Genomic DNA, 257,509 nt, shown 5'->3' with positions numbered 1-257,509 from the left:
ACCAGAGGCTAATACAATTTTTAGCATTAAATGCTTACGTGTTTTACGATTGGTGCAGATTTCTGATGTTATTTCTCTCGGGACAATACAAAGGTTCTTGACAATCGTCGTGGGTAAAAATACTGAGAAATCGATGGAAGAGCATTGGTGTGTAAATTCTCATAAGAATGTAATAATACAAAATCGCGCGACGTAGCAATTTAATGTCAGAATTTATACGCGACGCGATACTCTTTCTGCGATTATAAGAGAGCGATGTATGCGGACATAAATTTCCGTCGATGGTAGGTATCGAAAAATGCTCGAGATTAAAGTTGTTCGAAATCATGAAAGCTATTTAAAAAGCTGCGCTCGTCGACCCACTTTCCAAGTATTCTCCTCTGCCACGCCTGGAGCGCGCGCGCGTTCGCGCGGGGTCGGGTCGACGATCGTTCTATCGTTAATATCGAAGCAGCTAGTAATAACAAGTGGCCGGCAACGCTCCTTCGTCGTTTCCCGCTCGATATTAAAAATGGTCCGTACCGATAATACGGTTTCTCCATGAGTGGCGTAAAATATACCGTGCAAGACCAGGGGAGCGAACGTGCGCGAATAAAAATAGAGCGTTTCGCATCTCGCGATTGCTAATTGTGAGAATCGACCTAATATGCGACAGTTTCTTCGTATTATCTGTGTATTCATTAACGAATCCTCGGAATGCAGAGAAGCGCATATATATCAGACAGATATGAATATTATCCCTTATCGCATTCTCGAGAGATTGATTATCGAAAATACGATGATGATGATTATATCGGCCTTTGAGAGGCCAACATCGTTCGCTAGGACCTCCTGCTTCCGGAGAATGTTTGAAGGAAGAAATAGGAAAAAAGTAACTGAGGAAACGTGGTTATGAAAGGTGATTATCGAAAAACTCGGCGTGCAAGCTCGATGAGAAGCCCGCGGCCGAGAGAACTGTCTTCAATCGTCGCTCGCCCACCCCGGAACGGGGGTGGTTTAACACGGAGCATTTTACGGATGGCAGATAGCTGACGTCAGAAAATCTCATAATGGTAAAAGAGAGATAGGGCTCGATTGCACAACCACGACGAACGATGTTGACGAAGATTATCCCAGCTTATTTTTCTTACCGAGACGCGGAGCCGTTTCTCGCTCTCTTTCTTCCGCTTTCTTTCGTACCTTAATTTCAATACGACTTACACTTTGATCAATAATTACATCTAGTCGATCATCGTTACACCACAAGTGATTAATAGGTTGAGGTTGAATTGAATCGAGTTTCATTTCCTCCTATGGGAAAGAGCAATTATTTCGACAAGATTCATTTCAATATTGTTTCATTAAAACCTCCGTTACAGTTAGCTTAACAAGCAGCAATTATGTCACGTAATAATATATATACCTCAGACCGCAATAACATTTAATATAATAAAACCGAGATCGTCTATTGAAAATTTATAGTTATCACATCTCTATTTTTTGCTTATATGTAAATTTCAATATCCTAAATTGATATTAAAAAAGCAAACATAAATTTCACACACTACTGCGAACAATGGCGCGTGTTGTTGCTCCAGATCTCGATCGATGCTCCTCTTTTGCCGTACGAGAGATTTATCCGCGGTGGAGTTTACTCCCAAACGCGCCAGACGCATCGGGCGAACAATGCCTAATATTTCCTCATAAACGATCATATAAAATCCCATAATCGCGAGGAGGAAGGAAGCCGGCCTTGGTAAATATCGTCGGCGCGCCGAATGAAAGAAAACGAATGGCAGGAAAAACGATTGAAACTTTTTCCAGCTTGAAGCGCTTCCAGCGATGCGAGCTCTTGCGCGCGGGGATCATTTATCTTTTCCCAATACAACGGAATATTCCCGACGCCTCCAACATCCACGCAGTCGAGACTTAAGCGGCGTTGGTTCGCGCGAAGCTTCAAGCAAACTTTCTTGCACAAACTCTTCATGAAAGCGTCGCGCATTGGTAAGCACCTTCGGAAAAAAGATTGCGTTACTTTACGTAATCTTGTCGCTTGCAACGGGATCTGCTCTGGTATCGCAGTTTGCAGGCTGGCAGAACATGCGGACGCGGCAGATACAGAAGAGATCCGCTTTTAATTGTAAGTTGCGCGGCGCATCAATTTTTCATCGGCTGGGCGTGCGCGCGCCGGGAAAGAACTCCACGGTCCACGGTCTCGTCGCAATTTCAATTCCCTTTGCGCGATTCCATCCGGGATTCTTCCGTTGCCAGCTTGCGAGCATGCAACGCACGCGACGTCATCAAACGTCGCGCGACCAAAATTACAGCGCGCTTCGCGGTCATCTCCAGGAGATTACAGGGTCGCGGGCTTTTATTCCGTGACATTTCCGCCGTGGAAAACGGCTGGTTTAAACGACTCCGGTGCTCGTCGCATCAAAAATAACCATCGGATTAACCTGGAGGATCGCGGACTTTTTCAGCAATCAGCTCTCCCATAAATGGATCAGCTTTCTATCGAGTTTACACGCAGATGAGAATGTCTCGCGAGATACTATCTCGGCGGAAATGCAAACACGTCTTCTGAAAGCAGTTTTAATCGCGAAAATGACTCTCGGAATATTTTATTTTAGCTCATTGTAACATTGTATCAATTTGAAACATTTCAGAATAAAAGCTAAGAGTTATCGCGCGAGCGATACACTTCATCCCCCATCCAGAATGATATATAAATATCATTCTGCATTCGCGCTGCGCCATTAAATGCATTTATTTTTTCTCGTCGCGTTGCGCAGATCGATAGTCCTGGAAAAGTCAAGTGAACTCGCTTCCATTAGATTCCTCGTCGTGCCGCGGTGACGTGCAAACTAGTCGAGCATCGATGCTAAAAAAAGGATCCGACGTACTCAATAAATCGTATGCACCGTCGCAATCAGCGCGATATTTGTTTTTAGCGCGCGCCGAAGGCAACCGCGCTTGATTCGTCTCGAGCAAGAGATCTCCGTGGCTCGGAAGCGCCGCTATCGAGGATTACGAAGGATACCATCGCGTCATCAATCCAGCGTAATTTACGATCCGTGTGATCATCTGTGTGACAAAAACAATGAGAGAGAGAGAGAGAGAGAAAGAGGACCGAGAACGGTTCGCGCGGATAGCGCATCGTTGCCTCCACTCTTCACTTGGAATTTGTCCGCTTCCCCTCGCGAGAGGACGCAAAGGGATGCTGCGGACACTGCGGCTGCGACGAGGAACGTCGCCGCCGCGAGACCATCCGGCGAACCGACGGAAGTTCCGGCGAACAGCCGCGAAACAGAGAAGTGGACGAAGCTCCGCTCTTTGCATACTTGGCGATTTCGTCGTGCTGCACCCTTCGCGAAGTTCACTCATAAATTATGCAGCGGAACAGCTCGAATTTCTCTTTTTACTCTCTCTCTCTTTTCTTTTTTTTGAGCTGAAACCCGTTCACGGTCCCGCGGGTCCCCTCCATCGGACAATAGCGATCCGAGGAGACCACTCCCCGGTTGGATTTTACCCGCGTTATGTCAGCACGTTTGAAGTGCACACGGAGGGCAAACGTGTCCAGAGTGGTGGCGCCTCAAACTGCGCGCGCGATACGCGCAACGCGAGCAGCTTTTAACGCGCAATTCTGCGCGCGCGCATTCTCACCGCGTGCGTTTACTCTGTTTTGCAATATTACTTGGGCAAATGCATTAAATAATCATCGGCGAAATCAAAACTTGCACCAATATTGATACAACACTAGTTGAGAATAGTGAAAAAAACGTGGAAACGATAACATTTTCGCTTTTTCCGGAAAAACAAGATGTAACGCTTGAAATACGTGACCTATACGTTAATAATACGTACGATTTTAATGGCAGCGCTTCATGCATTCTGTTTTTGTATGTTTTAATCTTTTTAATTCTGAAACTGAACTTTAACGCTAAAGAATTTTAATGCCAAAAATACGACAATAATGCAACAGGTATTTATATCGAATTAAATGTTCGTTACTAATTACATTCTGGATCCTCATCAAGTAGAATCGCCGATGACCGTTTCGCTGTCATCCATTCGCGCGCATTTTGCGTCGCTGATCTCGCGTCATCTGCGAGCTAAAAATAAGTTGCGCTCATGGTCCATTGATGAAAACAATGCCGCAGAAAACAGGAGAAGACATCTGCACGGAATTTACACCGATTCACACGGTCGCTCAAACCAGCTTGGTGAAGTAGTCGAGCGGATTGTACTCGCATTCCGGATAAAATCTCTCGCATTTCCCGCGGCTGCCGATATTCCTGCCAATCTCCTCGGCGGCGTGGTACTCGCGATCGGCGTAGACCTCGTATTCCTCCTGGGTTGTCGATGGCGTGAGGAAGACGTGCACCAGCTCTCCCAGGAGACCGCGTTCTGTGTCGAACGGATTCGCCGCGGTTTCGCAGACGGCGCGCAGCAGGCAAGCCTTGCCGGAGCCGAGAGCGTTCATCGCAGACTCCAGCATCCCGTACAGGGTCCATCGTGTCATCCACCCTGTGCGCAGAGATAGAGAAACGTAAGGATGCGCGAGGAACACCTGAGCCAAATGGAGCCATTTATGCTCGCGTGTAAACGTTGCGGAAGGAATGCGGCAGTAAGGGTCTCCGCACGCGAAGCTCTCCCACGAGCAAAGTATCGTGGCTCTTAAGGGAAATGTTCCTTTCATCGCGTTTATGGTGATTGATGTGCCGCGAAAGATGCGAGATAAGCGTATCATTGGCTTGTCGCGTGTTAGTCGCGTATTTAAAATTGTTATGTACGTGAAAAGGTGGAAGAAGGATGGAACATTTTTATTTTAGAAAGAATAGAAACAAGTGAGCGTTATTTAAATCTCCTTGCTCGTAAAGCAGAGCCGCGCGGCGGCGATGATGACGGCTTTCCGCACGAACGCACGTCGATACTATGGAAGATCGTAAAAAAACGCATGCGACACGATGCGGTATCGAGTGACTCATCGGCATTAGCGGTGCAGCAACGCGTTTTCTATTGACTTCCACGAAGCGTCTAGACTGTCGCCGCGAGTAATGGAGTTTCCTTCCGGGTGAGAATGGGGAAAAAGCTGATGCCGCGCCGGAAGAGTTCACCTCGTAAAAAGCGGGAAACATCTGCGGTAAACAGTCGTTCGGTCGTCGCCGCCGGTAGCGTAGGGCCACCCGTTACTAAAAGGGCCGAAAGAAGTGGATGCCGCTTAAATGAAATACTGAAATAAACGCGCGAACGCAAACGCTGGCAGTTTGTTCCGCCGGAAACAACAGCGCGCGCGCGCGCGTGCGGGCCAATTTTCGCGAACAATAAATAATTCCAAATGCTACCTCGATGCACTTCTTCGCGCGCGACTTCCGGAAGCCTTCTACGCTTCCACGTGCGTACAAAAAAACTACTTCCGCACAAACGAATCCTCCGCATTACGTTCCGCTTTACGCCGCGACGATAACGCGGCGCGAATCGCGGACGTTAATCGCATCCCTTAAATATACGTGACCCCGCATTCGTTCGCGTTTCATTAAACCGCCCCGTGCAACTCCCGCCCCCGCGTCGCGCTTAATTCTCAACGAACGCGCGCCGCGCGCGTATCGCGCGTTTCATTATCACGTCATTCGTCGCGTGCAACGATTTCCGTTCCGTCGCGTTTTCCGCATCCCGCCGGGAAAAGCGGCAGAAACGAGACGGATCGTTCGGCGCGCAAGTCTCGCGCAAGCGTGAAGAGGAAATTAAAAACGAGCGTAATCCGCGCAACTCACGGAGCGGACAGAGGCTCATTTATGCACGCGCGGTTAAGCCGCGGCCGCACTTTACCTTCCGGCCGGCTCGCCGTCGTCGTCCGCGGTAATGCGAAGTCGCCCTCGTGTCTTTTTGATCGTCGCCGCTGCCGCATGAGCTCTGACGCATTGTAGGGAAGATCGTAATTGCATTTCAGCACGTAACCGAGGGTCATGGACACCTCGCCCTCCATGGGCAGTCCGAGCCCGAAGAGCACCTATGCAAATTTAATTAAATGCTGGCTGCAAGAGCTCGCGAGGACTCGTTTTATTATGGGACGCGCCAGCGAGACGCTGCGCCAACATTTTACGACGAAGGCGATAATCTCCGCTTGGCGCTCGGCGTACGCGCGATTCGCGTCACGGAAGCGGATGTGATTCCTCCTGGAATAAATCTCACCGGCGAATCGGCCCGCGAGGAGCTATCATTGAAGCGATTAGATCCACCGAATCAATGGATTCGTTAAGTGCGAGCCCTACGTAACTTCCTCTACATCACGGTTTTTCTCTATCTATCTTCTCTCTCTCGAGGGTGAATAAACGGCTACGGAGAGCGTGAATATTCACTCCACCTCGTATTCAAACGGCATAAAATTATACGTGTGGAATGAAAAAGAAATGGCGCATCTAATGTAGGAGCAATTGTGAAAATAATACATTTATCTATATTCTTTAAAGGCGCGCTTACGCATTGGAGGAATCCGATTACACTTTAATATCTGTTCCTTTCATATCTGGCCGTATCACGCGCGGTACTGCATACACGCAGGATATAATAAAAGTGCCGTAAAAAAGCTAATCCGCAAGTATGATATTTTAATATCGTCGCTTTGCAATTTTATAAAGTATATTCAACCCGGTCCCACTGCGTCTGTTGCATGTATAATGAATGAGCTGAAAAAATGTATACAATGCCACATATGCGAGGGGGGGATATTAAAACCTCCAATCAGCATTTCAAACAAATGGGGAATGTAATCTCCGAGCGCGGAGTTGTGTGTACCTACATCTGCGGAAGATTTATTCCAGTTGGAAATTCCCGTGTGTCGTTACGCGGCCGCGAGAAATTCAAATATCAGTGATCCCTTCGCGAGATGTTCACCATCACGTTCCCATTACTCAATTATTACCATTGCCGATCCGCCATGATGATAGTAATCATCAATCCTCGCTGAGGCGTCTCCGCACGTACCTGCAGCTTCGTTTCGCTTCCTCTCGGGTCGGGGAACAGAAGGTGACGTCGTTGCCGCAGGAAGCTCGCAACTCGGCGACTCGATTTGACTTCGCAGAGCTGGCAGATGCACGCGAGCACCGCCATCGGTATCAGAAAGGAGGCTTTCGTCATCTTGCCGCTGCGACGATCGTGGAATCTCCGAGCCAGCCGGTGTCCTGCGTGGCGGACTAATTATTACGAAAACGTTTTCGTGTGCACGTCAGTTAACGTTCGTCGCTGGTAACTGTACAGAGCGACGCTCTGTACCGGTCAGCAGACCGGTTTGCACGTTTCAACGTCGACGCGAGGTACCTCTCGACGACACAAATCGCCACCGCAAAGTTCCCAAGTCCGGATCAAAGCGGTGTTTTCGCGTGTTCCAGCTGCCATGGCAGCCCGGCCAGGGAAGATCTTGTAAGCTTCAAATACATAATATTAGTAGTATATTCTAATGCAATAGTTAACTTGTACAATATTAATTTGATTGATTGAGCTGTGAATACGGAAATTGTTCTTGCTGCATGACAAAAAGAAGAGAGATACTTGCACGCATTGTTAATACTTTTATTTATTTGATAAGGTTGTCGAATGTACATGGAATTATCGCTATGTGTAATCAAAGCTGGTTTTGTTAATTAGATTGTTTGTGCTGGCGTTGATATCTCGTGATGTGCTGTCAAAGACTGCAAACTCGGACATTGCGGAAATCTTGCATCGGCCTATCAGGAGTCTAACATTTCCGGAAAACAGTAACATGGGCGTAAGTACGCATATTTGTAGTATATTAGGATCGCAAAATAATTGATTCTGTAAATGTAACATAGATGAATAATAGTAATTTTTGCATGGATTTCTCTTCTTGTAAAATTACGCATATTTTTGCTTCATCCTTAAAACGTCTCTTGTTATCGTTGAAACTTCGATTTCAAAAGCTTTTTCCCGCGAAACTTTCTCAATTTCGCGGGGAATCCGACGCAAAAATGAAATCTCGATTACGCGATTTACACGATTAACGTTTCTCTCCGTTAGATCTTCGTCGCTCTCTCGGTGCCGCTGGAGCATCCGCTGAACTCGGTCTCGCTATCGTACTTCTTCGAAGCCAACTACGGTTTACCACCGAACATAACGTACTTTGAGCCCTGGTTGGTGAGAAAAAGAAGAAGGCGGAATATCGACAGAACCGCGATCTATCGGGTTTTGGAGGGTAAATTCGAGAGGCAAGTTCGCAAACAAATAGTACGTTTTGCAAGCACGTGAGTTTCTCACTTCTATTATACTTCCTAGTAAATTCCTCTCTCAAAGCCTTACAGTATTCCTTCTAATCTCCGAAATCCTAACATAAAATGACATTTTTTTATATAACATCTAATGTGCGAGTCAAAGCGTAGACGATAAAGTCAAATTGCAAATTCTGTTCGTGACAAAATGACACGCTGTCATTCCCGTTTCTTCGCTGTTTGATTAGATCGCTCTTGACCCCTGCTCTCATGCAATATCCAGCCCTCAATACAATCCCTTATCCCCGAGAGTGATAAAGTGGCTACTGATAAACTCGTACATCGTAAACGACTCGATGTATGGGGCGATAAAGTTGATCGTTGCGGCCGATTATATCACCGCCGATCGCGGGATGCATTGCGGGGGAGGTTTTATCGAGACGCGGCCTCGCGACGCCACGGAAGAGAAATCAGTGGCTTCGAGGCAGATGCGCTCGGCTTCGTTTTACGAGCGTTCGGGGGCGTCTGGGAATTGCGTTACATGCATCACCTCGTGCTCCGACTCGTGTGCACGCCCGAGTACATACGCAATATGAATTACGTATGCACACGAGACTTCAATACGGTATTTAGAGAATCGTAAAACGACGAGATAAACAAACCGCAATGACAACGACGAGCCCTCCGTTCCCGTGAGGATTCCTCGCACCCTCAAAGACGCGCGTTTCTTCCTGATGCTTCCCTCTTTCCGTAGCTCCGGATATCCCGGTAGAGAGTGCCTGCTGAGAGCGATCTGCGAGACCTCAGAATACCCGATCCGGCACAATGGCATGATTGGCGACATCGTGCACGTGATTTTCACGTAAGTTCTGACGGTGATTCGATATGGTCGACATTTTATGATATTTTCTGGCATCGATCGTGTGCAGATAAAATGGCACAATTGAAATTGTTTTGTTATAACTTTTTCAATGTTGTAATTAATTTTGGTTGTAGCATATTTTGCGTGTACAAAATAGCAGAAAAACATTTGCTGTTCGAAGAGTAATTGTTAAAGAGGAAGCTTTGGTGAAATTCTCGAAGCGTTGAAGGTATCATAAACTTGCGGCTGTCTTTGTGCCTATAATTATTAATTATAATTATTAATTAATATATATCAAAGTCAAGGTAATTGGAGGTGACTCCGTTATACTAAATAATTACCATTAATTATATTATTAACGCTAAATTGCGGGCGAAAATCATTATAAATCTTATTCAACTCCATCTCAATATTCCTGTCATGAGGGAATGAGCTGATGCATTAACGATCCACCAATACCGATTAAAGTAACGTTAATAACGCTATTTTCCGGAAAATAAGAGATTCGTGAGCCCGGCTTAATAAACGGCGGTCCCGTTTCCCCTTCACGGCTCTTACACGGTATTGTTCGGTCGACTGGCGCATAAAACGCGGCAAAGGATGCAGACGCGAATTTTCTCTTTCCTGAAAAAAGGATGGGAGCGCCGCTCGCGGGCCTCTTCTTTTTTTTTCTCCGGACGTATAGCCAGCGTTCCAAGGCGCTGCAAATTGGAGTAGATACGCGCCGTGGAAAAGCAAATTTGGCTTCCTCGCAGCAACTTCGCCCAACCAACCTTATAGACGTGCATCCGCTCCGCTCCGCTTCGACCCTGCTCTCGCGGCCGAATAAGCTCTCCAACCAGGGACGTATGAATAAAGGACACAGACCCGCAGGCGAAAACGACATTGTCGTCGTCGTCGTCGTCACCGACGACGTACGCTCTCCACGACGAACGACAACTTTCCTCGGCATAGCGCACAATCGCATAATGTGCTGATGAATCGCGCGCCATAACTGCGAAACGATGTAAGCGTTGAGACGGAACCCTTCTTATTTTCATACCTTGCGTACTCTCATCGTATTACGTATAAGTGAACTTCATCGTGCGGGAATGTACGTAAACGGATCGCAGCTTTCGGTATCATTCCGAGGAAAATGTGCGACTACTATGAAACACGTTATCGAGATAGCAGCATGTCTCATTCGCAATTTGCAATTGTGGTATGAAATGTCTTTCGTAGATCTGACAGTGTCGACGTCATGATTAGATCCTTCCCTGACTTTTCCGAGTGTTTCAGCGTACACTTTACGTTGGCAAGGGTCCGTTAATGATTTTCCTTTATCGATCTCGACCGGCAGCGGAAGGTGCACTGTGCAAGATACAAATGATGAGAGAGAGGTGAACGGCAGTTTCTTTAAGATTTTTGTATCTTACCACCCCCGCGATATACGAGATACGCAACCCCGCACATTGTCGTTTTCATCATCGGGATGTGACGACAATGCCACGCCACTCCGCCGCGCGAAGCCAGAAAATGTTCCGCGCAAGAACAGCAGCAGGCGAGCACAAAGGAAGCTCGTTTCGCGTTCCTTCGTTCTTAGCCCCACACTAGTACGTTGATGCATTATTACACCCGGCCCGGATGCATCTTCATCTTTTTGACTACCAGAAAAAGCGTAAAATTACGGGAGAAGTCCACCCTCTCTCTTCTCGTAAACTGTCGCGCTCTGAGAAGGATCATTTCCGAGACGATCATCGATCGTCAGACTCGAGATACATGCAAAGAACATTGAAGCAAAATAAAATAAGCAACGTTGGAATAAGTTGCCACATAATGGTTAAAATAATTTTTCATGTCAACATTACGACAAGTTCGCGCTACTCTTACATTGTTTAACGAGTGTTATGAATTTTATTAAAATCTCTTCAGAGCAGCCCGGAATTCGACAGACTTCATTATTCCTTCGCTCGATGAGAAACATCGAATACTTTATTCGGTCCACACGAGACAATGAAGTCGCGAAGTTATGCGCGGCGCCTCTAAATTTTAATAAAGCCCGTAATAAATTTTTGAAGCCATCCGACGTTTTTCTGGATTGAGCTCCCGCGGAAAGCAAGGGTAAGCATGGAGCCCTTCGAGATAGGAGCATGCACCCCCGTTCTCGCGAAAGAAACCTCGAGGAATATCACCGTGGAAGAAAATAAGCTTTCCTGCAAAGTGGAACTGGAAAGCTACGACAACGTGGAAAGGATCGTATCGTCGGAGGAATCGAAGGACGAAATTGAGGAGTTTTAGGTGTTTCTTTAACGAAATGCCGATAACGAGCTCAGGATATCTAATGCTGCAAATTAAACAGATCACATTCATCCTTCCTTCGATATTTCTCTGCAAACGATTTCTGAAGAGATTCCAAAGGATCGGAACGTTCACGAATATCACATGATACTATCATAAAATAATTAACAGAAATATACAATAGCGACAACTGTGTCTATCAGACTCCGCTTGCCCGCATAATATTAATCTAAAAAATGTTTACTTTCCATTTAATCAATCTATTTTTAAATTTAGATGAGTCCACAGCACGACAGTCTGTTGCAGCTCGATTACATCGAGAAATCGCGTTTTCAGTCCGAGTACTTCGAGATGCGAGGGGCTGCCACAAGATGTTGCCGAGGCCGAGCTGGCCGGCCGCGATGGAAGCTGCTCCGAGTACCGACTGCAATGTCCGCTGGGGCTCTTCGACTTGATTGGAGTCCTCGTGTGATCCCTGAAAAATCGTCGCAGTTTACCGTGCCACTTCGGCGGGACAAACCTCTCTCCTAATTGCGTTACTGTGGAAAACCGTCCGACGTTGCGCTGTGCTTACGTGGCACGTAACGTGGAACGTATCTGCTGGAAACCGCGAGGCTACGATTCATCAGAAGGATAAACGAGATTAATTGAACGCTCCATGTTGAAGGGACATCGACGTAGGATTGAAGATTAAACGGAAGCGACGTCTTTTTAATTGTAGATGCATTTAATTGTAGATATGCCGCGTGCGTGCATGAGCAATAGAGTATAAACAATTACGGGAAAATGTAAATCATTTACTGTATTAATTTTTTTAAAAAGCAGCTATCGCTGATACCATGCAGCGGGAGCTTCAAATCTTAACTGACCTTTGCATTCAAAAAAACGTAATTCTGCTACTATCGCGCAGCGCTTATTGTTAGAATTTTTGCACAGTAAAAAAATCTCCTTTAAACTCTCTCTCTCTCTCTCTCTTTCTCTTGCCTGTGTTATCACCGATGAGCTTCTCGCAGCACTTTTGCTTAATTGTTACGCTCGCAACATTGTTAGGATCCTCGAAGCGTCGAGAAAGCGCGCGTACGAAACGCAAGAACGGTTACTTTGCTCTCTCGTGCGACGATATAACAAAGTAAAAGTCCTTCGGGTATATCCCTCCATTTGTTCGCGGTTTATTATCCTGCAGGTGCTTTCTGCGAGCGCGATTCCTGTGGAAGCTGCTGCGCTGGCGACGAGAAAAGGAACGCCGAACGCCGTATTATCGAATTATCACCGACGAACGTATTTATATACTCGCTCGTAATTGCCGTGCGATCGTAAATCTCAAATGGACGAGGGATAAGAGTTATTGCCACATTTCTCCGCCTTAGCTTCCGTATCCGTTTCTAAGCGCAGCCATTCAGAGGTATTTCAGCGTCGACCCAGGAGATCCCTCGGAAAAAAATTATCCCGCAACGATCATGCCGCAGTAATCCCACTGCGCAACTTTGTAGAGGTAATGGAACGCCGATAAAGCGAGCAATTAAAATCGATTATTAAATTATCATGTCGGCAAATTCTAATATTAATCGTTATTAAGCTGTTTTTACGGAGTGCCGGCACGGACCTTAAATTGCTACTGTAAAATGTCGAACAATAATAAAATCAGATTTTACTAATTGCTTGGTTGGAGTTATATAGAATTATAGATAATATTGTGTTTCTCTCCTTCTTTCCTTTTTATTTTCTAAGTACACAACACAAGTAATTGAACGAGTCATCTGAATTGCAAATCAGAATCTTAGACGAACTTTGGCAGAACATTTCTTTCAGAAATTGGTGAGTTCTTAGATTTTCTGTTTTCGAGATTATCTCGGGGTTCGTGAGAAAACCGCACATCCCTCGTCTGAGAAGTCCTTCGACAATAATTCAAGCGATAACTCGCCGAATAGAATTTCACAAAGAAGTTTGAGCCATGCTGTAAAATTTCCAAGTTTATAGCCAAAGTTCCTGAAAATGCCAAATTTTACAACTACTATAGATAGAGAAGTGCCAAGGATTCTAATATTTATCAAAGTAAAGCTGTACATTTTACACAATAGCGAGTTCCACAGTTATTTTTTTAATAAAAAGATTAGATTTAAAAAATATATACTGCAACATATACATACGTATAGTTAATCTTCAACTATTAAATCTCTATAAAATCCTCCTATTCTAAAAAAGGCGTGTTAACTTCTTGAAGTTCTTTTTTATCGAAGAGTTGAGGCCCTTTCCGCGATGCTGATTGGTTCTCTCGCTTGGCTCGAACTTCGTGTTGCGAAATAACAATATAAATAACACAGAACTCCTCGGATAAGAAAAAAATTTTTAATGGCTAGAACTTTTTCATTTATTGTTTTAACGAATTTTAAATCATCGAGAACTCTAGGCAATATGCCAAATAACAATATAAATAGCACAGAACTCCGCGGAAAAGAAAAAATTTTAATGGCTAGAACTTTTTCATTTATTGTTTTAACGAATTTTAAATCATCGAGAACTCTAGGCAATATACCAAATAACAATATAAATAGCACAGAACTCCTTGGAAAAAGAAAAAATTTTAATGGCTAGAACTTTTTCATTTCTAAATCTAAAGGATTTTCAATCGTCGAGACCTCTTCACAATATGCCAAATCCACTCTTAAAAAAGCCGTGTTAAATCAAATCGAAATCATTGTTGCCTCTTTTCCGCGACGCTGATTAGTTATCTCGATTCGCGTTGTGCGTTATGTTCAGTTTAGATTACCATCGCGCGACTGTCTTCGCGTGGAGGATAACAATTTGGTAGAGTGTGATAATTGTGCATATAATAAATAATAGATATAAGATATTATTATTCGAAAACATTATTAATAGTGAAAAATAAAATAGCGCGCGTCTGTGTTGTACTAGTATTTAAAAAAAAACAATTGCTTATGCACAAACTTTCTTATTTTAATTTTACAGAAAGAGAGAAATATCAGTAGTATACATTTTTCTTTTTATTTCTTTCTTTCTTTTTCCTATTTCTTTACAAATCAGTACAGAAACAGTCTCTGCAGTGTACCATCTACCGATACGGCGAAAATATTCAAGTCGCGTGAAAATAGAGTTGCACTTCTACACGGATGCACCCGTAGAAAATTCTACACGCGCGATGCACTTCCCGAAGAGGTGAGGAAAAAAACAGTTCATGGTTCCTGAAAAGTTATGAAGTCGTAAATGTTGAGCTCGCAGGAGGAGTATATTCGTAGGCATTCCTCTGTCTCTTTAACATTCTCCGCGTCGATATATTCCTGACGAAAGTCTTCTTCGAACGTGGACGAACTGGGTCTGCGAAAGAAAATGCCAGGTGAGACTTTTGCAACGAGACTTAATCGAATCATTGAATTCTGAATTGAATTGTGCTCCAGTTTGCGATCCACCTAACGATAATTCAAAATTACACGTTTCTAATTCAGCAGATGTCGCAAATTCCTCTCTTCACTGTGTCATCAATGATTCCCTGATGAAATTACAAATTCTTCTCCTGAAATTCTTATACACTTTTGAGATACGACTCGATTTAGTAACATTTTAAAGCACATTTTTCAGTGAGATAGAAATTTCTCGGTTAAGCAAACACCCTCAAAGCTATTCTTCCATACTGGAATAATCGGCACGAAGAAAAATAAGATAGCGCTGCGCTTCGCTTGGGGAGGCAAAGCTGTGTGCTGGAAAGTCTCATTTTTACGGATAACTCACGCGAGTATGATTCGCAGGAGATCGCCGAGGAGGCCGTTGTCAACATGCACGGCTCGCCGCTTTGTCTCACATATGGACCTAAGGAGGCACTGACGTCCCGGATAGCCCAGCCTGGAGCAATAGAGCAAATGTTCCGTCATTGTCCGTAGGATGAACGATGTTTGACAAGACAAATGAGGTGACCGTAAGAGCGACCGTGTCGCGGACAGGAAGTGTCTATACGTTTACATGAAGCGCGTATATCTATGGAGCGTATATCGAAAGTTCGGTCGTTTAAAGCGGCTTCGACGGCTAATTGAGAAACTTACGGGAGCGTGGTGTCTCGATGACACCGTCTGCGCGGCCTTAAATTAATGGCAACGTGAAATATATATATATATATATATATATATATATATATATATATTATATCCGCGTTTGAAAAAGAAAAGAAAAATTGACAACCTAAATTTGGTAGAGACCTTTTTCCCCTTTTACATTGATACTTTCCACTCGCGCGGATTCGCGTGATTTATATGTATTACTATACGTAGTATATTATCTTTCCGTTGATCTGTGTCAGATAGACGCGCGCGTAACTCGCTTCCGGCGGTTGACGTTTTTCGGTCCGACGAAGAAACGACGAGGGTGACAAACGAGGGAGAAATGGGATTGAGTTTGCGAGGACGCCTCGGTCCTAAAGTGTCGCCGACAATAGATTTCGCTGAGAAGTCCTGCCCCTACGACGCAGATCCTGCAATCGTGAATACACGAAAACAACGAGGGACGAGAGTAACGTTATGGCGGGGCCGTTTGCCAATAAAACGATATATTAACAAATAAGTAGAATAGAACAAAATAAAGCGGTCAACAAATATCGCTGACCATATGCGGCTAAATTATTCGCGATTTGAGAATCTCATTACTATTCATTCGCAGCACGATAATAATTTCGCATTTAAGGGAACATGTAATATTAATAATAAATATATTTTAATAATTAATTCTGTTTAAAGCTGCAATTTTCTTTACTATCCGATGCGACTTTATACGCAAGACCGACACGAATAAAGTCGGTTATGTGACGGGCTAATCATCTCGCTGGTATATTCGTGTCTGTGTGCACGTCAAGAACTATGTCTGATAATTTCAACTGATAACAGCCCTTATTGATAAGCTCCTCAACACGTGTACCGCGCGGGAATTTGCATATCGGAACGGGGACCGTTCGTATGCATAACTTTGTGTGCACGAAAGTTCACGAAAGTGAGGATCCTCTAGTGAATCGCGGCGTTATCGGGGGATTCGAGGATCTTCCGGTATCGACCTCCGAGCAAATCTCAACGAGGTGTTTGCCCTGCTCTGCCCTGCCCTGCCCTGCCCTGCTCTGCCCTGCCTTGCCCTGTCCGCTTGCCGACTATTATTGCTTGCGATATCTCGTGAAACTTCATCTCTCGCTGAAACGAGCACATTATTCGCCTTGTCGCCCTGAATTTCCTCTCGCGGAAACGTTGAATTTCCTCTCGCGGAAATATTGAATTCAGAAAAGTAACATCGAGATGGAACATCTTCGGCTTTTTCCAAGAATTGGCCTAGTTAAAAATGAGATTGTCTCATATAAGTTACCGACGATTCGAATTTCGACTCCAGCATGGCGTAGATTATGGTACGGTCTATGGTTCTTCGTCGCTGCCGACCGGCGTTCCTCCTGAATCCGCCTTCGTCACCTGCGAATTCGATTTCCGTCAAATTCGTTGGCAGGTCGTATTCCGCCTCGAAGAACAACGCCACCGACATTGTCGAGCTCGGGTCGTCCAGAGGAACGGCAAGTGCAAAGAACAACTGTAAAGAGAAAGGTATCGATGAAGCAGTTGATCAAATTTACCGTCAATTAGAAGAGATCGCGCCCTTAGATCGCGCTCTAAACGAATTAACGATGCTCTTTGACTGGCTCCTCGGAAATCGAATCTCGCTTTTCGATATTGCACGCCGATGTTGTACGCTCGCACGCTGCGCGTTCCGATATTGTTTAACGAGCGTTATTCGATAATCCGACCGCTGCATCGCGAGAAGGGAAAATGCGTAATGACGAAGTCGCGTGATTAATCCGCCGGAAGAACAAAAGTTTGAAGCCCGCGAGAACTTTCCCTTGTTAAATATGGATACTGCGGCAAAAATCCGCGCGCGCTCGCGATTGCGGTAATGGTAGCGCGACCGCGCAATAACGACCGAGTTCTTTCATCTAACGCAGAGCTAACGAGCCTGAAACTCAGTCGAAGCTGCGAAAGGTGGGAAATATGTATGGGCATTACAAGAGACTTTACTGCAAGGCAGCGTTGCGGAGGATGCACTTTGTCCAATGAGATAAAATCCGTCTCCCTCCCTCCCTCCTTCCCTCTCTCTCTCTCTCTGTTTCGAAAGGTAAACGCGGATACAAGATTGATACAGAATAAAATAATCTTGGCGAATCTCTCGAGGCGCGCAGCGCGTCGAAGAACTTGAAGTGAACTCGTTAAGCTCGAGGAACCGGTCGAAGCTTTTAGCACGGAGCGGTAATCATTAAATATTTGCAATTCACGCACACCAAGTAACTCCGGTCGTTTTTCGAGTTCGCGCCGCTCGTATAGCATAACGCCAAGCCGAAACTTGCGCAATGAAATCTCGGTTGTTCGATTATTGTAATTTTCTCGCAATTGCAATCTCTATGGAATCCGTCATTGTGACACGAGATGATGTACGCGTAATCCGATACCGTACGTGTCGCGCGACGAAAACCTCGCGGAATGAAATCGAAGACTATACATTACTTGATCGACTCCGATAATTAATGTGAGCGCCGGGGAGACGGATATAATTTAAGCGATTCTCGCCTGTTCACTTCGCCGATATCGTACCGTACGGCGGCGCTATATTTCACGAGAAGCTTTTTTCGCGAAAGTGCATCCGATGGTCTCCTACATAATTCATTAATCCGCCGAATGCCCTACACTTCGCTAATTGAATTGTATTTATCGGCTGGTGTATTAAATTCGGAAAATGGATTTAATGCTAAAATCATAGCCGGAGCAATACCCTCTGACTGGGAATATATTAATGCTTTATATAATGTAATAATTCAATTTACTCATGTGTACACAGTACCGACCAATTGTATTATTCAAATCTTCATGTATAAGTATTCGTTATTTTAATCGGGGAAAAATCGCATTATAAAGTTATAAATAATATTACATGCGCATACACGCGCGATAAAGCCACCGTTACTTTATTACACCGGCATTGATCGGAAACTTTCTGACCCCCATATCGCTGTTTTCCGGAAAGGACAGGCTCCTCACTTGACGCTGCACCACATCCGTCATCCGCATTTCCGTCGCGCCGGTGACAAGACAAAGAACCGCAAGTGTTCTGTAAGGAAGGAGAAAATGATTTTTCTTTCAACTTCCTCGTCTCTCTTTTCTTTTCTTTTGCTAAACTACATGTAAAAAACACTCTGGATGCAAAGGACGAGAAACGGATAATCGTGGAAGATAACGCGACCCCATTTCGCGCGCGGCGGACTCTTTGAATTCTTTGTCTTAGAAACTTTGCGATGATCGAGTGCAGGTCGCATGTAAAAGGGGACGGCAAAGATATTTTTAAAGGAAGTTTTACGCTAATCGCGATCCTAATTTGACGGACAGACTGATTGATGAGTTCGAGGTCTTATTTTTCTCGGCAGGAATATCGCGGAGGACAATCGTTTTCGATCTCCAACTGCATCAATTTCCTACAATAAAACCCATTATTTCTCACGTACGGAAATATCGACTGCACGCGAGCGGAGAACGAAGTCCAGAAACGAACAAGCGATGGAAGCGTGACAATCAGAGGAGAAATATAATATTATCGCCATCGCAAATGAACGACGTAACGAAGGAGAAACGTGAGAAATCGCGTTGTCGCTGTATCTCGATCGTTATCTGTCTTTTTCCCCCGATGTTCTCTTCCGCCCGTCGGATAATTCGTGGGGGTGGCGAACGCGACGCGAGGGAGTGACTCGAATGTCGTTGAAAGAGAACGTCGGCGCGATTGTAGCCTGGTGAGCCCGAGAGAAATTGCATTTCGTAGCCGCGTGTAAGCCGGCGGCGAAATCCGCGCGTCATTTCGTTTAAACAAACCGCGAAGCAAACCGAGTTCCAGTCCCTTCCATCAACCACCGTCCGCGCTGGTCGGTCCTTTGCGTCGAGGTCTTCCATTTCGCGAGACCCTAGCACGGCGTTTCTGTGTGATAGACGCTTTGATTACGGCTCGGTGAATAATCCCGGTTCACCATTCTCGCTAAAGCACAACCCGGAACAACGAGCGAGCGATACTGGTTATACTAGAGGCACAGCTGGCAGATTTCAGTCCTTTTTCGTAATTTATCTCTCAGGACGGTTTTCCAGTCCCTTCTCGCTTCGACTTAATTAATACGCGCGCGCTAATGAGATGACGCAAGAGACGCGTGGACGATGTATCGCGCGATTATTTTCCAGAAACGAATGTGAAACGGACGAGGGACTGATGAAAGAGAAATACAGGGAGATCGTGTGTAACGCTGCAGTAATACAAAAAAAACAACGGATTTTAAATTAAGTTTCACATCGAGATATCGACTTGTTCTTTATCTTACGTGATTCCGTTGATGATCGAAGCCATCGGAGCTGTTCGACGTCGAAATGCTTTCGTCCAAATGTATTTTAAAAGAGGAAATCTTGAAGGAAATTTTGCAGAATCCTGATCCTGGAGAGCGACACGTGTCAACGCTCCGACGCGACGTGCAAACTACGAAAGTGCGAAGACGATAATAAGTTTCTCGTTCGCAGAATCACGAAGGCAGGTCGGTAACGAGAGGTCACAGAGTTATCGATGTGAAACAAAAGATGAAATTATATTATATAAAAATATTAAAATAGTAAAAATTAATAAATTCGTAAGTTGTGCCGAAAAACGCTCTATCTAATGTCTACTTTCGCTAATGGGAAAGTGTGAAACTTAATTTAGATGTATTAGTATAATTAAGCGCGCATAACTGAACTGCAACAGCCACTTTCTAATCAGTGAGGAATTTCATCGAGATCTTTACTCGAAGAAACGAGGAAAAGCGAGTCTTGAAGAGACGAAATGGGTAATCAAGGCGTGGCGCGCTCAATACCATTAAGCGCGCTATTTGATGCATCTTCGAACAGCGATATCAAAGATTTCGTCTCTTTCCTCTTTTGCACGAACGCGCGTACTCGGCAGGAGGAAGGAAACCTCCACTGAAAGGGGCCCTTTTAAATCGAACAACTTTAAATTGCAATTGCAGCAGCTGCCGAGCATCGAAGAAGCGCGCCTTTCATGATCGAGTAAGAAGAAAAAATCTTACCGTGTGAGAGGTACGTGAGCGGGAAATGTATCCGGAGTATTCGAAATACGTTTTATTCATGCGATAGTACCGGATGGCCAGAGTTTTCGTTTGATCGAATGATCATCTAGAGAAACTTGATGTGGAACGTACGACTAAAATATTTACAGAAGATGTAATGCTATCTTTTTCCGATGAAATTTGTCGGAATCTTCGCAGCGGGCATTAAAATATCAATATTTAACTTATTTACATGTAACATGCTAAGAACCTTGATCTTTTACGTAACAGAACTTCGTAACGAAAATAAATTGAACGTGGATACTAAATGTGAGATAAACAACGATATTCTGTTCGATTTCGACATTGCATAAATTAAAACAGGCCTGCGGCCGATTATTAAAATATCGAAATCGAACAGAATATCGAAATCGTTGCTTATTTCACATTTAGTATCCACGTTCAATTCATTTTCGTTACGAAAAGTTCTGTTACGTAAAAGGTCAAGGTTCTTATGAATCTCCGCTCACCAGTCGGCAATCTTCCGGTCTACTTTCAGAAAATCTGCTGAATGGAAGGCGAGACGACGCAGGAATGCTAAGTCACCCGAAAATTAGTATCGCGGCGTCATTAGTCCCAACCGCCAAAAAAGGGCGTCCATGACAAAGACAAAACTCACCCCAGCTCCATTGTTCGACTCCAATTCCCTGAGGTCGGTCTACGGCGGGAGGATAAAGTCGTATCCTTACTGAGCGAAGGTCCGGCGGGGGTGTATGTACCTACCCCTAAGACGTCCCGATTAAGAGCTGACAAAGCTAATTCACCGAGGCGCGCATCAAGCGCTGAACGTGCTAAATAGGACCGACGGGAATGATGAGACGGAGACGGAAAGGACTTCGAAAAATATGGGACTTGCCATCCCCAGCCACCGGAAATGGAAAACGGATTCTAAAGAAGGCAAGAAAAGGGGCAGCGGGAGGCAACTCGGTCACTTGATCGAATCGGAGAGTCAGTCGTCCTGGAACGCCCTGCGATCCGGGAATTTGAAGAAAAACTGCACAGACGGCAGACAGCAGTGTAAAAGCAGAGCGAATCAAAGTGACTAGACTCTGACGTGACTTTTTCAGAAGATTCATGAGGAAAAAGAAAAGCGTTTCCGGCGAGGTGTAAACCGGACAGGCAATATTACACGATGCACTCGGCGCTCCTCAACTGAGGTTTTCAATTGTGTGATACAAAATAATGTTCTGCGAAAAAATTTTTAAAACGTATTAATTTTATTAAAAAGATATTAAACCACTCTTTTCCCCTAAATATTAGAATAAGAGTACCAAGAAGTAATGCATTAAGCAATACATTACTTGAAAGTTGTTGGGTATTTCCGTTCTCGGACATTTAATCGTTGGATTTTTCTACAATTTAAAACAGATTTAAAAGCGCCGTTGTGCGAGCCCGCTTTATGAGGCAATTACGAGGGGTGCATAATGTCCCCGGCAGAAAACTGATTTTCTTCCAGCAGGAAGAAACAAGCGGTTTTGAAGGAGAGTTCGCGGCCGTTTCCGGGAACAAAGGTTGCCGAGTCTCCAATTGAAATTAAAGTTCCGTGATCCCGATCGAAAGTCGCGATCACTTGATTAATAACGTTGACCAGACGTTGCATTGTGGCAACTTGCGCTTTAACGTTATCGAGGGAATAGTTCTCGAATTTTTCTTCCGCGGATAATGAACGTTATGCGCGCGAGCGCGCGTGCTCTCGTTAATTCCAGAAACTAATTACATTCCAATCTGGGATGGAAGAACGGAAAGCAGGGCTGTTTCCGACATTAATTAACGCGGAATTACCGATTCTGCGTGTCGCTTCGAGAATACTCAGATTTTCCAGATTGTACTCGCAATCCAATATCTAATGTCTTATATAGAATGTGATCCTATCATTGGTCGCATCAACTAAATGATGTGCTGGATTGGGAATCGAGATCATCTCGCTAGGAATATCAAAGGAATATCACCCATTACATATGATGGAAAATATCCTATGATTTTATCCTCGTGCATATTTTGGAGATTCTCAATAAATAATCAATATTGCCCGTAAAACATTCCTGTTTATATTTGTTCGATGAAAAAAATGTATATTTACCTTTCATAATCATAGCGTTGAGTCACCATGCGGAGTAAGCACATGAAAATTTACGTGCAGATAGGCTATCTTTATATGGGACCTTTCGAGCGGAAATTGGAAGCAGATTCTGAAATACGTAACCGCGATGGGGAAAGGGCGAAATGACATTGCTCGGCGAACGAGAAACTTGAGAAGTCGTTTCTCCCGTTCACGTATACGTACTGCAATCTGCCATCGAGGATAGATGACGTTGCGAAGGAGCGTCGTACGCGTTGTATTGAAAGTCTAGAAGAGAGAGTTTCATATAGTTAGCTATAATTGGAATAGAGAAAAGAAGGAGGATTACGTAAGGGACAATCGATTGGGAGTTTGCATCAAATCGCATGAGACTTCTACCAGCCTCGTTAGGGAACAACTGACTTCAAATTGTGACATATACAAGAAACGAAAGAAAATCCATATTAGCTCAAGACTTTTAACAATATTGTCTTCGACAGAAACAACAACTCTGATTTGATCATTAGTAGCGTCTCCAGTCTCATTATAAAGATCTCTCCTAGACTCTGATAAAAGGATCGGCGACAATTTTTCTCCCAAGTCGAGTAGAGAGAAAGAAAGGGAGTAAAGACGCACCCGTGATAATCTCATCGTTTAACCCGATTAACCCGCCGGTCGTCTATCTTGACCGGTTGAGACGTTAGAATGGCGGATCTCCGAACACGCTAGACACCAAGAAAAATCGCCCGCCACGATCGATTCTTCGGTTACCGATTCAAGTTGGCGAAGATCACGAATAATAACGGTCTCGATCTTCGGGATTCTTGAGAATAGTCGCAACGGAGTATCACTGGATTTCGAGGGTGAAAAGGGACCGAACGCCACTGTGATGGATAACGGAGCCCGATCGGGAGGATCCGGACTGTCGTGTACGCGAACAAGTTAATTTCTGTATCCGAGAAGCCGAGGAATGTGAGCTCCATTCGAACTCGTACCTTCTAGGAGAAGCTCACGCGGGAGGAAATCCAGAATCGCACGTCTCGAGATTGGCTGATTGATCAACTAAGTATGAATGACTAATAAATGCCGCCGAATCAAGAAGCTCACTTGTGTCAATAGCTTTAACTAGCTACTTTTTAAAGCTATACATGACTGTACATGGTGTATGCGAAGCTACAATATTTTATATTGCTAATTCTTGTTGCGCTATCATCAGAACTTCGGTTTTTCTTTCGATCCAGCGAGAGCGAGTTACGGGAATAAAAGGTTATTTGATCCCAGCTATTTCTATCCCTCTTCAAGTACTACACTTGTATAACGTATTAACGATATCGGTATGGAAACGAGATACTCCTTGCCGTTTTTAAAAGTTTCAGGCACTAATCAAGCACATACATAAAAGATTAAAAAAATATTATCGTGCCGATAATATCGATATAACAACCACGCTGCACCGCTCTTTTCATCTTCTCGATGAAACCAGAACGGAAATCCGAGAAAGGACGTCCTCCTCGTTTCTTTTTCGAAGGAAAACGCAACGACTTTCTCGGATATAATAATCTCTACACTTGTTCCACCTTCGATCCTTATTCGATTCGAGTCGATTGCTCGTGGCCTGGCGAAATAAGTGCTTACTGTACACTTTTGCGTATCTTGTTCCGACGAGGAGGGTGCCGACGATGAAGCGGGCGATGAGGCGCAGCGGGAACAGCTTGCGGAATGTCCTCGTACGTGGCTGGGAAGGCAGATAGCCAGATGGCTCGACGTTAACTCACGGCTCACGGCGATGCACGGAATCGGGTTAATCGATTTCCGGGTACACGCGGGACACCCGTGCGCCACGTGTAGACATACAGGAGCGAGGGTTGTGCAGTCGAACATGTCGGGGTTGATTCGAACGATATTGCATGCCGCAGTAAAAGGAACATGGTAAACGACGGCGGATCGAATTCACGCCGCTCGTCCGAGGAGGGTGAAATTACTGTGAAAGATACGTGATCCCCGGCGATCATCCACCATCCGAGGAATTTAATTTTTCCTTTCTCTCCTTTTCCTCTTCCTCTCTCTCTCATTCCTCATGGAGGTTTACATGGAGGGACAGTTACATTGTTACATACAAAAAAGTGATTGGAACATCAGTTTTTATCACGTTGGCCACGCGGCGCGGCGTTCTCCACCCTCGATCTGCCGCTCCTGCGTCCTTCTCGCAAATCTGCCTCCGCATTTCGTCACGATTGCGCTCTAACGGTCGCATTAATTCTCCTCAAGGCCGTGAATCGTCGTCCCCGGCAGCTAGTGCCGCATGTAAGCTCATAATCGTCTCGCTTCGCCGTGCCGCTCAAAGCCGAACTTCGGTCAAAGTGGAAGATGAACTCCGACGTGGCCCGGGGCGGTTCGTGGCGAGGGTGGGTAGATAGACAGATAGATAGGTAGGTAGGTGCAGGAGAACGAGGAAACCGGAATTTTCTGGACAGTATTCAACACGATTGCACCCGTTGGATCGCGGTCGCGGCGAGTCGCTTCGACTTGTTCGACTTTGTGCGATGTAATTCCGATGCAAATCTGTCTGTTGAACTTTTCGTTTATTAACGTCGCGCCGCGCAGCATCCCGCAGATTTGTGTGCCGCTCGTGTTCCGGAACACGTATCGCATGGAGTGTTCCTGACGAAGTTCAGTTTCCTCGAGTTTGCGATTTCTCGCGCCTCTCACCGCGGATCTTTCTCGAAAGTATGCGCCCAACATGCGAAAACTCGAATTCACAACTCGATTACGCGTTCGTCGAATTATGATTCCGTCGACTCGCCGGTAATTCACGATTACTCTGGCTTGCGGGATGTGAAGAGTCAACGCTAATCGTGTATCCGAGTCGATTCTCCGATATCAAGATTCCGCTTATTCACTCGATACACACCTTGATTTCTATTATTATTATTTTATTATATCTTTTTGTCTCTGCTACAAAAACAAAAGCGGCAGAAGAATTCTTTTATACTCTGTCTCTTTCTGCTTCTCCTCCTCATGATTTATCGAACTGATTCTGTCACTTTAAAGCGATAACGCTGGTTTCCTGATGTGACATTTATGTTGGCAAAGTCTCTCGCAACACTTCTTTTCCGGAACGCTGTAACTTAAACGCGACATTATCAAGCTGGTGAATCTCGCGCGAGGGTGAATACACGGGCGCGTATGACAGATGCAGATGCGCCGTTCAGTCATTCACCCGCGCGAGGATCTCGCAACCTGAATCCTGTATCCACTCGACCTGGGGTGCGCGTGGACCGGCTGAAAAGGTCGTCGTTTAAATCACATGGGCGGGGCTGAAGGACCTGGATACTGATCAGGAGCTGCCATCTGCACACCACGGGGCGAACAACCCTCCAAGTCAGCACGAGCGCTCACCCTCGCGATCCCGAGGGTGGAATTCCGCTCGCGGACTTGCGCATGTGACTGATTCGCGGTGATCTCTCTTTAATAATTACGTTTATGATTTAATTTCTTTTTACATTCATTTATTTATATCTTCCAACTTCCTTATTTTAGTATTACTTTGTAATAATCCTAAATGTTACTTCACATTTTTCTACATCTCTTTTAACTTGTTTCTCTATTTCTATATAAATATATAATCTATCTTCAATGTCTACGTTCGTGAGCTTCGCAGTTTCTCGCAAAAATTAAATTTTTTATATTATATCTTTCCATATTATATCTCCCGCAAGTGCACTTGGTTCCTTGTCTTGATAGAATTTTTGCAGATTCTACCTTCTCTTGCATGCTCGTGCCGAGCCATAAAATTTCTACGTAAGGTGACACTCATTTCCATAGGTTTTTCATGAAAATCGCATTGAGGCAGCATTACGCTTGTGTAACTCGCGATTGCACCATCGTATGGTCCGTTCAAAGTATTTCAGCTAGATAAGACTTCGTTCTCGATTTTCTCGCAATGTCCGTCTACCGCGATCGCTTGCTATGTGGCATGGTGTAATACATGCGAATGTCCCGGTAGCCGTACAGTCGCGCCGACCGCGCGCACACATCTTGGAATCAGCATCTCGCATTCCGCAGCCTCGCGGAAAATTGCGGCGAAAATCTCCGACGCTGTTCCACGTACCATGTACCAGGGCGCCATGAAATTTTCCTCGCGCAATTCCTCCGTAAATCTCGCGTCCTTTATTTCTATGGGCGCGCGGGCGCGCGATATTGCCCGAGCATGGAAGCGATCCGCGCGGGCAAATTATTTCGCTTGGGGAAAACGGGATTACTATTCGTATAATTCACTCTATGTCGTGCGAAGAGAATTCTTTCCTGGTGACAGAGGAAGACAAGAGCTGATGTTTCACAATCATCCGTCTGCTTTACGCAGAAAACATATCTGAAGTCCAATTTTCCATGATAAAAGTAGAGATTTAATTTAAAAAAATGTATATCTTGCAGTAAACTTTATATGAAATACTGCAAACGACAAGTTTACGAAGCAGAAATGATATAAAAGCAGAAATTAATGTCCATGCTTGTTTTCTTCGACGAAATCTTTGAGAGATTGCAACAATCGAATATCGCATCGATGCGAGTATTGAACAAATAACCGCTCATCGTAAATGCAATAAATTATAAATGCAAAAAAATAAATTCCCAAAACATTCGCGGGAAAGAACGAGCCGGGCGCGCGAGAATTCGGGGGATGGAGAAACCGAGGCGTTTGGTCATCCCATATGTGCACACGTACATATGTATATTCGTGATGCGGGGTAAGTGTGTTTCGTGACCCAAAAATGTGACTGCACCCTTCGCGAGTGACTGCTGCCGACCGAATACCACGAGTGCTCGGCTCGCAAGGCGCGGCGGAGACCACTAAATTCACGGCGCGCTAATCAATAATGTATTTAGTGTGTACAACCCCGTACCGGTGGGATATCCAGCTGGGACACGGTGAAAGGTGGTAGCTGAGCATTGTTCCGGCGGTATCCGGTGGCCCGAGAACGGGGCTGGCGGTCGGGTGGTACGTAAAGTCTCGCGGAATAATTACAAGTTCGCCATTGAATCAGGAATGTACTAAACAAGGCAGGAACAGCCGCTCCGCAATTCCATTATTAATTCAATTAGTGCTGGATGCATACTGATCGCAAGATTAATGCATCCCGCGGATCCATAATCTCGCCGATTCTGAACGATTGGGAGCCGGCTGATGTTTTCCGACCGCAATGTGCTGCTCTGCGAACACGCGTTGTACAGTGAACTCATTTTTCACTGCGTCATCAAACGATGTCGGGGTGATCGAAGACTCTTCGCGAATAAACGTTCGGTGATGAGTTGATCGTTGAACGACAAACAATGAAACTTTCCGTATAATCTCAAGTACTTTTCATTTTGTCATGGTTTTAATTCTAGCAAGTGCTCGATACTCAAAACTAATAAATTGCGTAAACAAATGAGATCGAAATGAGAGCGAAAAATGTACGAGTGGAGAGAAATAGCGAGAGAGGTGCTTCTAAAGCGCCGTGTATAAATCTGTTTTCCCACTGAGCTCGGTAAAGTGATTCCAAAGTACGAATCCCGTTACGCGGGCTTTGAAGGGAGGGAAATGACATTTTGACAACTGGATTCTGTAAAATGAAAATATTTGCAACGCGCGGTAAACGCAGCGAACGCGATCTCGCGCCTCTCACAATCTAAATAATAGTATTCGCAAACAAAACATCGATCCGTACGATCAACGCTACATAAAATTGGCAAATTCGTTGGAATGAAAATTGGTTGAAGTCAAAATACAATTGCAAACATAAATATTTGCACTTATTAAAACAAGCGTGTTATACACGAAAAATGGCAAGTACTTGTTGCAGATTTGTTGCAGCACAATGCTAATCGCAATTTGCGAGAGTCGTGCATTGCTGTTATGATATATTGATATATTAGCATCACAATGTGCGAAACGAAACTGTTACTGCCGCTTACTAACGAGCATAATTATTAAGCTTGCGCAAACAGATATAATTTTTATTTCGTATACGCGCTCGTACTCTACGCAAAGCGTTAATTCATCATTCGTTAAAAACATCCCGCGAGACTCGCGAGACTCCGGCTATACGTTACAGAGACATGAAGAAGTGAGTGTGCAGTTTAAAAATATTATCCTAAGTATAGCGATATAAAAAATACATAAAATACAACAAAGCGACATGATTCGAAACGACTCGAAAAAATGCACGATAATACGCGCGATATAAAAAAGGAAAGAAAAAAGCGTACCGGTGTTTTGCATTTAGTGACGTATGCGCGACACGAGGCGATTTGCCGCGCGAAATAAATTCTTTTTCCTTTATTGCAAAGCCATTGCAAAAAATTAAGCGCGAAACGAGCGAGAATCGCCCGGTATTTGCATACGCGCGAGGACCAATGAAGCGATCGCGAAATCGAAACAACTCGCGAAATAAAGAAATGAACAAACAGATGCGACGTATGTATGGAACCTTTTTTTTCACCGGCGAGCTATCGATCACTCCCGCGTCGATTCGGATGGACAATATCCGAACTGTGTACCGCAGGCTTGCGCTCGGCAAAATTCTAAAACTGTCATTCCAATATCTAAACATTGGGCTATTTATTTTGCAGAACGTGCTGAACGAATTTTTAAGTGTCATCGCTGCAGCTTTTCTATCTCGGGAACGTTTTCGAATTCCATTGTTATTAAAAAAAGCTGTATGAAAATAAAAAAACATGCATGATACGTCGCTCACGTTAGCTAGATTGAAATAAAATAGAAATTTATACATAAATCGTTTGTTTTATGGTAGATAGTGAATAATAAGATAACAGTACTGAAAATTTCCACCAAATACGAACGAATAATAGTGTCAGAGAATCTCATCGCGTTTTCAAATGTTTCAGAGATCAAATTACGGCGCTGGCGTTTTTGATGTGCTTTATGAAGTCCACGCGAGTATCGGGGGTGAAAAATATCACGCGCGGCGTATCGAGGCACATGCGATCTATTGGATTTCCCGAGAGCAGCAATACGGGGGTACGGTGGATCAATCATTCATTTTTCATCTACTAATGCGTCTTAGAGTATGTGAGCAATCTATTAACACGGTATTAATCATTTGCACTTCAAGTACACTCGCGAAGCACGACTCACCAAGCAGATCGGAAAGAAGCGAGGTGTAAATGTTTGATGTGCCGATCATCGGCAGTTCCGTCGATCATATTGAAAAATGATATTGAAACAAGAAATACTTTCTCATCGCAGAAAATGCTAAAATATAGAAATCGTTCATTGCATTTTGTTTTTTATCAAACCACATTTCCATATGCTGGAAAGCATCTCTATTCTATGCATGAGGACCAATCAATTTATCCAATTAATCATCTTTTAATTTCTCTAAATGGACAGTATATACGGAGAAATAACATCGCGTCTGTATTTGTCGATCTTTCATTCGCAGATATTTTTCGCTCTGGGAATTCCGATAGATATTCCTGACAAATCCGTGTCGTTGTCGTTTTACTTCGAGGCGAATTATGGTTTGCCATACCAGTGGAACTCGAGTTACTTCTACGAGGAAAGTTACTTCGCGAAACGAAGTCTCAGTCGCCAGTTGATATACAGGGTGTTCACGAGTAAAATGGAAAGGTAACTGTATATATCAAATAACATCGCTCAATATTCCATGACCCGATTATAAACTTTTACTACAAAATTTCGCCGTAATTTTTAATGGCACAAACGATTGTTGCTTGGAAACGTGATCTTGTGAATAAAATTCAGGAAGAATATAATTCGAGAGTAAAGTAATGCTACATCTTTTTAATAGTTTGGGATATCCTGGGTTAGACTGCTTGTTGAGAATCATTTGCGACATTGCAAGATATTCTTTACGTGAAAACGGCGTATTCGGCGATATCCTTCAAATCATATTCACGTAAGTATCAAGAAAAAATTATATTCATTAACTATATAGTAATTATCTTTAGGAAGCTATCCATTATTCTAAATTATTCAAGGAAGGAAATAATGTAAATGAAATACAGAAGATTCAAGGAAAATTCTGGATCTTTGTAATTAACTTATTCAACATATTTTTATTTTCGATCAAAAAGTGTTCACATCCATAATAGACACTCATACCGTCAAACATCAGATCAGACATGATTCGAATTCTTGTATTACTCACTTGCTCGCATTTCTGTTGCAGACCCTCGATGTCGAGGAGCGAGAACCTTCCGAATGAGATTACAGAAGCCGAACAAGAGCAGCATTGTGATCAGCGTTACAAAAGATGCTCTGTAAATCCTCTAGATCTAGTAAGCCATTATATCAACATCGACTGAACAGCTCTCTGCCTTTTAAGATCTACTTGCAACAGGGATATTTACAAACGTTGCCAATTCATTAACATACCTAACGATCAAGTCTAACGCAAAATTTCATCCACAAGTTTCAACAAAATTCTACCAACATAATAGATTACAATTTTTTATTTTTAACAAGATTGTAATTACAAAATTAGAATCAAAATTCTGAAACTACAAAGAATTGGGCCAGCCTGCAGTACAATTTAGTGGTGAAGCATAGAACTTGCAAACATTGGTAATGCAATAAATCTATTATAATAATCGTTGAAGAAAGCAAGCTACCTAAACTATTATGTATCTTTTGAAAAAAAGATACATGAACTGTTGCGAATATAATCTAGAGAATCAAATCAGGCGCAGAAAAAAAAGGTGGATTCAATGCATTTTACTGCCGGCGGGATAACAAAATTACGCAATTATCTGTAATCATCATGGAAGATATTCCCTATCGGTGTATCTCTTAAAAATGTGCACTTAAAATTATGTAACAGATACATTATCTCTCATATTAACGACTACACAACAGTCTATTAAAGCTTTCTAGAAAATTTCCTAGAAACATTTTATCGCTAATAGAAACATTACGTACATTTAGCTAATAAAAGGTAAGAAGTAATTGTCGAATTCGCAGAATGAAAAGGCCAATAGAAAATCTAGAAAGCTACAGGCAATATGAAAGTATGCAAAAGTATGTAAGGGACTTAAGAGACCATTTAAGACCACAGATTTAATATTTAAGACTATCCTAGCTTTAAGTTTTGTGACACATTAATGGAAAATTTAAAGCTTTGTGCTCCTCGAAGCTTGTATCTTAACTCTTTTTTGGAATAATCTTTTGCGTTATAATTTACTACAGTATTACAATTCTCACATATATATATTTTACATCATCATATGTGTGGTGCGTACATCACCGTTAATAATTGGATTTGCAAGATTCAATCAGATTCCGAATCAGTTGGATGTTTCTTCATTAAGGCCTCGAGGGACGATCCTCTGTTCTTTTATCTTATTCCTTTAGTTTGTTAACTGCAGGCACAGGCATGGCGATCGCTTCTTCCACAGCGGCGCGCCCGGATTGCAGATAATGATACATATTTTCGTAGACCACGAATGTGATAACCGTTGCCGGAGTCACCCTGATGAGGTTTGCGCTTAAACCCTTGTAAAAGCCACGCCAACTCTCATACCTGTAACGAACCACCAGCAATACGCCTTTGTTTTACTTGCGTTTTACAAAAAGAATCAGCGCGCGCGTATCTAAATCGTAGCCACGCTCGAGACGCGAGGCGCGTTCGAAAGTGCTATCGATTTTACCCGCGTACGATTCTTGACACGGAATTTGTCATGAACATTTGGCATCCGCGCAGAACTGAAAAGTTCCACTAGACCAATTTTGCAGCGACTTGCGGGATCGCAATTGTCTCAAGTTTTCGGATTTGATTACTTTGCAGCTACAACGTATAATTTGTGTAAGACGCACGTTTGATTATTTATCGTATACTACGTTCAAAAATCGTACTGCTGGTGGCTTAACAAACTATCGAGTAATTTCTAATATACTTAACGCAGTCACAATACCTTTCTACATGCTATCTGTAATTTTCATTAGTGGCATAACAGACGCTGTGATAAGAGAGGGAGAGAGAGAGAGAGCTTTAACGGAAAATATATTTTTTAAAAGATTTTTAATTTCAGTAAACCTGTTAAATCAATTAAATAATTACTTCTTAATAATGACCGTTGTTTATTGTCTATAAACAGAAATTGTGTGATGGGAATTGAAGAAAAGAATTGGACAGAAGACAGAATAAAGAAATAAAAAATATCCAGGATAGTGAAAAAGTGATCTGAAACAGTCTAATAGCTAATTTTAATGACATACACTTTTCGATATGTGTGTGAATTTATTAACATCGTCACAGTGTTGTTGCTTTAAGTATATATTCCTTCGCAAGGCCCGTTAATCCTTCTCATCGAAGAAACGGGCTCTTACTATCTTTTATCGCTAAAAAGAAATTGATATAAATAATAATTCATCCTACTATTTACAGATTGCAATGACATTAAAATGTTATTGCTATCTAGCGTAGTTTCCGAGTGCCAGACTCTACAACGATCCTTGCAAAACTTCGTCACTATCACGTCCCCTATCACGGACTCTATCAAATACTCTGCCTAATTAGGGCGAGGTAAGTAATCATTACAGAGAGATGACAGAGCCGGTTTTTTCACTTAATAAAAAATAAAACATAAAGTACATTCAGCAAATTTTCTTGCGCTACTACATTTGCTAAGACTCAACTCATCAGATCGCCTGAACCAGGCGATGCTTGATGAGAAAGTCCGCACCAGAACTCGCCGAGAACTCGTCGAGCAGGAACACAGCGAGTTATCAGTTTACGTGTGTGTGTGTTCGTCGCATCATTATGCATCAAAAATACTTCGAACATTATAAACAGACATACATGTATTTTTTTACGTTACGTCGTATTAGTTACGTGAATACTTGGTTATTGAATTCGTGTATATTCGAGATTGCAAAACGCCCGTCGCGCGGGGTCATCACGTTCCTTCCTATGCAGCTCTTATATTTGCACAGAGCATTTCATTTAATTAGATTAATTATCCTCCTTCCACTTCTTGTCACGTATACATACATATACACATATAACCAAGCACGTCTGTAGCTACGCACGTTCAACTAAAACCAGTTTAGTTGACGTTCGAGTATCTCACGCGACACGGTGAACGTAAGATGACTCCATGATCATACGTTCACTCGTCGCAACGTCGTACCTTACATAATTAGAAGACGTTTCGTGTTAAAATAGTTTCGTGTATCGTAATAAAATTTTCCCCAGGCATAAAATACGTCAATCAATATTCGACTATGAATTTATATCAATTAAAGCTCCACATTTATAAATTAATTGGAGTTAATTAAGCTAACGTCGTTCGTAACTTTCTACGCTATTGCAGTCTCTCAAGTTAACTTGAATATGAAAGAAAAAAAAAGGAGATGAGAGATTGAAATAAATAAAACACGCACATTCTACGCATATTCTCCGTTTTATCATTCCCGCTTCAGACTTTCCACTCCTTGCATTTACGTCGCATCGCAATGCGAGAATTTAATACGGTAACGACGAATATCAACCTTATTTAAATTATTTCCTTAGGTCGAGCGAGTTCCTTTTTTCATTACCGTATTATTCTCAACAAATCTGATATAAATTAATCGGTATACGAGTAATAGAAAAAATATCGAGAGAATTATCGAGTGAAATACCAGAAAGAAAGCTAAAACATATTACTTAACTACCTAACGACAAAATAGGATAAAAATTAGTGCTAATGCTTAGTTATACGGAGTTCGGAAAAAATGTTCAACTAAACATGTTCCGACAAAAATGATTCCACGAAAGGGACTTTCTTTCGAGATAACGAAAATCTTCTCTCCCTGCATCGTAACTCTATCTTGAAATAATTGAGTGCCCTCACATCACCCGAAAAAGCACGTGGCCGCCCGCGGGCGGCTAGTATCGTGAGGTTTGGTAAATCGGGGACATCGTTACATTTATATTTATATACATGACGGAGAAATAAAATTGCCTAAGAAAAATCTTCTTACATCCGCAGCAATGAAATGTGCCGACGCAGATTATCTACCGTTAGTAAAATGCTCGTAAATAAGGATAATCAGACATATGTTTGGTGTAACATGTAAAAGGTATGGTGATAAGCCCTTATAGAAACCCCTAAGTCCTTCTGACCTCCATGTACATTGGACGCAGTGCCAGGTACCGCGATAGTCGTGATGATGATCCTGCAACCGAGCCCTCACCACTTGGTAGGGATACGTCGACGCTGCGGCGATCAGCTTCGACATCGCTGCGAAGATGATATACTCGGTTGTACTCTGCAACAAGTGTTCAAAAATATGAATTGATAAGCTGATAGAAAATGATCGAAGATGCATATTATTGCATTGAGTAGCAAAAAGAAGACTGACATACTATTTACGTAATACGTATCCTTTCCACGACGTATTATAATAGAATAAATCGTTGCTATTAATTATTTTATTAAAAAGTATTTTATATTAAAAACTAGAAACTCTGAGATAAAAAGAATCACTCGGTTTTATGCCTTTTGTGCAAAAAATATAAATCTACGGAGGGAAGTAATAATGTCGAGCAATAAAGCGAATGTCGAAATCATAGGATTGTCAAACGAAAATAATACGATCGACTTACCAGTTTGGTGTCGATGGGTACGTTTAGATAATTGTAGTACTTGTTCTTCATCTCCTCGTACGCCATGAACTGTATCGCGCCGTGTGACACCCCAAACAATCCAGGAACTAAACCCTGTAAGAGCACAGAGTGGTCTGATGACTCTCTCTCTCAACGAATCTCATTGCACTTTGGAGTCAATCACAATAACGAGACAAATCCGAAATCACGAGAAAGAGAAACCTCATTTACCTTGTATAAGCCTCTAATGCCCTCCGTCTTGTAAATCTTCTTCAAAGCGTCCGTCATCCCACGGTACTTCTTCGACTCCGCCATATTCACGTCATCGGCATATTGCAGGCACAGTCGCGTTTTCACCACCCAGATCGGATTGGTCATGAGCAAGGTGAGCACTCCGGCATCTGCAGCGGCGAACATGTGCATGGATGGTCCAAGCGGTTTCTTCGAATTGCCACCTTGGATCGAAGTCTTTATTGTGTTGTAGCTGCAAATCAATTTTCTGTAATGAGAGACATCCAAAACTGTTCTGCACATGTGCAGAATGAATACAAGATTTTAAACTAAATTGCGAAATATTGCAAAATTAAATTTTAGGAATCAGCAACGACACGCTCTAATCGATATCAGATCGAAATTCTCCATATCATATCGCAACTGCAAACTGATTCTTCATCAGCTTATCACACAATGTAAGTACGTAAGTATACATCAAATAATCACTAAATTCTAAGACTCAGGAGAATCTAGAACGCAATATTGAACTGATGATTACGTCAATTTGTACTTACAAAAAGAAATAAAAACCCCAGGAACTGCCTGATCCTAGGACGTTTGGCGTCACACCCCTATAAAGCCCACGCAATCCCTCTGTTTTAACGATCTGGGCGAGAGCATTCTTGAGACCGTTGTACCGTGGTGCTGTGTTTGTATGACCATCGTTCACTGCAACCAAAAGATAACGATTCAAGTGACTGTCATCTCCTGTGTGTGTGTGTTTATTTTCATGCAAAATTGCAAAATATTATTATTGCATTTAATGTTTTGCCAATATGAAATTACGTTTAATTGAACGAATCGCTGTTCGTGATTTCGTCGCTTGCCCTCGCTGTTAAACCGCCGTAGATAATGCATCGTTTTTCATGATAAGCACCACCACCTAATTATTATTCTTGAATACACACAACGTATGTACGATCGGCGTGCTTTCGTATCATGTATCAGCTTTATCAGCGCAAACGGTCGCGACTTTAGTTTCGTATCGCACCTTGCTATTTGAAAGCAGCGGTATCGAGTCCCGGTTTCCAAGAAATTCTTTTATTAGCAACTTCTTTTGCATACAAGAATCCACGCAATGATAAAATTCGTAGCTGGAATTGAATTTCATGTTTTTTTTATATTCGCTGTTTTCACGATCTAAGAAAAATAATATGAGAAGAATAATATAATGTGCAGCATTTGTTAATGAGTAATCCGACGTAAAATTACATAATCGGACGTAATATAACGTGCAATATGAAATTATACAGATTACATATGTCATAATTATATTTCTTCAAAATAGAAATAAATATAAAGACAAATTAGTTTTCTCATTCCTTGAGCTCCGCACATTAATACTTATAGTACAATTATTAATGTATCGGAATTTCTTTTTGATATTTGATGACCATATTTGCTGAATTGATGACATGGAAATTGGGATAAGCTTTCGGCGATTCGGTCGACTCTGCGACGGAACGATTCAATACCGACTGTCACGTGCTACTGACGCAACTCACGAAATTCTCGTGGCTTGCTGCTTGGTGAAACGCCAACGAATATTCTGTTAAAAATACGACAAACAAGCACCCGTTCCCCGCGGCAAATTCTATATTCATCTGTATCACGTGCCGCATTCAACATTAAATACGCGCATTAAATTCTGCCCTCATTCAAATTCGCGATGGGTTCATTAAAAAATTATTCAAGCTTGACACATTGTCCTGCTTATCTTCTTCCTTCAGTCAATTAGCTAGTCACTTTCCGATGTCACTTGCAAGACAGATTTATTTTAAGAAAATCTTTAAAAATAAAAATAAGTGAGCACGCGAAAGCCCTTCTCCCGTTATACGTCTCTACACGAAAAACTTATCTTCCAAACTAGTTACTAGTTCAACTAAATGAATAAACAAAAGCTACTTGGATAACGAACGTCAGAAAACACAGTCAGTTCAAAACAGGAATTCTCATTTGGTTTGACGTTGCGATAAACAGCACATAAAACCGATGACTGTACTATGTTCTGCGGAAATTTCCTAAAACCGCCGCAGCATTCAAGTACCATTACGAGAATTATTCTTCTTGTTACGATCCAATATGTATTTCTCTCCCTCTTCCGCGAACTCATCATGTATGGAAGTTCACTTATGATCTCACCGCCAATGAGCAACGCAATATAGACAATACGTTGGACGAAGTCCAAGAGTGAGCCCACTTAAAAAATACAGAAAATGCTTGATGTAAACATATGTTCGAAAATGCGAGTGGTTTTTAAATCACAGTCAAATGATACACAGCTCATCTGTATCTATCTGTTATGTAAAACGTCATATTGCAAATAAACAATAAAAATACATTCGTAAATCTCCTTTATTCTGAAAATTAATTGTGCCGGAAGAAAAAATCACGTGTGATTTATTCCTGGAACCAGGCACCTCGTAATAACCTCGCGTTGCATCCATAAAGAATTTTCATAATGTATACTCACCGCAAAAATGAGAATTACGAGTATGTGGTGACCGCAACGTTTTTGCATTTACCGGTTAACTGAACTGGAATTAATATTGACGTCAGATCATTGATACTGACGTAATGTGAAAATATTAGACGATAAAGGAAATCGTATTTACGTGCGATATCGGCGAAAACCAAACACAACCAACAATATTTATTTCTGCGCTAACAAATAGCTATAAAACTGTTGTGAAAAGCGGTAATCTCAGAGAATGAATTTAATTCGATAATGTTAAAGTACGTTCACGTGTGACGACATGACATAAGCGTGAGGCAAGCACGTGCCACTAAATGTGAGCATATGACGATTATATAATTATCACGCCGGTCCGTCACAATCAGGACGAAAAGCATTCTACGAGACTAAATTGATATATTGTACCGATACGTTAGCTCGATTTCCTTATCGAAAGCATGGGACGGCTTCTCGCGACCGAGACAGATGTCCCAACAAATAGCTCGATATTTCTAAAAAGCTTCAAGATAAATTCGACGGTACAAATTCTGATAACTCCGTTGCATTGTTTATCCGTCATTCTTTATCCGTTTGTCGCTTTGCTCTTTGTACGTCGCCACATCAGTCGTTAATCAAATTAAACATCCAGGCATTTTCCACATGGATATTGAATAACGGTGGAATGTTATTTATTCCCGGTATCGAACGAATTTTCAAACAGACACATTAGTTTCCGTGAATTATCTAATCTAACCGTTAATTATCGTGACAAATATAACGATAGCTAGAGCGAAAGAAGCTAGTGATAATCTAGTCGAGTGCGTGTGTACAATAAAAATTGCGTGATCCCGTGCCACATCGCGTGAGACTTATCCCAACTGCAGAAAACAACATTTGTCATTTGACAAATAATGTCGATAGTATAAGTATTCGAGAATTTATACGAAGCGATACGTCCCAGAGACAGAAGAATATTAACTCCTTAATCTCTCTCATTGTCAGATATGAAGATACGAAAGATTACATACAGCACAATTGCAATGTTCTTTCATATCTTTAACATTTAGACTGCCCAATTAATTTCGTGCACGTGTCCATGGTAACATTAATGTTGTTTCTTTAATTAATATAACGACCGAAAAGTTCGTACGGAAAATCCACATGTTAAACATAAAGCAACTTGAAATATTTTTAAATATAAGGCAGGTATTCAGAGAAATCTATTTCACAAGTAACGCCTTCGACATGGATATCAACCTTGAAACATTTATGACTAAGAACTTTCCAAATTTTGGATTGATTTATGTGCGCAAGATAAGATTACAGGTGAAACTCGTTTTCACTTTCACGATCGGAACTATTGCGAATGTATCGCCGGTAGCATCGCGTCATTACAGAAACGGGCTTATTGTTGCGGAACATCGGAAAGATATCCCATGATGACCTCAGCTTGCGACTCTACGGATCTCTGTGCTAGTTCTTTACCGACGCGATAAATTGTACGCGAGCCGAGACTCGTTTAGATTTCTACAATCGCCGCCCTCAGCGAAAGTCCGTCTGTTGCAATAGTTCACGAATGGGAATAATGTTTTGATCTGCCACTAACGAAAAAGATTCTGCTCGCGCTGAATGTTTTCTCGCGCGGAATAATTTCCGTAAATCGATAGATATTAATGCGACATGTTATGGACAATTTTTTAATTTCCTCGATAAGTCAAGATAAATATCGAACTATATTTAATAATGTCAGCTATGCAGCTAAGTCTGCAGCACTATTTGATGGTGATTAATGATGGTAATGCATCTCTTGATAAAATGTGATGCAATGAGATATCTGCATCAAGCTTAGTCTGCATTCGCGCCACTGTTTCACTTTCGAGCTATCGATTTTCTTTCTATAGTACTGTACGCAGAATTTATGCGATGCAGTGCATTTTATGCAGCATGGATTGTAATACACGCCTTTCTAGTTTCCGTTATGTGAACAATAGGAAAAATATTAGCATTTATAGATTACAGATTTAAAGTATATATAAAATTGTTTAAAGATACTTTAAAGGTATTTGGAAAAATTTAAGAAATAAATTATAATATATTACATATTAAAGCAAATTAGAAATAAATATAGATAATATTAGATATAATATTAAAAATTTGCATTACGAACATGCAATTGCATGCAAGTATATTAAATAATTCAACACAATTCCAAATTTGAGATAAATATTAATAATAAAATTAAATAACTAAATGATAAAATTTGAGATGATTTGAGATTCGGGCGATATAGATGTTTATTCCTAAGCCGATTTATATATAAGCTACTCGACTACACTTGGAAAAGCAGGCCACTTATATATAAACGTGTCCAGTCACCTGTTTCCTCAAGACGCGATTATGAACCGATGAAAATCCCTTTTTCTACAAAGGCTTAAAATTTAAAAGAAATTAAATATGATATGTTACAACTCAAATTGTTGAAATTGTGAAAAAAGATAAAACCCAAACAATTTAGATCTTAGGAATAATCAGAGTTTCGGTCATTGAAAGAACTTTCCGATACTCGATGATCCGACAGATAAGATTCTGGAAGCGAAACATTTTGGAGGCGCATTGCTTCTACTCTATTTCTCCCCAAATGATTCAAATAGGGCTGCGTTCAGACTCCCTACCCGGGTGCACCTGCTGCAGCTGTTGGAGTGAGAAAGATAGAAGAGTGAGATCAAGAGAGAGGGAGAACACCCGGGTAGAGAATCTGAACGCAGCCTAGGTGTACTTTTACGAGCTCTCTGGGACATGCGATATTCTGATGCAACATTAACAAAGATTATCTCGCACTTTCTCTCCCGACCTACTCTATACCCGATTCGTTTCGGAATCTCGGAAGAAACTCGGTCAAGAAGAGCGCGCGGCGGGAAAACCACGTGCAGACGCTCGTCATCCCCGAAGGTAGCGGCGATTCGAAGCGCCCGCACCACGTGCACGCGAGCAGCGACGCGGGGCAGCGACAACCGCCATTTTCCCGAGCACGCTCGCTCGCGTAGACGACGAGTGGTCGCGCGGAGCGGACGGACGGACGGACGGCCGTGCGCGCGCGTGACTCACCTGCAAATCGAATCTTGATGAGGTCCAGCGGGTGCAGCATCAGGGTCGAGACGACGCCGCCGGAGATCCCCGCGACGAAGTACTCGTACTTGAAGTTGCTGAGGACATTGCGCGCCGCCCCCGGTGATCCGCTACCCTTGATCGCCGACATGTTCTGCGGTACGCTGCCGTGTCGCTCGCCGTTCGTTACCGATCCGTAACCGGTGACCAATTCCGCATTCTTGCCGCCGTTAGCAACGTGCGCCTCCACTCTGCGGCATATCTCTTGATCGGCGGCAGGCACTGTCGTTGGGCTGTCGTAGATGCTGCACTTTATCCGATCCTTGTTCCGCCGCGATGCAGGGCGTCCCTCGCGATGCTCTCTGTCTTCCTGTCGGCTGTTCTCGTGCTTGTTCCCGTCCGCACGGTCGCCCCCGGATCCGTTCGCCGCTGGCTGCCGATTATGCAACGACGAAACGCACAGCACCACGTACACCGAACACCGCCATACTGTCCGACCGGGCAGCTGTGCGAGAGGTATTTCCTGTTCTACCGGTGGTGGGGAGAGCAATCCCACGCATGCGCCGTACCGCGAGACTAGCAGACGCGACCACAGCTGTTCGCGTAACCTCAAACGCGCTTTCGTATTTCGGATTATTTAAATATTGTCAAATCGAATCTGGTTTTCATGATTTTACGATGTATGCGTACTGAAAAAGAAGTTATTACTTCCCGCCGTATTCATTGTTACGCTGGAAAGATACTGCATTTACGTACGTAAAGATAATGCATTTTTTTGTCAACTGGTTAGCTTCACTAAAGATCGAATACTTGGTCTAGGTATATATATATATATATATAATTTTACTTTTTACAATATTCACATTTTTTCAAATTTATTGCATGTGGTAGGTTTTAGAAACATTTCTGTTGCAACATTTCATATGCAACATTTCTGAAAGGATTCCCGCAATATGTCATATGAAATGTTGCAACAGAAATGTTTCTAAAACCTACCACATGCAATAAATTTGAAAAAATGTGAATATTGTAAAAAGTAAAATTATATATATATATATATACCTAGACCAAGTATTCGATCTTTAGTGAAGCTAACCAGTTGACAAAAAAATGCATTATCTTTACGTATCCTTTTTTTCTTTCAAATATAAGTGTTGGTTGAACAAAGAATTATATATCTATGTAATTCTTTCCTTTTAATCAACTATTTGGAGGAAGAAAAAGGAAAATATATAATATAAGAATGGCTCTTTGTCAATGTGCCAACAATTCACGCTTTTTAAAGGGAAACTTGGTGAATACTTGGTTTAGCTATGTATGTGTATATCTATCTATATATCTTATATATATAGATATATATGCATATCTATATACATCTTATATATATTATGTATTTTTTTCATTAAGCATATTTCAGAAATCATATTTATTATATTAATTAGATTGCAAATATTAAATAAAAACGTACAATAAAAATAATAAATACATTTTATATATAATTTTTATTATAACTTTTAGTATTTGCAATCTTCTGAATACTCGTATAATAAATTTAAATATAATTTCTGAAGTATTTTCAATTTATTTTAATAAGAGCTTTGTAATTTGTGTGCAACATTATAGGAAAGTTTCAAAATTATTTCAATTAACCTTTAGTAATATATCAAAAAGATTTCAGCTATTTTAATAATCTTTCGGCAATATTTCAGAAAGGTTGCAGATTGATCTATACCTTTCAGCGACCTTTCTATAAGGTTTTGAATGCAAGTGTCGCGGACATTTTGCTATTCCGGAGTTGTCTCATACCTGTTGCAGAAACATTTTGCAATATTTATGAGATGCTTTCATCTGTCAGATGAAATACTTCTGAAATATTTCTGAAATGTGTTTGTGCTGTATGGGAAACTAGTTAAATAAATGACTGAAGATTTTAGATGAATAATTAATCTTTGTTACATACATTCAATGCAATAAATATGCTGAGATCAATCACGTTCCTCTTTTAATAAATAGATCCCAAGTTCCCTTAAAGATCGAACGTACATACGTGCTTCGAGATCTCGAAATGTTTCTGCGCATGATCCCCGCATGTAGCGGGAAAACTCAAAGCGGCACGGGTCGCTTCGCAGTCAGCGGACCTACACTGTAACGAAGAAAAATAGATCAGTGTAGCATAATTTTGTCATGTTACACTGTAAATATGTAAAACTGCGCGTCGCCGTATACGCCGATCGCTTTACATTGCCGCAAACTTGTCGGTTTCAATGAGTCTTGAAAATCTGAATAATACAGCTAATCGAGCGGCCAGTATCAAAAATCTTCGCACGGAAACGCACGAGCGTCGATCAGGTTTTTCCGTCTGCTTATCTGTCGTGTCGTTCGCGATAGGCGACGGCTTCGACGTAATCGCTAATGAACAACACGATACGGGGGTAGGTGCGCTGATCGCGCGATAAAGATTTTCTTATCCGTTGTCACGGCCGCACATCCAGTACCGATTTCCGTCGTCACTGACAGCTAGCGGAGTTCCGCTCGCGGGAAGCAACATTGAGAAAACAAGCAGGCATTGTTGAGGAAAAATAAATCGGTGAGTACAAGAGTCGCGTTGCGACATCGACGATCGGCGGCTCGACGGGAAGACCGAGCGTTTCCGCGGTCTTGATCGCACGGTGCAAAATCGATCGCAGTTGCTCGCTTGCAGTGAAATTCTTATCTTTCACTCCTCGCAATCTAATTTGCGGCCGTAACTTCCAGCTATTTGCTATTTCTATGTGCTTCACGAAGTTATTCCGTTTCTGTAAAAGAAAGAACGTTGTGCGAAATTCTGTCAATGTTGTTATCAAGCGGAGGATACATGTATTTATCTGTAATGTACTTAACTTAATCAGACTTATGCAGAACGCCGAGCTATTATCACAATTTGTGATAGCGACGCGAATACATGTGTCACGCTTCAATTTTCTGTCGCATGTGTTGATAAATCATTGATTAATTCAATTAAGTACTGTCCATTTTTCGAGGGTATAACTCTCGTTATCCATTTGCGTAATTGATCAGCATTGAAATCCCTTGTTCGCAACATGATTTTATTGCTACTGTATATTACGTATAAAATCATTTCTCGATCTCTGTCGATCTTCAATCCCATTTAATCCGTTTGAGATACTTACGCATACATTATACATTATATAAAACTGCTGTATACAATTCTGAGATACATTTTCCATACATGAATATTCAAGCAAGCTACGCGAATTTGTTTACAGTGTTTTCCGCGTGAATGATCACTCGGGCGCTGGTAAGAAACCGCTGCAGCAAGATCAAGGAGAGAAGGAGGTGAGATCACGCCGATTTATTCTGCGGCAACATTGTGTCTCGTGAAACATACAGTATATCTAATCGATATACTGGTGATGGTGAAGATATAATGAAGTGCGTGTTCTGCGTGTCGAACTAAGATAAAGCGGGAAAGCGGTCAACCGGGTGGCACAGTCCCTCTCTGAAATCTGCCAAAATACGCGCGTCGCCGTAAACGTCACATCGATACAAGATTACAATGGTAAGAAACTGTTAAGCACACACGTGTATTATTCTCAAGGCTACTCGTTATCAAAGCTTTTTCTAATCGAGCTAAAGTTACATATAAATGATATTTTATTTTATCTTTGAAGCATTTATTTGTTACTAAGATAATTTCTTCAACGATAGCAGATTCTATAGTTATGATAACGGATATATCTTCATGAGGACTTAGTTTTTGTCTAATTATAAGCGTACATGTTACATGTATACATACCGTTAATGTAATCTGCCAGCATCATGGTATTTCCTCAGGCAATGTTACCGCAGAGTTACGTAAACACATGACTCGTATCGACTTCCTTCCGATTTAAGGCAGGAGCAATAATACAGCGATAATGAATTCCAGTGAACGGAATCCGCTCTCCGAATGCGTAAAGAGTGCAAAATGACACATCAAGTTTACCGATCATGTTTAATGCGACAGAGACGAATGATTATTGGTGCGCTTACGAACCACACCTTTGATTTACAAACCGGTACCTGCGAATTCATAAAATCGAGTTTGAAAGTCGATAAATCGCAAGTGATCTTGTTTAATTTGAAGAAATGTTTTGCCGAGGTACAACGATATCATTTCAAGTCAAAAACAATAATGTTGTTATTGTAACTACCGCTCAAGTGTAGAGGAAATCATTGCAGCGTCAATTAACAACTGTGGCCTTTGTTCGAGGTGTAAATTTCGTCCGCGTAGTGCAACGATCATTAACACCTCCCAACTTAATCGACGCTTAGCTCTGGTCTCATATCGAACACTCTCTCAACTCGTGCTTGGGAAATGCATCAGCAGCGTGATAAAAACGAGAATGTGTGTGTATGATGTCGTATTGTTTGAATAAAAGGATTCTACCGTGCGCGACACACGAAAGTGCTGAATATTTATGCCTATTGGTGAGTAAAATACGCAGCAATCGAAGTTCATTACGTTCGTTATTAGCAAGACAAATAGACAGTCATTGTAGTCGCTCTAGGACAGTAGACATTTACGTTCGGTACGAACATTACAAATTTTTCGCGCTCCACGTGTGATGTGCCGTATCTTACGTTCCGCAAGATACATTCTCGCGTATTTTCTATTCGCTCTCACATATTTTCACGATACTTACGTCAGTTTTTCCGAATCATCGGCTCTTCCAACCCATCGGTTCCCCCAAACGACTTTTCCGGCGATCATGTTTCCACCAGTGCGCGCAGAATTATCAATTTCACGGCAGTTCCCGTGACACTAATCGAGACTCATCGCGGTCGTTATCATATTATCGTATTCGTTTTTATGGATAATTTTGCTACCAGTCGCCGGCGAGGCCGAGGCAGGACGACCGCCGTACTTCACGTTCTCCAGCGGCATTCCCACGGCCAAGGCGATCCTGTCTCTCACGTAATGATAAGCACCTTGATTCTTGTGCTCCTCTTGCAGCCACATGATCTATATGCATACGTAATCCGTGTGGTAACAAACTGTTACTCTCCGTTGACAGAAAGAAGTCAACGTTAATTCATTCGATGACAGCCGCGTTATACTTAATTCAGAAAGTCTCTTACTTTCGCTCCTGGATACTTCGCCACTTCGTTCGCGACGAGATGATACGGGAACGGACTAATCTGCTCGATTCTGACGACCGCTATCTTGTCCTCCAGTTGTCTCTCTTGCCGTTCGACGATCAGATCGTAATACACCTTGCCGGTACAAAGCAGCACCTTCTTCACGTTCCCGGGTTTCACATAGGGATCGGGCAAAACGTGCTTAAAGCTCGTGCCCGGTCCTATCTCCTCGAAGTTCGATACCGCCATCGGGTGACGTAGCAATGATTTCGGGCTCATAATTACCTAGATGACGGAAAACATTCACGCAGACGCAGAGACTCAAGATGCTAGTTTTTTTTCCGTTATTATAAAACGGCTTCTAATAGCTTCTCTAACGTGGAGCATTTTATAAGTAGATTATAGAAGATCTGATCGAATTTTAACACTTTATATATGGGCGACGGAAAAAGTGCCGTTTTTATTTTGTCTGTGCGTTTTCTGTGAGTCAGGGCAATTCATTTTTCATGTGCGTAAAACTAGCTTAGTTACGTGTGACGCATTCCTTTAAACAGTTACTTATTTCCTTATCGAAATTGAGAGTTTATTTAATTGATTCTTTTTTTAAATGAATATTTTTTGTGGTGTACTTCATGAAATCTAAAGCTAGCCTGCGACACGTTTAGATTAAGATGTGCAAAATATCCCGCATATAAGATGTTAAATTCATATTACTGGTTATCACGATGAAAAAATTCAATGAAAAAGAAGACAAAGTACACGGTATTTGTGCGTGAGAAATTGAAGGACTAATATTGTCCTCCATGAAGAACGATACGTACAAATGACATAATTGTATTGTGATAAAACCGCGTTTCAACGTTGTCGGTATTTCAACATCGTTATCATACTATACATAATTTGCATTAGGAAGAAAAGGTAGCTACAGATAATGCTTAGGCGCTGAATATTCAGTATAACCAGTCGCGCGTGTCAGTCGACTCGCATACACGTACATCGCCGGCGTCAAGCTCTATTGTTGATTTTTGCGTGATAAAATATCTTGCGAAGAATCATAAAAAATATCTTGCTGCACGTGTACAACTTTATCAATGCTGCAAGCCAATATCTCTGAAAAACATCTTTGCCTGAGTTTCGAAGAAAAAGACTGTTTCAAGCAAGAGTTGCAAAATTGATAATGTCCAGTTCGATATCTCTATAAATTTTCTACAATATGATAATGTTTACGTTGTCTCGCGTAAAAAGCTTGCTAGAAATTACATCCTATATTAGATCATATTAAATCACGGATAAAGAATTAAACCAACCAACGGTTTTCGGAACGGCATCAGTATCTGCCGACGCAGAACGTGTACCATATTGGCAGGTGTTGTGATATTGCAGATAATCCAGTTTATCTCAAAAAGCTGCCTGGTCATGATCTGCTCGATAGTCTCGCCGCTAGGAGCTCCGGGCTCCGTTCCGGGCACGTGAGTACACTCGTCATCGCACAGCTGAAGGAATCTCTCCAATCTGGCAGACGAATGTTCAGGCCCTTGAGCCTCCGTGCCATGTGGCAGTAACAGTACCAATCCCACCTGTCTGCCCCATTTGGTTTGTCCGGAACACAATAATGAATCTAGTATGACCTAAACCCCAATTTATTACTTGTAAACGATATAATGTTTTTATATCAAAAGTACCGCAATTAATTTCTTAACTTTAGAAAACGCTAATGATTAAATATAAAGGAACTACTTTTAGTAAATTAATATAACACGTGAATAAGAACGAAGTCTGAATGACAAAAATATAAAAAATTACATTACAAAAGCTACTTTTACAATACTTTGGCTAAAAGGAAAGGTATAAGTGGCAAGGAATAAGATCACCTGACAGGTATTCGCGAAATCGCCGAACTGTGCTTCCCAAAGCGTCAGCGTATTGTGATTGTATGCCGAATATCCCAACTCGAATCCTACACTCGCCAATTATTTATAAAGCATTAATTATCGTAAATACTGCTATCAAAATTATCATAATTTATTCGTTCTACTTTGTTTTCCGCGGTTGTAATCATCGACAATTGTTATCGCGTACATTTAAATAAGTTTAACATTGCTAAGAAGATTTTTATGGTAAATTTAAATGATTTAAAATGTTTCAGTATATGAAATCGTACGCACTTCAGAGTCAATGATCCCCAAGAAACGACAAGTACCGTGTCACCGATATGTCATGTGAATGAAACGAGTGCACGAGTGCAGAAGTAGATACTGTTATCGCCGAGTAATGGCACCATCACTGCCGCTTCATCTGTTTTCGCTTACTCACCGCACACGCCGTACTCCGACAATGACGAATTCGAAACGGTGTACAAAGCTTGCCCCGGGAAAACGTCGTGCAGGATATTCTTGTAGGTCTTGTCTCTGCTCTGATCGTGAACAATGTGTATCCGTTGGGTAAAGGTGCCGCGCTCGACGTCCTGCCCGGACAATCTAACGTGATGGCCCTCCTTCAGCAAACTGCTGAAGGCGAGACACTCCGCCATCGCCCAGTCAAATTGTCGGGCCTCCATCAGTTTCGCTCGCCTGTCCATTGCTCTCAGCACCTGAACATGTAAATCTCGTCACGCATTTCAGGTAGATCAAATCTGAATGACAAGATTGCTCCTGAAGGATGTTCATTCAGAGCTCGATATTAATAAAAGGTACACATCTATCACAAGTACTGATGAGTGTCATTGTCATCTTTGGGTCTTTAGACGTATCTCGCGAAAGTACAAATTCATTTCTCGCTTCTTTGATTCATGATATCTCCCAGCAAACACAGTCATATAACAGTGATATTGCCATAATATAACAGAATGTAACACGCAATATAACATGTTCGTTACATGTAATGTATATGTTAGTTGTAATTTCCCACTCATACGAAATTGCAGTAATATAACAGTAATATAACGTGTTACTAAAATGTTACTTAAATGTTATATAAATGGAATATAATTATTCTTTCTTCCTCTTTCTACAACTACAGGTTTGTGTTTAATTTATTTTCCTAAACATTATGCAGAAGTTAGTACTTTGCTCTTATTTATTATTCGTTCAAAAATGTACCACTTCATTGTAGAAATGAACTTATAATACAAGTTGTATCGTGCCGTGATCACCGTTCTTATATATATTTTGTATCATATTTTGCATACGAGAAACGGAAGCCATCTAGCAGACGACTCGACATCTGTATGTTAAAAATGGTATATAACATAGACATAATATGCAAATATTACAGTTATATAACATCGCATATTTAAGTTATATTACTGTTATATTATTATAACCAATGTATAACAGAGCAATATAACAGTTTTATAACACAGTTATATTGCAGTTACAAAGAAAATTATGTAACTTTAACATTAATAACATATAACAGTTGTTATATTGCGTGTTACTTCTGTGTTATACAGTGTGATTCAGACCACCCGTACAGCCCTTTTATTTCGGAAATAGAACATTTTAGAGAAAAATGTTTCAGACAAAAGTTGTATGGCTTCGAGGGGGACATAAGATGGTATCATTGGTTTGACCTTGAAGAGTTACTTGATGGTCACATGAAGGTCATATTCAATTTCTTAAATAGAACCTACTATTTCTCATTACATATTCTTGTAGCTTATCTCGAGAGCTTTCCAAAACACTATAATAAAATATTTTTTCATTGAGTACTTTTCGAGTTATGAGGCTCCAAAGCAGTACTTTGCAGTACTTTGACATAAAGTACAAAATATGTTGTATGTTGTTATGTCATGGTGTCAAGTAAATCCTTAGGTATTATTTTAAGGTCAAATTACCTTTTCACTCAAATCTCTGTAGTTATGCATGTTTAAAAACATTCGGATCATCCTACTTTTAGCGCTATCCAGGAACAACGACGTGGACGTAGTAGAATTCTGTTCCCTTTGGGGTGTTGGTTTAACGTGAGTAATCCTCTTGCCTCTCACGTGGGTGCGTGCGTGCGTGCGTGCGTGTGTGTGTATGTGTGTGTGTCTGTATTCAAGTAAGATAGTGTTCAAAGCGAGCACCATTCTTTTCAATGCAAACGTCTACTCTGTTTTGAAAAGAATTGGTTGCTCGAAGAATTTCATCGCTACTTAAAGATTTAATTGCTTCTGTTATTCTGTTAATCATGTCATTCCTTGTAGTTGGACGATCACGGTATACTATGTCTTTTATCCTTCCCCATAAATAATCCAGGACAGTGAGGTCCGGTGATCGAGGTGGAAAATCGATTGGACCATATTTGCCTATCCACTTATTGGGAAACATATTATTTATTACTGCACGAGCAACTCTGGATGTATGTGACGGGCATCCATCTTGTTGTTCCTGGATAGCGCTAAAAGTAGGATGATCCGAATGTTTTTAAACATGCATAACTACAGAGATTTGAGTGAAAAGGTAATTTGACCTTAAAATAATACCTAAGGATTTACTTGACACCATGACATAACAACATACAACATATTTTGTATAACAGTTATATTTTGTGTTTGTTGGGCTGTATGCTTTGCAACTAACTTGGACGTGCGCCTCGATATCTTTCGGTGGAATGGATATCGCGCTGCATATTGTCTTGATGACTGCTATATTGATGCCAGTAGGTGGTATCTTATTCTTTGGACTCTGATTCGAGAAGAATTCGGTCCAGGGTATGTCGTGCCAGTCGCTCATCTGTATTGTGCTAATACTCTGCGCTTTCTTGTACTCCTCCTCGCAATAATTCAGGTACTTGTCCACCTCCTGCCGCAGTGGAAAGTATTGCGTTTACGTACCGCAATTGAGTCAAATAAGACTTAATTAAATCAGTGTCTCCACAAACCTGCTTCGCGAAATCCTCCGTTATCGTACCTTCCTTGATGAGTTTATCGCTATATGTAGTAAGAATGCTAGGATGAGCCTTTATGCGCTTGTACATGAGCGGCTGAGTTATCATCGGCTCATCCATCTCATTGTGTCCGCTTCTTCGGTACCCAACGATGTCCAGTACGACGTCATTATGAAATGTAGCTCTGGTATTACCAGAAATGATTCTTTTATTAATTCGTTTAGAATACAATGCAGTTCATCAATCGATCAATTACAAAAAATATACGTATATTTTATCATACAGGATTTTTTATCATATACATTAAATTAACAAATTATTTGTTTAGTTTGATCTCTCATTTAACTTCTCTTATAATAGTATTAACTTTATACGCCGCAAAAATCAGAAGTGCGTAAAATAGTTTATGAGAGGCGCTAGATATCTCTCAAAGAATCTTTCGTCTGGGCGATAACAAGATAAAGATTAAAAGCCAAATGTTTCGTCTATATGGCATGATTTACCGATATTCGCCGGCCACCTTGCTGCAATAAGTCACTAAATCGGGATCATCGGCGTGTATGTGAAAAATGGGAGCGTTAACGACCCGTGCCACATCTGTACAATGGACACTAGATCGGGAATATCTCGGATCGGTTGTAAAGCCAATCTAGAGTCAATTATCTCAAATCAATCACTTGGAAAAATCCATTTGCTACTGTTACGTCCAAACCACGTACCTCTCGCGTAAGAACGCGAGTCGAGCCGACAAAGTTAATTCTAGAAAAAGGTCAACGGCCGAAGCCACTCTTACACTTGTTCCGAATAAAAGTCTGCTCGTTGGCCCTTTTTATGTAAGGGAATCGAATCCCTATTACATGGGATAGGACCTCGTGCGATTAATTGAGGGAAGAAAGGAGTAAATAAATTAAGCTTGAATTAACATAAAAAATTAAAAAATGACTTTATTCAAACAGTCGAATGATGATTTGATAATCGCAAATTATACTCTTAACTCTCGGAATTTATACATAATTGAAACGAAAGGTTATACAAATATAACTATAAAAATTGATACTTAGATTAATTATCAGTTAACTGGGACTCTTCGGCGTCCGCAGTGTACGTTAATGGTGGTGAAAGGGTTGATGGTGCATCAGAAGAAAAAGGTGGAAGATGTGAAAAGAGTGGAAATGTGTAATTAAAAGGGAAAACAAAGGAAGAGGCAAAAGTAAAACTGACAACCAGTCGCAAAGGCACAAAAAAACAAATAAAAATAATCAATTTACAAAAAACTTACTTTTAAAATGTCCAAACCAAATTGACAAATGAATGGAGAGTGGTGACTAGATCAGTGTGCTGCGGCTCCTCCGATTTGAGGTGGAACGAGTGGTTGTTCAATTGCACTGACTCTAAGTTCTGAGTGATGACTCTTGATATTTTTAATAATGACTTCACTTAACGTATTGAATTGAAATGGCAACTAGTGCGTCTGATCGTCTTGAAAGAAAACTAAAGAATGGTTCAGGGCGGTTTCTCTGCCCTTTTTATAAGATAGGAAAAATCGTGTAGGAGGAGATTCTTCTAGAACATTCGATGAAGGAAAACGCCCGAAGTTAGGTAACGGGAGGACACGTATAGCTAAAATCGAAGGGCCACCTTTGGACCTTGATAAGTGGCCGAGAGCGTGATCATGGTCATGGTGACGAAATGCACGTGTTCACGACCAAGGTGACCCAACAGTCGTGGTGATAAGGTAGATGATGCGCTAACGTTCAGGGTTGCTGCAAGAAATGTTTGTTTAATGATCACGCGACGACCACATGTACTGCGTGCCTTACGGTTCCCGTAAGGTTCCCGCTTGATATCGTGTGTTGGAAAAAATAAAATTCAATTAAAATTGTGCAACAACCGTGAGTGTCTTGGCTCAATAATGCGCGCATGATAAGTAACACGCGGTAATTACTAAACGAATGTAACTCTATTATCTATTTCTTACGAAAGCAAGGGACCGTGGAGTCTGGACGTAACACTACATATCTCGTGAATATTTTACATTATTCGCGTTTCATCCGTTCAATTATTTAGCACTTAAAATTAACGGAGCAAAATCAATTAAAAAATGTCGTTATTATGAGAACCACGTTACTTGATTGTTGATCACGATATGTATAACACCACCCGTCGTATATTCCGGCAGATCGGTGAGATGCATCGTTTCATAAACGACACCTTGACCAGAGAAGGCAGCATCACCGTGAACCAATATAGCCACCGACCGTTTGCCATCTGGAGAGACCAGTTTCTTTTTGAGACCAGATGTTATAATTTATTAGACAATTGTGCATTCTCAGCATTGATGCGTACGTTTAGCGTCACCTTTCTCAACCTGCTCAGCGCGAATACGACCGACTATCACCGGATCAATCGCTTCCAAGTGAGAAGAATTCGCCATTATGGCGAGAAGCATTCTTTTCTTGGTTCTACAAGTCGGTACAAATAAAGTATGACGTAGAGATATCGATGCGCTCCTTTATCATTTGATTCAGAATAAATAAAGTACAAACTCGAAATTTTCGACGCTTGTAAAACCTGTGTCAAAGAGAGACTATAAAGATGAATTTTATGCGGTGACAGAGTCTTTTTCACCTCTCTAATAATTTTTCTGAATGCGTCCCGAGATGATACTTCACGTCACCGGAACCAAAGCCCTCCAGCGCGAATGGATTAAATTGCGTGAGCAGTTGATTTAGCGGTTTCGAGCACACATTTACCAAAGTGTTCAAGCGACCGCGATGCGCCATACCGATAACTACGGTTTCCACTCCTAGCATAGTACCGGAAATACAAGAATATGTATACTTTACTTATTCCAAGTTTCTCCGAGATATCTCCAAGAATATTTAATCCGCAACGTGCTACCTCGCGAAGATTTCTTACACTTTTAAGCTTCAAAAACGAATGCAGCAATTTTTTGATCAAGATCTCAGATCAACTAAGATCTAAAGATCATTACCATGTATCGCCGAGGTTTCTATGCATTCCGCCATGCAGGGTATAAAAGACTCGCAGCCTTCCAAGCCGAATCTCTTCTCTGTGCCGTACTTCTTCGCCAGGAAGCTCTCGAAAGTCACAGCCCTCATGATGTTCATCCAGATCCACTTACGGTGCTCCGCAGGCAATTCCCAAGCGCCTGGTATTTCAAACTTTTCTCTCAACCAATCTAACTAATAAAAAACATGCGCAATGTATTTCGTAGGTCTCAGAATTGCTCGCATTCCTTAGCTGTCGAAAGTGCTTTCAGTATTTTTAAATCTAATTTTAGACATGAGATACATCGCGTTCATTCGAACACGTCATTTCAGCCAGACAATCTAATGCGTTATCTGCGTTATCAGCGACGTTTATTTTCGTCGCGAAGATATACTGTGATTCTTTCTTCGCTAACTACCTGTTAGAGATATCTTCGCACAAAAACGCGATTAAATCGAAACACAAAGCATCACTGGAAGGACGAGCGCGTACCGTATGGAGATCATGAATGTACAAGTATTCGAGGCCCAGGTGACCGCAGTAGACCTGATTGAGCCTGGTCAGTATCTCCCGCAGCGGCAGACTCCTCTTCTTGCCACCGATGACGGTAAAGGACGCGAGCGGGAACTCCCGGTTCATGTCCGCCTCTGTCATGCCCTTTAGATGCTGTCGCACTACGATCGCGGGCGGCAGGTTCGCGGTACCTTGCAGCTTCGCCGACTCAGGGTTTTGTATGCCCAACGGATCGACGTCAGCTATCAAGTGGCCACGCGCCTTGAATGGATAAAGGCAGATATCGAGATATACGTGTACAAAGGGAGAGGGAGGATGCACAATGTTTGCTATCAGAGATTTACGAAGACGGGAAGCAGTGATATACTTGATAGGCTCGGATCGTGGCGTTGATGTCAAGCGCACCGCTTATGTATTGATCCCCCTGCATCTGGCTGTCCGACTTTGACCGAACGGACTCCTTTGGAAACAACGGCCCTATCAAGCATTCGAGAACATATGATTAATTAATACATCAGCATGGAGTTCATGGGATGCGTATTTAATATCGCTACCACGAGTATGACGATGTACGTATATAGGAGCTCCGGCTCGTCAAAACGCACTCACTGTCCAGTGGCTGCGCCCCATCTAAGTTCGACTTCAAGTTGGAAGACGAACCGACGCGGATCAAGGTGGACTTAGGATTCCTTTGGGAGTCCTTCGCTGGAGGATTTCCAGCGTGGATCAGTTTGAAGTACGAGTCCCATGAGGAGTTCACGGATTTTCGGTCTTTCAGCCACGCGTTGTACATGTAATCCAAGTACTGGCTGCTGGTCATGTTAAGCACGTTGAGCTTTCTTGCATCGCTGCTGCCGTCTCCATCATGCTTGTAGCGTACCGATGGAGTTTTGTAGTTGGTTTTGTAGTTGATAATTGATCTGCAAACAGCATTCGTTCGGCCTGGACGTGGATCGTGGGTGGGATAATGTCGATACAAGCACGAGATGATGGGCCGAGTGCTGCGATAAAATTGCAGCCTCGCATACATTGCTCCATTTGTCTTTACGACACCTAGACGAGTGCTAGAAACGTGACACTACACGCGAGAAATGCCAGAAAAGCAGGAGAGATTGAGTAATTTTGCGGAAATTCAATTTCACGGTTAAATCAGACGAACAACAAATTTTTATGTGCGGCGATTACATCATTTTTTGACTTTTGATTATGATTAACCTTTCGATTTCGATCAAGGCCGACAGACGTGGCTAAATTCGTGATCGGCCTTCGTTTTGGGTGAGAGTTAAGCTTGAAACGAAGTTTGCGCCTTTACCTGCGAATTGCGTTCGTAGAAATTTCTCAAGAGTAGCTTACGTAAATCATGTTTCGATCAAAGTACAAAACGAAATATTTTATATTGAAATTTAACTAGAATGTAAGTTACTTAGGCCAAATTATAAATTTGAATAACATATAGTATAGTTTATATTAAAATATGAGACATTATTTATCGTTTGAATACAAATACTTCTATTTTTTTTACAGGGTACTACATCTTCAGCGTTTAGCGATCACAGAACCATAAAAATACAGTCTACAAATAATCCACTGGAAACACATTTCACCAGTAATCAGATCATAACGCACAAAGTGTGTATTTTATGCTTCCTACTCTTTTAATTCAATATAAAAGCTCAGATAGTAAAGTTTTAAATCAGTGATATCTCAAACTGATTATCGCTATTCGCAAAATTTCGTCTACTTGTATCATGACAACATATTATAATCGCACAATCTTCTTGATCTATAGTACACGCTATGGAACTTTATCCCAAAGAACCTCTTCGAGCAGTTTCGGCGAGTAGCGAATTTTTATTTTCTACTGACGCTAATAATCGCGATTGCGATAGAATCACCTATCTCACCGGTAACCAGTGCCTTACCTTTGACGTTTGTCATTCTGGTAACCGCATGCAAACAGGGATACGAAGATTATCTACGCTACAGATCGGATCAACAAGATAATCGGAGATTAGTTACTGTTATCCGCAATAAATGTACACAGGTTCATAGTACATATTCTCTGTCAAATATAATCAAATATAATAATCTGAATCATATATACAGGGTGAGGCACCTAAAACAGGCCACCTGAATATCTCGGCTGTTATTGGTGATAGAAAAAAAATGTGTCAAACCAAACTTGTATGGTTTCGAGGGACACATAATTTATTCTAAATAGTTTTTTATTAGGTGGACGCGTAGAGGTCATATAAAGGTCAACTTCGTTTTTTTAAATGGTATGATATGTTGTTTTACGTACCATCTAGTAGAGCGTTTGAAGATGCGCACATTGATCTACGGGTCAAAATCATTCAAGGTCACTGAAGGCTAAAATTTCTAAGTGCTAGAACTTTTTCATTTCTGAGTTTACGGTATTTTCAATAGCAGAGAACTCTAGGCAATATAACAAATATAGATATCAACAACTCAGAACTTCTCGGAAAAGAAAAAATTTCTAAGGGCTAGAACTTTTTCATTTCTGACTTTACGGTATTTTCAATAGCAGAGAACTCTAGGCAATATAAGAAATAATGATATGAACAACTCAGAACTTTTCGGAAAAGAAAAAATTTCTAAGGGCTAGAACTTTTTCATTTCTGACTTTACGGTATTTTCAATAGCAGAGAACTCTAGGGAATATAAAAAATAATGATATGAACAACTCAGAACTTCTCGGAAAAGAAAAAATTTCTAAGGGCTAGAACTTTTTCATTTCTGAGTTTACAGTATTTTTAATAGCAGAGAACTTTAGGTAATATAAAGTAAATTATTTTCCCTTGCAGTTGGCCTTCAGTGATCTTGAATGATTTTGACCGTAGATCAATGTGCGCATCTTCAAACGCTCTACTAGATGGTACGTAAAAAAACAGTATACTATTTAAAAAAATGAAGTTGACCTCTACGCGTCCACCTAATAAAAAACTATTTAGAACAAATGATGTGTCCCTCGAAACCATGCAAGTTTGGTCTGACACATTTTTTTCTATCACCAATAACAGCCGAGATATTCAGGTGGCCTGTTTTAGGTGCCTCACCCTGTATATATAACTGAATCGTAAAGTACGTTTTATTTACAGAATATATATTGCGAGCAAATAGTAGTAGGTGATCTTGTCAAAGTTTCTCGAGAAGAAGACGTGCCATGCGATATCGTTCTTCTTTATAGCGAGACGCCGAAATGTTGCTTCGTTACAACATCCAATCTCGACGGCGAAACAAATTTAAAGGTAAAGATCCTCGATCCATGCTCTGATTCTGATTTCTCTGATAAAATCTAGCATGATCAATTCTTGTAACATCTAAATTAGAATGCGTTTTACTAAGAGATCTGTTGCAAGCGCACTTTCAGACGTTACAAGTCCCAAAAGTGGTCGCGAAAATGCCGCTCTCGGACATTGTGACTACGGAAGCAACGATTACCTGCCAACATCCCTTGGCCAATCTCTACACTTTCCATGGCAAGCTCGAAATCAACAATGACAGCGGCGAGCCGATCAGCGGGCATCTGACGATAGATAATCTTCTACTTCGTGGATCCAGGCTGAAAGACACCGAATATGTAGTTGGCTGTGCAATCTACACCGGACAAGACACGAAACTCTCACTCAATTCGAAGATAGTCAGCAATAAATTCTCAACCGCCGAGAAGTAATTGTCTAAAGTCTTTCTCATGTATAACAATTCAATTGTTGTCACTCTGCTAGTCCATTCGTATTTTCGTTGTTGCAGTTGTCACCCTCAAAATGCTGCAAACAGATGCTTAAGTCATTCGAGAACTATTTCTGTTCAGTATCTTGCTATTTGTATTGTTACCTTATCATTTTTACAGATCCATCAACAAGTATCTCATTGTATACATCACGATACTTTTGGTTGAAGTGTTAGTTTGCACTGCGCTGAAGCTGTACATTGAATCCTATAAAGATTGGGACGGTTACTTAGGCCCAAGCCCTAACATCACTTTTTCCACGTTGATCACGGATATCCTGAGCTTTCTTATCTTGTTCAATTACATCGTACCGATATCATTGTACGTTACCATCGGTAAGGCGCTTCTTCTTACTTTGTCTTTTTTTCTGAATCTTTTCTTTATTTAATATAAAATTATCTATGATTCATATAAAATGATTTAAATTAATGAACTTTTTCCTAAAGTTCTTCTTCTCTCTTGATTCTGTTAAAATCTGGTTCTGCCATGTTTCATAAGATGCATTTATAAAAATGTGATGATGTTATCAGTAAAAATCTGCGTGTAAAAATTTCGCAGAACTGCAAAAGTTCCTCGGCTCCTTTTTCTTCGCCTGGGATTTGGATATGTACGACGAAGCCAAAGATCAGCCAGCATTCGCCAACACTTCCGACCTGAACGAAGAGCTCGGTCAAGTTGAATATTTATTCACCGACAAGACCGGCACGCTCACTGAAAATCTAATGGTGTTTAGACGCTGCTCGATCAATGGGAAAGTGTACATGGAGAAGGATTGCGACGGATCTCTTTATTCATTGCCACCGAGTGGAAATAAAGAGGAGGCCGTCAAATTGTCGTCGTGGCAGGTAAATCGAGAAATAGTTACTTATCAATATGAAAATTTGAAAATTATAACACATGAGAAGTGATAATGATTCTCGCAGGCAGACATTTGGCACTTCATGATAAGCATTTCGTTGTGCCACGTGGTCCAGATCGCACCGCCCAGTCGACGTCCCGAGGTAATCGCCAAACGCACGCTGTTCCGCGAAAGTTTCAGGCTAAAAAAAATCAAGAGGCTCAACAGCTCGCTGATGATGCATCCGGATTTACCTGAGTATCAGGTAAAAATAGCTCTCTAAAGACGTGCGAACACTGAATTCGTAATTACGTGCGATAGTTATGTATTTTTCGCGAACGCTAATGACTTTCGTCTACGATAAACGTGAACGAGAGTAATCATGTGCACATAAGGAAATGTATTGTACAAACACATGCGACATGTGGCAGGCAGCATCGGCAGACGAGAAGGCGTTGGTAGAAGCGAGTGCCAGGTGCGGTGTTATTTTCCAAAAGGATACTAGCGATGAGATACACATTAAAATTAACGAGAATGTGTTGATTTTCAAAAAGCTCGAAATATTGGAGTTCACTTCAGGTATGTATTCATGATATCATGATAAATCAATATATTAAGAATAGTAATGAATTAAATAATTAAATATTATACATACTGTTAAAATAGTTATGAATGTTGCTAATATTCTATATATCGTCAACAGAACGGAAGAGAATGTCAGTAATAGTGAAAGACACCGCGGGTGATATCTGGCTATATTGCAAGGGTGCGGATTCAGCTGTTCTTCCATTGATCGTCGAAGGAAACCTTCAGGAAACTGCCCTTCATGTCACTGACTTCTCTATGGTTTGTTATCTTTCATCAGCAATTACTAAATAATTAATAATTACAGTATGCTCTATCACTTCAGCAATCATGTTTTACATTACATGACCTTTTCAGAGAGGTTTGCGAACGCTGGTAGTGGCGTACAAAAAACTAGATCAATTCGAGTATGAAAGACTTTTGCAAAATATCGAGCAAGCCAGGCAGATAATTGGCGCGGAAAGAGCGGCGTGTATGACACACGCGTACAATCTCATGGAGAGTGGACTTACTCTGCTCGGAGTAACCGCGGTAGAAGATCGGCTGCAGGATGATGTGCAAGAGACTTTAGAGTGTCTACGAGTAGCCGGTATCAAAGTTAGTTCATTAAAGTTTTTTTGTTATGTATAATAGAATGATTAAATTGATGTATATTAAATCATTACAAAGCTAATCTTATTCGGAAAGATTATAATTTATTCCTTTAAGCTTTATTAAAAACTTTTACAATACCTTGATATTAATTTACGTAGTAATTGAATCGATGAATTTAGGCCACATAAAGTTAAATAGCTAAATTTTGTTGCTTGAACTAACTTTGTAAAAATTAAAATTATGAACGTGTTCAGATATGGGTGCTCACCGGAGATAAAGCGGAGACCGCGGAGAACATCGCCTTCCTCTGTGGTCATTTCAAGAAAGGTACTGAGGTTTTAAGACTGATGAACGAGACTTCGGAGCAATCCTGCTTTCTGATCCTTACAACTTTCGAGTAAGTGCAGCGCTTGAAACTTTATTTTATTTTCAAGTTAATTGTTGATTACTCGTACTTCTTGTATAGCAACTATATTCATACGTATTTTATACAAGCTAAACCAAAAATCAAATTAATATAAATTTATAAGTTATTTTTTCATAATTTAATGCTCTTGTCGTTTAACAGTATCTACGAGTTAACTGTTTCTATTTTACAGACGAAAAGTAAAACTTGAACCGTACAAGCAGTACGGACTGATAATAGACGGTATGAGCATGACGTCAACGTTGCGAAATTGCCCGGAACTATTAAAATCCGTCGGAATGGCGTGCGAAGCGGTTGTCTGCTGCAGACTAACGCCTTTACAAAAGAGCGAAGTACAGCACACGATTACTTTAAACATGCACGAATGATTCCTGATATAAAATAGTAAAACAATTTTAAAGGCAACTAATTTGTCCAGATCGTGCACCTGATAAAAACCGCACGGAGTCGTCCACACACCGCAGCCATCGGCGATGGCGGTAACGACGTCTCCATGATACAAGAAGCGCACGTGGGCATCGGAATACTGGGGAAGGAAGGTCGCTATGCCTCGATGTCCGCCGACTTCGCGTTCACCAAGTTCATGTTCCTGAAGAAGGCGTTGCTAGTACACGGGCACTGGTATTACCTGCGCGTCAGCACCCTAATGCAGTACTTCTTCTACAAGAATGTAGTCTTCATAACACCGCAGGTCCTGTTTAGCCTGCACAACGGTTTCTCCACGCAGGTGCGATGCAATCGTTAGGGGAGACTAGAGACCCTCTAATAAGAGTCTGGCCATAGAGCGATTTGGTCAAAATCGTGCGAGAGAGAAAGATATATACAGGGTGTTTCCTAAGTAAGTAGACAAACTTAAGGAGGATATTCCTTGGCTTATTTTAAGAAGAAAAGGTCATATAAACATATGTCCTAAACTGCTTTGTTTTCCAAAAAAAGTACATCACTGTTTTCGTTCACTTTTCGGATAGCGTGCTTTTGCAGTACGAGTCAACAGCGATGGGGATGGAGTGGGGATGGTCTCGCGGCGCCGCAAGTGAACACTCGTTTCAGACTGCGCCGCGCGGCCGCCGCGAGACCATCCCCATTCCATCCCCACCGCTGTTGACTCGTACTGCAAAAGCACGCTATCCGGCATCACTGCTATCACGTTATCTTTGACGCAAACTTTATTAGTTCCTATTAAGTTTAGTAATTTTATTAATTATGGTAAATTACACAAACGCCGAAATGGCAGATATGCATTTCGTATACGGTCTTGCTAATGGAAACGCTCGTCAAGCAAGACGTATTTACAATGACAGATACTTTTTTTGGAAAACAAAGCAGTTTAGGACATATGTTTATATGACCTTTTCTTCTTAAAATAAGCCAAGGAATATCCTCCTTAAGTTTGTCTACTTACTTAGGAAACACCCTGTATATTCGCTAAGAATGCGCTCACGTACGCGCTACAGATAGTCCACGATACATTTTAATGAGTATATACTGATTAAAACGTATCGTGGACTATCTGTAGCGCGTGCGTGAGCGCATTCTTAGCGAATATATATATCTTTCTCTCTCGCACGATTTTGACCAAATCGCTCTATGGCCAGACTCTTATTAGAGGGTCACTAGGGGAGACCGGTGTCGATTGTAACAAAAATTCAATAACATTTTTTTTCAGTAAACCGTTCGCGATTTTTGTTTCACATTATTTTTGGAACAAACCTTCAAGTTTGGTGCTACTTATCAGATTTTTATAATATAGCTATCGGGAATCGTCTCGAAATATATTCCATTTTTATCATAGTGCGACGAGCGTTACTATCGACACCTCTCTGGTGTCAATTGTAACAAATACTTTTATTATAAATAATATCGAGTAAACATTGAAATAATGAAACGAGAACAATGAAATAAACGAACAATAAAGCAATAAGAACCAAACAAAACGAAATTCTAAAAACTAAGTGAAACATAAACAAAAATATTAATCAGAGAGACAATTAATACATATAAAAGAAACATTTTTATCAGTGCAGCTGAGATGTTTGGCAGATTATTCCCCTTTCGGTTTTTCTTGGTCTTGATTTCACTATTTTTTTCACCCGGTAGCTAAATAATTACCAAAAAATGTATATTAAAACATACGAAGTAAATGTATAGATGTCAATTGTAACATCCCAGGATGTTACAAACGACACCGTTTTTCGTGTTACAATCGACACCTCTATGCCATTTCCGAAATTATCCTGTTATTTTCTTATATGTTTCTTTACCTAAAATATCTAACCTACACAATAAGATAGTTCAGGCAACATATAATAATGGGCTGTTATCGAATTTTGAATAAATACAGTAACCTAAGTTGTGCACCAAAAAAGATTTGCGAGAGAATATTTACTTTTGGTCGCAATTTCCGTAAATTTGGGGATAACGTGGACAACAAGAACGTTACGATGACCACATTCGGGACGGAAATGCGAAAAGTTGTCTCTTATTACTTAATGAAGACTACTTCGTGTTTTTACATAAGGTGGTTCCAAAATAAGCTCTGTTACATTTGACACCTGTTACAATTGACACCGGTCTCCCCTACCATTTCTTCGTCCAGATTGGATTGTTTGCGATACTAATATCGCAAACTAACGGCATTGTCTTGCTTCTGCAGGAACTCTACGACGGTATCTTCCTGATGGGCTTCAATTTGGTCACGGCGCTGCCGGTGCTACTATATGGATTGCTGGAGCAGAATTATAGCGCGGAGGTGCTCTTGCGAAATCCGTACTTGTATAAACTGAATAAGAATAATTATTTAATGTCTAGGCAACAATTCATGATATGGTTGTTACTAGGTCCGTATATGCGCGCACGATTTTGCGAAGTTCGTAGAACATTTTCGACGGATAACTGACTTTGTCGTTGTCATTTCAGGATTATGGAGCACGTGCGTGACGTATTTTGTAGTGTACGCGATCACGTACATCAATCCCGTTTATTTATATGACAATACGCCGGTTGGACAGTGGACTTTTGGCACATGCATTTTTCACCTAGTTACTTTGCTGGTAAACCTGCAGGTACGTATTACTATCAGCGTTACATAAATTAAAGCTGCGCAAAGCGAATGCTGAATATGAGTACATTGTAATATTCGGAATACTCGGATATTTTACTACTTTAATTACATCCGAATTTGATTCAAATTATTCGAATAATCTGACTTATTCGGATTAACAGGTAAATAGAAATAGCGATTTATAATAAAAATTCTGGCGCACGTTTAAATAATTGTAGTCATTGATGACGATGATATTGTTTCAGATATTGTTACGAAGTTCATATTGGACATGGCCGTTGGTACTGAGTGTAGTATTATCCGAAATAGTATTTATCTTAGGCACGTTTTTGTATTCGATCATACATGTGTAAGTATCGTAAAATATTATAAGAAATCGAATTATAACAATTTTTCTGTAATTTGCATATTTCAAGAAAAATAATTATCTTATGTACTGATTGGGTTGATTGGATTCATGTCTTTTTCCAGAAAATACGATGGCGACATATTAGGAGTTTTCCAACAATTATTTCTGTCGCCCATATTCTGGTTACTTACCCTATTTATTGTCGTTATTTGCTTGCTACCCGAATATTTATTCCTCACGTATAACACTTACCGACCATTGACAATTCTGCGGAGAAACGAGGAATCCCCGCAAATTATTTCTGACGACGACGGTGGATACAGTTCCTCACGTACAATGGTAACAGATATGACTTTAATATACAATAAAACTTTCGTTTACTCAAACGCACTGTCCATCTATACTTGAAAACCGATTACAACGGTTAGCTTGCATACGCGCGCATGTACTCGCGCTGCGTTTCATTTCTTTTATTTTAACGATAGCGATATTTGCGCAACGGTACATAAAAACATCGTTAAAAAAAAGATTAAATTGTTACAGAGAAACCGCATCTTTCCATGGCGAGGTAGTCTTTCGCTGCAAAAAAATTATTAATAGAAAAACTGCTAGAAATATCGCTGCCAGGAGCTTTTCAAGATAAGCCACACGAATGAAGCACTCTAGTGATTCGTTTCTCGAACAGTACCTTAAATGATACACTTCCTGTAGTGATGTAACTTATGCTGCCACGAGTGACACAATTGACTGTGTGTACTATTGTCAAATGTGTTTAATCCTGTCAACTGAGATTACATGTTCTTCACGATTCATTAGACAATGTCGCAATTAGATTGCCAATGCTAATCACATGTGAGTATACACGTAGATTTACGTTGACATGCCTCTAGTTACTATTTGTGAAACGAGTCATTTATAAAGCACGAACTGTGATGAAAGAATTCTTTCTTTGTCGATAAATGTTGCATATTCACATACCATGTATAAAGTTTTCTCTTAATTTTATGTGTATATGAGAATTGTACAATTGCGTAGTCGAATTGCGAGTTGAGTGTGCTGTATGATTAATACGTACATATGTATGTTTGATATTTAATATATTTAAACAATAACTTTTCTATTTAAAGTGAATATTTTAAATACGTGAGAAATATATTGATATATTGATATAAATAAAGATACATTGAAAAATACTGCGGTTCTTATTTACGGACAGATAATCTTTTACTCAATTTATTACACATCGCACGTTATTATTTATAGAATTATCAAATACTTTTTCTATATTTATCGCAATATTCAAGTAATCGAAATGCACTATTATTTTACCGGATGTGAAATCACTTTTCTCTTATCTTCTTTTTTCACATAAGCATTTTGTTATATATATATATATATATATATATATATATATATATATATAGACCATTATCTTATTATGTTTAAGCAATAGATTAGATATACTTTTACGATTCTCATGACCTCTTTCTCCAAACATATGGCCGGGTGCGGCCATCACAAGTAACGTTACGCGATTAGATAATAAATTTATTTTACGTGTCCGTGCTATCGATTTCTTTTTCTTCTTTCGCAAGCTGAAAGCATTCACGTATTATCGCAACTTGAAGAGAGAATAAGTAGACACCTTTGAGAAGGAGAAAGCAGACGTATGTACATCAACTCAGAATGCAATACTAATCCTTAATAAATACCTGCTAAAATCGTTATCAATAATAATTTTCTATGTGTGATAAGATCTGTCGGCCCTTTTCTTTTTCACTCGCTTTCTGGCATTTCGTGTATCAAGAGATCATTCCGTAAAACGATTTCGTGATTGGTACAGTGAGAGTGAGCTTTCTATCGATTTTTTTTCTTTTTTGTATTTTTATTTTCAAGTTGAGCGATTTCGCTTTACAAGAAGTGCATGTGAAGTGGAAAGATATTATGATACAAAAATATGAGGTTATATATTTTGAAGATGTGCAATGATTCTGGAGCTTAGAGGAATTGAGTGGATAACAATATCTGTGTTGATCCTTTCATCGATCAAACGGTATTTTTTACGGACGCATCATGATTAATACAGGAGCTGAGTACGAACGTTACTGACGCGAGAGTAGCTAATAAAGGCGCTCCCTTCTCGGAGCTCTCGAGTTGGAACCTGCCTTTATTAGCTACTCGCGAGCAACGCAATTGAGATCTCAAACATCGCTTGACACAAAATAATCATTTCATTTTAAACACGTCAACTCGATATCGATGAGCTATACCTTACTCGGATTAATAAGGACAATCGCTTTTCAAGCGAGAATCAAGCCTCTTTTGTATCTAACGAACGCGATTCAACGTTACATCTTCCCGGTATTATAACAATTTCGCGCAACGGAATCATATCTCTCCAATATTTGTGCGAAATTTGAGTGTTTGATCACCCAGATAGCCAAGTCTGCCGAAAGCAGATGATGCTAACTATCTGCTATCAACTATTGCCAGCCAAAAGACAACAAATTTGATACAGAAGTTGTTATTAACGATTAATTCGACAAATTGGTGCCAGAAATGTAACAGAGCTCGCTCACAAAATCTAAGAACAGATTGGCGGCAGAAACCGAGCAGAATCTGCAAACATGGCTTGAAGTCGGATTGTCGACAGAAACCGAGCAAGATTTGCGCGCGCGGAATCTAACGGCAGATTGGCAGCGGAAACCGAGCAAGATCTGCGCGCGCGGAATCTAACAGCAGATTGGCAGCAGAAACCGAACAGGATCTGCAGCTTTTGACAGTATTCAAATTCACACGGCTATGAATATGTTTTCGCTCCGCACCGCTATGCGGTGCACACGTCGAGTTCTTACTCGATGTTAAGATTTAGCCTAACAGTTACATAAGTTAATATACGCGCCTTGGCACGATAATATTAATTTTTCTGAAAATTTTTGCACTTGCGGCACAGAGGCTCCCATGGACAACGTCCATGTAGTTCACGCACGCCACGAGCAATCTGAAGTTCGAAAGCAAAATTCGGACTTCGGATTAGAATAAATTAACAATAAGAGAGAGATTATGCAACGAGCTGTCAAAAAGACACATCAAGCCAAATGTACTTTAATTTAACAAGCAAACAAATGCGTTCTTTTAACACATGGTAATATAAAATGCCAATTTATAGTGTGTTAAGAGTAAACACATGCTTTAATATATCGTAAATATGAATGGCCAAAAGCTGCAGATTCTGTTCGGTTTCTGCTGTCAATCTGCCGTCAAATGTTAAGGGGGGAGCCTGCTTTAGAACGCTGAAAATAAGGTATATTTTACGAATTGTTTTTGGAGAAACTATACAGCGGATCATTATAAAACTTTGATGCATTTATTAGTACATGTTTAAAGATAAAAAAATTATTTTTTGATTTGAATATATCGCTTGTAGAGGTCGTCCTGGAGAAATCTTAGTGCAGCCGCGTCGCCGGCATTGCAAATTGGTGAGCATTCTCCTGCCTCCAAATTTCGTCTAAACTGAAAAATTGAAACATGTTCTCGTTATTTATGAATTCCCATCGTCGATGAACCAAAGAGAGAAGAAAAAAGTTGAAAAGTGCCAAAATGGTGGAGCTTAGAACACAAAAGTACGATTTTTAGGCAAAGTTTTTGAACTTTTTCATGCAAAAATAATTGTTTAACTTAATGTTTTTATGAATATTAAAGGTTCATCGACGATGGGAATTCATAAATAACGAGAAAATATTTCAATTTTTCAGTTTGGATGAAATTTGGAGGCAGGAGAATGCTCACCAATTTACAATGCCGGCTGCACTAAGATGCCTCCAGGACGACCTCTACAGGCGATATATTCAAATCAAAAAATAATTTTTGTTATCTTTAAACATGTACTAATAAATGCATCAAAGTTTTATAATGATCCGCTGTATAGTTTCTCCAAAAAAATTCGTAAAATTATACCTTATTTTCAACGTTCTAAAGCAGGCTCCCCCCTTAAGACGGTCTTAAATATAAGATTCGACTATGAATACCGGCCTATGATTAATTATAATATCAATCAAGGATTGCAGATTATGTACAACTATGTGAATATTAGCTTACATTTGCATATAAATGACATATGTTTACACGTCACCTTTAATCAGGTTTAATAACATCTGTAGTTCTAAGACTGACCAATTACAAATGTACTTTAATTTAACAAACAAACAAATGCGTTCTAGTAACACATGGTAATATAAAATGCCAATTTATAGTGTGTTAAAAGTAAACACATGCTTTAATATATCGTAAATATGAATGGCCAAAAGCTGCAGATTCTGTTCGGTTTCTGCCGTCAATCTGCCGTCAGATGTTAACAGATCCTGCTCGGTTTCTGCCGCCAATCTGCTGTCAGAGTCTGTTAGCAGGCTCTGCTGGCAGATCACTATCCTAATGCGGACATAACGGATGCCAACTTGCTATCAACTTCTGCAGTAATCTCTTGCCGATCTGCTGGCAGATTGCACACATTTTGCTCACTGGGCACTTACTTGGCAGCGTCGAGACGAAGACGAGACGCAGAGAAGGAGAGAGACACTTCCACATCAACGGGAGCCGGTCAACGGAGGACAGTTGAGGAGATCGAGGAAAGATCTCGAATTCTCGAGGAAATTTTGAAAGATCGAAGTGAAGTCCGCGTCGAGTGTGACGTCACGCGATAGTCGACCGATGACCGCGCCACGTTCGTGCCTCGGGACGCGCCGCCGGGAATGCGCGCGGCGAGGAAGGAGCCCTCGCACGTGAACGCGTGAGCGAAATGCGCGCGCGCGCGGGCGTTGCGTCCTCACGCGTGTCGTGCCGAAACGACTTCGATCTTCAATGGAAACTTCGGCGGGAGGGGCGGCGGGTCGGTTGCCGGGACTCGAGCGTAGGCGGCAAGTCTCCGACACTGTCGCGTGATGTCGGTCGTCGTGAAGTTACGCGCATCCCTCTAGCCTGAGTGCTCGTCCGGCAATTCGCGGATTCGCCCGGCGAAAAAACGCAGACATCGCGTGATGTAGCGTGATTTCGCGACGAGGTTCGCACACTCTGAACCCGGCCCGGAGCGTCTCTCTCTCTTTCTCCCCGTCTGTCTGCCTGTCTCTGCCTGGCTCTCTCTCTCTCTCTCGCTTCCCCTCTCTCGTACTCTTTTCTTGCCTCGACAAATGATGTACTCGCGTGGTGCATGGTAAATCGTTCTTGAATGGAGACTCCGTCGTGTGTTCTTTAACTAGTTAACAATGTGTTCTCCATCAGCCTCGAGAGCATTTTCTCTGCTGTCGTCGTACTTCGAGCTCGATATCGTCGACTGACTGCCGTGCGCCTGTATATTATACATTCATCAGATTTGCCCGTCATCGATGATAATGCGCAGGTAGAGCTCGGTTGATACCTCTTAAATGATACGTCTTCGCGAATATTTTGTACTTGGCGTACGAATTTTTTCCGCTGACAGACTCTGTGTGGCCGTTGTGTCGACGTGAGGCGGAACATGTGTCGTTGAACGTGATAATTTCCTCGTGCCAAGTCAATTTTATCAGTATTTTTTTTCCCGCTGGCCATAAGAATTCGTCTTCTCATTCGTTTCTCAGAGTCATTGTTTGTTTAAACATTCATGCAACGTACGCGTGCCAGCTGTTTGTGACACTACCAGGTTACGCGCCGTACTGTGAGTATATATTCAGTCTTGTACTTAATTGTGATTAAGTTGTGTTGACAGTAACCAAAAAACCATGCAGTATGATATTACCGAATCATTTTAGGATTGAGTTGAACTAAGCTGGCTTGTCAGAGGAGAAATATTTTTCAGTATTTTAATCTGTGATAATTGCAATACATATCCTGGGGTAATATATCATGCTATTATCGGCAGTGTTATGATAAACTAAACCACAACAGTCTCTCTCACATGACACACACCAGTCACATGAAGTCAAATCAACGTGGTTCTTCTCATGCTAACAGTTACTGAACAAGTAAGAGTGTAGTTTTGATTGGATAAAAACTCTGTTTGCTTACATATAAACTTAACATATACAATGCAACTCGTGTAGTAAAAGAAAAGTTCAGTCTGCATTAATATTATAACGTATGGAAATGAATGTGCAATATTAATCCATAAAAGAATGTTCTAATTTTTAATTAAATATTGTTTAACGTGAGACACGTTCTGTTTGCAGGAATAATCACTGTAAAATAATCACAGAAGTAATAAGTTAAACAAACATGAGGGTCACAACGTATCATTTTCGTCGCTGCATAATAATAGTGCTGTCCACAGCGCTGCTGTTTTGTATTATTCAAGTGATAAGAACAGAGCTAGGATTCAATGATCCTGACTTGTCGAATCTGGAGAAATTGTGAGTATCGATCTTCTTTAATGCCTTGCCTTAATGTCTTACGTCTTGCAGTCTTACAGCTTAACTAAAATGATGAATCATTTCAGAATGCACATATCACAATTAATCAAAGAGTCCGAGCAATCCTATGTCGGGTAATCATTTTTCATTAATATTTCATGATTTTTTAGAAAACATAATTCATGCACTTTATTCTTGATAATTATTACTTATCATTTGTGTTCAATATATTTGTGTAGGGAAGGCGTCGTTGCGTGCAAATTACCTCAGTTAAATATCTCTAGTCCTGAAATAATGAAATTTATACACGACGTCCCGCCTTTGTCGTGCGGACCTGAAGATTGGGTCACGGTGGACGGTTCAAGACTTGTCATTACCAATAAGGCGAAAGCAAAGTATGGACGTATAACATGCACCTTCAGTGGTACGTTAGGAAAACATGATATTTATTTTTTAAATGAACTTGTCACCATTATTTTCAATGTTCTGAATTTCTTTTGAATTATTACTATTAACTAATGCTACTTCATCTAATAATCTACTGCTATTTTAGAGATTGTCAGAACTGACGATTATCATACGAAGGAGTTAAATGCTATAGAAGCCGACGACTTCTATACTCTGACAGATAGCGATTTCGCGGATGTCAAGTGCAAATCGAAGAGTGGAGATGTGTGAGTTCGCTTGTTCTGTATTAATCCTATTTGTACAACGCGCTGTTATCTTGCTGTGCGTGTTAGATGTTAGACGTTTCGGTGTACACGTTCAGATGCATATGTTTAGATGGCAGAGTGTACTTCCCGGGGTGAAGCGCGATCCGCGCGTCAAACGGCAATACACCTGGGACAACGTGCCGGACACAGGCCTGAAGCTGAACGTGCTCATGTTCGGCTTCGACTCGCTGTCGCGAAACACGTTCATCCGTAAACTGCCCAAGACCTATCGTCTCATAAAGCACCAGCTGGACGCCTTGGTCCTGGAAGGGTACAACATCGTGGGAGACGGCACCCCGCAGGCGCTCATCCCAATCCTCACCGGCAAGATCGAGCTCGAGTTACCGGAGACGCGGAAACGCATGGGCGCAAAAGCGAGCTACGTCAACGTTTACCCCATGATATGGAGCAAATATAAGGAGCACGGTTACATAACGGGCTTCATGGAGGACGTGCCGCATATCGGCACTTTCACCTATCGCTTGAAGGGATTCGACGAGCAACCGACGCACCACTACATGCGCACGTATTATCTGGCCGCTTCCACGTACTTCAGGAAGTACAACAAGTTCTGTGTGGCCGGCATTCCGCGTCACAAGGTAAGTGCGTGCTGTGAGTGCACGGATAAGATAAAATGGAAATGATAGTACTGATAGCAGCCTTTCAATGCGATATTTTGGAATTATGCACTCGCGTGTGTGCTTATCTAATGCAGCTGTCGGTAACGATTGTCGATGATTGACGGAGTGAATTGTAGGTAATGATGAATTACATAAAAACCATATTCGACGCGTACAAGCAACAGCCGAAATTCGTGTTCGGATTTCACGGGGAACTTTCCCACGACTCTTACAACGACATCGGAGTAGTCGACGACGATTTGCACTCGTGGGTGAGCGATCTCCACGATCACGGCCACTTGAACAACACCATTCTGATCTTGATGAGCGATCATGGACACAGGTCTGTGCACATACCTTATAATTGTAATGAGAAAGGCGCTCGTGCTTCATTAAGTTGGCCGCACGAGCAATGTTTCCTGTTTCACAGATTTGCGGATATACGTAATACCTTGCAAGGTAAGCAAGAGGAGAGGCTGCCGTTTTTCTCTTTCATTTTCCCACCGTGGTTCAAGCAAGTGCATCCACAAGCGTACGCGAACTTTGTGTACAACACGCAATACTTGACATCACCGTTTGACGTGCACAAGACACTGGAGACCATACTCAACTTTGATACGCCTAAAGACGGAGATCGTCGTCAAAGAGCGATCAGCTTGTTTGATAAGGTAAGACTCGCAATTACCTTTTATCGCCGTTATTCATTTGCACTAGTTACAGTTTTATATATTCGTAATTTTTTATTACGTATTTTATAATTACAAAATCGAAATTCAAGTCAAGTCCAATGTGTTTCATAATTTGCTACTGGCGCGTCCAGCTAACTTTTATTAATCTCTAATTAACTAAATAATTCACTGACTTTCGAATCAATTTGTAATCCAATTTTGGATAAGCCATTAACACATTTACATTTTCTTTCTAGAGCTGTAATACGTTACCTACATTCACATTTGAATTCTTATGATAATACAACGAAACAGTACCTTTTATCGCCGGGTGAATGCAGCCGTGAAAAGCAATGGCGTCTAACAATGACAACTACGACGAGTGTACAATCGTTATTCTAGTAGACACTTTATAGTGATCACGGCAAGCTTGTACGCTCACGTTTGTTACACGCACGACTTACAATGTCAATTATCAAGTTTTATCTGCAATAATCTCAAAAGTCGCGACGACAGGATCCATCCGTGCTTTCCGCGCGAGTTTCAGAAAACAAAAGATGCATTCACGTAATACCACGCGCGCGAACTCTAAAAATAAATGATACTAATGAATGGAGCAACGCGCTATCGAGATATCCCCACCACGGCTGCGACTCGCTTGCTAATCGACCTATTTTACGCGAGGACTCCTTCGTTGCATTGTCGGTGGGCAAAACGTAACTTCTTAAGAATACACCGCTGAGTCAACACGTTCAAATGACGTAACACTCGAGCTATAGGCAGTGCGTAATTTTCATAATGATCTGAGAAACGTTTTGAATGGAATGTTTCAGGTGCCCCTGGACAGGACTTGCGCCGATGCCTTCATAGAGCCGCACTGGTGTGCCTGCCTTAGCTGGAAAGAGATTTCGATCGACGATACGAACGCTGTTGCCGCCGCGAACTACTTCGTCCAGTTTCTCAACGATTACACCGCGGACCATCGCGACATATGCGCGACATTGCATCTGGATGAGATCCTGTGGGCCGCTAAACTCATACCTACTAAAGGTACGAAAGGTGTAAGAAAAAGTGTCACGATGTCAGCTCGCGGTCAGCTTGACGTGAACTGACATGAACGTGCTTCAGGTTTACTGGATTTCCGAAAATCTGGAGATCAGGACGGTTTCATAGGCGACTTCAGTGCCAAGACTAAGGTGACCACGGACATTTATCAGCTGAAAGTGAAGACGGTGCCGGGCGGGGCGTTGTTCGAGGTCAGCATCGTTTACGATCTCACGAGGAACATCTTCCGTACCAAGGTAAGCTTGGATCGATTCGTCTTAATATAAGGGGATGGAAAATATTTTTACGCTAAACGCGTAACTAACTTTGTCACAGATCTCGGACGTTAGCAGGATTAATATGTACGGGAACCAAGCGAGGTGCGTGGAGAACTCGTTGTTTCACTTACGCAAGTATTGCTATTGCAAGTGATAGATCTAAATATTATGATACATACACATACATGTATTATAATTGTACATAATAATCATTCTTATATTAAAGGATTAATCAAAGGAAGCATAATTTTAATTGCATCGGAGATAAGAGATGTTGTTCAATTTAAAGTGATACTGTGATTTTAATGTTGCTATTTGGCTATGTGAATTTGGGTGTACCGCAACGGTAGTATTCAAAATTTTTGTTATATATATATAAAAGTTTTTATTTTTATTTCTATTGTGCCAATGTATAATAATTCGAACGTAGTTTCTATTTTCCAAAGATACATTTTTATTAAATATTATATTAAGAATGTTACCATTATTTATTACACTATTTTTGCGCGTTTTATTTTGTGGATTAATGAGTAATAAGAATAATATATTGTTTTAATAATGAATATGTAAAAGAAAAGATGCTATTTATATATTTGTAAAGAAAATATTCGTAATGTTCAAGTAGGATGTAATAATAAATTAAGAACTTATTAATTCTATATGTAACAGTCCTATATGTGGTAAGAATACAGATTAATATCTACTAGTCTTCTAAATCGTAATAATGAGCTAATATTCATGACGGAATTCAAAGAAACAATTCTTATTAGTATGTAAAAAATTTTTGAAGTAGATACTTCTCATAGAGCGCTCGAATATTTCCCAAGATCTATTACATCTGTACTTGATTTTCATATTTCATGTACATTCATACACATGTAAATAAAATAAAATAAACTGTTACAATTCTTACATATCAAAGAGAAGCAGACGTGTATATTTATATTTATATATAATATTTATTATCTAAAATAAATATGTAAAAAATTCAGGCATCTAAGTATGTAAATCTACACATTTTTTCCTTAATACTATAAACTCTAGAATTCTGTGGGACATCAATGTGTTAATACTTGTGGTATCAGATTCACGCGCGAAAATCTTATAGCTAAATAAAATAAAAGATACTGAAAGTATAGGATTGTATAAATCTATAAATATATAATTAAGCTGTATTTCAAACCGAATATTTGGTATTACGTCAAGCCTATATAATATATGATCAAAAGAATCAATACGTTTGATACTTCCATCTTTTCCGAGCCATTCAGAAATGGATAGAAAAAATCGTAGGGCAAAGTGATGTCCAAATTAGATCCTCCAACAAAGTGATACTTGGACGTCTTTGAAACATCGTGAAAGTTGACATAGGAAATAACGTCTACGCTTAGGATATCCGTGCAATTTTTCCCTCCGCACTTTCGCCAGCTAACATCCTCCTCCTTACCGAAGGTAACGGCCGCTCCCAATATTTTGTGGTTCGTCATACCTTTGGGCTTCGGCAACGTTGAATAAATCACGTCCACGCGCAAGGACGTGATTAATCCTGAACACAGAATTTGCTTTCCACTTGCGTGCGCGGTTACGACACTTTGCGGTAGCCTGTCGAACGCGACGCGCGACCACTCGTCGCTACTCCTGCTGGTGAAATTACCCCGTTTGGAAACGTAGATCCCGTGACTCTGGTTCGCACTTAACAAGGAATCCTTCGTCAAGAGACGTGTAGTCAGATTTTGCAGTTCCGCGCACGACGAGACGGTGAAATTCTTGACGGACAACCTGACGGAGCACCTCGACCTGACATCTTCGCCGAATGCGATCAAATATCTGTCGATTCGATCGCACTCTCCGCTCTTCCCAGCCACAGGCAGCGTGAGAAATCCATTAGTTTTGTTAAAGGAGATTCCCTCGCTCTCATTGACGCGAGAGCCAACGACGATTGGTTTGCCCAAAAGGTAGCCGGGATTTCCGCTACGGGCGAGAGCTTTCGTTTCATTCGTGCCTGCCCAGTGATAGCGAACCTCGAAATACTGATAAAACGCGTGAGAAGCATTGCCTATATCGAGATACGCGTCAATGCTGTGGACACCAGCTGAGCCATTATGTGCGATCACATATTTCAAGCCCTTTACGACGTTGATACAGGTGGAGTTCGTGCAGACTCCAGATATCCCGCTTTCGTTGCACGTGGAGAATGAATTCAGGCAATAATGAGACTTTACTGGCAAACAAACGTTGCCCCGACACGTCTGAAAAATAATTGCTCGAGTTAGAAACGACATCACAAACGCAAACTTTGTAACTATGAAATTATACCTGCTTTGAGACGAATGTATCGTTAAATGATGGCAGGGAACTGATAATAGTGAAGTTATTGAATGTTGTGGCAAACAGATATCGATTAGCGTTAGTTAATTTATTTTGCACGCATGCACCTTTCCAGTTTTCCAAATATCTCACAGTTTTTGTAAAAGAACAGGTGCCAGAAAATCCAGTTTGCGGAAACTCTAAAATGGCGTATTATTAGAGAGAATTTGATAGTTATGAGATTTTTCCTCGTGAGATTTTTACATATAAATACAATTGAAATAAAGAAAGATAAAAGTTTGTATTACCTACTGCTTCAATAGAGCTTTCATGTAATTTCCACAATACATCTCCATGTTGATAATGTTTAGACAAATTGTACTTCGGCATTACCTTGCCATGCTCTACTTTCCACGTGTATCTCCTCATCTGCACCGTTTTCCACAGATCTTTTGCATTTTTTAGTATCTAAAGCAGGAAATATTAATATCGACGGATTAACAATTGTTATATGACACTGACTAAAAAATACAAATTTATACTTAATAATACATATACTTAAATAATTAGTTACTAACAATTTGCGTATAATTAAAGTTATCGTGAGAACAGCGATTAGACTTTGCAAACCGTGCATAATACATTGCGTGACTTCCTTTAAAAGTTAAAGTAGTGTTGTAATGAGTATGAGTAATTTACTTACCGAGTCGTTATCAACGCTGTACGTAGGCGGGAGATTGTCGTATAAAATGCAAAATAAATTATTCGCGAGTTTTTCGAAGATGAAGGGCGTGTTGTTTCGTTGTATGAAATTGCGGTTGTAGCAATACCGGCTGTCATAAAGCTCGTGATAATCCTCCTGACAATGCGAAAAGGCCGACAGGTGAAACTGATTGCAGTCTATGTCGCAGCAACAATTGACGTCGCAAGAAGATCTCTGTAGAAAACGAGAAAGAGCGTATGTAATAATAATAATAATATACGAAATAGCGATAACTATTCATGATACTCAATAAATGGTTAATAAAAGCATAAATGTGCGTACAGTTAAATCACATTCGCATATGTCCTTCCGTTTGGCTCCGAGAATTGGATTATTATTTAAAGGCACAGCAACAGTGGTCGAAGATATTGTCGTTGACTGCAATTCCGGTTGCTCCGTTACATCGAAAGTTATTTTTGCAGTTGTTTCTGAAGACGCTGTCACAGAGGCAGTACTAGCCTCCTCTGTATCATTTGACAGCTCTCCTAAAGCTGAATCGTCAACTTTAGGATTCTGTATGGTCAAATCTGACTCGCTACAATCGGTATCGTTTGTGCAGATTAATACGTCTTCAATTTTCTTTACACGCGCCACGTTGACGGACGTTAAAACTAACAGTAGCGGGAAAAATATGGCTGCAAAATATTAATTGCTTAGATATTGTTATAAAATAAAACTTAAATATTTGTCGAAATTAAATATAATATCTTTTCTATCGTTTTTGAGAGATTAGTCTTTATAATTAGAAAATAGGCTGCTTACACATCTCGCGAGTGTATTGTCTGTGCGTTTCTCTTCACGATTCTCCCTTCATAATTGGCATCCAAATTTGTCAAAATTCCTTGCCAGGATATGCAAGTGAACGATCACTGTTCCCATACTTTGAGTGAGTATCTCGAACCTATCTACTGTGTTGATTAGAACACTCGGTGACTTTAACTGTAAAGTTCTTCCCAAGAATTTATCGTGCAGCCTGTCCTTCCAGTTGCCTACACAATGATTGTTACCGGTAAAATACTGATAAGTTTAGTAGTTTAGCAAAATTGTGAAATTTTACTAAAAGTGTGTTACCGATAGGTTTCCATGTATGGCATTCTAACGTATGCGAACCAGGTGACAAAGGAATATTATGTACACCGTATGAAAGAAATAGTATCCTTCCATAATTATCTCTACAAAACACTTGCAGTAATAGTTTCGGAGAATTTTGTAGGGTCTGGGTGGTATAATATAAGTCTACAGGATGATCCCAGATTGGATTATTGGTATAAAGATCGCAACTCTCCTGCGTTTGTCCTTCTTCATGTCCTGACACGACTTTCCAACCATTGCCTATGACAAAGATGAATATCAATTAACAATAAATAAATTAATCTATTTTATTTATAAATTTATTATTGCTTTCTCCTACCGACGTAAAAATTCCACTTGCAAAGCAGTCGTGGTTGCTTGAAATTCCTTGCAGATGAAATTTGCCCAATTATATGCAATTCGGCCATGCCATAAAATCATGTTGCAGCTGGAAAAATAAAATAAAATAAATATCTCGAGTACATGATTTAAGAATTTAAAGAATGTACTATATTACATTTATTATCTGAAAAAAAAGAAAATTAACTATCTCTGATATTTTTAACATACTATACATATGTACATATAGCTAAATATAAAAGATACATATATAGACATTATGTAAACCATTCTGTTATATTACTGTTCTTACAATCAACCACTTTAACCACGATTATCATGTTTTATGTACAAAATATATCAAATAAATGTAATTTTTAAAAAATACAAATAGACAAATCTCTTCCAATTACTTACTTCAAGATAAATAAACTGTACAACACATGAACAAATGAAATGTTTAAACAATATCTAAGTTAAAGGTTTGCTTCACAACAAATAAGGACCGATGACTGATGTACTTCAATGTTGATATATATATCACCATAGCAACGAACAGCTAGCAGCCTAGCAGCTGGCTGTGGTCAACTGATCAGTACCAAACAGGTGCATTCCATATAATGCAATATAAAAAATGTAATTTTCTCTGAACGTTGTTGAATCCCGTTAGACTTCACATGTCATATCTTGTCGAATATCGCTTTACCTTATAGGATTTCACTGAGCATTGACAAATATTACCAAATTTTGTAAGGTTTTTCAATATCTTGCTAGACATTTTTTGATTTTACAGAAGCTTGCTGGACGTTACCGAACCTCGACATACCTCGTTAGACCTTCCTGAACTTTGATGTTGTAGTATCATAGTATAGAAAATTGTCTTTTTCCATTATTGAATGATGTTATCAAAAAATAAAACTTGCCCGACTCGTCGCAGTTATGCTACTTGAGAACAAACCCGTGGCTCATCCATCGTTGCCTCGTACTACTACGTCAGTTTTTGCGCCAAGGAAGTGGAGGCTCGTAGCTGACGTTTCTGGAACTAATGAAGTTTCATAACCTGCATCCTCGCTGCAGTTGACAGATATCTGCACCTGTAAGATGGCAACCAGTTATTCGAGGTTTCTCATGTGAAAAAACGGATCATAACCCTTTCACTGTACAAAACGATCAACAAAAATAGTGAAGTAGCGACAGGCTCTCTTTTATGTGACAATTATTGTAATTAAAGGCATTATATTTATAAAAAGAAACGCGAGTTGATAACAACGAGAGCGATAATTTCTGCGATCAAATTCAGACCGAGTCTCGAAGTACACAGAATATGTAAGCTTAAAAATATCAGTGAAATAATCTGTACTTTCAATATTTACCTAATATTCAGTACTTTTCTTCGAAATTTTTATACAGAGCGGCAATTATCACAAATTAAAAATGGAGCAGGATGAGATTGAAGCAGCTTCGAAATCAGGAACGAATGCTCGAAATGACAAGAATGCCGTCATTGACTACGACGAAGACAGAGTAAGGTTAGAATTACTGGATTGTGTCGAGTGCTGAACATTTATGAATTTATATGTAAATTACATGTGATAGCGTGTAAATTGTCATTTTGGGGACATACACATGTTGGTGATTATTATTCAGAAATGTTCAATGCTGCTCGTATTTTATTTATTTAAGATCTGTAATTTTTGTGTTAATATAGATTTTCGATAATACAGATATACACTTTTTCGAGAGTTATTGCTATCCAACCACATTATATTTTTATTTTGTTAAGAAACTACAAATATCTACAGAATTCATAAAGTTTTGCAAGTTTTGAAGTTTTCACGCTTATAATTTCGCTGTTCCAGCTGCATGAGATGACAGCATCTTATTCCGAGATATCATTTGACTCGCAGTCCTCACCACCTATCTCGGAATTGCGATCGCTCATTGATTCTCCAGACATTGACAGCACAAAATTTCTGGACGATAATCTGGAGAAAATCGGCAGTTCCGGTCACAGACCCGATCAGTTGGATTTGAAAAGTAGAAGCGGCAGCCCAACGGAGGACGACGATCTGGACCCGCCGAGTTATCACAAAGCCATGGGTTACTTGCAACTGGAGGGCAGAGTGATGCAGGACGGTGACATGGTGCTATTCGTGACGGAAGACTTGGAGAACAAAATCAAATTGTCCAGTCCCGTGACGAAGAAGGGCGACACTCCGTCATTCCCTGGATCTCGAAGTTCGACCCCGTGTCTGTACAGGCAGGCTTTGACTCCGCAGCTACCGCCTCTCGATCACAACATATTGAATGAACTGGAAATGGAAGCTAGGAAAGTCGCGACTTCTGTGGACGCGTTAACCGAGAATCTAGCCGCGATTTTACAGAATGTGAGTCAATACTCATTTCCTTATTGCAGCTGTAAAATATAAATTAAAATTATTTGTTATTGCTACTAGGCGTCGGCTCTCACAGTTGGTTGCTTAGAAACGTACAGAGATGCAGTATGCAAAACGTGCGATGCGGTCGATCACAACATAAAATCAATGTATCAGTTGATGGCCAAGTGTGAGGAATTGTCCAAATCGATGGGGCCAATTTACAAGTTAGCAGAACAGATGTAAGTTTTATAATAATTACGTGAAATAATTACGAAAGAAATTATAGAAAATGCTGTCATCCTAATTAAATCGAGACACGCAATAAATTATAGAGGACAAACTTTAGTCGTTATAAACTATTAGCATTTTTATTAAATTCCTTGCAAAGGCCACACGAAGTCTGCTTGTAAAGTCAATCAGAAGTACTTAATTGCGAATTATAATTTTAACGTAAAAAATCCCATTTACATATATAAGTGCATATTGCATACATGCGCGCGTGTGTGTGTATATATATATATACGTAATACTTTCGTTTCTACGATACGATGCATATCAATATTCTTTCCCTTTATTTTCAGTAAAGAGATGAAAAGGATGCTGGAGCTTTTTGAGAACGCGATGAATATGTGAAACGCTGCGAAGGAGGAAGTTGCAATATATTACATTTCAATCGCTATTAATTATTCTGAAGCACGCTTATTAGGTCCATGATAGAAATAAAGTTACATGTTGTATATTAATTTATTCTGTATATAATTAATTAATGACGTAACAGAAATATTACAAAGTTTATTGATGTATATTGACCACTTGTAGGATAAAGTGCTGCTTCACATTTTTCAAGATTTCTCTGATATATTTTCATCTTGATTTAAAAAAAGGCGTATAAGGTAAAGAAAACTATTTAAAGAAAACTTAAACTAAAGAAAATACGATTTTCAATAGGTAAATATACATATCTGTATATAGCGTTATCTTTCTCAAGAGTGTTAAACAATAGTTTCAGAATAAAATGGCAAAGATTTCTTTCCCAGTGCAATCATCATTGAATACGTTTTAATTTATGTATATTACACGACGCGTGTGTTATTAAAGAGTTTCTACGATTACCTCATATATATTTTGTACATGTGCCGCAAGTATAAATGTTAAATAAAAATGCAATTAACGCGACGTTAAAATTTATTTTATCGCCGGCATTTGTCCTTCAACATTCCACTGCAGTTTTATCAACAGCATTTTTCCTGAGGCGGACATGGTGTTGTCACGTCATAAATACCATTTACGTCTCTCCACCATCCCGATTTGCAATTTTCGCATTTATCTTCTCTCAACACGGCGCGCAGCGTCAGCGGGCAACGAGTAAACTGATTTCTCTCTTGTGCACCAGCGACGCTCATTGTGAACTCGGGCTGTAAATAATACCAAAGGGTAAAACGGGGCAAAAAGCCCCGGTTGCAACCCGCGCCTCATTTAACGTATTCAGCCAACGGTAATTATTAAAGCCACGATGATTTTAATTCTGCTTCTGGACAGCAGAATCGAAAGGCGTCAGTGGCAAACAAACTTCACCGCTATTAAAAGAACATGTGCATGTATCAGTAACAGAATAACAAAATAAGAAAGTATATTCTTCGTTATGTTTATAATCATATCACGCATTTATACATCCTTTCTACCAAATATTTCGATTGCACGATTATTTACGGTAAAATTTATGATAAATTTCAATTTCAATTTCTTTTTAATATTGTATATCCTTCCTCGTGAAATCATCACGACTCGGATACCTGTACAATATACTATATATCAGAAAAGTTGCTAATCGGAATACGATAAAAATTTATGGCTAACTTGATGAAAATCCTGGCGTTTGCATTTGTCGAGTCAGATGGGAATCGGGCGAAGTTGCGCGGAGTACCTCGTACCCGATCACAAAGTTACTCATTTCCTCGCTTTGATCACTTGCCGTTACAGCCGAGACTTTCTTAGCAAATTACTCAGAGACGATGCAAGTATCCTCCCGCGGGAGTATCCTCGCCTCTCTGTCGCCTGGATTTCGCTAGGGCGCGAGACGAGAGAAGAGGGATGGGATCAGGGATGGAATCGCGTCTCTGAAGTCGAATGTCTTCGACGGAGAGGTGAGTTGAGAAGGAGGAGGAGAGAAGAGGCGAAATGAAACAAATATATGGGAACGTGACAGTCGTGGAACCGTCGTCGGGAGCATCGAATGCGCGTCGGCACACGCAATCCGGACTGTGTCGTTCGCGCGGAAGGGTAGATTTACTTGCTCGCGCGGCGGGCCAGACGCCGAGGGGCGGAGGGGGAGGAACGAACTGAAAAAAAAGAAAAAGGAAAAGAAAAACGAGGAAAAAATCGCTCAAAGGATCACAGACTGCTAATTAAAAAACTCGGCGTCGCGATGCCCCGATGCTCGTTCCCGCGCGAGAACGCCGCTCTCCCTTTCGCGAGGCAGCCGCGTAAGAAACCTTTCGCCTCCTTTCTTCCATTCCCTCCCGTCGACCCACCATCACCATCGCCCATTTCGCTACCCTCTCACGTACGCTGCATACCGCCCTCATTCAATAAGTTACAGACCCTCGTCCCTCCCCCGACCACCCTCTTTTTCCTCCTTTCCTCCCTTTTTCTCTTCCTTTCTCCGGTTTTCTATCTCTCTTTCGCCTCTCATTCTCTCTCTCTCTCTCTCTCTCTTCGCATATGATGCCTTATCCTTCCACAATTTCCATCCTCAATGCGGAGGAGAGAAAAAAGATTTTCTTTGGCATTACTAGCAGACCGGGGGCTTTCAGGGAATATCTTTTAAACCGATTACTAGTAAAAGCGGCACATCACTTTGCACGGTATTTCAGCAGTCATCGATATCGCAAGCGTACGTGTACGTGTATTGATTTTAATATTGGAACATTCGCGTAGTGCGTTAATGAGTAAGGATACTCGTTATCTGCGGGATGTAAGGAACAAATCAAAGAAAAAGCGAGCACCCATTGATGTTGCCTTCAATATGAAATTAAAATGTTCAAATATACTGACAACTCTAGCGTTAATAGAGAGAGAGAGAGAGAGAGAAGGTTCTTAAAAAATTACACTTGATTCGTGTTGCAAAGACGAAATAAAATTTTTCAGTTTCCATTAGTTGCACTTTCGGATAACTTTATAACATAAAAAAAGAATCTACACATCCGCAAGTATTAAAACCGCGATGATGAGGAGTTAATCCTAATTGCGGTAATTACTGCAGAATTTTGAGTGGCGTGTGCACGTAGCGCGTGATGGACAAACTTTGAGGAATCTTCGAGAACCAAATTAAATCGTTATTCGCAAATTAAGTTTGGTAATTATGAGTGGTCTTCGAGACGTGGGCGGGCGTGACGTGGAAGGGTTTCCAGGCGGCCGTGGATCGTGGAGCGACGCTCGCAATCCAAACTTTGCAACTTTTCAGTCGCTTTTTGCGCAACTTTCCTTGTTAAGATCGCGATTATGAATTTCTGGCGCGTAACCAAGTAGCCGACCAACGTATAACAGAGACTTGAAGGATTCGGAAAAGTGCGCGAGAAACCATGATCACTAACTTGCGTAACGTGTCGGCCATACAATAGTGCAGTATTTTCGCGACGGATCGCATTTCGGTGCGGAATGCGACGCACCAAGAAAATCAAGAGATCCTGCCGTGTCGCGGATCGCGGCTCGGACGCGCGGGACGTCCGAGTAGAGCATCCGCGCCCGAGGCAAGAAAGAAGCAAACGCGAAAGAGACGGTGTGCACGGCTGCAAGGTGGTGCATTGTTGCGTGGCGGAGCTGACGAGCGAGCGAGCGCGAGTACCGCGCGGATCCCTGCGTTTTTTTCCCCCTTCCTCCTCTCCTCCCTCGCCCTCTCTCGCGCTGGCTCGCGCTGCACCCGGCAATTCTCTGGCCTTTGGTCTTTCCTCCATATGTCGCGGCTTTGCCGCCGCTGCTTTCCGTCACACCTTCCTTAACCCGAGCCCGTCCTGCTCTTTCCTCTCGTGGCGCGACATCTCTGTGGTCCTGCATTTTCCTCGCGGCTTTTCCCCGCTGCAAAAAGTAGCAGAAACTACCTGCGGACTGTCGGACAAAGGAATCATGTGTTACAGTTGCCGCAGTTTTCCCGCCATATGTTTTACTCTTGTAGAGATTATCTCTCTCTTTCTCTCGTTAAGACGTAAAAGAGATTCTTTTTATTCCAACGACTTTGTGAACGAGTTTAATGGAAATTCGATCTTTCCGTAGCTTTTTTTATTGTTTCGCTGTAAAACATCTTTTTCTAAATATTAGGGGTGTGATTTAGTTTTGAGGGTTTTTTTTGCTCAAAAACGCATGTATTTAAATATGATAATGAATGAATACCTTAATCAAAATATTTTCCTTCGTTTTCTGTAACTTTTTCCCATCTTTCTGGCAAGAGATGGATTCCACCACGATAAAATGACTCTTCTTTTCAGTTGATCCATTCGTTGACGAATTTTCGCACTTCTTCGAAATTATGAAAGTGTGTATCCTCTAAAGCGTGTTGCATCGACCGGAACAAATAATAATCGCATCGAGCAATGTCCGGAGAAGACTTGCCATTCAAGCTCTAATAGTGTTTCTTTCACTGATAACGCAACGTCAGGTCGAGCGTTGTCACGAAGAAGAATCACTTTCCGTCGTTTACTCGCAATTGGTAGTCGTTTTTGGTCCAATGCTTGCTTCAACTTGTACAATTGGTGTCGATAACGATCAGCCGTGACAGTCTCATGCGGATTTAACAGCTCATAGTACACTATCCCACCAAATACAGAGCATTACTTTTGAACCGTGAATATTGCGTCTCGGAGTGGATGTTGATGGTTCGCCTGGATCCACCCATGATTTTCTGCGTTTCGGATTATCAAAACAGATTCACTTTTCATCCCCAGTAACAATCCGAGACAAAAGACTCTTCTTTTTTTGCCTGGCGATCAACGAAATGCAAATGTTCAACCGGTTCGCAATGGCACTTTCCGATAATTCATGTCGAACCCATTTCCCTTCTTTCTGAATTTTTCCCATTTCATGTAAATGTTTCGTAACTGTTGTACGATCAACATTTAATGCTCTGGCAAGTTCTGAAGTGGATTCTGTTGGATTTTCGTCCAATAATTCTTGCAAATCTGCATTTTCAAGCTTTCTTGGTTGTCCCGAGCGTTCTTTGTCCTTCACATCAGTATCACCACTTTTAAAGCGTCTAAACCAGTATTCACACGTCTTAATTGATGGGGCAGAATCACCACAAGTTTCCACAAGAATTCTATAACCGTCAGCCGCAGTTTTGTTTTGATTAAAAAACAAAAGCAACGCATGTCGAAATGCTAAAGAGCTTTCGGAAGTTGCATTTTTACGATGATATAAACACGACTGTTATTGCATCTATTGCTATAATGCTACTAAATGTCATGGATAATGTCAACACCAAGAAAGAACAGTTATCGGAAACAGCTATTGGAACAAACTGACACTACAGCCATCTGTTGCAAAACCCTCAAAACTAAATCACCCTCCTAATACATCAACGAAAAGTGGTGGAGGGCGGGGGCATTTCTTCTTTAATGTTTCCGATCGTTAGGCGAGGAGTAAACCACTGTGCACCACGCTCAACGAAGTTAGCCGCAAGAGGCCCGGCCACCTCGGCGCAGTTGTCACAACTGCGAAACACGGTATTTAAATGCTCTCTCTCTCTCTCTCTCTCTCTCCTTTTCTTTCTGTTCTTCGCCGATGTCCATCCCTGCGTCCATCTTACCTTCGCTAGTGGAAGGTAGAATGCAAGCACTCGCATTCCCTTTCTTCCCTCTCGCTCTCGACTCGATGCCTGCACCGCCGATCTCGGAGAACATAGTCTCTCTCTCTCGCGCAACACGCCTGGACGATCATCTCCCACGCTCCATTGCTCGTTCTCGCTCCGGTGTCTCACTCGCCCGTCCTCGTCGTGCGCGCGCCGCGCCCGCTGCGTCGCTCTCGCTCGCGCTCCGTCCTTCTCGAGCGCGCGCTCCCCTCCCACTCGCGACTCAACCGGCGCTCACTTCAGTCGACGCCGAACCGCGCCACGCGCGTTAGCCGAAGCTGTTTGGTCCTGCGTCGCCTCGCATCGCGTCGCGTCGCGTGCGTTTCTCTCCCTCGTTCTCTCGTACGTGGTATGCGGAAACGCGTCCCTCCCGCGTTCGTCTCGTGCGGAAATCGTCGCCGCGGCAACGACGATGGTAGTTCCACGGGACGATGATCATCCGGCATCGTCGCGTTCCGCGTGAAGTGCGTCGCTCTCGATCCGGCCGGAACGGCGAACAAGTGAGATGATAGTGACGAACGTCGCGCGTTCGACCGCTCCTGCTTCGTCGTATTGTTCGCATTGTTCGTATTGTTGACCGTACAGCGACTCTGTACTCGGCCGCGTGTTCAGCTTCGTTGCGTTGATCATTAATTCTGCCACACGGATACCCGGAGCCGTCGGGCCGTCGGACGGGATCGTCATCGATCATCGCTGGCTGCGCCGCGAGGGAGACATGGACTTCGTCATATTAAAGGTAAGGCCTCTCGCCTCCTCCCTCTTTCGTCCGCCGCCCGCGGCATTCCCGGAAGCGCAAGTGCACGTGCCGATAACGTGTCAATTTCCGCAACAGCAAGAGACAAAGCTTCACAGACCTTTCATAAATCTTTTTGTATCACGTACAAAAGTAATTATATATAAAAAAAGAAATTGACATGTTGTCTTTCTCTTGCGTTTGGATTTTTCTTTTTGACAACGCGGTCGACAACCACCCAATTTTGCATGATCCGAAACGAAGAGCTCGGAGTCGGATCGTCTGTGATGTTTTCAACGAGCGGACGCGACGAGCCTGCGTTTCCCCGTGGAGAGCAACGCATTGTGTACTCAAGTATTCATCGCGCCAAACGTGCCTTATCCTCGTCCGCATATCGCGGTTCTTGAGACGAGCCGTGCACTCTCAGCTCATGCAGGAAGTAACAAACGTATCGCGCGTCGAACAAAAACGAGCAGTTTACTCGTTGCCGCGTTCGTATTGCGACTGGCGACACGGTATCGAGTTCAGAATCGACCGCAATCGAGATAATCGTATACAATATGTATGTTATTCAATAATTTAAATACTTGTCGTGGTTTTACGAATTGAAATACGTGCAGCTGTTGAAGCTGATATCTATTCTCCCGCCTATCGTGTTTCTCCGATCTTTAAAAAACAAATTCTATATGATTTATAAATCTTTTTTATATTTAAATTATCATTTCATTTTATTCTGTGTTAATTTTCATACATATTTTAATATACATATATTAATATGTAATTTGAATAAAATTATCATTTTAATTTATTCTATTAATATTAATACAGATATATATTAATAACATAGTTTGAATAAAATGATCTCGAGGAAAAAAATAGTTTCAAGAAAAACGATTCAGGATCTACGACACTAAATCAGGCATGTGAAAAAGATGCAAATATGTATTAGGAAAAGAACAATCTTTATTCAATAGCGCTTTGAAGCGCGGCTTGCGATGAAATGGCGATCCTCGTGATTGACGTAAACGAGCGGTAAATGTATGGAGCGTTGCATCGAAGTCATATTAGGCCATGGTGAGTTAATAATGCTGTTACGGTCATGCTGTCGAGCGCCGTAGACGAGAACGAAATCGATTAAGCGCTGATCACATCCATTTCCGCGTTCTCCGTCGTATTGCCATTTGAATAACGGTCGTTCGGTGACAATGTCTATTCGCCGAAATTACATTTTACATGTCGTAAATGCGCGCGTGCGCCGTTTTCAAAGTGTCCCGGCACGGCGCGCGCGCCCGCACATATTACGATCGCATTTACATCGCGAGTAATAATACACATGACGTTTATAGATTCGCGGTCCAGACGTAAATACCGCGCCATTAAGCGCCCGGCTGCCATTGGCGCGCCGAATAAGCTCCGAAAGCACGCCGATATAAAATGAATATTTGTACAACGTATATCGCGCAAATACCGTGCCAAAAGCAATGAAAGCTTTTGCTGTGATGTTATATCGGAAACTGGCGCACTCGCGAAATTCGCCGGACTTATTTACTCTTCGTGTGCTGCAGTTTAATACGCTGTCATTAGGGGACTGTCGTACGATGTGTAATATTATAGCTGTCGCGTTGCGATTGCATGTGCGCCTGAAAAATGTTGGACGAGTGGCACGATTCGCGATCGTGATACGATTTATTGAATGCCTGTGGTAAATAGTACACGCTTACCGCGTTACAGTTTTAAAAGTTACATTTTTGAAAATGTTCTTCCGTAGAAAAATCCGCGTGAATGTTCGCAAAACGAGTTTACCGCTCGAACTTTGCGAGATGCGATATTATGCGAGGCTTTTTATTTACTTTAGAGGGTGGGATTCGCTTTGCATCATCACACGCATTTATGAAGCTACTCGAACGATTAGTAAACTCGTAAAAAATTTTTTAGAGATTATCCGTAAGTGTATCGGATATATTATATATAGATAGGCAACTCCACTAAGAGGATTAACGTGCAGAACAACAATGACAAATAAAAGCGGCAGGTGTACTTTTGGCGGATCTGCTCGTTATACCCGTTTAATCGATCCGCAAATTACAGCGAATGTAACTTGCTAAATCCGGGCAGTTGCGCTTTTCGAATTGATATACCGTATCGATGTAGCGTCAGTTATCGGTGATTATCGTGGTATTTATTTATTAAAGACCCATTTCCGATATCTCACCGTTTGCTCGCATTGGTTACCGCCTATTTCCAGGGGAGTTTTACGTTGCGTTTCTTGCATTTCGTTTTCCCCCTCGCGCTCGACCCGGATCTTCGCGTTTATTCTTTCCTTCCGCACAAGAAGTCAAGATCCAGATCCGGTAACTGGAGAGTATCGCACGCCAAGGTCGAGAGTATAACGCGCGAGTTTTTGCAACGATGCACGCGAAAACGGGCCGTTTTATGTTAAAAGATATTTATAGCCCACGAAATGGGTACGAGCGGGGAGGAGATGAAGGAGGGTGGCGGGAAACGATTTACGTTGTTTACGAGTTCTTCGCTGAGTCAAGAGGTCAGATCGCTCACATTTTGGTCCATTGTCTGGTCTATCTATTCTCCTCTTTTCCTCTCATTAATTCCCTCAACGCACCTACGTGATTACTGCTACCAGGGGAACGGGACGATTTTTTTTATCGACGCGTGTTACGTCGGAATTTTGCTACTGCGAGCATCTGCATTTTTGCATACTGCGCTCCGCTCGTCTGTCCTCCGTCATTGACGTGTTTTTTGCGGGGATAAAGTTGGTACCGTCAGTTCCAGCGATGCTTTTTTTATGTATTCTGCAAATAAAATATTTCTGGCGTGAGAGTTTGTAACAGAGAAAAATTGCATTAAATTCGGGAAGAGCAATGCAAACATATTATTTTTTTTATGTAAATATATAAAACTACACTTCCCAGCTGTATGTATAACATATTATACATGTACTATAGATAAAATTTAAACGAAAATCGTGGATGCACAATTTAATTAAATAAACTTAGCATTGAATGACTCATGCATGCATTCATGAGCGTAAAAAATTTTATAGTTTCTGGTCAGTTCTGATAACAATTGTCACGACTGTTTGATGTAGTTTTGTTAAGTTCTCCTCTTCCCTTTAAGAGACGAAATTGCGGTGAAAGTGCTTAGTTTGCGCGATATTCACAGTGCTGGCAACATAGTTGCAAATATATTATGACATAGTCGCGATATTCACCGAGCCGAGTGCATTTGCCTCGGTAAGTACGTTGGCGTCATTATGGTTTAACCCATGCTTATCATTCCGAGAAACCAGGTGCACGATAAACAATGATAAACGGGTTTCTACAGTGCAGCCGGGTGGTTTACCGTATATCAAACCACTCGTCACGAAGCGAGATACGAGAGCCTCTTTTTATGGAAATGTCTTTCCGCTTGTTTATTTTATCCCTGCGTGATTATTTTTCTCATAACTAGTGCTGTTTGTATAAGGTAATTTAGTACAATTTTTACCGTGCATTACGTTGCATAATTTTTATGTCCCGTATGAAACTATTCATACAAGTTAAAAAGAAAAAAGAATTCTCAAATGAGGGAGAATAAAATCTTATTTAAGAGCAATTTGATATTAAAAGCTATTTATAGCACACAAAAGCATTCGGAAGAGACTTATGAAAACAACAGATTAAAATAGAAAAAAGTAGAAACAAAAAATAGAAGATAATTTTTACAATTTGCAAGCATGTAGATTTATAAAAGTGTAACGTGATAGAGATGTTATGGCAAAGTACCATCGCACGAAAAAGTCTCGTTCATTAACTAGTCTGTGCAGGGGGCATCCAATTTCTAAATGTAATACATTCTTTTACACCGCGCTGAGAGTAGATTTTCCACCACTGGTGTATATACACAGTCGCAACCAAAATACACGGCCGAGCATATAAACTGATCTATAAGCGAACATAGAGAGGTATAAATCTATATGAGGATGAGAGCAGTTTGTACAATGAAAGCGATAGAGAGTGAGTGCCGGAATGAGTAGTAAGAGGAGCGAGAGAGGAGCTCACACGCACACATACATATCTACAAGTTACGTGACTATATCATTTATCTTCGACTCGATCACGATGCATTTATCATGCGGCTTCGCGGCTCCTCTTTGAAGTATTTGTGCGTTCAAGTTTTACGCAAACACGGAGATCTTTTTTAATCCATCGGCGTGGTCTCGGTTTAATGCTACAAAGTTCGATACTTGAGAATTTGTCGCCGAGATTGCCTAATCTTTGTTTAATTCTAAAATAATTCTTCTCCTCTACATAAATCTTGCTTTTTCTGTAGCATTATTTTTGAGATAATTCGATAGATGATAATTTTAATTAGATTTTTTGATAGTTCTACATTAGTCGAGTTTCTCTGTAAAATGTTCTGCAAATTAGTGAATATTAACTTGAAAGTTGATTTTCTCTTCAATGCTTTCTCTCTTATTATGTATCATTTATTAATTTTTATATGCCTATTAATCTTGACATATGACATCCAACGATTTTATTATCTAACGGTCTATCTACTAAATTTACTTTTACATTCTTTATTTTACGAAAGCTTCGAGGACTTGCAGATGCTTGTGCCAAGTGAAGGGGAATAGAAACAGACGGCATAAATAAAATTCCCCGACGTTTATAATGGGTCAAGAGCGAAATGCCCTGTAGAGCACCACCATTGGCGATAAACCGTTTAAAATAAGTGCCTGGCAATAACTACTTATACTCATGCGCGATCTTAGTGTGCCGTACAATGCGAGTATAAAAGTTTATGCTATTGTACATTATTGTTTACTAGTAGAATATTGAATACATTTTGCGAGACAAGATATTTGTTTCGCAAAATGTTATGTCAAAATTTTCATTGTACATAAAATTTCAAAATTTTTGCTAGAATCTCTAAGACTAGCTTGCTAAAGACACTAAATTCTACATATAAATTAATCGTTTCCTACAGTATTAAATTAAAATTATTAAAATATTAATAGTTTTTAGAATTTTTCCAATACGTTAGAAGATATAAAATAATTCGCCTTTTATCACAGATCCTGTCCTGTTGGAATTAAAATAATTTGATGCAAAAATATGCTAAAGTGACGTTGTCGCTTATTATCTAGAAATCTCGCATTTGCAAATCACTGCATTGCGCTCGGCGGTAATAGCGGCGACGAATTGTGCTGTGTTTTCACGAATATGACAATTTCTCGCATTTGTGTCGGGGGATGAAGCAGCATTGCGCAACCGAATGTGAGCAAACATCTTTTTTTCTTTTAGAGAATCTGGCGCGCACCATTGAAACGAACATAAAAACAGAGCTGGCTATGAGAGATGCAGTTGTCGGCTGTAACGATTAAGCTTTGGCAACGAATGGAGCGCTTTTTTTCAAGAAAATGTGGCTTGTACGTGGCATCTTGTTTATCTGTTTTCTCCGTCTCATTTTTGTGTAATCAGCGGCCCATTCGCTTCGCGGAAACCTTCATATGGGATTACAGTGTCATTAGCAACATTTTTCTGCGATTATATAACTACATAGCTATCTAAAATGGTTTGTTATGTATTTTTTCAATTAGGAGAGATTATTATTGATTACATTATGAGTGTGTAAATTAATAACACGCTATAAAGATATATTTTATATAAATTTGAAATTATCAAGCTAGAATTAATATTATCATTAAATAAGTTTTCATTGGCATTTATTGGAAAATTTAGTACTATTTATACGCTAATTTGCCGCTCTAATTCCAACGTTGTTGTTCAATATTGCTGTTGCAGTATTTAACATTTTTTCAATTAAAACTTTCGAGACTTGCAGCTCACAATTTTAGACATTTTTTCTCGTTAAAAATTGCAAATTAAATAGATATTCGCAAGACGAGGCGCGATGCGACCCCGGCTAGGAATTCTTGCGTTAATGGGATTTAATATCTCACTCGATAAAGACAGTAGTCCCTCGAGAGGGCTCGAAAATCATTAACATTACTTCCCGGACTTCTCCAACGTTCACGGATTATTGCAACAAGTCAAATTAGAGACGCGCGGCATCTCCACCATTTCTGCGTTCGCGCGCGCACGCAGATGTGGGTACGTGCACATATTAAAACAGTGTTTCCCAACTCTGCTGCGACGCGACTTATCATTCCGTCAGTGTCTTCTGGGTGGTCCCGAACTATCTTCTCAAACAGAAAGAATGCGACTTTATTACAACGCCACATGGCTGGAGTACGACAGTCAAACCGCGCGTCATGTTCCGCTCGTCTTTTGTACGCAGTCCGCTGATTGCTTTTAAACTGACCAAAAGCCGCCGCTTCCAAGAACGAGAAAATTCGCATACGCTTCAGTAATTTACGTATTACACCAGAAGGCTAGATAAATCAACAAAAATATCCAGAAACAAGCTTGATTAATTCCATTGACAATAATCGAGTCGACGCGCGATTACATTCACCTTCGGAATTCAGAATGCCGATTAATCTCTTAAACGTCAAGCTAAATTAAAATCTAAATAAAATAGAAAAGCAATTGAATTTTTCATTTACGTTCAGAATTATCCTTGTTCGTCCACTTGATCGCGTTCTACGTGAACGTGGCAGGGATCGAGACAACCTAGGAGACAGCCGATGAGAGACTCTGGTACATACGAGCCGAAAATATAGTACGTGTCGGGCGAGCACATCGGTATGCCCGTAAGTTGGGGCCGCGCACTGCGTACGCGAAATTCATTAGAGGACGGGATCTAACGCGGCCGCTTTAATATCGGGACACAATTTAAATGCATATCACGTGCCGCCGCGCCGCTGTACGCCGCGTCTCGACGCTGGATTATCATAACCGAGCAATTATCGTGCCGGAGTTTAGGACACGCCGGCGCCGGTTTACCTATCTCTCAGATCCGTCCATGCCTGACCATAAATTCGCGCTGGCGAATTTCCCAAGTTACGCCCAAGTTTCACGAATGACTAAGCACCGATAAATCCCCGTCGCGTGGCATTAATCCCCGTCGTAGACGGAGGACGACTGGCACTGCCTCCGTGATCGATGTAAACGACTGTACTATTAGAATTATCGTTTATAATTTATCGCCGTTTGTGCATCCTCGCGTGGATGCACGCGCGCATGCATGCGTCCATCCCGTCGTTCCCTCGGTATTGTTCCGATATCTCGGGATTAAAGCGGGAAGCAAAGAGAATAGCGGGATTATACGATATATTAAAATACGTTGCATTAATATGGAATATATAATATAAATACGCCCTATAGAAAATATATTTATACGCATATTGTGTTACGCCTGCATTTTCGCGTGGACGTTTTATGACAAACGTCTCTTTCAGGCAACAGCTCTTGCACGCCAGCTCCTGCTTGCAAACACGATCCAAATGTACGTGTTGCACAGTTGTGCCTGCGCGGTGCAGTGCACAAGCCCAGACTCGTATTAGATTTAGCGCGAGGGGACTGCGAAACGGTACACGCGATGGAGTCGCCGGGGTCGTCGACGGTCATGTGCAGCTGCCATTTATTATTGCCCTAATTATCGGGCAACGATGTCGACTGGCTGATTGCCGCTTTCGTACGTACCACCTTGTCGACCGAGGCATCGTTTGATAATGCCGACAAATATCGGTATTGGCGTCGGCCGCCGAATAAATTTCGATTCGCGATGCAACGCGAAATGCAACAAGCACGTGACCGCAGCACCGCAAACTATTGTTACCATTGAAATTCACCTGAATAAGCGAACGCGAATTCCACACACTTAGCGCTAAACGTGCTAAAGCAAATGAACGTAATCGAACTCCATGAATTGATCCTTGTCTCTTGCTCTTATTTCTGTTTCTTTCGTTCTCTCTTCTCTCTTGTCTGCAGTCAAGTACGCTTTTATTGAAGTGAAAAATTCAACGTGAATAAGAGTTTAATCCTCCTCGCGTTTATCTGAAACGAAGATCCAAGGTGCGATGGGTACACGTAACGATAATCGTTTTTATCGATTTTGTCCTTTTTCCATTGTACTCATTCTATATATTTGATCGTTTCTCGAAGTTATTTTGTGAGCTCGAATTTTGCCGAGATGAGTCCTTCGCGAGATAAAGATAATTACAATTATTGTCACATATAATTATTAACGGCTCATATGGAGCTCATATATTGTAATTTCTATTCATGTTTTTAAAAATTCGTATTTTTTGGCAAATATTAATATGATACCATTTTTTTCTCTTTTCCACCGCTGCATTTGCCATTGTAAGCTTGACTGCTTCTGTCGATGACATTTCATCATTTCGTTGCGGGAGTCGATCGATCGTGAAATGCAGTGAGGTTGAAGTACCAGCAATTTTGTGTGATTAACCTCTACTGTCGTGCGCAACATCATCGTTGTGCTCATTGATGGCTGCCCATGCTTGCTGATTATACCTCGAAACGTTAGCTCCCCTAAGATAAAGGAGGACGCGAGGAGGCGCGGAATAGTTTGGCGAGCATCTCAAACGTGGGGTATTAGACCTGCTTACTAATTGGATGTTGCTCCTGTGTGCATGCCGTATAAGATAATCTACTAATTAGCGTAACTATCGAATGGAACTGCTGCCAGCAGCCACAATGCATTAACAATGTCATCGCGACAATCCGATCATAATCGACTGTAAAATGAACGAGAGAGAGGAAAGGAAAAAGGGAAGGAGACTATTAGATTAAATTTTTTCAATATCTGTAGTAGTTTTAAGCTCTATGTATATCGCGGAAGGAACCAAGTGACAATATATCTCAAAATCGGAAAGCGTGAATAATTTCACGTTTAGATTATTCATTATGAAATTAGCAAATTCTGCTGAATATCGATAATTGTGTTAAATTAATTGTCATTAATAATGTTAATTGAATAATGGCTTCAGTTAGTATTATAAATGTAACTCAGATATATATAATAATAAATGTACTATTCGTGTCCTAATCTTATCAGACACTTTGATACATATCTGTGAACAACAAGGTCTTTCATTAGTCTTCAAGTTTCTCGATTGGCTTCCCGAATCGATATGAATCAGTTCACTGTGTGAGACCTGTTTCGTGATTAAATCAGCGATGCGACGGTTCGGCATTTGAGAAATGAAGAGAGGCATTCTTACGTCATTCTTATTACTCCCATACGTTCCTGAGAAAAAGTACAACATACGTCGCATCAAGTTACAGTCTCGGAACAGTAATAGCTTGCGCGCCAGACGTTTGTGTTTCCCTTTCGTATCTTTTGTCACATTGTCGTCGTTACGTTGCCATCTGCACCCTCCTGCCACTTCCCTTAAAATCAAACAACGAAAAAAGGAACCTTTCCACCGAGTAGATTTCGCTCAGTTTTCCCCGACACGTTTCTTTTCGTGCGTCTTGCGGGATCGTGCAATATTCTCTTTCTCGAATTTCTTCACAATCTCCAGTGGATTCGGATGAGAATATAACAAAATCTGTAAGAATATTTTGTACATGAAAAATTTTCGTACATATCTCTAGCGACCGGCTGCAAATGTCACGCGGATCAAACAAAGAAAATTTTATTTCTTAATGAATCTCAAGTATTCGATCTAATAAAATTTTAATTTTGATACTTCTAACTCATCTGCAACATAACTTTTAAAACTGACAAAACGATACTTTACGAAGATATTTTAAGAATCCACTTTCTCTCATTTATTCTCGAATTTCATCATAGTGACTGTTTTCATTTCCATAAGTTACTATACAGCTAACGTGATTTCCTCTTTGCATCCATCGCTGCGTTTTGCCGCACATGGTGGGAATTCTTCCTGCTGCAGCGTCGCTTCTCCGTTTACCTGTTGGACAGCGCGCAAGGGAAACACATTTATGGGGTGTCACGAACGACGGTATGGAGCTTTGGTGCACGCGGGTATTTGTACATGTGTACCGCGTGACGCGATGGTAATTTGATATTTTCGGAGCCGGCACGAGGATCTCGGAGAAGGAGAAGGAGGGAACGAGAGACGGCGATTTGCGGCGTGACGATGCCAACAACCCTCTCGGCACCTATGGGGGGTCCGCGTCCCTGTAATCCCGTTTCGCGCGTTACGTTCTCGATCGTGTAAGTGCCCAGAGGGAGAGCGAAGGGCCCAGCCGGCTTTTTCGAGTGGCGACAAAGGTGATAAAACGCGTTGAGCAGAAATCACCGGCGGGACTGGCTTTTCATACACTTAACGGCACTTTATTGCTGACAGCACGTTTAAAGCGCGCTTGTTCCGTCTGGATATGTTGTAATTAAGGGGATGGCAAGGGGAAAACGAGGTCCGACGATGTCTACGATGGCGTCTGAATCGATCGTCGATCATGTCGGTTAATAAAGGGGAGACGCGGGGAGTAGTACATCGTGTCCCGGAAGAAACTTATTTCTCCACATCTGGACAGTTATACTTGGTACTGTAATATATAATTTTTTTAATTGAGTTTTCTCTGTTTCTTTCTCTCTTACACTCTTTTATGAGAGATCCAATTCATACAACGGAATGGACGTTTCATGTCCATCTAAATAAATTTATTGCGAAATTAAAATTAAAATCTGGTTTCTCTGAGTTAATGACAAGATTATTCATTATATTTATTTTTATTATATTAATAATTTTCATTTCTATCTTAATATTTTGTATTACTTTAAGTGATATAAAATTTCTTTCTAATCCAATCTATTATAGTTACGAGAACGAAATATCATTGATAGCGTCGCTGATACCGTTATCTGTAATATTGTGATATCTTAAATCACGTTTCGATCGGAGTTTCGTGCGATGTTTATTATAACATTTACATTCTCCACAAAGCCTTTTATTCCGTGGGAGCGTAAAGTGCTTATCCTTTTTTATCTTTTTTTCTAATTCTTCAGTGCATCGTAAGCGTTGGAGAACACCAATGTAGGCGGGAAAACGCTTTTCAGACAAGGGCAAGCGATAAAATTCCTCGGATTTCGGTCCTCTAGGAGTATCCACACGAGCCATTGCTATCTGGCGAGGTAAAGCTGTGCTATCTCAACCGGCTATGTACCGGAACCTAGGCTTCTCTCTCTCTCTCTCTCTCTCTCTCTCTCTCTCTCTCTCGGATAAGACCCACCTTCTCGATGAAACCGACCTTCTCCGCCCTGGGCGCCTTACCTTCTCTGCCTGTCCGCTCTTGTCCGCGTGTTCTGGTCTTTTTGCTACCTATGCCACCGCATCCTCTTCTACCAGCTACCTCGTTTAACTTCGTGGCACGCGTGCGGGTTACCGCCCGAGGACCCTCGCGCCATTCCGATGCATCTATGACGCGTTCCGGTGACGAAGGTTTTTATGGCGGTGCTCCCAACGATTGACCCTGCGATGATGTTCAACCTTTAGCGCTGCTATCTTTGAGATTGCTATGATTATTATCTCTCTCAAGGCGGTATTCAACCGCGTGATCTTTTTGATTTGTTAACTGTAGATTTTCTCGAATGAACTATTCTTTTAAAATATTTGTTATGATCACATTTTATCGTCAGCACTTTACGTTGCTCGATGTCTCAAGAGCTAATGCGATTAATTACCGCGTTAGATGAGAGGATATTATAGAATTAGATGCGGTTTTTTTCTTCCGTCGTGTTTCTCAGAGGAATATTTCGATTTTTCATGGATTCCAAATGTTTTCTCAGTGAAATTGTTTCACGAACATGTTAATCCGCCGCGATATTGTTTTGCGGATAGTAATTATTATCAGTTGTTATATCGGTTGTTTGGCAGTGACAATAACAGGTCAATCAAGTTGCAATCGAAAAGAAGGGCGACCTCGCTTAGTTGTTATCACTGCGCATTCGCACGCAAATACGAAGACATCGTTAACGGATATCGATTTTTCTGTCGCCTACATCTCTCGCCCATCGACACGCGCCCCGTTCTTGAGGTCGATGCTCGTTATGACATAAAAACTTGTTTAGCGATAATAACGTTAAGTGACGTTTTCCTATGATGAGACAAAGTTCGACTGCAAATTGCAAATATTGAAATTTCATCAATCATTTGTGTGGACATGATCCATCAATTTTCTCTGCTTTTCAGATAATTATAAAACAATTTTTCAAATCTAATGATCATTTGAAGATGTTCCGTATACAGGGTGAGGCACCTAAAACAGGCCACCTGAATATCTCGGCTGTTATTGGTGATAGAAAAAAATGTGTCAGACCAAACTTGCATGGTTTCGAGGGACACATAATTTGTTCTAAATAATTGTTTATCAGGTGGACGCGTAGAGGTCATATGAAGGTCAACTTCGTTTTTTTAAATGGTCTGATATGTTTTTTTATGTACCATCTAGTAGAGCGTTTGAAGATGCGCACAGTGATCTACGGGTCAAAATCATTCAAGGTCACTGAAGGCCAACTACAAGGGAAAATGATTTACTTTATATTGCCAAGAGTTCTCTGCTATTAAAAATACTGTAAACTCAGAAATGAAAAAGTTCTAGCCCTTAGAAATTTTTTCTTTTTTCGCGAAGTTCTGAGTTGTTGTTATCATTATTTTTTATATTGCCTAGAGTTCTCTGCTATTGAAAATACCATAAATTCAGAAATGAAAAAGTTCTAGCCGTTAGAAATTTTTTCTTTTCCGAGAAGTTCTGAGTTGATGATATCATTATTTTTTATATTGCCTAGAGTTCTCTGCTATTGAAAATACCGTAAACTCAGAAATGAAAAAGTACTAGCCCTTAGAAATTTTTTCTTTTCCGAGAAGTTCTGAGTTGTTGATATCTATATTTTTTATATTGCCTAGAGTTCTCTGCTATTGAAAATACCGTAAACTCAGAAATGAAAAAGTTCTAGCACTTAGAAATTTTAGCCTTCAGTGACCTTGAATGATTTTGACCCGTAGATCACTGTGCGCATCTTCAAATGCTCTACTAGATGGTACGTAAAAAAACATCATACCATTTAAAAAAACGAAGTGGACCTTCATATGACCTCTACGCGTCCACCTAATAAAACATTATTTAGAACAAATATGTGTCCCTCGAAACCATGCAAGTTTGGTCTGACACATTTTTTCTATCACCAATAACAGCCGAGATATTCAGGTGCCTCACCCTGTATAATAACTTCATGAGACAAAAACTATATTAGACGATATTGTTTTGACATCTTCTGTTATTTCGTCAATAGTGTTTTCTTTCATACACTGATTTCTCCAATGACTTTTGCAATATTTAATCATAACAATTCTATATTGTGTATATTCCACATAATAATCGAAAATATTACTGTAAAATGTTACATTATATCATTTTATTGTATGATTAGAAATTCTCGAAAACATGCGATGTATTATATATATTTATATCATTTAATATTATCATTTTTGGGAATCTGTACGCGACTGTCGAGTAGAGCAAATGTGCGCGATTCTGTAATCGCCATGTCTCTCGTGTACATCGTCCACATCCCACATCGTCGCCATTTAAACATATCTACTCATTTGCGCCTCCTCGCGTCGCATCGAATCGTCAAATTAATTTCCACGAGTCGCTCATGTATGCCGTTATTGAATGCGTCTCCCCCTTCCCCATTCCATTCCGTTTGATAACGTCTCCTCGAATAAGAAAAATAGAGAATCAGTCATGCGGCGGTTGTCATTCGCAGCCGACAATTATTTTCGCGTCGTTGGATCGCGAATTCGCGAAAATCTCAAGTCCGACAGCGCGAGAGGAGTCTCGAAATTCCATAAATGTCCGTGCGACTTTCAACGATTAACGCTGCGCTTCTCTCCAGCGAGATCACCAACTGAAATTCGAAAATGTGCATAGGTGCACTAATTTGATCATCTCCTTCTCTCTCCCTCCCTCTCTCTCTCTCTCTCTCTCTCTCTCTCTCTTCCTCTCTTTTATCAAGTATATATTTTTTTTAATAAAAATGTCTCAGCGCGTGATAATTTAAATTTTAAACGATTAAAAGTAACTTTTCATCACTCTTGGAAATTAAACTTTGAGAGCGGAAATAAGATTTAATCTTGGTTTAACTTTACTAAGTAGAGACTCCAACAGAATTTTGATTTTGGTCTCGGTTAGTTACTTAGACATTAAACACTGAAAATTTCCGCGCCTTGCTCACGTTTCAATGAGGCATCTTAACACTGTTTCATGCGGCAGTTGCGAATCACCTTATCACTTCTCGCGTGGCAGCGTAGTTAGTGTCGTTCCCGAAGTTACCGCAAACGCTTGCAGTGCCATTGTCGGCGCTGCCTTATCATATCACTGTCAACTTAGTTTGTCGGTGTAACAGACTATGAATGGGTACATTACCTTCTCCGTGGAGGCTTTGCATTTCCCTCTCTGGAAATGCACCAGTGAATTGTCACTGCGACAAAGTCCCGTTTCGATACTCCATTAGCACAGTGTGTACGAACCGAGGATTGTTGTAGAGGACTCGCGTGAGCTCGCTTTTTCTCTCAACGTGATAGTAATCAGGAATGTGACATTCCGGATGTGAAAAGCGCGAAGAAGTGGAAAAAGGAAGGATTGAAGTACGGAAGGAAGGAAGGAAGGAAGGAAGAAAAAGTCTGGAGTGACACTCCCGTCGTCGTATGAATATTCAGCTTGCATCAATGCATCACTGCCCGCGTGTATTTTCCAATACATACGCTCCCTCGTGCATGGGGTAGCACGCGATTTATCGAACGCTCATATCGTCGAATAGTATTCATTTCCTCTTCTTTTTCTTTGCATGGATTCCCGCCATTACGTCTCTTCTACCCGAATAGCTGTCGGATTAGAATTGTAACAGTGGTATCTTTCAATTCGTAAGATTAAAGTATAAAGGTTCTATCTTTGTGTTAACATTTTTTAGACGTATTTTTTTATTGTGATTTTGTTCTGATAATTATCTATTGTTCTGATAAAATTGACAGGCATGATTGTACCCATTTTTTAAATATTTGATGAGAATAAGGGCGAATGAGAGCGATGTATTCCTGGTGAAACTAATGTGATTCGAAAACGAGGTTCGCGCGAGGAAGTTCTTATTCGGTGGAGAGATAATGGACTTGCCGGTGGTAAAAAGGTTTCGGTGAAACTTCGCCAGAGAACTTCGTGAATTGAAGTTTCGTCGTCTCGGTACGCGGCTATTTCGTATTCTGAATTTGCGACGGGGGCAACATAAATAAATTGACGTGCTTCCGAAGAGCTTTGTGCGACAAGTATCGCAGGAGTTTCCCTCGATCGCTTTTTCGGTGCTGATAGATTGTATTCCCGTATAGTAGTTTCTTGTTGACGCGATTTGCTTTGGACAAGTTGAAAAATCGTCGCAGAACAATAAATTTAACATTTTAATCTAAAAATTTCATATTGTCTACTATTGAATTACTTTGGAGATATATAGTACTTTTAATAATACAATTTAAAATCAAAGATCGCAAACTAATAAAAGAGATTTTAAAGCAATTCACGAAATATAGCGAAATATCTATTTCTCTTAAAAAATAATACTATTTAAATCAAATCTAAACATACATTTTTAAGAAAAGGAAACTATTGAAAATTATAAAAAAAGAATTATCCACAGCATCACATATTGCATGTTGAACGATTCTGTTATTTCAAATCATTGCTTCCGCGAGATCGCGGAGCATGCACGATGCACTCGCAAGATTTCCACGTCGTGCAATTTACGTATAAATAATTTAGCTGACCGTCGCGGGTGTTATTTCCTGCCCGCGTGGATTAACTTCTCTCGTCCCGAATTCGCGGGTTTCCTCGCCCCGCCGAAGAGGAAGGAAGGTGCAGGGTAGATCTCCCGAAGCACTCTTGGTTCGCCGAAGTACTGTTAGCGATGGGGATAAAGTACGAGCCAGAGAGAGAGAGAGAGAGAGAATGAGACTGCAGGGGGAAGACTCGCGAAATTCTAGGCTGAGAGGATGGATAGGGACACGCGCTAATCGGATCACTCGGTATACGTGTGCGCGCCTCGAGTGCAGCTGTTCCCGCGCGGAACTTGCCGCTTCGATCCTTGCCCCGGCAGACTTAACGGCATAGTTTATGAATTACGCTGTAATCGCGTTAACATTCCCGTGCTGTCGTGCCGTGCCGTACATTTCTGCGTGCGTAGTTACGCGTGTGCTTGAACGTGCGGATCCTGCATCCAACACGTGGATACCGCATCGTCGCGTCCTCAACTCGAGTAGTTGATGTAATCAGATCAGAGGGTGGATCGAGGCTCGCGAACGCGAACCCCGTTACGGGACATATCCTCGAGAATACCGCGTCGCGTGATTCCCGTGTAACAGCATTAGCCGTGTAACAGCATCATCCGCGTGCGTAAACGGTTCGAGGTACCTAATCACCGTGTAGTAAAACAGCAAGACAACGACGTGGGATTTAAGTCAGTCGAAACGCGTCGAAGCGAGAACGTTGACGGACGAAGCGAGATTGAAGCGTGTCTTGATGAACACCCACCTTCCACAGATAGTTCGGTCTGCCAAAATTCCTGCCTCGAGTCAACCACGAAATCAGATTGCGAGTCTCATTCACTTTGCGATCTCGAGGGTTGATTTCCAACTGTCGAAATAGAGTATTGATTGAAAACTCGCCCTCGACTTGATCGTCACTTCGAAACCGCAACTGTCTCGAATCATGGCCTACTTATAGTAGAATTTCCGATCACTGTGACCCGGAGAGCAAAAGTTAACTCAGTTTAATCCGATCGAAGATCCGGAATCTTAAAATGATTCTGAATACTCCGCGAAATCCTTATCCTTCTCCTTCTTTTGTCTATTTCTGCTGAAATTAATCGTGTGAAAAGAAACATATTGCGAATCTTTTGAAAAACTTCCAGACATGATCTGAAAAGTACAAATAAAAATTTATAAAAATGGAAATGTGTCGGTGCTGTCTAACGATATCAAAAATCGTCTTTGATCTCAAATTCTTTTTGATGATTGAAGGGCGAAGGTCGTTTCGCGACAATCGTGGTAATTTGTTCCGAAAAACGACAAGTAAATATTGCCCTGAACAGGACGGTCGGTCGAAAGTCCGGCATTTTCGGACGGTAAAAAAATACGGTGGGCCACGAACTCGAGTGCCCCTGTTTCTCTTTCTCTTCTCATGGTCGTCGTTCAGCAGGTGTCCTTGTCGCTCGCATTTTTCCTCCCGTTTCGGAAATTCGTGCGCGCCACCGGTTGCTACAGGACTGATAAATCACTGGTCGGTTTTGAACGATCACGAGCCGTGTAAAACACGATTTTTTTTCGAGGCGACGCACACGCGCACCAGCAATTCCGGTTTATCATGCTTGACACCGCCGCGTTTCTCGAAGCGAAATATGGCGCGTCATATTTGCCGTTATTTCAAAGCTGGACGTAAAAACAGGCTGTAAGTGTAAAATAACGAAAGATTTTACAGCAAGTTATTCCTCTATAGAATATTCATCTCGTAATAGCGCAAGAAGAGCACTTCATCTTTGCCGCGCAGATCGTAAATTATTTCAGCATACCGTTCCTCTTGACGTATAAAACATTTTTCACCGTGAAAAGAGTTCCTGGTATGCAATTTCTCTTTTTTTATACTCGATCTTTGCTTGAATGGTCGAGTATCACGGGGAACCCCTGATTCAGACTTTCCGACACGTTGAAAGACGCGATCAAAAACGTTTGTCAGAAATTTCGATCTTTCAGAATAAAGTATTAGAAATCGCGGTCGTTTACGACGATCTGCATATTCATCAGCAATTTACTCGCCGAGGAACTTCCGCCGCGTGCCGATGGTCCAGTATCAAAGCGAGCATCTCGGAGCGACAATGCAGACAACGTATGGTAGCGGTTGTCGATTGGCGGACAGGACATGAGAGAAACCCAGTAGACAGAGGGGAATCTTCCGCTTACGAGTCGTTGGGGGTGGATTCCGAGGATTCCGCGCGTTCTGAATGCATGTAGTGCTCCTACACGCCAATTTATCTTGGGGGTTCTTTTTTCTTTGTCGGTTGATCTGGCCTTCGCGCCCTGTCTTATTCTCTTTCTTTCTGTTTCTCTCTCTCTCTCTCTCTGTCTGTCTATGTTTGCCCTACTTATGTCTCTCCGTTTTTAGCGAACGTTCAGCGAACGCCTGAACCGCGCCGAGTACGGCTGCATTCTGTGACAGGGACGGGGTGTCTATACTGGTTGCTGCATCCGCACAATAGACCGTCTGTACCACGCGAAACTTTGGTCTCGCCTGAGTGCAGCTGGTTCTCTCGAAAGTTCCTAAAAACGCTGTCGAGGAGAACGCGAAAACTCCGCCTCCGTTGTAATCGGCGCGCCTCAAAATTTCCTACATGCATTTCTACGCGCTCTTACGCGACGCCGTCCAGTAGCCGTAATTTTCGCGAGTAAATGTTTATTTACGAATGCGCGCGTGTAACGGCCGCGTAACTTTCCGACGTGATGTGGATGATTCCACGGGGCAACTTGGAGAGCTCTTCACCCTTTTCCTGTCGAACCTACATTGAGTCCACTTCATTTTAATCTGCATTTTTTGAACTTTCATTGTAGTGTTATTCGACATATATTTGTTAGAGAGAAGATGAAATTTCATATAAAATTGTAAAACAATATTTGGAGTAGAAGTTGATTATAGAGAACATCAAGCGAAGTGCAATGCACAAGATAATTTTATTGTTCTATCAGAATCATTTCATGAATTTTATTTCAGAAGTTTTGAATGTACAATTTTTATATGTGGCAGTTTTCAAGGCGAGAAACAGAGAAGCGTGCGTGTGTGTATATCTAGGAAGTATACGAGCCGGATGTAATGTAAGATTTGGCTTCCTTGCCTGTCGTCGTGAAAGGAAAGGGATGAGGCAGGGGTGACGAAGAACGCGCCGTGCGAGATATTTTTATCGAATCTTATGCCAGGGTTGAGGCGAGCCGCTCCATAATCTCGACGTTCTCGAAGGCGCGAAAGAGAAGCGATGAACGGATCGTAAGAAGGTAATAAGGGCGGCCCCTTTGGGCCGTTGGGGAGCATCGCCGTCTTTATAGCTTCGGAGACTCGAGATACCGGATATTATCAGAAGCCCTTGCAATATTAATTAACAATAAAAAAGTGTAGATATAAATCTATGTAGATTAAAAAACCTTTTTATGTTGTAAACATTAATATTTCTCTCTAAATTCGAAAGTAAAAATTAATCCTTTAAATTTTTAAAGTAATTTTGATTACGTTATGCATGCTGCGATTAAGAATTTGTTATGGTACTTTTCATTAAATAATTATGGTTTTACGTCTTTTATTGTTCACATAACAAACAACGTATATGTAATATAATAAGAACAATATTTGATAAAACGTAATAATATTATAAAATACGGAGAACAATTTTGCAGCACGTTTTATCAATGGAATTTTCTATTATTTTTCCGGCTTTTATTTTGTTATTCGATGGTAGGAGACAGTACTGCTATCAAAGTATTGCACGTGAAGAAGCTGGGAAAGTTAGAACGTCTGAGAATAGTATGGCGCTCCGTTACGATCGGTGCTCGTGACAATGAAAGTGTCGAATCTAGAAACTAGAGTCTCTTCGAGGGGCTGTAAGTCGCCAAATCTTGCAGACATTATCGTAACTCCAGAAATATTATATTACACACACGGAATCTTTTGGAGAAATGCTCTCTCCGGAATACTCGCAATCTCGGTATCCCCTCGGAATACGATGTGAGATAAAAGATAAGACTACGAAAATTTCGCTTCGATTACGATCATCACATCACCATTCTTCTCAAATTTCTCGTAATAATACTCGGAAAAATAAGCGGGTACTAATAAATATAAATGTAAATATCATAAAGATAAATTTGGTTTTATCTCTTCGGATTCCGCAAGCTATTCCGTTAAACTTTTCAAAATTCGATAAGTCTATTATAATAATTATTGATCTTATATTTATAAACATTTTTCTATATATCCTATATAGTGATAAAACTTATGTACAATGTAGATAAATGTATTGAGCACCTTTTATTTCACTTTGCTTTCTTCAGTGAAATGTTGCGCGGATGATATGTAGCTGTGATACATAACTTTTGCGTGGAATTTCTGTTATTTTCTTGGCATCGTTTCTTTTGTGAAAAAAAGGAACAAAGTGTAAGATTCGCACAAATGTTGGAATGCAATAAGCGTGCGATCTTCCGACTTGCATTAGAGTGCTTGTCGAGACGGAAAGGAATAGAAGAGAAAGACAGGAAACCGAGGAAGTTGAATTGGTTCAAGATATCGCTCGCGATTACAGTTTCCATTCTGCGCTTTTATTTCGTGTAACAGCTGCGTAACGTTCCAACCGTTGCAAACGCAGAATTATTTTGACGAATTTCCACGAATGCATTACAAATTTTCACTATTATTGAATAAATGTTGTTAACATTTCCTTGCCTTCTGGATCCATTTAATATTCGTGAAATATTTTCAGTTTCCAAAAAATACAATCGTTAATCGTTTATACATATCATAATTCTGTAATTAATTACACAATTAATAATTTCGAGAAAGAACTTGATAGAAATTATAATTCGCAACAGTCAATCGAGGATTAAAGTTTTAGCGAGATTTTGGCAGAATAATTTTCAAGACACAGCGCTTTATTCTGTTGTTAACCAATTAGTTAATTAATGCTTGTCTCTTGGCGAAGACAAGGGTTTGTTGGGACAATGGTAAACGAATTGTCAGCGAGCGAACCGCGATAATGAGAGCTTGGTCAGTAGAATGGCGGTTGATTGGTCGGTTCGTAGCGCTCTACCGTAACGCGTGATTACGTGCTGTTTGCATCGCGTCATCCTTTGCACCACGATATATACATTCGTATGTGTAATTTCATGGACCGACGGTACTCCCCATCGGTGGATAATCACGCCAGAACGATACGGGTGATCTTGCCCGTTGTCAAAGGCTGTAATGAAAGTTAACAATCGGATCGTCACTGGAAAGTCAAACACTTTAAATTTTCTAGCGTGTGAGACAATATAAATATAAAAATTAATAAAATTATGAAAATCAGAAACCAAACGTCATAAAAATAATAAAATACGAAGCGAATGAGCGAATAATGTGCAACAAAATCTTCAACGTTAATTAAAAACCTCTCAAATCAGTTTGGCATTAAACAAAGAGAAAATCATATTGATGACAAAAATATATATGAAAATGTTGGTTGTCGGTAAGATAAATATTCCACGCAGCAACCCTTCACGAACATATCTTATCAATACGTCATTCCGGAGATTGTCCAGAATTATAATTTTCTCTCACAACGCGATTAATCCCTCCTGATAATTATTGGCCACAGCTGGTTGTCGCGTGGCATCGATCTTTCTTCCATCCGCGCTTAGTCATTCGACCATTCGTTCGACTTTAATTGGCTGTCGACGGCTTTTCACGGCGCAGCCATGGCCGTTATCCTCCTCCTGTCCGTCTCTTGGGCAAGCAAGCTTCGCTTTAATCGAGAGTTCCCCGACAATGAGCACGGTGGTACCGCGCGTTTCTTCCTTGGGGAGAGCAGAAAAGCGGTAAGGACGAGCTGTTGGTGGAAGAGTTGGGTTAATTGGCGAGGCTCGTCGGTCGGTCGGGGCGCGGGTCTCCCCCTTACGTCCATTCGCTTCTCTTTGCGCAGCGTTTTCCGTAATTTCCTGCTACCTAAGGATACAGCGGAAGCGCCGTTTCAACCGCAGATAATAGAGTCCGAATCGAGAAGAATGGTACTCGTTCCTCAATGTCGTTGTCGAACATTTTTTAAATACGCGCGTATTGTCTCAGTAACCTTTCGCTGACTATTGACAATTTAAGCTTGAAATGCGAAATAAATTGCAACCGTTTTAGCCCCGTTTATTCTCATCCATCAAAAAATTCTTTCAACATTAGTAAAATTCCGGTAATTTATACAAATATCGCGAAGACATATTGGCAAAGAGATTTTGCCTTAGATAACGATACAAACGAGTTGTTCGATTTTCCATTTTGTTACCGATACTGCGTGATACTTTAAAGCCTCACTGATCTACCGTGAACAGTACACTACTAAAAACCAGCCGGGCGAGATCACTCTCGTGGTTTCGACGTGACATGGTTACAACCACTTAAGGAGCGCGGGATCGGTGGTTGATGCGTGTCTGAACCAGTATGAGGGCGAAAAGAAAAGACGAAGAGGGCAGAACGCATCTTTGAACGATACGTATTGAAACGGCCAGTTTCGTCCAAGAAAACCGCGCAAGATTAGGGTCGAAATGGATTAAAAGTGTCTGAGGAATTTCCTCTTCGCCTTCCTTCGCTTCCCCTCATCCCTCCTTCCGCGTCGAAGGGAGATCTCGTCCGTCTCTCTCGGTCCGCACGGTGTCCAATTACGCGTTTGGTAAAGAGCCCGATGATCCACGATGAAGTTTTTCAATTGCAGTTATTTATACGAGAAGGCACATCGCTCTTCTCGCTGCCGATCGCTTTATGAAATTCGACGATCTATTAAGGAATTTTTTTAATTACGCTCGGCCGACGCTGGTATAATAACGTTCCTTTCTCCAGCTGTTTTACAAAATTCCGGTCCTGGATGAAGAATTTTTTAATTACAGCGATACATCGAAATGTTGGAAACGCGCGAGTCTTTGTCTTTTTATTATCATTTTGATGATGGACTGAATTCCAAATGATCTTTGTTAAACCCTTCATAATGAAAAACGGGACATAGTATTAATGTTAATGCATCGCTTACGTTCTCCGTGGAATATGTGCATATTAGCTGCCCTTTCATTAATAATCAAGAATGCCTGATGAAATCGTATAATTAAAATCGACCCAACGTCGGAACAATCGGTAAATATTTGAATCGACGTTATTTGCGAATTCTTCATGTCCCTGTGACACTCGTGGAAATTTCCTTGGCGCGCCAAAGCGACGCGGCCGCGTCGAGGGACGATAATTAAAGCCGAAATTGCGATATGTATTTGTGAACGGCATTATTGGCTGCACGCGTGTTTATCGTCCGTCGCGATTCGATTCATTTGCGGAAATTAACTTTGCCGGTGCCGGAACGCGACACTATCCACCAGCGAGATTGAAGAAAGGAAACGTTCGTTCCGAGATCACTCCAAATCTGTTACTTTGGAAAAAGCATTCTTATTTACATGTTTTTTTAAAATAATTTTTACTATAAAGCATCTATAGATGCATAACTAGAAATGCAGCATTTTTGTAGATTTAAATTCGGTAAATTCAATTAGGATCAAAGTCACTTGATTCGATTCGTAATATGCAATTATGGCATTTTTAAGGAAAAAGTGTATAAAATGTGTAAATGAACGGACGTTATTCTCTAATATTACGCTCAACTCTCCCCCTTTCGAAGTTACTCTTGCTGGTTGCTAAATTAATTCTGGTTGATGGGCCATCGTCCTTGGCGACATCCCGTAGTTACGACCCGGCATAGAATTAACTCGTGGAATTTCCAACATCTTGGTGTGCGCGCAGTTCATTTCACCACGATTTACGTTCGCAGACCAACAACGACCGATCGAATTCCCCTGTCCCTCCCTCTGCTCTCCCCGATACCGTTGTCGTTTCGACGTGCCCACCGATCCCTCGCAATGTTCGCGCAAAAGAGGGACGAAGAGGTCCGAGCGCGTTTCGAATTGCAGAACGGGACGGGGGTGAGGTATTAGTGGGCTAACGAGCGCGCTCGGTTATTTGAAAGGCAATTCGTGCGCGCGCGCGCGACCGATTAAACAATGCGACACGGCACCGCTTGACAATGTAATCGCCGAGTATCCGGCCAATGGTTAACCCATCCCGGTCGAGCTACAGTCATCTCCAGTTTCAATCAAAATCGCGCCGCCGGACGATTATTTCGGCTTTTCGCCGCGACCATGAGATTGTTCCCTATTAAAGTGTTCAACGATATTCTCTTCACCAAAAAGAATTTTTTTGTCAAACTGCCATATTAATTTCCATCTACATATATGTGTAAGTATGTAGCCAAGAGGATCCATGAATAAAGGCAGATTTTCCACCTTTTATTTAAAAAGTCAATAATATTAATTTTCGACATTTTTGAAAAACATAATGTTTAAAATTAATTTGACGGCCACCAACATTTAATATTGCATGTCGAATTCCTTATCCGTGGATCGATTTGTTTCACGATATTATATATATATTTACATTAATCTCTCATTTATACAAATTTACACAAAACCAACATCTCTCACATATTTAAAGTTTAAATCGTAATGTTTTAATCGTACATACAAACAAAACCAAACTGCGCTGCGAGCAACTGTAAACAAATCTAAATCAATATGGTAGGAAATTTGTTCATCACAAAATTTACCGATGACCACTCTTTCAAAAGTGTCAAAAATATTTTATACATTGAAAACTTTCATGTTTAAAAAATACTAGTATACTAACTTTATAAAGGTTCTCGCAGTAAACAGGCAGAGGGAACGCAGCGGCGAGTGAGGAGTCGAGAAAGTTTGACGTTCGCGCGAGGAATGAATGGGTCGATCGATTCCACCGCGAGAGAATATACAGCGGTAACGAGACACCGTTGATTTAACCCTCCGGAATTGTCTCTGTTACACACGTAAGTGTATTCGACACATGTCGGTTGAATGGTCCACCGCAGTAGAACGCCAAACGTTGCGCGTGTACGCACAGCTCGCAGGCGAGATCTGACAGGCGAGAATTACCAGGATTTCAAGTGCCCGCAGCGCCGTGCAATATGAATAGCTCGGCCGCGATTAATTGTGCGATTAATCTGCCTCGTTAACGGGATAAAGAAGCGCGACGAGAAGCACGTGATTCCAGCCTGCTTAACTATCGTGCTTATCACAATGTAAGGACGTGGATCGATAGCGTCTACTGCAGCCGACATCGAGCGTGAAAATGGCCTATTGTTTAATCATTTTATGTAGAGAATGGACGAATACATTTGTACGTGTACATAATGTTGTAACAAATATACATTTTAAAACCACTCACATGTTTTCCACTCGAAATCAAATGATTGCATTTCAAAATGTTTTCCTGCAAAAAGGAGCTTTTGAATTTTTTAAATTCGTGCAATTGCAAAAGAGAGCACCTTATGCACACGCGCACGTTTTTGCGTGTACGCTGATTGGAAATATCTCTCGTGCATGGGGAATCAACATTTTTCATAGCTTTTTATATTTTAATCTAAATAATACTGTGAGCACACAGTGAGCACAAAGTTTTGTTAAATTTTATAAAACCTTCGAATTAACCTGTTGTATTATTTTGCCAAAAGTTTATTTAAAAAATATCGAAAATAGGTTAATAAAATATCAAATATTTTGTTTGAAATAACAGAAAATATTATCGAGGTATTTGTTCAGTGATATAATTTGTTCAGTAATAATTTCGCCTTCCGTTCAATCAACAGATATTTTTATAGTCGCCTTTTTTATGCTATCAGATTTTTTCGTAATAGCAATATACAAAAAGTAAAAGATTATAATACACTTTTTTTTAAAGCTGTGACAACTCACTTATTCCGAGAGAGAAAAAGGGAGAGAGAGAGAGCATCGCGTTGCCTGACTGCGACTACACCCTGTCGCGAACGTACCCAACATAACCCACCTCTGTGAAGTTAGCCCCCCTTCTTCAAAATTTGAAAAAAATAAGCACAGTTCTGATTGCCCCCCGAAGAGTTCTAGAGTTCTCAGTCCTTTTTAGAAAGAGTTCTGCCATTTAAAGTAACGAAAACACCATTTGAAACACCGGGGGGGCTAACTTCACGAAACTGAAAATTCAAACGGCTATAACTTTTTTCTTTTTAATTTTAGCGCTTTGAACCTTAAGAATAATTTGTAGAACTCTTTGGGGGCCCATCAGAACTCTCAATAGAACTCCGGATTTCCAAACAAAATTTCGGACCCAGAATTTTCAAAGTGACAGAACTTTTTTGTTTTCGATTTCAGAGCATTGGTTCCTAGGGATAATCGGTAGAACTCTTTGGGGGCCCATCAGAACTCTCAATAGAACTCCGGATTTCCAAACAAAATTTCGGACCCAGAATTTTCAAAGTGACAGAACTTTTTTGTTTTCGATTTCAGAGCATTGGTTCCTAGGGATAATCGGTAGAGCTCTTTGGGGGGCCATCAGAACTCTCAACAGAACTCCGGATTTCCAAAAAAAACTTTCGGATCCAGAATTTTCAAACTGCCAGAACATTTTTGTTTTCGATTTTAGAGCATTGGTTCTTAAGGATAATCGGTAGAACTCTTTGGGGGACCATCAGAACTTTCAATAGAACTCCGGATTTCCAAACAAAATTTTAGACCCAGAATTTTCAAAGTGCCAGAACATTTTTGTTTTCGATTTCAGAGCATTGGTTCTTAAGGATAATCGTTAGAACTCTTTGGGGGGCCATCAGAACTCTCATCAGAACTCCGGATTTCCAAAACAAATTTCGGACCCAGAATTTTCAAAGTGCCAGAACTTTTTTGTTTCCAATTTCAGAGCATTGGTTCTTAAGGATAATCGGTAGAACTCTTCGGGGGGCTACTAGAACTCTCAACAGAACTGCGGAATTATTAAAATAATGTTCGACCTGAGGAACTTAGAAATTTTCGGACTCTGCAACTTCAAGTCGCCAGACCTTTTTTGTTTTCGACTTGAGCGCTTCGAGTATTAAGGATAATCGTTAGAACTCTTCGGGGGGCTAACAGAACTGTCAACAGAACTGTGGAATTATTAAAAAAAGTTTCGACCGAAAATTTCTAAGTCCCGCAGGTCGAAAATTTTTTAAATAATTCCGCAGTTCTGTTGAGAATTCTGATAGCCCCCCGAAGAGTTCTAACGATTATCCTTAATACTCGATGCTCTCAAGTTGAAAACAAAAAAGTTCTGGCTAGTCGAAGTTGCAGAGTCCGAAAATTTCTAAGTTCCTCAGGTCGAAAATGTTTTTAATAATTTCGCAGTTCTGTTGACAGTTCTGTTAGCCCCCCGAAGAGTTCTAACGATTATCCCTAAGAACCAATGCTCTGAAATTGAAAACAAAAAAGTTCTGGCACTTTGAATTTTTTCTGGGTCCGAAAGTTTTTTTTTGGAAATCCGGAGTTCTGTTGAGAGTTCGGATGGCCCCCCAAAGAGTTCTACCGATTATCCCTAAGAACCAATGCTCTGAAATCGAAAACAAAAAAGTTCTGGCACTTTGAAAATTCTGGGTCCGAAATTTGTTTTGGAAATCCGGAGTTCTGATGAGAGTTCTGATGGCCCCCCAAAGAGTTCTAACGATTATCCTTAAGAACCAATGCTCTGAAATCGAAAACAAAAATGTTCTGGCACTTTGAAAATTCTGGGTCTAAAATTTTGTTTGGAAATCCTGAGTTCTATTGAAAGTTCTGATGGTTCCCCAAAGAGTTCTACCGATTATCCTTAAGAACCAATGCTCTAAAATCGAAAACAAAAATGTTCTGGCAGTTTGAAAATTCTGGATCCGAAAGTTTTTTTTGGATATCCGGAGTTCTGTTGAGAGTTCTGATGGCCCCCCAAAGAGCTCTACCGATTATCCCTAGGAACCAATGCTCTGAAATCGAAAACAAAAAAGTTCTGTCACTTTGAAAATTCTGGGTCCGAAATTTTGTTTGGAAATCCGGAGTTCTATTGAGAGTTCTGATGGGCCCCCAAAGAGTTCTACAAATTATTCTTAAGGTTCAAAGCGCTAAAATTAAAAAGAAAAAAGTTATAGCCGTTTGAATTTTCAGTTTCGTGAAGTTAGCCCCCCCGGTGTTTCAAATGGTGTTTTCGTTACTTTAAATGGCAGAACTCTTTCTAAAAAGGACTGAGAACTCTAGAACTCTTCGGGGGGCAATCAGAACTGTGCTTATTTTTTTCAAATTTTGAAGAAGGGGGGCCAACTTCACAGAGGTACATATCCCTCGCTTTCTCGTATTTGTAACAAACGTTCTCGACGATGCGGTAGGTTACATCGTCGCATTGTTCGTAGGGTCGTCGGCACGCCTTCGCTTCGTCCCTTCGCCGACCTTTGTTTAGAGGTTTTGAGGGACCTGATGGTTTGCGGTTGAGGCTGGCTCAGAAACGCGGCGCGCCAACATTAGACCGCGTTCAGTACCCTCGGTCGTCCTTTTAAAGATTCACGGTAGTGGACAGGAGAGGGACGCGACAAGAGACGAAGAGCAATGGTAGAAGGAAAGAAAAATTGTCGCGAGATTCTGACGGCACACCTCGCCTGTCACACATGTCTTCTACCAGAAGGCACACCTATTTTACAGATGTAGAATGAACGCAAATTATATTATTTCTTGTTTTTTTATTGTTACAGTAATATCAGATTTGTATATCGTACAGTTTTGATTGCTGTATTGTTAACATTTTTTATTTTCTTACCCATTTCTGGGATAAAATTTCAACTACGCACGAGCTACAAAATTAGCACATTAACAATCTATTATAGTGTTTAAATGTAATTAAAACTCACGTAATTAAAACTTAATTAAAACGTTACTGCAAGAACAAACAAATGATGTTACACACATATACGTACGACACGAAAAACACGAAACATCGATTACTCTCGTCGAGCTTTCTCTTCCGTCAAGAGTCCTGCAGCTTGCAATTCCGTTTCTGAAACTCCCGGTCCGAATCCTCTTTTACGAGTCCCGCCGACGACGATCTCGAGATCGTAATCCTTCGTGCCGCTAATAAAATTCGAATTGCCGGCGAACAAAGGGGAAGATCTCCATCGGATAAGTTTCCATCTAGTTTTCTTTTTTTCTTTTTCTTCGTTCTTCCCTTCAAACCGAACGCGGATTCTCTTCTCCTTCGTTCTCCTGAAAACTTTTCGCCACCCTTCCGTCTCCAAATTCATCGACCATTGTTACTCGCGGTACAAATTATGGCTGAGTAATAATCAGTGTCTCTCGCCGCGCCAATTTTCATACCTTCGACTATCGGGCCAACGCGGAGAGGACGCTTAATTGCTCAGTCGTGTTGAGTCCGCGTGTTAATTGATTGGATTTCTTAAGGAAAAACTTTCCTTCTCTCGGTCGCTCGAGGAGTGCGATAATAACCACCTCCCGAGATTGGCAATTGCGACGGTGGAATGAATAAATTGCTTGGAAAGTAGGCGTGAAAGATTTTCCAAGATTCTGAGGAAAACTCTAACTGCGATTACTTCTCGTTAATCGCAGTTACATTTTGATTCCCGCATCAATAGAAATCCATAAAAATCTCGGTGGTCTTTAGTTATATTTACGAATACTTTCCGTATAATTTATAATTTGCATACGTGTTCTCTATGAGGAGGCGATTAATTCTACTGCCGGGCACCCTGATAAATCGCGAGTGTAACAAGAAATATGACCATGCTGCCGTATGGAGCGCGCATAACGGGGGAAAGAAACGTTTCGGAAAGTGATGGGCGACAAGGGTCGGAAAAGGGATAAAGACGTCGCGCAGCTTGCGCAGGAGAGATCCCTGGGCCTATGCCCAGCCTCATGGAAACTCATGTACTAGCGGGATTAACGGTGGCACATGGAGTAATCGCCGACAGCCTGTGCCCAGACCGGGGTCTCCGCCTTGAGCTCTGATTGAAAAGAAATGGGATTTCGTGCGTCCGCAATGTGACGGATGGCAGCTTGGTCGCGATCGGGACGAGCCTTCTTCGAGAATAATCGAGAATAATCGCGTCCGGTCTCGTTAACGAATTAACGTTTCCGCCATCATCGCGATTGTTCCTCGATCGTTCCGCGAAATCTTCATCTTCTAATTAACTCGGCTCTCATCAATGATTTTGCCACGATTGATCTCACGCTGCTCACCGAGTCAGGTTTTCGAATTAATTGCGCGCAGAATATTGCTGCGCTAATAACCGCGGGATTTTGGCGGCGTTCCTTCTATCGTTAGTGATATTGGAATTCGGATCTCTCAATATAAGCTGCTTTAAGTGGCATCAATACCGCAGGACGTGAAACGGGACGGAAACGAGCGCAAATTTAATTCCTTTGTAGATCAATCATAATTATTGTATTAAACATTATTATACGTGCCAATTACTAACGTGATTTATATTTTGCGATAATACCGATTTCTCGAACCTTTTTCTAGACAGATTTCTCTGTTCTACGCAAAGTGCAAGCGAAATGGATTCGAGAATGAATCCGAGAAGCGAAATGCTTCTCGTTTCTTTTTAAGTGTCAGGCATCATCATAAATCGCGACGTGCTTCATGCTACACGGTCACGATGTTTCTCTCGTAAAGGAGTTTTACGCACACTTTATCTCCCGCGTCAGGAATTTTGTGGCAGAAATTTTACTGCGGTCCAAAGCAAGATTTAATATTAGAAGACCTGTTGGAGACCGCGGGTTCCTATCGCGGGATTAATGTTTCACTCGTGAGACGGACGGTCGCGAAAACACGGCCGAGGAAGGAGCGGAAAAACTGTCTGGCGACAGTGCACCGCGGACGGAAGCAGGCCGCGCGCCGTCGTTTTCCGTGCGCTTTGGTAACTCTGCCAGAAGGAAGAAAAGTCGTGTGTCAGTGGGATTAACTGCCGCACAAATCATCGGAGGCGGTTCGTAACCGGCGAGCTGCGCGTTCTGTCTCCCCGTCTCGGGGTGCCAGACGAGAATTTTGGAGCACAGTGGTACTCACGGCGATTGCTCGTCATTGAAGGCGAGGCGCATCGGCGGAGACTTCCGATAGGCGAGGGTTCCATCGGACCCTGGAAAATATACGATCGCGGTGGATGGTGATTGGTGCTCCTACTTAGGAACGTGACCGTACGACACGTGGCCGGAATCGTTGAAATTTATCGTTACCCAGGTGTTTCCGTCCGCGGTGGCCGATGTAACGTAATAGCACTGCGGCGAGAGGCGCCTAGCCGGAAATAATTAGTCCGAGATGCGCTAATGAACATAATACGTGCATCGATGCGTAAAGTCTGGATGGAAATAATTGCTCGCGAAAATCAGCTCCTGTTATTAAAAAAGAAATCGCACGCGTGTGCGTAGGTAGAATTTAGAATTGCCAAAATTAAAGACTAGAGATCACGAAGGCGATAGATTCTCAAGTGTACAGCTCTGTTAAATATTTTCAAGACAATATGTCTTATCTTAATAATTAATAGTTTCCTGATAACGCATACTTGAAATATTATAATATCTATATTTATTTATTACATACCTTGTCGATTGAAAACTATACTGTAGTCCGTATAGATTTTACATGCTTGTAATAACTGATATTTTCCATATGAATCACTTATTTTTTCTGCTATTTTTAATAAGTTTCGATATGTGAAGTCTATAACCTCCTGCCTAATGGTATTTTGATTTCATGTTTTCATTGGCCGTCACGCGTCAATTTTGTCGCTTCTCTTTGCGCATTGCTCAACTGTGGCAAAGGGAGAGGACCAGCTATTATTAGCCGAATGTTTATTCGCCCTCGCTACCCTCGCACAGTAAACCGTATGATGCACCGCGATGCGTATCATAAATGTATAGGGCCACATTCTATTGGAATTGTCGTATTTTGTGTAACTGGAGCGCAGACAACTGCAATGAGCGCGAATGTTTTCTTCAATAGCAGAGCCGTTGCAATTTTGACGATGCAATTATCTCTATTTCAATTATCCTCTTCTCTTTATCAAACCTTACATTCTCTCAATTTACCTTAACTGAAACCTTTGATTCTTTACGTTTTAAATATTTTGAAAGACTTTCAATAAATTATTAAATATAATAGAGCAAAATGTCGTTTTACAAAATTCAACATTGTTTTGTGTCAACTTTGTACGAATTTTTCTGGAATACCCAGTGCAACATAGGTGTACACAACGAGGGTGTTGCATATTTTATTTCCGCGTGGCGGAAATTAGTCGCGCGACGAGTCAAGTTTTACCGGGGAATGTTTCAAGATTATACGGCAAAGATTTCGACCTGGGGTAAGAGAGAGAGAAAGAGGGAGTAAGACGGACAGAGAAGTCCAATTCGATTAGCGCCCGGCAATATCTCCTCGCTCTTTCCTGTCTACCACAGAGAACGGAAGCGTTAGGCTTAATCCGCAAAGTTATTCCGTTCTGAATACCTGAAACTTCATGTTGATCCGATTAGGGTCGACTTAATAGAGTGCCGCAAACATCACTCCATAAAATATTAGGATTACAAACATATTATACGGTCGATGAGAGCCAATCGCATACTGTATATTAATATTATATAATTATTGGCAGTTATTATATTTATTAATAACATGTAATATATATTAATAATTATTAATTGCTATTAATATTCTTTTTCGATTACTAATTCTCGAAGATTTACGTCCTCGGTAGAAAAGAGCCTTATCTTTTAATATGTAATTATTATTGGAGATATGGGGGTGCATATATGTACATGACACTGCAATGAACGTTATTCGGTAATTACGTGTACGCTCATGTGAGCAGATAGGATTCTTCAGAGATGATTCGCGCGTATTCAGCGGATATGCGTGTTGCGCGCATTTACATTAAGCCTCCCCCCTAGTTTGCAATTCAATCTGAGCGCGCAGGTTTATTAAGCCATGGCTTTGATTGGTAGGGACTGGAGTACGTTAATTGGATAAAAATTAGTAGTCATTAACGTAATTATCTGAGGGATGCGCCAATGCGATTGATCAGATCGAGTGTTTGTTATGTGATGTAATTCGGGCAAAATGTAAATCCCGGCCAAACGCTGGACCCGGGCGTTTTATCGCGATTATCAGGATCGAACAAATGCACCGAAATGCGAAAAATAGAGTGGCCGCGTGTCGTCATTTGTATTGTCTGCGCATGACGCTCGTGACATGCCGATTGATGAAAGTCTGATAATGTTAGTAACTAATCAATACCGCTGATGACTGATAATGTTACATCAATCTCATTATAATTGCTACAGTTGGCAATAATACATTATAAACTATCTTGTCGATATTATTATTAAATTAATTATTCGTATAATATCTTTTATTTATTATTATATTTTGCCATATTTATTCCATATTTAATAATCTGTGTACTCGCTCCAATTACGATATTTTAAATTATTTTCTGAGATTTTTCAATTTAATGCCATTTGATTGATCGATACAATGTTACTGCTAATTTAATTAATTTATTAATATTTATTATTATTAATATTATTAGTAATTTGTATCGTTATTCGCTGGTATTACGCACAATGAAGTCGCGTCCAATGGGCGCAATCAGTCCCTTAGCATCATTATTCTCCTGTACGCACATAACAACGCGTAGATCCCGAAATGGATGCAATTCTCTCGGAACAATCTGCATACATGCAAAGATGCATATGTATGCAAATGCAGTTGGATGCTGTAGACACAGGTGTTGGTTGTAATCAGGTGAATTAGCACCCGACATCCACATTCACGGCGACGTATGATTCACGTTTCGGCTCTCTTCCATGGAAGGAGTAGCACACATCTCAAAATTATTGCTAAACGCATGTCCTACGTGACAACAGTAACGTTAGTTAATCGATCGCAGAGTAAACGAGTCACTGCATCCATCACAACTAATAAAAGTGTATGTTTCTCTTATGTTACGTTAATCTTGCAGCATTATTAATTTTCAAAGATGAGATTTAGATCCGAACTTCATCGTACTAATTTGTAATATATTTACATGCAATTTAATTCGTGCGTGTTCATCAATCTCCCTGTGGAAACAAATCAACATTTTTCCCAAAGATACGATGCTTTGCAGTAAATAGGTTTTTATTCCTCCAGTGATATTACTTGAGGCGTTTTCGTATCATTTTACGCACTAATATAATACGAGGATACAATTACAGCCCGGAAATGTGGGATGCTACTATGACGCGGCACTTGAAACCACCGCGTGTGCTTCCCACCCGCTCGGATTTCAGCCGGAGGGTTGAAATGTGCACCGCCGCTAGTGCAGGTGCAGAGATCTGCGGTTCCATGCGTTTTGTCTCGTTCGTCGGTGAACATCATCTCTTACGCGTATCATCCCAACTGGGGCTGATGTGTCCTGCGTGTCGCATCGGTCACGATAGGAGGAGGATCCAGGGGGAGGAATGGGGTGAGACATACATACACTGCTCAGTTTCAGGACCGCCGTCACGGCGGTCGGGGATCTCTCCGGTGCGAGGAACGGGGAATCGGAGGACCGCGCACTTAACTCTGATTGCGTGTGTACGTATTACGAAGATCTCTCTCTGGAGAGAGAGAGAGAGAGAGAAAAGGACCGGGGGTGAGGTAGGTAGGGTAAGTTCGAAATGCACATCCCGCTCGCGTTGCCCTCGCCATCCGACACGGGATAGACGGGAGGGAACCCTCGCCGACGTTTCGACGACGGGGCCTGTGCACGCGTGCAGCAGCACGTACGGGAACATATGCACGTGCCCGTCGGCCTGTGTACATATTTGACACGTATTCCCGTATGCGAGATCCGGCCGGCCCCCGTGTAAGAACTCGTCCCCGTGTATGAACTGTTGCTCGTGTTTGCGGTGGAGAACAATACGCTCGCGAATAGTCATGGGATGTGCATTATGAGTTACTTCGTTGTGCGCGAAGGTGGATCGGGGTGGGATCGACTGCTAATAAATCCGTGCGTTTCCGGTCGCGACAACAATGCTCCGTTTTTGGAATTTCGGTATAACTTGTAGGTCTCCTTTGGTCAATTGTTTTGTAATATCAGCAGTTTTTAGTAAGTTGTAGCGTACTTCTGATTCCTATATTTCGAGATAATATCGCTTCTCGTATGTTATTACATATTATCACGTATCGAATATATAGATTGTGTTTCGCCACTTTCGCCTACAAGTCGCGAAATCGTTCGGAGAAGCCCGTCGCTTGGCACAAACTTTCCTTAATAAATTAAACCGCTCTCGGCTTAAGGACGAGCTTTACTTAATCCGGGGTCGTGTCCTTAGTAAAGTTTTCTCAAAGTTCCACTATTCCGTGCAACTTTGTTAATACATTCGCGAGTTTCGCACGTTTCAAACTCTTTACCCGATTGCGGTATACATTAAACGGAAATCAAATGATTTTTGTAATGACGCTTTCTGCGATCAACGTATGCGTATTTTGTGGATACCATTGATCTTCATTGTTCATAAATATTTATCACTGAAAACTGAAGAATATGTATAGAAGTGAGTCTGAGTAAAGCTAAAATGGCAAAAATGCAATTCTATAAATCCTATCGAAATTCTTGCAGAGGATATTCTGTGCACATTTCCTCTACTACTACGCACTTTTCACGCTCATGTAAAATGCTTCTTCAGAAATACATTTCGTCAAATATCTTCTGAAGAGGTAGCGCTAAAGCAATCGAATCGCTGCTCGCTATCCAGATCTCGCCAAGATTTACGCAAAATGTATCGCTCACGTGCGTATGCATAAATCAATATTTTCGTACGATCGAAATGTAAAGAATGAATCAGTTTAAAAAAATAGATATAACAAATGATATATCAAAGAAAAACGAATTCTCAACTTACAAGAATACCAAATTTGGAAAATTGTTATCTCGTATATGTGAAAAGAACTTTAACTGAAAGCAAGATGATATTTTCTCTTCCAGGAGAATCAAGTATTTTCATTCAACGAGCCGGTAAAAATCACGAATCGCGGCCATGCGGGTCGTCCAGTCAATCAGAGATCTATTCAACTTATTCGTCCGTTATTCGTTATTAATCTGTTTTCCTTCAGTTCCTGTCCCTCCATCTCATTACTCAGCTATCACACGCCAAACTCGCTTGCACATGTTCTGGGAAAACGCCCCATTGACCATTGGCGATGAGACCGGCGGCGGCACGTCGCGTCCCCGGGCACACATCACGCGGTCCGTTTTCAGGAGATTAAATTCATTTTACGCAAATTACCGGACGCATTCATTCGTCCGTTCGTTTTCATCGCGTCGCGTCGTACATCACCGACCATCGCATCGCCACCCTTCCTCTCCCGGCAGGGGATGCACATTCGCGCAGTACCGTACTGTCGCTCGTTATTGAATGGTACACGTAGTATTTAATGGAATTATACGATATGAACTATCAGATAAATGTTTATAACTGGCAAGAAATTGATGTCTCTTGTATAGTATAATAAGAAAAAGTTATGTATTTTCTTAAAAGTCAAATTTTATTTTAGCTCGTCATCAGATTGTGTACATAATACGTCAGGTTGTGTATAATGCGTATACAATTACTTATTACAATTCATATAATGTTAAATATCGATCTATTAAATATTATAGTGCAAATTATTATACAAACTAATGTCATGCACCAATACATGAAGTCCTTCTGTATTTCCTGTTGTATTTCGCTAATTTATTTTAGTGCAGGTTTACATATTGTTACACTGCTGTTTATAACGGTTAATATTACAATAATACTATAACGTAGAGAGTTAGCCATTCTAGTTGCTAGTCTATTACAATACGCAAATAACAATATTGTATCAAGATGTATATAATTATATTTATTGTTAATATTAATTGTAAATTCATATTAAATAAAATAATATATAATAATCGCAGTGATATTGTTATTTAAATACAAAAACTGTTTAATGCTCCCGCAGCTGTGATACAGTCCTGAGCCCGCTTGTGTCCGCGCTTGTCGCGTTTTTACCGACCTTTACCACCACCACCATTCTCCCCAACAACCGTCATTTACCATTGCTCGCGATTTTCGAGGGTGAGCCCTTTCGCGGTTTTCCCACCGCAGGACGATACCGGCGACGAGTATCTCTAAGTGTGGGAACCACCGGCGGGGGTTGCAATGCGCCCTTATAATAGACGCTTGTTTGCTTAATTTGGTGATTTACGCGCCGCGAGTTTACACAACGGCTCCATTCTCACCACTCGGATGCCGCTAACTTATTGAAAAGCTGGCCCAAGGCGTCCCGCGGGATAGATTAACGGCCACTCTGCATCCCTCTCTCCCCCTCTTCCTATCCGCGGGGTTCCATTGGTGATTTATGTTGTGCTTAGGGGATGTCTACCGAGACAATCCGATGTTACATGATGAACTCTCAGATTATATCAGTACGCTGATTCTTGTACAACCACTGGATTTTCCCGTTGGTTGATTTCATACAAAGTATTCTGTAGGCGATGTATTTATCTTTAACTTATTTTTAATTTTTATATATTATATATACCTGCAATTTATCAAGATTTTATAAATATGAAAGCTTTCCATTTCAAGTCCATTTCAAGATTCAATAATAATTATTTGCTTCGTTTTGATTTCAAGTATGTATGGATATTGAAAGACCTAGCAGCTACGCTTTGGAACATTTTCGAGATTGTCGAAATCTACGGAACATTCATTGTATGTATAATTAACTCGCACTTTATTATTACGATATCTGATATTCAAAATAATTCCCTTTCAAGATTCTTGTGCATGTTTCAGTCAATATTTTTTTTTCTATTTTTTAATTATTCGAACATTTTTTCTTTTTAACTAAAATTACGATATTTCGAAATCCACCTCGGGATTGCCATGGTTTTGATACACATCAGCTTATACGTTTTCCGTCATTTTCAAGCTTTTTAATAAATAGGAGTGCATGTAAAAATAAAAATAAGAGAAAGAGAGATTGCGCGAGATGGAAATGCCATCGCCTGCATCGATTGCACTTGAGCGCACGTGGTGCACTTTGCTTTTAGAGCCGCTACAAAGCGGTGCGCCGCGAACGACATCATCCGCCTAAATAGAAGGGTGATAGGGTGACGAAGGAGGACGCGAAAGGGCAATGTCGTTTTATATGACGACAGATAGATGTATTGCATTTTCACATTGTGCACAATGATTGCGATGCGACTCGATCATTCACATCGCGCAGTCGAGATAGAAACGACCGATCCTTTTTTCCTTCAGGGATGAAGAAAGGGACGAAGAGATGTCTCGTATCTTGTAGTACAATAAGTTGCGACGGGATATGAGACGCGGTCTTTCTGTCTGGAAAAGCAATAAGTCTTGTACAATATGAATCGTCTATTTGATTTCATTGATATTATCCATGTTCTTATATCCTTTTGAAGGAAATAATGATAAAATCGAAATAAAAGGCGACTCAACCTCTATAGAATTTATTTAAATCGCATAAAGATCGCACATGAATGTAATTAAATAGTATATAATTATGTAGGTACATTAAATAGGTATTTAAATCTGGCTTTATAACGTTGGAATATAATTTGAATATAATTCTCTCTTTTTACACATACTTGTCTAAAGAATAACAAACTTAAATGCTTGTATGTAAAAAAACTTTAACGACTTTAACGAAGAAAATAAAATGCGATTAAAGCTGGTAAATATTAAATAAAAAAAGCTCACTCTACGAATAAATGGAATCCATTTAAAGCAGAATCTCGAAAACAGCAATATATCCGCCTAGCTATCTTTCCGAGAGAAAAACGGGAGTGCAGCGTAGAGTATCGATGGTCGCCAAGTTCTATCTTACGCGAAAAGTTCTACTATCGAGATTAAAAAGATGTTCGCCGGCAATGACGTGGTCTTCCACTTTCTGTCGAAACGATTGGTGAAAATGGTCGAGATAGTGAGGAGTCAAAGCGAGAGGGAGACGGTGCACGTTGCTCGGTTCGAGAACGAGGGGCACTTGCGAGGACTTTTCGTCACAAGGGCAGAAGTATAACGGAAACGCGAGGTAAGGGCGTGTCGTGCAGCAAGCTAGGGCAAGGAAGAGGGGCAGGCAGAAGGGATTGTATATTGAACGAGCCGCATCCGCGACAGCGGTAGGAAACGTGCGCTTCTCGACGACGCGACGTCGCGGAGGGCGCGCACAGAGGAGAGAAACTGGAGCATATCCCGAGAACGGATGCACTCATTGTCCGCCGTACCCGGGGAATCAGAGTCTTCCCTACCCCCTTTTCCTGCCTCCCTTTCCGTCCCCTTCTTACATTTCGCTCACTGCACCTAACTATCCCACTCGGTAGTTGTTCCTTCCTCACTTTTCAGAAGAGCAGGTCGCGTGCCTGATACAGTTTTTTCATCCCTCCTCTTTCCCTTGTTAGTAATCTCTTTTCCCTTCTCTGCTGTGTCTCGCTTTTCTCCTGCGCGCGCGAGAACGACGGATAATTCCCGAAGGCAACTCCGCGACCGGGTTGAATGTATGCACGGGTCTATCACAGCAAATGGTTGAAAGAGGGTAGGAAAATGGAAGAAGGGAGCAAAGGAGGGAAGCAACGCTGGCTGCGTTGATAATGGATCGGCCAGATAAAGGATATGGGTTACTGCGAGCAAGTGTTACCGAAAAGTCCTTCCCAGAGTAATTCTTGATGCCTCCACGGAAGCGTGCATCTCCTTGATCCTCTCTCCTCCCTTTCCACCTCTCTTATTTTGATTATGTCGCGAGGGATGCGAGCTATGTCGTTGGCGAAGTGCACGACGTAGGTTCCCGCCAAGAGCTCGCAGTAGTAATTAATAGCAATTTGCGCTGCGCTGCGCGCGCGCGCCAGCGCGTGCAGTTTGCGATAGTTTTGCAAAGTGCTTCAAGTAGGAACAATTAGGCGACGATTACGATCTTCGAGCTGCTGGAAATTTCGTAGATGAAGGCGTAAATTGAGGCACGCTGCGCATATCGGGCATGCGTGGTTAGATAGCCGAATCCGCCTCTTCATCGTGAATTCCTGGACCAATCTTTAGCGAGGACTTAATTTGGCTCGTTGGTTTGCTTCACGGCTTCTTAAAGTTTGTTTTAAAATCTTGTAATCATCAAACTGACATTTCTGACGTAATAATGATTGCTTGAAATTGAGTTTTTCAAGTTTCTGGACTTTTAACAGACAATTGACACTTTGATAGTTTTATTGAAAACATTGAAAATTAATTTTTCTACAAATAACTTAAGAAAGTGGCAAAATGCAGTTTTCGATTTTTCATTGTTGCGTCGAAGCAATGCACAACGAACAACACAATCACAGCAGTTCTTTCTCGTTCGAGTGTTCAAACATTCATAATTCAAAGAGTTTAACGTCGTAGTGAGCCTTCCTGTGCTTTCTTTTACTGTCTCAATGAAAGGTCTATGTCGATGATGAAGCGAGCCCGGGGTCGCCAAACAAAAGATATGGGTTACCGCGAACAGTGCTTTCTAAACGTTTCTCTAGCTCGCGCTACTCAGTATTCTTTTTTTTAAGATTAGACATTGTGCACGGAAACGCTGCTTACCTATAGTCTAGGTTCATTTCTCGCGATCCGGCGGCTTTATTTCTTTTTCAATCTTTTTCCACGGCAAAAATAGAAAGAGAAAATAAAACGCTCTATAAATAATCAGATAATAGATAGGATAATATAGTCATGTAAAAACAAAAGCAGAAAAAAGAGGAGTAAAAAGACGACTGGACGAAAGAACAATGAGTCGTATGGCCAAAGATTTATGCTTCCGGATGTTCGTGTATCTGAGAAGAAAAATATTGCGATCGGGAGAAGCCAACCGCCGGCCCTTTATCCAGACACGCCCCAGTGGCTTTCCGTGATGGACAACGTACTCGCGTAGGGTTTGCCCAAAAGTTTAAATTCGAGTTTAAATGTCCCTCTGCGTTCACCGAGGGATCAAAAGACGGAAGTGAGATGTAGAGAAACCGAAGTTAAAAAGATCTTACATCGCTTGTGAGAAACGTAGTGTAAGGAACGAGACGTACTTTAGGATCAGAGAACTTCAAAAATGTCCTCCGCTGGTCTCTAATTCGTCTCTTATTAAATTATTTATTTTTTAAGCAGCAAAAAATTTAATTTGTTTTTTCTTCGTTTTTTCGTTGACTGTTCCATTATTATATAGTTAAATAGAATATAAAATACAATTTTTTTCTACTGGCTAAATTTGCATAAGCAATTTACGTAAACAAAGAATCAATTTTTATGCGTCAAATGTAAGCACTCGTATTTCTATCAAGTCTGGTGTTAGTTTATTATAAATCTTGGTTGACATTTTGTAGTTCGATCTTTGTAACTTTCTTATCTTGGGAGAAATTGAGGATATTCTTTGTGATTGATGACGGGAGGCCGAGCAAGTTACGTGAAAATCTAAAGTCAACTTTAAAGCCGCCATCTGTTTCAACAGATCAGAGAAGTCTGATGCATCCAAGATTATACAAATCTGATATTAGTCTTGGCCAGGATCGAAAATAAGAGAGATTAATCTGGAAAAAGGAGGAAGAAAACAAACATGAAGAGATCTTGATATATAATTTATTAAAGTATTAAAATTGTGAAACACCTTGTTACATAAATGTGTATCTATGAATGACATTTTTATTATGGTATAAATTTTTCTTATTGCACTACTTTTCGATATTATCTATTTTTCGTACAAATTATTATATCAATCATATATTTGATTAAATATTTATTAATAGATTGTGATAGATCTTGACTTATTTCATTTATCTTTACACGTACCATCATTAACTAAATATTTGATCGGAAAATGAGATAAAGAATATTAATGTGCCTACAATTGTCTATCAAAAGATTTGTAAGAAGCGCGAACCTCGGCCGTTTTAAATTAAGTCATTCATATTTCCTTCGACGTCCGCGAGATTGGGTAGGTATATTAGCAGTTTCAATAGAGCTCTATTAGGAATTCAGAAAGCGTCTGATCAGAATCAGGTCTCAATCAAACCGTAGAACAGAAGAACTTCTCTCTCTTTCTAAAAGACACAAAAGTACTAATAAAGATAATATTTGCCAAAGGTCAACGTGCTAACGAAGTTCGAATCGAACCTAAGATTCGCGTTATAAGAGATACGTGAAGAAATGCAATTATCAGGCGAAAGTTTCTATTAACTTGCGACTAGCCGGTCTTCATAGTCTCGCGCTACCGTAAAGTCGTTCGTCCGTTTCTTCTGTCGTGAATAATTCTATATTCCGTTTGTTCAGCCCCCTACAGGAAACTGTCGTCTTTTCACTGCACTATCCAGTTCGAAAAAACTAACGAAGTTTTCGACTTCAAGAAAATTTTGTTTGAAATTCGATTCAGGAGTCTCAAAGCAGCTAACAATAAATCTTTTATTTTAACATAATAATTTATTATCTGCGCAATTCTATTATATAAAATATACAGCCATCATCGCGCCTTTTTTATCATATGTTCTACTTTGAAGAAGCAACCGAAACTGAGTATAATTTTAAAAAACTTTTTCAATGAATATAATCGATTAATATCCTTGGATACTGCAAAACTTGGAGTAATTATTCCCGCGATTTACGATATCCATCGAAAATATCAAGATTGCATTTTACATGACGTGCTTTATGCCTCTTCAAAAATTCAATGTGTTCTTACGTGAAAGTAGCGTTCATGGGGGCGGATCAGACAGAAGAGATCAGGAAAATCCGTGCACGATCGAGATACAAAACACGAGAAACAAAGCACCATCGTCGAAGTGCTCTCCAGATATCGGGAAGCGTAAGCGTTACGCTTACGGTTTTACATGAACCCCGTCTGCGATTTCTAGTGCCGACTGGAGAAACCAATTTCAAGTTCAGTCGTTTTCTACTAACTGACTATAACTCCAACGTAGATCAGAGAAACGAACCATGAAATGATCCACGTACGCTGCGTTTCGCTACTTTTGGACGCGTCTGCTAAAGCCTCTCGACGATAGAACGGACTTACACCCGAGATTTACATTCGACGATACAAATGCGATGCATTTATACCCGTCGCGTCTTTGGCAATCGTACGAGCATCCTTCTGGAGCCGGTTAGACGGCCGATGGATGCGCGATGGGACCTCTGAACTCTAGCCGGGGAAAAATCTGAAAGCGCCGCCGAATTTATTACCCCGGACAACTGATGGCAAGCGAACTTCGCGACGGAAAGAAAGATCGACGGAGTTTTGCACACAGGATCGAGTCGTTACTCCGAAACTTTCGGATGTCTTTCGCCGAGCCGAAGTCCTCAATGTCGCGGTGGAGAATTCGGCGCGCGGAACACGCGGCGACGTCCGGACGTCTTATCTCAGGACGGTATGGAGGCGGATCGGTTAACGATAGTCCGTTTACGAGTTTGCTCGTTGAATGAAAGGGTCGTTGCAAAAGGGTAGTCCGGTTTTACGCGATCGAATAGCTCGAGTTTCGCAGACGCAAATTTGACAAATTGCCCTACAGCTGCGCAATGTTATTACGCGCCTGGACGGCGCGCTATTTTCACGATTTAATCATTTATCAAATTGGAACAGACGAAATTTTGGTGGACGGGCCGCGAGTGAGCGAGCGAGCGGACGAGCAGTATCGGTTATCAATCTAGATGCGCTTCCTCTGTATCATCGCGAAACGCTCGTGGCGTCATAACTACTGGCCCCCTTTATCCTCCCTGTAATTTTTATCCGTGTAACTCGAATGAACGTACCGCGAGTTAACACTTTGTCGTGTCGACGCGACTAACTCGATTCCAACACTCGAAATCGTTACGCACGTTCGTCGCACGCTCGACGCGCCCGCCTTTTCATTCGATTATTGCTATTTTCTTTCGCGCGAGCGAACTTCGTCCCGCGCGTCCGCTCTCGCAGAAAATTAATAACGCAGGAGGAAGGCACGCACGATCGATGAAAAAATTTTTATTGCCTCGTCGATCCCTCCCTTCGGAACAAAGCGCAACGTGCACCCGCGCGCGCGTCTATGAAGATACTGTACACGCAGAAGCATGAAGTGCCGCCAATAAATCGCGATAAACCGTAGAAACCAGCGGGAACTCGCAAGGTACTCGATTTCAATGCGATGCTCATATCGCGGAACAATCGTGAACTACGCGGGAATTTATCGTAACTGCCACGGGTCGAAAACAGGAGGAGTGAACTCGAAAGAGTTCGGCAAAGGACTTCGTCATAGAAAAACGGGATCGACAGGAAACCGATGGCGAAAGCGAACGAAAGAAGAAGACTTGGAGCACTGTGACTGACAGCTGTCGATACGCCAACAATTCCGCTTCTTCTTGTCCGATCGATCGGCCTACGGACAGTGGACAAGAAGGAGCAAACGGCTCTTGAAAAGGACGATTAAAATGCACTAAGTCTTTCTCTCGTTGAACGACTTATTCTGTCGCAACGAAAAAAGATCACAATTTAGGTAGCAAAAATTCGAATAAAATTTTTGGCCATTATTTATACGAAACCGACTCGTAGAATTCATATTTGTAAATTATCAATTTACAGAGAATTGAGGGAATTGAAATATATTTTCCACTGGCATCAAGATTGCTAAAATGCACAGTATCCGCGACATTCCTTGCGCGTTTCCGCGTTGCGCCAATTTATCTTATCGCCATCACCGTCGTCGTCGTCGCCGCGATTCACCGTGCGCCTCGTTTGAAAGCTATAAGGCGCCGTGAAAATAACCGATGGACGCGTTCAAATAACTCCGGATCCGCGGTTACAGCGTTATGTATCCCGAGACAGACATCGCGCTTGATAAACGCGCGGACTCTATTTTAGCAGCCCCTGGGCGCTGGTACGCGCGAGAACAGATGTAAAACATACAGTTTCTGCGTGCAGCACGTGGCGACCGTAATAAAGCAACACGCGATGCGCCGCTCGGGCACGCGTGCTCGCGCGCGTGTGTCTGCACAGGGTGTCCCAAATCTTGTGCCTTTGAGCACGGGGTTTTTCGACCGAGTTTAACGAGGTCGGGTTCTCCTCGACGGAAACGTCGCGTTGGTTACTCGAGCCAAACGATCGAGAAGGAAAACCTCGGAGGTGCGAATAAACGGCGGGATTATATCTTTTATGGGATCCCGAGGTCGCCTTTGTTTAAGATTCGCGCGATTCGAGATTCAGTCACGGAAATGTGTTTGATGTTGCCACACCCTGTACATTCGTTCGCATGCGTTTCGTCGATATGTACATGGATTTACGAATTCCTCGCTTCACGATTTTCCCAGCGTCTCTCTTGGCCGCACTCCGAGCTGTCGTAAAGCTGTCGGCTTCGGCGCGGAATAATGGTGCGCGGGCGCGTGAGACGAAGTGCGTTTGACACGCATTCGCGTTTAACGATCGATTGAGATACGCGAGACGCGCTGCCGTTGCGATAGATTTTATCTAGGGAAAGGATAACGGACTTATCGTACAATGGGAATGTATGGGAGAAGCAAGCAAGAATGTTACTCGTGAGCGATCTTGGATACGCAATTTCATGTGCATCATCAGCAGCCTTGGCGTAAAACTTATGGAACTTATTGAAATTAAAATGCAATAAGCGCAGCTAAAAGTTGAGTAATAATTTAACAATTATTTAAGGCTCTAACCAAATCTCATTTTTTCCTGAATTACATATGCAATCGGATAATTTTTCTTTTTACTCTATATGTTTGAGATATAACTGCTTCATCACGATAGTCATATTTCATTGTGCCATATTGACGAGATCGACTTGGGATTTGGAATTCCTTGTGGAATTCATCTGGTAAACGAGACATAAAATCACACAGGAAATATCGTACAAAGAGAAAGGAAAAGCACGGAGCCAGTTATCCCCCATCGTTTTCGCATCGGGACATCGACGCAGCTTTTGGTCCCCAGGATCTCAAGAACCAGAGAGAATCTTCGATAGAGTAAACGGAACGAGCGGGGACAAAACATTAAGCGGAAGTCGAAAATTTTGACGAGAGAGGGAAGCAGAAGAGAGTAGCCACGAGGAGAGGAAAGAGAGAGAAGATCGGACACGCGGGGAAAAGAGCGGAAGAAGGAGCCCCGGGGAAACCGGAGGGAATTGGCGGACGTGTATATAAAAGGGAGCTACAGAGATAAAAGGATTAACACGTCGACGAAATGCGGTGAGCTCGACGGTCGATCGTCGTCGAAATCGTATTTGTTCGGGGTGTCTCCTCTCCCTTTCTCTCTTTCGTTCTCTTACTCGCTCGTCCCTCATTCCTCTTCCTCTCGTTTCTGCCACCCTCTCGTTTCTGCGTTCTCTCTCGTCTCTCCGGACCGTCCCTCGCTATCGACATCGATGACGGCGGCGGGATCCTCGCGCTATTCGATTCCCATTGCTCGACAGCGGTTCGGGTGCGCGATTCCGCCACGCCAGACGAGATTAGGCTCGATATTGCGGCTAACGAGCGCCGAGAGCGGCCGCTCTCCTCTCTTCGGCGTTGGAAATTAGAACGGGAAATGCTGGACCGTGTGCACGCATTGTTATCGACATCGCTTCCCTATCGTTGTCGATCTCTTCGATTCCCGACGTCAAGTGTACCACGCTCGGAACAATAAATTTTATTTTTTATAATTAAGATAAGAATTTATTTTTGTTATAGTTTATATATATTGTGATGTTCTCTTTTCCAACTGGACAATGTCTCTTTCTTAGAGAAAAATTAACCTTACTATAGTATATTTAATTTGTTATCAACTATTGAGATCATTGCATTAATATTTTATTATATTATATATGAATATTGCGCAAGTTGTCAAGAAAGAGAGAGAGAGAGAGAGAGAGAGAGAGAGAGAGAGAAATAGAGCTATGTAATACGCTCATCACTAATCAATCTTGTGGTAGCAACGAGATAGAAAATTATTGAACTTTGTAAATGCGCTTGAATTACACTGGTTGTTACATCACAAGGAGGATATGCTATTCGGATTTGAAATCATGATACATAAAGCACCCCTCATTTTTTTCATTACGAGCTTTGGTACGGAACCATCGGTCCGCGTCATTGCATCGACGAATCGTTCGACTGATTCGCTCGATTTCGAGCTGTTTCGAGGTGTATCGAGATATATATTGCAACCGTTGCGGCCGTTAAACGTGGCGCGCGACAGCACAGCGATGAATAGATGGACGAAGTTCGTCGAATAAAAGGGTTGGCATGTCAAAAGCCTTTGGGAATCAGACGGCGGGACGCGCGCTTTTCCGAGCGCGAAAACGCTCTGACTGGTTTGTTTTCCGCTCGTAAACGGACCCTCCGTCGTGAAATCGTCCGCTCTTCATCGATGGGATGAATCTGTGAATTGTCGCCGCCTGGATTAGATTATTCCGCGCGAGATTATCCGCGGCTGTGTACACTTCACCGTTTCGGATTCGCAGTGTTTGCCCAACAGAACCGCCAAGAAATTATTTTTCGGATATAGAGATAAACATTTGTTAACATTTGTTAACGGATTAGAAATCTTGGAGAATCGTTCTCCATCTCTCTGTGCGTAAGAGGAATTGAAAATTGATATTCCTCCAAAAAACGTGCATCTTACGAGACGTTTATGAGCGAACTCCGCGAGTTAAAGATTATGAACCGACATTTCGCACCCGACGATTTAATACTCGATCGCGTTAATCGGCGATCGATTTCATTTTATCTTCGACTTTTATCATTCTTTCTCACCTTCTTCTTTCCTATTCTGGTTTCACGGACGAAAATTCGAAAGACTGCGAGACCAGACGGGGGTAGTAGTTTCATTGCGAATTGAAGCCTAATTTTTCCGCTTCGGCTTCTGTTCCACAGTGCATTGGCACTGTGGCGGTTGGATGGGGAACGTTTGGGGATTGTTTCGGGAGGGTTATATCTCCCTGTATTTCCACACGCCTCTTGCCGCGTACATTCGTACTCTTGTGTCCAACGGCAGAGCGCATTGTCCGAGCGATACGAATCCGCGTCCATTGGCGTTACCGTTCGTTTCCTCTCCTCTTTTTCCTTCTCTTGCTGCACCACCATCACCTCCTCCTCTTCCTATCTGTCCGGTAGTCGTCTTCCCTTTCTGTTCCTGTCCCCGTCTCGTTTCGCTCTTCTCTCTTTCTTCGTTCCCCTTTTTTCATATCCCGTTCGGTGCGCGCAACGCACAACTCTATTAGAATTTTATTGGATCGCCGCCGCGACCGCTTTCATTAAACTGGATGTTGCTAATTGAGTCGAGGATTTAGCTCCGTCGCTTCTCTTTTTTTCTCTCCTTCCGACCCTTCGTTCCTGCCTCTATCAACCCCTCGATACAAATACGGAGCGTAGTTCACGGCCCCGATGACGAGATGCACCGAACTCGGTTTTTCGCCTTTACCTCTTGCCAACGCTATCTTCCTCCTTTTTTCCTCTCTTGTCGCTACCCTATTTATTTCCCCTTTCTTCTCGGTTCCGAGGACTCTCGCTCTTCATCGCAGTTCGCCTTCGCGCGCCACCCTCTTCCTTGCACCTTCTCGGATTTGTTTTCTTTTTTCTCTTCGTCTTTTTCTTCGCCACTTTCTCTCATTCTCTCCCCGTCCCTTTCTCTCCTCTCCCTGGCAACATTTAGCCTTCGACGGGGATGAATGCGTCGGATATCTTGAAGGGAGCTGTCTAAGCAGACTTTACGTGGCAGCGATGCTCTTCGTGACTGCATCTTTTCCTCCGCGTCTTGCATTATCTCGTTGGAACCAGCAGTTTCCAGGTTCCACACTCCTTACTCGTTCTCTATTTTTCGAGTATCATCCTCTTTTACCATCTGTCTGCTGCAAAAGCTTCCGCGAAGAGCGTTTTTTCCCGACGTTCTGGTATTTCCCGGATTTATGACTGATTCTGAACGGTAGGATTTCCGGCACATTTTACTATTTATCGAACATTTTTAGTTTCACGCTTTAAATATCTTTACAATTGGCATCACAAATTAAATTTTCGTTACGATAAATTGGAATACAGCAAAATATTTTATTATTTATGAATTCATATTTATTTAAATATAATAGCATACCGATCTTTTAATTCGAAACGTTGGATACAATTACGGCATCGATTTATTTAGTCTCTTTACATATCTGTGATCGGACGGACAGTGTGGTCATGATATTTTCGACACACCCCATATCGAAACGAGAACTTTACACCCGAGCGATAATTATTTCGCATTGTTTTCATTTTCGCAGATTGAAAGACTACACGCGGATAATAATGGCTAATACTGCGGAAACTGCATTACGTTAAACACGTCATTAAATATTTATCCGCGAACGCATTTCGCGCAGGATACAATTAATAAATTTATCGCGTTGCACTCCGCGTTATTAGCGTTATATTACCACTGCCGCGTAATATTACTGGCGGTACTATTTTGCTTGTCATTACTCGTGCCCGACGTACGTAATGGGATGCGAATTCGATTGATCGAGTTGTAGGACGGTGGCGGTTTTAAACACGCCGGTCACGTAGCGACGAAGTGCTAACGAAGATAGCGCAAACAGGCGCTCAGTTTCTGGGTCGTTAAATATTCCAATGCGCTACCTCGGCTCTCGACTCGTCGCGAGGGATGCGCGTGTGCACCTACCCCTAACCCGCGTCTCGAGCCCGAAATAGGGTTGTCCCCGGCATGATAGGGGAAATCAGCGCCCTTGGCTAACCCTTAATTAAATGCCTCTCGTTACCCATTGGCCCTATCATCAATAATCTTAGTAAACCGTAGAGACCGAATACTGATCCCATTAACTGCTAGTCATTGCTCGAGCATTTTGCTACACACTTACTTCAACTCACACGTGTAGGTACATCAGGTAGGTACATCAAAAGTAATCCGCAAGCAAGAGGGAAATTAATGATCGCTTGACCAGACATCAATGATTTTTTTAAGTTACGAGGGAAGGATGAAATAAGTCTCCAATCAAGTGAAATTCAAATGGATCGCGTCTGGTGGTGCAAACGTGGTAATGAGATATGAAAGCGGGATACAGCTATAACGGAAAATGCAGTTATAGTGGCCCGGGTGTGGTGATGGGGAGAGGAATATCGAGAGCAACGTTAAGGGTGAGAATTTCCCGTTGAACGAAGTTAGTGGAGTCGCATGTACTCGGCTTTCGCGCGCGTTTTCGAAACTCGGCTTGAAAGCACGCTGCTCGCTCGAAAGTTTGTCGCTTTAAATACCCCGACATTGACCCGCGCGTATCGCCGCGGCGGAAGTGGCCCTCGACCGCGTGTATCTTCTCGCGGGGGTGTCGGCGGCCCAGAGTTCGCTGCGGTACGTCGGGCCCGGTAATCCCCGGGGGATTTTTCGTAATTGAAAAACTTTCAAGCGGCCTCGCTAATCCTTTGAACTGGACGCTAGAGTCCGCGAGTCCGCTACAAACCCCCTCCTTTCGCTTGCCCGCCATACTCCCTCGACTCTCTTTAAAGAACTTTGTGTGAGTTTTCTCAACCGTTTGCCACTTGTGCGAGAAAAAACACCCGTTGCCACCGAGATGCAAACGGCCAACGTATTTTTTAACGTTCGTCATATTTTTTATAATCACATTGCACGCGTCGCGCGACGATTCAAATATGACGCATGTTTGTGGAAGAGTTAAGCAACAGTTAGTAATAACTTGAATTCTGGCCCGATGGTCGAGTCCTTTTTAAGCAAGAATAGACATAACTATTAATATATTTTTTAAATCATATCATAATATTATAATATTCTTTGCTCGCTAATTCCGCAAGTAACGAAGCCGAAAGACGTAATCTTTTGATGAGTAATAGTGATAACAAGTTTCTCGGCATATTTCATGACCGACTCATAGCGAATTCGTAATTAGGTGGGTGCTGGTAGTCTTAATTGCTTCCGCGGATAACGATAACTTAGTAACATACTTGCGTACTTGCGTACTATCGTTGCCGCACACTGTGATCGTAAAGTACAAACATTATATTCGAACAAATTAACGAAGACAATGTAAAGGGGGTGTTAAGCGGATCCCATAAGGTGTAAACGGCCTTCCGATAGCCGCTGCTTCCTGGTGCTATAAATTTCTTAACGGTCCACCTCGTTAATGGCAGGTGACGCGTTGATAGAATTTTACTCGGTGTAAGTTCGCTGTAAACAAACGACAATTGGTGCTATGAAAACTTCAACCATTATACGGTATTACAGTTTTCATAAAAAGTTTTATAACATCAGGTTGGTATAATTCTTAAGACAACGCTTCAATCACGCTTTTACAAGAGTCAAAGTTGCATCTAAAGTTTCTAAAGTCCTCAAAACTATTAGCGACATTTTATTTTCTCATTCGAATGAAAAGAATGGTGATTTATACATTATGTTGAGTGTTAAGAATCATCATGCATATTCCTTCTGATTTGATTTCTGATAACATGTTATTTTTCATTATTTGAGTTTTAAAAATGTGCATAATATCGAGGAATCATATTAGATTCATTCATGTTAAAGCTTCATTGCGGGTGAATTGTGATTAGGATGAATAAGTTATCTGAATACCTATATCTCGTAATGCCTCGCGAATAGACAGGGAGCTCCAATCAATGGTACGATCCAATCGGAACGAGGCGAGAAATTAATAATCTCAGCGTGTTTCCCAGGGAGTGAAGTGAATCTCGTAAATCGACGATCGTAATCGCGAATCCAGACAGGATCTAGCGATATCTCGAGGGAAAAGATTCGCGAGATAGCCGTGATTGTCGCACAACTACATCGTATTATCAAGTACATGAACGTCACGCGGTTTTGTAACTGCACGCATGGAATATTGATTTATCGATCGCGCAGGAAAAGAACATAAAAGTTACAAAATTACCATTCAGTCTGCAATTTGCTAAGTTGGTAGAATAATATTTTTTCCAGTGGTAGAAGTGACGTCCGATGAAAACCGAACTATATTACCGCGAGCGTCTTGTTTACTTGCAAAATGTTTACTCGGAAAGCCAGTGTGAAAAATGTGCAGATCGTCGATGCAAACGCTCGTTTCGACGGTGAATGATTTTTAAGCGAAATTTATTCGCGACATTAGCAAAGTAATTTCTTTTCAAGGACAATCATGAGTCGGGCGATATGCTCGCGTTTCTCTAATTAATTAATACCGTGGCGGTGCTAATTATCTTGAGGTTAAACTCTGTTTAATCATCATTAACTTCGTGATAACCGGCTGGCGCAAACGATCTTCGGCAAGGGAGCGAAAAGACAAACTCGGTAGTCGCAGTACGTCAGGGGTTTTGTCACCTCACCATCCAATGCGTGCGACGGATAACAACGATAAGCTCGCCAAGAAATTAGTAAATTACGGGGGATCGCGTGGGGTGGTCTCTCGAGAATGCCGGGGGTGTTACAAGCTGGCGCTTTATTTCTCTGGTGAGAAGACGCGAAAACTCCGTCGACTCTTCCGACTCCAGTCCTACAACGAGGACAATAACGTTTATATTCTACGAAAAAATTTTGTAAATTAATTAATAAGAAGCAATTTAACATGGTCATAGAATTTATGATTCCGAAAGAATTTATATCTGTACGTAGAATTTGATATTGATGCAAATATTGCAATTAATGTCTACAAGTTGTTGTATCTCGATGTTAATATAATTACGTATCATTAATTATTTTAAAAGATGATATTAAAACAAGCGCCAAATATGGATTTTGTGTATCATACATTATTATAATATAAAATGAAAGAAATGTATCTTTTTAGAAATTCGCAGCAATATCTATCTCTTTCTTTTCTTTCCGCGTAAAATTATTCTAAGGAGATAGAGCGAGCAAATAATTTTTCGTCCGCCTCAGCCACGATATATTCTTGTCGTTGAGATACTACCCCTGATCCCATTACATTTTCTAGTTAATTACTTGATGATTCTTAAGCCATTCAGCGGTAACGAGACATGTTATCTCCATTATGTGGGCTGATATCGCATTAGGCGTGCAATTTAACGTGTATCACGAAATCGCATTAATTGCGGCGTTCGAGGCGTCTGAAAACTCCTCTCCAACTATGGCTCAGTAAATTTGCGTGCCTCTCCTTGCTGTCGTTCCTGCGCGATTATCATCCTCGTCCGTCTCACTTTCGTTATATCGTCGCGAGCACAGCGGAGAGATAAATTTCACGCCGTTATTAGGAAGGAACGCCCTAGGGACGGAAGTGTCTCATGGCTTCGCATCTGGCAAGGATAATGTTTCCCCGTCGACCCTTTTCCACCGTAAGAGCCCGCTCTAGTATTTCTGTGAAAAAAAGGCGTGTTCAGCACGCCTCTTTGCATTACAACACGCTGATATAATCAACGTTTCGCTGGAATTTGCATTGGACGCACGCACATCGCTAAAACTAGGTACATACAAATTTATATTTTATATTTAACGTAGGAAATATAAGAGTTTGGAAAATTTCTCCGCAACGTTGTTTATTTAATTTTATTTACAACGCTAGCACGTATTTGACACGTGCGTTACTCGATTTCCATCGTGAATCTTACAAAACTCTATTTAGCACGTCGTTATACGATAATCGCGTTCCGCCGCGAGATTAATTGTCTCGCTGCGCGAACATTAAATGCATTTATTAGCGCGGCACTCGCGCACAGAAAGCTCGGGGAGCGTCGCTCGTAGCGTCGTGTCGGGCAACGCATATTTCCCGTGCGCCACGCGGCCACGTGGAAATTCCATTAACAGCCGGGGCAAACTCGGCAAATTCGTCGCGACGATCCCCTAACTTTGCCATCATCACCAATCGACATGCAGCTAACTTAATCGAGGCGACCGCTTTAAGTTTCTCCCTCCAGCCGAGGGAAGGATTCGGTCGAGCGTCCAAACCCAATCGAGAAACCGATAAAACGATCCGCCGGGCAACACACGACGCGAAAACCCCCCTTTCTGGAAAAGAAAATTAACGATCATATAACTTTCTAACCGTTTTTTTGATCGCATCGATAATGACAAGAACGATGCGGGAATTATCGCACAATGATGCGGTTCCGACGCAAGAATCATTGTCATCATCATCGCCGTCGTCACTGTTGTCACCGTCGTCGTCGTCGTCGTCGAGGAGGAGCAATGATGAAGAGATGCCGAGACTCGCGTACCCTCGCGTTTAAACGTGCCCGCGTCTAAAATCGCATTAACTGGCTCCAGAACTCCGTAAATTCGTCGGGTCGGCGTTCCGGCTGGGTCGGTCTTCCAACCCGGACTCTGAACTCTCCAACTTGGCACCGTGTCTGTGCGCCGCATAGTCGGTTCTCGGCTGGAACTTGATGCTTTAGCAAGCCGACAAGAATACGGCAATGGTGTAGACGGTGTCGATAGGCGCCACTGGTGTGGCGTTAATTACACGCGCGCCTTCTTAATCATCTCGCACTTCGCGTTTCATCACTCAGCTAATCAGCATCAACGTAACTGAGCATAATATTGTTATTGGCATGACGTGATTAATGAACTCGAAACGAGAAATTGTCAAAAAAGTCTGCAACGATTAGCGAGACATTTTGCAGTGTAAAAAAAAAGATGACTGATAATCTTTATCGATAGGTTTGATGAGGAAAATTAATTAATTTAAGGAGATATTTTCTTTCTATGCAGATTTTTGTAATTGTTTTAAATTAAATTCAGTTTCAATTCTAAAGCGAATTTATATTATTTTGTTAATTTTCTCTTTATGTCTTGTTGCAAATATATTTATTAATTTTTAATATATGAAGCTATTTGATTATTGCTAGAGATCTAAATCTAAATCTTCCCTGATGAAGAATTGTCCTCAAAATTGTGATAGATATCGTTTCAACTGTTATTTCCAACTTTCTTTGAATGCTGTTTGCCATATCTGTTGTAAAAGAGCAAGGGAAAGAATGAGAGACGCTAGCATTCAGTTTCACGCGAGTTGAAAACAATTCTTAACCGTACTTTTGCCCGCAAAGTTTTCATGCATTATCCTGGAAGAAATGGCACTTCGTCGGCATTTTTGAAGGGCGACCGACGAGTACGTGGCGACGGTGGATTCTCTGGGTTACGCTCCGGTGAGCATCGGTGCGACAACAAGACATTTAGCAAGGCATTCGCAGGAGCGAAGGGAACCTCCGAGAGAAAAGTCTCGTTTCTCGAGATTGGACGGAAATTGTGCAGGGAGGTAGACGGGTTCCGGTAGCATGGAAAAGTAACAGCGACTTGCTTTACTTCCGAGACTCCCCGCAATTGTTGCTATTGTCCCCAGTCATACTTCGTTAAATTCTGAGTGCGTCACTTGCTCTGCACTTTTTCTTTCTCTTCTTTTTTGTGCGTGTGCACTTCGACACACACATAGGTTTTGTAATTTTTGAAAATAATCGGTCATTCTGCGTGCTCGCGAACGGATTAAAATTGAGTCGCGGATCAAAATTCTTAATTCTCAAAACAGCCTGGTTGCTTGCATGAAACTCGGAGAAAGCGCAACTTTAAACAAGTCATTGTGCTTATAACCCGATTAGAGATACTTCGGTAATTAACGCAATTATCTTGACGATCCTCTTCCTCTCTCGGTGTTCCACCCAACCGAACCAGACGACGGGACTACTCGAGCCATCGAACTCGATCTCTTCTCCCTTCCTCCTCACATCAGTCCACTCATAAATTCATTTCTATTGTTGAGCGCGTATTTTTTTCTCCAATGATTTCTGAAGTTGTCTATTATTCTATGCTATCTACAATAAATCAAGTTTGTGCAATATTCAATTCAATAATCACGAAATTAACTCTCATACTATTGGGTACGAAAATTACGTATTGTAAAATTTTATACTAGAATCATTTTTCATAAATCCTCCATTATCTTCTCTTCAAATCTCTGTGAAAAAATTCTGCTACTGATAAACATTGACAATAGACTTCTGTTTGTCATAGTCGATTCTCTATCGGGAAGAACTCGAAGCTGTAGAACATCTCTTCAACCTGGATCGCATCGGTACACGTAAAATGCAATAAACTGTCTGCAGACGAAACTAGATCGACAGATCTCAACGGTACATTCGATTTCAACGCCACTAGAGTGACATTAAATGCATATCACATTCATTTCGCGACGCGACATCCGAGGGTGCGGGACGCGCGGTATTGTCTCGTTCGAGGATGCGGCAGCAATCGGCCTCTGCGATCGCGCTTCACCGCCGATTTTATGGCTACCGAGAAGTCTCTGTTATCAATAGTTCTCGCATGGCACTTCATCATTGCGAAACACGTTTTGTCTTTCACAATTCGGAAACATTTCGAATGAAGCACGGATTGTAATCAGGATGCGTTGCAAGAATTGAGAAGAATATTTTTTTATTATAATTTCAACCATGAACATTTATGACATCGTCAGTCATTCCGGAAGGTCCGTCCTAGTCTCCGCACTTGAAATCCCATTAAACCAAGGCTCGTTCTTAATTTGGTTTCTGTCGTGATCCGCTGCACAAAGGAGTTCGACGTAAATTCAATGAAGGCGTAACTTCGGAAGAGGCTAGCTCAAAAGGGAGTCGGGAGAAGGATGCGACCATCCTTTGTCCCCGTCCCTCGCGCCGTTGACGGTATATCTGCATTTCCCTGAAGCTTACGTGCCAAAGGCTCCCCGTTTTCGTAATGAATATCGAATTATTATAAAATCATCGATATAGCTCTCACTACAAAGTGGCGTTTCCTTTCAGGCGCGACGTGCCGATATACTTGAAAATCTATCTGCAGCGGATCCTTCACCTTTGGATCCTTAACACTTTACGATAAAATTAATGCACTCGTATATTTAACTGTTGAAAAATGCTGCATTATGGATTTATATTGGCAGGATTGAACGATGCAATACAGCGCGTAAAACAGTTTCAGAAATCTGCCATTTTAATCTTCAATATTCTGATTAGAATAAAAAATATATACTATGAAATGTATCGCAGTATCCGCGACATGCTGTAAGCCGCTGTAAGCGAAGTGGTCTTTTCATCTCACGGGGGGGATCAAGAAAGCGTGAAAAGAACATGCTTAACGCAGATGCGGATCGAAAGTAAGTCGATCGATCTCCCGCCTCCGCGACATCGCATTCTGGTTTATGTATGGATCTGGCGAGTTCCGGTGGCATCGCGGCGGGTGGGCTGTTGTACGGTAGAATCGCGGATAACGGGGGTGGTTTTCATGTTGGATAGAGAATAAAGAGGAATAGGGAAAGAGAGGGAGTGAGAGGGAAGTAGGAGAAAAACGAAGGAGAAAAAAACAACCCGAGCGAAAGAAACCCCCGAAGAAGATCGTCGCGGATGGGGCCGATCGTAAATTATTCCGCGCGTTTAGAGGGTTAAGCGACTCGTGCGCGCTCCTTTCAGTTGTCCTCGTCCCTTCGTCCTTGCGCGGCGCGCGATCTTCCACCCTCCGAAATGGCGAAATGCGAACGGAAAGGGGTGAACGTAGGAGGGTGGAAATCTATGGTGCCATTAGCGTGGCGCTCTTTCCGCCTTTCTCGCGCCACTTCGCGTCTTCGTCGTCGCGCCACTCCGCACCTGCCATAATTTCGAGGCGTCTTCGTCGTCGCGCCATCTCTTCGCGTCCACTTTATTAAAATGGTAAATCGGTCGCGAATCACTGCAATATTGTCATACCCTTCGAAACGATATCTCTTAGTTCTTACACGTCGAAAGTACGAAGAATGTTCTTTTTCGTCGGGTCGAGGAGGGAAAGCGAGAGGGATCGCTTGCGAATATATTTTACTATACAGGGTGTCCCGGGTTTTAACCGACAAACTGCGGGAGCATATTCTACTAGTGGAAATAAGAAAAAATTCTTATATCGAGTTTGCTTAGAAATGCTTTATTACAAAGTTATAAACCAATATTGAAAAGAAATATCAGATAAGTAACAACGGAACATAGTGTAGAATTTGGAAGGTCGAAGATGTTTATGTTATGTGTATTCACATGTATTCATGTTCACTATGTTGAAACGATTCAGTATGATTGTTACTTTCACAACGGTAGCTGTTAGATTTCAATCGTCGTGTCAACTAGCAATTACTATCAGAATGCCAAAAGTGTTTTCAAATGAGGAATACACTGATATTCATTTCGTGTACGGATTCTGTGACGGAAATGCACGAGCTGCCGTACGAGAGTATCAACGTAGATTTCCTAACAGGAGAGTACCAGATAGATTTAAAGCAACGAATTACTAATTCAGTCACTGAGATGCAACAAAATTTTCAGGAATGTCGTACCGTAACAAATTCTGTACTACGTCGATGTCTAGCTTGTATCGATGTGCAAGGACAACATTTTGAAATGCGTCACTAAATCATTGCGTAGATAATTTTTATTTTTGTGAAAAAATCCGTTGTTACTTATCTGATATTTCTTTTCAATATTGGTTTATAACTTTGTAATAAAGCATTTCTAAGCAAACTCGATATAAGAATTTTTTCTTATTTCCACTAGTAGAATATGCTCCCGCAGTTTGTCGGTTAAAACCCGGGACACCCTGTATAAAAGCGGACGGTGTGCCAATACTTTTGATTTATGACGTACATGAAATATCGATAACGATCGATAAAGATTCAGCTGAGATTTTAAAATAGACTATATTGTATAGTTGAAATATATACAACTTCTTATACAAATTATAGGTATAAAACAATTGAAAATTCTATTATTTTTAAATATCTCGGTAACTGGTTCGAAGGAAAAGGTTCGATCAAGAATGAACCGCGCGTTTTATCGCGTGTTGATGATTTCCACATCACATTTACGTCGTCACATTTACCTGGCGTATCATGAATGCGCAAACACGTACCAATCTTATCGGCAGTCAGACGAAGCCGCGATAATACATCCGTATCTTGTGACGCGTACGCGACATAGATATCCGCGAAATTTTATTTGTCGTGCGGCTGTATTCGTTTATCGCAATGCACTGCGTTGTCGTCGCCGACGCCACGACGACGTCGCATCGCGCATACTTTATGATGGATTTGCGGTAAGTGATCCGCACGGTACATCCTGAAAGGTACAAGAAAGGAATCGAGATTCTGCGAGACTACGTGCCACTTTTATGAGAAGTTACCTCTTCTTTGACACTTTGATCGAGCTAAATAAAAACTAGATGAAAAATTTCGTTCTACCTCCCTTCCACATTATCAATAATTAAAACATGTTGCGATGGTACTTTTCTAAATGTTTGCAATATATAACATTATATTGGATTGTCTGAGAAGTTCGTATGAGTTTCAAAGCCATAAGGATGACTTTTTTGGTTCTAAACCAGCCAAGTTCTTTGAGGGCGAAATCCTAAAGTTACCTGAAAAATAAGTTAAAGTGTAATAAAATGATAGATACTTCGATGAATAAAAGTTTTATTTAATATTTAGAAATTGTATTTCACATTAAACTCATACGAACTTCTCGGACAACCCAATAACAATCTGTGACATCCAGACAAAATATGACATGCGACCAGGGATATTTACGTGCGAGCTACATGAAAGTATAATTTGATAAACCACACGGTCAGTGTCAAATGAAAAAAATCTTTAGAAAATGGTATTCGAGACAATAACAAACTAATCCGTTACTCCTATCTAAAAGCGGGAATTTCTCTGCTGATTCATTACTCTTATTTTGCCTTAATTTGTCTTTCATAATTATATGTATACGTGCAATCACGTACCACGTACATTCTCCTCTACACGTGATTGTAATTAACAAGATCTTTTTTCACTCGTTCTGTGTGAGAGATGTGAAAAAAGCGTGATATGTTGCACAAAAGCGCGGCCGCGGAGAGTTTCATTCATAATTACTCGTTAATTTGTATGACCCGGCGAAATACTGCCTCATTATTTATCGGTCGTGCTCGCGGTACGTGCGGTTTCTTTTGAAAAGTTTCTACTGTACCTTACCTAAAAGCGATTTCGCAAGGAAGAGTGCTGACCGTTCGCGTCGAGAAAGTTCTCGAAATCTGCTTTGAGCAAGTGCGAAACGCGCGTACCGTAAATCGCAAACGTTTATCGTCAAAGAATAATAATGAACTCGCACAAAAAGTGTACGGTGTGTTAGAAAGCTGCGATTTGATTGCGATCGCTTTGTTGGATAATGCAGAAGCGAGATTTTCACGACGATATGTCCATCAGAGCGCATTGTAGCGATCTTTCAAACGTATTATGTGTGTATTAATTAATTTATCATATATATTGGAAGCTCCGTTAAATCCTGCTTGAGTCTTCTTTATATACAGTTCTCATTCTATTGAGAGAAGATACCACAAACGGTATTGGCTGAAAAGACTCGCTTTCATTCTCGCGCAGTTCCTCTCTTTACAAAAATACGTTTCAATGGAACTGAAGTACATTTTGATGGAATTTATAAACTTCCGAGAGACGCGAGAATATTTTTCTCGAACGGTTAGCTATACCGAACGAGTACCACCACCAGAAGAAAAATAGGGATATCTAGAGAGGCGCCGTAATGTTTTCCTTTCTCAGCCCAACATATCCGAGGGAATATCGACAGATTCACGTGCGAATCCACGAGACGAGCGAGCTGCGGAATACATCGAATGGAAAAGGGTAACCTGCACGAGGAGAGCGAAGAGGGGAAAGATGCGTCGAGCGATTTTGGATCAAGATTAAGATTGGATTCTGCGAGGAAACTCGACGTTTCACGCTTGCACACTTCTTGCGAGCTGATGTTCTTAGCGATGAAAACCGCGAGAGTCAAGATCTAGAGAAAATATACTGCCAAGAATGCCGATAGTCTGGTTGATTTTAGACTCAGTGACTCAGCGATCCGATCTTGATTCTAGCACGATGTTGCGCTCCGTGCAGAATAAGTGAGAAGATACGAGAAAGATACAAGAAAGAAGTTCGACGATTAATCTTCGTCAAGTCAAAAGAAATAAAACGAAAAATATATCGATATATAATATCTATTTAATTTTTCAATTGGAATACGTTTAATTTTAACCTCGAGGAGAGAGAAAAAAAGACCATCATATATCTCTCCGAAAAATTGAACTGTCTAAACTCTTTTCATACTTGTCGAGGATATTAAGCCACTGCAACGTGCAGAGAACCGAGCTAGCGTGTCAATGCTCAACGAAGTAAGAGTTAAACAAATTTCCCAAAGAAGCAACGTGGGGAAGAAGATAAATTCGCAAAGTTCCGAGACTCATTGCGCCCCTTTATCGCGTCTCTCAGAACTTCGATAGTCCATCAGGATTTGGGATAGGTGCCAAATTTTATACCGCACCTTCGCTGTGCGGTGCGCGCTACCCTCCGGTATACCCAACCATCTACCCTACAACGCGTCAGATTATGGTTGATCCCAATCCAAAGATCCGTCAGGCGGCGAAGCGAGACGTCGGCAGCAACGACGGCGGAATCGCGCGTTTCCCCGAGCGAAGACCCGAATTGATCGAATGTAAAGAAGCACGGGCGCGAATAATGGAGAACTGGGGGGAGATGGCAGACACGACGGTGTGGTGACTGGATACCCGACCGATTTCAGAACGAGCCTAGCCAGACGCATATAAATTGGCCGCGCGGCATGAATCCCTTTACATTTTAATCGCGGCCGACGACAGCGCCGACAGCCGCGCGTCGCCGCGCTCTCACCCGTTTTTCCTCCCTCTCTTCCTCTTCTGATCCTTTTTCCCCGTTTTTTCTTCTCCCCGCACAAATGCTGCCCACCGCTACCACCCGTGCGCACCCGGTAGCTGCAAACGCGTTTATCAGATGTTCGGGCTCAAAACTGAATCTACATACTCTCCGAGTCGAGAAAGGAAAAAGAACGCGTTGCTTTTGAATGGAGGAAATTTTTGCGCGCACTCATCTTTGTCGTCTCTTCTTTTCAATTACCGGATAAATTGCAAGTTCCGCGAATTGAGAGGTTTGAAAGGTAGACGCATCTTGAGAAAACGGTGAGATAAACCTGCTGCCCTTTCGTCTTCACTCTATTTGCATTTTTCTTTCTCCGTGATTGGCGAGGTTTTCTCTCGGCGTGGCGTTTTCATTCTATTTTCCGATCCTGCCGCACCTTCTCCTCCCCTTTCTTCGTGACTCCTGAGACTCCTTCTGATCATGAATGCGACAGCTATTCCTCGGCATGATACTTTCACTCTTCTTCTCGTGTCTGCTGCGCTGTTTTCTCGCGCTTTCTTTACAACTGTAAAGCTTTTTCTTTGAATTTCATCGTATCTTGTATTTCTCTTCGTAAAATGTTTTTTTCTTTTCCCGGAGTGGCTTTCGTTCTCTTTTCGCGCTTCGGAGAAGCGTCATTCGCCGTCTCTCGACGATATTTCGCGATTCGCCGCAAGCAGGGGTGGAAGTACCTGACCGCACCGAAGCCGACGCAACGGCGAGGGGTGACTGGCGAGGCTCGGAAGGAGAAATATGAGCGCTCACGTAGGATGTACGCGATGCTCAAAGGCTTTTCTATCCGCAACCCGCAACCCTCGTCTGATCTGAAACATGCTGTATCGTGATTCACGAGGGCATCTCATGAAAAAAAACGATGGATTCCAACGAGTGAATGATGTGGCGCGTAACACGCGCGAGTATACGAACAACCTGATGGAAGCAACATCCATCTGCGTGAGATATTATCTGTAATTTTTCAGTTATAATTTGATATGAAAGAAACGTTCTTCAACGATAATGAGCTGCCGAGTAGAGCTGCTTTTAATAATTAACTCGCCAATAAATGTTGATATGCTTCTCGTCGATACGATCTCAAAAAAGGAAAAAAAGAACACAGTACAGTACAGCAATGTTATCAGTTTGCAGAATTTCATGCTTTTTCGCATTCTGATTTTCGTAATCTCAGTATGCGTGACATGATGTGCGGAACCAGATAAGCATATAATAACCAGATAACCAGAGCGAATCGAGAAAGAAGAGTAGAGTAGTAATACTCTCACAGTATTTTGCTGCGAGATAAATATCGTAGAAGCAGATATCGGGCAAACAGCGAATCGACAAACACGAATGTGTTTCCATTAACCGTACCACGATCAGCCATGCTCAAAGGTCGAACCATGATCGAGAAACGCCGACAAACAGACGGAAGTACTCCCTGCTGTTTTTTGTACCGCTTTCGCTGTTTTTCAGCGAGGAAATTACGAGTGTTTGAGAGGAGCATATAGCCTGACGTGGAGAACAAACAACGTTCTTTTGAACTATTTTTATTTTTTAATGTGATTCAACCAATGCAGCTGATTCAACGTCGCGGCATCGAATTGTATTTTCTTAAATTGATAAATTGACACGTCGAAGATATTTGCGACGAACTTGGCGAAACGACCGGACTTGCATTAGTCGACGAATTTCAGAACGACCAACATCGATCACTCTCTGTTGACTTTTAACTTCGCGCAGGCAGGCACCGAAGGCGCGTTTTGTGCCTTTCGTCCATCTTCATCCTCGTCCATCTTGCCTCTGTCGGAGCGAGGAACTGCGCGAAAACCTGGAGAGCCTTACACTCTCGGCGTCATCGAATATACGACGACGCAGTGGAGTTTACGGGCGTCTTAATATATTCTTTCGGGACACGTTTAACGCGCTTTAGACGACCCCATTGAAGCGCGGACGTTTATCGCGACTGGCATCTCTTACAGAATCGCTCTCTTGGACTTTTGAGCGGCAAAGAGCGCGGGTGCTTGCGACTTGTGAAAAACTCGTGGGGAAAGTAGCGAGAAGACAGGTGAAACGATGCGATGTGACACGGGACGGCGTTAATAACCGAGACTCGGCGTAAACAAATGGATTTCCTGTCGCGACTCTGCGCGGAAACTGCACCGTTATGCGCCCGTAAAAATTGCTCCGCGTTGTCGATGTCGCGTTGAAGGGTCGCGTGTTTGTTCCATTAATATTTTTCGGACAGTTCGTGAAAAAGCGCAACTACCTAGGTGCATTGTGAATTGTCAGCTGCCATCAGAATTTTGTTAAATATACACGCTGCGAGCGCAAAGTTTCTGGATTCTGTTCGCAAACAGAGATATAATATTGCCTAAAATTTTAAACTGTATAAAATGGTCGAATTTTTAAACAAAAAATTCTGATGGAGAACTATAATTTATTTATGTATTTTTCCATTTGTCGAATAGAAAAGTATAATTGATTGCACGTCCTCCTGTGCAAAAATATTAAAAAATATTTCTTCGACACTTGTTGCTTCTTTTATTTCTTTATTAAAAGCAGCGAAACATTCTCGCCTTTCCCCCATAGAGAGGTCTTATTTCTAATATTACAGAAATCTACCATAGTGCGCGACGATTCGTTTGGGTAAAGGGCATGCGTAGGATTCTCCCTGCAAAAATGTGCACCTCCTTGATGTTTTATCCGTCTGGAAGTGTACGCGTCGCTGATCAGCGTGAGCAAATGGACCATGACGGTCGACGACTTTTTAGGATTTTTCAGATGCCGGCTGACAAGGCGCGTTCTTTGAAAGAATAACACATATATTTGTGGAAAATCGCGTTCTTTGAAAATATCCCATATCATAAATTTAATAGTGCGAAATAGTTTAATAGTGCACCTTCTTGATCTTTTATCCGGAAGTTTTTACCGTTTACATTTGCAGTTTTGAAGTTTTTACTGTTAACATCATCAGCGACTATTTCTTTTCGGAATTAAGACGATATGTGATCCCGAATTTTCCTCGAGACCGGATTAACGAGTGCGTCATACGCATCCAACGTGGTCGCAATCGCGCGCGATGCTTTTCCGTCGCACGAGTGGTTTCGCGACGCTCGCTCTCACCCCTCTCGTTCTACTCGACACTTGGTCGTAAAAGCTTTCACAGACACTGTCAGGCAGGTCAAACGTACCCCCGCGGACGTGCCCTTAAGTGCAGCAGCGGTAGCAGCACACATGTGCACGCACGATTTGAAGCTTCTCTTTCTAGTCGCGACAACCTGCGCCGTGTCAACGCAATCTGCAACGTCACTTTAAATATATAACAACGAAAGCGGAAGCGAAGGGAAAAAATAAACGCACAAATAGCGCGAGCAGCACGTTTTCGATTTTTCGCAGATTACGAATCGTTCGTGACACCATTCCGCAGATTTGTAAACTTTGTAGATGGCATGTTTCGAAATTCCCGAGTTTGATTTTAAGGGGGGAGCCTGCTTTAGAACGTTGAAAATAAGGTATAATTTTACGAATTTTTTTTGGAGAAACTATACAGCGGATCATTATAAAACTTTGATGCATTTATTAGTACATGTTTAAAGATAAAAAAAATTTTTTGATTTGAATATATCGCCTGTAGAGGTCGTCCTGGAGGCATCTTAGTGCAGCCGGCATTGCAAATTGGTGAGCATTCTCCTACCTCCAAATTTCATCCAAACTGAAAAATTGAAATATTTTCTCGTTATTTATGAATTCCCATCGTCGATGAACCTTTAATATTCATAAAAACATTAAGTTAAACAATTACTTTTGCATGAAAAAGTTCAACAACTTTGCCTAAAAATCGTACTTTTGTGTTCTAAGCTCCACCATTTTGGCACTTTTCAACTTTTTTCTTCTCTCTTTGGTTCATCGACGATGGGAATTCATAAATAACGAGACATATTTCAATTTTTCAGTTTAGACGAAATTTGGAGGCAGGAGAATGCTCACCAATTTGCAATGCCGGCGACGCGGTTGCACTAAGATTTCTCCAGGACGACCTCTACAAGCGATATATTCAAATAAAAAAATAATTTTTGTTATCTTTAAACATGTACTAATAAATGCATCAAAGTTTTATAATGATCCGCTGTATAGTTTCTCCAAAAACAATTCGTAAAATATACCTTATTTTCAGCGTTCTAAAGCAGGCTCCCCCCTTAATGTTCGTTGATCAATTTGGAATAGATTTCTCTCTGGAAGGTAACTCGTATTCGGCATCCTTGATGACTTGTGAGAATTGTTCGCTGGTCCAGCAGGAGATAATCCTCACTTCCACCCTTTCTCATCCCGTTCTCGTGGGGTTCTTCCGACCTTCGCGAGCGAGCACGACTAGGAATTGATCGAATAAATTTTAGGAGCTCATCCGGTCACTCATAGTCGACTCAATACCGCACCCCGATGCGGTACATGTATATCTTATCCGATTCTATTTTGTCGCGCTATCCAATCACGATTCCATCCCGAGACTCCGTCTCGGTCTCGAATCGATCCTCCTCTTCCGAGGTCGCACTTCCTTCCTCGCTCGAGATCCTCTCCTCGGGGCTCTTGTGCGATTCATCTTCGCACGAACCAACCCTTACCTTCGAGTCAATCTTGCTGTCTTTATCTCTCTTTCCGTATCCGCCGCTTCAAATCAAGAAGAAGTAAACGTCGAAGTTCAACATCCGACGGCTGTGTTCGTAGCCGAAGTTATCTCCCAGGAGAACACGTCGCAATTAATCCTCCCTTTGAGAATTGTCTTCGACCTTACTGATGATTTTCGATGTACCATAATGCAGGATGCTAGTTTATGATTTATCTGCTGATTTGTAAATTAGCACGATGCGCTTGCTCCGGAAATATAAAGAGCAAATTTTAATTGCTGTAATTATGCACCATTTTTCATTTCCGTTTATTTGATTAAATTCGTTTGTTTAAAATTTTTCGTTAATTTCATCATACAATTTATACGAAATTATAATCCGTGTTATGTTGTTCGAGACAAATATGACTCGTACTCTCATCGTTTCTACGCTTCATTATGCCTTCCGTTTCGTTTCCGGCGCATTTAATTTAAGCTATTACGTCCGCCTGGACGATATTTTGCACCGCGAGCGTTGAGTAATTGCACATTGTATGACTGCGTCTCCTCCGCTAATCCGACACGCGCGACATTTTCCGGATTTTTGCGAAGCGCTGCAGGAGATTATATCCGCTTAAATTTTCTCGTCAGCCTGAAAGCCCTCTTGATTTAACTCGATTAGCGTCATTCGTAATCGAGTTTACAGGAAAGTGCGGAGGGTGCGGGTCGCCATGTGTGGAAAACACGTTTCACCGGCGAGCAAATTATAGTTACCTAGCACTCGCGATATCCGCAGTCGAGAGTACATCGCGCGCGAGACGTGTGTTTACTCATTGAGGCAAACCCGCTATCGATCTCTCGCCACGTTTCGCTTTTGCAATTACGACGTATGGAATCACAGGTTGCGGCATCACGCGAAATACGACGTGTATTTACTGGCGTGCACGAAGAGAAACGTTACTCTTCCACCTTCTCTCTCCCCACGCCTTTCATCGCAGCCGCAACAATCGCACGGTGATCGAACGCTACTTTCGACGCTTGACATTTCCATTTCCCCACTATCAGTTATTATACTTCACCAGCAACCCGTTTCACGCGCGATTCCGCGTTCCGGTATTTTCGGAAGATCACAGAACGTCGATCGGACGGGGAGGGGTCCAGTGGGGGCGGACCGGGGACACTCTCACTCGCCAAATTGCCAGATAGCGAGAGATGTGCGTAACGAAGCACTTTAGCAGCTGCGGCTGAAATTTTCCTCAGTCCGTTCATGTTCCTTTGAAAGTCAGCCGAAAGCGATACGCCCGTGCTCGGGCGCGCAGTGATCGATGCTCGGCCAATCGTATATCGGCCGTGGACGCTGGTTCCGCGCGGGGGTGGCGTAGATAGAGACGGGGGTGCGTGCACGGGAGGGTGATCGTGTGCCGTGTGCCGATAGATTCCGCTGGCATTACACATATAGAGTGCGGGGAGAGCTGGGGAGGGCTCTTTGTCGCGCGCGCAGTTAGAACGAGGAACAAAGGACGCCGAAATTAGTTTATTCCCCGATGGCCGCCGATAGAATTATCAGGTATATATCCGGGGGTTCCGCCTCGCGAACGTATCGTTTAATTTCATTCTCGTTTTGCGACGAGGGTCACCGAAATCCCCCCGACCGACGACGGCGGACTGACCGTCGCCACGACCCACCGCGCCGGGATTACCGCGGTCTGGCCCAGTTTCGATTCGTGAAATAATGAAATGATACGGGATAATGGAACATGTTAATTCCGACATCCGCGGCGACGCGCACATGGCGCGTATTAAAAGCCGAAAGTGATTGGCCGCCTAAAATTACGTAGTTTCATAATCTAGAAATGGAACTCTTGTATTTAAGCATTTCTTTGATATAGTTTGATACTTTCGCGGAAGAAAATATTATTTTCTAAAAGAGATATTCAGTAAAGTGATTATAATTCAAGATTGGAATACAATATTTCGCACGAGAAAATAGAAATCAGAATGCCTTTTTATTTTATGAACGTAGAAAATATTGTGTTATTGGATGTATTGTAAATGTGATTTATGTGACACGTATTTAAATAGAGAGAAGAATTTATTATTATTTATTATTACAATCATGAATGGCGGTGTATCAATAATATATCGACACTCGATAATTCGATCGATACTCTAAATATGTGTAAAATGAAATCGCGAGCTATTTAACATGCTATATTCATGTGAAAACCGCAACGAATATATTTAATACGTATTAAATAAAGAATGGCTGTGTTTTTTCAATGTATTCATTCGTCTATACGAGACGCGCTTCGTTGCTGCGCCGCGCAATACGTGCGTATTCATTTGATATGATGAAAGAATCCTTTTTGCGACAGCTGGTACTCTAGCTATTTCGATATTTTACCATAGTACGTAAAACGTCCCAACCAACCAATATTCCACGATCGATCCCTAAGTTCCAGGTGGGGTACCATCAAAACTTCTATGGTAAACGTGTCTAACAGACTGAACGAATCTGCGAAGTGGATTTGTATGCTACCTGCTGGATGAGTATTTCAACGTCGCTACGAACGATGAGAATGTTAGCTTCCGTATACAGAAACTGTATACCGAAGCTAGTTTATGCACACAATGCCCCAGACAACGCGTCAAGTTTAATGTTGCATGTCCCGTTGCAAGTAACATTATATTTATACAAATTTATACGTGCTCTGTCCTATCAAGTCCATGAAAGTTAAATTGACTTAAGGTTTATTTATTAGGAGTGTGATTAGTTCTGAGGGTTTTGCAACAGGTGGCTGTAGTGTCAGTTTGTTCCAATAGCTGTTTCCGATAACTGTTCTTTCTTACAGTGTTGACATTATCCATGACATTTAGTAGCATTATAGCAATAGATGCAATAACAGTCGTGTTTATATCATCGTAAAAATGCAACTTCCGAAAGCTCTTTAACATTTTCGACATGCGTTGCTTTTGTTTTTTAATCAAAAGAAAACTGCGGCTGACGGTTATAGAATTCTTGTGGAAACTTGTGGTGATTCTGCCCCATCAATTAAGACGTGTGAATACTGGTTTAGACGCTTTAAAAGTGGTGATACTGATGTGAAGGACAAAGAACGCTCGGGACAACCAAGAAAGCTTGAAAATGCAGATTTGCAAGCATTATTGCACGAAAATCCAACACAATCCACTTCAGAACTTGCCAGAGCATTAAATGTTGATCGTACAACAGTTACGAAACATTTACATGAAATGGGAAAAATTCAGAAAGAAGGGAAATGGGTTCGACATGAATTATCGGGAAGTGCCATTTGAACATTTGCATTTCGTTGATCGCCAGGCAAAAAAAGAAGTCTTTTGTCTTGGATTGTTACTGGGGACGAAAAGTGGATCTATTTTGATAATCCGAAACGCAGAAAATCATGGGTGGATCCAGGCGAACCATCAACATCCACTCCGAGACGCAATATTCACGGTTGAAAAGTAATGCTCTGTATTTGGTGGGATAGTGTACTATGAGCTGTTAAATCCGCATGAGACTGTCACGGCTGATCGTTATCGATACCAATTGTACAAGTTGAAGCAAGCATTGGACCAAAAACGACTACCAATTGCGAGTAAACGACGGAAAGTGATTCTTCTTCGTGACAACGCTCGACCTGACGTTGCGTTATTAGTGAAAGAAACACTATTAGAGCTTGAATGGGAAGTCTTACCGCACCCCGCGTATTCTCTGGACATTGCTCGATGCGATTATTATTTGTTTCGGTCGATGCAACACGCTTTAGAGGATACACACTTTCATAATTTGGAAGAAGTGCGAAAATTCGTCGACGAATGGATCAACTCAAAAGAAGAGTCATTTTATCATGGTGGAATCCATCTCTTGCGAGAAAGATGGGAAAAAGTTATAGAAAACGAAGGAAAATATTTTGATTAAGGTATTCATTCATTATCATATTTAAATACATGCGTTTTTGAGCAAAAAAAACCCTCAAAACTAAATCACACCCCTAATAAATAATCACTTCCCTTTCTGTCTCTCTCAAAATACGGAATAATAATATTTATTCATTTAATGAAAAATTACACATCATCTTACGTTTGAGTGACATTCAACTTGTTATAAGATATTCACATTAATTTCATCATTAATTCTCTGAATTTAGTAAGTGGATTTAATTATCAGTGCACAATGATGTGAGCATCGGATCGTCGAGCGAAGCAATCGCTAAGTCCCTTTCGTTCCGAGGCGCGAAACGCCTCGCGAGCAAGATTCTCGCGAGTGAATCGGATGGCCCAAAGACTAGGCTGAGCTTATGTTAGTTCCAGGTCTCTCGTCGTCGCGAATGAACTCGGGCATGGCCTGAATTGGCCGACGACACCGTCGGTGATAGTTTAGATCCCTTCAGCGTGATAATATTGTGTGCCGACGCGCTGCAGTATTTGCCGAGGAACTGTCGGCTTTAGAAATAGAGAAACTTATTTCGTCTGTCCGTTTCTCGCCCGTTCGTTCGCTCACTCGCTTTCCTTGCTCTTTCATCGCGGCCGCCAACCTCCGGCGTGGTTTCACCCCCTTTTTCCATCTTCTCGTCTCCTTTTCCTTTTTTTTCTCTTCTCAGTAGTAGCTTCTAAAACTCCGGACGGTATGCTCCTGCGCTGGTCGTCGACCATCGCGTCCCCAAACGGTTAACTACTTCTGGCCACAGGAAAGGCGACGCCTTTGTGATGTGTGGCGGAAAAATTTTGCGCTCTTTTCGCGCTGAAAGAAATCGAGGGAAAGTCCGCGGGGTTCTCGCGACCGTTCTTCGAGGTTTCTCGAAGCCCTGCTGAGATCTTGCTGATGAAAGGTTTTTGAAGTTTATACTTAAAAGCGCAAACTCAGTGGTGTATTTTGTTTTACCAAATCATTCTTGAAGATCTTATATTACATATCTATAAGAAATGATCCATAAATGCAGTATTGTCAGGTATTCACATGTATACACTTACACGACTAATGTTAAAGAGTTTATTTAGCTTTACCAAAAAATGCTAGCATAAAGTTATTAATAATTTGTATAATTACTAATTTGAACAAATTCTTTTTGGAGGAACAAATATAGTTAGAAAATTATTCTTTTTTTTGTTTAGAGGACCTGTTTTTGTATGTAGACTTACATTCGTGGCTTTTACGGCATTGTCCGTCCTTTACTAATAGATTTAATAAATCGTCTACTAAATTTTCGGAACGTGACAGCAATCCTCAAACTCTAGTCAACATGAGAATGTTTGCTCCGCAACTAGGAACTGATAACGAAGTTACTTCGGGTGATCTGCTCTGAATTGGCGTGGTTTACTGCGCGTAAAGGTCAACTAATCCGCGCGAATGACCACTGACGACCGTGAGTGAATGAGCCATTAAATCGTAAAACAGTGCAGCAGTTGCACAAACAGCTTTAACGATTATTAGATCACGCCTTCGTAATGCTTGAATTTCAGACGTTTGCGCATATATAACGCTCCATAGTTTATAAGCTTTCATTACGTTCGCAGATATTTTATCCGTATTCATGCTTTTCATCGAATTTCATGATCTATCGCTGCGCGTTTAACGATGCGTCACAATTTCTGAAAAGTTTAATTATTCATACGCAGTCCCGCTGCTATTACCCGTTTCCATTAATAGCTGTTTTGTAAATTCCAAATTGGTTTTCTATTAGCGCGAATTTGACTGCAATCAGTCTTCATTTTTCGACCATTTAATTTCATTATTAATTATTAATATCGATAAGTATCTTGGATATTTAATTTCCGCCTGCAATTGTGACGCACTGAACGAAATTGATGTGCAATTAAGTAAATTAGATCCCCATTTAATTTCGAATTGATTTGACACCAGGATAGAATAGAAAAATGATTATCGATCGCATTTCTTAATTTGAGATCTAATTTAAGAGTAGTTGATCGCAGAACAAGTCATCGAATCAATTATACGAAAAAGCAGAGATCAATTTGTATTACGCATTATGTCTTCATAGCATATCTCATTTAAAGGGGGGAAAGGAAGTAAGAAAAAGCTCGCTTCTTTTTGAGGAGATCGGTACCTACCACCGTATTAATCTCTCGGAATGATCCACATCTCGTCAGCGAAAGCACGAGTTCATGGATTTTTCTCTCGTAATCCACTCGGTTTAGACGGACGGCCTGAATACTCGCGCGGGATCGCCGACTCAGGTCGGATCATCCGTAATCAAATAGAGGCAGATCAGCGCGGAGATTCCGTCTCCCTTTTCAAACCCGTGAACGTGCCCCCTTGTTCGTCGCTCGGTACGCAACGCTGAAACGCAACCGTAACTTGCACCCATCAAAAGTATCGCTGAAATCGTCGTTAATTAGAAATCCGATTATCGTCACGGCGCGATCTCTACACGGCGACACAAAAATTCTGCAATCATCCGTCTGTTATGAAGCTGGAAAATAGCCAATGAAAATTAATTGTCAATCAACTGTTTTCGGTCGGACGATTTTGCCATAGCGAATAATGGAAATTAGAGTTCAACTCATTACGGTTTTCATTCATCGACGTGAATTATTATATAATGAGGCTGTCGACGCTATTAGTCGAGAGATGACGTATTCGGTATTCCGCATCGCCGGAAATTAACCGAGGCTCCATACGAAGGACGTCAAAAGAGCGTTCTGTTTTTGCGCAATAGATTTCTTGTCGCGGGAAGTTTCTCTCGGAAGAGGGATCGCGGGACCAAATCCCGGGCAAGATGCATCATCAGCTGAAAACTAAATTAAACGCGCGGAACGCACGTGAGAGAAGGTCCTCGAGGTGCACTGCGTTTCCGATAAGCTCCGTTTTTCGTAGGACGGCCGTCCCGACAGAACGGATGATCGATGTGCGAACACGTCCGAGTGATTCTTCTTCTTGCCAGCCGTTAGCGCCGTACTTATCGGCTCTTATCGCGGTAACATGGACGTGCCATGCGCCCGCCATCGAATCAGCGATCTTTTTTCCTTTGGCGAGAACGCTGATTAATCGCGCCTACGCGACTCGATCAATAACACTATTTCAAGTATTTATCCAGGCTAAGCGCGCTAGGCACGCATGATGCTTTGCGCTCATTCTTACGATTAAGACGCTATTATAATATTTATCGTTAATATGTGAGATCGAGATCTTGAGATCTATGTCGAGAGAGTTTCTAGGACCTTAATACACTTCGCCGTTCTCGGTACTTCTCCGTGGACGATAAAATCTCATTTTCCGCCAGGGTCCACTTCGATTTTCACGTGTCGTGTCCACCTCTTCACGTTGACCCCGAGGAGAATGTCGCCCTCGGGCACCGCATTTGATCTTTCCGCGGGGCATTGTGGCTCCGGAGCTTTACGAGTCTCCCGTGCGCTATGCCGCGGATTCATTTCGGTTTACGAGGTTTCCAAATGAGGCGAGAGATTATAATAAGGAGGCGAATGGAGGGGAAAACGTCGACGAGACGACGCGCCGGCCCCTTCGGGGGATTCAATGCCCGTCGTTAAAAAAAGCGCACGTAATCCGACTCGTTCGCTCTGGGTGAAGAACGCCATAGCGAGATGTTCTTGAATAACGGCCAAAAATCTCGCTCGCAAATTCTTTTCGTAGACTGTAACCGATCTTTTTCAATCGAAAAAGAATTCGATTGAACATTCCTATCCTGACAGTTTTTTGATAGAAACGTTCGTAGATCAAAATTATGTTAACGTAAAATTTATTTCAAACTAATCTAATGATACGATTCGTTAAAATAGATTTCAAAGTTCTCCAAATTTTTAATATTTTACATCTATGACATTTTATATGATTAAATAAGTAATTCATAGTCATCTGTCATATCTGCCATAAAAAGGGGATCGGTTTAGCTTTTTAGGAGCGCTTTAAGCATACACGTACGAGAAACTTGCCGCGTGTCCAAGCCGATTACGTTCCACCCCCTCGAAACAACTCCGAGCTTTTCGTGACGCAGCCAAATTCTCGGATTCGTGGACGACTTTTTGCGAGCTTTTTGCATTATCTCGAATAATACTGGCCCGACTCTGACGGAGTAATGGCGAGTATATGGTGTTACGCATAAGGCAGAGCCGGGGTGGTCCTCACGCATCCCATCGTAACGTTACCTAACGAGACTCTTCAGGGTTGCTGGCCCTCGCTTGATCGATGTCGCCAAGATTTGCATAAATGTGCGCGCCGAGAGGCGCTCAAGAGATGCGAGGAGGTGTCGGGACGCGAACATGAGGATTTGGTGGAACCAGGGGGATCTGAGAGGGGCTGAGCATCCTCCCGGCGTATCCAAGGGGTGGATGGATATCTGCGTAAGAACCAGGAATCGGGTGAACATCGGGAAGGATCTCCGGGTTTGACGAGGGGGATGGGAAGATAAGCCGCTTGCCCCTGCCGGCAACAGGACGAGCTCATCGTCGGTTGAGGAAACCCACACGACCTTGGAATCCGAGGTAGTTGCGGAGAATTTATGCTCTCGTATGATTGACGAAGAACAAGAATGCTTTGTGAACGCGACATCGAAATCAGCTGCAGGCTTTTATGAGATAGTGCAGACGAAATAAATGATTGTTGAATTATTAAGACAGAGAGAAGCTGATTTTCTAATTGAAAATATTTTTTTTGTTTTATTAACTAATTTATTTAATTAGTTTTTAATCATAACTTTGTGATTTATGATTATAGTTGCAGAGTATAAGAAGGTTCTTCAAACGAAAACATTGCGTTTCTCTGTGAACAGTCGTTATTTTGACGGATCGCATCTTGCACGGTAGCGAAGTTGAAACACGTGCAGGCGATGTGTTTTTAGTACAATAAAAGTTCAAGGCGCTGTGAAAGAGTCAAGATTAAGAAAAACGATAGATCTCTACAGAAGCATCGCGTCGTCTTTCCATTATCTATGCGTTATCAGAACACGTTTATTCTGTACAGAAGCTCGGTAAAGTGATCTCATAACGCATCATATATGTATCTACACCCTATATTTCCATATATCTCTACGCACCTTTATGTTATTGAAAAGTATCAAGTATCTTTTGCCACCCTTTTCAAAAGCCCTCCAGTAAAGGAAAGGCGTTATCAAGAGTATACTGTCACATGGCGAAATTTCCGAAGTCAGGAAACGTACGCGGACGGATAGGACGGAACCGGAATGATCGGCCAGCAGAGCGCGAGGAGCCAGTTAAACGAGATCTGTCTGCCAGGTGGTTTCGATCTGTCGCGGGACGCTATTTGACTGCGCTCCCGGTCGGTTTATTGTGAATTCGAGACACGTCTCGCGACTCCTTCCCAGGCCTCGGCATAATGCTTCTTCCGCCGAATCAATGCTTTTCCTGCTGGCCGCGTCTGATCGCTGTACGAAGAGCACGAGGGAACTGCCTCGCCGCAGTGCCGTGTGTTGCGACGTCGAATTTCGCGTTCGAGTACCTCGAGATCGCTCAATTGAGGTCGCCGGTCAGAAACTCGTGATGAGGACCCGCAGTCTCACGAGTTACTTCAAGCAGTTTGGGAACTTTATGTATCATTATGTTACCATTCAAGATATAAAGCGACAGTACCTACTTGCTACTTGAAATGATTATAACCACTTGCAATTATGTGATAATGATTTATCAGGTCGTTTTCGCGTTTTCTCCTTTTCTCTCTCTTTCTATCTTTGCTGCATCTTTTTTTGATTAGTTGATGTTGCGTAACGTTCCTAGAGAACAAGAATACTTGCTATGCACTGATATAGCGAGAGGTAAAGACGGAGTTTGGATGTTCTATAATTTAGGGGAGAATTTGAGTTAATAATTTAATATGAAAAATAGTTTAGAAAAATCGAAGCACGTGGGTACCTACGTGACGGTTTTACGTGAAATTTATCTCGAAAATACCGAGTTCACATGCGCTCGTGGTAGTTATCGTTATCAGAAGCGCAGCCATCGATTACGAAAAAAACTGTAAACGCAGGCCGTGCAGACGCGTTGCGAGTCGCGATGATATTTTTTTCGCTGGCTTCTTGCAGCAACGCGGTGCTTCTGACACGAGTGCTTTCACAGTCCCTCCATACTCGAGAACGATCCGATCGGGCGCCATTGAGATTTGCATAGGCGCGCATAAGATGAGACCTTGCTTTGAAATACGACGGCACAAAGTTCAAGCCTAAGGGCGATCGCAGGCAAGTACTCGAAAAGAAAGGATGCGTGTCTCTACGGGAACTTTCGAGGGCATCCTTGAAAATCTGCTTTCTCTACGCAGAAAAACCCATCCGGATGAAATGCGCGGTGGTACTGACGCAATGTAACATGTAATTGCACTTCGATGCTCGTTGTAACATGTAATACACTTCAACGAGAAGTCAAGCACGAGTCTACCGTTGCTATTGAATTTTTGCCAAGCGAGAACGATTTACCATTGTAATCGTTTCGAAGCCTTGAGCCATTCACTTGACATACGAATTTATCAGCGTCTTTGATACGTAACTGACGTTGATGTTTCTCGTGGAAGGATTATTAAGGATTATATTTGTAAAAATATTCTTTATGTGAAATAGTAAACGCAGCACATGTAAGCGTCGCTTACATCACCGGATTAAGCCAGTCAAGAGTCTCTCTTGATATCGCTTATCGATGGTAATCACGTAGGCAGTGCACACAGATAGGATCGAGTTCTCATCACGTCGCGCTCACCCCGGTCGATTTCCTTCAAGCACACCTCACCGAGCCTCGTAAACACCACGTTCATGTGAAATTGACCCAATATATGTGTACGCCGTACGTTCCAAGAGCAAAGATGATGAATCGATCGTTAAAAGACAAGATGGTCAAAGCTATTTATGCGAAAAATGTATATCAGTTGTTAAAAGACATATCGATGAAGAAAATATGTTCTAATTTACAGGATCATTAAGGAAATAATATTTTGACGTAATCTGCGATTAATAATCTCGGATGATCCTTGTCTTTGATCGATGTGGTAGTGCTTAAATACACCGATATACACTCTGGGATTTAATGCGATCGCGAATAGCTATCAATCAGGGGATCAGGCTGATCCTTCGTCACTCAGATGCAGTTTGCAATACGGGCTGATTTCCGTCACCCTTCCAACGGGATTGTGGGATCGCAACGTAAATTCGCTATCGTGCGGTGACACGATCCTGCGTAATCGAGCGATACATTCTCATAATCGAAGGGGTTGGATGCACGGGCGGTGTTCGGGATAGGGTAAGAGGGTTTTCGTGCCATCGACAAAATTGAAATCCCTTCGATCATGTGTGCGATGCGACTCGGAGCAGAAGGATTATCCGTGTAAACCGATGTAAACCAACAAACACGTTGAAACATAATACGTCGTACTTTTTCTAGTTCTCAGTCGAAAAATTGTAACTTTTGCAGCTGGCCTCGGTCCAAATGTCACGAGACTAGATTGTACTTTCACTAAAAGCAATTTGCAAGCCAGCAAAAATTAACGCGCGTATATATACACTGTTCGTGATATCCAATTAAATTCTGCTGGAGGAAATGCCACCTTAATACTCTTTCTTTCAGTTTTACAGGATTTACTTTTATTCTTACGAAACATGATCAAAGCGGCTTATTACCAAATACCCGTATAAATCACGCGAAATTGCATTTCGAGCGTGGAAGAAGGTAATAGCCGGGCCATTAATAACGCTCGTGTTACAACACGCTCTGAAACACGTCCATCAAAGTTAGAGACGCGTGTGTTACGGCGTGGCGTTACGACGTAAGTGCGCGAGACGTCCTCGTGAGCGAGGCAACCGAAGATATAATATCCTCTGTGTCGAGGACGTGGGATGCGTGGATGGTCAGAACGTCGGCAAAATTGAAACCGCACGTCGGTGGCGGTGGTATGAACGCGTTGCGGCGTTACACATGCCGAGAGACAGAGATAGAGAGGAAGAAAGAGAGAGAGAGAGAGAGAAACGAGGAACGCACCCTCGGACGATCGATGGCCCCGGCTAGATCGTTCCATTATACAAGGATTTGCTCTCGACGACGTTGATGGGCTTCCGGGGTGCTCCTCCTTCGTCCTGAAAGCGTCCGGCGCTTTAATGCGCGTCAACGGTGGAAGTAATCATTCCGGGAGCGAGCCTTTTTGATCCCCCGTGCTCGATCGCTCGGTCTCGCCACGGTCAGAGCGTTTCGCACTTAAGAGATTTGAAAACTCTCGGTCCAAATCACCTAGATAATGGTATTCTCTTGATGGACAAACCGATTTGCATTTGTCGTGACGATGGGAAATATGATGCGGTTCACGTTGTTACAGGACGCTTCATATATCCTTACTTTTCATGGTAATTGACTGACATTGATAATAAATCGTTCGAAAAGTATGACATTCTTCATTCGTAGAAACGATTCTGTGTTGCCTAATAATAATATCGCGTCTGCATATTGCCAGGAATTAATTCCTCGTCTGGTGCGCATAATAGTTTCGAGCAATCGCTCGAGCTCTATATAAGCTCTTCCGGCTACTGGAGGAAATAGAACATGAGTGAAATTATGCGCCTGCACAAAGAGATAAATGTACTTCCGACTATGTCGTGATAGGATAAATCGTGGAGTCAACAGGTCGAAGATTCTGAAAGCGCGTTTGCTCTTGTTCATTCCCTCCGAATTAAAAGTATGTCGAGTAGGTACTTTTATCTCTCTTCATGTCGTTTGATGCAGCCGACATGAAGATGGAAATAGAATGTCCGCTCCTATAGTTTGCTTGCAGCACGATTATGCTCGATTAACGCGGAACTGATATTTTTCTTTATTATAATATTTCCTTTACAAGACTAGTGAATGTTAAGAGCGATGGAAGAATAATTAATCCATCTGTGCGGGCCGAATCATGTAAATACACAACTGACAATTGTTAAATAAATATGTAACATGAAAATGTAATATTATTATATTATTTATGTATATAAATGTAATATTATTGTACATTAAAATGTAATGTTATTATATTATTTTATCATAGCACATGAAAATTTCATGATGAAATGTCGGTTCTACATCAACAGATTTCAGGTGATTCTCGACATAATAGGGGACGCAATTAAAAGATTCTGGAATATTTTCCACTATATTTCTCGAAATGAGAAAACCATTTTCATGATTTTATTTCGAACGAATGTAACAAGTTTCAAAAAAGTAGAATGGATGTACAGAGAAAAACTGAAAAGAATCGACTTTTCATATCGCAAATGTTAGATTTTGTGTGCTAATCTCACTTTCTTCACATTAATATCTGTAATTCATTCTAAATACAGCTTTTTATGTATTATATTAATAATATATACACGTAACAATACATTTTCGCTAAGATACTAATCAGATAAAAATAAGTCGATCGATCATCGCGCCACCCGTTATATCGCCTGTTGTCGACGGCGACACGGCGGCGGTGGTGGCGGATGCAATTATCGAAATGCAGATGCACGAGGGTGCGACATCAGTTTTGGCTCGTCGTTAGTCGAATCATACCAATAACGCGGCGACGGGGTTGGTTACAAAGCGATTCGTTCTATCAATCAGCTTGATTAAGCAATCCCTTTCTCTGCCGCTGGTTATTCCCAACTGGCAGTATCATCGTGCTTTCCAAACGGCCAAATCTTATCCGATACTCCGGATAAACTCGCGATCTCTATTAATTTCCAGCCCCGCTGATTCAATGTCGATAATATTCGTCGACAGAATCAAATCACGTAGCTTGATGAATCTCGCGAAACGCGAGACGGTATAATCCTTTAATCCATTGACGGATCATATGTTCTATGCATGCTAAGGTACGAAATTACATGTACGAGTCTTGGTTCCTACGTCAGAAGCTATACTTATCTTCTGAAATTTGATTAATTCTAATTTCTCACGTACGCTTAATTGCATTATTCCAATGTTACATACATATGTACAAGTTACGCGGAACTTATATATTCAGACTTCCTAACTAATTTCATATATTCAGAATTCCTCTTGTAAGAAATACGATTGTAAGTACGTCATGTTGACACACGCACACGACAATAGGCAGCACTTGCTGGATACCTTTGTCCAAGTAGCCGAAATACTTTACGCGAGGGCGCGTTGTCAACGAGCGCTTGAGACGAGCTAGTCGCGGAAGTCGGAGCGGGGAGTCTGAGATCGATAATCAAATGAATAGGTAGTGCGAGAATCCATAACGAGCGAATCATCCTTTGTCTGTATCAAGTTCGGTATTAAATATAAGATATTGTTGGTGTTGCTAAATCACGAGTATTCTGACTATTCTCCATTCAAGCTCCCGATCCAAATCTACTCCAATAAGAAGAGATAATTTATAAGCATAATAACGGCTTATAGAGATAAAAAAAAAAGAATATTACACTCTATTCCTTTGAGAAAGATTAAAAATTTAATTCTTGCCTTGTCAAACTTTTATATTATTTCTTTGTTATTTGGAAAATAATGTATGAAATGACAATGTTTGGCATCACAATTACGTGCTTGAAGCTGCACAGTAAAGAAAGCGAGTGAAGAGTCACTCGCTCTTTGAAAAGCGAGGAGATCAAGGACTTCATCGAAAGCTTCGCAACACGTACGTGTGCCTGCTTGATCGTGACGCGGCCGACTCGCGCTTCTCGTCATAATGTCGACGTCGACGTCGCCAAACGCTGTGCCAGATTCTACCGCTGGCTGAGGGCTCATTTCTTCAGAGGTTAATAAGAAGAGCCTCCCCTTTCGAAGCCGGGCACGAGAGGAATACTGGTTCGCTTGATGGGTTCTTCGCTGCCAGACCTCTTCAGAATTTTCCTTCAAAGCGAGCGAGCGAGCGAAGCGAAGCGTCCAAGGAATAGCAGACCCTCGTAGTGTAAACTGTTTTACCGTATTCTGCTTTAAGCGACTTTGTACGATGCTAGATACCGGGCGCGTGCACGCGCACGCGATCAAGTTCTGTTTAATTCAGAAATGGGCTCGCCGAAAACTGGAAAAAATCTTCGCCGAATGCGTGACTAACGCCACGTTTCAAAACTGTGGACTTGCAAGTCTCACTTTGATGGTGTATTAAATTATTTTGCATTTCTATGTAATTTTACTTACCTAAATAGACTTTGCGCGAGGGTGATTTTCGTTTGGCTCAAATGGCCGGGTGTCGTATCAGTTAAACATTAGTACGATAATTTCGCAATAACGCACAATGAGCAGCGCAGTTGTAAAGAGTAACTAATCACGATACGCGAGAGGTACTCGTGTACCAACTAGTGGCAGCGATAATGAATGGGCATGCAGCGGTAATGAATCGATTCGATTCGCGAAAACGCGCGATTGAAACTACCTAAAAGGATTCAGCGCGATTGCAACCGGAATCGGTAAAATATCCCGGAATATTTAAACTTTGATCATGCACGATCAATAGTTGCTTTATTTGCTCATGAATTATTTCTCTCTTCCGTGTTATTCCGGTGATATTATTTTTCGAGTGCAAATCCGGGATACATGGTCACTGCGAATTCGAGATACATGGTTATGCTACTTTTTCCGGATACAATTCGAAATCGTTATCTACTTGCTTCGGTTTAGCATTTGATAAAAGAGATCGAGAAAAGTTATAAGTACTCTGTATTTTAAGCGTGATCAATGTGCAATGATTTTTAAGTGTGATCAATGTGCAAGTACTGATTGCTTCAATAACTAATACGCGTGTACTTCTTAACGAGTTAAACGATTATGATTTTATTCGCGCGTACGAGAAGAACCGATGGTTCTTTGAGATCGTCAGTAAGGAGAGAAAAAAACTTAAGAAGTTGCTCCTCGATGGAAACCAGGAAGAGTGGAAAGAGGAACGACTTGACACAGCGGGGGTGAGCATCGTCGAGAGTTTAAGGTAGCCGGTGTGGGGTTGGATGAATGTCGACGAATAGCGAACGAGGGTTGAGACACTTTACCGAGGCAATATGAGAAAAAAGTCCGGCGAATGCCCTTTTATGCGGCAAAAGGAGGAAAAGGAGGAATATGCCTGGTGAAGGAAACCAGCCAACTGCGGGGGGTAAAGGTGGGATATATGATAAAAAGTTAAGATATCAATCCTTTCACTTTCGTTCGATCGTTGTTTTATTAGCGCACTACTCTGCATTTTTCTTCCTGATAATGTCCCTTGCATATGTATCGAACAAATTGTTTTAAATCGGAACGAAATATATTTTGATATATCTGCTTTAATAGTTTATAATATAGATAGCGAATATAAAGCATAATTCAGATACATGAAATTCCGAAAAGCAGAGACATGTACCATTATAAATTCAATGATTCAGTTCTACATAACGAAAATTTATGTAAAAATTAAATATTGTTAGCATAACACAGTTTTTTATTTTGTTTTCTTTAGATTGAAACGGTTCTATCTTGGGAAAAATTTAATTTTGTTATATAATATCTACTTTTATTCGGGAAATAGTTTTAAAGCCAGTGATTCAATCTTATGCATGCACATTCTTGTCACTCGTGTAAACGTTAGATCGGTCCTCTTGCAGGAACAAAAAGTGCGAATCCGCGGGATGCTGGTAGCTCTCGAAAAGCATTTTTTATGCTGATGTCACGTGAGAAGCACGAGGAAGAAAACAGGTCGAGGAAAGAATCGAAAGGGGACGAAAGTCGGAGACGCGCGCGCGCTATCAAAGCCTTAGATTGATGTCGATCGTAAAGCTTATAATGACCGGAGGGGAGCCGAACAGTACATTGCGCGGGGCGCGACGCACCCCCGCTGTGCCCGAAGCGACTGTCGCTTATCTCAGGCAAGTTGCACGGAGGTGCCGGAGGGAGCATGCGGAAGTGGGCGTGATCTTGGAAATTCATTATGACGCTCGTAAAGTAATAACGAAGTTGTGCGGCGATACGACGACCGATACAAATTACAGCGATTAATTATAGCCGGTATAAATTATTCGATCCTATAGAAATATCGCGTACGCGCGCGCGCGCGAGAGGAAACTCGACCTGTTTCTGCAGCGAGACATTTTCGAGAGCGCCACAGGAATCTATGCAAATGCTGAAATGTGTAACGAGACCAGCTCTTATTTTTCATTTTTTTATTTTCCAATAACTACTCGGGACCAAACCGAGAATACAATTAGTATTATTTGTCATTTGGAGTCAAACTGAAAGTTCAATGGTTCTGTTGGATTGCCATTTGAATTATTCTCATGTTTAATATAATTTTTATTTCATGAACTGATGCAGTTCGTTCGATCTAACAATTGGTGTTGCTGAGTCAGTCGTAAATATCGAAATTTTTCCTTCTTTTTATTTCTTCCCTTATGAGAGATCTGCGAATGCGCAATCATGCGATTTCGTGTTTTTCGATTACCGAATATTAATTCGATCAGTGTCACGCGCGTAGTGTGCGAACAAAGGTATCCGGAGGCTCGCAAAATTCGCGGACGAGCCTGTCCGTTAAATTACAAATCGGCGACTGTCAAACGCGCCTTTTTTCTACGGAAATTACACGGGCTGCGGGCGATTCGGCTTTTCGATGACGTGCGCGCGCGTGTCTATCGATGGACATATCCGGCCGTTTTGGCTTTTGGCACGTTTGGCGGAGCGTACAGTTGCACACTCATCTTCCTCACGAACTGTCATTCGTATTTGTCTCAGCATAATTTATTTACACAATCGGAAACGCGATGCAAAATTCGATATTGCACCTCGGAAGATAAATTGACTCGGCAGAAATTACATTTGCTGAAAGTTACTGCTGGAAACATCTATATGACGAAGTTGAACTGCAAACACTATACGATGTAGAAGGTAAAACTTTTTATTGCGTTAGATCTTTTTATTTCTATCAATTGCTCGTGATATGCTGTTGACAGAATTTTCTTTGAACCGCAAGTTAACCGGTAGAATTTGTCTTGAAATTTTTTACATTATATAGTTCGTCGACCAAGGAAAAAGTTTGCTTTCTGTACATGAGATATTCTCTTGTTTGCACACTCGTGCATCGCGTGTCTCACGTGTCGAGGAAACAGTTGTCGTCAGATAAGATATCCAGGATCGTGACGGTAGTAGGTCAGGAGAGAAACGGGCGTGGAAAAATGGAGTAAGCGCGAACGTGGCGGACAGGCGCTCGTTAATTTTACAAACTCGGTTAAGCACCCCCGCAGTCTAGCGTGTTCCCTCCTTCCGTTTCCTCTCGCCTTAACTCTAACACGATCTCTTGGCTTCCAGAATTCTGCTTTTGAAAACGCACGCGATAACGAAAAAATGAGAAAGAAGCGTTTATTGTGATTCGTAAGATATCTAATTACATTTACGTATCAATTACGTGTAATGTTACGCGTTATTAATTTTCACAATAGCGTCTTGCGAGAATTGAGTCTTATCGTACAAAGTCGTGACATTAAATATTAAAAACCATCGATTTTGAAATCAACAGAAAATTCGCAAATTCGCTGATTAACGTTGACATGCGTTCAATTGAAAGAACTCGTGAGGAAGAAAAACCGCTACAAATTTCCTCGGAGTGGCAGCCGGCGGTTCTCCAAACCTCCGCGAAAAACTTTCTCAGATGAAGAAACGCCCAAGGGGACCCCCTCGCACGAGCAGCCAAAGTCGTCGTCGTCATCGTCGTCGTCGTTCTCGTTCTCGTCGAGATTCCGCGTTTGTAAGGAGTTTCAGGCTAATTCGCGATACCTTGCCGACGAGGCAGGGTCGCGTCTTCCCCCGTTTTCTACCCCGTTCCTCCCTCTGCCGCTCCTTCCGTCGTCCTGCCGCGTAGCAGTCCTCCACCACGGCCCAGCCAAACTTTCCTCCCGCGGGAGAATTATTAAGAAGTTGCCCAGCCGAAAATCCTTGAAGGAGTTGCGCGAGTGTCCCGAGGGAAAACTTCCCGGCCGTGTCCGAACCTAAGGGTTAATTGTCGAAAGGATTTTGCTCCGCCCGCTCGTCGCTGTGGGCGGTTATCGGCGACGGTTTATTATACTTCGAGCATCGTGGTTCGATATCATCGACGTCGATGTTAACGCAGGCTACGCCCACGTCTAATTATTGTACAGTTACAAGTCGGTCTTGAGAAGCAGCATTGAACGTTTCGTGAACGGTAATCCGAGATGCCAAGCTCATAACGATGATTGTAAAAGGAAAATAATAATTCGATCAATTTCTTCTTCCTTTGAGATAATATATTATTAATAATTAATTGCGATTAACATACGTATTAATTGTTCCAACTATATACTGTTTAGGGCATTAATGTGTTGAATCAAAAGATGTGTTTAGTATTTTTCTCTAGGCTTCACAGACGAATCTGAATCCGCGACACGTATCCACGGCACATTTTGTGTGTGCATACGTCACTTTCTCGTTTTCCTATGTACACGGGACACTGATAAATAATACGCGAAATGGGCTTACACGCCGGCGACATCAGCGCGATTTATAGCGGAGGCTGGAATCCGCTCGAGTCGCGACCGCACACGCTCCAGACACGCGGAGGACCCCCATGCACCAGCCACGCGGGTTGAGAACCTCGCGATGCATCACTCCGAGTTAATTATCGCGTCCGAGCGACAGACAGCCGGATGAGCGTAACGAGACTTCGAAACGAGACGACGACGGTCCCTCGTCTCGGAAAACGAATTCCGGAGCGGATTCCGTAGGCAGTCGCCGTTTTAATCGTCCCGCCTGTCCTCGAAAAATTTTCTCCGATGGTATTCCTCGACCCCGACGGCTTCTTTCACGAATCCCTCTTTTTACCCGGGCAGGACAGGCAAATCCACCTCACCCCAACAATTTCCCCCGAAAATCATATCTACTTTTTCTCTTATCGATATTCTCATTTATCTCTTACTCGAGCTAGTTTCCTAGAGTATATCCTTTTTTATAAGAAAATATATTTTATATGAGAATGCCGTGTGTATATGTGTTTGTGTTGATACAATGAAATCAGAAACGATGTCTCTTTACTCGACGTTCTCTCATTAAAGTTCTCGTGTTGCGAAAGAACATCTAAAGCTTCCTCAATAATAGGTTTTGAGGAATATTGTTACATGCATACCTCGACTTTCCTCTCATCCCTTTCTCTCTTTTCCTCTTCTTATATCTGTTTCTTTCGTCTCGTGCTTTCTTTTATGCGCAGCAAAAATAGCGCCGCTAGAACGAGCGGCTTTAATTTCATGGAGATCGTATCGATCGCTTGGCTTGATGAGCTCGCGAGACAACGGAAGCTCGGGGGAGGAAACTGCGGTTCACGGGACAAGTTCCGTGCTTTGTGTAGAATTTAAGGGATGTTTTCATTAATAAATTTTTTACTGCATACACTATCATCCGTTTATCTTCGCACGTCAAATACTTTTTCAGTGGTACCCGCGCTATCATCACTTCTGCTTTTACAAGATAGAATATGATAATCCAAATATATCAGTACTTTGAAATATAACTGATACTGAAACCCGATAACTGAAATAAAATATGGGAACTAAAGAAGAATACATAAAAAATGAAAAATGCGAATGTGAGTCAACATTTTGCAATTTCTTGCCATCTTTTATCACAACTCAATCCTTTCTCTACATTAGCCCGAATATTCACTTTTATTATAAGCGGCAAATTGCTATCGGAAGGGTCGCTAATGCACGCAGATCGGCGATCCATCGACGCTGCTGATTTAGTCGAGCGCAGTATTACAATACTTGTCGCGGCAAATACGCCACATGTTGTACGTCGAACACTACGTCGGGTCGAGACTCGTCTCTCGCTACGCCACTGCTGCCAGTTCGAGACGAGCTCTTTCAATCTCCTCAAGCTGCGGATTACCGGGCGGTGACTTTGAAGGGAAACAAAACGCCATTGTTGCTGATTGCGTCTGTTTGTTTTCTCGACCCGCCAAATGAACTGCCACGCCACGGGCGGAGAGAACGAGACGGAGACGAGACACAATTTCAGCGTGCGAAGACGACGACCACAACGACGACGACTCCATCCGTCCAAGGAAGATCGTCCTGTGAAATTTAATTTCCCTTTGCTCTTTCGTTCTTCCTCTCGCTCTCTCTCTCTTCTTCCGTCTCCGCCGCGGAAAAGAATCTCGCGAGGACTTTAACAAGGTTGACAAATCGGATTGTACGCGCGGCCGCGATGGCGGGTGATTAAAAAATCCGCGGGATACTCTCGCGGGTTATTGTCGAAGAGTTTACCTCGAGAGTTACGTTGTTTGCGCTACTCATCGCGATTACGTTTGTTCGACCTCGCCATGGTCTCTGCTCTCCTCGCGCGATAATCGGGGGAAGAACGGAGAACCACTCGAAACCACACGAAAGTGCAAATTTGCGATGTGAACGCGCTCATCAACTAGAAGGTCTCTCACCCGCTAGTTGAGATTCGTCGCGCTTGAAAAGCATCGTGATCCTTTCAAAAAACACCCTCTTTCTGCTCGCCGCCCCTGGTAGAATTATCAATTAACACGAGGTTTAATTCGCGCCGGAGAAATTGCCGTCACGCCCGCCCGTTCATTCGTTCGACTTCTCTTCGGAAATGGAAGCGAGAGAAAGAATACGATCGCGGCATTGCCGACGTTTTCTTCAAAAGCTCGAATTAAGGCAGATCATGGAGAATTAATTGCTTGTAGGTGCGTCGCCTTGATGAAGACGCCTAAAGACATTTCGCCGCGGACTCTGGGAAAGTATAGTTTAATTTTACTCTAATTCGGTGGGCGTTTAATAGCGGTCTTTTTCTGTACTCCCGCCGTTTTCTCCATTTGCTCTTTCCCGTTTACTTTCTTCCACGAACTTTAGCGTTACTCGTCTGGCTATCTCCGTTTTTAGTGACGTTTCTTTTGGTGAAACCGTCTACGCGTCTCTCTTATGTAAACTTTTATATCCGGCTCTTTTGTTATATTCATGTATCTCCGTCGAGTCACAAAGTTGTAATGCGCATGAAAATTGTGGACTTTCAAGCATAATGTATGTACACAGATTACGCCATTTCGTAATAAAAGCGTTCTTTTTCTTAGTCGTCGGATGTACTTTGACATTACGAAAATTGAATTTGATGTTGCTTGAGATTGAGGTCAGAGGTTGAGAATTAAACAACTTTGTCTTTATCGATAGCGAAATGATTTGTAATTGAGTTTTACAATATGTATTTGTAATTGAGAATATCTTTTTTGCACGAGAGGAAAAATGAGAGTACTTCGTTTTTATATTAACAACAGTAAGAAGAGAAGTATATTCTGCTACTCCCTGCCTCTGATATGCTACTTAGCTGACTTCTGTCGAAAGATGGTTACGGAAGCATATGAATTTAATGAGCAAAATCGGATTACCCGTTATCGCTGATGGAGAGGCGAGATTGCGTAACGCGACGTCAGGGAAACTTAATTGAATGGGAGTTCTTCACTGTATGAAATAAAGCTGTATCGATAGTCTTGCGTCTCCGACGTTGGTATGATATAATTCGTTCTCTTCCAAGCGACTATAGACGTGGCGTAATATTGCGTAAAGCTATCTTTCAAGAAATTATAACTTTCTGCAATAATGGCAACGGATGCCAGTCTTTCACTAAATGGCAATCTCGATTAGTCTTTGAAACGCGAAATTCTTTACGATGTGCTTTAATTTACAATCCTTGCAAAATGCAATATAAGAATTTTATTCATATTTTAAAAAATTTTAAAAGAATATTTATACATTTATCTAAATAGTTATATCATAAAAATAGCTATTATTTAGGTAATTTAGATAATCATATACATAAATTAAAGAAAAATTAAACAAAACACAATATCGCACGCTATGTATAGTGAATGGATAATGGATAATGATCCCTTCTTTTAAGTTGATCTTTTTACGAATCATCGAAACCGCACAAAATGTCTTCTCTGATGAAAAAAAATTGGTCTTGCATAACTGGGCAGGGAGAGAAAGTTAACAATTGGGTAGAAACAATTGCCGCTCCGGCAATTAACATCGAATTTCGAATGCTCGAGCGCGCTGAGCAGAGAGATCGACTTCTTTTGTGTGCAAACCCGTGATTATCGGCGCAGTCGATTGTTTACAGCAATTATTCAAATTAATACACCGGCAGCGAGTATGAGAATGCGAGATGTGCCTGATTTGCCACGAGAACGGAGGAGCGGGAAGAAACGAGACGGGGCATACTGCGATCGGTACTCTCGCTTGTTTTGGGATTCCAATTACTCTTCGAGCGACTTCCGATAACGTTCTCGTGGCGTCAAAGGGGTGCACTTTGCTTTGAGACTGCTTTCGCAGCTGATGACAACAGGGCAACAACGTTGGCTTTACATCGCGAGACTTCCGCGAGAGATGAACCGGTTTCACGTTGCGAATTATAGCAAAATACAATACTTGATAACCGAATATGCATACGTCATTCACTCATAACGTCTCATGTCGTCTTTAATATTAATATGTTATTTATATGCTTTTCTGCGGATTCTTCCTTGACTATGGATTCCCTGAAGAATCTAAGATCGCATAAGATCTTTCTTCAAAATTCGGCGCACACTCATTTCTCAACGAATCCTTTTTGTCATTTCGACATTCATAATCGCAAGCGACATTACATCTCATTATCTCGGTGTGATTAAGACATCTCGAATATTTCGAATATTTCTGAAGGCAAGCTCTTCTTCGTTCTTCTGCCCTCACAATTAGGTCGTTGAATCATTGCCGTGAGACGGTAGCTCGACGGTGGTTCTCGGTTTTACCTCGATAATAGAGTCGGAATAATAGTGCCCGTGTTTTATGTACGCCAACAAATAACGATGCAATTAAGCTCACCCTCGTCCCTCCCGTTCACGGTTGCGTCTCTTGTTGCCATCGACGGCGCCGGTAATTAAGACTCGTCCCGGTTTTGAGTGCGGCCGTGGGTGGTGTTGCGCCGCACTTTATACCACCGACAATCGGTTTTGCAAGCGTGTGTTGTTTACAGCAATTATCCCAATTGATTCTGATTGTCTCCCGTTCACCGGCCGGTGGGGCTCGTCCCACTAACCGGAGTCCCATTTCGCCGTTACTAACTAGCAGATCGGGAACAATTATTCACCGTCCACGTGAGTATCGGAATCTGTAATCGTCGAAAGTAGAATGTCGTCAGGAACGCAAATTGCGAGCTTCGCACGGTCTATCACAGCTTTTGCGTCTCGGAAGCTGTGAGTCGAAGAATAAATTGTAAAAACGTAATTGTAAGTTACCGATTAATTAAATCGAGGAGAAGAGGTGTTCATGTGCCGGTGCGCGATCGTGATCAGCATCCGAGCAGATTGAACGTCAAACGTTGCCTGGTTAAGGTCTTCGTCCTGCGACATCATCGAGTGAGATCCGCGATCGCTTCCGCTACGTCAAAGGGCCGCTGTCTTGGCTCGGGTGATCTCTTTGAAGCCCAGCCGAACCACTTCCGGCTATACCTTGATCCTTGAGTTAGGTCGAGCCTCGCGCATCCTGTGTCTCGCCGCGAAATTAGGGACCGTCGCGCTTCGTTAATTGCGCCATTTCCATCCCGAAGCTCTCCTCCTCTTCCTCTCTCTATGTATCTCCTATCCTTCCCTTGCCCCGCACATTTTCGCAACTGTCGACGGCTGTCGTTAATTACTGCCGCGGCCGTATCTTGCCGCGGTTTCGCCGCTCTGGATTTACGCGAGGTTTACGTCGCGGATTATCGCGTTTAACGTATATTTCGCAAGATTTGAAGCACCACTTTGTCTCGTATGTAACACTGTTCTCTTGAAATGCTTCTTCGGATAGACAGAGCAGCTGCGCTCGCGCAGTTCGCCCTTTGCCAAGTTACGCTCCTCAGTTTACGGAAATGTTACTTAACAACAATTGATGGAAAGGGCATTCCACAAAGAACAGTAAATTTTTCTTTTTTTAACGCAATCTCGTTCCCAAATAAAAAGCGCTTTCGGGATTGCCACTTTGCGCGAAACACACTTTGAAGTTGAAAACTGCCTTTGCGTTTACAATTTCACGCTCTTCAAGACAAAGTGCTTGCTTTATGAACCACACTGAAATATAGGTACGCAATTGCAATTGTAATGTTGCCAAGATCTTAATTACCTGCAGCTTAAGAAAGAGAAAGATGACGAATCCATTTTTCTATGAAGAATTTGTGTCTTTTTCATTTTATATTTTCATATAGATGACATCACCATGGTACTAAATTATAATACGATATTTTCTGGTAATATATGTAGATGATGTTCTTACGTAAATCTCGGTTTTGGTCTTTTTATCTTCTCTCGCCGGGACCCGCATGTAATATAAAGTCGGTCTCCATTATTTGCATCTCCAAGTTTTTTGTTATTACACTAGTTTGCAACTAATCATGCACTCGTGACGCGAGCATGTGTCGATCGATACGAAAATGAAGAAAACAAAGGTAAAAAGAGCGGCCAACCGTGCAATCTGTGTCGAGTATGTTAAATCAGGCATTAACGGTCACGCGTAGCATTACCCCTTATAGAACAATCGATCGTTTATTAGTTACGCTTTAGGGGAAACACGTGGCATAACTTGAAGCGTTTATCGGCACAATGATGTTTCTTGACACTGAACGTTATCATACGTCTTGCAGCACCTAGCAACACCATTAAGGGGGGAGCCTGCTTTAGAACGCTGAAAATAAGGTATATTTTACGAATTGTTTTTGGAGAAACTATACAGCGGATCATTATAAAACTTTGATGCATTTATTAGTACATGTTTAAAGATAAAAAAATTATTTTTTTATTTGAATATATCGCTTGTAGAGGTCGTCCTGGAGAAATCTTAGTGCAGCCGCGTCGCCGGCATTGCAAATTGGTGAGCATTCTCCTGCCTCCAAATTTCATCTAAACTGAAAAATTGAAATATGTTCTCGTTATTTATGAATTCCCATCGTCAATGAACCAAAGAGAGAAGAAAAAAGTTGAAAAGTGCCAAAATGGTGGAGCTTAGAACACAAAAGTACGATTTTTAGGCAAAGTTGTTGAACTTTTTCATGCAAAAGTAATTGTTTAACTTAATGTTTTTATGAATATTAAAGGTTCATCGACGATGGGAATTCATAAATAACGAGAAAATATTTCAATTTTTCAGTTTGGATGAAATTTGGAGGCAGGAGAATGCTCACCAATTTACAATGCCTCCAGGACGACCTCTACAGGCGATATATTCGAATAAAAAAATAATTTTTTTTATCTTTAAACATGTACTAATAAATGCATCAAAGTTTTATAATGATCCGCTGTATAGTTTCTCCAAAAAAAATTCGTAAAATTATACCTTATTTTCAACGTTCTAAAGCAGGCCCCCCCCTTAAATGCTGTACATTAATTTGTCGATAATACGACAGTTAACATGCAACGTTCATTACACTTTACCGTTATTTTAGGCAATCTTATTGTACATGTAAAGCTCGTTTATCATAAAAGTAGCTGCTTGTCCAGACGGATAGGTATCATTCATATTTGTAGAAAATAAAGTTTAGTAGATACAAGAAAATGCGTTCCTGAAAGTGTTTACTTTGTTTTGAAAAGCCTGTAGTTACACGGTGTCACTTATCATGTAGTCACCACAGCTGTCCAGCGAATCCACCACGCTAATCATACTTTTCAAGCGGTGTCGAATGATCATCGATCATTTAGAAGAGGGTCAATAGCCATCGGCGCCGTGGAGGGCTCTCTTTTTATTCCTCTCTCTTCCTCCCTTTCTCTTTCTTTTTTCGTTTTCTGTATAATGCCTATCCATTTCCAGTGTCCATTTCTTGGTTCGTCCACGGCTGCCGACCCCTTATTATGTCCCGCGTGAATGGCAGCTTGAAAGAAGCCACTCCCGAGTAGCCATTTTTCGCGGACAAAAGCGATATCTACTGCACGCCGATTTCTTTTTTCATATCAATTTCATCGTCGGTTCTAATTCGGTCTCGTCGCAGTCGCTTTGTTCGCGCCATTTCCTCCTCGTGGCTCGGGCCACCGTCTTAATCGGTCGTACGATAGATAATACGGAAAAAGAGGATCCGTGAGATATTACATTTTTATTTTTGCTGCTTCTGTTTCAGGTACGGTCCACGATCATTGTCCTGTAATTGCTCTCCAGTGCCGGTGAGTCGCATCAAGATCCTCACGCAATTCTTCCACGTAATCGTTAATCTTTTTTCGCTAATCCACAATATGTTTTCCAACTGAGAAAGAGTTGAGAAAAACCTTTGAAGAGTGTTTCCAAATTCTCAAAAAAATTAGATACATCACTGTCGCGTGCGATCGTTTAATTATGACGCGTATCAAATGTTTATCTTTTTTTTATTTCGCTCTGAGATTTATTCTTTACACCTGAGATCTACGTTATTCTCGACTCTGCATTTTATTTCATTCTCGTCCGAAATCTCTGCGAAAGCGTGAGCGTCGTTGTCCGATTCCACACGTCCAAGATCGAGAGTACAAATTTAAGGATTCCACGCTGGTGGGGCGCTTAGATTTAACGCTCAGCTTCGCCGTTGATGCACGATCGGCGGAACAATGGTGACGGTGCGGAAGCCGCGAAGTAACGGGACGCCGAAAAATAACGATAAATCCGTCGGCCAGCGGGCGGATCTCATGCTCTTCTCTCTCTCCTGTTTACTAGTCTCCGCGAGTTTCCCCCGGGTGCAGCCGATAGGATAAATCACACGGGGAGAGAACAGGAAAAGGAGGAAGAGAAAGAGGAGATGAAGGAGGAGGAGGACAACATGCGACCACCTATGTCGTAGATCATCAGTAACGATTGGCATGAAAAACTGGGAAAACCCTAGTTCGGGGAGTGGCATCCTTTTCGCGTGAAGGAAGCGCGAGATTCATTGGCGATTCCATCGTCGGCGCTTCCGCCGATATTTCCTCATTACAATGGCGAAGGATAACAGGGAAAGAAGGAGAGGAGTTGTGCGAACGGAGGGGAAGGCAAAGCGGATGAGTAGCGTAAAACGAGCCTGCGAGATGCCCGATCAAACTGACTGTCCCACGAGAAGGACTTTTCTCCTCCGGAGAATCCCTAAATCAATCTGGAGAGATTACGGACGCTCGAGCGGGGGAGGATGGGGCGAGAGTAGTTGTATGGGGTATGAAAAATATTGTGCGCGCAGGTGATGGCGAATTGAGATAAATAACAATTGAGATAAATGCCGGCGAGATGATTGGATCTCATTTTGAATGATCCTCTTTCTGCGTTGCTTAAGAAGAATTTATTTTCGCGATTATAATGATATATTGTACATTATTATGATTAATATTTGACAATAGAAGATATGCCTGTATGTGTGAGATATATGGGAAAGAGATTTCTCTGTGCCATAAAATTTAAGTTTTTTTTTAAGGAAAAAGAAAACGACTGCATTGTCAAAGAAATGTGCAATGTTGCAGGCAATTTAAACTAATTAAATGAGCTGTCACAGATTAAAATCTCTCTCGCGATGCTTTATACGTATATAAAATGACATATGCAACAGAAAAGGATATATTTTCTACAATTTATTTTATATAAGCATATGGATATGTATATAAAATATCATCAGACAACATGTCTGGATGTGTAACGCTATTCGAGACTATTCGCGACTTTAATCGTGACAGCAGGATGCTGGATTTGAATGTGGAATGAATATAGAACACGCTGTTGACAAGGAGGGACGTCCGCACGCGAACATCTGCTGACGGATCTAAAATGAGCCCCCCGTCTCGAGTGCAGGAAGCCCGAAGCTAATGATTTGGTCTAACTCGAAACAAATGTCGCTCATCTCGACAGCAGTCGGCTAACGCTCCGGCCGGGCGATAAATTTGGCAGTAAATTGCCGCGTTAACCGTAACGTAAGTTATCTCGAACGTTGCAAGGCGTTGCAGGTGCGGCTGACACTTTGTTGCGTTCGCTATGAAGATCGCTTCCTGATACTTTTATTTTTATTAAATTGCTCGATGTATCACGGTGCTTCAAGGAGGTAATCGCTGAAGGCGATATGAAAAGACCGTTTCCGGTTATACAACGAGCGTAAAATTAATATCCTATTACAACATTTTCCTCAGCTCTTTCACTCTCATGGTGAATGTTACACGAATTGCGTACTGCATGAAAGTTTCTTAATTCGAAGTTAATACTTTTTTTAATTAATTGATGTTTGTTCCTTAATTATTGATTCTCAAATCGGGATTCTTAAATATGAAAAATTGTTGAATCTTTTTGCTCGTTGAATTAATTGCATCGCGTTTCAGCAATAACGATTTCGTTATGATACATTTTTTCATTAACTAACGTTTAGATGTTTACGTGACAAATGTTTGAAAGGATAAATGTTTCCCACGATATTTTACGAAATGAATTACGCCAAACGTTAATTTGGCGTACAATTTTGATATAAAATTTCGACAGTAACTCGACGCGTACGCGCGTCGATCTACGCGGGACGGAGGAGGATGCTACTGGATGAATATTTATGTATGGATAGTGAGCAGCAGCTATAGGTCGACACCCGTTGTACAGATACTAGCCGTGTGTGTCCGAAAAAAGGGATATCGATTCATCAATATTTATGAACGTACAAAAACGTGAACGTGATAAAGGATCTTCTGAACGTTAGACTGACGTAGTTACGTTTTAACAGAAACCAGTGTATAACGCTGCGATAACTTATAGTCGTAGTGTTACGTCACATATTTACGTTTTATTCATTGTTACGTTACATCACACATACATTAATTAATTAATTATAACAGTGTTCCCGATTCAAGAATATTTCATGGAATCTAAATATCTGTGTATTAATTTTTTGTTTATTTATCTTTGCAAATTTCGAATTGGCATTGAATAAAATTGGCCCAAAGAGCGGAAAATATGTTATTGACAATTGATATATATATATATATATATTCGAAAATACACGCGTAACTCTGCAGAAGTCCGCAGAGATTCAAATTGATTAAGCGCATTGGAATATATGGTAACGTGCATAGCGAAGCTTGAATATTTTAGAAAGGCGCATAATCCGTAAACTCTCTTTAGAATCCTCGAGTAATCCTCGAAAAAATATGAAATCAACTTGGCACAGGGAATCCGATCCGATGAAACTGGATTGAAATGAAACGTGACTTTAGCTTCCGAATTGAACGTGACGGGCACGCGAAGCGATCGGAATTTTATAACTCTAACAAACCAGCCGATCCGACGAGAGGAAAATTCTCTAGGGAAAATTCTCACCGCAATAGAATTCATCCAGTTATGTGACTGGAATTGTTCGTTACTTGCGCCGCGTTCACAGATTCTTCTCTTATCTCGCTCCTGTTTCGCTTTCGTGGTTAAAGAAGCATCGTTAGAGACACGTCAGTAGCGGTCATTACGCAAATATAATTAAAAGTTTCTAATCATGTGTACAACGTTGGAAGTAAAAGCTTTTTCTTGTTTTAAAATTTCTAGACGAAGTTTAAGCTGTTCGCACGTGATTATGTTTGCGCGCGTAATGTATTTTATCAAATAAAAAATGTATGAATTAATGCACGAATAAATTTACAAATTATTCAAATATATTAATATACATTATTCAAATGTATTCAATATTTACTGAATATATATGGCTTGCAGTTATTTAACGTTTATCAAATATAATATTTGTTGATCGCACTTGCATAATATTTTATCTTTTTTTTTTAATATAACGATAAAGAGAAATTACATATCAAGGTTTTGTGCGTCAAGGTTGCTATAGATGCTACCGTTAATATTAGTATCTACTTCAAAGCGTTTAATCTTCGTTTCTTCGAAAACGATATTTTCAGGTTGATCTCATTTATTTAGGCGACGCGCGGGTCTACCCTTTTCTCAAACTGAACATGAATAATTGCGTTCACCAGAAACGAAGAAACGTGGTCCGAAAGGTTTCTCGCATCAGTCATGGATTCATCGATTCAATCTTACTCTATTCCGAGTATTGCAGTCGTTTATTACGTTTATAATCGTCGCAAATCAATTATTATATAATCGTCAATTGCGAATATTTTTTGAAACAGCCAATTGACGACTGAAACGTTGAGACAAGGGTACGAAAAAATTCGGTTGGTACAATATTTCACTAAACTTATCGCACAGTTATGGTACGAATTCCGGACCACTCGTTAACCGGCGGTTTCGCACATGTGCCTCTCGCATACGGTGCGTTGAACCGAACTCGGCGAAATTTATAACCGGCATCACGGCCACAAGAGAGACAGGAGCACCAAAGGGCGAAAGGGATGAAGGAGTGCACCAGACGCACAAGGGAAGCGCCGTGCAACCGTGACGTCGTTCTCGCGTGCACGAGGGGCTAATTTACGTCGCGTAAAATATACGTTTCGATTTGTTGCGGGGTGCGAAGGCGGCTGGTCACGTCGTCGGCGTCGTGAATGTTTTTTACGGGTTGCACGTCGCGGCACGTGTATCATGGAGTAATACACTTGTTCACAATCTTATGTGCTATACACTGTTAGATACGAAGTCTAGTATTTACATAGTACAATTTTATCTACTAGCACTAAAATCTTATGCACCTTAATTATTTAATTACAACCTCAGGTATTATTACATTTATATTCGTTTTCTTTCACGATGTACTTGTATGAGTAATAATAAAATATCTTTCAACAAAGAACACTACACAGTAAAACTTGCGGTAAACGGTTGATGCAAGAATTTATTAGCACTAATTTTTATAGCTTGTTTTTATGAAATATGTTAACTATACAACAAATATCAAGCTGATTGAATCATTTTAACTGCGAGAGAATTTACTAAAAGCGAAAATATATAGAATAGCAGGCATTGATGGCGTTTTTTCAAAGCTATCGACAGAAACGTTCTTTCGGAATTAAAAAGTTACTAAATAACTCGCTCGATCACGAGCAGAGCTCTGTCACGCCGCTGATGTCTGACTGAGCTAGGAGGGAGAAAGGAACGATGGATGACGGACCGGTTGGCTCATTCAGCGCACCTTTTCTCTCGTTTTGCTCGGCTAACAGGACAATGCGTTAAAGGTGCGTCGGCCGCCAAATTCACCATCCCTCCTTCTCTCTGTATCGCTGAAATTGGAATCGGATCCTCGGTCCTTCATCGACAAAGAGCGAAATCGTTCATACGTCGACCGGTCAGTGTATAGGCCCTGCGAGAGTTTGTGAGGATCATCCAATCCTGTCACCACGTACGATCGTCTCTCACCCTCTGTCTATATTACCTTCATCCGCTCTTTCTCTCTTTGTTCAGTCGTTCTTTCTTTTCTGCTCTCATTATTATTTTAGATAATCCGCTTATGCTTTCGCTTTCTTTCGCCACTCCGCCTTTTAGCGATTATTGACCGCTTTCGTGCCGATATGTTACTTCCAACGCTTCGCAGAATATCGTTAAAAATTATTTTAAGGAGATGCGAGAATTTAGATTTGCAGCGATTATTGATATAAACTAATTTTTGTAAAAATAGATTTCTAAACGATTTTTCGGAATTAGGTTTTACTGCAAAATTATTTTACAAATGATACGAAAGCTTGATTATCGTATTGGGTTGTTCGGAAAGTTATTTCGTTTTTTCAAGGAAAAATGAAAGGCGGTTTTTTCATATTTAGAATACATTTTATTCAGTGATGTATTGGCCATTTTGTTCCACTACCTTTCGCCATCTTTCTGGCAACTTTAAGATTCCACGCTCATAGAAGTCCTTCTCCTTATTGACAAAAAACTGAAGCAAGTGATTTTTGACGCCTTCATTTGAATCGAAGTTTACATTGTTCAAAGAATTTTGTAGAGACCGGAACAAATGGTAATCGGATGGTGCCAGATCAGGAGAGTATGGTGGGTGTGGTAGCACATCCCATCCAAGCTGTAAAGCTTCTGGCGAGTGACCAAACTTGTGTGTGGTTTGGCATTGTCGTGATGGAATACGACACCTTTCCTATTCGCCAATTCTGGTCGCTTCTGCTTGATGGCAGCATCCAATTCATCCAGCTGACGACAATACACTTTCGAATCAATCGTCTGGTTGCTTGGTAGTAGCTCGAAAAATACGATTCCCTTCCAATCCCACCATACAGAAAGCATGATCTTCTTTTGATGAATATCTGCCTTGGATGTCGATTGAGCAGGTTCATCTTGCCTGGACCATGATCGTTTTCGCTTAACATTGTTGTAAACAATCAATTTTTCATCTCCAGTTATGATTCGCTTCAAAAATGGTTCTTTTCTTCACGTTTCAACGATGAATCGCAGATGGTAATGCGTCGAATCAAGTCAATTTCCTTTAAATTGTGTGGAACTCGAATATCGAGCTTTGAAACGAATCCAAGGCGTTTCAAATGATCGTAAACGGTCGAATTCGATAAATTTAACTTTTCAGCAATTTCGCGTGTTGCTATGCGACGGTTTGCATCCACCAGAGCCTTTATTTTCTCGTCATCAGCTTTAATTGGCCGACCTGAACGTGGCGCATCTTTCAAATCGAAATTTCCAGTACGAAATTTCGAAAACCAATTCTGACACTGACGTTCACTCAATACATCTTCTCCGTACACGGCACACAATTTTTTTCTCGCTTGTACTGCATTTTTACCCTTTCGGTAGTAAAAAAGCAAATTATTACGAAAATGCTCACTTTGATTTTCCATGTTTGATGTGATGCCAAACAAAAATTACTTGACAGATCGCAACACAATAAGATACTAAATGACGTCTGAAATGTCAGTTGTCAAAATATAAAACGAATTTGCCGCTTAGAGTAAGGTTAAGTATCGAGGAACGCGACTAACGACATCTCTTTGTGAAAAACGAAATTACTTTCCGAACAACCCAATATATTTGTATATATTATATATACAGAATATTTGTCTTGAACAGATTGTTCCATGAATGCCGTAAAATTCAAGACACTAATTAGAAAGAGTAACGATTTCCCGTGAATCTACAGAGCTAATAAAACGCACCATCAATTATCTCCACATTCCCGCTGGCTGACTGGCTCTCTGTTTTATTTATCTTACTTTGTGCAAGCAAAGAGAAGATAAATCGCGAATGAGTTAATTCTCGCCGGTGCATTTGTTACGCGCGGCTTTATGATGCATTAACGCGCGAACGTCACCGCATCGCGCCTTACTTGCTGCCGTGAGCTATGCAATTCGTTATCTTCTATTTCGTCAATTAATATTAGTCAACTCTTAATTAAATTGTTCCGTTTAAGAACTTTATTGGCGGGAGAAAAGGATAGTGAATAATAATTAAGCATCAATGGCAGAAGAAGACAAATGCGTGTGCATAAACTTATATAATACATAAATATAAATGATATAAAATTCTAATCAGGAACGCGAGAATCTCATATAATTAGGAGCAGATCCTTATAAATTTTTATCGATGAATATCTTGCAAAAGAAAATAAATTTTGTAGAATTTTTCCAATTTTTAAATATTTTTCCAAACAATTATGGAATCGTCATTTCGAATTTTTTCCTGGTGCCAATTTTTTTATGCGTGCCTAATAACCATGTAATTTCCGCTACTTATGTGCCGTGAATGAAAACACTCGCATCAGAGCCGCATACTAATTTCAGCTGACAACTCGCTGATACGCATCGCTTTAACGTGTGCATGACTATACGCGGACGCGCTTTGATGCGCTCCCTCCTCATTGACTCCGAATGAAAGACCGGCGAGCTTCTCCTTTCAACGAAATAATCATCCGCATCAAGGATTTTCCGCGTAATTATCTTGACGATTAACCGCGCGGGCGCGACCACCACACGGAATTAATTTTATCCCCCTTCCGCCCTATTGCTGCGGGGGTGAAAACAACGCGCCGACGCGCGCGCGGAAGTGCCAGGGAATCGCCGTAATTATGACAGATAAAATCATTTGTGGGCTTATTCCGTCGGAGGGAGTTCCGGAATCAGATGTTCGTCACTCGAGTATTTAGCGTTTAATTCACGATCGCGTTAATTGCAACCTCGTTTAGCTCGGCTCTGATAATCTCAATGCGTCAATGATAAAATCATCGCGCCAACTTCATCATAAATCATCGCGGAAGATATGTGAGTTTGATTTTCTCGTGATTTTTCAGTGTAGCCTTCCTCTAACTGACAATTTCTCTTTTGAAATTCTCCACGTGACAATCCGGGCTGTTACGTCGTTTCGGATTTCTCTGTGGTCTCGCCACGCCGAATTGGCAATTTAGCAGCATTCTCGATTCTCGCGGCTGGAAAATTCGGATTAACGCCGTTTTCCCACATTTGCGCCGCGATAATACGCCGCGCGAATTCCCGGCCCTCGTTGCAGCTGTCACGAGTGCATTGAATCGCCGCTGTCGTGCGGCGATAATGCCAAAATTTCACCATTGGTCGGTCGGGTACAACTGGTGAGCCTAATTACCGCTTGCTGGGTCGTGCCAAATCGATCGTATTACTAATACACGCCGGAGATTGTGCAAAGCCGAATGGGGAAAGTGAACTCGTGGATAAGAAGGCGCGGCATGTAGGATGAATGCACGCGTATACAGTCAGGACATAATGGGAAAGCTTTTGGGGAAACATGTACGCACAGTGTCTAATAACTCATGCATTAATTGCATGATGTTTAATGTAGAAAATTCACCGATAATTCACGAAGATGAGGTTTCTTTTTCTCTTCTTACACATTAATATGTAAAACGAAAGCAAAGAATGTACTAATTTTTGTACATTATACCAGTGCTGATTCAAGTATTATATCATGAATAATATCTATTTGATTCAAATATTTTCTCTGAAGAAGAATAATTATTTATCTCCGAAAATTGATAATTTGTAGACAGTATTATGCTATCGGATGTAAAACACGCTGCACGAAAGTTTTATGCTGCAGGAATAATGTGACTGTGGAGAGAACGAAAACTTGGCGCCTGCGAATCCGAATATTTGTCGAATCAAGGACGTTTTCGCGCGAAGGACCCCGTTAACAATTTTATTAATAAGAATTCACTGTAAATGCGCGGATAACGTTACCGCGCGACTCTTTTTCTGTTCTTTCTTATTTACACGCTTTTCGCCGCGACGTTTTACGTTTTGTAAAGACGGGGCGTGTTAAATCTCGGCGGAGCGAGAGTTCGGAGGGATGCTGGACGGTTGACTTAATAAACTTACGGACGTCAGGTGAAAGGAGAGCTTTCACCAAAGGCCATGCAATAACGTGTAATGACGTTGCGCGCAAAGAAAGTCGCATTCGGTTTACGGTTGTCGTTGAAGAGGAGCGGTCGTCTCTTTTCCTTTTTTCTCTTTTCGACATTCATATCGCACTCCCTCGTCACCATTTGTCTCTCTCTTTCTCTCTTTTTCTTTCTGTTTATATATTTCTCCTTTCATCATTTCGCCCTTTGCACTTTCATCGCGAGAGGATCTCCGGCTGTGAAGTCTCGCTCGCAAAGTTTTTAAACGGCTAAACGGGAGGAAAAGCACACGAACGTTCAAGGGAGATTATAATTGGTGCGGCTGTATCCCGCGACGATTATCGGAGGATCTAAGAAAGTGCGATGCAAATGCAGACTGATGTTGAATTAATGCGAACATCGCTCGACACTAGTTTGCTATGTACTAGTGAACGTAACGAATTCTCTCAGAACTCCGAATTTATCAACGATTTTATTACTTTCGAATGATGTTTTAATGATGTTTTACCCTCAAAAAGATCAACTTTCCATTGCATAATAATTCTTACTTCAATATAAAACATAATAAGCAAAGTTTGTTCAGCAGTTCTCTCGTAACACAATCAATTTCTCGATTTACACCAACATCCGCATTACAGAGTGCTCCGATTACAATTCTACAATTTTACTTAATGTTTTTGTTCCGCTTAGAGGTAAATGTTTTCGCGCCTGTGACTGTGTGTGGAAACGAGATTTAACCACCGCTCGTACGTTCTGCCTTATTAAGATAATTCCATTTCGTCCCTTTAACTTTTTACAGAACACCGCGACGAAAAATTAATCCGATAATTACGTTAATAATTTTTCCTCTCTGGAGAGACATTGGAGTCAGAGCTGAGCGGAAATTAAACGATACTAATTAAAAATGCAGAAATTTATTTAACACTTCTGCTCGTTGCACGTGTGCGGCAAGCTTTGCTAATTACTTTGATCGAGCCAATCGCGTATGTTAATCGTATCAAGTAATATTATATATATATGTGTATATATGTATATATATTCTAAAATGAACGATACGATCAATTAAGATACGTACAATAACCATTCGTCGCAATTCGTTGATTTACACGGAATTTATGATTTTCTTATTTTTTCGCGATCGTATCGCGAATGTATTAATTTATTTCTTGGTTATTCCGCAATATTCCGTAACACATGGATCTGAAGTGGTTCTCTCAGCTCGAAACAACTCTGCCAGTCGCGTGTTGCGGTGATCGCGCAAGATTGCGAAGAAATATGGTTCGCGTGTGCGATCACGCGTGCGGGAAACATATCGAAGTTGAAAACGTTTCCTTCCTCCTTTCCGGCATCTCGCAGTCTGGGCACGCTCGCACGTCTTGCGGCGCAAGATGAAGGAAAAAAGGAAGATGCAGCAAGGCAGAGGGAAGCCGGACTAGAAGCACTCCCGACACCGAATTGGTCAAGATATAAGAACGCCTATCGAATGAAAAAGTGTCGGGAAGTTCAGCCAACTCGCGAACGCGGCCAGGCTTGCTTCGAACTTTGAAATTTTATTTTGGAAGAGGCTAAAGGCAGTAAATTGAATCTCTGCGTGTTTTACAAAGAAGCTTTCCACAAGACAAGAGAAAAAGAGATGCATTTATCTTAAAATAGAAAAAAATTAGATTTTAGGAATAACTTAGAATGATAAAAAATAAAGTAACTAAAAAGAGAAAAATAAAGTAACTAAAAACAGATAATAATTCTTAATAAAATACAATAATTTTATATATTATCTTCTGATATGTTATGCCTGTAAACATGTTACATTTAGGAGAATTTATCGTTTCTGCCCAAAAATTCATTATGGCTTGATACATAATGGGAAAATAATGCTTTTCCTTGCGAGGATTCCCTTGCGAGAACTGCGAGATGGGACGTTAGTCTCTTTAATATCTCCTTAGCTCAGTATCCTTATCGCTTTCAAAACGTTTTCCGTCTTGGCTCGTGTCGATCGATTTTTCGCGGCGCGAAACAAAACCCGAGCGCACTTAGCCGGAGCGTTCTCTGACGGCTGACGATTGGTTCGTCTCGGGAACGAACGCGAGAAGGAACACAATGGTAATCCGAGCAGGGGTAGCGGAGGGTGCGAGAAAATAAAGATACTCGAGGGATTCGAACGCGCGGCGCGAAAGGAAACCGGGGGTGGCGGCTGGCCGCGTTTCCTCCCTCTCGAGCCCTTCTTGCCGTTAATGCGAATTTAATGCGCCGTCGTTTTCTTTTTCCATGCTATCTGTTTCTCCCTGTCTACCTTACTCACGCTACCCCACTTCACCCATCACGTCCCTCTCTCATCTTTTTTTTCTTCTTCGACGCAACAAATCGCGGGCCAGGAACTGCCGATTCGTGCTCGCTCATCCCCGCGAAACCACTCTATTCCCATACTCGCATTCGCGAAGGATGCGAATAACGATAACACGACAATCGAAGTTATCCGAACGTCGTCTCGCGAGAGAATCGAGCGCTCCATGCTCATAACTGCAAAACGATGTTTTATTGATAGCTTTCCTCATGAATCCGCAGTCTTACATACAACACTGACTTTTTACGTACAACATTGACATTATCTTTCTAAATAAAATTTTCTGATTGCTCGTCATCCATCATAATCCTCAAATGACATAGTTGTTCTTATACGTTATCCAATATCATTTGTGTTTCACGACGAAGATCGTATGACGGGCTTTTGATCGAGGAAAATTCGAGAACGATGGGAGGGACATTCCCATCGTTCGGCAGCCGCATTCCATAGAATCTCTCCTTCAGAAAGGCAGGATTGACCGTCGTAGAAATAACGCGCGGCCGCAGCGGCGGTGTAGATCGGAAGTCGGTGGTTTCATGAGGGAGCGTTCGGCGTTTCGATTCCGACAGCAGAGCGGACAGGGCAGGGAATCCCGATGGGAGCCGGCAACCACCGCTGTACTTTGTTCGTGCGAGACGTGAATGTATTTCGAATTCGTCCCGAGGGACAGGATTCTCTCAGCCCATCCGTTGTATCCCCACCAGATCGCTTTTCTTCCTTTTTATCTTCTTTTATTCGCTTCGGACATGCAGTGACCGTTTTATGTTCTACCACCGCTAAAAGATTCCTCGACACGCCATTGTCGCAGCAAGCAACGAATGTAGGTACTCGCTGAATGTATTTTTTTGTGGCTGAATTGATTCAAGCGATCTCATAAAATTTCATAATTAATAAATTTTTTATATATTTATAAGTGCCATAACGATAACGAGGCATTCTTGTCGTTGTCCTGATAATTAAAAATATTTGATTTGTCCAGCATGGTTTGCAAAGTTAATTTTGCAAATTTATTAATTTTTTTAATGGATGTGTAAATTTGTTCCTATCGAATTTTTAAATAATTAAAGGATTACACTCGCGGAACGGTATATCGTCCAGTAGATACATCAGTTTGCTAGAGATTTTCGAGAAAAGCCTTTGCAAAAGGAGTTTCCGAGAGAACCGGCGAACAAAGCACGCGCGTGATCCTAATGGCATTTCCTCGAGTGTCTTTCAGGAAAGGGATTGGCGGAATCGAACGGCCGATGGTATCTGCGAAAACGATATCGTGTACTGCCGGAAGAGATAACGATGTTTGCTTTCCGGAGAAAATCGCGTTGGACACACGCTACCGCGTGTCTTTATGCGGGCAATGCAATTGGATTGCAGGCTCTTCAGAAGGAACGGTAACGCAAAAATGAGGATGAGTCCATTTTCCTCCCATTTCCCGTTCTCCCGACTTTTCAAAAATAAAACTTCGACTTTAGTCTACGAAAGCATCGATATTGCGTGGATCGTCGTTTTATATTCATATAAAAAATATTCTTTCACGCAATCTGCTTATTTGTTCATTTATTCATCAAGTGGTTATCTTTACGAAATATTTTCGAACAATGCAGATATTGATTCTATATGTTTCCACATTTGAATTGAGGTGAGAAATTTCTTGGACGGAACAGTATATCGATATCTAATATAATTCCCGAGTGTTTCGGTTAAGTTGCGGGATGCAATGCTGCGCAATTCCTCATTGCTCGCACGGGCCATCAGTTATCGAGCGATCGCGGTCGGTTACTAGCGAGCGGTTTTCGCTGGCGCAGCACTGAAAAGGAATCTTATAAAATCGGCGTTCACGGCTGAATGCGTTCCAATGTTCTAACCGGGATTCAATAACTCGCCGTGATTTAACCCGCCGCGCGCCTTGCGGAAGCTCTTGTTACCGTGGCAGCGTGATGTATAAAGTGCAATATAGATCCGCGGTTCTTCCTTCGTGATTCAATTGGCGATCGAGGATCGACCGCAAACCTACATTAACGAAACAGCCTTGTGCGCGTGGCATGCTAGAATTCTCATCTCGCCTCTGCTTCTCTCCAAATAAAATTCGGAAACGCGGGAAAACGAAAAACAAAGGTAAGCTACTGTTTCGTTGAATCTTTCAATCGTATCCGCGCTACCGAGCGAATTTCGCGATATTCCAGAGAATTTTTCAGATTGTGACAGGGGGTATATAAAAGAATTCACACGCGTGATACATTCGGCAAATACGAGCGAAATTCAGATCTCGCGCGGTTTATCCCGTCCCGCTTTTCCACCTTCTCGCCTCTCGCGAGAAAATACCCTGTAAAAACGCGCGCGAGACAGCAACGTTTCCTCCGTCAACTCGGAAACAATTACCGCGAGATCGTGTTGACGAAGAGCTCGTTATTGCGGTGGCGCATCTGCATTATATCGAGAAGAAGCGAGACAGTGACGAATGCGCGAGGCGGGCCGCGGCTTCCGCAAAACCGGCCGCCGATCGCGCGGCCGGATCGCGACTCCCCGGCGGGGCTGTGCTTGGAAAAACGGCTCCCCCGGCTGCACATCGTGCAGTTCTCGGGGAGGGTGGATGGGGGTGTCCGACGATCTAATTATGCGAGTGCACCGGCGCCGCGGATTGAACAACGCGCGCCTCGTTCCCGTTGAATATCGCGCGCGCGGCTTTTACGCTTCGCTCCCTTCATCGTGCCCGACTCGCTCGCGCCCGGCGATTTTAAGCGCCGCGACGCGCCGCGTCGACGCCGGAACAAAAAGTACCGAGCGCGCGCGTATGCTATGTGTTCCTCGCGGATGGCTGGCGCGAGTAATTTAATGCGGAACGCACAACGCGCACGGAACAGCCGGAAATTCACGGCCATTCAATAACTGCCATGGCATTATTTAGTCTCCCGAGCACCCCCGGTGCTCGCGCGGCCGCGCTCACGGGGTGGCCCTCGTTATCGGAAGCGTGGTAACGTCGTCCTCGCTCTTGGCCTCGTCCTCGGTTAACCAGCTAGCTAAGCTCGATTCACTCCTGTCCCGCGACTCTCCGCCGAGAGCACCGCTATTAATACCACCGCCATGGTTTCTTTGTCCGCGCTTACCGTGCCGGCAGTCGGGAGCTCACCGATACAGCCCCCTCGCTCCCGACTTCCTTTTCCCGTCTCCCAACATTGTTCCTCCGTTCACCGGGCTTTGGATCACCTACCACCGCCACCTTTCACCCTGCGGCCAACTTGCGAAAACCGGCGACACGCCGGAAATGATTGATGCAGAACCCTGGGCAAGCCAAAAAGTTGTGCCGGTGTTTCAAATGTGGATGATATTAAAGAGGGGTTCCGAATAGCAATGCACTGTTATTGACGTGTCGATGCATCACACGGCGACTGATCTCGCTCGTTGAAAACGAGGGAATTATTTGATTGAATAAATAAACTGCTTCGAATATAAATAATAAATTGAACATTCTGATCGAAAATATCAAATAAGCGATGTCATTGGTAACGAATAACGAAATAAATGAACGTTTCTCGTCTATCTGCCTACGTGAGGACATTGAAATGAACGCGAGAAGGAACGTCGCTAATTAAGGATTAAATGCGCGACATTCTTCAAAAGGATTGCTCAAAGAGGGGGCCATGTTTTTAATACCACCCGGCAATGGAAATCTACTTGAGCCCGCGCCGACGTCAACTTTACTCGGTTCACTCGAGCGGCTTAATAACACCGGAATGGCCAGTGACACCCACGCCACGCTTCATATTGACATTCTGGCCATGTCACGACGAGAGGAGATCGCTCGGAGAGAATCGTCGGGTGGAGGACGGTAGCGAGGTACAAGAGAGAGAAAGAGAGAGAAAGTGACGGACCAGAGAGGAGCGAAGAGAAGCGGCGGCGGGATTAAAATTCCGCACGCGACGAACGGGGCGAGTCACCACGACGCGACTTCTCCAAGTTAAATTAAATCGTGGCGAGTTTCTTCCCGCGCGTGCTGCGTGAAGAAAGACGCTCGAAGATACTAGCGGATATGTACGAGAGATCCGGTGCTGTACGCACCGGAAGTTACGCTCATGAACTCGGCAGATGATGCGATGATACCGCATGCGTCAGCGCGAGCGATTGTCGCAGCTTCCAAGCTGATACGAGAGAGAGAGAGAGAGAGAGAAAGAGAAAGATAGAGAGGAGAAGCGAGGAGGATGAAGGGAGGCAGATTCGCGATAATGAGGCCGAGGGTCTCCTCTCGTCGCGCGAGTATCTCCAGCGAAATCGAATGCGGGCGATTGGAAGCGTATTTATCATTTAAATCAGAGTCAAGTGTCTCGCAGCAATTTATAACCGAGGAACTTAAAACGGAAATACGAATCATGGATATGATACCTTACGGAGATACGATGGAATGTTCAAGGCGCAAGACAAGCATATAACTAGCATATAAATAGCTTAGTAAGACAGGATGCAATTTTCGTCGTTGATGAATCCTAAATGATACGAGGAATTGTATCTTTATCTTGTCAGCTACGGGAACTCGTCTGGAGAACTCGAGAACTTTGCGCTCGGCGTGCAATTACATCTTACGTAATCGGTACCGTAGAATCTCGCGCAGATAACGGACAGATAAAATTAATTACAATCGTCGAAGATGGCACACGAGTGGTATTCCAGGGAAATTTTAATTTCACTCAAACGAAACTGACCCGCAGCAGAGCGGAGAAGGTTAAAGGCCAACTTGAAAGTCACTCGAGTTTAATTATCGCACTTGTTCCTCAGAGAAGGCTCCATCCTTCCTCTCTCCCTGTCTGTCTCTTTCTTTCTTCCTCCTTCTTTCCATCTCTATCTCTCTTTCTCCACGCGTGCTGCATTTTTCTGGATCGCCTGGCTCGGGCTTGCACGTGCAGCACGGATGAAAGCCCGTCCTTCTTTACGGCGCTTTGTCGGGGTTTCATAGTTATCAACGCACGACATATTTTAAGCACTTGACGCACCGCGTCCCCTGTCCGCTTCCTTTAGCGTATTGTCGCGCGAAGCTCACTGACCGGAAATACGGACACCCTTGAGAGAGCCTACGTTCGTACCTCCAGGTTATCCGCTTTTGTTCGCGCTTTTCTCTCGCGCACACCGGCCGGAAATATCGTCTCTGTGCGCTCTCTCTCTCTCTCTCTCTCTCTTTCTCTCTGTGTAAAAAAATACAGAACGGGAATCTCAAAGATGGCACGATGCCGAGTAATCGCTGGACGAAATGCACTCCTCGCGAGTCCGCTCCGTAAATGCGCGCGTGTTTCCGGAAAAAGCTATTATTCTTTGAAGCTCTTCTTGAATTCTTTAAAGCTCTTTCGTGGCAGTTTCTAAAACTTACAACTTTAATGCCGATGAAATAACTTTGCAGCGACTTTATAGTGAGATTTGTCACCGTTATTATTTGTACCCGATTTTACAGGAAATATCCACGGTCAAAATCGACTTGGAAATAATCTTGGACGAAAAATTGTCTCACGAGAGCTCCGGGATTTACTCGTGAAGTTAATTAAAATCGCTCGAGTAAAAACACATTTTCGCTCGTTAGGGATTACCATCGGCCGAGTTCGCGGCTCGCTGATGCCTCTCCAATCTGAACGATTTAATAATATCACTCTCCCTCCGGCCTCTCCAGGAGCTGGCGAATTATTTTCTTTCCAGATCGCCGCCGCCACCGCTACCGCCAAAACGGCTGGGCATGCTCGAAGTGCGAAATTAAATGAAATATGCAAAAGATTTTTCTCCACTTCCCTCTCTTTCTCTCTCGTTTCTCTTTTGGAGAAGCTGCCCGCAGGCCACGAGACCCCGCTGTGGCCGGAAGAGAGGCGCTACGTAACCAGAGGACGAGAGGATAGGGCGTTGCCGCTGGTGGTTAAAGACCGACGACGGCGAAAAAGGGCCGAAAAAGAGGGAGACAACCACGATGGATAAATACAATAGTTTGCCGAGACAAAAGAAGCGTATTTTATAGAGGGACGGTGGACTGCGGGGGAGGAGGGGAGAAGGCATGGAACTGTCGGAGCGCGCACGGTTGTTACGATTGTGCAAGCCGTCGCTTGGTCCTCGGCTCGTATTACCGCTCATAGCGATACATCGCTCGGGTAACTCCTCCACCTTTAAAGGTGTCTCGACTCGCGGGTGCCATAACTTACGCGCGACTCGCTATTCGAAATTTCACTCGCACGCTTGGAAATTTATGAAGCCTCTCGCGAAGGAGGCAGGGAAGGGGAGGCAGTTTCAGGAATGTATTCATCAATTCATAATCGGAAGCGTAATTTTCATTAAGAAAATTTGCGCGAATTCTACAAAATCGAGAAACCGTGAGTGATGTCTCATCCGTTGGAAGGTTCGCGATGGATTTTGACACAATTCGGTGAGACTTGATCTCTGGTCTTCTTTTTTTTCCCCTCATCGGATTCGCTGGTGAAGCGGAAAACATTTCCTTCAAATTTGTCTTTTGACGCGCGTCTGGAAATTTGAAATAAATTGTACAATATTATAATATTTTGTATCTGTTAACACAGACAGAAGTACGAGATGAAATCGATCGTCCACGCTTCTCAGATTTTCTAGCTTCTTCGCTTTTGAACATTTTCTTTCTGCTTTTTCTGCTGATTGCTCGTTCCTCCAATGGGAACAACTTCAATTCGCCCACACATCGTACGAACGAATCGCAGGTCCGGCAAATCGTGAATGCACCATTTACATCATCGCTCTCCGGGTATTATTAATCCGCTGGCTACAATCGCTTATCGTCCTCGACATCTGCATCCAGCACGATGCCCACCGCGAGTTATAAATCTCACCGGCGACGAGGCAGATCTTATCGAGCCTCCAGCCAACTGGACACTCCCGACAGCAGGTCGTTTCTCCCTCTTCCTCTCTCTTCCTCGTTTCGCCCGTCTTTATCGTTCATCAGTCGCGTTTAGCAATTAATGAGAGTCAACAGGCACGAAATGATCGTTATTCGGCGAAATGGTGCGCTCGCGCGCATGACCAATCGTGTCGTTCCCCCGATTAAACTCGCGTCTTACAAACGAACCTTTCGCTGCACCCTATAATGATTTCAGGCCCTCATCGTGTCTTTTAATTTGCCACTATTAACAACGTCGTGCCGCGCTGATTGATTGCCAAGTTCTCAAAGACTCGCGATACCTTGAACAGTAAAATATGCGCGCGTAGACTGCGCTTGACGCTTATCTGCGAGACACTTTAGGGTGCGAACGCATTTTCAGTAAATGGAAAATCTAAACGTTCGGCTTGAGAAAACAAGGCGAGCCCAATCCGAAATAATTCAATTAGCACAAGCGTAGGCACGCACACGTGTACGTCTTCTAAACTAATCTATTTCATACACGCAGTCGGTCTCACGAGTCTTCCTTAACGAGTAGTTGCTCGAGTAGGCTCTCTCCTTAACGAGTCCTCCCGTTCGCGTCCAATTCGCCACGCACGTCAGAAAATCGGTGGCTTGTACACGTCCTTAAAGCGGCGATAATGGAGGGAAATCGACTGGGGTGGGTCACGCTTCGTGGCATGCCTCCATTCCCGGTCCCTCGTGTGGAACGAGGCGCAGTAATTCTTTGGTCACTCACGCATGGAGAATGCAGAGCTACCGGCAAGCGGTCCGATAAGCCCCGTTGGGACGTCCGGATGGACATCGCACATGTCGTCGTTGGATGAACACGCCGGGTAAAAGCGTGAACGTGCATTACACGGGGCTATCGTGACCCAATTCCTTATCGAAGAAATGTGTCAAAGGGCAGCGTGTCAGAAGACTCGTAATGCCCACAAAATTAGTGCGGCCAAGTTAAGCAAACGCAATCACGTCTAATTTATTTTATACAGATCGGGATTATATTGGATTGTAAATATTGTAATACATATTCGTTTGTTTAATGATTTTAATAACGAATATATGTTACAATCCAATAGAAAAGATCATGTGCTGTGGAGATCATTACTGTTTCCTGTTATTAATTAACGTCGAGAACTACTACAATACTCTGGGAGAACAAATGAAGCATCATTTAAATAATTGATACGTTTTTAAACATAGTTAATTATTTTAGCTTTTCTCGACTTTCCAAGCCCAGAATGTGGTTGAACAGTGTTCTGCTTTATTACGATGATATTTGGGCATACTGTTAATTATTTCTCCTATAGACAATGCACAGATGACGGATTATCTGCGTTTACACGAGGGATCTCATTCGGTGCAGTTGGAATAGGAAATATCCGGCTTACGGTACACGCAATGGGCTCGGTGTCTGCAGGAAGGACTGCTGGGAATTATTCGCATTATCCTAGAATTAGGTGCGTTACGCACAGGCTCGCGCGCGGATACGCCAAAGTTACGAAGCATCGCCGGCTTACGAAACGTGGACGCTTCGGATTTGTGCGTACGTGGTATTTTATCGGCGAATGTTTAACGATAAATTCTTCGATGAATCCTACCTAATTGCTCTTCTCACTCTCAATATATTTACTGGATTATCAACGTAATGCAACATCTTATTATTAATGTACGAACAATGTTTCTGATTGTAAAAATCGGAGTGTTTTGTGAAGCGGTTGAATTTGTCGCGAACACGCTATTATAAATTGTAATGTCAATGTCGAATATAGGTATTCTTGTTAAATGCTTAATCTTCGCTTGAACGCTCTAGCATGCAATCGGGGTTGAACCACTTCAAGATACTTAGAGCTCACTTTAAGGGCATTATCGTGAACGAGTGCACCAATGGACTAATTATCTCGCAGGCAGGCAACGTTATTCGTATGGATCTGGTAACGATGCGTTCAAGCTAAGTCCGGCTGAGCGCCGAAGCCCAACGAGCCGAGAGAATAAGGGAGCTCGGTGATGGACCACTTGTCCGGCATAATCCGCGCTGCCTTTTCTCCTCGCGCGACAGCGACGATGACGACAACCCTCGGCAACTTTCTAAGCCCCTCAGAGAAATTCTCGAGGGTGGCCGGATCCCTCCTGCGAAACTTCGTGGAACCGTGCGTGTAACGCAACGCGCAGTGTCACGCGACGCGAAGTAATAATATGTCGAATATCGACAGACCTCAGCCGGGAGAAGCGAGAGCGGAATTTAAATTCCCACCGCGGAATTCTTCCCTCGGGATAGTTGTAAGGGTGGTGTCGTTGCCATCTTCGTCGATATCGACGTCGGAGAGTCAGAGTAGGTTTGAAGTGACGGAACTCAAACGGCGCGCGTGCACCGCGAATTTTCCACACACGCAAATATATATACATACACATATATGTGTACAAGGGGGTGAGTTGGCGATTTAATCTTCTTTTTGCAGCAATAACGGCGGCGGCGGCGGCAGTACTAGCGTGCCTTTGATGTAAAAGCAAGCGAGACCCGATAACTCCGGTCAGATTTTCATGCAAGTGCAGAACGCGAGCTTCCGTGCAAAATAGGTGGAAAGTCACGTTTGATATGTGTGTCAATTTGTTTATTACAGCGAGTATTCCCACGCGAAGGAATAATCGTTTCGACGCAGCCGGGGTATACTTAACACTTCCACGTTTACGCCACACGTTGTAAAAATGTCAAATAAAATTATCGATCATCACCGCGATAATCTCGCGACGACAGCGTCAGGATCGTAAACGTTCGATAATTGTATGCTTGCTCGCGGGCGTAAGAGCTCGCATGGTGACGTAATAGCACATTCTTGATTTAGCATTTTAGCAAAACTTGGCACTTGCAAAAATGCAAATCCGAGATCACGACGCCGCGGTAATCCACGTAAGTTTTTCTCAAAAGTGAGAGAGAGAGAGAAGAGGAAAAATAAAAAATTGAGAGAATGCACTTGTCGCGTGACGTAACTTGCCGCCTTCCTGCTTTGCAATCTCGACTCGCGCATTTCGTTTAAACGCAGTTTAGGGTGCAATAACGTCGTCTGGCGCATTGCCACCAGCCGAGACGCTTGTTATCGAGTCCACTCGCGTCTCCGCACATCTGCCAGGGCTAGTTCTTGTAAATTAAAAGTTCTCTTCATCTCTGCGCCCTCGCCCTTGCGCTCGTCCCTTCCATCCGTTTCCGTCCGTTTTCTCGTACTCGCTTTGGCAGAGCCGGGCAACGGGCACACAACCAGGAACAACATATTTACCCGCACCGCTGATAAAGTTGTCGCTGTCAGAGACACACTTCGCGGTCCGAGCAATATCAGATATGCTGCTGTCCCTGCGGTCTTCCGGTTCTTATGTTTAGCATACACTAGTTGTGCGAATCGTGTCGTTTATGTATTCTTTCACCATGCTCCGTCGGACAGCAAGCCTTTATTTTTATTATATAGATAATTTTAAATCGCCAGTAAGTTATTGAAATTGCTAATGTTTGATGTTATTATTTTTATTCGATCAATCCTGGCACAATGTCGATGTTCGGACATTTTCAAATTTTTAAAGGATTGATCGAATAAAAATAATAACATCAAACATTAGCAACTTTATTTTTATGTTTGACTACCTTTCTTCTTTAAGCAATAATAGTGATATAAATTTTCCTGTGTAAAAATATGAATTTTTAGTTCGCATTCAACATCGCATGAGAAAAGAGATAATAAACATTCAGCGAGTAACCGCCGAAAACAGGACCGCGGGATGTCTGTGCAGATTTGGCATTGGAGACGCTTTGATGGTTGCAGATGATTGTCAGAAAATGAGGCAATTTTAAAGCTTGAAGTTTTGTAACGTTTGTCGTCTATCGCGTCCATCGCGAACTTTTATAACGCACCTGTTTCTCTGTTTCTCGCATGCAGTGCTTGTTTTCCCTTTAATTATCTATGAGACGTGTGCAGGGCGTTTTAATTATTCGCTCACCTCGACCGCACGTTTATTTTCTCTGGTCGCGTTTATCGCGACGGCAACATTTTTACGGTCTACATCGTTATCGCCGACGGATCGTTCATAACATTTTCTTCAGACACCGATGGAAATGGAGTGCATTTTTCATCCGTTTCACTCGCGTCGCGATAAAGCTCGGCCTCCCTTAGCCGCTCTAAATCTTCGTCGCTTATCCAGAATCGAGATTTATTTTCGGATGGTCGGCTAGTTATGACCGAGCTTTTAATGTTTCCGCGAAATCCGAAGCCGTCGCGTGCCGCGAAACATCTGTTGGGGAGACACGCGTAATGTGGCACGCAACGAGAGGCAAGAGGCGGGAAAGCATGTTCGTAGCGGTGTCTTGAAACGGCACGCGCTTCGCACTCGACGACCAACGAATCAATGAATATCATGTGAAACTGTCATTACCAAATTAGCACGAGAATCTCAAGTATTTCTGGACACAGGGGCGTCGCAATGAGCGAAATTGTCTTCGCATCAAATGCAAAACTTTATCCTAGTTGAATTTGCAAACTTCTCTCTTTTGCGTGATCTGTCAGTTACATAAAAGAGAGACAATTCGAGCGTGTTTTGAAAAGAAGAGAACAAAAAGCATCATTCGCGCTAGCAATAACACATTTAACAACTGCAACATCATCGGGAAGCACGAAACGGTGCGTTACACAAAAAAATCCTTTTTTTCAATCAAGCCAAAGTTCACATTCGGTGATACACTCTGCAATCCATCGGAAATACTTCACAAAGGGAGCAGCACGCTTAAATAAAGAGAACAGCGCGCGAGCCGATGAAACGCGCGTCAGGCCGGCAGGACCATTCGGAAATGCTGTTGGACGCAGGACCCCCGCGATAACGCGATTGGAAAACACGATAGCACGTTAAAAATTGATGATGATATCACGCATAGCGTGAAATAAAGGTGGCTAAATGAAAGAGCGGAAGAGCAGAATAGGGATATTCGGCCGACACGTCGCAGACAGCAAGATCAACGAGGGGGAGGGATTAATAAAGTTTCGACGACGGGTCGTCGTCGACGTTTTTTTCACCGCTTCGCTTCCACTCGAATCCTTTCATTCGACGTTTTCCACGCTTATTAGCGTGGGTCGACGCACAGTTCAGCGGCTTTCGACGCTCGATACGACGAATTTTTCGCGTGGCGCAGTACCTGATATCCCGTACCCATACGTGTACGTGTATCGAAAGGGAGAGAGAGAGAGACGAATAGCGAAGAACAGGAACAGGCTGATGATGAGTGCGGATCAGCGAAAATCGCGAAAATGACATCGGCGGATAGCCTGGCGTTCAATCTAGGATTTATTCAGGAAAATTTTCCTCGCGGCCGATACGGTGACATATTCTGTTTTTTTCTTGTAATTGAATGTTTTTGAAATGATTGAATAGAGTCAGATTTGTGAAATATACGATGACAATATTAGTCGTGTTCTCTTATTTTTATATAAAATATAGATACATATATTGTAAAGTTTCAAAACGTGTTTTTTTATACGTAATGATCAGTCCTTTTTGCTTTATCTAATTGAAGATCTAGCCGTTTTAAATATCAATACCACTCAATCGCGTGATCGATAGAGACCGCATCGGAATGTAGCAAGGAACACGTAATCACGGCTCATGAGCTATTAATAGTTATCTCTCGTGTTTCTAGCGTGGAATATCGATGCTATCTAGACACAATGGGCGAGCATGATCATATTGCACGCAAGGTATTTTTCCTTCTCAACATCTTTTTCCATGCGATCGAACACACTTATCGGATATTATATCTGCAGGATCGACATCTCGTCTCTGCGAAATAAATCGTACTTTCGTTCTTCGTCGAGCTTGCTGCTATTTTTGCATTATATATGTCATTCTTTTTTCATGATGTCGATTGTAAAAACAGAGAAATCTTGAGAATAACATAAACGAATAACAGAATAAATTATGTCAAAAATAAAAATCGCATATATGTGTCAGTGAAGAAGTCTTTTGGGAGCTATTACCAGCGTAAAATCAAAAAAGTACCATGCTAATTTAATCCTACTAGAATATACGTGCAAAAGTAAAGAAATTGGTACAATAAATATGTTTGCATCAAGTTAAAAAATTAATAATTGTGACTGTAAAGTACAAATTTTGACTTTAATATAAATATATTTCAATCGCGTAATCTAAGCAATTTTTATTTTACCATCGTGATATATATTATTTAACAAAAATTGTCTCTGTGGGAATTTTGTAATATGCCAAACATAAAAAGAACATATAGTTTGACTGAGTAATTTATTATCTCGCGCATCGTAACACTTTCATTATGACAATTTTAATAGAGAAAAATTGCTGTTAAAATTGATTGCGCAAAAATCGCGGTATCGGCAAATATTTATAAATTTGCGGTCGAAAGAATACTACATTTCCGAATAATATTTCTTCGCTGTACGCTCTGCGCGAGACGCGCAAGAGCGAAATTTCAGAAGGTACGTTCCATTTTTACGGGCCGATATCAGATTTGGGGTAGAATCCCATCCCTGACGCAAATCGCATCTTCGTCTTCGTGGCTGCACAGCAATGTACAGAGCGATATCGTAATTTCGACTCGAGAACCTTCGCCCTCTTTCCCCTTATTGCACTCTTCCGATGTCGAATGTCAAGCAAGTTTACAAAGTGGTGGATTTCACGGGGGTCGGCTAGACGGTCGACTCGGCGGAAAATATATAGGATAGTTGAAGTCGCGTTCTCTCTCTCGTCTCGTGTATGCGGTTTCATAAAATCGCACATTTGCATTGCGAGCGCAACACACACATACGTGTTTTAATATTTCATATAAATTATTATACATCTATTACAGTATTTAATATATTTCGGGAAAATGTTATCGATCGATGTGAAAAAATATTACTGTGTATAAAATGAGCTGGCATAAAAATTCGTGCATTTTACATTTGCTTTGGAAGATACGATAAGATCAGTAACGAAACATTTTACAGAATGTACCGTTTCATTTTAATAATTTAATGTACAAAGTGATTTTTTTAAAATTATGTCATGATTATTATTCGTAGCTACTCTAACTTTAGAGAGAAGGGGATATAATAATTTTATGCAATTCGTGTGTGATACGCGCGGCGAGACAATGAACGATTATAACATTAATTTAACGTCATCGCGTTACGGACAACGCGCGAGGACCGAGGAGCAAATCGATATACATTATCGCGCTGAATTATTAAACTGCTTATATTGAAAATTGCATTCATTCAGTTGATATACCTAATAACGCATATGCGCTACGTGCAATCTATAGTTCGTTAAGCATTCATAGCACTACGCACGAATATTTAAGCAAGTTACATCGAGCAATCACGATTAATGCGCGGTATTTCCATGCAAATTTATCGAAGCTCCCGCGGATAAACGTACCGCGACTTCGTGTAACTTTCCGCAACTCAACAGGGAACGCTACGCTATTTTTTCGCTCAAATCGGCTGTTCGCCAATTTTCGTTCCTCGCAAGCCTGTAGACTTATAAATGATGCTGCACGCACACGCGTTCCGCTCACCGTCGGCTTTATTGCTCGGATCGACAACTTTCTTCATATCGAAGTGGAACAGCACACGATCGGGCGGCCAAGTTCTCCGTCGTGCGGCTATCGATTAGAATCTAGTTGCGGTCTACCGCGAGAGAGAGGGGGCGAGAGAGAAGGGTGCATTTTCGCATTTCCCGAGGGAATATTGCGTGTTCGATACGCGGCCGGTTTTGATAATCTGGCTGCAGCATGACTCTGTCAGAAACGTCGGGAATAATCTCGGCCGCACGTGTCATCGCGCAACGTCGCTCGCGTTGCCGCTCCGGTTTCAGCTCGACGTGTCCGAATCCATTTCCATCAGGGCAGCTGTCGTCGCGTTTCCGTACCGTCAAATTTCCGGCTCGTTTTGGCCGTCCTATGTGCCGCCCCGCTTCGCTTCTTTCCCTCATTCTGAATCGCGCGGGTTTCGTCACCGACCTTCTTCAAACGCACGTGGTGTGATCAGGGATGTGTGAAGTTGAATTGTCAGATTCCGGCATGAGAATTTGACAGTTCCGATTAGCTTGAGTTTCTTTTCCAAAAGTTTGGGAGACTCTCGCGACATTAATCTGAAGGGTTTATGAACTTTGCATGAATTATTAAAGTTTAACGACTTTTTAATCCCTAACCAAATTATTCTCGAGCTAATGGTTAGTTACCTTTCGAACTTTGAAAGTACTAACGGAGCGTCGATGCTCCCAGAAGTATCGCAGAGCGAGCCAAAATTTCTAATCCTAGTTATATACTGTGCAATTTCTTCAGAGTTATATTCTTAAACTTTATTTAGATAAATTTAAATAACTCTAGATTTTAATCTGACAAATATTTAAACACACAGAGGAAAAGATGAAAAGCGTTATCAAATTTAATCGCGCATAAGGTTGAAGAAAAAACGTGAGTGTCTCTAACGTATGCTCCCTAACATTCAACAACGATCCAGCAATATTGATCTCGCGGAATCTCTCATCATCAATTCTGACACACTTTCATGTCTTCCGCAAGTTAAACGCAATCTGTACACAATCGGGGCTCGAAATTTTTCGTTGATTCAGGGAGATTCTTTGCGCGCATGCAAGGGGGTTGCCGCCTCCGCGAACCGTCGTCGTCGTCGTCGGCATTCGACATCAAGTTTGCACAGGGCGACGGTCGTTAGGTTGGGTAAACTTCGAGTACCGCGAAGCGCGAGACTCTTTTTACCTTCTCCGTCGCCGACGACGAATTCCTGGATTCGCCCTGCCGCGAACCCAGGGTTTCTCACACGCACACCATCGCGTTCGGCCCTTTCACGACAAGGGTGAGATGTGTGTGTGTGTATTGGGCACCTTTCTCCCCTGAGTAAGCCTTCCGGCGTGATTCGAGTGCGATTCCGAACGTGTTCGCAACGGGCGTGGCTGGTAAATAAGGGGGGTGCACCAGCAGAGTTGGTAAATTCACGCCAAACCGTGGACTCTCCCCATGCTTTTTTCTCCCTTCTTACAGGGCGATGATGGAGGTACCTCGAAGGAATTTTCCACGGCGACGCGGCCGCTACCGAGCGTGGAAATTTATCCTGACTGCAACCGTTTAATCTAGCTAACGTGTGTTTATCCTCTTCGTGCGCAAATATGAGATGGCAAATAACTTTGCGAATCCTCCATCTCTGTGGACCGCACGGACGCAGTTTCTCGTATCTCGCGTTTCATATGGTCCTCGTCAGTTTGAAATTAAATCATCCCTTAGATGGGATATTGAGACCTCGATCATTTTCTAGTCTGAGTAAGTTACGCAACTTTTCATTGATAGACAAGTTCATCAGTGTACAGAAATCGATCAAATAAACGTAATGCGTGCTTTAGGGGTGGTTTTCACACGATTCCGCGAATACCCGATGCGATCGTGCATAAAGCACGAACTCTTCAGCGTCTGGGAGCCTCGACGCTCACTATTGACGACGATACGAGGTACGTACGAGGGAAATTTTACCCTCTCGTTTCCCCCCTTGGACTTTTGTCGACCTGCAGGCGTGAGCACAATTTCGCTGGCTTGTGTTTCGAAACTCGGGACTAACGAGTGTGCCGTTAATCGTCGATATGACGGCGGTGGCGAATTCGGTCGTTTACATCCATCATTAGTCTGTTTATCGGGAATTTCGCGGCTGCAACCGAATAAACGGAGACACACGAACGAAGTGGAATTGTTAATAACAATGTTATTCGGATTATTGTTGCTTCGCGATGGTGAATTGAAGATCCGATTGAGGAGATTATTAAGAACTTTGAGAACGTTGTATCTACGTGTGCGTTACTGATTTGGATTATTCATTTCTAATATATTTTTCAGCTGTGTAAATATTCTTAAAGCACAATATTCATTTTACTTTTTTTTAGCTTCTATAAACAGTTTGCCAAAAGTTTCCTAGAGAAACTAGGTAAATTAAATATGTAAAATTTTTTTATTAATATATATTTCAAACTATTAACCATCACGCACTAATTAATATCGCATTATAATAACAATAATCTAATTTCCGCGAGCCTGCCAATGTCGATAAGCATTAATCATTCGCGTAACTACTCATCGCAACTGATATAATTATAACATATTAATATGCAAAAATGTTACATGAGCCTGCAAGAGCCTAGATTGCATCATTAGCACGTACGTCGAAACATATCATGAGCTGCGATCAGCTGGCAGTATTCGGCCGCCTGCAGGGCTCTTCGGCGTCGTTCGCACGTTCGACCGCAGTGTATCCCGGCGTCGGGGAGGCGTCGAGCCGAGGGATGTGCCCGAATAGCCGCATTTAGCTTGGGCGCATAACCGCGAGCGGACCCAAACTCACCCCTCAAGGTAACATCGTACCGCAACAATGTCGATGACAATCGGCCGGTCGGCCGGGCTATGCGCGGCATTCGACCGCGATCGTTTCGTCCAATCGCGGAAACGTCGTAGACAGAGCCACGTCGATAACGCGCCGCGCCTCCCCTGCGGCCCGCATCCCCGAATTCGCATCTTCGAACGCGCCCCCCAGCTTGATCGAGATGCCTCATCGATCGGGGCGGACGGTCCTAAGACGAGACGCGATTGGATTGGCACGACGATGGTATGCGGGATCGATCGTGGACACGTCTCAATCCGCCCAAACGCTGGTCGTGGTACCGTGCACCGGCCTTCCGCCGGTCCTCTGCCGCGCGCTTCCGGTTTCGCGCTCGTTTGCTCGCAAACAACGTTCCGTTTCATGCACGCGCTGCATGTTAATAATCCGTCTGCGAATCAAATTCAATGCGGTACGTGCATTGTTAGAATGATAGTTCGCTCGTGGTATGCGTTTCAGCTGTCGCGGCGCGTTAATTAAATCGCGAAATAAATGTGGTGTAAGCGCGCGGATAGCTGCGCTACATGAGCAGGCATCATTTGCACGATGACGCGAAATTCGATACACACGTGCGATACAAATAGACGCCGCGGCGCGCGATAACGCGGGAAATGATGCGGTTAATCTGTTTCTAATTGAACCGTAATATATCGCGCGATTGTCGCCTGCGAATGTCAGCCAATAGGTATGGATGGATGATATATCGTATACCGTATGACCGCCTCTCCTCTCTGCCCGATGACAGACCACTGTTTGCCATTGCCATCCACCCCCGATCGATCGACGATTCCTTGTCAGACGCAGACTGTGTGCTATCGCTTTCGTCTAACCACGACCCGCAGCTTTGCCGCTGCCTCCGTTTAAAGTGGTCGATTATGGGAATTCAAATGTACGTTCCCCAATGTGTGTGATCATGCACTGGATTTTTACGAGAACATTTTTATACGCTTGTGATTACAAACTTATCATTCCGCATAAACTCGACGGAATAATTTCAGAATCATTTGTCGAGTATCGGAAATTATTGCGTGTAATAGCTGCGTGCTGATTTTCAAATAGCAACTGGTAGCTCCGCGAAAATATTACAATATTATTATGCGAGAGTGGTATACGTACGAAATTTAATGTTCACGGTAAATTTCCTTCTCGGTCGGTCTGTGTTAAAGTACGCGCATAAGTATTTGTCTTCCGCTCTTTCAAGGCGCGGAATAATATTGGTTCTTTCAATACCAGAGTATTGACACTATCTCTTTCGATTGTCGATTGATTGAAAGTATCACGTTGCAAAAGTGTGCGCTCTTCTTTAACAATATTCGTGTCGGCGCGGTGAGATAAAATTTAACGTGCGCGGGCAGTATCGATAAAAGAGCAATAAACGTACACAGCCGCGGAAGGTACACAGTTTTATATATGACTGCGAAAATATTACGAATGAAATTGTTTGCTCGCCCGCGATATGACGGTTTGTAGGCAAATGGGAGATTCAGTTGTCTGTGTGCGCAACTATTTACGTAACTTTATATTGCTGAATTTTTACCGGTGTTAGCCGTCGCTTTAATTAAGAATAAAAGAGAATCGCACCACGACGCCGCGCTGGTTTTGTCAATTAAAAAAATAGCGCTTGATTCCTATTCAAAATATCCGAAATTGGCTAAGATCGAGCATACGTAAGTGAAAAAATGAAGAATGGAAATAAAGAAAATAAAATGAAGCCCAGTACGTGATATATGTTATTTTAAAGATTTATTATATTTATAGATCATATTTATGTATAGAAAAGAAAGAAAAATATACTAAAAATAAATCTTTTATTATATTACTTCTTTCTTATTTTTTATTCCTTGTGCGATAAGCGTTTCTCTCTCATCTTTGTTATACGAAGAACGAAGACTTGTTCAACGTGAAAGATCAAATTCTCCATTAGTAATGCGAAAGAATCACGCAATATATCACATCTGTGTTCGTTGCTCGCGTGATAGTGCGTAGTTAACGCTTTATGGGGGTGTAATCGATCAAATGGAACCATATATGCGGATGCAGCAACATACAGCTTCGTAATGAACCAATTTGTTCGAATTTTCGCAAAATAGTCACGATCAACGCCGCGTTATCCTAGATCCGAAAAGTGTCACGTTTTACCGCGAAATGTCCGACAGTAATTCCGACAGAGAATGAAATATTTTATCGTCCTTCCTCAAAATTTGCTAGTACGCCTCTGCTCCGTCGCAGCTCTTATTACACTAGTCTTAATTCTATTTGTAAGTCGCAACCGAGACTCGGTGAAAATTCAGGCTTTTTGCGCACGGTAAAACGCCATGCACTTACCATCCCATGACACATGCTTTTTAACACCTTCACCGCAGAAGCTTAAGCCTTCGCTAGCGAAAATTAATTTAGCTGATTTTCTGTTCACGCCAACTAGATTATCAAAATTCACTGTAACATGTCCATATAATCGTTTTCATAATTTTAATAAATTAAAATATTAATGTTCATAAATGCACTTTGTCGTTAAGTTTCTCTATGCAAATGTAAGTAGTTGTATTTTATAATATCAATCACGTATCTTGACACATCTGTCGCATATCGATCACGAGTGACCGTCAGGACGGTGTTAATTAATCGAATAATATTATATCGCAATCCATCACCTCCTCGTTAACAGAAACGAGACGATGCTTCATCCTTGAAAGCTTCTCCGAAAGTTTCACGGAGTATCACCTCCGGAACGCGATTATCAAAGGGACGAGGAGACGCAGAGACACCGGATGCTGCAAGTAACGATTTCCGCGGGACAAATAACAACCGAGAAGAGACGGGGAATGCCGCGGGTAGCAGCCGGCTCGCGATAAGGCAATTTAAATTACCTGCCATCTATCCCGGGGTTTCCCCTTGCCCGTCAGTTCTGACAGCTGTCGGAGGTGTCGTATCGCGATTATCGTGTCACGGCTGCGTACGGGCTGCGAGCGGCGCGTTTAATTTCATGTATACCTGAAATCGAGAGCGCATAAGTATACCTATACCTCTTCGCACAATGTGCACGCAGTATACGTGCGCATTATCGGGCCCATCCCGTGCTCGTTCCGCTAACTGACATGCCCGCGAACGAACGTACGCACAATGTACGCACATAACGCGCGCGGAATCGAAGCCGCGTACGGGCCGCTCGATTGACCACCGCCCGTGTCGGAAACCGATCCGCTCAGTAACAAAACCCGATATTGATAATGACCAATCGATTAATCGTCTGGATATTAAATTCGTGACATTTTGATGCCACCAACGGCGGTATTCGCGGCGAGCTGCCCGCAACGTTGCGCGTTTCATGGACTTACGTACACGAAAATCGCGAGTGGATGACGAGCACGTAAAGAGAGTTTAATTAATTTATTATTTTCGGGCATGTGTGCGTTGCACGGTCTGCAATGAACATTTACAGGGTGAAGTTGAGGTTGGAACTTGCGAAGAAAGTTAAGTGTTTCGAGATTGAATGAATCCTCTTTTCCTCGCGGAACCGCGCGCTGAATTTTAATTCATTGTTCTGTGTTACGTGATTAGAACGGAGCAAGTCTAGTCGGTTACATGGGCAAGTTGGCACACGGTATGCGTGTGTATATATGTGTTAATAATTTGCGATGCTTTTGCAAGAGTTAACTATATAACTGAACATAATCAAAACGTTCTAAGTGAGGTGCTCGACGAGGCACTCTAGGCAACTTTGTTATGTGTTCTAGGACATTGTTTGTGTTTTGAATCAAGTAAAATAATTCTGTCTACAGGAGAGCTTAATTATATTTTAATAATTATTAATAATAATTTATTACTATATGAATTTGGCACCCTGCTTTTAATAAATTAAGTTTTGAATACACGCAATGGTGAAATTTCGTTTGTAATTTAACGCGAGAAAGATTATAGCATTTTGAAAATGGTTCGCACCCAACTACTTATGCACCGTTACTGCTTTGTTTTACGAGAGTTAAAATTAAGCACTCATCAATACGCAATCAAATCCTTTGGGATCCGTCCACCGACGAAATCGCATGGAATATCCCACATCTGGGTCCTCACGCAGTTTCGAGAGATTCATCGTTACATTTCCCTCGTCGATTATACTTCATGCATGCGCTAGCGCGCCGTACACACACGATACGATAATTTGTTCTTGACATATTCAATGAATATTTGCGGTCGGAATTTGCGGAATTCACGAATTTACGCGATGAATATTTATAGTGGTGTTATGTAAGTTCTGTCACTGCGCTTAGCAAACTTTACTTGATTTGCGAAACGCAAGGAGAATAAGAAATCAGGAAGCAAACGCAAAATTTATCAACGCATACCCGAGCGAGGATAATTGCCGCGATAAATAAATAATAATTAAACGCGGAGCTCCCACGCTCAACTACCTTGCAATACGACAGCGAAGCTTACTTCCGCGAATTGCTCCGCAATATCTTAGCGATGTCTGCTCTGCAATAGCCTCGCGAAGATTGCTCCGCGAATGTTTGCGCGAAGATTATTTGCACGATGTTTTGAACGGCTTTAATTTAACTAAACGTATCTCTCTGCAGAACGCGTACGTAATTTTGCAACGCGAAAAATCGATGATAAGAAAACGCAAGCACGTAATCTATTATCGTATACGTGAGCGAAATATATAATCGCGACTGTCGCGAAATTGAATGTTTTGTAGGCGTAATAAATATAACGAGCGAATGCAAAACAGTGAAACTGTTAAAATTCAATAATTAAACATTTGCACAGTCGCAAAATCTACCAATGCTGATGCGAACGAAAAAGATTATTAAATTCCGCGATTTTTCCTCTCTTATTGCAGCGAATATTCATTTTTCGCTCTCGATTTGGCACAGATAATTTGGCAGTGTCAAGCTCTTTGGCATTCATCTCACTGAATTGGATCTTTGGATTCTTTGGTACATGTCTGTAATAACTGAATATGCGATAATTATAATTCTTTTGAACCGATTTCAGCGATATTGTTATCCAAAATCCTCTCTCTCCCTCCTATCCTTACTTTTCACCCTCCCTCCCTCTCTGCACTTAATATCTCCAAATAGACTCATCTTCCTTTTTTTCTCGTCGCGCTCCAGCCGCGGTGCCCCGCAGTTTTCGCGCGGTAGAGAACTCCCAAGTAACGGGGTTCCTCTGCAGGGGTAAGTTCTCGCGAGAACGCGGAATCTCATTAAGCGCGAACAAAAACCTGTCCCCGTTGTCGGTCGGGTGGCGCGGTGCACGCAAACTTCCGTCGCGTCGCCCGGGCGGGGCCAGTTTTACGGTTTTACCTTGTTACCCCGGAGGGGGACACGATTGTTGCAGCGCGCCGCTGAGACTTCCGAAACAATGCGCGGCCCAGACGCCACGTCGCCATGTCTGGGGCGCCGTTTAAGACTTTAAATGTGCCGGAATTAACGGCGGTTGAGGGGCCATCGTCACGAATCGACGTCTCTCGACGCGGCTGCGATGTGGACCGGAAATCTCGCCGAAGAAAATTACTCCGCGGCACGTCAACATGTTTCCGCGATCGATATTCCCGGTTTAATCCGCGTCGCTTCGGATATCGGATTCGGATTCCTCGATTCGTTCGGTTCCTCCTCGGGGCTCCCCATTATCGTCTTGTCTTAACTTTCTCTCGTTACGCCGCACCCGACTGCAATTATTGCACAGTGATTGCTTAATTTACAGGGCATTGACACGTGGATGCAGATAGATACATCCGCACATCTGCCAGCCTCGAATCCAGACAATCTCGAATCCAAGCTCGCGTTGTACAAAATTTCACGGACTCGTGAAATCTCTCCATCCCTCACAGCGGATCCTTCAGCCGTAATTCGCGTTAATCGCTGATTGACGAGTGCTGTAAAAACCACTCGTCCAATCGCGCCTTCGTGCCTTCACCCTGGAGCCGATACAGCCCATCCGGGCGTGAACGACGCAAATCACCGGATGTGTCGGACGTGTGAGCGACGGTTATTAACGTAATACCGTGATACGCTACGGATACATAGTAGCGTGCGTGTCATTATCGTGGCCGACGACGCGCGTCCGATCCGTCGGCGTATCGGATTAATAATTCTCAAACGGACGGGGAAAGGGATCATCGCGGTAAGCGACGTCGAACGCGGTCGTCCGGTCGCCCGCGAATACGATCGCACGTCCGTTATACGGCTGATCTGCTCGGCTTAAATACACGAAACAGCCGGCGGTCCGCCGGTTTGAACACGCGTGCCCCAGCGAGGGATTAATCACTGGGCGTAACAGACACGTATAAATTAATCGTGCAAACTCGCCGGCGCTACCGCGGCCGCGTATCTACTGCCTGCGAGCTTTGGAAATCGATCTTTTCCTCGTGGAGATTTAACGTTGCTTTTAGACTCCAGGTTTAAGTTGAAATTACGTAATTACACGAAATTGAAAATAAAAGAGATTAAAAATAAAAGTTCTATACTATCGGCACTTGTGCAGTCTCGAAGCATCCTCTTTGGAAAAAGAGGATTTCAATATCTGGCGATTTCTTTCGAATAATTCATGCATAAAAAGCCGTTAAAGCGTGAAACAGAGGCATCCCCTTTAATTCGGTATATTTTTGCGGCTTTTTTTCGATATATCGGACTACCTCGGGAAATTGTAGATATAGATACGAGTATCACGTAATACGTTACATGATCTAATCTCGATAACTGGCGAAGAATATCGCTAAAATTCTCGACGACGCTCAAGAATTCAACGGTACGAAGGAATGCATCGTTTACGATATCCAATAATTTTTCAAATAATGTTCGGGTGCATCGGTTTGTCCAAACTGCACTGTGACCCACGAAACATCCCCATCCAGCGTTCGGCAGATCGAGATATTACCGCGGTACGACCAGCGGAAATACATGTCGCAGCTTGAAGTACTAAAAGGATCGTAAAAGACGCGGGATTTCCACGGGAAAAATATACGACTGCGCGTTGCCACGGATATCTCCCTGTTAGTAATAAAATCGAGAGGTTGCGAGGGCGGGGCGAGGTCGGGAGACGCGGGACGGTTATTGCACTTGTTTCTGCCGGCGTAAAGCTGCTGTACGTGTATGGGGAAATAGAAATCTGTGTATATATATATATATGTAACACTGAGTTTTCCTCTGAAAATTATCACTTATGCGTTTGTAAGCGTTCGAAATTTGCCTCGCGATTGCCCCCCTCCGCGCCACTCCGAATCTCATTTATTATCCCTGTTAAACCGCACACGTTGCAAAACCGTCCGCTTATGCAATTTTAATGTTAACCTTGTGAATCGGCAATTTGTAATGCATCGAATTTCACGTCAAATGAATCGAGTACGAACTGTTGTAATTGTATAATAAACGCGTAATTATTCGATTGCAAATGACGTGGAAAATCCTCCGCCATCAGTTGCAGTTACGCTTCGCGCGTATCGCTTTACGTATGTAAATTCGTTGGGAAAGCACGCGTTACTTAAATTGTATAATTGCATTTTTCGTGAAATCTTCCATTCTTATGTTTTACGATCGTATAAGTATTACATAAATCGTCAAATCGTGTCACGGTCCTCGAATTTGCGCAATCAGCGCAGCGAAAGTACCCTTTTTCCTTTTATCCTTCGAATTATAGAGACTCCTCACGAGGGGCTTAAATTATCGGCCGATTTCGTTAAATCCACGCTAAATCAACTTGAACCTTTTCGTTGCAAATTATTTCTCCGGGAAATACCGACTTCCTCTCTTTTTCTCTCTCTCCTTCTCTCTCGATTATAGCGAGTGTTCCGGGCGGCGAAACCTGGCACGAAGGGAGGTTGCGCGGAGAAGTGCAGGCCGCAGGATACGACCGGCTTCCTCAGGCCACTCGGGTAGGTACTCTCGGAAGTAACGAACGAATTTGCGAATAAATTTGCATGCCGAGCGTGCCGCGCTGTCGCACGGAATTTATAGCTTAATCCCGATTTTCAGCGGATCTCGGCAAATGTTTCGGCCTCGAGAAGGGCCGAACATCGGGAGTGAGAAAGAGACTGAGAAAATGAGAGAGAGAGAGAGAGAGAGAGAAGAACGAAGCGGATGGTCGGTAAACCACCATCGCGGAGAGAGCGCACATTAAAATTTATGACGGTTATTAATATTTCCCCGGAATCCCCTTGGCGCGTGGCCGCCGAAATGAAACCCCGGTTAAGCCCTCAAACGAATGATTAGAGCACCAGTTAATCGTCGTTATCGAGAAACGACTCTGGTTGTTTTACTGCGATTGCACGACGATGCGCGTTGGTACTAATTTTACGTTCGCGCTACTCATAATCCACGTAAATTCCTTCGGAAGTTCGATTTTGGAGATTACAAGATCGCGATATAATACGATCAATTTAACAAAAAATTCATTACCTTCATTTGCGTTACGTTGTGAGATATAATATTTATAATATAAAACAGTGGATGTGTGTGATTAAATGTTGACGATGCTAAAAGAATTATTAATGTAATAACCGTCCTGCTGACGCAAACGGGTAAATGTCATTATAAAATTTCAATGCGTTAAATGATTTATTCGAGTTATTCATTTTAACGGATGCCCCAAATTAATTTTTCATGGGAACATCTCAGTTTAATTAACCTGGGAAATCTTGTTGTATTAATAATTATCATCGCGTGGTATTCATTATTAGTTGCTAATTAAACGTCCATCCTCCTGTGGAAGGGTAAAACGTGAGAAAACGAGAGCGGCACATCTTAGGAGTTTAAATGATGAATACATTGCGGTATATATCAGCTGTGCTAACACACCCTGCGGTATGGTAAATAACGGCGCCTTAAGGCGATGACGGTAATTTGCTTCACTCCAACTCCAACGAATTTCTTCCCGCATTAAGAATTAGATAGATGGAGATTGTACGGGAAACGGAAAATGGTCGGCGCCGTTAATTAAAAAATTTGTAAACTCGAGATAACGCCAGCGAAAAAATTACCGTACTTTCGCGTCACATCCGAATGCTACCATCTTTATTATCGCTGTTTCACGGCGTGCGCGATATTTACTCGAACGTTTCGGCAAATTATGAAATTCTCCATCGCTATTATTGCGGCATTTAATCATCCGCTGTCTTTCTGCACTAATATGTTTCATTCTGCTCCGTCGTGGCGGCGCGTGTTGCATAACGATTATCCGTAATGTTCACTTTGAAGCCATAAATATAAGATCGCACAGCAGTGCGCTACGGCGAGAACTAGTTAAAGATCATTTCTCACCTTGGATGGTCTACACCGGATTTGCTCGCTAAACCACGAACGAACCTTTCGGCTGAAGAGCAAAAAGGCGACTCATCAACCCTTGCCCGCGGTTTTTGCCTCTCGATGGAGTATGCACGTGGCATCAGGTGCGGAAACAGGCACGAAGTACGGAATGGAAGTCGCAAGAAAACGCAAGGGCTAAGATGAGGGATCCTCGTGCGAAGCGCGAATCGAAGATAATCTCAGGGTTTTTATTACCGAGCCTCTTATTTCTGCGGACGCGACAAATCCTACGTGACGTATTGCGACAAATCCTTTTGACAGAAGGGACGAAAATGCACGAAGGATACAGAATTACTGCGTTATTGCTGTTTTAGCGTCCGCCTACTTTTTCTTCACTTCGCTACGTCCGAGAAGTACATATTGAAAAAAACCACGAGGCGCGAGAGACATCGTTAAGAAAATTGCACATTATTGCGTATGCGAGATTATAAAATCCTCTTAATAAGGCACATACGTGAATCGCGTGCACGTACGTACGTACGGTTTTTTCCTCCATCTGTAAGCTCCTCGTTCGTTATATTTTATTCTTAATCCGCCAGATTTTTAGGCGAAAGTTATGGCTGAGCTTTCGCGAGAGCTAAATATACGTGCTAAATTCTTCTCTTGAGCAATTTTGAATAAACCAGTGCATTTAGGATAAACCAGAGTACATAAATGAGATAAAACGAGTCGCGCGTTTCGAGCCACAAGACGCGGGTCGCTGATCCAAACGTCGCGAATCTCGCATGATTTTGCAGGCTATCACAGACTATCACGATTTTAGCACATAATCGTTGTAAACGGAGGGCCGCGCTGCATCGTGTCGCGCCGATGCAAGCGCAGAGCGCATTACGCTCCGCGCGAGCGAACACTGCCGCTGGGAAAGCCCGCAGTCGAATCCGCAGGGGATGGCGTTCTACATTTAATGCCGACAACCGGATATGTACCTGAGCGTGCGACGTGTTTTCCTACGTGGCGGTAATTAGGATCGTCGTCAAACATACGTACGCTGTTTCGCGCTAATCGTCACCGTCGTCGTCGTCCCGCTCAAAGCGAAAACGTCGCACATCACTTTGGGCTCTCGTATTTGCAGAACGTAACGTGGGTGGGTGGGTGTCTTTCTTCGTCGTCTTTCTGCACGTCTTTGCTTCTCTTTGTCCCTGGGAATGTTCTTTGCCGCTGGTACCGTCCCGGTTGTTTCCTCTCGGCACAGCCGGCTGTCGATTTTGCCGCTTTCTGTTTCGCTTTCCTTTCTGCCGCCCTTGCGGAGTCCACGTGTGCCAGAACGATGGATTGGTCCTTCATCACGTAAGAGTTGCGATCACTAAACGGTAACTGAGGCATGGCGATGTCGGATAAATCGATCGTGAGGAACGCAAATCCGGATTTCAGTTTATTTAATTCATAATTAGTATAATTATTTTTCTGTTGTAGTATGAATGATACAGCTAAGATGGAATTTCGGAAGAAATATAAATTATAGAATTCGAAGATGACAAATGCGACTCAAATTAAATTTTATAATGTCAGAAAAAGACTATAACTGTGTATCATCATTAAGAAAGATTTTTTATTTGAAGCGGTCACATTGAAACGTATAAAAATGTTACAATTACCACAATATGTTGATCACAAAATTATCCGCTGTTCAAGAAATCGTATCATCGACAAAGATGTACGTGGGATAGTGCAGAATTTGATTTCTTTTTTTTTAATTGGAAATATTCAAGTAGAGAATGGGGAATAAAACGGCGATAGTTGGTGCGAGTGTATTCTCGCGGAAGTAATACACGAAATTGATATGGAATCGAGCAAGACTTTTTTAATTAAGCGGCAGACATTATTTTACGCTTTGAAAGATCTCGGGCGCTGCCCATTCCGGTATTATTATCGGCGAGTTCGCGGCGGTGGAAATAAAGACATTGGGCGAAGCAGACGGCGCACGGAAGCCGATAACCCGTGAAAGAGTTTCTTGTGCGAGAAAAGCCCGAAGCCCAGATGAAATACGGAGTCCTAGGGATTGTAAATCACACAGAGTACAGTGAAACACGGGGCACCGTTGTCGGAAGAATTATCGCGACGCGACGACGTATCGCGGATATCCTTACATTCAGCATTTATATTTAGTCTTTCCTTTCCTTTCGTTTCATCATTTGTTGCCCTGCTATTTTGCCTTCCGATCGAAAAAAAATCAAGATTATACTAAAATAAAGTATATCTCACAATCAGAAAATACCACATAAAGTAGTCTTCGTCTTAAATTTCTTGCGTCGTACGCAAGAATCCCCGAAGGTTGATTTACATCCGACTTCTTAAATAGATTGTTCAAATTTACATAATTGATAAATAAAACTAATTTACTTCAGCTTCTTACAGACTTGTAATTAGTTTTAGAATAGAAAAACTTGCAACGGAAATATTTATATTCAAATATATTTTTCCAGCGGATAAAATATCTGCTAAGAATAAAATACTTCTTACGCAGCTGATCCTTCTACTTCTACATCGTAAATAGTCATCAACACTTCGAAGCTGTCAGACGAGAAGCGGACGTCCCTAACGAAGGGTTGCCGGTCTATAAGAAGGACACGCCTAAAATCGAGGAGGGGTCTTTTTAATACTACTTAATCGCGTTTACGCCGTGCGTCTTCCGTCAAAGGCTCGAATATTCACGGCAAAGTGCTTCCGAGTCCCCTTGACGAACTAATGTAATAAACGGATGGACAAGCGGTCGATCAGCCCTCCTTGATTGGATATTGATCAGCTGTGCTCGAAAGAACATCGCTCGCTCGAACGGAAAAGAAGCAAAATGCAACAGCTTTATATGAAGCTCGCTATCAAGTTGTCTGCGATTTTCTTTTTTTAAATAGCTTTCCTTCTCCGTTCTTATATCTTTTTTCCTTTCTCTTTCTCTCTTCTTATTTTTTTAAAATTTCCCGGGTTACGAATAATAAAGTTTTGCATAAAAAGGGCGATATGTTAATGGCATGCTTTTATATCTTTTCATGCCTTTATACCTTCTGCAAAAGGTACTCTTAAACGCCGTATCTTATGTAACGCACCTTTTTAGTCGTAGGAAGCACCCTGAAGTTTCTTTGAATTTAATTTTATTAATTTTTGCCCGATTATATGCATTAATTTTAATCATTATTGAGGTCCGTTGAGATTAAAGTAATTTCTAACGGATATTTGTCGTATATTAAAGCTTCCGCGTCACGAACACAGATCCTTTTTTCCTCGTTTGCAAAATTCTGTATTTTATTAATTGAGATACGACGATATCGGCACGTATAAAGGACGTGAAAGAAGAGTACGATACGCATACGCGAAAAGATAATTATTTGCAAATTCAAATCACATCGATGGCCGATATTATGCGCGAGTGTGATCAAAGACCGAATCATCCAGCCAGCAAAGAATTTAATGTGGCGAGCACAAAATTTTTTTCGGTTGAAAATAGTTGAACGTGGTAGACAGGTTTTTAACCAAGTCGGCGCGAATGTCATTAATTTTAATGGATAAGATAGACTCGGTAATATCCGCCACGCTTTTCTGGTTAACGACCGATCAAAGGAAACGCCACACGAAGCGAACCACAGTAGTCTTGATCTTTGTACTCTTGTGTGCCGCTTGCAGATGTAAGGAACAACGGATCACTAAGGATTAATAATCTTACGAGGAAACATTCACGCCAGCCCTCGTTAATTTTAATAGATTGCGTCGAGTGTCAAAGCCATTCATTGTTTGCAGTTCTCTGTCTGGGATCGACAACGAGAGCACGAGACAAAGAGTCAAAATCTCTAGACGAAAGTTATAAGACAATACCGCGGACTCGTTTTCCATATGAGTGGATCATTTTAAAAGCAACGTAGCTGCAAATTTGAAAGGACAATTGAATTAAGTATATCAGTACGGCTTCATCATGTATTTATTCATTTAATATGGTCTCTGTCTTACATAAAATTTGCTTGTATCTCGAAACTCCGAAAGTCAATATCGATACATTGCTTTAACTTTTAATTCAATTTATATTTTATATTTATAATAGTTAAAAATAAAGAGAAAATTGTATTTTTTATTCTTTTTATGCATTGCTTTTGAAATAAAAATTATCCAAATTAGCAAAATCGAGAAGGAAGACTAGAAAGGTATTAAAGTGTTTTTTACTTTATTTTTCCTCTAATCACAACAAATGCATCCGAGTGTTTTTCAATATTGTCACTTCGATGTTGTCGATTCATAAAGGATTCACCGGCACACTTGGCAATATCGCGATTACAATAAAGTGGAGTAAATGTTTGCAAATCTCTCGGCTATCCTGCGCTGGAAATTAACGGTCAAGCGAGCAATTCCATTTTGCGACCGACAGTGGACACGGCCGTGTAGCTGTACGTTGTTCCAGGGACAAGTGTCCACGACATATGAGATACCACTACTGATCTGACAAACGCACATCAACGGCATTTTTACGGAGATCGATATAACGAGTACTAGCGTTCCATATTCGGCAAGTAAATAGACTTCGCGTTCGAGTTAAACGATTTATATCATTGCATCACATGTACGCGTATGTGTGACAATTTTCTCTCTCTTTCTTAATTCAAGATCATTTTTTAAATAAAAATTTAGATTTGGGAATACAGAAGTTGCGAAGAATATAGAAGTTGTAGAAATTCCATTACTATAAAGTTCTCTCCTTTAGCATCCCCTTCCTTAGATTTCTATCGCGACCACTAGAATGATTTGTACCGACTGGGGTCCGCAGAGTACAAGGTTTTTGATGGAAACAACCCTCGGGAAGATTTTTCACGATTAGAGAAAACCGCCGAGCCGCGTCATTAGTCGAGAAGTGTAGGAAATACAACTCCGATGGTTTGTACGCTCGAAATTGAAACATCGAGGGTCCCCAGCTCGTTGTGTCCTTCCCTACTCTATCCCAAATCCTTAAATCCTGGCACTTAGTGCGAAATTAAGTGCCACCTGGTACCGGGTATAAGCGCGACCTGCCGGAGGTCTTCCGGGGAAGGCAAATGTTTGATCGGACGTTATGACCGTGCCCGAGGGAGGAATTAGAGTTAATAGAACGCTATATCGGCTGAGTTTTTCCTCCCACACAAAAGCGATGTTCTCCGCTCCCTCCTTGATTGGCAAACTGCACGTTCGCCGCAAGACCTAGCGTTTTTCACGTGGACGTCCACATCCTTTATAATTGAACGTCGGTTTCTCCTGGGAAGCAATTTAAAGCAGAGTGAACGAGGGCGTTTCCCGAGCACCGAACCGATACGTATCAAGCCACGATTAATGGATAATACTAATTGTACTGTGATATTAAATGTCCGCTTGTATTGGGTATCTTAATGAGAAATGTCTACTTGACTCGAATGAATTAGTCAATCGAACATTGAATGGCATTCGCGACGCATTTTCTCAATCGTTACGAATTTATCAATACTCGATTAAAGAGCATACGTTGACAATTGTTATATATTTAATTAATTTATTTGTTATAAATTATTAAAATTTATTTATTATTAATTTATTTATTAATTGTTATTAACTTAATTTATCGAAAACTGCGCTTTCGCGAAAAAAGTGTAAATTGTCTCTACTGAAACTGAAAAGTTTCTCATCCACATATCGAATTCAAAGAAAATTAAATACATGTATATATGTGTGCGTGCGTGTGCGTGTGTGTGTATAGAACCTCGTGACACCGTGAGAAAGAGAAACCAATTTGTCGAATTGTAAGAAAATACTTGTCGCGTAGCGGGTTACACTTGAAAATTAATTACCGGCCCACGTGCATTAATTTGGGCCATCAGGCGTGTCATTTAATTAATCCGCCTATGTCCCTGATCGACGACATCTTCGCGCCCCCGGCACCATCGTTCTCATCTACCCTTGTCCATCCTCTCGTCAGCTTCGCCGTTGACGACGTCGCGCACCGAGTTATTTATTTAATTGGACATTAAAGCGCGGAAAAGCAATTACGAGGAACGATGAGGCGTCTCTATGTTCTCTTTGGGAAACGGTATGTTTTAATTAAAGGGAAAGAAGGGGGCAGTGAGCGGCAGGAGGGAGATGAAGAAAAATGTGACTGCCCGTTGTTATCAGCTCGTTCGCTGACAGAAAGGACACCACCGCAAGCCTCCGTTCGATACTCGATGACTCCCCGTATATCGTATTTCTGGTACATTACACGAGATACCATCTATTCAGCTCAATCGCGACTGATCGACAGAACCTGTTGATTCCACATGGAGATGTGCATGTGTATATGTGCGTGCGTATATGAATTGAAAAGAGAATAATGTGGAAATTTGGATTCTCTGCTCTCAGGTGAACGGACAAGACGTCTCAAATTCTAGTCACGAGGATGCCGTGCGTTGCTTCCAGTCAGCTCAGGAGCCAATTATCGTGGAAGTGCTCCGACGACAACCCAGCGGGCACCAACAGATACCTCACACACCCTCCAAGGAGCACGAAAGGATCGCGTGTCACGATAAAAGCGAGGGAACGACGAACGGGAGGTGCCCGATAGAAGAGCAAACGTGCAACGACGACGTCAAGAAAGACGCGACATGTCCTCTCGTGTCGACCGCGGTTCAAACGGACTGGGCTGGTCTTATAGAGGAGGAGGAGCTGCTTCCGGTTCCCCTCGTCGAGGAACAAGCAAACGACAGCTTCGAAGACTTTCTCGCCCATGACATCGACTTCGAGGTAACCAGACAGAGTGATATTATCGATTTTATTTGTAGACATTGTAAAAATGTCTAATGGACGACTATTTATTCGAAACTTTATTTTGATCATATTAATTACAGATTAAATACAGATAGATTTTAAGACAGTAATTGATACAATTACAAGAATAAACTATTTGTGAAACCAACTTGTCAAACAAATTTTAAAGAATAGGAATTTGAGGAAAGCGGTGAATTATTTATAATTTATTAAGATTTATATGCAATTAAGGGACTAAAATTATAGCTGTTTGGGATTGTACATAATCTGCCTTGTCTTCCTGTAAATTGTTCATGCACGGCAATCATGTCAACGGATTAACGTTACTAGCAAATTAGAGAGGAAGACAAAGAGAGAAAGAGAGAGTTTATGCAAACACGTGCAAGTATTGTATTTAGTTTCACTCAACATTGTTGTGTACTACGGCGAACATTAATACGGTTGCGAAATGCTGCAGGAGGTGACGTTGCGGAAAAGCGGAAGTGCCGAGAAGCTCGGGCTGACGGTGTGTTATAGTTCCGGTTCCGGCAGCGAGGATGCCGACACGGAGGTTTATATCTCGGAAATAGTTCCTGAAAGTCTCGCTGCCCGAGACGGTCGGCTACGGGAGGGAGATCAGATCTTGCGGGTAATGAAATATACACAGAAATACCGTTTTTCATTTTCCCGGGAGCAATGTTGGATAAACATTGTTGCCGCACAATGATTCACCCGAACGGGAAACTCGTGCGAAAATGCGACAGGTTTTACGCTAATGTGGACAAAAAAATATTATATATATATTCTACTTTTGTAAAAATTGCAGTTTTGTAATCCTCTACTTTACGTTACCCGAATAAAAGCTCTGTCGCGTTGATTGCACGATTTTCCAAGCAAACCGTAGCTACTAAACCGAAAAACAAAAATACGGAATTTTGGAAACACGCGGCGGATTTTACGGGACGTGCAGCTTTCACGAGAGAGAAATATAATTTCACTGGCGAAAAATTGGACGTCTTCCATTATTTCGGGTATAACGCCTCGTCCCGAGCTGAGCCAGTGAAAAAAAAACGCAGAATAAACGCGAAGCCCACGCTTGGCAGCGCGAGTAGAGTCATCAAGTTACGGATAACACGGAGTGTAAGATATTACGTGGATTTAGTAGGGTAAGGAAGCGGAAGAGTTTGTAGCTGCGAGGAGGCAACAATAAAAGCACATCATATACTATTACATGGCAAGCTCATAGCAGCACGTACCTAACTGAATTTACGTCGGATCCACGTTTGAAGATCACGCCGCTGGTCGAGATTGCAAGATTTCGCGTCACGTATTCCCACGACGACGTTTGCGAATTTCCTGTTGACGCCTCATTATCCCCACCGAGATTCCTGAGCTCCGTAACCCTCTAATCCCATTAGACGGATCATAATTACGAGCTGCGTACTCTCCCTCTCACCCTCTCCGCTGTCTTCCCCTCTGATGGAGTATAGTGGATAAGATGGATTCGTCGCTGTCTCCTCTCGATACTCCCGTGAATCCTGTTTCCATTTCCGGTTTAGTAGCGTTATTTATAGCGTTTGTCATTCGATAGTTTATCAAGAATCATTCTTGTCTGCTTTGGACCTCCATGTAATTTTCTTCCGCTTTCGCAAATAAAAATTTGATGGAGAATCGACGGAAAAAAGAGATTCACACGTTTTTATTATCTCCGGAGAATAGAGTTAATAAAAATTAACTCTATTCACACGCGTATTAGTATTGAACTAAAAAATTTATTTCTCTATTGAAGTTAAATAAATTATGGTATGTGCATATATGTAGAGAATAAAAGAGGGTAGTCCTTTGTTAAGCAATACGGAAATAAAATTTTCAGAACGAGAGATTTATTTTCTCTTTCTTGCTTTTATTCTCGCTGTATTATTATCGCAGGCGTAAATTCTCTGGAGAATGAGAAATTTGCGTTGAGTCAGCCCTACGAACGCGCGGGGCTTTCTAAGCCGGATTTACATTCAGAGTATAGCGTTTCATTATGCATGTATATCTCTCGCGAGAGAACAGTGACTCATTTCGGAAATCAAGAAGCGACTGTCATTCACTGAAAGGAATCTCTCCACTTTTTTTTCGTTCCAGGTCAATGGCAAGGATGTCGCGAACAAGGAGCAGACTGAGAATTTGTTCGCGGAAACGAAAAACGCAGTGACGATTCTCGTCAGCCGATGTGTATATCAAGTGCGTTTTTATTTTTCACATGCTATTGCAGTTAATTATCGCAGCTTTATTATATGATTTGAAATTTGGCGAAAACGTGCTTTTATCAAGGAACTTAAATCTTTCATTTCAGGACGACGAATACGATGACAGGCGTATCTATCATCAAGTAAGTTAAATTATATTAAATTATATTAAAAAAGAAAATTTTCAACGTTGTCTGCACTATCATAAATTGCTCCGTTACAGGGTTCGCCGCCGCTGTCACCCGAGAATATACCGGCGTATCAAAACAGCATGATCGAGCAACTGATCCGCCAACAACAGCAACAACAGCAGCAGCAGCAGCAAACGGAGGAGCGTGTTAAGGAGAGTGAGATAAATAATTGCACCCTGAAAGTGCCACTACCCCCTACACCATCTCATACTCAACAACAACAGCAGCAGCAGCAACAACAACAGCAACAACAACAACAATCCGCCAGCATTTTCTCCACGAATTCATCGTCCACGTGCTCGTCACAGAACTCGCACAAGTCTGGCAAGAACGCGACCTCGCCGGCGCATCACACGGATGACCGCAAGCAGTGGATGCAGGACGCGCTGAAGGATTGCTCGAAGAGACTGGAGGGTGTCTCCTTGCGCGGCCAGCAACCTGTCACCCCTGCGGCACCGTCGGTGAAGCTCGTTGAAGCGTACTCGAGCCACGTTTGGAGTGACACCGAGCATATCTACGAGACAATACCGGAATCCGACAGCGAGCCCATCTATTCGTCACCGTACGAGCATCATCAGCATTGGACGCAGCAATCGTCAAACCACGTCGCCGCGACGCAGGCACAACCGCACAGCGGTGGCGGTGGCAGTGGCGGCACGCAGAATCACACCACCGGCGGCCAACAAAACCAAAAGTGGCAGTCGTCCTCGAAGAGCAATAGTTCTGGCGAGGAGAAGGACAGCTCAAGCGCGTACAACACCGGCGAGTCTTGTCACAGCAATCCTCTGACTTTGGAGCTTCATCAAGGCGAGAGGGACCACCACAAGAGCACGCTGGTACTGTGTCCACCGAAGACGCCTCAGCAGCAACAGCAACAGCAGCAGCAGCAGCAGCAACAAAAGTTGGGCTGCATCTGTCCCATGCCGGTGACGCCGACTGCGACGTCCGCAGCGACCAGACAATCGAAGAACCCGAGCGCGAGAAGGAGCTCGTCGTCGTCGTCGCACCATTATAGAGATCGTAACGAGCCGGCGATGAACGCCAACACATTGCCAGCCGACACCATGTACACGAACGTGGCGAACCTGCAGCAAACGATGATGCTGCAGCAGCAGCTGTTCAAGCAGGCGCTCAATCGCAAGAACCTCACGACCAAGGAGACATCGACGACCGGCGCGAGGAAGTCCAAGTCCCACGGCAATTTCCAAGCGCCGAACCTGACGCAGTACCAGTTTGTTGGCAGTCAGCAGGTGTGCACGTCCACCACCGCGTGGATACCGCCGGAGGACAAGGGCGAGGTGCAGATGGAGTGGAAGGTGAAGAGGAGAGCGGATGGGACGAGATACATTGCCAGGCGGCCCGTCAGAAATCGGATACTGCGAAATCGAGCGATCAAGATATCCGAGGAGAGGGCCGGCCACACCACCGAGGACGACACTATGTCGGAGATGAAGGTGATTATTGATACGATACGATCACATTTTTTAATGTGTCCATTACATTTCCATTCGGGGAAATTATTGATATTACTTCAGATTGTTCAATAATGATATCATTAAATGAGTTAAACTGAATAGTACAAAAATATGGATTTTATGGAAAATATGTCTGGAAAAAACACTCTATCATAATTTGCTACTTTAATAATAATAATAATAATTTAATACTTTAATAATAAACTTAAACGATGTCCTTTCCCCCAGGTTGGTCGCTACTGGAGCAAGGAGGAACGCAAACGGCAATTGGAGCGCGCGCGCGATCGCAAACAACGACAGCAGGAGCTAATGTTGCAGCAGCAGCAGCAGCAGCAAATGCAGCAAACTAACGATATGCTGATATGCGAACACACGGAAGACAAGGTGTCAAAGAAACCATTGAACATTGTAGAACTCAGTCACAAGAAGATGGCACGCAAAAAGACGACGTTGGACGATTTTACCACCGTGCAAGAAATGCTGGTTCACGGAAACCGAGTGGGGACAGGCGGTCCCGGCGCGGGAGGAAAATTAATGGGTCTGCTATCGGTTACCACGGTATAAGCGAACTCGATTCAGACCGCTCGTTGCGCAAAATATGCACGGCAATGTACTTGCCGCGGATGCGCTTATTACGCCAACGGATCTCGCACGAAGAAAAACGTCGGAATTTTCGCCCGTAATGCCGTAATGCCCATCGCGCCTTTAGTTACTGCGTGACATTATGCGTCTACTTCATACATTCGCGTGTGGACAGCATTCTGCTTGTAAACGCACGTTGTGTATCACGCAAAAGACAATGTCGTAAAATCGAGATGATGTTTGAAGGCTCGTAAAAGGTCCGATACTTGCTCGAGTACTCCGTACGAGTCGAGAGAATGCCCGCTCGACGTATATGTGCATTTACGCAAGCACGTAAAACTTGCTTGACGATCACGTCGCGGAGTAATTCTCGTTGTACACGGTAATTTGGTCCTGGACGACAAAACGTAAGTAACAGAAACCACGAGCGAATTATCTTCTCTCGGTGTACGTGAGATGTTCAATAATATTCCAATTTTTGTGATTCTGTGAGGGGAAAGAGGAGGTACACTAAACTGCAATAAAGCAAGGAAGCTTCGTATCGTATGTGCACAAGCAATGTGTGTGGAGCTTATGTAACGCGTCCACTTTATAACTGATTTTGTAAATATAGTCACATGCCCGATATATGTCGATGCGGATCGTTTTACTGACTTTTACTGACGAACATTTTAAGAGTAACAGCTGGGCGATGATAGATTTGTAAATATGTATGATAATCAATGTATTAATCATGGCACGCATCAATATTCCTCTTGCTTCGTGAATCGTCGCCTCAACGTCGATTCCATCATGGACTCATCGTCGTGGATGTCGAGTGACGTTTACAGCGAGAACGGTTTCATTCGTTCACGAATATTGCTCTTTATAAATTGTATCTTGTACAGCCCTCCGTGATTTTTACACCACTTTTGTAAAGTATCTGAAGAGTGAATGGTACGCGCGAAACGCGCCGAAAATAAGAAACGCTCGAGGAAGCCTGCGAAATCTTGCGTAAGTGTAACTCGTGTCTTATTCTCATGCATATAACTCGTGTGTATTGAGCCGATTAATCATTATATTCATTTCGATTCTCCTTCTCCAAGAGAAGATGATGAAATATTAGGACCCCGTATTGCCACTGTCCGAACTGCTCTATCACATATTTTAAAGACACGCGTTTAGAAGGAGGATGTGAATAAGGAGCGTGAGTAAGGAGCGAATCGAGAGCAGAGCTCGATATAAATTAAGCAATCGCGTACCTCCCGATGAGAATTCATTAGGAAAAGTGCGCGATGCACCCGGAACGATTAGATACAATATACCGTTGTAGAAAATACGTTGTACGAGATAGATTCTAAGCACATAAGCGATCACGCGCGCACGTTATGCTGTCTTTTGTATATGTAGATGCGATATAACGATAATTCTAAATATGTGTAATGTAAATAAAACACGAATAAAATATAGCATTAATATATATATATATATATATATATATATATTAATGTATATATATACACACGTAAATAATATATATACACGATAGTGGCGATAAATTAACAATCGTAATTGCATTTGGACTGTTTTACGTGAGACAGACAGTGACGATTAGCGGAGCGATAGTCAACAAAATCCAATTTTCCGGAGGAAATACGTAAAATGACGCACACCACAGAAGCGTATAAAAGATCGTTCGTTTATTAAGAAACTCAAAAATTGTTCCGACCATTTGAAAATTATTTTACTACATGAGCGCATTGATATTTATATTATTCAAAACTTTCAATTCTACCCTATTCAGGTGTTGGATATACATGCGGAAGCAATGATGCGTGGAGAAGTTGAGTAAGAAATCGCGCAGGTACTGGCCAAGGTTCAAGTGATAAATGGAGTCCTGCAACTGTTCCGGATCCTCCTCGTCGTCGTTCTCGTTATCGTCATCCGTGCAGCCGAATTCTGCGAATGTCACATGCGTTGGCATTTTTTTATCAATTAGATTGAACGATTGAATTGATTCGCGATATTTATTTACAGAGAAAACTTACGGAAAACATTCCCAGGCTCGTATCCAGGCTCTATAAGTTCATCCTCTTCGCCTTCGTCCTCATCAGAATCCTAGAAAGAAATTAATATATCATTTTAATGATAATAAAATTTAAAGTTTAAACGGGAAAGGGACAATACGAGGTGGAAGCACGGAGATGCTGCCTACCGCTTCCGTATCCTGACTGATATCGGCAGCTTCCATATCGTTGGCCAATTCGTAGATTATCACTTTAAATATCTTTGCGAGTACAGGCACCGTAGTCCATTCGTAGGGTTGTAATTCGGCTCTGCTTCTGGTCCTCACGCCGTCCTTCATCCCTGTATATTCCCGAATTTTAACTTGCTATTTTGAAACATAGAAATATGTCTTTCGTAGAACAAGGTATCATTTGCCGTGATAGCAATGATCTTGTGCAACGAATTATCGCAAATTACGTGAAACATCAACGAAGAAATTTAATTTAATTATCACTAATTATCGCTAATTATCATTACATGCCAGCATGCAATCAAGATGAATCAACTGAAGAACATAGTCACAAACCTGAGACTATCAGATCTCCCTTGACCGTGATCTCGTTGAGTCTGCTGTCCCCATGAGTAACTCCGTATTCCAGGATCTTGCACAACGCGACCGTGCTGGCTTTGCGTTCGTATTTACCGAGAAACAGGTGTTGCCTGCTAACCCATTCGGACAGCACGAACACGAGTGCGCTCTGGCCGGTCGGGCCAGGCACGGTTGACAGGAAGTTCAACACTGCGTCGAACTGCGTGTTAATGAGGTGTGCGTAGATCATCAACAGGCTCTGCATCACTATCAGCGTCTCGACGCTCTGCATCTTGCTCAGCACCGCCTTCAGCAACAAGTCGAGATTTTCGCCCAGGCTGTCGCCCACGTTCTTAATTAGCGTCGTCACCAAACGCCCGACGAAAGAGGCAGTGAATTCACTCGACTGAAACGCCATGAAAAGAATATTGAATTAATATTGAATCGATATCTTCCTGGCCAATTTCAAAATTCACCTGTGGATTCAGGAGTTGAGCGACTATCTGTAATATATATTGCAATCCCGTTTGTCCCTCGTTGTCCCGATGCGCGATAACTTGCTGAGTCGCGACGAAGAGATAAGTACGTATGACCTCGCCGCCACTTTGTAGCGTCGAATGATCCTCCGAATTGAGAACGCAATGGCAGGCGGCCGGGAAGGCAGTCTCCATCAAAGCATTGCTCAAAGGCACCGGTGAATACTGCACCAGGACTTTTAGCACGTCCAACGCTACGGCCCGGGATCCCTCTGGAACGAGCGGAGCATCTGGTTAACGGCGATAACGGTCCAACGGTCGAGCCAGATTAATTTGACGTGTCATTTACGAAGAAGCGTACCATCCTTCGACTTGTTCATCGGAGTTATTGTCATCATACTCGTGAGAGTTGGTATTATACGAGTCTGCAGTGGGCTGATGCAGCTCGGATTCTGTGTCAGTTCCTTGAATATCTCCTGGCACACGGTTAACAGCGCCAGGTCGCTATGGAACTTTACAAACACTGCAATTGTCAAAGGACAAATCTTGTTTTCCACTGATGCTGTAAATTCTTTTTGTTGCTATAAAAACACAGATCAAATCGAGACAACTTAAATAACAGAAAGGATTAACGGCACGAATAAAGGTAAAGGCGCCGTAACGAGGTGCACGTTAATATTACCCAGGCTAGCATGTGCAACGTCTCCATGACCGAAGTTAGAACGTCGGTATTTGGTTGACTAACTAGATTAAACAATCCTTGAAAAATGTTGGGCATGTGGCAGCGCATTATGTCGACGATGGAGTCCTTGCCGGTCGACGCCTCGCAGAACCAGTAGATCGCTTTAACAGCGCTAATGCGAATGCAGGATGGCTGGTTCTCCTGCAAGCCGTTAACCGTGCCTTCGAGGAACCGAGAGTTCACTTCTGGTGGCATTATTTGGGCATATCGACCACCAAGACACAAGCAGCGGCCGAGAAGCAACGGTGGCGAACCTGAAGATTCATGTATCACGTGATTTACAATGTGTTGCGGCAGACATCGATCGTAAAATCGATAGGGAGGACCGGGCCGCGGTTAATCACCTGGATCATTCAACATTCCCAGAACGACCGTGTCCAGAAATCGAACGATATCGAATTGCAAGAGTCCCACCTGCTGTTTTTCGATAACGGTATCCTTGGAGAGGCTCAACGCCAGCAGGGAGGATTCCCGTAATTTCCACCAACTCTCGTTGCTGTTGCTACCGTCGCCGCTAGGCTGTAATGCCTTCGTTGCCTCGATGTGCCGCGTAACAACGTCCCACAGCGCGTGTACCGCTTTCTCGTCAAAATGACTAATGAGAGCCTACAGAATATTGCTTGCTGCACTTTTGCTCATGAAAACCCAACGTATTTTCATTATTCGTTTCGTTGCACGTTTTCTCCTTACCGTTAAGAATTCCTGCGCCGAGATGCGGACGTTATAATCGTACGTGCAGTCGTCTTCTTCGACAAACTGATTGGGATTAGTTGTCCACTGTTGGATCTGATCGACCGTAATCTGCATAAATATTATTAGATAGTACATGATTTCCGGTAGCTTATTGTCCAGCAGATTCCTAAACTTCTTATGTTCCAGGGTTGTCTGAACGAGCTCGAATATCGCAATAATCAGACTGTTGAAATCAATTACTTCACCTGAAAAGAAAAAAAAAACAACGTACTTGTAGAGAAAGAAGGGTCTATACATGTACTCGTTGTTATGCCTACTTTGATAACGTAATGACATAAAATAACGTACCATCAGAATCGACCTCTTTCTCGTTGACGTCTTCAACGGCGTTGACGGTTATTTCCTGGTAAATCTTTGCGCTCTGGCATAGAATCTCCCATATGGGTGGCAGCATTTGAGGTAAAAAATCCAACACACACTTGGGCATTTTCATAATACAGTTTATAGCTTTAATAATTTCCGTTTTAAATCCACTGTCACTATTCGGGCCGTTAGGCACTCTGAGGCACTCGACGAACTTTTCGCAGAACATAGGAATGACCGGCTGCAAGTACTGCATTATAAATTCCTTATCGTATACCGCAGAGTTAGCAATTACAGTCGTGATCGTTACGAAAATCTCAATCGCGCGACCGCGTGTCCTAATCGAACACTGCTGCAAGAAAAGAATGTAAAGAAAGCGGTGCAAACGAAAGTGTATAGGAAATATTCTGATTGCCCTGCTGGATTTACATTTTCATTTTGAAATATTCTGTACATCTCTTGAAGAATGACGGGTGCGACGTTAGGCAAGTGACAGTCCGAGAGTTCTCGAGAGAATTCGGTCAAGACTCTCATTGCTCCGTGAACGGCGCACTCGCTGTCCTCCCTCAGGCAGCTGAGGAGAATGTCGAACAGAGCGGACCAGTTTTCAGGCCAATCCCACTGTGCAATACTAGATATCGCGTAGGCCACTGCAGTTCGCACCTGAGGTCGACAATATAATTTGACGCAAGATTAACATTAACGTAAATTAATTACGAATAGATTAACACGTTACACACACATTAAAGATACGTAAATATTTGTACAGCTAAATATATACCAAGATTCGAAATAAATTACCTTACTGCTAGATTCTCGGAGTCCTAAAGGTAGCAGCTCCTTGATCCTTCCCTTAGCAGTATCGTTAATCTCTGGTAGACGGAATTTCTCCGACAGGTAACACCAGTGCGTCTCGACATACTGCTTCAGCAAAACAGAAGCCAACTGCCTGATCGGTAAATGCCCATTAGGGTCCACTACGAATTCCGTCAGGTGTATACCAAACTCCTCTGTGACCTCCAAAGCTTGGATCCTCTGCTCCGCTGCTTTGCGAGTTTCATAGTGCGGCGATAAAATCCCGGTTAATGTCTCGTACAGGGCCTCTTTCAGAGAACCTTGTATGTCACTTGCAATCATTGTGCAAGGTAGGAATTGCCTTGCTGTTACTTAGCATCTGCAAAGTATCCTCAACAATTAAATGCCCGACTATAAATTCCCTATTTATTAATCGTTAACATGTTAATGTTAACGATCAATAATCTCACGTTCTTCACGTTGAGAGATATGTTTTACCTAAACCTGCTGTCCTAATCTCGCGGTTCCTTTGCACCTGTTCTTACGTACTAAACTATTGCAACTCTTCCCTCTCTCTGCGGAATATCATAGCACATTATAAATATATATATATATATATATATATACATCATTTATATCATCAAAAATAGAAACAAGAAATTAATTAATTAAATAACGAAAAAGTTAAGCGAATAGTTAATTTGGGATATGTGTACATTGCTACGTCCACGCAACGTTCGAAAAAACGAATAAACAACAAAGTGAATACACATTTCATGTTAATCCACGTTGAATATTGTTGATTTAATATGCAGATGAAATTCTACACACTCAGCCACTGTCACTCGCTGATCTACGCGATACGGACAACTCCGATTTTTATAAATATCAAATATTGTTACCTATACAAGCAAGTGTATACACACATGATAATCTTACAACCTCTGTAACCTACGAACCGGTCGTGCGTGTGGAAATGTTCAAAATATTCTGAAAGCCGGTTCGACAGATTGGTTACATCATTGTTTATGTATTTTCCAAGAGATGCACCGAGTGTCGCGAAACATCTCACGATTCTTTTTCACGCGAGTCTCGGCCATGTGATCGATCTCTCGAAAGAACTGTGCTCCGCGATCTATAATATAGCGTCGCTTGATAATAAAAACTTTTGATTTACGTTGAATCACTCCGTCTAAAAATACAAATTTATCTAATTCGCTACTGAACAGTTCTAAAAAGATCCCCACCTAACTTGTCATTCTACTGGAAGGAGAGCTACGGCTGATCCTTCATCGAGTCGTACCACTACCTAAGCTTTCAAGCAGGAACAGTGGAGGCTCGTAGCGGATCTTTCTGGAACTAACTCCGGATCTTTAAATATTCCGTGGCCAATGAAATGATCCTTACAACATCTGAAGATGAATTAAGTACAGATCGCTATCTTTTTCTGATGGTCGTTCCGTCGAACGCGCGGTCTCTATATTATATTATACGTCTATGGGATGTTAATCCTCTTCAACGAGCCTGCACTTATGCAACCCGGCTGACAGCCGTGCTAACGGGGTGAGCGGCATTGACATAGGAATATATGGACGGAGCCTATGCTACGAACTTAGGCAAGGGGGGTTATGAGATCTGCGGTAAGGAGAAGCTGCTGGCAAATCGGGCGAGTTCGGCTGTTCTCGACATCGCCCGAATGATACTTGATAAAGTTTTGTAAAGTTATGATACTGAAATTACATGTACGATGAGTTATTGTGTTGTGTCGGAATGTAGCAATCGCATTAATGCAAAAAGGAAAAATTGGCAACAACTTATGAAAGAAAATGATCCGAAAATTTCTTTTCATCTGTAAGTAAAATACATACAATTGTAGGTTATACACAATGCCGGTAAAACGTTTCAGATATTGTTATGTGTTTATTATTATATTCATATGAATAATTGTTCAATAACAGTTTTTCACTTATAGTTGTTATTATAATTCATATATTTAATATTAATATATACGATTTGACTATATATATATACAGGGTGTCCCGGGTTTTAACCGACAGACTGTGGGAGCATACTCTACTAGTGGAAATAAGAAAAAATTCTTATATCGAGTTTGCTTAGAAATGCTTTATTACAAAGTTATAAACCAATATCGAAAAGAAATATCAGATAAGTAACAACGGATTTTTTCACAAAAATAAAAATTATCTACGCAATGATTTAGTGACGCATTTCAAAATGTTGTCCTTGCACATCGATACAAGCTAGACATCGACGTAGTACAGAATTTGTTACGGTACGACATTCCTGAAAATTTTGTTGCATCTCAGTAACTGAATTAGTAATTCGTTGCTTTAAATCTATCTGGTACTCTCCTGTTAGGAAATCTACGTTGATACTCTCGTACGGCAGCTCGTGCATTTCCGTCACAGAATCCGTACACGAAATGGATATCAAGTGTATTCCTCATTTGAAAACACTTTTGGCATTCTGATAGTAATTGCTAGTTGACACGACGATTGAAATCTAACAGCTACTGTTGTGAAAGTAACAATCATACTGAATCGTTTCAACATAGTGAACATGAATACATGTGAATACACATAACATAAACATCTTCGACCTTCCAAATTCTACACTATGTTCCGTTGTTACTTATCTGATATTTCTTTTCAATATTGGTTTATAACTTTGTAATAAAGCATTTCTAAGCAAACTCGATATAAGAATTTTTTCTTATTTCCACTAGTAGAATATGCTCCCGCAGTTTGTCGGTTAAAACCCGGGACACCCTGTATATATATTGGGTTGGCCAAAAAGTAATTGCGTTTTTTTCCAATAGATGGACATACATGTCTTGAAATGTAACTAACTTCATTCTAAACCACAAATTCATTATGTAGGTTAACAACTCACAGTTCAAGCTTGTTTTAGAAAAAGAAAGTACACGATTTCGTTAACAATTGTTTGTTTACCGTCGATTTCAAAATAGAAAATCAAAAAGAACATTTTCGTCATATTTTGTTTTATTACTTCCGAAAAGGGAAAAACGCTGTGCAAGCTCATAAAAAGTTATCTGATGTATATGGCGAAGATGCTTTAAAACTGCGGCAGTGTCAAAATTGGTTTACTAAATTTCGATCTGCAGATTTTAATGTGAAAGATGCACCACGCTCAGGAAGGCCAATCGAAATTGATGATGACAAAATAAAGGCACTGATGGATTCCAATCGGCGTTTAACGACGCGAGAGATTGCTGAGAATCTTAACATATCGAAATCGAGTGTTGAAAACCATTTAAAACGACTTGGATACATCGATATTTGGGTACCACATGAGCTCAAAGAAATTCATCTCACTAAGCGTATTGACATCTGCGATTCTCTTTTGAAACGTGAGGAAAATGATCCATTTTTGAAACGTATGATAACAGGCGACGAAAAGTGGATCGTCTACAACAACGTCAAACGAAAAAGATCGTGGAGCAAGCGTGATGAACCTGCTCAAAGCACTTGAAAAGCAGATATTCACCAAAGAAAGATTATGCTGTCAGTCTGGTGGGACTTTAAAGGTATTGTGTATTTTGAGCTGCTTGCAAGGAATCAAACCATTAATTCAGACGTATACTGTCGTCAACTGGATAAATTAAATGATGCCATCAAACAGAAACGTCGAGAATTGGTGAATCGCAAAGGTGTTGTGTTTCACCATGATAACGCTAGACCACGTACAAGTTTGGTCACTCGTGAAAAATTGTTGCAGCTTGGATGGGATGTGTTACCATGATGTTACCACATCCACCATATTCGCCAGACCTGGCACCATCAGATTACCATTTGTTTCGTTCTTTGCAAAACGCCTTGAATGGTAAAACCTTTACTGCTGATGAGGACATCAAATCGTTCTTGGAATTGTTTTTTGCTGAAAAAGATAAGAACTTTTTTGAGCGCGGAATCATGAAGTTGCCTGAAAAATGGCAAAAGATAATCAAACAAAATGGACAATATATTGTTTAATAAAGTTTTTGTTTCCCATGAAAAATTCGCCTTTTATTTATATAAAAAAAAACGCAATTACTTTTTGGCCAACCCAATATATATATATAATCAAATCGTATATATTATTATTAAATATATGAATTAATAAAAACTATAAATGAAAAACTGTTATCGAACAATTGTTCATATGAATATAATAATAAACAAGCCAAAATTCTTTCTTAACACAATAATAATAAATTTAAATAATAATAAACACATAACAATATCTGAAACGTTTTACCGGCATTGTGTATAACCTACAATTGTATGTTTTACTTACAGATGAAAAGAAATTTTCGGACCATTATTTTCTTACATATGTTATTGCCAAGTTTTCCTTTTTGCATTAATGCGATTGCTACATTCCGATACAACACAATAACTCATCGTACATATATATATATATATATATATATATATATATATATATATATATATCACTAGCGGAACCGAACATACCCGAACAGCCGAAGTTACACGAAGTGCCAGTGCTCTCCCCTTACCGCTAATATCAGCTTCCCCTCGTAAAAGGCTCCGTCCATATATTCTTATGTCAATGGTGAGCGGCGTCTGTAGAATAGCAACCCGCCGCACAAAGCGTACGCCATATCAGTGCACACACTTTTTACACTGGTGTACGAAATTCAGTTCCACAAAGGACAAACGGGAGGAAGCACGTGCAAGCAGCTGGTGTGCGAGAGATTGAGCAGCGCGGAGCTCTCTTGGAGTCCCCGGCCGTTCGCGTTCGAGTCAGCTGTTTGATCGATCCAGATAAATCGATTGCGGCGATTTGTCGGGCGTTTAATTTACGCGCAGCCTGGATGCACGTACGCTCACCATCTGGCCAGTCGTTAAATGCCCGCGGACCGTCCAGGGAGGACCGTCAGTCTCAACCGTGGAAAGACCGAAGGACCGCCGTCCGTAACGCGGAGATGGCAGATGCGGACGTCGACGAGCAATCGCACCCGCAGTGCATCAAATTGCCACCTGCTGTCGAGGTGTTCGCCAATCTGAAAACCGCGCAAACATTCGCTATAGACATCGGTACGTAACCAGCCGAGTAACATCGGAGATTCTTGAATCTCATTTTCGTTCGACTTTGACAATAATCTTCGCTCCCGTCAATCAATCGTGATCTCACGAAAGAATACGTTCGTGCACAAGAAATGAGTCTAATGATTGTGATTATGTTATGTCACTGCATATCCTGATGTGATACCTATTAATAGAAAATCGGTTGCTATTGCGTTGTTCTGTTTTGCATTAATTATGCATTTTATAATAATGCTTCAGGATTATCATTAACTAAAATCGCCTATTATTCAACGATAAGTTATCGTAAGGCACTTTACGAGGATGCGGATGGCTTGGGAAACAGCGGAGGCCGAGCGTACAAAGTGTTTGAGGGGAATAGATTGCACTTTGTTAAATTTGAAACGAGATACATCGAGAACTGCTTAGACTTTGTCAAGAAGAATTTAGTGGACGTTGAACGATTTCATGGCAAAAGTATTAAAGTAACTGGAGGCGGAGCATTTAAATATACTCCATTGCTGCAGGAAAAGTTAGGATTATTGTAAGCATTCACATTTATGCGCAACACTTAATAAGTACAATATTAACATGTGTGTGTTCTTGGAGAAAAAGATAATGTTCGCAGATTGATAAGATAAAAGAGTTTCAGAGTCGACAAAGAGGATGAGATAGACTGTCTGATAAAGGGTTGTAATTTCTTACTTAAGAATATACCAAGCGAAGCTTTCGAGTATCAGCGACATGAAAACCCAGAATACAAATTTCAAAAAGCCGGACCTAACATATTCCCGTATTTGTTAGTTAATATCGGCAGTGGCGTCAGTATTCTTAAAGTAAGTAACAGACATCCGGCTTTTGTTACTTTTTTTTTACTGAGGAAATTCATTGATTTATTTATTTCTAAATTCTTTTTCTGCAGGTGGAGTCGGATGAGGTATTTGAGAGAGTAGGAGGCACTGCGACAGGAGGAGGTACATTTTGGGGACTGGGATCCCTACTCACGAAGAGACAGGTATTGAATTTACATACTTTCTTCGACCGTAATTTCCTCTTGATTCTGTACAATTATATCTTGATTGAGGTATCATTTGAGTGGATTCTTTAAAAGATTTGTCAAAACTGCAATCACGAGATCAATTATTTTATTATAACGCGAAAGGATCCTGCTCCATTGTAGTAGCATGTGTATGTGCGCACCTTTTGTACCTATATTAAAACAGTGACTTTGAAAATACACTACCAGGGCTTTGACGAATTGCTGCAACTTGCAGAACGAGGAGATCACCGTAACGTAGATATGTTAGTGAAAGATATTTATGGGGGCGATTACTCCTCCCAAGGTTTATCTGGCGACCTTATCGCATCGTCTTTCGGCAAAGCGGTGGCTTGCGGTAAGCATAAATGAATATGCACGAGTTACGTTGGAAGCTACTTCACTATCAGAAATGCATTCTTATCGATAATTAAAAAGCGTTGCAACATCGTGCGCATGCATTAGCATTTATTGTACGTTACATCGCGAGATATTGCGTCAATGATATTTCAGGGCAGCCAAAATTTTCTGAAGCTGATCTCGCAAGGAGCCTGCTGTTCACTATCAGCAACGACATTGGACACATAACCAGCTTGTACGCGACTGTATATAACATGGACAAAGTTTACTTCGGCGGTTACTTCCTCCGTAACCACCCGCTGTCGATGCACACGATCTCGTACTCTATCAGATATTGGTCTCATGTTAGTCTCCCCGCTTGTCTCTCTATTACTAATTTTCGCTCTATTACTAAGCTGTATCATGAATTCTTTCAACGAATCTCGTCTCTTCAGTCGCGTCTCTTCCAATCGAGTCACCTTAAATTAGAAAATCCATTAAGCTAGAAATCAGTGTCGATCACTGCAGGAATCCATCCAAAAATTATGTTGTTTCTATCTATTTACGTTGTTGTATCGCATATCCGTTATCTAGGGTAAGGTAAAGCCTCTCTTTCTTCGCCATGAAGGTTACCTTGGCGCGATTGGGGCGTTTTTATACGGCACTGAGCAGTCAGATAAGTACAGCTGGTTGGAGAACTATGCCGGCTCGTCGGGCTTCAAGGATTCCGTGTCGACCGACCTCGGGATTAAGGTCGATCAGTTGCAGATCGATCAGGCGGAATACGCCGTGACGTTTTGCCCGCTGTTGAGAGACCCCACGTCTTACAATCCTGACACCACGGATCTCGCTCAGGACGAAGAAGCCAGGTGAGACGTTCGTTCGATAAAATCTCGAACGGCTCGCTCGCTCGCTCGTAGATAACAACACAGTCGCGCTTACAGGGGTTACTGGTTGCAATGCTTTGAGGAGTCTGTGGACAAATTCGTAGCGAGGGCCATTCATAGCCAACCGCACAGTCCGACCGCGAAAGATAGAGGCTCGAAACTGAAGGAGAAGTACATCAACAGGCTACACTATCTCCATGCGCAACCGGTGTAAGCTTTCCATGTTATTGCGATAACTGTTGGATGGGTTGTAACAAGAGTTATTTTAATTTCTTACTTAAATGCCTGTATACAAAAAACAATTTTTAATCACTTGCAGCGCATATGGAGCACTTACAGTTAGAGTATTGCTGGATACTATAGAGCATTGCATGAAAGAGTTCGATTTTCCGGATCCGTATCTGCATGTAAGTACCGTCTTTCTCTAAGTACTGTGTTTCTTACATTTTGATATTCTCAATATTTTACTTTTAATATTACTTTATCTAGCAAAAGAAAAAAGAGAACGAAAAAGCATTGAGACATCTACACGATCGCATAACGGTCTTGGACAAACTGGAGGGTCCGGAAAAGATAAAAGCTTTGATCCTCGGTGTTCTCAGCGGTAATATATTCGACTGGGGCGCAAAAGACGTTGCAAAGCTGTTGGAAACCACCGACTTTGGGTTTGAAGAAGCTCAATCAAAAATTCCAGGTAAAGTATTGCGATCAAAAATCATGATTGCAACACTGATGAAAATATATCCATAAGGAATAATTTTTCGATAAATTCTCTCTTTAATTTATTATATATCAACAAAATTTTTAAAGTTACAATTTGTTGCAAATACACAGGTAGACCGTGGCTAGAAGATAATTTGGACGATTGGATACAAAGATTACAAAATGGGCCACCTCATAAGTGCGCAGCCATTTTTGTCGACAATAGCGGCGTGGACATTATCCTTGGGATCCTGCCGTTCGCACGAGATTTACTGCAACGGGGAACAAAAGTTAGTTCCGATAACATTGATCATACTTTGAATTCGATTTTTTGAAAACGTCGTGCCATAAAGCAAAGTTTTTGGAATAAAAATCACATTTTTAAGAATTATATCCTCAGGGATATGGTTCCAAGAACGCTTTTCCGCTGAGTTGAAGTTGCTTTTTATTTCAGGTAATACTGTGCGCTAATTCGTTGCCAGCGTTGAACGACGTAACGTATCCCGAATTGGTCGTAACGTTGCGGGACGCTGCAAAAATCTGTGACGTTATCAAACAGGCTCTGGAAGATAACACGCTTATTCCAATGGAGACCGCACAGGCTGGTCCCTGCTTGGATCTGAGGTACGTATTTCCGTGTACAGGATCCGCCGCAAACGAGCGTTACTCACGAAACTAACTTTAATATTTTTGCTAATCTTATCTTGACATTTCACAGTCGTCTGAATTTGGATCTATGCCTCGCGATGGTAAAGCACAACGTGGACCTCGTGGTCATCGAGGGGATGGGTAGAACTCTGCACACGAATTTTCACGCCAAGATGAAGTGCGAGTGTCTGAAGCTGGCGGTCATAAAGAACCGATGGTTGGCGCTTCGCTTGGGCGGCGATATGTACGCCGTGATCTGCAAGTATGAACAGCCGCCACCGAGAAGCAAGACTTACCAGCGGGAAGATGTCGGCTTAAAAACGGAGGCGGTGAAAAACGATTGCCCGTCGAAGTGCACGGGACAGGCGACGGAGGTTTGCAAATGCGATAATCCCAGCGATAGAAACACGAATGAAGTGTCAGTCTAGTGGGAGCAGTATGGCTTTTAACAGATCGGTAACGAAACACGCGCATATTGCCTTCCTGGAGAAAATTAATGATAAGTTATGTGCAAATACGCTTAAATAGTACGATCAAAGTCCATACTACCAAACAGATGTGGAGAAACAAGCATACAAAATGAATTCTCATGTGATTTGTCTTGGATAATCATAATAGTAATGTAAGGGATCATTGAAATTATTTTGTTCAATTGCAATTGCAATGTCGACGAGATCGAGATCTATGAGATTACTTAACTTAGTTTTTACCATTGTAATTTAGTTATTGTATGTTTGTTTCCGTTATAATTTGTATTACTGACTTGTTACCGTATTGTTAACCCTTCCGTCAATGGCGCGGAATTATTCTATTAGTATTATTATTTGCACCTTAAATTTGTATTTTCTTAACTTCCATTTCCAATTCGTTGCAAGACCTACCATTTGAACTTTATAAATCTCATTAGTTGTACGGACCAACAAGACCACCTTTTTTATTACTGAGATATCTATTCTAAATAAAATTGGCAAATTTTCAGGAAAAAATTTATTTAACGTTCATATTTGTATGAAGGTATTTGAGAATTATTTTATTTATGAAATAATTTATGAAATAGAAATAATTTATTGCAATAAACATAATCCGAAAAAATTACGATATAGAAACAAAGACATATGTCAGGTTATTAAGACATAGTCACATTTATTTCATCTTTTAAAGGAATGTTAGAGATTAAAGGAATCAATATTAATGCATATAAAGAAATAGTTTAAACTTAATAATGTAGAAATTAAAATACAATCATTAATGATTGGTTAAGGACAATAAAAGCATTTTTGATATAATTTGCAATAACGACAAGTATTAGAGAGATTATTTTACAGTTTGTAGGAAAAGATTCCTGGAATTTACGTGTAATGTATTGCATAATACGCTTTCTGTGATACTATTGTTTGTGATATGCAAATCACAAATGAAATATATCACAAGTGAAGGAATTTGAAAAAAAGACCATAACTTGCTCGAAGCTGTAAATATAATATAAGATGTCGTAGGATGTTTCCTTTAATATCATGGAGTAAAGCAAAAATTCTCTCATTTACTAAAAATATACATATAATATATACATATTGATTACTTATCATATCTGTATATATGTGATAAAATGTATATATAAATGTATATTATAAATATATATAAATGTATATTAAAATATGGGCAGACGTAACCACAATACACGATGAAGATATCTATGCAATATTCGATTTCTCTTTGTATGCATTATAAATCGTACAATGCGAAATCTGTATGATTTCAGATTACAGGATAGACATATATAATTATAGGATGATTTATTACTTTGGACACAATAATTTTCCTTTTGATATCATTTGGCAATTAAAAGATTCGTGCAAAAATCTCTCATTGTGTCTGACTCTTTGCTGTAAATATGAAATTTACGAACTAATTTTATTCTAGTCTTTCAGCGACATTTTACTGTGTTACAGCAATAAATGTGAATAAATACTATAATATTTTTATTTTTCTTGGAACTTTTTGATATTACAATTTTTTCCTTAATATCCTCTGAAGATAAAATTTTTGGAACTTATTTTGATAAAGAGTAAAATAATCTCTTTACGGATACGGATTTAAAGTGCGGATTTAAAGCGCGGATTTAAAGCCATGAAAGAAAAGATATTTTTCATCAGCATTTGTTCATTAATGTTGCATAATTATATGAAATAGAGAGAGATATATATATATTTATTTATATGATACAATTATATGTAAAGAGGTAAAAACATGTTTTTCATTTCGAATACAATGCAAAACTTAATATGTTTTACATATTCGTAAATTTAATTTAGAAGAGATAATAGATCAAGTTTTAATTTATATAAGTAAATGTGATGACAAATAATTTTAAGAAATTGAAAAATGAGCTTTACATATAATGAATTAATAAAAAAATTTATATAATATAAATTTTTAATTTATAATATATTACATTTTAATATTAATTTTAACAAAAAGCTACCTGTTTTCTTACTCGAAATTAGCTACTATAAGCGGATTAAAATAAGAGAGAGAGATTTATTTATTTTTACGCTGAAAGCAAAATATTATGAAAAAGTGAACGCAGGTCTTAAACATATATTTTGCATAGAAAATTAGGAAAATTCATCACGTGACAGCGATTGATAGCTTTCACTTTATTTTTGAACTTTATCCACGCGATCAGGAACTGAAGAGAAGATAGAAAGAGAGGAAACGCGACGGACTGGGTGATAGAGGAAGCGCGAAGAGAAGAAGGGTAGTGTGCATGCTGGACACGCTCCACGTCTATTTCTTTCATCCACGTTGAACGTAGTGTCCCAAGCCGGAGCTTTATTAAATTCCCGTTGTGCGATATTGTCCAGTTCGGCAGAGACTGGTGCACGCAAGCTGACACAGCCAATTATCTCCCAATTTGTGCCGGTGTAATAATCGATACTTCTTCAGATATCGCTTGCAATCTATAAGTACTACATATCGTTAATCTTACACAGTCATACTGTCAATTATTTATTAGCTAGAAAAGAGATTCTGACATCAATCATGAATTTTACACAAATCGCACGATATTATTCAACATCTTATGTTTTTTTTTCTTTTTCTAAAACAAGCGTCATTATACATTGAAAGTCTTTTTCCCTCTATTTCTCATAAAAATAAAAAAAAATACGTGGAATCTAGAAATTCGTGTATTTTTAAGTAGAAATCTGAGAACCTACAGAATCATACATGATCTTAAAGATTTTGCATATGTCGCTGCTTTTCGTGGAAATGTCGAGGAATTAAACGCTGTTGTTACGCGACACCGTGTTTCTAAAAGAAGAAAATACGGGCACATGTTTCTTACATGAAATAAGTACCCAAGATTGGACGTTGCATCGAGTCCCATGAATTTTTCATCTCCAATATACAAGGCCACTCGGACGAGATAGCCAACGTGTTCTATCTCCCTGATATAAACTTCGTGGAACATCTTCTCTGTTATTAGACGAGGATAACAGAAATTTGGTAAAACTAACGCATGAAGGGAATTATGTCCATTGTGCAACGGCTTTTAATTTATTTGTTTAAAAAATACAATTAAAAATACGTTGTTACTTTATACATAAAAAATCCCAGAACCAAAATACATGAAGTATCACAAAGCAATATTTAATTGGTGGTGTTTAAAGACTACATTATGTCAAGATAATCTGAATCTGCGGTGAATACAGTTCGATTTAAATGTAGGTATGCAAAGGATTTTATAAAACTGAAACATTTCTACAAAAAAATTCTGAAAAAAAAGAGAGAAACTGTCAGTCCTAGCCGGGTGCAACTGCAAAGCTGGAAACTTCCATTGAGAGCAAAGCTTTCCAATAACATTTTTGTGCAAAGGAATGGTTTCGGTAGCAGATTGCATTGCACCATCGGTTAGAATAAAATTTTTCGCTTCTCTAACTGGATGTTTTAAATCTTTCGGATATGTAATCTTCAAAGAGATACGTTATTTAATTAAAATATAAAAGCGCTGCTACGCGTGCTAAACGTACAGGAATTGTAATACTGAGTACAGAATTGAATGCAGAAATTTTGATTGTGATGGAATTGTCTCAATTTCATGATGCATATTTGCGGTCTCTCAGCTATCTAAACTAAATATATTTCGTACGTTTGTACGTGAAATTATAATATATTTAAAGTGAAACTTTTCGATTCTGATAAATGTTGTGCATGCATCTCGTACGAATATTCAAATTATAATAAATTATGCTTGATGCGAACTCGCGCGCGATACACGATACTAAATGAACAGAATGAAACTGATTTGAAAATTTTCCCAATTAATTGAATTAAACACAAAGACCTTTTCATCTGTCAACAATATGTAAAAAGTTCCGCCGGTGGTTTGTACAGAAAATTGCTTTATTCTTGCGTGAACATTTTAAATCCATGTAATTTATACAAAAGCACGCGCAATTAAAATGTTATTAGCATGCTCAACAAAACAATATTTGCTGGTATGCGTTGCAAAGCGGTGGAATACGTACGTCGATTGAATTTCTAGAATAATGCTTTTTATTTGATCAGAATTGGTTGTTTCCTTTTTTAACAGGAAATATCCGTACATATGGGGAAGCTTCCGCGCGTCATTCTTTCGGACAGAAACATTTTACTTTTGTCACAACGGATATTTTAAACCAGGCGTGCAAGTCAAAGGTGTACGTGACATTACTTCCAATATCCCTTGTCAAGGGAAAAAAGATCTGTCCGTGACTTTTTAATGTATTTCAATAGAACGCCGCAATTCGGCTAAATCAATATTTCAAATCGGGATGCGATTTTCTTGTTACGATACGATCTCATGTGTGTGTGTGGATTATGCGCGAAAGGAACTTTTTTATTAATTTATTTATGTGCAGCCTTACGTTCGCGGTGTAGATTCATCCTTGGTCTTTTTGAAAAACAGCATCTATTCTACAAAACTGTACGATTCTCATTTCTGTCGATTGTTTACTAAATTGAAATGTTAATAGTTGAATAGTCGTATAACAAAATATAATACAAAATGCATTTCAAGAGAGAAACGATTGCGATAGCGTAAATTATAATGCTTACAATAAAGCGAGATACTTTAATAATTGTGCAAAATGCTTTATTAATAAAGCCAAACAATAATTATAACACTGTTGTTTCGGTTATTAGAATATTTAACAGCGTTTAAACGTTTTATTATTATTATCTTTAAATAAATGAAATGGTCGATATTTGATCGAAATCTGATATTTTATTTAATGTATTATATTATTTTATTTAATGTATACACATTAAATAAAAAATATATAGAACATATATATAAATAAATAATGCTCCATTATTTTGATGCAATGCAGACTAGCATGGAAATCGTACATGAAATAAAATAATATATATCATTAAATATTCGCTACTGCTTTATTTTATTTTATATTGTTTTTCTCTATATTATTGTAATACGTATTACTTACTATTACAATGTTACGGGTAACTTTGTTACGTTGCTGGCAAATGTAACCGGCGGAAACGTAACGCTACTGGGTATCCATCCTTGCCATTTCTCTTACCATCCTATCTCGCGAGACACATGATTGAAGCACCGATCCAAAGCGTTCCTCCTCATCTCTGTTCCGCAACGAACGAGATAATACAGATAACACACGCACCAGCAGTAATACGCATGCCTTTGAAGGCTGAAGAAAACTGGCTCTCGGTTGATTAATGCGATTCGCGTACCGCGCTCGCACGATGATAACGCGAAGACACATCCGCGAGGCGAAACGAAATGAGAGAGCACTCGAGGGCATCCGATTAATTATTTCAATTTTCCATAGCGGTGCGACCGACGAAAAAAGCGGGAGCATCCACCGACCACTATAAACGGTCGCTTCTATTCCGCGCGTCGATCTGTTCTCCCTTTTCTCTCTCCTCTTCCTGTCTCTCTCTCGCTTTTTTCCTCGTTTTCCTTCGTTTTTTCATCCACCCCACGGTGGATCCCACCTAATGGTCCCTCCTCGAGGTCCAGAGTGCGGGAACCTGCTGCAACGTACATTCTGCGCGAGGATCTATTTATCAGGAGAGACTGGATGCTGCGCGACCAGCGCGAGATAAATAATTCCGCCTGGCCGCGGTATCGCCGCGGGCCATTTCCGCCGCTTGCCTTCGTACTTATTTCCTCGCCCGGAGGAAGCGGCCTTACGGAGGACACTGTTTAATCGAGATATGCTAATGAACACGTCCCTGGATTCGGGTCATTCGTGTCAGGTAACAAGTACGTTGTCCGTCGTTGAAAATTACAGCGTGCCCTTTCGTACGTTCACGAAGCACCCTTCGCGATTGATCTCGGTAATGGCAAATTTGTGAGGATTTTAATTTATTTCAATGTTGGCCCTTGAACATTAAACAGTCTTATTTTAAATGGTTATCCAAGTGCTCTTTAAGATAAATCAAGTAATTAACTGATAAAAATTTATTTTAACAATTACAGAAATGTATTTTAATATTGATTAAGATAAACTGATTTCTAGAAAGTGGTTTGCAAATCATTCTCTTTTCTGGTCCAAGTCGGACAAGGGAATTTCTTTGAATTCTGAAAGTGTTCCAGGGGATAGTTTCGAAGAAAAACGTTGAAACTCGACGCCGCGTGCCAATGACCGTAATTAATCTCAATTGATGAGTCAACATCCATTATGTCACTAATGAACTCCTTTTGCGTGGTACGTAGCTGTCCAAGTTCTCTTCTTTGCGTCAAGGTCGCTGTAAATTCTTGAGGAAACATGAGACCCTCATTATCATCTTGCAAGTCGCCATAATAACCAATCATGCGAATTTAAAATAAGCAGCAAGAAATTTCTGCCTGTTTGCCTGTTCACGTTAATGTGGAATAAACTGAACAATTTAAATAGATCTTTTTTTATAAATTACACATTTTGAATTATGAATTATGCATTTTTCTCAATTATTTATCGTTAAGAAAGTATTAACAATGACTACCGTTTCATACTCGTCCGCAAGTTACTTTTGAATTAGCAAATAGCTAATCGAGCGCAGGGGATCAAAGAGAGCTCGATTATAAGCGAGACTACCTTGATTCAAACGAATCATTGAACACTGCAATGCAATTAGGTATCACAATCAACTGGTAATCTGAATTCTTCTTGAATTAATTCGACTTGCGCTCTCTCATTGCAGTCAATTGCTGATTTTTTTGTTTTTATCTCCACGACGTGCAATACACCTTCTAAGTTAGTGTACTCTCAAGAAAAGCGGAGGTAAGGCACAAAAAGATCGCCAAAAACAAGATATTGGAACGCGTTCTTCCGGGATGCTGAGGGTCCACCTTCGTAGGATCCTCGTCGCTTCCGCTGCTTCTACCCTTGCGTAACTGAGCGCATTCGACGTATCTACAAGAAAGTCTTCTTCATTAGTCTGACCGTAATTTTAGACCGGACTAGTTGTTACATTGTTACTAATAGGATTGTGTCGAGTTACAAATTGGAATTAATTGTTTTTTCCGCTTGGCGTGCGTGGAAGTCCGAACGATGTCCTCGGTTTGTTTACCGTCAAAGAATAAAATACAGCTAATCATTCTTTTATTATCGTGCAACAATGAAATAAAGACGTTACACGACGAGATAAACATCGTACCATGCGATTACAAGAAGGTGACTGCTCAGAATATATCTCGGTGCCTTTTTACGGGTTTACAAGACGCGTTATTTATATGATTCAGCCACTGGCTATTTTATTGGGCATTTTATTTTATTAATTGCGTCAGAAAGTACGTAATAAGATGAGTCAGCACGAGAGAAGCACCGAGCTTACTTCAAGCGGCCCTTTTGTAATAGACGGTTTCCTGCAGCGGCTTTTTCTCTCACAGCTTTCGTTTATCCGAGAGTCAAATCGAGCGGAGCAGATTAAAATGGTGGGAGCACAGGGAAGCTTATACGGTACATATACGTGCACTTTATACGCCAGGGTCATTCACACATTAACACAATCCCCAAACACACGCGCGCTATTCTACGCTATCGTGCATGAAGCTATTATGTAATACAAAAATGTTACATTTCATACTGATATTTTTACATTAATGTCACAGAATATTAATAATTTTTATATGCATTTTTATATTTATTTTATACATAACTATACGTATAAAATATTAATATTACGTATTAAAATTAAATAATTGACGATTGTTAATATTGCTTTTATACACTTTTGTCTCATGCGCTCGTTCGTGAGAAAGTTTTTTAAATAATATTATATTTATATGAATTGGTTTTGAAAGGTTTCGTATTTCATATTTTACATTAAAATTAAATAAAATTATTTAATTTTAATGTAAAATTAAATAAAATTATTTAATTTTAATGTAAAGTGTATAAAAGCAATATTAACAGTCGTCAATCCGTGCGACAATCAGTGGATCAAGCAATCTTTCATCGCACGAACATCTCCTCGAAGAGATCACGACAATCCACTTCCGCGGCTCGCGAAATGAAAGTTTTCCAAAAAGTACCCCTTTTATTCGTTCTTACAATTGCAATCACGTTATTGCAATCGAAAGGAGAGGATGCGGCGGGTGCGCTCGCGCACGCGCGGGCGTCATATCCGTCATAGGTAATAGACACGCATCTCGATAACGTCCAAGCTCGACAACGCGTTCATTGTCATCCTCGACACCGCAGATACGCGGGACCGTCACGCTGAAACGTTTACGTATTCCCCACGATGGTATCGATCAGCGGTTCTCCAAACAAACGCTCATCGCGCTCGGCATCGAGAGGGTGCGCGATTCACGACCACCCTCAGTGACCACGCCGCGCAGAGATCGCCGACTCGACGGCGCTGTTTCAAGGCCGTCTCACCCTCATCCTCGCCGCCGCGCCCACCTTCTTCGAGCACCCCCGCGCGAATCTTAACACCGCTCGCGAAAAACGCGACGGGAAAACGCCCGTGACAGGGTTGGGAGATCCTGTTGCACATCAGCCACACTTTCCACGCTCCGCTCGAGAACGCCTCGATGCCTCCCCAACAGGCGGTCGGGGTGGGTGTATGTAGGCATATACGTGCGCCTGTGTGCCTGGCGGCATTATATCCGGCGGTTCGTGCAAAATTCGCGGAGGCGTGATCGTGAGCAATTCTCTCACGCGCCGATGAAGCGATCCTTTCAGCGGGGAATCGCCGATAGCAGGTGAACAAACGGGCACGTATGCCACGGACCAGTAGCAGGGTTGGGAGGGTGGCACTTCGTACTGGCTGCTAATGACGCTGCGCAAACTGTACGGCGTACACTGCCGTCGTACCCAGTGAACTGTTTGAGGAACTTATATTCCTTATGTGCATTTTGAACATTGCAGGAAACTTATTGGCCATATATCTTTCTCGCAAATTTTCGTCGATCAATCTGAGTGTCAATTAAGTTCAGGTACTGTTCAAAGTTGCGCGTTCTGCAAAGTTCTTAGGGGGGGAGCCTGCTTTAGAACGTTGAAAATAAGGTATAATTTTACGAATTTTTTTGGAGAAACTATACAGCGGATCATTATAAAATTTTGATGCATTTATTAGTACATGTTTAAAGATAAAAAAAATTATTTTTTGATTTGAATATATCGCCTGTAGAGGTCGTCCTGGAGGCATCTTAGTGCAGCCGCGTCGCCGGCATTGCAAATTGGTGAGCATTCTCCTGCCTCCAAATTTCATCCAAACTGAAAAATTGAAATATTTTCTCGTTATTTATGAATTTCCATCGTCGATGAACCAAAGAGAGAAGAAAAAAGTTGAAAAGTGCCAAAATGGTGGAGCTTAGAACACAAAAGTACGATTTTTAGGCAAAGTTGTTGAACTTTTTCATGCAAAAATAATTGTTTAACTTAATGTTTTTATGAATATTAAAGGTTCATCGACGATGGGAATTCATAAATAACGAGAACATATTTCAATTTTTCAGTTTGGATGAAATTTGGAGGCAGGAGAATGCTCACCAATTTGCAATGCCGGCTGCACTAAGATGCCTCCAGGACGACCTCTACAAGCGATATATTCAAATCAAAAAATAATTTTTTTTATCTTTAAACATGTACTAATAAATGCATCAAAGTTTTATAATGATCCGCTGTATAGTTTCTCCAAAAACAATTCGTAAAATATACCTTATTTTCAGCGTTCTAAAGCAGGCTCCCCCCTTAAATGAGAGAGTCCAGACATGCATGCGTGTATTGAAAGAATAAATTAAAAAATGCATTATATAAGATTTCATTTTTTATGTTTTGCTTAATTGCACTGTTACGAATTAAATCTGTACATTGTAATGTCGCGTTATTTAATATATGGGATGTAACCAACGAGCAGCAGTCCAAGTAGTAAATTTCAACCACTTCAAAGCTCTCGGAAGTTTATGTCGACCACATTCGCTGGCAGTTTTTATTAACCACGAAAACGCTAGATGTATGTCCACTCTAAAGGATTACATGTGTTAAACTCAGAAGCAGCTCCAGAGAAATGAAAGAAAGAAAAGCGTGCAGAAGAAGAAAACGGGAAGAAGAACACACCGTGCGAGAGACCGAAGCGAGACAATGAGCGGGAGAAATGTGGAGTGCCGCGGAATAAGAAGAGAACAAAAGGATTAAACTGTTTCTCTCCCTCTGTGGACTATCACGACTATCAGACTGACAAAGAGGACAGTCAAGTATTTTAAAAGAAATATATATATAATTACACATTTCCGTGTATATAAGTTTTCATAAGCACTCTAATACTGTCCTCCCCAAAAAAACTAAAGCAACTTAACTGCAAAAGACAAAATTTATTCGACATTCAAGATTTTGCAAACGTCAAGGCGCGCTAAAAACTCTGCTTGGTATCTGTCGACTCTGCTTGGTATCTATCATTTTTAAAGCAAATCTTGTAAACCACATGATACTTTCATTGTTTTATGAGTCACTCTTGTTCCGATGCGACAGAGATACATGGAACGGAGACATCAATAGATATGAATCCATTTTATCCTGTTACGGTGGATAACGCTATCATATTCACTGAACAAGACAAACGGTTTGGCGTATGGAGGGACCTTCACTGAAATTTATTCCACAAATCGCTCTTCAGGGAACGGATATACGCACGGAGACGAACAAATATATAAAATAAACTTACTCGCGCTAGACGTTAAACACTGGATGTGTGATGATCCTGCGGGAGGCAGATTCAGGACATCGCGGTATCCCAGGTCCTTTATACGCGGTATTAACTGCGTGCTTCAATGTAAATACAATGTGTAATGCGTCTCCGTCTCTTCAACCTCCTTTGTGCTTCTTTGTCTTCCTTCCTCTCTCTGTAACGGTAACGTTTCACTTAAATTTAATTGTAATAACCGAAATATCGAAATTTCACTGTATGCGGACATAATGCGGATATACCGCATGTAACTCAAATATTATAGATTTACAATTCCACCGTAAGATGCGTATGTATGTACATATGTGTGCGAGAGTATGTTGCTTCTCGTGATTTTGCTAAAAGTTCGCGAAAAGCGAGCACGTCCTGCCATCTGATTCTTCAGGATTCGTGTGGCGGCACCGTGAAATCAGATACCGCGTAAAAAATATACGACAGCCCGTATGCATGGCTCGCGCTGTGAAATTCGAAGTGAAACGATGTCCATGGGGGTTTTATGACGAATAGGAAAAAGTACGGACGCGTCCAGATGAATTCGGGGACATTACGCGCAACTCGCGCGTTGAAGAGCCGGATTTATGCTGGAATGATGTTTACGATGCAGGTACACGTATCGCGAAATAAGAGTATATATCGCGCACAAGTATTAATTAGTGAGAGAAATGTGCTTTTTCATTAGATTGTGTAGCATGTCAGTGCGATGCTGAAAAAATTATTGCCTAAAAGTGAAATAAACTATGATTTTCATGCAAATAAGACATGTTTTCATTGATTTATTATAATTTTGACTATCAAATATTTATTATATTATTATATATTTTGGATTAACTATAATTAATAGTAGTAATCTGATCATTCAGTAATTATGTTTGGTAATCTTACGATAATATTGTAGGACAAAAATTTTGCGTCAATGAGAAACGATAAACTTAAAATTGATAGAATCGTAAGTGCAATGATATGCAAAAACCGACGTAAAAAGATCGTTTTATCCATTTCCAAAGTTTTCCTAAAGAAGAGGAAGATCCATCATCTCTTGAATACCGTTAAAGAAAGGATATCTCTCTTAGGATTAAGTTCCAGCTAGTACGTTTTTCTCTGTATTTTCGCGTATTTGGCGCGGACGAAACCTTTAAACTTCAGAAACATTTCCAAAGCCAACACGAAGACATGTACAGACATGTACGGTGAGTTGAGGTGAAATTGCTTCCGCAGGATTAACTTTACGCCGCAGTAAAGAACGGTTTATTGAGATCATCCAGCATCTAAGAAAGTAGGTAATCAACAGACATGAAGGATTCCATCTACATTGAAGCTAAAGCTGCTCTGCGCTCCACTTCCCTGCGTATTTCACTTCAGTCTTCTCCCTTATCGCACCTTTCAAAACTTGTAATTTTTATATAACAGGAAGAGAGCCGCGGTACAGACTAAAATACAGTATCCACGCGTTACCAACTCGTCACATAAAGAACGAATGCAAGGTATTCCGGAGGTTCGCCAAGAAAAATCGCCAATGTCTGCTCGTAAACCAGGATGATCCACGGTTGTTTCCAGGTCTCCGTTAGAGCTAAGATCGCTCGGCCCATCGCCATTAAAATCTCCGGATGCTATCGCATCAGAATCGTGGTGCGGGGGCCGCCGGGGGACGCGTGAGCTTTACGCAACCGGAAATTACGCGCGTTAAAGGTCGCGGCTAATTGAACGTAATTCTTAGTCGCCGCACGTGCCGTCGTAAAATGGGTGAAACACGGACGGTACATGCACGTGTCGTACGCGTACGACGAATACACGGCCGATCGTGCCGTCGCGACGCGCCGCGTCGCCTCGTCATGGTGACTCCTACACTTGGGAGTCTCGCCGACGGCCAGCGTCGGTCCGGCAACTCGTCGCCGCTCGACCTACTACTTCCTGGACCCGGAATTAGTCCGGCAATTCCGCCGTACGTATGCATACGTGCACGTTTGTGTGCCCGTGTGTGCGCGTGTGTGTCCATCGGCTGATTTATTAAACCGCTTGTTTGTTCCTGTCGAGATGGGGAACCGGGCGAAAGGTCGTGCTCCGGTCTGGCGAGAGGCCACTGTGCCCACGTGATAATTAACATGCTAATTTCCTTAATGATGTAATCGGCGCGTCGTTTGGCGAAGGCGATCGTTAGACGAACGACCAAACGCACTTTGTCGGCGCGATCTTGCGGTGCAACCTGTCTCGATCCTTGACATCGTGGGCGTGCCTGGACTTGAAACTTTGCGGGCTTCCTGTCGGAACTGCACAAATTGTGATTGACTTAATGATTAGAATGAAGTAGTCAAATTGTTAATCAATTATTATAATCGTCGAGTGTCTGATCGTTGGATGACGCACCATGTGCATTTAGCGAATGAAGCAATTTAGTCTTTGAAATCATCAAACACGATCGATCAAGTTATGATCATTTATTTTGATTTATTAGGAGCCGCTTTTTGCTTGGAAGAAATTCGGAACGCTTATGTGTGTAAGGGATACGAATGTGCATGTATGCACGTGTACGTGTGGACAGGGGAATGCACTCTCTCTTAGGACGCACTTAAGAG

The 257,509-nt window shown here is 41.7% G+C and overlaps 14 protein-coding genes and 2 long non-coding RNA genes across 30 annotated transcripts; 7 read left to right on the top strand and 9 right to left on the bottom strand.

Annotated features, from left to right (window-relative positions):
- Positions 1 to 4,078: 4,078 nt before the first annotated feature.
- LOC109611097 lies at positions 4,079 to 7,116 on the bottom strand. The gene is made up of 3 exons (XM_020032278.2): positions 6,964 to 7,116; positions 5,754 to 5,989; positions 4,079 to 4,655 (listed from the first exon to the last, which is right to left on the bottom strand). The coding sequence occupies exons 1-3, from the start codon at positions 7,114 to 7,116 to the stop codon at positions 4,190 to 4,192; spliced, it is 855 nt and encodes a 284-aa protein (XP_019887837.2). The 3' UTR covers positions 4,079 to 4,189.
- Positions 6,942 to 12,981, top strand: LOC105281379. The gene is made up of 5 exons (XM_020032276.2): positions 6,942 to 7,398; positions 7,624 to 7,744; positions 8,014 to 8,201; positions 8,956 to 9,063; positions 11,677 to 12,981. The coding sequence occupies exons 1-5, from the start codon at positions 7,373 to 7,375 to the stop codon at positions 11,810 to 11,812; spliced, it is 579 nt and encodes a 192-aa protein (XP_019887835.2). The 5' UTR covers positions 6,942 to 7,372; the 3' UTR covers positions 11,813 to 12,981.
- Positions 12,982 to 14,337: 1,356 nt separating this feature from the next.
- LOC105281372 lies at positions 14,338 to 21,121 on the bottom strand. Its single transcript, XR_003406672.1, has 5 exons — positions 21,111 to 21,121; positions 18,363 to 18,471; positions 16,694 to 16,905; positions 15,085 to 15,195; positions 14,338 to 14,673 (listed from the first exon to the last, which is right to left on the bottom strand). It is a non-coding gene; the product is annotated as an uncharacterized LOC105281372 (long non-coding RNA).
- Positions 21,122 to 26,093: 4,972 nt separating this feature from the next.
- LOC105281304 lies at positions 26,094 to 31,449 on the top strand. Its single transcript, XM_011342437.3, has 4 exons — positions 26,094 to 27,549; positions 29,439 to 29,571; positions 29,996 to 30,183; positions 30,365 to 31,449. The coding sequence occupies exons 2-4, from the start codon at positions 29,467 to 29,469 to the stop codon at positions 30,474 to 30,476; spliced, it is 405 nt and encodes a 134-aa protein (XP_011340739.1). The 5' UTR covers positions 26,094 to 27,549; positions 29,439 to 29,466; the 3' UTR covers positions 30,477 to 31,449.
- On the bottom strand, positions 30,617 to 41,505 carry LOC105281318 (mitochondrial folate transporter/carrier). 3 transcript variants are annotated; one of them, XM_011342445.3, is made up of 6 exons: positions 40,998 to 41,505; positions 35,953 to 36,106; positions 35,396 to 35,663; positions 35,165 to 35,278; positions 34,682 to 34,827; positions 30,617 to 32,095 (listed from the first exon to the last, which is right to left on the bottom strand). In XM_011342445.3, the coding sequence occupies exons 1-6, from the start codon at positions 41,146 to 41,148 to the stop codon at positions 31,915 to 31,917; spliced, it is 1,014 nt and encodes a 337-aa protein (XP_011340747.1). In that variant the 5' UTR covers positions 41,149 to 41,505; the 3' UTR covers positions 30,617 to 31,914. The 3 variants fall into 3 exon arrangements, with proteins under 3 accessions (XP_011340747.1, XP_011340757.1, XP_019888073.1); XM_011342455.3 differs by having other exon boundaries at positions 35,396 to 35,648; positions 40,998 to 41,504; XM_020032514.2 differs by lacking the exon at positions 30,617 to 32,095 and having other exon boundaries at positions 32,753 to 34,827; positions 40,998 to 41,504.
- Positions 41,506 to 44,469: 2,964 nt separating this feature from the next.
- Positions 44,470 to 65,262, top strand: LOC105281335 (probable phospholipid-transporting ATPase IF). 3 transcript variants are annotated; one of them, XM_026970078.1, is made up of 19 exons: positions 44,470 to 44,556; positions 56,037 to 56,141; positions 56,302 to 56,556; positions 57,632 to 57,781; positions 57,904 to 58,202; positions 58,384 to 58,598; positions 58,822 to 59,108; positions 59,187 to 59,366; positions 59,533 to 59,680; positions 59,805 to 59,947; positions 60,044 to 60,283; positions 60,535 to 60,677; positions 60,880 to 61,039; positions 61,126 to 61,434; positions 63,361 to 63,544; positions 63,624 to 63,769; positions 64,014 to 64,117; positions 64,240 to 64,456; positions 64,661 to 65,262. In XM_026970078.1, exons 1-19 carry the CDS (start codon positions 44,554 to 44,556, stop codon positions 64,712 to 64,714), a joined length of 3,342 nt encoding a protein of 1,113 aa, XP_026825879.1. In that variant the 5' UTR covers positions 44,470 to 44,553; the 3' UTR covers positions 64,715 to 65,262. The 3 variants fall into 3 exon arrangements, with proteins under 3 accessions (XP_026825879.1, XP_026825878.1, XP_011340817.1); XM_026970077.1 differs by lacking the exon at positions 44,470 to 44,556 and adding an exon at positions 45,627 to 45,954; XM_011342515.3 differs by lacking the exons at positions 44,470 to 44,556; positions 56,037 to 56,141; positions 56,302 to 56,556 and having other exon boundaries at positions 57,651 to 57,781; positions 57,893 to 58,202.
- LOC105281328 (2-oxoglutarate dehydrogenase, mitochondrial) lies at positions 46,002 to 48,976 on the bottom strand. The gene is made up of 4 exons (XM_026970083.1): positions 48,437 to 48,976; positions 47,990 to 48,080; positions 47,426 to 47,746; positions 46,002 to 46,403 (listed from the first exon to the last, which is right to left on the bottom strand). Exons 1-4 carry the CDS (start codon positions 48,694 to 48,696, stop codon positions 46,098 to 46,100), a joined length of 978 nt encoding a protein of 325 aa, XP_026825884.1. The 5' UTR covers positions 48,697 to 48,976; the 3' UTR covers positions 46,002 to 46,097.
- Positions 51,906 to 55,151, bottom strand: LOC113561434 (2-oxoglutarate dehydrogenase, mitochondrial-like). Its single transcript, XM_026970081.1, has 5 exons — positions 55,067 to 55,151; positions 54,880 to 54,989; positions 54,492 to 54,773; positions 53,983 to 54,193; positions 51,906 to 53,255 (listed from the first exon to the last, which is right to left on the bottom strand). The coding sequence occupies exons 2-5, from the start codon at positions 54,940 to 54,942 to the stop codon at positions 53,098 to 53,100; spliced, it is 714 nt and encodes a 237-aa protein (XP_026825882.1). The 5' UTR covers positions 54,943 to 54,989; positions 55,067 to 55,151; the 3' UTR covers positions 51,906 to 53,097.
- LOC113562057 (2-oxoglutarate dehydrogenase, mitochondrial-like) lies at positions 54,999 to 55,558 on the bottom strand. Its single transcript, XM_026970082.1, has one exon. It carries the CDS (start codon positions 55,540 to 55,542, stop codon positions 55,063 to 55,065), a length of 480 nt encoding a protein of 159 aa, XP_026825883.1. The 5' UTR covers positions 55,543 to 55,558; the 3' UTR covers positions 54,999 to 55,062.
- Positions 65,263 to 69,034: 3,772 nt separating the features above from the next.
- On the top strand, positions 69,035 to 74,319 carry LOC105281371. The gene is made up of 13 exons (XM_011342554.3): positions 69,035 to 69,173; positions 69,392 to 69,803; positions 69,898 to 70,110; positions 70,315 to 70,494; positions 70,581 to 70,628; positions 70,734 to 70,918; positions 71,048 to 71,168; positions 71,278 to 71,806; positions 71,965 to 72,170; positions 72,258 to 72,495; positions 73,329 to 73,545; positions 73,624 to 73,796; positions 73,876 to 74,319. Exons 4-13 carry the CDS (start codon positions 70,361 to 70,363, stop codon positions 73,969 to 73,971), a joined length of 1,947 nt encoding a protein of 648 aa, XP_011340856.1. The 5' UTR covers positions 69,035 to 69,173; positions 69,392 to 69,803; positions 69,898 to 70,110; positions 70,315 to 70,360; the 3' UTR covers positions 73,972 to 74,319.
- Positions 74,320 to 74,471: 152 nt separating this feature from the next.
- On the bottom strand, positions 74,472 to 79,235 carry LOC105282145 (tectonic-3). 2 transcript variants are annotated; one of them, XM_026970079.1, is made up of 9 exons: positions 79,124 to 79,235; positions 78,715 to 79,017; positions 78,299 to 78,406; positions 77,959 to 78,219; positions 77,170 to 77,456; positions 76,828 to 77,061; positions 76,433 to 76,592; positions 76,134 to 76,324; positions 74,472 to 76,066 (listed from the first exon to the last, which is right to left on the bottom strand). In XM_026970079.1, exons 3-9 carry the CDS (start codon positions 78,384 to 78,386, stop codon positions 75,014 to 75,016), a joined length of 2,274 nt encoding a protein of 757 aa, XP_026825880.1. In that variant the 5' UTR covers positions 78,387 to 78,406; positions 78,715 to 79,017; positions 79,124 to 79,235; the 3' UTR covers positions 74,472 to 75,013. The 2 variants fall into 2 exon arrangements, with proteins under 2 accessions (XP_026825880.1, XP_019888110.1); XM_020032551.2 differs by lacking the exons at positions 77,959 to 78,219; positions 78,299 to 78,406; positions 78,715 to 79,017; positions 79,124 to 79,235 and adding an exon at positions 77,650 to 77,791 and having other exon boundaries at positions 77,170 to 77,522.
- A 180-nt stretch (positions 79,236 to 79,415) lies between these two features.
- LOC105281296 (BLOC-1-related complex subunit 6) lies at positions 79,416 to 81,849 on the top strand. 3 transcript variants are annotated; one of them, XM_011342407.3, is made up of 5 exons: positions 79,416 to 79,623; positions 79,682 to 79,821; positions 80,157 to 80,684; positions 80,754 to 80,914; positions 81,257 to 81,399. In XM_011342407.3, exons 2-5 carry the CDS (start codon positions 79,732 to 79,734, stop codon positions 81,306 to 81,308), a joined length of 831 nt encoding a protein of 276 aa, XP_011340709.1. In that variant the 5' UTR covers positions 79,416 to 79,623; positions 79,682 to 79,731; the 3' UTR covers positions 81,309 to 81,399. The 3 variants fall into 3 exon arrangements, with proteins under 3 accessions (XP_011340709.1, XP_019888113.1, XP_011340719.1); XM_020032554.2 differs by having other exon boundaries at positions 79,419 to 79,623; positions 79,708 to 79,821; positions 81,257 to 81,849; XM_011342417.3 differs by lacking the exon at positions 79,416 to 79,623 and having other exon boundaries at positions 79,708 to 79,826.
- LOC113562058 lies at positions 81,407 to 85,103 on the bottom strand. The gene is made up of 2 exons (XR_003406609.1): positions 85,062 to 85,103; positions 81,407 to 84,779 (listed from the first exon to the last, which is right to left on the bottom strand). It is a non-coding gene; the product is annotated as an uncharacterized LOC113562058 (long non-coding RNA).
- A 1,631-nt stretch (positions 85,104 to 86,734) lies between these two features.
- LOC105281292 (PDZ domain-containing protein 4) lies at positions 86,735 to 230,877 on the top strand. The gene is made up of 7 exons (XM_011342393.2): positions 86,735 to 87,250; positions 224,553 to 224,933; positions 225,415 to 225,585; positions 227,067 to 227,165; positions 227,278 to 227,313; positions 227,394 to 228,815; positions 229,065 to 230,877. Exons 1-7 carry the CDS (start codon positions 87,230 to 87,232, stop codon positions 229,398 to 229,400), a joined length of 2,466 nt encoding a protein of 821 aa, XP_011340695.1. The 5' UTR covers positions 86,735 to 87,229; the 3' UTR covers positions 229,401 to 230,877.
- Positions 230,878 to 231,076: 199 nt separating this feature from the next.
- On the bottom strand, positions 231,077 to 236,328 carry LOC105281272 (importin-9). Of its 8 annotated transcripts, none has more exons than XM_026970748.1 (14): positions 236,310 to 236,328; positions 235,561 to 235,637; positions 235,069 to 235,441; positions 234,697 to 234,930; positions 234,253 to 234,619; positions 233,902 to 234,149; positions 233,556 to 233,817; positions 233,152 to 233,465; positions 232,831 to 233,050; positions 232,470 to 232,741; positions 231,991 to 232,399; positions 231,613 to 231,764; positions 231,446 to 231,515; positions 231,077 to 231,356 (listed from the first exon to the last, which is right to left on the bottom strand). In XM_026970748.1, exons 3-14 carry the CDS (start codon positions 235,402 to 235,404, stop codon positions 231,145 to 231,147), a joined length of 3,096 nt encoding a protein of 1,031 aa, XP_026826549.1. In that variant the 5' UTR covers positions 235,405 to 235,441; positions 235,561 to 235,637; positions 236,310 to 236,328; the 3' UTR covers positions 231,077 to 231,144. The 8 variants fall into 8 exon arrangements, with proteins under 8 accessions (XP_026826549.1, XP_026826546.1, XP_011340662.1 ...); XM_026970745.1 differs by lacking the exon at positions 236,310 to 236,328 and adding an exon at positions 235,965 to 236,292; XM_011342360.3 differs by lacking the exon at positions 236,310 to 236,328 and adding an exon at positions 235,989 to 236,292.
- A 3,450-nt stretch (positions 236,329 to 239,778) lies between these two features.
- On the top strand, positions 239,779 to 245,725 carry LOC105281261 (pantothenate kinase 4). The gene is made up of 13 exons (XM_026970751.1): positions 239,779 to 240,143; positions 240,393 to 240,675; positions 240,784 to 240,967; positions 241,054 to 241,146; positions 241,378 to 241,525; positions 241,681 to 241,871; positions 242,101 to 242,375; positions 242,451 to 242,603; positions 242,713 to 242,800; positions 242,883 to 243,087; positions 243,228 to 243,385; positions 243,550 to 243,719; positions 243,814 to 245,725. Exons 1-13 carry the CDS (start codon positions 239,921 to 239,923, stop codon positions 244,169 to 244,171), a joined length of 2,529 nt encoding a protein of 842 aa, XP_026826552.1. The 5' UTR covers positions 239,779 to 239,920; the 3' UTR covers positions 244,172 to 245,725.
- The last annotated feature ends 11,784 nt before the right edge of the window (positions 245,726 to 257,509 follow it).

Source organism: Ooceraea biroi, chromosome 6 (genome assembly GCF_003672135.1).
Source record: "Ooceraea biroi isolate clonal line C1 chromosome 6, Obir_v5.4, whole genome shotgun sequence".
Taxonomy (NCBI): domain Eukaryota; kingdom Metazoa; phylum Arthropoda; class Insecta; order Hymenoptera; family Formicidae; genus Ooceraea; species Ooceraea biroi.
Note: the sequence above shows the minus strand (reverse complement) of the source record. Positions and strands in the feature narration are given on the sequence as shown.

Bases quoted from the DNA above. Each gene is read 5' to 3' on its own strand.
- LOC105281296 (XM_020032554.2), top strand. From the start codon at position 79,732: ATGGAGCAGGATGAGATTGAAGCAGCTTCGAAATCAGGAACGAATGCT. The intron at 79,822-80,156 runs GTAAGGTTAGAA...TCGCTGTTCCAG, and splicing joins TTGACTACGACGAAGACAGA to CTGCATGAGATGACAGCATC. The intron at 80,915-81,256 runs GTAAGTTTTATA...CTTTATTTTCAG, and splicing joins TACAAGTTAGCAGAACAGAT to TAAAGAGATGAAAAGGATGC.
- LOC105281371 (XM_011342554.3), top strand. From the start codon at position 70,361: ATGAGGGTCACAACGTATCATTTTCGTCGCTGCATAATAATAGTGCTG. The intron at 70,629-70,733 runs GTAATCATTTTT...ATATTTGTGTAG, and splicing joins TCCGAGCAATCCTATGTCGG to GGAAGGCGTCGTTGCGTGCA. The intron at 72,171-72,257 runs GTCTGTGCACAT...CCTGTTTCACAG, and splicing joins ATGAGCGATCATGGACACAG to ATTTGCGGATATACGTAATA.
- LOC105281328 (XM_026970083.1), bottom strand. From the start codon at position 48,696: ATGGACAGGCGAGCGAAACTGATGGAGGCCCGACAATTTGACTGGGCG. The intron at 48,081-48,436 runs GTGCGGTGAGTA...ATAATTGGCGAG, and splicing joins TCATTGTCGGAGTACGGCGT to TGTAGGATTCGAGTTGGGAT. The intron at 46,404-47,425 runs GTTGGTTTAATT...TCCGTCATCTAG, and splicing joins TGCCGTTCCGAAAACCGTTG to GTAATTATGAGCCCGAAATC.
- LOC105281272 (XM_026970748.1), bottom strand. From the start codon at position 235,404: ATGATTGCAAGTGACATACAAGGTTCTCTGAAAGAGGCCCTGTACGAG. The intron at 234,931-235,068 runs GTAATTTATTTC...TGTCGACCTCAG, and splicing joins TCCGAGAATCTAGCAGTAAG to GTGCGAACTGCAGTGGCCTA. The intron at 234,150-234,252 runs GTACGTTATTTT...TTTTCTTTTCAG, and splicing joins GAAAGAGGTCGATTCTGATG to GTGAAGTAATTGATTTCAAC.
- LOC105281261 (XM_026970751.1), top strand. From the start codon at position 239,921: ATGCACGTACGCTCACCATCTGGCCAGTCGTTAAATGCCCGCGGACCG. The intron at 241,872-242,100 runs GTTAGTCTCCCC...TCCGTTATCTAG, and splicing joins CTATCAGATATTGGTCTCAT to GGTAAGGTAAAGCCTCTCTT. The intron at 243,720-243,813 runs GTACGTATTTCC...GACATTTCACAG, and splicing joins GGTCCCTGCTTGGATCTGAG to TCGTCTGAATTTGGATCTAT.
- LOC105281292 (XM_011342393.2), top strand. From the start codon at position 87,230: ATGGACTTCGTCATATTAAAG. The intron at 227,314-227,393 runs GTAAGTTAAATT...GCTCCGTTACAG, and splicing joins ACAGGCGTATCTATCATCAA to GGTTCGCCGCCGCTGTCACC. The intron at 228,816-229,064 runs GTGATTATTGAT...CCTTTCCCCCAG, and splicing joins ACACTATGTCGGAGATGAAG to GTTGGTCGCTACTGGAGCAA.
- LOC105281318 (XM_011342445.3), bottom strand. From the start codon at position 41,148: ATGTCGGCGATCAAGGGTAGCGGATCACCGGGGGCGGCGCGCAATGTC. The intron at 35,664-35,952 runs GTAAGTACAAAT...CTCTCATTACAG, and splicing joins TGGGGTTTTTATTTCTTTTT to AAAATTGATTTGCAGCTACA. The intron at 35,279-35,395 runs GTAAATGAGGTT...GTGCTCTTACAG, and splicing joins GCATTAGAGGCTTATACAAG to GGTTTAGTTCCTGGATTGTT.
- LOC113562057 (XM_026970082.1), bottom strand. From the start codon at position 55,542: ATGTATGCGAGGCTGCAATTTTATCGCAGCACTCGGCCCATCATCTCG.
- LOC105282145 (XM_026970079.1), bottom strand. From the start codon at position 78,386: ATGGCCGAATTGCATATAATTGGGCAAATTTCATCTGCAAGGAATTTC. The intron at 77,457-77,958 runs GTAACACACTTT...AGAAAATTGAAG, and splicing joins CCATACATGGAAACCTATCG to ACGTATTAATCTGCACAAAC. The intron at 76,067-76,133 runs GTATAATTTCAT...ATTATTTTTCAG, and splicing joins ATACATTCGTCTCAAAGCAG to ACGTGTCGGGGCAACGTTTG.
- LOC109611097 (XM_020032278.2), bottom strand. From the start codon at position 7,116: ATGACGAAAGCCTCCTTTCTGATACCGATGGCGGTGCTCGCGTGCATC. The intron at 5,990-6,963 runs GTACGTGCGGAG...AAATTTGCATAG, and splicing joins GAAGCGAAACGAAGCTGCAG to GTGCTCTTCGGGCTCGGACT. The intron at 4,656-5,753 runs GTGAGTTGCGCG...ATTTCCCTTAAG, and splicing joins AATGAGCCTCTGTCCGCTCC to AGCCACGATACTTTGCTCGT.
- LOC113561434 (XM_026970081.1), bottom strand. From the start codon at position 54,942: ATGCAGGGGGATCAATACATAAGCGGTGCGCTTGACATCAACGCCACG. The intron at 54,774-54,879 runs GTATATCACTGC...TATCCATTCAAG, and splicing joins CCACGATCCGAGCCTATCAA to GCGCGTGGCCACTTGATAGC. The intron at 54,194-54,491 runs GTACGCGCTCGT...GTTTTTTATTAG, and splicing joins ACATTCATGATCTCCATACG to TTAGATTGGTTGAGAGAAAA.
- LOC105281379 (XM_020032276.2), top strand. From the start codon at position 7,373: ATGGCAGCCCGGCCAGGGAAGATCTT. The intron at 7,399-7,623 runs GTAAGCTTCAAA...TTTGTTAATTAG, and splicing joins GCCCGGCCAGGGAAGATCTT to ATTGTTTGTGCTGGCGTTGA. The intron at 7,745-8,013 runs GTAAGTACGCAT...TCTCTCCGTTAG, and splicing joins CGGAAAACAGTAACATGGGC to ATCTTCGTCGCTCTCTCGGT.
- LOC105281335 (XM_026970077.1), top strand. From the start codon at position 45,850: ATGGATAATTTTGCTACCAGTCGCCGGCGAGGCCGAGGCAGGACGACC. The intron at 59,367-59,532 runs GTAAAAATAGCT...GACATGTGGCAG, and splicing joins CGGATTTACCTGAGTATCAG to GCAGCATCGGCAGACGAGAA. The intron at 63,770-64,013 runs GTACGTATTACT...ATATTGTTTCAG, and splicing joins CTTTGCTGGTAAACCTGCAG to ATATTGTTACGAAGTTCATA.
- LOC105281304 (XM_011342437.3), top strand. From the start codon at position 29,467: ATGTGCTTTATGAAGTCCACGCGAGTATCGGGGGTGAAAAATATCACG. The intron at 29,572-29,995 runs GTACGGTGGATC...TTTCATTCGCAG, and splicing joins CCGAGAGCAGCAATACGGGG to ATATTTTTCGCTCTGGGAAT. The intron at 30,184-30,364 runs GTAACTGTATAT...TCTTTTTAATAG, and splicing joins TTCACGAGTAAAATGGAAAG to TTTGGGATATCCTGGGTTAG.